The following is a 250,228-nucleotide window of genomic DNA, read 5'->3' as shown; positions in this document are numbered from 1 at the left end:
CATTCCTCCATGAAGACAAAGGAGCATCATTCTCTACGAATGTTTATGGCACAAATTGACACGTTTTTCAGGAATTCAGTGTGCCAAGTAGAGATAGAAAATGCAATGAGACTGAGGAATTGGTGCCTCAACTCAGTTCCTTCCTCCAAAAATTTTTTGCAAATTTTGTTGCCTGGGAATAATTTAAGATTTTTTTGTTCCTTCAGAGCAAGTTTTTAAAACTTGTACTTGTACCACGCACCCCTGTGACAACATGGTGATACCTATACCCCTTCTCAGAGTACTGTTTCTAAATGCATAAAATAAAATACATAGGATTACACTGAAAATAGATAATCCACATGTTTATGTTTTGCTCAAGATTCAAAAATTTTTCTCTTTTTTTTTATTTAAATTCTAGTTAATTAACATATAGTGTAATATTAGTTTCAGGAGTAGAATTTAGGGACTCATCACTGACATATGATACCCAGAGCTCATCACAAGTGCCCTCCTTAATGTCCATCACCCATTTAGCCCATCTCCCTGCCTACCTCCCCTCCAGCAACCCTCTGTTCTAGAAATACAATTATCAAAATGGCTTTCTAAACTTCATAATAAAATAATATGTGTCTTTATTAACACATTAAATAAAAAGATCCAGCTGCAGGTCTCATAGCTACCATATTTTGAAGTAGTGATGAGTATAAAGGATATTTCAAGATATTTGCAACAGTCCTAATGTGATAGGAACAAGTCTTTGATTTCTTCTGGTGGCAGATTCACAGGAACAGTTAATAATTGTGATTCAGAATCTACATTTATAATTGTGGAGACTACTAGAGGTTCAAGAAATTTTTAAAAAATATTTTTTCTTCAGGGGTGCCTGGGAGGCTCAGTTGGTTAAGCATCTGACTCTTGGTTTCAGCTCAGGTCACGATCTCGTGGTTTGTGAGTTTGAGCCCCACATGAGGCTCCATGCTGAGAGTGCGAGCCTGCTTGGGATTCCCTGTCTCCCTCTCTCTCTGCCGGTCCCCCACTCATGCTGTTTCTGTCTCTCTCAAAATAAATAAATACACTTAAAATATTTTTAATCTTTAAAAAAAACAGTATTTTTTCTTCATCCAAGTGCATGGGCTGCTGAATTCTATCCCTGCACCCAGACAAAGAACACTTGTTTTACCCTGGAATCAACACATTGACTCCATTTCTACTGTTAATATAGGGATCATCCTAATAAGACCCATCCCTCCATGAGAAGACAAAGGGCATCTTCATTTCCAGTTAGGAGGTATAAGAAGGAAGAGAAGGTCTACTATTGCCTTGTTCCTTTAAAATGCTTCACTGTAGGGGCGCTTGGGTGGCTCAGTTGGTTAAGGGTCCGACTTCGACTCAGGTCATGATCTCATACTCTATGAGTTCAAGCCCTGTATTGGGCTCTGTGCTGACAGCTCAGAGCCTGGAGCCTGCTTCAGATTCTGTGTCCCTCTCTCACTCTGCTGCTCACCTGCTCCTGTTCTGTCTCTCTCTCTCTCTCTCTCTCTCTCTCAAGAATAAATAAGACATTTAAAAAAATTAAGTTTAAAATGCTTCACTGTAAACTCATTCCACACATTTTTCCTTTATCCTTTATAATTTCAGAATTTATTTAAGAAATAAAAATAAAAGCTTTAGTCCAGAAACAGCCCAGAAAAACAAAACAACCATGTTCCTTCCAGAGGGCTCGGTCCCAGCCTCATCTCCTGCATGACCTTGATAAAAGTGTCTTAACTTTGATCTTTGGTTCACTCACCATAAAACCGGCACAATAATACCCACCTAGCCACATTATGGTGATGGTCAAAGGTGACACCATCTCCGAAATGCTTTGTAAGTTCTGATGAGCAGTGCAAACACAATGTAAGGCCACCACGCGTTTATGGAGGACACAGTCTCCTGTATATCTTCTTCTCGCTGTTGTACAAGACACTGGGGCCAGAGAAAGGCAAAATCACTGACAGCACATTAAGGAAGTGGTGTCACTGGCCAGAGCCTGGTACAGAGCATGAGAAAAGTAGTTTTGTCCTGCATCTGGAGTATCTCAGAGCTGCGTTCCCTGCTACTTTGTGACTGTATAAACACTCCCGGCCCCAGCAGCCTCTATGAGAACAGGAAAAGCTCCCCCAGGTCGCTTTAACCAAATACATATTATCCATCAACCCATAAATAATAATGAGAGGATGTTAGAAATGGCTTTGCAGGTGCCAACCAATTGCAACTGTAGAGCCACCAGGGAATACAATGGTCCTTCTGTTTTGGAATAAATATTTAAACTTAAAAATGTTTGTGGGCGAAATTGTTAAATCCCAGGGCACCCTTCTTGCTCTTCAGCCTATACTCCACCAAACTCTACAAATACTGAAGCCATATCTCATTTCAAGGGAATGGTTATTATTTTAAGATTTACATGTACCTTTTAGAGAAACACGCTGCGGTATTTTGGAATGAAATGAGATTGGCCACTAGTTAATATTTATTGAAGATGCACGATGAGTGCATGAAGTTTTATCCTACTATTTTTTCTGTCTTTGTACATTTGAATTTTTCCATCATAAAAATATTTAGAAGCTTTAGCTGTCCAAAAGAAAAAACAAAGGTATTCTGTGTTTATGTTAAATGAATGCAAACAGGGGCGCCTGGGTGGTTCAGTCGGCTGACCATCCAACTTCGGCTCAGGTCATGATCTCACGGTCCGTGAGTTCGAGCCCCGCGTCGGGCTCGGTGCTGACAGCTCAGAGCCTGGAGCCTGCTTCCGATTCTGTGTCTCCCTCTCTCTCTGCCTATCCCCCCACTGGCACTCTCTCTCTCTCTCTCTCTCTCTCAAAAATAGATGGACATTAAAAAAAATTTTTTTTTAAAGACTAAGGTAACTTTATTTTAAAAATGTATGTGGGTGGTCAACAAGGTGATCAATTTAAGGGCCTTGTGTCAAAAACACATAGTATATATTTGAAGCAGAAATATGATTCATAATAGAGACACTGTATTACATACTGAATGCTTGAGGGCATCATCATATCTTCAATTCATGAGGCACATATGGTAGCCTCAGTGCAATAAAGATATTTTCAACAAGTTATAGGTGAATCCACAATCTGAGATAATATATCTTTACGTAAATAATTCACCACTTTATCTTACGGTTAAGCCATAGAGCCATTTTGAAAAGAGTTATCTCGTAAGAAATATGAGAGTGGTGATTACAGTTTTACAGGGCAACACTGTAAAGTGGCCGTAACCTATTTACACATGATCCTGACGATCAAACTTGAAGAAGTTTTCAAAATAGCCCCCTGGAAATTGTTTCATTTCTATTTTCCTCAGGATCATTAAAACTTCACATTAGGATGAATATTTCACATTTAGGAGTAAACGCTAGAAGGAAAAGGAGATGACTTGGTTTCTTAGTTTTTAAGTTGTAAAAAAAGGAATATTTCTTCTGTCACTTTTGTAAGTGTCTCTGTGCATGTGTATTTGTGAATTTGGTTTCATATTTCCACAAAAACTGGTTTTAAGATTATTTTATCATGCGATACAATAAAAGCAAAAAAAAAAAAAAAAGAACACTTGTGATCACGGCAATGGTGACTGCTACCACAAAGACCAGCTCCCTGTGTCATTGATCCCCCTTCTCTGAGAATGGGGAAAAGTCTCTCTGTACCCAGGGAGCCGATTCATTACAGAAATAAACAAGCTGTTAGACAACCTTTCTTCATCATGTTCAAGGTGTTCCTGGGGCAAATTGGGTCAAGGGTAGTTGCCCAAGTTTTAACTTCTGTAAGAAAGCCTAATGACTCAGAAATAAATCACAACTTCTACATCTTTATCAAATGCTGCTTTGATTCCACTCTGAGTGCTTTGATCCAGTTTATCACATAAAAAGTGTCCAAAGAACAAGTCAGTTTTGCTATGGTCTAAACAGTTTAATCATGTGTGTGTAGTATTCAAGGCTATATTTGCTTGATTCCCTACAGTGACATTTTGCTCAGTGCAAAACAAATAGATAGATAGATAGATAGATAGATAGATAGAAATGAAGAACTTAAAAGTAGACATACTCCTCACTAATAACACCTCCATTTGTGTAGATCTTTCAAGTCCCTTCTAAATTCATAACCAAAATGTTGAGAATATAAATTATTACACTTACTTACCAGCATTGAGCTATTTCATTTGATGCTCAAAACACTATTATGATATAGGCAGAGTAGGTATTATTGTTACCATTTTACAACTGGGAAAACTATAACTTTGTGAGGTCACATGACTGACCCAGGATCACAGAAAATTGGCAAGTCTAGAAGCAAACCTATGTCTCCTGGATCCTAGCATTTTCTCTCCTGGTATGCCATGTAGTTTCTAAGATAGCTATGCCTTCAGAAAGTGATTTTCTCCCATGATCCCCAGCTGCCTGGCACCAGCCCTCTGCTCAAGTTCTTGGAGTCATGATTAACTGGAGGGGAACAGGTGGCAGTTTGATCATCTGCCATGTATAAAGACCAGGTCACTTCTTCGGGTGCCTGGGTGACTTAGTCAGTCAAGTGTCTGACTTCGGCTCAGGTCATGATAGCACAGTTTGTGAGTTCGAACCCCGGGTCGGGCTCTGTGAGGACAGCTCAGAGCCTAGAGCCTGCTTCTGATTCTGTGTTTCCCTCTCTCTCTGCCATTCCCCCACTTGCACTCTGTCTCTCTCAAAAATAAATAAACATAAAGAAAGAAAGAAAGAAAGAAAGAAAGAAAGAAAGAAAGAAAGAAAGAAAATAAAGACTAGGTCACTTCTTTTTGGCAAAGGGTTTCCAGGCTCACCTTTGTCAGGCATTCTAAAACAGAAAGAAAAACAAATCCACCTCTAAAGCAAATGGAAAAATAAACACTAAAGTCAGTATTTTGGGTCCCCACTGAAAGTGTCATTCTAAAGATAATTAGTTATTATTTTTAGAAAGAGATATTAAAACTTCAGCCCTCTGTACCAAACTTATGGCTTCATCCATTAGGGACGCTGATGCAGAAGCAAAGTAGAAACTATCCAAAGTCTATAGTTCCTATATGAGTAGGTAATGAGTGAATAAATAATCAGTTCCCATCATACAACTCAGTGTTTAGCCAATTCCAAACATACTGCTGCCAACAATTTTAAGTCAACACTGATATCTAAAATAAACACAGGGTGACTAACACACACTGGTACTCCAACGAAAAAATATTGTGAAATAGCTCCTTGCCAAGAGAAGTTCTTGGGCTCTTTCTCTGGGTAACTGTTTATTAGTCATAAGGGTATGAAGTTCCCTAAACACTTTTTTAATTCATTCATTCAACAAACTTTTTGTTTTTTGAACACTTTTTCCCAAGAACCATGAAGGGTATGAGATCTTACCCTACTTTCAAGTTAACAAGTTAACTTTGACAGTTTGAAAGCTGGGAGGAGTCGTGAAACTCCTAGGTCAGAGACAAAGGACTGCCTTACATACAGCAGGAGCAGTACTCAGTGTCTGCGTTTGAGAGCATTGCTAAGCTTAGAGAAATCAGGTCTTTTGTCCTGAACAGTAAGCACACCTGCTTACTGCTGTTGAGGGAGACGCTCCCGACAATGCCTCTATTCAAAAGATGTGCAGAAATGCGAGAAATCCGCGGAGAATCGTTTCCTGACACTTACCTCTCCAGACACTTGATAGACACTAAAGCTATGAACATGAGAAGAAAGAACATGCTATCTTGTTCCTGGTAAGCCTATATTATTGCTAATAAATTCACCCATAAAATTGAACCATCGAATTCTGCTCATAGAAAATGTGGGAAGTATAGTTTGTTTGGTGTCCCTCCTTAACTTGATTTTTATAATCGAGAAAAGTGATGGAGGATCCACCACCCAGAAATCCTGCTCTTCAGTTCCCAACTTGTTTGCTGGTCATGATGAAGTCCTGAATGCCACCAAAATGGAACTAAAACATTGTGTTTGCATTAGAACATAATATTTCAGCATTTCCATCCAAAGCATCCAGTCTGTAGCATAATGACTCAAATGACAATAAAGGTAAAGGTCATTGGCAGGGGAAGTAGATAACAATGTTTAATGAAAGAAGTGAAAGCTGATAGAAAAATATTATGAGGGAAACCTGTCTTAATTATACTGGTAGGACTTTGTTATAAAAGAAATTAGAGTCAAGCCACACCAAAATAGTTGGCTCTAGCAAATAAATCAGCAACAAATGACCTTTAAAATAGAATGTAGAGGCAAGTTTTTCTATGGGGAGTTGAGAATTACCACCAGAATGTATTAAAAAGAGAAGGTTTAAAGTTCTGCTGAAAATATACAGCTTGAGCCGCTGAAAAAGACACATTTTATCCAAATTGTTTCAATTTTCATTGATTCTTTATAATGGCATTTCTCATTAAGATGATCCAGCTCCCTTTATTCTGACTTTGTTTTTACGAAGCATTTTTTCATAGTTATTTGACTTCCGGTAGACTTCCCTACAAATAAGAGAAAATATCTTCCTGAGAACATTGAAATTCCAGACCTCTTAATAGCTCTATTTTTTTCCACCTCAAATTAGTTAATTGGAAACCTGTTTTATCAATCAAGCCCTTGTAAGTTTAGTTAATACAAGCCAGTTCCATCAGACTCTGATTTCCCCTGAGCAACATGAAAATAACTAATGGAGTTTTTGAAAATTCAAACATACCATCGAGAAATACTTATGCTCATCAGTGGGCTCATCCTGGGACACTGATGAATATATGTATTCTGGAAAACTCTGAATGGTTAACCAAATGATTTTCTCCCTTTGACATCTTTTCAATGTAATAATCATTCTATTTGTACTTTTTCCTTGATTTTTCCATAAAAGTTAAAATTTAAGAACTTGTTGAGCATCTGTCTGTAGTCTTTAGTACACAGCACCATTTTCTGCACTTCAGTATTGCCTATCAGCTAATATTATTTTCTTAGACTGTCTACAACAATGACAATCTCCAAATCATTTTATATAGTTATGTCTGTAATTCTTTGATCTTATAACTATTTCCTCTAAGATATATATATATTATATTATATATAATTATAATTATATATATAATTATATAATATATAATATAAAATATAATTATATAATATATAATATATAATATATATTATATATTATATAATATATACTTATATATAATATTATATATTATATAATTATATATAATATAATATATATCTAATATACAGTATATTATATATATATGTATATGTGTGTGTGTTTGATTTTGAGACATAGTAGAATAATATTGGATAAAAAAGGCCTAAATGCATGGAAACACAATGTAGTTTAGATGACTTAGGTCCATTTCATTATAATGGTGCAATTATCCCGCAAATAGTTTATCATTCCAAAACATGTTAACACTTAAGAAATTACAGGAAATTGTTCAATTTCCCAGGGTCTCAAATAATTTTTCTATGAGTATTGCCTCTAATGTACTTTGATTGTGGGTAAAGGACTGTGAGGGAGTCATCTTATCACCATATTTAGACGTACCCAATGTTCTGAATTTCTTAGGGAAAAGAGATTATAAAAATCATGAAATTTTGGGTGCGCCTGGTGGCTCAGTCAGTTGAATGTCCAACTCTTAGTTTCAGCTCAGGTCATAATCTCATGGTTCAGGAGATCAAGCCCCGCATTGGGCTCCACACTCACAGCTCGGAGGCTGTTTGAGATTCTCTCTCTCTCTCTCTCTCTCTCTCTGTCAAAATAAATAAATAAACTTAAAAAAAAAATCATGAGGGGCACCTGGGTGGCTCAGTCAGTTAAGCATCCAACTTCAGCTCAGGTCACGATCCTATGGTACATGGGTTCCAGCCCCGTGTCAGGCCCTGTGCTGACAGCTCAGAGCCTGGAGTCTGCTTCGGATTCTGTCTCCTCTCTCTTTGCCCCTCCCCCGCTCATCCTCTCTCTCAGTCTCTCAGAAATAAACAAAAAAAAATTTTTTTTAATGATGAAATTTAATCACTACAAAAAAAACAGTAATAAATATCATTTGTAGTATCTACTGACTGTGTCTGAAGGAGTTACTCTGCTCTATGTAATGGGTGTGAGGTGGGGTTCAGTGTGAAGGGATGAGAGGCCCCGATGAGGCACGTCCATGAGACCCCACCTAGCCAACTCCTATGCTCATTCATAGCAAATTTTTAAGAGTAAAAGTTCCTTGGATGTGTAAGGAGGAAAGAAGAAAAAATATATCAGAGTCAAATTTGTTTCTCTATTCTTTGCTCTTGGGTCCTCATCAGTTAGCAAGTGTGTGCATTTTCCCAGTTGTCAATATCCTGAGTAATGAGAAAGGTAGATGGCAGACCACTCAGAGGAATTGAAAAGCCATAAGCCAATCCATTTAAGCAAGGAGAGCTGTGGGCATTTCATTTGGAGGCAGATGAGTTTGTCCATGCAAGGTAGGGGTATCTACATCCAAATGGAATTTCTGAAAGTTGCACTTTCTAGGACAAAAGTTGCACATCTTAAAAGGTTTAATGTCTCCAAGGAATTACCTTGACATTACATTAGCGACGGTTATGATGAGAAGATGAGACCGGAAGGAGCGTGAAAGCAGGAGCCTGGGATCACAGAAAAGAGTGGCACCTTCCTGTGCTCTATGTGTTTGCTCCCCAACAACCAGTATCAGGCCTTGCTTTCCAGCCGGGTCCCATCCCCAGGATTGTAGCCTCTCAAGTCAGGTGCTCTGTTTATTACCTTGAGCAAGAACTCAAGGGATGGAAACACACAAACCAAAAAAAGCACATGTCTACCTGGTAAAGAATTTTTGCTACCACTCTCTATCTTGACTCAGTTACTTAACTTGGTTTTCTCACCTGTAAAATGAAAATTTTAACACCAACTTCACAGATCGTTATAAAAACTAAATAAGATAAGGTTTGTGTCTTGGTTTGGGTCCCCAGAAAAGACCTGAGTCACGGGTTTGGATGCAAGTTGTTTATTTGGAAGGTGAAGGGAATACTCAAGGAGGAGGGGAGAAAAGCTAGAAAAGACAGCAGCCCCTGAAATGTGTGTCCGGAAGCAGGTGCTGCTGGGTGCTGCTGGAGCTTAGGATGTCTCCAATAATTCTGTGAAAAAAGGGAAACAAGTCAAACTGGCTCTATGGCACAGGGTGAATCCTACAGAGATTCATGGAGCTGGAATTTTCTCTTTTAAATTGGTTGTCATGTGGGTCCCATAGCTCAGGGTTTTGCCTCTATATTTTATTTAACTACAAACTATCTAAAACAAGTATGGCAAATAGTATAAGCTAAGCTGTAAGTTCTGATGTGTTATTGACATAATGGATTATTGACCAGAAGGGAGCAGAGCAAGACTCATGCTTTTTGTCAGCCATCCCTAACCTGGCTGGCATCCATACTCTGGGTATTCATTTACCCAGACCCAGCAGACCTTCATCCTTGTAATGATCTCCCTTCCTGTGAGGACTTTAAAACAATAATTTAGATATCTTTTAAAATAATACAGCTGGAATATCATGATTAGTTCATAATAAGAGAAAGTAAATTAATTAAAACCACTGGCTCACTTTTTTACATACAGATTGGCAGGTGTTAAAAAGCACGCACGAGCAAATGTACGTTGAGGTATGTTCATCACAAAAACATCAGTAATAGCAAAGATTGGAAGTGACCTAAACACCCATGGCTGGGGAAAAGGTTATATAAATTATAGTACGTTCAGACAATGGAACACTAAGTAACGGCAAAGAGTCTAGGTAGTGCTATATAAGGGAAATTTTCATGATAAGTTGTTAATAAAGGTGCAAAATGATTTATTATGCTAGCATCTGTATAAAAAAGAGGAGGAAGTATATACACACAAAATATATATGTCTATTTATTCACAAAAAGGATATATTTAAATTAAAAAATGTGTTAACAGAGGTGCCTATGGGAGGAAAAAAGTGGAGGGCAGGGAGACGTGAGTGGAAGAGATACTTACTCTCCCACTCACTACTTTTTCACTTTTTTAAACCATGTTCATGTATATTTTTAAACGAAGAAAATTAACCATTTTCTTATTCTAATTGTTCTCTGTCCTACTTCCTTTTCTTCATTAATCTTAATGAGAAAGGAAGGAAAGAAGGAAGGAAGGGAGGGAAGGTGAGAGGGAGGATCACTGTTACTCCCACCACACAGGGAAAGCCAACATTAACTTTCTGGGTTAATATTTTGGCATATTGACATTACCATTCAGTCTTTTTTCTCCACCTAAATATTTCTCTGCCTTTTTAAATTAAGAAAAAAAGGCTTCATGTTGCACATATGCTTGTATCTCCTGCTTTGTTCTCTTAATATATCAGTTTTTTTGTGTCACTGAATATTTTTCTACAATATGATGTTTTAATGCTATATTGTACTCCAGAGCATGGATATCCTATAAGTTATCCAATTGCTCCCTTGGATACCTAGGCAGGCAGAGCGATTGCTGAGAGATGAAAACGTATGGACTATAATAATGAAACTGATTTTTGTGTGTGACTTGAGGTAGGAGTTTCTTTCCCTTGTAGTCAACTTCATTCATGGAGAGTTAACACAGCTCTCTCTACTTTCTCACAACAAGTGTACCTCCCTTAGCTGAAATCACACATGGAATATTTTATTTGTAAAGAAGCCTTTTGCAGAAGGAATGAGTACCTGGAAAACAATGCGGGGCATTAAAACTATTTTGCAAATGATTTACTCACGATTATGACATCAATTGGACCGAGGTTATCTTTTTAAATGTTAAATTGAAGAGGTTATCTTTTTAAATGTTAAAATATAGGAACATGTTCCTCTGATTTTACAGAAGGCATAATAAAGTTAGAGTAAATTTTTCCAGAAACCAGAACATTTGCAGGGCAGAAATGCTGGGAGAAATAGAGCGTGTTTATCAAATAATGCAAATAAGGTTAGCCGTGGTTTTCAGCGTATGAAAACAACACGACAAATTCTTATGTTTAACAAAGGCACTTCAGCCATTTGTTCACAAACCACAATTCCATACAAGGCCAGGTTTATGAAAGTATAAATGGAAAGGAAGTCGATAGACTTAAATTCCCTCTTTTCTACAGCATCTAAACCCCACACACTTGAAGGAACGCTAAGCTCCTCAGGACCATCTCAGCAAGTGGGACTTGAGCAGATCAGACCCTGTCCTTTTGTTTGCAGACTTGAAAGGTTGAGGAGGTGCCTCTCCAGCGAGCACAGTGATGCCCTTGGGGCTAACTTGCTAATCCATAATAGAAATCATTATGAAAATAAGACATTTTTAGAAACTTGATATCGCAATCAACATTTTCATATATATTAAACTTGACCCAACTGGTTGTAGATCTTTTGATGTGTTTTGCACCTTAATGTATGTTATACATTCAATAAATATTTATTCAGTGTTTGGTGCCAGACACCCTTTCAGCTCTGGGGTTATGAAGATGAAAAGAGCATGGTCTTACATTCTCAGGGCAGGGGCTGTCAGTAAAATAAATAAGCCAACAAAAAAGCTAACTACAACCAAAAGCAATGAGTGCTATGAAAGAGACAAATATGAGCTGAGGTTTAGAAAAACCAAGGGACACCTTCTCTAGGAAGGCAGCCAGGGAGGAATGCTCCAGAGAGGTGATGCTCCAGCTGAGATCATCCCCGGAACACACGGGGGAGCCAAGCTTGGGATCGTGGGAGGAAGGACAAACCAAGGAGAGAGCGCAGCCTCCAAGGGCTCTGAGGACAGATAAGGTTTGGTATATCTGAAGAATAGAAAGAAGACAAGCATGGCAGAGGGTGCTGATGTAGGAGGAGAAAAAGATGAGGCTGAAGACTCAGGGGCAGGGGCTCCTACACAAGATCTCGTGGGCCATAAGTCGGGATTTTTTTTTCAGGGTGTAATAGTGATAAAGTAATAATGCTTTACTAAAGGTCCTGTGCCAGAAGTTAAATAAACTCACAAGTCAGTGAATTGTTTTACTTTAAGAATAATGATATGAGGGGCGCCTGGGTGGCGCAGTTGGTTAAGCATCCGACTTCAGCCAGGTCACGATCTCGCGGTCCATGAGTTCGAGCCCCGCGTCAGGCTCTGGGCTGATGTCTCAGAGCCTGGAGCCTGTTTCCGATTCTGTGTCTCCCTCTCTCTCTTCCCCTGCCCCGTTCATGCTCTGTCTCTCTCTGTCCCAAAAATAAATAAATGTTGGAAAAAAAAAAGAATAATGATATGAGAGGGTTTATTTTAATGACAACTCAGGAAGATGACAGTGTCACGTAGCCAAATCTAATGAGAAAAAAATGGGTCAGGCTAGGGTGATCGCACGTACCAGTTTGCTCAGAAGAGTCCCAGGTTGCATCTATATTCTCAGCATTACTTTGGTATAGCATTTGTCTCAAGTACTTCATTTTTCAGTGAAGTGTTTTTATTAGTAGTTTCGTTAAAATGAGCCAGAATGGGTTGGGCAGACGGCCACTTTATACATCCAGTTTCTGCCATAGTCTCAGTGAGTAGCATATGAGATGCTTGGGTGATGTTGAATTTTCACTCTAATGTATGGGAAGATCTGAAAAAAATCAGCAATGACCCATTTCTCTTTTCCCAGCTCTTCCCAGAAGCAAGGGAGCTGATGTTTCCTTGTCAGGGCCACCGTGCAGGGCTCCCGCTGATAAAATGAAGTGTAGCAGTCATGAGTTGCTAGGGACAAATAATCCCTTCCAGTCTCAGGTGGTGGTGGGAGAAATGTTCTGCTTGCTGACCCTGCCAGCCACCTGGTGTATCAGCTTGTGACATTCTGTGTAGATATACAAAGTCACCAAGTCATCGACTTACCAGATTAATGGGAAACATGTCAAATTATGGGTTAGGTATGTACAGATTACGTCCAGGAAACAGAACGTGAGCAGTCCTGCCTAGAACTCATTGTGTAATGTGAATGCTGTGGTGCCTTGGCCAATTCCTGAATGGTGTAAAGCCACGGCTGCTTATTTTATTGTTTGACAATGCTTTTTTATTTTTCAATAGATGCTTTCAATAGCAATGACCTCAAGGAAATGAGTTGAATGGAAACCTAAGTACAAAATTTCCATTGCACAAGAAAGTTAGTTAAGAAATTAAATCTTGCACAAAATGTAAACATCTACCATCACTTATGGGACCATAGTGATATCACTAACCACTCGAAAGTACGGAGATATAAATCTCCTGGAAAATCATCAGATTCGACCTCAAATGTTAATAATTTAAGAAGATTGGAATTGACAACAATAGTTGAGCAGGTGGAGCTTCAGTAAATCTATCTACACAACCCCTTTTGAAGCATGTCTTTGGATTTAGAGCAAATGATCACTGTCCTATTTTAATTTTGTTCTTCTTTAGTTCCAAGTTTGCTCATGTACATACACTTGTAAAGTGAGAGCTGAAAATTACTCCATTAGTATACAAGGAATTTGCCAAACTATGAAATGATGCCAATTTTATATCAATGTCATCAGGTGATTGGCATAAAAATACAGCTAACTCTAATAGTTGAACGTTTTCATTCAATTTTTCCTGCGATCAAAGTGAAACTTTTAGCATTTTATTTTGTTGAAAGTAAAACATCCTTCAGAATGGCTAACATTAACAACTCAGGCAACAACAGATGTTGACAAGGATGCAGAGAAAGAGAATCTCTTTTGCACTGCTGGTGGGAATGCAAGCTGGTGTAGCCACTCTGGAAAACAGTATGGAGGTTCCTCAAAAAATTAAAAATAGAACTACCCTATGACCCAACAATTGCACTACTGGGTATTTATCCGTGGGATACAGGTGTGCTGTTTCGAATGGACACATGCACCCCAATGTTTATAGCAGCACTATCATCAATAGCCAAAGTATGGAAAGAGCCCAAATGTCCATCGATGGATGAATGGATAAAGAAGATGTGGTATATATATATATATATATATATATATACACACACACACACACACACACACACACACACACACACAATGGAGTATTACGCGGCAGTCAAAAAGAACGAAATCTTGCCCTTTGCAACTACGTGGATGGAACTAGAGGGTACTATGCTAAGTGAAATTAGTCAGTCAGAGAAGGACAAATAGCATATGACTTCACTCATATGAGGACTTAAAGACACAAAACAGATGAACACAAGGGAAGGGAAGCAAGAATAATATAAAAACAGGAAAGGGGACAAAACATAAGAAACTCTTAAATATGGAGAAGAAACAGGGTTACTGGAGGGGTTGTGGGAGGGGGGCATGGGCTAAATGGATAAGGGGCATTAAGGAATCTACTCCTGAAATTGTTGTTGCACTATATGCTAACTTAGATGTAAACGAAAAAAAGAAAAGAAAGTAAAACATCCTCAATTATTGTGAATGCTCTTATAAATTCAGTTCCAGAGTTCAACACAAAGGATTATATTATTGCTTTTTGCAGCCACAATATGCTTACAAATTTTGGTGGTATATAGACTTGTGGAAAAAAAACAATGCACTTAGTAAATTGAAACTATGAGGCAGAAATGTCCTGAAATTGATTGCCATGCACATGATTCATAAATGCATTCAAACAAGCTGTGATATTCTACCGATTGTATCAGAAACTGTATTATCAACATTTACAAATATTTTTACAAATACACAGATAAAATTACTGAACTACATAATTTTCATGAAGACACGGATGTTGAAGCAAGAAAATACTTTAGTCTGGCAGTCCGTGAATTTACTCTTTGTGTCCGATATTAATTAGATTTTAGAAACATTGGAGTCTAACAAGTGCCCTATAATAGCATTGAACATTTTTTGTAAGTGTATCCTTTAAATTTTGGTTGCATTTTGTTCAAAATCAGTTGCAAATCTCTAATGAAAGTGATGAATGGAGCACTCCCAAACTTCAGCTTTTACATTCTAGCAAATTGCAATCATTGAAAACAAAGCTTGCAAACAGGAAGATAATGAAAATAAGCCATACAAAAACAAGGGAAGAACTGAACAAAATAAAGAAGGAAACTTTAAATGGTTTACAAGATTTAATTTTAAAATTCCATAGCTATACTTTGGACTATTTGACTTGAAGAAATGTTTGTGGGCCTTTTATTTTTAACATGAAGAAATATTTGATGGGCCTTTTATTTTTAATTGCCTGAATTTGTATTCTTACCACAATAGAATGAAATGGAAAATGTCCACATTTCCGCAGCACCTATATTCATTAAACCACTTCTGAATAAAACTACCTTATAAGTTCAATATTATAATAAAACTAATTTGCAACTCAAAAAATTTTTAAACTGTATAGCTTTAATTATTTTTAACAATCTCTTTTATTCTTTTTTGCTTTCCTCATTCATTCTTAAAAATGTCCCAGACTGGAGTGCCTAGGTGGCTCAGTAGGTTAAGGGTCTGACTTCAGCTTAGGTCATGATCTCCCTGTTTGTGGGTTCAAGCCCCTTGTCAGATTCTCTGCACTGAAAGCATGGAGCCTGCTTCAGATCCTGTCTCCCTCTCTCTCTGCCCCCCTCCCCGCTTGCATTCTCTCTCTCTCTTTCTCTCTCTCTCCATCTCTCTCAAAAATAAATAAACTTAAAAAATAAAATGTCCTAGGGCGCCTGGGTAGCTTAGTTGGTTAAGCATCCAACTTCGGCTCAGGTCATGATCTTGAGGTTAGTGAGTTGGAGCCCCGCATCAGGCTCTGTGCTGACAGCTCAGACCCTGGAGCCTGCTTCAGATTCTGTGTCTCCATCCCTCTCGGCTTCTCCCCCTCTCATGCTCTGTCTCTCTGTCTCTCTCAAGAATAAATACACATTAAAAAAAAATTTTTTTTAATGTCCCAGTCTGTATGATAAATAAAATAATCACCCTAGTCAGGGCAGTGTCTCTGGCAGGAATGAGTCTAAAGTGCAGGGACTGAAATTTCTGGGTTACCAAGCCAGCTGGGAGCCCCTCCATGGAAGTCAGGCCTCAGGAGCACACATGCTCAGCTCCTACCTGGTCTCAGGCTTTCTGCATTTAAAGCATCCTTCTACTAAAGCTTCCCTCGGTGCGTGGCTCTATCACAAAGAGGAGGTCAAGAACTACTGGTCAACCTTTGTCTCTGCAAGGCTGGACTGTAAATCTACAGTAGATACAGGTCACATGCCCTTGAGTCTCATTAATTAAAGAGCAGGTGGTAGGCAGAGCTGTGTTCCAGTATCAGATCTCCATGCAAGTAAAGAGAATGAAAGAAAGTATGCCAACGAGAAGCACGTAGGAATCCCATGAAAACCCAATTTTGAAAACATGAGCAAAAAAGGATTTTGAAGAAAGGCCAACGATAAGAAAAAAAAAAATTAATCACGGGAGCGCATTGCTGATCCTTGCTGAGAGCTTCTGACCTGAGTTTGGAAGCAATTAAGGACAGTGAGGAAAACATAATTTCCCTCTTAAGCCATTTCATCTATTCAGAATGTCTCGCCCCACAAATCACACATGACTCCAATGTTCTCTCCACTCCAAGAAGTCAGAAAGTCTTCCACAGAGTGGAATCGTACGTCCTGCTCTGCCCTGAAATAGTAGAGTTCAAAGGTTCTTTCCGCTTCGCATTTCTCACGGTGTCTGTCTCTCAGATAGATGAGTCATGATTCTTATGAAGGAAAACAGAAATTAGCTAAAGTAAAATATTCAGGGAAGTCAGATAAATCACATCTAAATCCTATTTTTAAAGAAAAGGAAAGATCCAATACACCCTTAATCAAGTCATGTCTACAAAATTATTCCAACTTCCTTTAAAATATGACTTCAGAGACATTATTTTTCCACACTTTCCATAACATGGTCCAAACAATTTCTGCACCTTTGTGTCCTCCTCTTGTGTGTGTGTGTGTTTATTTATGTTTGAGAGAGAGAGAGAGAGAAAGAAAGAGAGAGAGGGAGAGAGAGAGAGAGTGCCATGGGGGAGGGGCAGAGAGCAAGAGAGGGGGAATGAGAGGATCCCAAGCAGGCTCCATGCTGACAGCAGAGAGATGGACACGGGGCTCAAATTCATGAACTGTGAGATCATGACCTGAGATGGAATCGCCGAAGTGGGATCTGAACCGACTGAGTCACCCAGGCACCCCGTGCCCTCCTAACTCTTAATCATGAACTTTCACTGTTGTCATCTGGCCTCCTCACGGTTTGTCCTCACTTAGGCCATACTTCTCTCTCCCTGACTGGAAGCCCTGCTCCTGACAATTTCGATTCCACCTCAATACTACCCTTTCTGCAAGTATCAACTCCGATCTTTTCCACCACAAAGTCTTCTCAGCCTACTCCTGCTCAGAGGGATTTTTCATTTTGGGAAATTTATGCCACTTTTTAACTTCACTTCTGGTGAAGTCTGGCAGTCCTATTTCCTTACACCATCTATGTCATTTCTTAGGGTGGTTTGTGAAGACAGAATAAGATGACACAGACACCCATGACAGGCCATGGTAATTATCAGTGTTTGCCTTTGCACTGGGGAGAGACTGATACAGTGGAGGGACAGAGTAATATTTTTTTTTAATTTTTTAACGTTTATTTATTTTTGAGACAGAGAGAGACAGAGCATGAACGGGGAGGGTCAGAGAGAGGGAGACACAGAATCTGAAACAGGCTCCATGCTCTGAGCTGTCAGCACAGAGCCCGATGCGGGGCTTGAACTCACGGACTGCAAGATCATGACCTGAGCCGAAGTCGGCTGCTTAACCAACTGAGCCACCCAGGCGCCCCGGGACAGAGTAATATTGCAGAGAGAGTTTTTTCAGTCTGTCAGCATTGGATTCTAATATCATTTTACCTCCTGAGCTTGTAAAATAGGGATAGTAATTCTTGTCTCCTACAGTTGTGTGAAGACCAGTGAAGAGAATGGGGGCAGAATTTCTGCGGGCCCTCATTCACTCAGGTGGTTTTTCCCCCTTACTGCCTCAGTGGTTATTCATTCATCCACTCATTCCCTAAGTATTTGTTGAGGGCTTGGGATGCAACTGTGAATGAGGCATAAACAGTTTCCTCTCCCTTGACCTGACAGTGGCAGTGCTATAAAGAAGACGCTTGTGATGCCCTTAGGAAGGACATCTGATCCAGACTTGGGAGGTCATAAAAGCCATGAGCTGAGGGAGGAAAGGAAAGCTGTGTGTCCCAGGTAGAGGCACTTTTATATTATTTAATTTTTATACTTGCATTGTTTATCTTCTGCAAGTTTAACAATCAGCTCTTATGAGCCTGTACAAGTCAGCTCTCGGATGCTGCTGCTTCTATGGGAAGAGGTCACCTGAGGCTGATAGAACATCCCAGAATATTCCCTATAGAGGTATGTTAAGCATGTTACTGATTTCCAATAAAAGGCTATCAGTATTTAGCTAACAAACAAGCACTTGCTGACTTCGCTCTGAATAAAGAGAAACGGCTAATTCTTGTTGACCACAGTTCAAATCTCAACACCAAAAAGTTTTTAAAATGAGAGAGAGGTGTCCTAATGACCTGGTCAGCTCAAACATTCTAACAATTTATGATGCTGTGCTCCAACTCCTGTGTATGCATCTTGGCCTCTCTGAATGTCCATTCCATCATCTATAAAATGGGGAGAAAGAATGACTTATGAGATGGTTCTGAGGAAATAAAATTACAGTGGTGGTTTGTCAGAAACAACCCAGTGTCCATCAGCAGATGAAGGGATAGACAAATCCTAGCTTATGATATCATGGCACATACAGTGACAAAAAAATGAACTCTTGGGGCGCCTGGGTGGCTCAGTCAGTTAAGCGTCCAACTTCAGCTCAGGTCATGATCTCGCAGCTAGGGAGTCTGAGCCCCGTGCTGGGCTCTCAGAGCCTGGAGCCGGCCTCAGATCCTATGTCTCTCTCTCTCTCTCTCTCTCTCTCTCTCTCTCTCTGCCCCTCCCCCACTCACACACTGTCTCTCTCTCTCTCTCAAAAATAAACATTAAAAAATTAAAAAAAAAAAGAAATGAACTCTTGATATATGCAACATGGAGAAACCTCAAAATCATTATACTGAGTTAAGGAAGCCAGATTAAAAAGCGCCTATACCATGTGAAACATTTTTACAAAATTCTAGAAAATGCAAACTAATAAACTAACAACGCAGATTCCTGGTGAGGGATGTAGGAGAAGGATTACAAAGGAACAAGGAGATCTGTTTGGAAATGGAAATGTTTCTTGTCTCAGTTGTGGTAGTGGTTCTGTGGATGTATACATGTGTCAAGACTTACCAGATTGCCTTTAAAATACAGGTAGCTTATGATATGTGGGTTATACACCAATGTGCTATTAAAAATAGACCAGATCAAGAAGCAGTGTTTGGCTCCATGATTCTGAATCATAGTGAATCTCAACATTTAAGAGGACGCTAACAGTTATGAATCAGTTTTCCTTAGCCATGCTTTCCCACTGTGAAGGGAATGCACAGTTTTCAAACAGAGCAGGCCCTTGTCACGTCTCATGAGATCAATTCTCATGATGGGGGATCATAAGCTATTATGTGTCAAATACTCAGATACTGTGATAAGCTTGTAGTAGGTGTGCATTGTCTTAATTTCATGGCTAAACATCCTGCGAACCCTTCCCTTCTCATGGCTCTCCCCACCTTTTACACAAGTTGAGCAGATACTTGTGCAATCTGCTGTTTTCTAAAGTCACAGACCTAGTTTCCGGGAAAGTAAAACAAAAAACCATACATGACTAAGCTAAGTGACAGAATTGGCAGCGGTCAGTGTTTCTAATGATCCATGCCACTCAATTATCTATATGCATATATTATATATTAATTATGGTTGTCTGAACAGACAGGCAGCCCCATGGGAGCAGAGCAGAACCTGGGGGCAATTACACACTTGGAAGTCAGTGGGCCTGATAAGTCCACACATCCATTCTGACTTTATAGGACTCCTGCCAGTTGTGGAGTTCAGGGGCTGGGGCCAAGCTCAGAAAGGCAGAGTTGGAATAGTTAAGTCAGGGACCCAACCAACTGGGCCCGAGGGCTGAGTTTCAGAGTGGTGCTTGCTCCTGAGGAGGATGGCTGTGGTGAGCCTCTCATCAGAGTGAGAGAGAGAGAGAGAGACTCTCTGATGACCACTTCCAATGACACTCAGTGGCACATCGACTACGGATAAGATTAAGCCTAGACCAGTTGTCGGGCTGCAGATGAATTAAGGCCTGAAGTATGATAGAAGTGGCAGGGATGGAGAGAATATCTGTAGGGAATATTGGTACGAAATGGGGAAGGAGAGGGAGGAGCGTAAAGAAATTTCCCCTTCTCTGCTGAGAAGCAAATGGGGAGGTTGATAGACATATGAACTTCCCAGCCACACCCCCGGAGATTCTGATGTAGTAAGTCTGGAGTGGGACCCAGGAATCTGTGTATGTCATTCTTACTACAGGAAGATGACTTCTAAGTCTTTGGCTTCGGGTATTGGATAGAAGGAGTGTAATTCAGTTTTAGCTGATAAGGTTGAAATGCCTTTGGAACAATACCGTAACAGTGACTGTATCTTTTGAGCCTTTACACTAGTGCTTTATAGGTACCGTTTAATTTAATCCACACGACATCCTCATGAGGGAATTACTATTATCAGGCCCGTTTTGTAAATGAGTAAACTGAGTTATAGAGACATTAAATCACTTGCCATTATTTACACAGATACTAAAGGGCAGATCTGGGTTTTAAACCCAGGCACACCTAACTCCAAAGCCTTTGTTCTTTGCTCTAGTGGCTGCTGAGTCCATTTATACCCAAGCAGCAAGTAGCGCCTGAGCTGAATCACAGGTCGGGCTGGAGACAATGATTTGAAATGAAAATTTGTTTTAGATTGCCCAAGGAGGGCCTGCGGAGAGAGGAGAGTATGTGGCCAAAGATGGAGCTGTGTTCCTGTTTTCAGAGATGGGCAGTGGATGAAAAGGCCTTGAGAACCAGAGATGTTCAAGGAGAACCTGGGGAGATGGGAGTTTTAGATACTAAGCAAGTTGAGTTGCCAGAGAAGTAAATTTAAACACAGCAGAGAGCTCCAGTAGACAAGTTATCCACTGAACACGGCCAAAGAGGGGTAATTTTTGACCCTGCCTAGGAAGGTGGGGGAGAGGCTCCGGCCATGCCTCTGCAGATTGAGGACCAAGAAAGAGATGAGGAAGTGAAGACAGCGAAGGAAGGCCACTTTTCCAAGAGGCTCGGCTATGACGAAAACCCCTGGACAGATCTGCACAAGATGTTACTTGTGTCCGTCTCTGAGTAGCAGGATTATAGGTAACTTTCATTTTCTGACTTCATTTTTTTTTTTTCTTTCTCAGGCTGCATCGTTTTAACTGAGAGGAGCAGGGCTCCGGGAGGGACAAGTTGCAGGGAACAGGTTTGCCTGGATGTGAAGAGAAAAACGTCAGCCCTGCCCTTACCCAGGTACAGACAAACCACAGGAACTTTCTGAAAAGAACATGCAGCATTTAAAAAAAAAAAAAAAAAATCAGGGCACACCTGGGTGGCTCAGTCTGTTGAGCGACCAACTTCAGCTCAGGTCATGATCTTATGGTCTGTGATTTCGAGCCCCACGTCGGGCTCTGTGCTAACAGCTCAGTGCAGAGCCTGCTTCAGATTCTGTGTCTCCCTTACTCTCTGCCCCTTGCCCATTCATGCTGTCTCTATCTCTCATAAATAAATAAATAAATAAATAAATAAATAAAACTTAAAACTTAAAAAAATCTTTTTTAATTTCAACTTTAAAGATTCATCATGTATTGACTATACATCTTCAACAGGAAAATTATTTAAGGAGAAAAATAAGGACGTTTGGGGTTCAAGAGCAGAAAGGACACACAGTCATGGCTAGAGGGGCCTGCAAGAGTCTTTCAAGTTGGGGGTACTTGTGCCTGTTTACAGCCCCAGGGAAAGGAGCCTGGGAATGGAAAGATCCTGGTTGGATCAGGCTATCTTAGATGTGATAAGGCTGAGAAAACTGGGGCCTGGCGAGAGAGGAAGCCAGACTCCAGGGAACAAGAGCATCTCCTTGTCACCCATCACTTGTGGATAGTACATCACATTTTCAGCTTCTGCTTCCAGTCTGGTTTCCATATGTTTATACAAAGTGTTTTCAGTACAAAACGGATCTTTTTGTAATGTGATCTCTTTCACTTAATATTGTAGCATTTTAGTACGTCATTAAATATTGTTTCAAAATAATATGTTAACACCTAATAATCCCTTATGTAGATGGTACGTTTTGGGGCTAATGAAACATGTATTCCGAATGCTTTCTAGAAAAATTATATCAATTCCTTTCCTTCAGGAATAGATGAGTCCCACTTCACCGTATTTTTACAACCTGTGGTGTTATCAATTTTTTCGCCCTTGCCAATTTGATAGGGAAAATAGGATGCAGAGTTATTGATTTTAATTTGCATTTCTTTGGTTATCTTCAAGGTTAGCCGTTTTTATGGGTTTATTAGTCATGTATATTTCCACTCTGAATAGTCAGGTCCTTTTTTTCTTTTGTTTGTTATGATCATCTGTTTTTATTAACTTGAAATACATTTTAAAATATTAAATATGTTAATATTTACCTGCCATCTGGATCCTATGTTTTTAATTAAAAAATTTTTTAAATAAAATACAAAAATAAACACAAAATAAGTAATTTTTTTTCTGGGAACGGCCAAACCTCTAGTTACTCTGATATTATATCTGCATGTTGCAGTGATGAATGACAATACCTGTAAGTATTTATATATGTTCTTCTTTGTTGAGGACATGTTTTAAATGCCAGCAGGCATCAGCAGCAGCATCATTATTTCATGCTTCAGTATTTACCCCAGGTATTCTTTTCCTTATTTCTCACTGGCATTGAAGATTTTCTACTATTATTATTGTATGGCATTTCACCAATGCCACTAGAAAGTCGCTTTCTTCATGGAATGCCAAGGGTTGAGAGGTGAGCAGCAGATGAGCTGTGTGGTTTGTCTATGAAACGTCTAATTCTTTCAGTGAATTAAAACAGGAAGAAAAGCAGCATTTCATAGTGATTAAGAAAGGCAAGAGCTTTGGAGTCAGAAAGCCCACGGTCCCTGGTTACTAGCTGGCAGGGCATCTGCGGACCATGGCGCCTCTCTGAATTTCAGTTTCTTTCTCTGTGAAATGAGAATGCTGGGTCTTACAGGTTTTCATGGGAGTTCAATGAAAGGATGCATGTGCAGCGTTCAGTCCCAGGCCTGATACACGGCAAGCACCCCATAAATGGCTCCGTTCTTGGGATCATCTAATGCGATGCCAAAGCAGAGTGTCTTCCTGTGTTAGGTTACACTGTGATTCTACTTTTCCAGCACCTTTATCAAATCCTTACAATCATGAGCCCTCTTTTTATTTATTTTTTTAACGTTCATTTCTTTTTGAGACAGAGAGAGACAGAGCATGAGCGGGGGAGGGGCAGAGAGAGAGGGAGACACAGAATCTGAAGCAGGCTCCAAGCTCTGAGCTGTCAGCACAGAACCCGACACGGGGCTCGAACCCATGAACCACGAGATCATGACATGAGCTGAAGTCAGAAGCTTAACCAACTGAGCCACCCAGGAGCCCCACAACCATGAGCCCTCTTAAATTCTGCTCTCTGTAGACTTAATTTTGATCTTTTTATGGAACTGTGATAAAATATTACAAAGAGAACCAGAAAGCGATTATTATTGTCTGGTCATAGCCTAGTGACAGTTTTTCTGATAAAGGACCTAGATAAAGTGATTAGCTACCCACTTAACAATGGAAGCAAAAAAAAAAAAAGTATTACTGTGATCAAATAAATTAGTGTTTGCATGATGAACTTCCAAATATTCAAAGCTACCAAGGAACTTAGCTATAGATGGGTATGGGGAAGTCAATACAAGACGGCACAGTTGCTTTTATCTGTCCATGAGGTGGAGAAGAAATGTCTGGGATGGATCCCCATAGCAATGGCTGATGGATGGAGAAGTACTTGTTCCTGCATAAAAATCCAACATTAGATGTCTCACGGCATATTGTGGTTGCTTCAAATACAGGAATGAGCAACCAGATTTTGATCAGTGAGCTTGATTTGAATTCTTTCAATGAATTGAAATGGTACTAAAATTGGAGTTCAAAACAAAATTCATTCTCCCCTTTCACGACTTCTCACATTGCTAAAGTATAAGAGAAAACTTCCTGAACGGCTTTCTTTCAGAATCTAGAAAATGGAAATAGGAGGCAAACTCGGGATCTTCTTGCAGAAACAAAAGCCATCTCTCAATTGTACTGCAGTCCTGGTCGTTCACAAGCAAATGCTGCCCATTCTCACCCTTTAATCCAACTCGCATCTTGCCTCCACGGTCTTGCCTCGGAGGCCTCCCCCTTTGGTTCTCAGTAGCTCCTTGTCCCCCGCTTTCTGCTTGGTTCTCATATTTAAACATTCAAAATTGCTTATTTGTGTCACACCCCTGCATCATCTGTCCCTTTTCTAGGAACAGAAGTCCCATGAGGGCAGGAGCACACGCCTTAGCACCATTTACCCCAGCACCCAGCTCGGGATCCAGCCCAACGCAGGCTCAGTGTACCTCCTGCAGGCACACTTGTGGACTAAGACACCTTCCAAGGTAAGCTAACAGTTCAAATCAATGATCTCCAGGTTGACTCTCCTCTTCTCATGCTGGCTCCCCTTTGTATTTGATGAGGACACACACTCGAAGTTTCTCCAGACATGCTCAGTTCAGGCCTTTATCAGTTCTCCATCAGTCTACGAACTCTCTCATGGGGTCTCTGGGAGGGTAAATGGAACGCTAGGCAGTAATGTGGTTACCTCTTCTCTCCTTACTCCATACTAGAATTTTCTCCAAAAGTGAGTAAATACATAGCTATACTAGGGTATCTTCATGCCTTCATTTGCTCAATAAAGATAAAGCTAAAGATAATAGCTCATTGACAAATAAAAATAAAAATTTAAGTGGCATCTTTGTGATATTCACCTGAACTAGAGCCTGAGGATATCTGTCTCTCTCTCTCTCTCTCTCTCTCTCTCTCTATATATATATATATATATATATATATATATACTTCCTTATCTCTCCAATTCCACAGGACCTCCAGAGAAAGCCTTTACTTCAAAGCTTGCCTTTGTTCCCCCATCCCCATAAATACCAGGGCTTTCCTTTAATCTACACCATTCAGCCTCAGGCCAGCATGCTTGGGCTTTGGGAGCTCACCGGGGGCAAAGCTTTATTGTTTTTTAGGTAACAAAACTAATACAAGTTCATGGCTACACAGAAACATGGTAGCACAGGAAAAACACAGGAAAATGCCAATCAGGTAAATACGAATGCTGAAAGAACTGCCTTTTCATGAGAAAAGCTAACAAGCACCAACATTCTTCCAGGAGCTTTTTTTCCCCTATGGACTTATTTATCTAAGTACAGAAATAGCAATGACTCATTTCAAAGGGAAACATCTTTAATCTGTCACAAACATTTACTTTTTTTAAAGGAGGCAACATTTTTGCTAGAGTAGGAGGAGAAAGATGATTTCGTGGTTCAGTTCATTAGCTATAACCCAGCAATTAGGACAGGCTTGGTTCAATAATTATTTGTTTGAATGAATGAATGAAAGCAAATAACATCACTCTGAAAAACAAGATAATTGCTGTATATTGAGAATGTCCATTTGGCCACGTATCTTCTGCCTTTGTCTAAGATTTCCCTCTGTGCAACATACAGGCAATTCTTCTGAAGTATTGACTCCCTATTGGGGGAAGTTTTGAAAAGTGCTTTGGAGTCTTTACGGTGAGCATGTCCAGGGTCTCCAGCCAAAGTTTATGGTGTTTAATGGAAAAAGCTAAGCCAGAGATGAGCCCAGATCTTTGTTTATTCAGAAATAAACAAAATCTTTGAGTTTTTGGCCTGATCAGAATATAAAAGAATAAAAAGCTGTCCATTTGAATTCCCAAAGGCTTAGCCTTCCAGTTATGTGAGTGCTGTCTATTTTTAAAGCGTGTGTGCAGTGGGGTGGGAGACTGAAAGAACACCATGTGTCTCCTGCCATCATCCATATAGAATTTCTACCAAGAGGTATTTCATCTGAATCTAATCGTGGGAAACAATCAGACAGATCCAGATCGAGGGGCATTCTGGCCTGGACTCTTAAAACATAAGCGAGCACGTATATGCGAACCACCAGGAATTGCAGGAGAATTTAGAGATGCCATTTTTTTCTATTGCCTCCTGATTTCCACTGTCTAGATTATGAAAGTGAGCTAGCCAGGAAGTAGACTCTTTTGCTCTGGAAATTAAATTAATTTAATATAGATCATGGCAAAGTCCTACTCATTACCTAATTAAGAGGAACATCTCTCCTTGAGTAAAATTGGTTGACCTCATTATCTTAGACCAGAAGCCCTAAGAGAATGCAGCTGCCCCTAGAACATATATTCCTGAGCTAATGAAATAAAAGCCAGAGTCACACTGTGCAGTTTGAAGTTTTCTCTTTTTTACTCCCAATCATCTCACCTCTCTCAGGCATGTATTACCTGATAAGGTACTGACATTTTGAAGTTTTTCTCTACTCTGTCAAGCACTGCTGTGCAAAGTGGTCCTATGAATGAAGGTGATTTTGGTTTGGGGGACATTTGAGATGTGGTCTTCTCATAAGGCAAAGGAGGCAGCCACCAGTTCTAAGATATATTCACCGTCAGAAGTCTAGAGAAGAGCAGGAGGCACCTTTCTTAAATTAAGCCTCTCATCCTACCATTGCCTTTGGAAAACCTGCCGTTCCATTTTAACACTCAGAAATATAAGCAAGGAGTCAAAGCTAATCACAGGGTTTGGTTGGCTGGATTGGGTTTATATTATATATTCTGTGAGTCAATTGATTCAGCCTGTCCTTATTGAGTCCTTGCTATATTTGGGAATTCTAGAAGACACAGTAAGAGGGTAGAGGTCACTGATGGGGGGCTGAGAGGTCATTAAGCAGCTAGTATCTAATTATCTAATTAGCTACTTAATTTGAATTGAAAGGAGGGCTAAAAAAGAGGAATATATTGTGCTGTGAGAGCACAGGACAGAGGGTCTAACCCCTTCTGGGGAACGCAGCAATGCATCCCCGAAGAAGCAGTATTGACCAGGGTTCTGAAGTAGGAGTAGGAGTTGACCTAAAGGAGGGTGATGGGCAGGGGAGGGTATTTCCCGAGAGAAGCTAAGTGGTGGGTCCCAGGGTGCTTTGGGGCACCTGGCAAGTGGAGGTAAATAGAGATCAGAGGCTCCAAACTTGCAAGTAGGTTCAAGTTCTGCCAAGTTTTAATCCTGACAGCAATGGGATGCCACGGAATGGTTTACACAGATGAGAGACGCTGCACAATAGGAGCCTGGGAACGTTTAGAAAACATTTAGTTCTCTGCATAAAACTGTGTACGCCATTCAGATTACTTCCTTGGGATATATTCCTAAATGGAAAATTATTTAGGTCGGAGAAGGTGAAGTGGTTTTATTGTTGTTGTTTTTACTTTCACTGTGGAAATTTTTACACACATTAAAAAAATGGAGAAAATAGCAAAACGAATCCCCCTGTAACCATTTCCCAGCTTCAACAGTGATGGGTATATAACCAGTCATTTTTCATCCACACTCCTATGCAAACACACCCAATCTCCAACGGATAATTTTGAAACAAATTCTAGACATTATTTCATCTGTAAATACTTCAAAATGTATTCTAAAATACAAAAAAGACTTTTTGTTTTTAGCCTTCACTATAACACCGTAATTACATCTAATAATAATAATTCTTTAATATGGCCAAATATTCGTATAGAGTGGCGTCAAGATTTTAAATGCTTTGGATGCACATTATTAATCTGCTTCTTGGAAAGTCTAAAATTCTATTTTCACCAATCATGTTGAGACTGCTCACTGCACTTCCATCAAAATTGTATGTTATTTTTCTTACCTTCACCAATTTAATAAATGAAAAATGGTATCTTGTGAAAAGTGAAATTTGCATTTCTTTTATTACCAGTGGGGCTGAACATTTTTTTAAAAGCGTATGAATTATTTATGCCTCGTCCTTTGCACACTGTCCACTCCTGGCCTTTGAGCATTCAGCAACTGGAATCTTAATGTTTTACTGAGACATTTGCATGAACTTTTGTTAGAAATGTGGTGAGTCTTTTTCCCATGTGCTGCTTGGTAGAAACTTAGCGCTGTCAGGAACCTTAGAATGTCATTGAAGGAAAAAAGAAAGAAATCTGAAATTTAAAACCCTCCCAGAGTCATCCAGTCCCACATCCACCCTCTACTTCAATAGTTTGCCTGAACCACTCCTGTCACTTCCTGGCAAGATGCTAATCTGGCTTCTGTTTAAGCATTTCTAGTAATGGAAATTGTCAATGTTTCAGGGGCATTAGCCCTGAATAAGGGCTGTAATTATTGGAAGATGCCTTTTATTGACCTAACATCTCTACATTGAACTTCGTAACTTCTACCTAGTTCCATCAGGCGCAACTACCCAAAATGTCTTTCCCAGCAGATGACATCCCTTTAAATCTTTGAAGAAAAGCATAGTTCCCTAAATTCCCCAAGCCCACATTCCAGTTGCTTCAAGCACTCATTTACTATAATGTCCAAGCTCGTCGTTATTTTGACGATTCTCTCCTAAACACACCCAAACCTAATGTTCCTAATGAAACGTCTCTCTCTAGCTCCTTATTTCCCTATCTACAGAATGGCTTGCAGTACACAAGAGACAATACTCTAATTCTTGTGCTGCTGCTCTATAAAACTGATTATAATTTAGTATATTTTTTAAGTTTATTTATTTATTTTGAAAGAGAGAGAGCACACGCATGCACACACCAGCGAGGAGCAGAGAGAGAGGGATAGAATCCCAGTGCGGGGCTTGAACTCAAGAACTGTGAGATCATGACCTGAGCCGAAATCAGAAGTCAAGCGCTTAACCGACTGAGGCCCCCGGGTGCCCCTATAATTTAGTATTTTTACAAATTCTTAAAATAGTCTCTGATGTAAATCAAACTTACACGGAATGAAGCTTTTAGAAGTAGAAAGAGACCATTATAAGTCATCTTATTTTCTCATATATATTATTCTGATATTTTCTATCAAATTAGAGTAGCACACATTACAAAGTTGTTCAGGTTCCATACAAATCCAAAATTTATACTGCGTGTGTGTTTTTGTGGTAGGGTATTGTGGTCAGTATATATTTTCCTAACCTTTGAGGATCCTGCAAAAATTAGATTGTGAAATACTTTATATAGTGCCTAATGCTTTTTTGTTTTTTAAGTTTTATTTAAATTCCAGTGTAGTTAACATACTGGAACTACTGTAGTTAACATTCCTCGTCAAAGATATTACAGGTGGTGGAATCTGCTAAAATAACTCAGATTAGACAACAGGGATAGGGCTCATGAAAAATGTTGCTTTGGGCTGTTACGAACGAATTGAGGCAGGACTTTGTGGCAGACTGTGTTTTCCAAAAGAACCATAACAATAAATCCTCAGGGAATTCTTAACCCAGTAACTCCACAGATCTGTGAGGAACGATAAACTATTGTTTTAAGCCCTGAAAATTTGGGTGGCTGAATACAAAGCAACAGATAACTGGAACTGTCTTTCCAAACCACTCTCAATTTTTATTTGTCCTCTTTATAAACAATGGATATGATTCATTAACAGAAATGCTAATGAGAGGCACTGAAAAGTATTCTTGATTCCTTAATCCTCATTTGTAAAACCACTGGCCTTCATTCCTAATATTCCAGTTCCTTCAACTGTATATTTGGCTTATATGTTACATTGCCAGAGCCCTTGAAGCAAGACTCTATCTATAATTCCCACTTCACAGATGAAGTGCTCTCGACTCAAAGCTAAGAAATGCTCCCAGCGAGTAATAGAGTGAGATTCAGACCCCTGGCTCTCTAACTAATTCTGGAGTTCTTTTCACGTTCAAAGTTGGTGAAAAGGGCAAGATACTTGGTGTGGGGGAAGCCCTGGCTTCCGTTGGGCGTTAAAGAATTCGAGGCAAGTAGTGTCACGTCTGTGACAGGTCTGTTTAGTGCAAACTAAACAAGAGAACGCATGTAAAGCATTAAACCCAGTGCATGCCTTTGGTAGACAGTCTCCAAATAATTCCTCCCATCTCTGTACACACAAGCCGCTCCTTGCCCCAAGCAGCACAGTCTGTTTCTCCTCCCCTTGAATCGTGGGCTGGCTTGCTGACTGTTTTTCTAGTATCTAAAGTTTGCATGAAGGCTTTTTTAAAAATGCTGGCGGGATGAAAGTGGCATGTTTAGTTATTGCTGTGAAAACCCTTAATTTGGCTGGCACATGTATTAAGGATACTTCTGAAATATCACCATAATTATTGAACTCAAAGTACTTTCTCCCCTATTAAGAACAATAAGACAAATATTGACCCACGCATCTGTAGATAGTGAATCTACTGAAATCTAAATACAGAGACGGCCTTTAGCAAGCCTGGCAATCAACTGAAACTTTAAGTGTGACTTGCTTATGATGGGCACACTGCCGTGAAAATGACATCCTGGGGCTCCTAAGCCAGTGCCGTAAGAGGACAGGCAGTTTCTACGCCTTTGCTGTTAAAAGGATTCCCTTTGGGCTGTCATGCCAGGAGGAAGCCCAAGTTAGCCACACAGAGAACTGCAGTCAGCCAGCTGAATGCAACCACATGGGAAATTCTAGGCAGGACCAGCAAAATGAGTGTCCATCCAATAGTCAAATGGTAAGAAATTAATAATTCATGTTGTTTTAAGCCACCACATTTGAGGTGGCTCAATCAGCAGAAGATAACTGAAATGCTGTCACATATAAATGTCCAATAAAGATAACCTTTCAGTATTACTATTATTCAGAAGTTGTTATGGTATTTATTCAGACAAAATTGGCAAAAAAAAAAAAAAAGTTTGCTACATGTGAGATGGGAACAGGGTAGGATGGTAAAGAAAATTCTCTTGAATCCTTCATGGATTTTCATTTCTTTTTTTTAATGTTTATTTATTTTTGAGACAGAGAGCACACACACATGACCAGGGGAAGGGCAGAGAGGGAGACTCAGGATCCAAAGCGGCCTGGTGCCGATGGCAGAGAGCACACCACAGGGCTCAACCCAGGAACCCTGAAGCCATGACCTGAACCCAAGTCAGAGGATCAACAAACTGAGCCACCCAGGCACCCCTGGATTTTCATTTTTTATATGTAATTAAGGGGCGCCTGGGTGGCTCAGTCGGCTAAGTGTCCGACTTCAGCTCAGGTCATGATCTCGCGGTTTGTGGGTTCGAGCCTCAGGTCGGGCTCTGTGCTGACAGCTCCCAGCCTGGAGCCTGCTTCGGATTCTGTGCCTCCGTCTCTCTCTGCCCCTCCCCTGCTTGTGCTCTGTCTCTCTCTATCAAAAATAAATAAAAAATGTAAAAAAAAAAAAAAAGATTAAAAAAAATTAAAAAATAAAATTAAATGTAAAATAAGAGGGGCGCCTGGGTGGCTCAGTTGGTTGAGCGTTCGACTTCAGCTCAGGTCACGAGCTCGTAGTCTGTGAGTTCAAGCCCCGCATCAGGCTCTGAGCTGTCAGCACAGAGCCTGGAGCCTGTTTCAGATTCTGTGTCTCCCTCTCTCTCTCTCTCTCTCTCCCTTGTACCTCCCCTGCTCGTGCTCTGTCTCTCTCTCTCTCTCTCAAAAATAAATAAACATTAAAAAAATTTTAACTAAATAAAAAATAAATAAAAATAAAATAAAATGTAAAATAAGAGCTCAGTTCATTCCACCCTGGAGAATCCTTGTTGCTATGATTGCTGAACTCTCCAAGATGGAATCTGAGACACTCAATCATTAATTTCTTATTTGACCTGGAATCTTGCCTCCATCAAATAGTTTATAAATACATGGCTTGTAACATTCTTGCTTTTCTTCCTGACTCCCATCTTTCTGTAATTGCTGTCTAAACAGACACCGCAGCACTCATTTATCAGATTTACAGGTCTGAACCTCCTTCCTGGGTGATATAGCATCTTCTGTAGGCAAAAATATGAATATTCCACTCTCCCCGCTTCCCGGCCACCCACACACATCTGGAGTTTTAACTTCCTTCATCTATTTTAAACAAAGTAAAGATGTTAGTGGAGACATGTCTCCACTAAAAATGATTTGCTTTTCTTCCTCCAACCAGTGCTGAGCCCCATGGGAGAAATTTTAATTTGTTTTCTCAACAAGGGTATCTTGTTGCTTTAAGGAAATACTGAGGGGGAAAAGCAGGGCTTATGCTTGCAAATAGGAATTTTTTGAATCCAAAACTGGCGGGGGGGGGGCAATTTTTTTATTTCCCTTCTTTTTCATTTTGCATTTTTTTCAAATTTGTTATTTAATTTCTAATTAGTTAAAAAGGAATTTTTAAAGTGCAGCCTTTCAGGAAGGGGTGCCTGGGTGGCTAAGTCAGTCAAGTGTCCAACTCTTGATTTTGGCTCAGGTCATGATCTCACGATGCGTGAGTTCAAGTCCCACATTGGGCTCTGCGCTGACAGCATGGAGCCTGCTTGGGATTCTTTCTCTTCCTCTCTCTCTCTCTGCCCTTCCCCAGGTCTCTCCCTCTAAATAAATAAACATTAAAGAAATTTAAAAAATAAAATAAAATAAAATCTAGACTTTCAGGCAAAATGGCAAATGGACACAGCTGATCTCACCCCTCCTAAATTCTCACGTACACAGCAGTAAAGGTTTTTGGTTTTTTAAGATATATGCCCACAAAGATGTAGAGAATAGGAAAGGTAACTGCATCAAAAGCAGGGAAGCTCTAAAGCAGGACGAGTGGCAGAGAGAAAACTGAACCTGGAGGGTCTTCACTTTCTAGGGCTGCTGTAACAAAGTGCCAGAAGGTGAATGGCTTAAATAACAGAAATTTATTTCACACAGTTCTGGAGGCCCAAAGTCCAACATCAGAGCTTGGGCAGGGTGGGTTCCTTCTGAGGGCTGTAAAGGAGAATCTATTCCATGCCTCTCCCCCAGCTTCTCGTGGTTTTCTGGCAATCTTTGAGTTCCTTGGCTTGTGGAAGCATCACCCAGTCTCTGCCTTCATCTTCATATGGCATTTTCCCTGTGTCCACGTCCCTAAGTACAAATACCTCCTTTCTAGAAAGACACCAGCCATACTGGAATAGGGCCCACCCTAATGACCTCATCTTTTTTTTTTTTTTAAATGTTTATTTATTTATTTTGGGAGAGAGAGAGAAGTGGGGGGGGGGGGGCGGGCAGAGAGAGAGGGAGAAAGAGAGACTCCCAAACAGGCTCTGAGTTGTCTGCACAGAGCCCAGTGTGGGGCTCAATCTCATGAACTGTGAGATCATGACCTGAGCCAAAATCAAGAGTTGGATGCTTAACCAACTGAACCACCCAGGCGCCCCCCGTAATGAACTCATCTTAACTAATTATAGCTACAAAGACCCTATTTCCAAATAAAGTCACATTCTGAGATACAAGAAGAAGGACTTCAACATAAAAACTTTGGGAGGACACAATTCCACCTGTGATAATGAGCCTGCCATAGGAAATCTGAGAACCAAGGCAATTTATACCATGGAATCTCGCAAATTCCCACAAATACATGTCACGAGCTGTCTCTGGAGGTGGGGTAAAGAGGCAAGACTGAAATAAGCAAGATGGGATCAAAGCTGTGTAAACACCTCAGAAATTGAATTTATCCCACTTCCGCCGGAGGCTAATTCTCTGGAGCTGAGCTGTCCAGTGGGGTAGCCGCTAGCCAAATGTGGCTAATTAAGTTTAAAGTTAAACTAACTAAAATGATATCGAATTAAATACAATTAAACATCCTCAGTGCCACCAGCCACACTCAGGTGCTCAAAAGCCTCATGTGGCTAGTGACTCTCTTATTAGACAGTACAGAAACAGAGCGTTCCCATCACTGTAGAACATGCAATTAGACATGCTGCTCTGGAGAAAATACAACAGGTGGTCTGGACTAGAGGAATGGCAGATGGGGTTGAACACAAAGGCAGCCATTAAAAAGAAGGGGATAGAGTGAAATCTGTGCTGCTGGATGCTAGGAAATCCGCAATCACACAGCCCTCTTCCTACCTTGATGTATTATTTTAAAATTCCAAACTATATTTGACCATTAGGAGCTCCAGCACAAGCCTATGTGCTCTACAAGAGATGCCCCAATAGTGATGAGGATCTGATATTTTCTTTCCATTACAGATGGCTGGGAATTGGGGTGGGCCCCACTGTAGACATGACTGGCCGCTACTGTGGTGCAAATGCCTGGACCACTAATAGTGACAACAGTGCAGAGATACCCCTGTTGGCTCCAAGAGCCCTAAGAGTGGCCCTCAATGACCAGGTTTATCCTTAATGACAAGGGTTAGCTAGCTGTAAAACTTCGCTGTAGCAGACTTTATAGAGCCGAATGTATAAAGAACGTTTCAAGTTCTCTGGCACATTTATTTCTAAGTGGATGTGAATTTGTTTGGCACGGTCGTTGGTATTGTGATTTCTATATCATTAACTCTTGCAGGCATCGGTTTCTATATCAAGAAATTAAATGATCGCTAATGAAACATTCAGAAATGCTATTTAGGGGGAAAGATTGTTTCCTGATTTCTTCCTAGAGCAGGATGTGGCTTCTAGAAAATTTGATTTTCTTTCACTGAAATATATCTTTCTTTATTGAAATTTTCCTTGAGATAAGTGTGGATTCATATACAGTTGTAGGAAATAACAGAGAGATCCTGTGCATCCTTCATTCATTTTGGAATATCTATTTAAGTGGTTTGGGATTGGTGTTCTTTCAAATTATGTAATGAAATTATTTTCTTCTGACATGTACTATTGATTTTCTATGTGTACATAAATAATGCAGACAACTAAGTCAATTACACTCTCTAACCCTCATTTTCTAATGTTTAAAAGGAAGAACTAGGGTGCCTGGGTGCTTTAGTCGGTTAAATGACTTGACTCTTGATTTTGGCTCGGGTCATGATCTCACAGTTGTGAGATTAAGTCCTGAGTCGGGCATTGTGCTGACAGTGTGGAGTCTGCTTGGGATTCATTTTCTCTCTCTCTCTCTCTCTCTCTCTCTCTCTCTCTCTCTCTCTCTGCCCCTCCTGTGCTTATGCACACATGTATGCACTCGTGTAAGTGCTCTCTCTCTCTCACAAAATAAATAAATAAGCTTTAAAAAAGGGAAGACGTTGTACTCATTCATTCGTAAGGGTTCACCCAGTTCTGATGTTCTAGTAGAATCTTCTGAGATCAAGATCTGTGGCAAACCACAGCCATCATTTCCATAACAGCCCACAAGCTAAGAATGGTTTCTACATTTTTAAGTGGTTAAAAAAATCAAAAGAACATAACTTTTTGTGACATGTGAAAATTACACAAAGTTCAAATGTCAGTGTTCATAATAAAGTTTTATTGGAACACAGCCATGCTCGTTTATTTACATATTACCTACGGTTGTTTCCATGTTACGATAGCTATGACAGAGAATCCGCAAAGCCTAAAATACTTATTGGTTCTTTGCAGAAGAAGTTTGCTGACTCCCTCTTTAAACCATTCATGCCTTTTCTAGAAACTTATCCTGAGGAAAAAGCAGAGATGTCTAACACTAAGGGATTTATTACATAAAATGTTACCTGCGCCTGATGGAGAAGTATGCAGTCATTAAAGACAACGTCTCATAAGATAACTTAATGAAATGGAAAGGGGCGCCTGTATGGCTCAGTGGGTTAAGCGTCTGACTTTGGCTCAGGTCATGAACTCACGGTTTGTGAGTTCGAGCCCCACGTCAGGCTCTGTGCTGGCAGCCTGGAGCCTGCTTCGGATTCTGTGTCTCCCTCTCTCTCTCTGCCCCTTTCCTGCTCACACTCTGTCTGTCTCCCTCTCTAACACACACAAATAAACATAAAAAAAAGGTTTTTTTAAAGATAATGAAATGGGAAATGCTCACAGTACAATCACTGTTCAATTGAAAATACAGATTTAAGGTGGGGGGGGATGGGTTTAATGGATGATAGGCCTTAAGAAGGGCACTTTTTGGGATGAGTACTGAGAGTTATATGTAAGAGATGAATCACTGGGTTCTACTCCTGAAGTCAAGACTATATTGTATGGTAATTAACTTGAATTTAAATTTAAAAAAAAAGAAAAGAAAAACAGGAAATATAGATTTGAAAAGAACATGCTCATGATACAAATTTTGTGAGAAAAAAAATAACCTTTCCATGCATTTATATGGCTAGGAAAAACAAAACAAAATAAAACAAAACAAAACCTGATAAATGCTCTCAGTGCTTATCTTGGATGGAGGGTCATAAGTGGTTGCCATTCTCCTCTTCATTGCATTCTGCATCTTCTAATGTTTGCACAAGTAACATATTTTACTTTTTTCCACTTGAAAATTTTTGAGTTCTATCCTGCATTGTTGACTACTACTTCTAGCTGAATAGTCATTTACAGATGTTCTTAGCAGAGAATTAATATGTCTCCTTATAGTTTGTCAAAAATCATCAGAATGCAAAGCATGGGAAAATCTGAGCAAAAGGGAATTGAAATTCTAACTTCTTACCTCACAATACTTTGTAAATATAATAGTGTTAATTCTGTGGTGGTTTTATATTCACTTGAAAATGTAGTTAGGCTCTGAGATACCATTTTCTATCCATCGGATTGACAAAATCTTGAAAATATGAGTAACGCTGGGTAAACAAGAATTTGCATATACTTATGATGAGAGCATAAATTAGATCAGCCACTTTGAATAATAAGTTGCCAATTTAAAAAAAAAATTCTTTAATGTTTATTTTTGAGAGAGAGACAGAGCACAAGTTGGGGAGCATAGAGAGGGACACACAGATCTTGAAGCAGGCTCCAGGCTCTGAGCTGTCAGCACAGAGCCTGACGCAGTGCTTGAACTCATGAGCCGTGAGGTCATGACCTGACCCAGAGTCAGATGTTTAACCAACTGAGCCACTCAGCATCCCTGCCAATTTTTAACAAGATTGAAATTGCACATATCTTATTCCCCGGCCTACACATTTCTAATTATATACTCTAGAAAGTTCCCTCATTTGTGCAAAAGGATAAAGAACTCAGGGCAAAACTGTTTATAAATACAATTTTTAAAAAAGAAATTAGATGCATTCTATATTTCCATGGTTAAGGAAATGCATTAATAAAATGTGTTTTATTCATGTGGCAATCTCATACAGCAATTAAAATGAATGAACTCTATATTATCATAATGATATCTTAAAAAGTAATATTGAATGGGGCACTTGTGTGGCTCCGTTGTTTAAGCATCTGACTCTTGATTTCGTCTCAAGTCATGATCTCATGGTTTGTGAGTTCAAGCCCCACATTGCGCTCTACGCTGATGGTGCAGAGCCTGCTTGGGATTCTGTCTCTCCCTCTCTCTCCACCCCTCACTTGCTTGTGCTCTCTCTCTCCCTCTCAAAATAAATTAAAAAAAAAGCAATATTGAATAAAAAAAGGAAGGTGCAAAAATAGATGTATAACATATTTATGTAAAGTGTTAAAAATCAGAAGATTGTATATGTTATTCATTATTACATATAAAAACAGAAAAATATTTGAAAGCATAGACCTAAAAGATACCTACCATATTTGTGATAGCAGTCACTCTGGAAAACGAAAAAGAGTATTAGGAGTGCAGAAAACGTTAAAGGGGATGCAACTGTATTCATGAAATTTTATTTCATTCCCAAAACAAGAAAGTTAAATATATATGACATAATGTGAATTTCTGGTTTTGTTGGATACCTGCTTGTATTTTATATGCTTTGTGTTTTCTCGCCTTACTATTGCTTTAACAGCTCAAGGACGTCAAGATGGATAAAATTCACAGACTACTATAGTAGGAAAGTGAAAAGGATTTCTAAAAATAGAGAGTACTGAGTAATCTCACAATTTATTATGACTATTTTGAATTTCTATCTATAAGGATGGTCTTCTGAGGTCTCATCTCTAAACCTTATTATCCCAGGAAGTCATGTGATGTGCCTACTGCGGTTTTACATTAATGTCAGAGTCATCTCCACCCAGTCCGTAACACTTCCATGTTCTATGACATTTACACTGATAGACATTGCCATCCTTTAACATAACTATAGAAGAGGGTAGGATATTTTGTTTCAAAACGCAAAGACTATGTCTCACAAGTAAAACAAGAATCACAAAGGTTATTGGGGGGAAAAAAAGAGAAAAAAATAGGTAATTGTTGGTTATTCAAAAGATAATTCACAGATTCTTTCCTCAGACCAATTATTAATTAATATCAGCTTTCAGAACAGTCATCTACACTTCATCTACATTTTATCAAATTCTGTTTGTAAAATTTTCAATGGCTTTCTATATATACTTAAAAAAAATCATATAGGGGCATCTGGGTGGCTCAGTTGGTTAAGTGCCCATCTTTGGCTCAGGTCATGATCTTGGGGTTTAGGAGTTTGGGCCCCATGCCGGGCTCTGTGCTGACAGCTCAGAGCCTGAAGCCTGCTTCAGAGTCTCTGTCTCCCCCTCTCTCTCTGTCCCTCCCCAGCTCACGCTCTGTCTCTCTCTCAAAAATAAATAAACATTAAAAAAAATCACATATAGCTGAGTGGTTAAGAGTACAATTGTTAGATTTAGAATACCTGTGTTTGGTTTTTTTTTTTAATTTTTTTTTAATGTTTATTTATTTTTGAAGGAAAGAGAGACAGAGTGTGAGTGGGGGAGGGGCAGAGAGAGAGGGAGACACAGAATCGGAAGCAGGCTCCGGGCTCTGAGCTGTCAGCACAGAGCCAGATGCGGGGCTCGAACCCACAAACTGTGAGCTCATGACCTGAGCTGAAGTCGGACACTCAACCGACTGAGCCACCCAGGCGCCCCTAGAATATCTGCGTTTGAATCCAGATTATGCCATTTACTATTCATGTGAGTTTAGGGAAGTAATTTAGTGATTTAGCTATTTAGCCTTTCTAGTTTTTTAATCCATAAAATGGGAATAATGATAGTACCTATTGCACAAGGTAATTACAATTATTAACTGGGTTAATACATATGAAATAAAAAACATAAAGAAAAATGCTCAATAAATGTTGGCATTTTATGTATTCCTTTAATATATTCATTTAATGGATGGCTAAATGACAGTATGACATTCCCCAAATGCTATGCACTTAGTAGGTATTCAGTAATACTGATGGCAATGAACATGAAACAGCCCAAACTTAGACATGAAATCCATTAAGTCACTGCAAAATCATTATTCAAGCCAGTAGATTGCTTTACATCTATTCTTGCATATTAAGGCCCCCATCATTCTTGGCACTTGATGTCACAATACAACACAGCTGTAATAATCTGCTTCTATAAGGCCGCAGAGCAAGATGGTAGTTTCCTTGAACCATGGCTTTCAGGAGGCACACAGTTGTGCAAAAACAAAGTGACTATCCCAGTACAGACAACAACAAAATGATAGAGCCTTCATAAAATTTTACTTCCTATTTAGCCTTCTCATCTTTGAGCCTAACCATCTCAACTCTTTATCTTTTCTCATACATGTTGTCAACTCATTTAATTTTTCCACTGGTTCTTTCCCTAGTCCCTCATGTGTACTTCATGAGGAGTGGAACAGACTTCCACGCTGGATAGGAGAGCCAGCTACTTTCCAGTGCACGAATCACACTTAGTTTTATCATTATAGATCAAATCAAGGCACTTCCAAAATAAGAATGCTGCAGTGTCACAAGGGTTCAGCCTCTGGTACAGAGTTTTAGCTCTAGAAATTATGACTTAATATTGGGTGGCATGCAAGTATATGACTAACTCACAGTAAGTAGCCTTACGCTACATATAATTGAAATCTGCCACATACAATAAATTTTCTGAAGATACTGAAAATATACGGTAGTAATTCTGTATGCTAGTTTTGATGTGTAGAACCATAGTTTCTCTACATTTGTAATGTCCTATGGATGTTTCTTTGGAAGGAACACAGAATATATGTGACAGGAAGATTCTACTATTAAACAATAGAAGCCCCCCCCCCAAAAATCCTTGCATCTTAAAGTTTTAGTATGTCTACTTTGATTCTGTTCAATAGCACAAACTTCTCAACCGGGAGTAATAAGATCAAAGATAATTTAGAATTTTATTAAAAATAGTACCACCTCTCCCAACCCCCCAAAATAAAGACTTTAGCTTTTATAACTACATTCAAATCACTCAAGAATAAGCTAAAGTCTTAGCTTACGCTTTGGGATCTGCAGGCCGCCAATTTTGTGTCTCTGTGTTTTCGACACACTTTTCTCTCAGATCTTAATTAGAAAGATTTTTCCATTCAAACCATCTTGTTTCATGTGGCACATTCTGCCAGCCAAGCCCCATGACATTTTAAAATCCAACCTTCTGTAGTAAGTGAAGGCTACAAATAAGCAATTAAAGAGAAGGAAGTAAATAGCTTTTCTTAGAAAACATTGAGGTGATTAAACTCCCTGCTTCCTAGTTATCTTGAGGTGTGGCTTGCACTACGTATTTTTAGCAGCAGTAAAACGTATGTGTCTTCCTACACTGTGACCGACTATGTGTTCCTAGGTCTAACTGGAATCTAAAGTATTTTCCACCATGGAGATTTGTATAGGGAAAGAGCAGAAAAGCAGCCTGAGGATTTTTAGGGCTTATGGGGGAAATCGCGGTTTCTTCATTTGTTTGTCCTTCCGGAAGGCAATGTGATGGGAATGTAAGATTGTAGTCTTTGAGGAAGTTGGCTTCCCCAACTGTCTCCTCTGGTTCTGGGTCCGGTCCTAACTGTGCAAATAACAAGCACTGACCTGTGTTGCAGTCTGTCTCTCTCCTTGCCTCTTGCTGAGCCCATATAAAATGAGTACTCGTGCTCTGAATTCTGTGACTACAATGATTCTAAACTTCCATTTAAGGTCATTAATCTCTCACTTCAAACTTCAAGCACAGGTAGAAAACACTGTTCCATTTTAACTCTCTTTTGAGTACTTAAAATTTGTTTCCTGGGAGGGATGCCTGGGTGGCTCAGTCAATTAAGCGTCTGACTTCAGCTCAGGTCATGATCTCAGGGTTTGTGAGTTTGAGCCCCATGTCAGGCTCTGTGCTGACAGCGTGGAGCCTGCTTTGGGTTCTCTCTTTCTCTTTCTCTCTGCCCCTCCCCCTCTTGTGCATGCTCGCTCTCTCTCTCTCTCTCTCTCTAAAATGAAAATAAATGAACTTAAAAAAATAATTGTTTCCTGTGGATTAAGTTCTTATTTGATGGCATCATCACAAGCTCTTTAAAAAAATAAAAAGTAACAGGACGCCTGGGTGCCTCAGTCAGTTGGGCGTCCAACTTCAGCTCAGGTCATGATCTCACAGTTCATTAGTTCAAGCCCCACGTCAGGTTCTGTGCTGACAGTTCAGAGCCTGGAGACTGTTTCAGATTCTGTCTATCTCTCTCTCCCTGCCCCTCCCCAACTCACAGTCTCTCTCCAAAATAAATAAACATCAAAATTAAATAAAAAAATAAAAAATAAAAAGTAAAAACTTTGCTTACAAATAGGTCAAACCTATGCCACTAAAGCAAATAAGTACCTCTACAGAAATGCAATGCTTTGCACCATGGGAACACATTCTAATTGGAGGGGAGCCAGCATGGGAGTGAGAGACTAGCATTCATCCTCATTCATGGCATGAGGCCATATCCTTTGGAGACGAGCAATAGGGATGCAAAGAAATGCTGAGGCACCAGTGGGGCGCTGGAGGGGTGGGGCACAGTAGGGTTTTCTGAAGGACAGAGTGGCATCATTAGAATGAGAGACTTGAAGGAGAGAAGAGCTGTATGTGAGCCTGGGGAAGAGATCTGAGGACAGAAAAACAGGTGGGAGAACAGGTAGATCTTAGGACACCCAGCCTTTAAAGACCTTTAAAAGTCCTTAGGGGGGACCTGGGTGTCTTAGTCTGTTGACCATCCATCTGACTCTTGATTTTGGCTCAGGTCATGATCTCAGGGTCATGGGATCAAGCCTTGCTGCTGCTGCTGCTGCTGCTGCTTCTTCTCTCTCTGTCTCTGTCTCTGTCTCTCTCTCTGTCTCTCCCTCTGACCCTCACCCCACTCATGCACTCTCTCTCTCTCTCTCTCTAAAAATAAAATAAATAAATATACGTTTAGAAAAGTAAAATAAAAACCCCTAGGAGAGCTTATTTTTTTAATAAGGCACAAAACTCTCTCAGTCTGCAAGCATTTTAATGTTTGTTTTCCTGTTCTGAAATACCCATTTGCTATTTACCCACCCCTTTAATAAATAACTTTGAAACAGTGGGGTAGGGCATGGGGGAAGGACATCATAAAGATGGATGGGGATGACAGATGGGGAGGGGCAGACTGATTTCTAAAGTCATCACGTTAGATGAAAGTTGCATATATTGAAAATTCATCTTGAAAATTACCTGAATCTCCCATAACACAAAGAATATGAGGTTTCTTACAACTAAAGCAGTCCAACTCCTTGTCCAAAGTCATTTGCATATTTTCTCCCTGGACTTTTCCCAAGCGCATGGACTGTGTTGGGCTTGATCACATCCTTTGTCTGCTTACCATAATCGAGGTTATCAGCAGTTTAAACGGCTTCCAATCCACCATGTATAGGAAAATTCCCTATGACGCAAGGCACTGATGCTGAGACTTCACTATGCACGCATTCTAAAGTGTGTGCGTATGTGGGTGCGTCCTGCTGGAGGGCAGCTGGGATAGGACTAGTGTGATCTCCACCGTTAATTTCAGGGCTTGATGAGGGAAGGCTTGAAATAGTCTAGTGTTTATTTGTTCTTTTTGTATGGAATCACCTTTGGTTATCAGCAAGACGAGAGAGGGACAGAGAGATGGGGCCAGTGAAGACACTTGGGCACGAGAGATCATAAAACCAGAAGTGTGATCGCCTCCCACTTTGATAGGTGAGGGAAGCTCACTACTCCGAGCTGGAAAAGAGAGTCACCCTGCCACATTGGTTACATTTTGTTCATCTTCTAATACTTAAGAATGTATTACTGTCCGTTTGTGGGACTACATGGGCTCTTAACTTCCTCAAGGACATATTGATTGCCTGACCACGAATAAGTATTTCTACTTTGTGATAGTTTTAATTTACTTTCCCTTTAACACTCCACAATTCCTGACATGATCACTTTCCTGGCGGATAAGGCAAATTGAAGAAGAAGGAATTTTGCTTGTTGTAGAAAGAAGGCCATTTTTGTTCTAACAATTCTTTTTATAGAGATGGAGATTACTGTTTAAAAGTTAGAGCTTTTCTACTCTTTGCTCCCTCTCTCACAGGAGAAACTACTACTTGAGCCCCATGGCCAAAGAAAGTATTTTCAAGGTGACTTTCTTACAAACATGGGACAGAGAGTGGGTCTTTTCTGTATGAGCATAGTTTTGTTTAAACCTGACTCTGATTAAATAAATCAAAACTCAACTATTGATTCTCAGATAGGAGTTAGAAAAAAAATGCTTTTATCTCAGCACTTTTAGATAGCTCCACTGAAATAAAACTGCTGTTGACATCTGAACTCTGGGTCTAATTGCTAAGTTGGAAACTGAGCCAGAGATGTGATGTGTGAAATACAAACTCTGTGGAAGACTCACAAATCATGGTGCTTGGAACTGGAACGATCTTTTCAACCAGGAGGACATGTTTTTGTTTCTCCATTCCATTTTTAAAAATAAAATTTAGATGCATAGCTTCTATAATTTTATTTCAAATGAAAGCAAACATTTATAATGTTTTATAGTTTACAAAGGCTACACACTTTTCATATATTACCTTACTTAATCTTCACAACAAACTTCTAAAGTGGGTATAAATTTGGGGCGCCTGGGTGGCTCAGTCGGTTAAGCATCCGACTTCGGCTCAGGTCATGATCTCGCGGTCCATGGGTTCAAGCCCCGTGTCGGGCTCTGTGCTGACAGCTCAGAGCCTGGAGCCTGTTTCAGATTCTGTGTCTCCCTCTTTCTCTGACCCTCCCCTGTTCATGTTCTCTCTCTGTCTCAAAAATAAATAAATGTTAAAAAAAATTTTTTTAAATAAAGTGAGTATAAATATTAGTCCTCTTTGACAGATGAGAAAAGTGAGGCTCAACCAGCCTAAATTCCTCATCTCAGGGCTCTAAGCAGCTAAGTTTCATGAGTGCGACATTAAGCCAAATTTCACTCCAAGTTCTAGCTTGGAGTTCTTTCCACTACACTTGGCTCTCCTCACGTCAGTCATTCTCCTGCATGTTTCATTTGCAAATCTTTTCCTGAAATTGTGGCCCAATCACTGAAACATAAAAATATACAATGGTTACAAATGGCCTACCTTCTTTTCCACAAATTCTCATTTAATTTAATTCCACAGATATTTACATAACTCAGTGTTGATGACATAGGGGCTTGCCCCGTATTGGGAAGGCAGGTTATCAGAGCAGACTAAAGACTGGAATCAGACTGGCTGGGCTTGAATCCCAGACTCCCACCTCCTCAAAGTGTGACCCTGGGCAAGTTTTTGCACATTTTTCCTCTTGTGCATAATGGGTATAATGATATCATCTCCCTCATAGACCTGTTGTGGTAACTAAATGTGGTAATTCATATTGAGCACTTAGAACAATGACTGAGACTTAGTAAGAACCCACTAAGCCCTGGTTAATATTCTTTGGAAGGACAGAGATTTGTGGTGACCATACTAGATACATAACTATTTGAAGTGCACAAATAACTCTGGCAAGCTGGAGGAAGCTGACAAGTACCATAGAATAGGCATTAACCAGGTATTATTAAGATTCCAACTAGGGAGGCAGGAGCCAAAGGAGGAGGCTGTTGGAGAAGGCCTGTGTGTAGGGAGAGGATTATAAAAGATAGGACAGAGACAGGTTTTCAGACAGAAAACATGGTGACTGAAATTATTATTTAACAGTTGTTTAGAGCAGTGCAACCACTGGGGCCAAACTTCAGGCGTGGGACATAGGAAACGGAAGGGCTTCCAGACTTCCCCCGCTCCCATCCCTAGGAAGCATCTGACCTGAATGGCCGAACCTCTCAGTCAGCTACTATGTGGTGATGCCACCAGGCTTCGGGAAGACAAGTGCAGTCTTCCCGCCAAGGAGACTAAAACTCCCAGGGTACAGCCTGCCCTCCCCTTCAATTCTGACTTACTCAGTGACTCACCTAAGTCACGTAGCGCCCTGGGGACCCCTCCTCACTTCTTGCCCCTTCCCCCTTCTGCCTCCTCCTTCCCTTCCATGTGATTCTATCGAATGATGTTTTCGCGTGTGTGTGAAGGATCACTAAGACATGAAATCATTCCGTAAAATTAAAAAATACCCCGTGGTGAAACGATGATTAAACAAGACATTAAAATCAAACCAGCAAAGCAGAAATATCTTCTCATCTTCACGCGTACTAGCTTACTCACTCGCAAAATGAATTTAATTGTGCCTCAGACCCTCAGGCTTGATACTGCTATTTTATAGAGGAGTCGACTGTGACACACAAGCAACATGCCCAATAGAAGCCCACGAGTCAGGAGTAGAGCCAGCGAGAGGCCTGAAAGACTTGACCGCTGGCTGAACTAGCAGCCCAAAGGGGACCTCCAATTTACTTTCTGACACATGCTCTGGTGGCTCAGAGGGCTGTCCTCAGGGCTATTAAGGTAAGCTGCAGAAAAAGTCCTATAACCGTATGTTAATAATCTGAGGAGGTCCATCTCCTCCATCTTAACTTCGTCCTTTAAATTTCCCAGAACGGGGGCGGCTGGGTGGCTCAGTCAGTTAAGCATCTGACTCTTGATTTTGACTCATCATGACCCCCAAGGTGGTGGGATCGAGCCCTGTGTCAGGCCCCAGCTCAGCCTGGGATTCTCTCTCTCTGTGTCTCTCTCTGTCTCTGTCTCTGTCTCTCTCTCTCTCTCTCACTCTGCCCCTCCCTGCCCAAAATAAAAAAATAAAAACTGAAGAAAACATTAATTAAAAAACAAAGACACCTGAATGGAAAACAGGCAAAAGATGTGAATAGATCTTTCATAAAAGACGACATATACAATTAGCCAATAAACATATAAAAAGATGCTCAACATCATTAATCATCAGGGAAATGCAGGTGAAAAGAACGAAAATATACCACTTATCCATTCCAGTGGCCAAAATCAGAAAGACTCACAGTAAGAGGTGTGGTTAAGCTTAGCAGCTGGGACCCTCATATGCTGCTGGTGGGAGTGTAATATGACACAGCCACCAGAGAAAATTACCTGACAATTTCTTACAAGGTGTCCACGTGAGCCTGCGATTCCATTTCTAGGTACTTAACCGAGAGAAAAGAAAACATGTGCACACAAAGACTTGTACGTATATGTTCCTAGCAGTCGTATTCTGCGGAAGGCAGCCTCTAACAGGGATCCCGATGATCTTCGCTTCCTAGAATTTAGGAAGGTTCCTTTGTGTGACACCCTCCACTTCAGAGGGGGCTGAAGCTAGTGACTTAGCTCTCAAAAGAGATTATGGCAAAAGTGACCAGAGGTCACTTCTGAGATTAGGTTACAACAGACTGGTTTTCATATGTTTGCTCTCTCTTATTCTCGCCCTCACTCACTCTGACGAAGCCACTGGGGCATATTACGAGCTTCTCTTTGAAGAGGACCATATGACAAGTATTTGAGGGAGGCCCCTGACTAACAGCCAGGGAGGAACTGAGGCACTCAGTCCAACAGCTCTCAAGAAACTGAATCCTGCCAAACACCATGAAGATGAGAGCAAGGAGCCTGGGCAACATCTGGATTACAGCTTTAGGAGAGACCTTGAGGCAGAAGCACCCAGCTAAGCGAGACCCAAACTCTTGACCTATAGAAACTAGGATATAATAATATTTCCTTTTTAAATCACTACGTTTTGTGGTAATGTATTATGCGGCGATAGCTAACACACATTCATAGAAGTCAAAAACTGAAAACAACAGGACAATAAACGTTGCAGTATATTCATTCAGTGGAACGCCACATGGCAATAAAAAGAAACTTCGGGGACGTCTGGGTAGCTCAGTCAGTTAAGCGTCTGACTCTTGATTTCAGCTCAGGTGAGTTCCAGCCCTGCACCAGGCTCTGTGCTGACAGTGCAGAGCCTGCTTGGGATTCTCTCTCTGCCCCTCACCCACTAACAGGCATGTGCACACACGGTTTCTCTCTCTCTCTGTCTCCCAAAATAAATAAATAAACGTTAAAAAGAAAAAAAATTTTTTAACGTTTATTTATTTTTGAGACAGAGAGAGACAGAGCATGAACAGGGGAGGGTCAGAGAGAGGGAGACACAGAACCTGAAACAGGCTCCAGGCTCTGAGCTGTCAGCACACAGCCCGACGCGGGGCTTGAACTCATGGACCGCGAGATCATGACCTGAGCTGAAGTCGGCCGATTAACCGACTGAGCCACCCAGGCGCCCCAAAAAATAAACTTAAAAAAAAAAAACTGATACATGCAACAACATGGATGGATCTAAAACCATTAAACTCGTTAAAATGAACACACTGCAAACAAAAGAGGACATGTAGTATAATCCCATTCATATGAAAGTCTAGAAAAGACAAAATCTATTCAAAGTGACAGGGCACAGATCAGTGGTTGCCCTGGGCCAGGAGGTGGGGGTTGACTGCAAAGAAGCAAAAGAAATTTCTGGGGTTATGGAAAAGTTCTATGTCTTGAATGTGCCAATATACACACATGGGTGTCTATCTTTGTCATAACTCACTGGATTAAATACTTAAAATAGATATATAGGCACATTTTACCATATGCAAATTATGCTGCAACTAAATTGATTTGCAAAGTTAAAAAAAATCCCAGAGCAAATACAAGGTGTGATTCTATGGCAGCAATTTTTAAATATCTGTAGGAAATAAATAGTTTCCTAGCAAATGTAAATAACCAAAATTGGCCCAAAAAGAAATGGAAAACCAGAATATACAGTGACCACATACAATAGATTGAAAAGATGATTAAAGAACTACCAAAAGCTACTTAGAAATTATTGAACTTCTTGATCCCTAGTTTGTTACTCTGTAAAGTGGAAATTAATACTTAACTCACAGAATATTTTAAGAATTGAGCTAACATGCTTAGTATAATACTTGGGATGTAGTAAGTGCTTAGTACTAGTTTCCCTGGTGTGCAGTGGTGTTTTAAGCCCTTTTATTTTTTTTTAATTTTTTTTAATGTTTATTTTTGAGAGAGACAGAGACAAAGTGCAAGTGGGGGAGGGAAGAGAAAGAAGGAGACACAGAATCCAAAGCAGGCTCCAGGCTCTGAGCTGTCAGCACAGAGCCCAGTGCAGGGCTTGGACTCAAGAACTGTTAGATCATGACCTGAACCGAAGTTGCAAGCTTAACCGACTGAGCCACCCAGGTGCCCCAAGCTCTTGAAATGATAACTTCACTTCTCTTTCCAGATGAACAACACAGCATTACTTAATTCAGTCAACAAACATTGGACTCCTCCTTTTGAGGCTCTTCCCAAGGAGAGTCCCAACTCCACAGGAAGGAACAGAGTCTCTCTGTGTTTTTCTTTCCTAAACCTAATTGTGGAGAGAAAAGAGAAAAGACGACTACAAGCAGGAGGAAGGAGGGTAAACCCTCAGAAAAGAAAAAAACTGCGGGGGGAGGAAGGAGACATCTTAAGAATATCTGAAGCATATTCAACGCACATTCGTCAACAAGCCGGGAGCAGGATGAAACACCAGTTGTGTACTGAAGAGTAGTGAGGTTTTAGACGTCTAAGCCACAGGGAGGCCAAGCTAGATCTCAGCATCTGAAGCCAAGGGGAAGATCGCTGGAAGCAGAGCTTTTCACGTGGGTGCCTTCACCTCCCTCCCGGTCTCAGGGAAGCCTCTGGGCCGAGGGTGGGGGCTGCACTATCTGGGAGGTTTAGGAGTGGTGTTGGAGGAATGAGCGTCCTGCCCGGGTGGAGGTCTGAAGGAATGTGGCAGATCATTTTTTTGCTGGCCTCCCCACACCCTCCCACCCCCCGGCGCCATACTGCATGACTGTTTCTCTTGGCCCCCTCCATGATCTGGGAATGTTCTAGCTTTCAGATAAGTGCTGGAGCTTTCTGGAGCTCTGACCTGGGTGATACTGATTGCTGGGGAGCACATCTGTGGATAGCAAGGAGGAGACTTGGCTGCTATCCCAGGGAGCATGGGTGAACTCCAATACAGCCATTACCATATCCCTTCCACCTTCAAATACACCTTTCCCCACACTCACACAAAGGGTAAACATCAGAGAAGCAGGTCAGGCTCCAAGGGACAATTGCTAAGAATCTGCCACTGCATCATAGGAACTCTTCAGTAACTTCCATAGGTGACTTACAATGAATTCCCTCCAGACTAAAGTGCACATTTTAGTCAACTGGCATTGCAATCAAACAGATCCACTGGGCTCTGCCATTCAGCAACTTTGTGGTCTCAGTTTTTTCATCTCTAAAATGGGGATGATTATATCACTTCCTTTGAATGGTTGTTTTGAGAATGAAATGAGATAGCATGTGTTGAGTGCTGCCCCTGGCTCATAACAGAGACTTAGAAATATTAGTATTGCCTTGACCACTGTCATTTCACACATGTCCCATAGGACTGTGTGCAAGACAATTCACCCCATTCTGCTAATTTTCCCCAATGCCACTTACAAAAAGCTGCAGAGAGGGGTGCCTGGGTTCCTCAGTCAGTTAAGAGTCTGGCTCTTGGTTTCTAACCTTGGGGTTTCATGAGTTCGAGCCCCAAGTCGGACTCTGTACTGACAGTGGAGAGCCTGCTTGGGATTCTCTGTCTCCCTCTCTCTCTGCCCCTCCCCACTCACGCTGTCTCTGTCTCTCTCAAAATAAATAAACTTAAAAATTTTTTTAAAGCTGCGGAGAAATTTAGACAGATCTGGTATACTCTACAAAAGACAGTTTAACTCAAATTTGGCTTAACAAGCATTTGTGGAGCACAAGCTCTGCTCCTTGCAGGTACTGGTCATTAAAGGTGATTTCTGGTTACCTATTACCAAAACCACCCCAAAACAGAGTGTCGTAAAACAATGTATTATTAACTGTCATGGTTTTGCGGGTTGAGTCAACCTAGTTGGCTTGTTTTTGTACAATAACAGTAAGTGAGGAGCTGAGTTATCGAAAGGCTTGCCTGGTTTGGGCATCCAAGGTGGCTTCTTCACTCCCTTTTGTGGTATCTCAGTGACCCCTCCACATGACAACTTTCTCTCATAGAGCAGTCTAGACTTCTTATGTGATGGCTCAAGGTTCCAGGAAAAAGAAAGCAGAAACTGTCAGTGATCTTAAAGCCTAGAGGTCCAGAGCCTCTTCTGCCATTTTCTGATGACAAAGCAACTACAGACCAGCCCAGATTTAAGGAAGAGGAACAGAGTCTACCTTTTAATGGGGGAGTAGCAATGTGTACCCAAAGGCAAGGAAGTGATTGAGGCCAAACATCTTTGGAGATAAACTACCAATGGATACAATACATGAGTTCCATGTGGATAAAAAACACAAGATATATACTCGTACGATTTTACTGTTTTTAGCTGATAGCTTTTCATCCAAATATGTGATAACAATCACTCACCACATGCCTCAGGCTTCTGAGTTCCTACCACTGAATTGATTCCTCAATGAAGGGAAAATTCAGTGAATGCGTCAGATCATGACATTTTTTCTGTTAGCCAAGATGGCTTTGTCACTTTAGGACTCTTTTTACCCACAAATTTCATCCCCAGCTGAGCATGTCACTTTGCGCTTATTGTCTTATCTTCAGAGTAAAAACCAAGGCTTTTGACCAGTCAGACCAACAGTCTGCTCTTATCCTATTCCATGACGCTGCCTTATCCTTCCATTTTCCCAATAATCCCAGATTCCAAAGAGTTCTACTTACACAGGCAATTCTTCCAACCGGAATAAATCATATGCTTTAATAATTCCTTGTACTCTTCAGAACACTTAGCTTAATTTGTATCTTTATATTTGAGAGATTGTTGGACTAATTTCTCCCTTCCTAAGCTCAGGTGCCATTTATCTCCAGCATGTAGGCCTGTGCCTAGTATATACCAGGTAGTCAATACTGTTCTTTGAATTAATAAATATTTCCTCTTTCCAGAACTATTTAAAGGTAAAAGAAGGTAAACCCATTAATATGGAGAGAATTTTTAAAAATTCATTTTCAAAAACATAATGTTTGATTTTTAACTGTTAGACCTTAGAGATCTTGGTATCCAACTTAATAAAAGTAAAATTGGGGTGCCTGGGTGGCTCAATCGGTTAAGCGTCCAACTTCAGCTCAGGTCATGATCTCACAGTTCGTCGGTTCGAGCCCCGTGTTGGGCTCTGTGTTGATAGCTCAGAGCCTGGAGCCTGCTTCCGATTCTGTGTCTCCCTCTCTCTCTCTCTGACCCTCCCCGACTCATACTCTGTCTCTTTTTCTCTCTCTCAAAAATAAACATTAAAAAAATTTTTAAAAAAGAAAGCAAAGTGAAATTATTGGAGTCTGGAATCAAGCAGTACAAACAAAGTAAGCTTTCAGAATGCCTTCCACAGCAGTAGATATGACCTGAAGCACTCTAGGTGGTCTCTACTAAAGGGCTATTTCTAGGTTTGAACTCTTACTTACCATTCCAATTGCTGTGTTCTCCATCTCACATTCCTTCTCACTTCCCTCATACCCAGCTACCCACCCCTGTCTGATGGATGTTGCAGTGTAGTTGGCTTAAAATCTCCCTAAAAATCCAAACCCCTTTGGACAACATCTTTCAAAAGTCTGTCCTTGCCTCACCTCCACACCCACCTATAACTCTGGAATCCTCTACTAAATTCCAATACCCTGATTCTCAGCATATTCAGACACAGCCTCATTTAGCCTTGGGGCTCCCCAAACTGGAAACACACATGAGCAAGGACTCCAGGAATCTTCTTATTCTTACTTTTTATTAAGGAAAATTTTAAAGGTAAAGAAAATACCATAATAAACTGTTATACTCATCACGCAGCTTTAATTATTATCAGCTCATGACCAGTCTTTTTCCATTCACACCTCCACCCACTCATTTCCCCTCTCCCCTGGATGGATTTCAGTAACTATCTCCAAACAATAAGTACTTTAAACACATGCGCACAAGTAAAACACATTATCACACCTAAAAATACTCCGGGCACTCTTAATTTTCGTAACTACTGATTTCAGTCTGAAAAATACTGACACAATAAAGCACCATAAAGTTAGCCCATCTTTACCACTGCCCTTCCCAAATATGCCACAAAAGTGCAAATATGCACTCTTTAAAGAGCCAGAAGACATGCATTTTTGATGGCACTGTTATTGTCTCATATAAGAAATGGTACTAACAGATAATTGGCTTTGCTTTTATCAATGTTCTCCAGATGAAGATCACCAGGAAAACCTGTAGTTGAACTAGTTGAGCTTTTGCAGGTTGCTGTGAAGGGAACACACACATGGAGGAACCTGGAGCATCTCAGTAAGAGGGTGTCAGAAAGAAGCTAGTAAATTATTTGAGCTTCAGTTGGGTAATTCAGGGCAGAGTCTTAGGAAGCAGGGACTTACTCTGGATTGTCAGAAAGTGGAGGCAGTTTTTTTTTTTAAGTTTATTTATTTTTGAGAGAGGGAGAGAGAGAGCACAGGGGAGGGAGGGAGGGAGGGAGGGAGAGAGAGAGAGAGAGAGAGAGAGAGAGAGAGAGAGAGAGAGAATCCCAAGGAGGCTCTGCACTGTCAGCACAAAGCCCAACATGGGGCTTAAATCCACAAACCATGAGATCGTGACCTGAGCCGAAATCAAGAGTTGAATGCTTAACAACTGAGCCATCCAGGCACCCCTGGAGGGAGTTCTATGATTGGACATCCCAACAGGTCTTCTCGTGGGGAGAAGAGACTAGAGAGTGACAGTCAGTAAGCAAGGGGAATGTTTTGTGTTGCACAGTGACCTCGTTTTTGTCTCAATCATGGTCTGAGAGTGACCTCTTTTGATATAGATATTTGTAAGACTGTTTCTGTTCAGGGGCACCTGACTCAGTCTGTTAAGTGTCTGACTCTTGATTTTGGCTTAGGTCTTGATCTCATAGTTGGTGAGACTGAGCCCTGTGTCGGGCTCTGTACTAATAGCAGAGCCTGCCTGGGATATTCTCTCTCTCTCTCTCTCTCTAAATAAATAAATAAATAAACATTTTATAAAAATTGTCTCTGTCCAACAAAATGACATCATGAGTGTCAGACCAGCTTGTAATAGTATTGACATCTAACTGTGAAAGTCAAATCCATTCTGGATGTTGTGGGCAACTTTTTTTTTTCTTATTATCCTACCACTTTCTAGGGTATATGAACTCGACGACTACTATCTTTAGTCCTGATTCTATTTGAGTTTCTGAACCCACTTTTCCTTTTAGATCATTTTGATCTCTCATTATTTATGTGTGTGTGTGTGTGTGTGTGTGTGTGTGTGTGTGTGTGTATTATATTATATTCAAGTGTTAATAAACTTCCTTAAATCTTTTTCTGGAGAAGATAAATGAATTCATGCATTCCTCTTGAGATCCAAGGGAATATAATTGTTTAAAAATAGCTTCCAAAACTTTAATGATTATAAAATTATGATATATGAGACAGGAAAGATTAAAGAATACAGTATAATGTGACCCATGTGAAACACTGGCATGGAATTCAAAGGCTTCTGTTAAGTGCTGAGTGTGTGGCCATGATTTAGTCACTATCTCACCAGACCTCCCTTACATCATCTACAATATAACTACTTTGGGCTAAATTATTTTCGACTTCTATCAGTCTTTAATTCTAGAGCATAAAATAGTCTTAGCTATGTTATATGTATATATACCTCCTTCCTTCCTTCTAACTCTTTATCATGGAAACCTTCAAATATGGATAAAAATAGAATAGTAAAGCAAATCCCAAATAACCATCACCAACTTCCCAGCTACCAAATTCCCAGCCCTGGCCAATGCTGTTGTGTTTCTACACCCACCCACGCCGGTGGCTATTTTGAAGCAAATCCCCAGATATCGTCTTGTTTCATTTGGTTTTCATTACTGGAAAAAAAAATTTTTTAAGAAAAAGGACAATTTTAAAATGTGGAGCCCTATAATATTGCATTTGCTCATATATAGAAATTTAAGGAGAGTCTTCATTTAATAGTGTGACTGCAAATGAACAGCAGTTTTATCAGAAGGGGTCTTAAGATGCATCATGTTCAGTTTTACAGGGAAAAAAAAAAGTAAAGACTTTTTTTTCAGAGTATTCTTTGCATTTAAAAATAGTTTTCTGGGGTGCCTGGGTGGCTCAGTGGGTTAAGTGACCTACTCTTGGTTTTGGCTCAGGTCATGATCTCATGGTTCCTGAAATCGAGCCCCACTGTCAGTGGGGAGCCTACTTGGGATTCTCTCTCTCCTTCTCTCCCTGCCCCTCCCTTCCTCGTGTGTACACATGATCTCTCTCTCTCTCTCTCTCTCCCTCTCTCTCTCCCAATAACAAATAAATAGACTTAAAAATATAGTTTTATGCAGCCATTTGTCAGCTCTAATTGAAACAATCATATAAATGGGACCGAGGATCAGAGCTTGTGAGCCACAGCAGGAAGAAAGTTCAGTTCCAGCTGCAGTCAGCCATAATCTGTTTTTCTGCTTGAGCCTCAGCTTTGGGTAAGCTGAATACCTGGGTCCACAGTTACACTTGGGGCCTCCCCAATGTTGTAGGAAATCAATGAATATGATAGCGCAGATTCCACAGAGATTCATATTACAGGTAGGATTGCCAGAGAGCAAATAAATATACAGAATGGCCAGTTAAATTCAAATTTTGCATAAACAGCAAGTAATTTTTTAGTATGAGTATATCCCAGAAACTGCATGGGATGTACTAAAAAAAATTCACTGTTTATCTGAAACTTAAATGTAATTGGGGATCCTATATTTTATCTGGCAACCCAAATTACAAGACATATGCTATGGTTACTCTGGCTGCATAATAAAACTTAGTGGTTTAAAGCAGTAATAATTATATATCATATCTCCTATTTTCTATGGGTCAGGAATTCAGACAGAGCACAGGAGACTAGCTTCTGGTGTTTCTGCCTCATGATGCCTGGGGCTTCAGCAGGAAGACAGGCTCAGAATCATCAAAAGCTTATTCATCCAATGTATCTGGCAGTAGATGCTGGTTGTGAGCACAGCACATAGCTGTTAGCCAGAATGTTCACGTGGGGGCTTCCTTACAACATAGTAGATGGGTTCCCAGGGCAACAGTCCCTAGAGAGAGAACCAGGCAGAAGTTGCATTACCTTTTATGACCTAGCCTCAGTGTCATTTCTACCCAGTTTCTTTGTTGTTGTTATCGTTTTTAAAAATTTTTTAATGTTTATTTTTGAGAGAGAAACAGAGTGTGAGCGGGGGAGGGGCAGAAAGAGAGGGAGAGAATCCTAAACAGGCTCCAGGCTCTGAGCTGTCAGCACAGAGCCTGACGTGGGGCTTAAAACCAGGAGCTGTGAGATCATGACCTGAGCCAAAGCGGACGTTCAACCGACTAAGCCACCCAGGAGTGCCTTGTTTCTGTTTTTAAATATCTGTTTATTTACTTTTGAGAGAAAGAGAGAGAGCACGAGGAGGGGAGGGGCAGAGGGAGAGAGGAAGGGAGAGAATCCAAACAGGCTGGGATTGTCAGATGGAGTCTGATGTGGGGCTCAAACCCATGAACCATGAGATCATGACCTGAGCCAAAGTCAAACGTTTAACTAACTTAGCCACCTAGGTACCCCAACTTCCACCCAGTTTCAAAGGGAAGGAACATAGATCTGACTTCTCTTTCTCACGTTGTGAGAACAGTATGGAGGGTGAATATATATATATTGGTACAGTCATCTTTAGAAATACAGGCTGCCACAGCTTGTCACATCATTTAGATATCTTATATCTGAATATCCACCTGTAAAGATAGGTAACCATCCCAGCTATAACTTAGAATGGAGAGTCTCCCCACATGCTATTTTCATTAACGTTCTGTTGGACAGCTAAAGTGTAAATGTATACATTTACAATTGTAAGGGTAAAATGCCAAAATAATCATGATTGTGAAAGTTGTTTATTTTATATACAAAAGCAATTGTTAAGAACTACTACTAAATAGATCAATAGGGACATCAATCGACAGTTTATGCAATAATCCTGACCTTTGTTGGGGTGTCTGAGTGGCTCAGTCAGTTAAGCTTCAGACTTCAGCTCATGTCATGATCTCGCAGTTCAGGTCTGAGCCTCATATCGGGCTCTGTGCTGACAGCTCAGAGCCTGGAGCCTGCTTCACATTCTGTGTCTCCCTCTCTCTCTCTGCCTTCCCCCACTCACGCTCTGTCTCTCTCTCTCTTTCTCAAAAATAAATAAACATTAAAAACATTTTTTTAATAAAAATAAAATAATGCTGACCTTGGTGGAATTGCATTTCATTCATGGTTATTTAAATTCCATTTAAGCCATATCTTTCAAGGAAAAGTCATATTGGAAATTCTTTACATATTAGGAGGATATATTAAAAGCATAAAGATAACTTTACCACTTAAAATGTCACGGGCAGGAGAAACTCCAAAATCACACAATGACATCTGTGATAAATCATCCTTGATCCAGACAGGGTAATGCTATGATTCCATATCTTGTGAATATATATACAATGAAATATTATTCAGCCTTAAAAAAGAAAAAGATCTTGTCATTTACAACAAGGATGAATCTGGAGGACATTGTGCTTATGAAATAAGCCAGACACGGAATGAAAAAACTGCATGATTTCACCTATACATAGAATCTACATTATCGAATACGTAGAAGGAAAGGTAGCATGGTGGTTACCAGGGGCCGGGGAGGTGGAGGAAATGGAGACAGATTGGCCAAGGGTGCAAAGTTGCAGTATGTAGAATGAACAGAAACCTACTGTACAACATGATGACTATAGTTAATAATACTGTATTGAATCCTGGAAATTTTGTGAAAAGAGTGTATGTCAGTGTTCTCGTGACAAAAACAAAGGCAATTATGTGAAAAGATATGTTAATTTGCTTGACTATGGTAGTCATTTCACTATGTATATGTATGTCAAATCATCATTTGCACGCCTTAAATATATATAATTTTTATTTAAAAAAAAACCTGGTATGAAGAAAACAAGGAAGTATTAGATAAAAGTGAGGGGTCCCCAAATACCTTGTTTTTCCACCAGCTTCAGTTAAATGAACAGCTATTTAGTATCATAAACATGCAGCATATTGGCTTCAGCAGCAGAAATCCAGAGGTAGACAGTGTTGAGTAATTACTGATCTGAGGCTAGTCAGACTTATAAATTTAGTCTACTAAGGGGTGCCTGGGTGGTTCAGTCAGTTAAGCATGTGACTTCAGCTCAGGTCATGATCTCACGGTTCGTCGGTTCGAGCCCCGCGTCAGGCTCTGTGCTGACAGCTCAGAGCCTGGAGCCTGCTTCACATTCTGTGTCTCCCTCTCTCTCTGCCCCTCCTGTGCAGGCTCTGTCTCTCCCTCAAAAAACAAACATTTTTTTACAATTTAATTTCGTCTACTAAAAGTTCAAATAATAAAATTGCAATGATAATTAGGCATGTTGGTAAAGTTTCAGATTAATTCTCATATAGCTCATGTTTATTCTATGAAGCTGATCTTTGGCTTTGGCCTCAATTTTGTATGAATATTGATTTTAACATTTGTCTGTTTAACATTTGGCCAAAATAAGTACAATGTCCACAGTGACCAGGGAAAATGTAGTATATGTAATCGATAGTTCTAAGCTTTCTACACAAGTTCTGTTTCCCTGCACATTGTTTTTGAAAAAGCGCAGGTGAGGGAATTAACTTTCTGACAAGAAAAAACATAGAAATGAATAAAAATAAAGATAAAATTTGGGTTGAAGAGGGAGTGTTGGCATAAAAATATTATAAGTCTAAAAGGAAGATGGATGGAGGAAATTGGGCCTCCATAACCACAACGTGGGAGGAGAGATTACAGGATGCAAAGGAGAAGGGCTGGGGGAAGAAGGGAAAGCTCGAAGAATGTGAGAGAAGGTTGGAATAGCAGTGTCATGGAATGCAGTAGGGAATACATGAGTAAGGCAGGAAGACTGCTGAACAGTAGGGCCCTTCCTACTGGACCTCAGCATGAATTTTTAATGGGCTTACGTTTTGAGAACTACTGCCTTAAAACATGCAGAAAACAGGGCAAGCCAGAGTGATGAGACGCTCTCTTCCAATCCCAGAATCTTCTGAAATCCCCAAGTTGTCCATGACTGTCTCAAGAACGGAAATTTACTAGAGCAAGTAGCAACTGTCTGAAATACCCCACAAAGGGCAGAGCCAGTGGGAAGTCAAAGGGAGGGTATCTTTCTGGCCCCAAATAAATATACTAATAACTGTGTACAACTTTACTGTGATCCTAGGGCCATATGTATTTCCTAGGACAAAACCACCAGCATCGCCTTGAAACTTGTTAGAAGGGCAGTATCTCAGGCCCCATCCCAGACCTTCTAGATCAGCATCTGCATTTTAGCAAGATAGCAGATGATTCACATGCACATTAAAGTTTGAGAAACCCTGGTCTATAACTTTGCTAGAAGCTTCAGTATACATATGGGTAGTCACAGTAATGCTAATCTCAATAGAAATATATTGGGCCTCTGCAACTTGTCTCATATGATAGCGGGTACTATGAAGACCATCAAAGATCTCTGGGACGTATTTTCTACCCTCTAGGTTTAAAGACCGTAATTAGGTAGGAAGGTTTTTTATTTTATTTTTGTTATTAATTAATTTTTTTTTTTTTTTTTTTGCAATTATAGTTCAGTCTTCAAAGTCTATGAAAGGAAAACAGTGTATTTCACTTTGGCTTCCCGTGGTTTGGAGCTGGTCATTCAATTTCAAGTGAGGGAAATATATCCTTGAACTCAGACTTCTGGACCGCACCACTGACAGAGGAAGGGCAGCAGAATCAGCACAGAGTAAGTACGTGTACTTACATGTACACCAGCTGCCTACACCTTTAAGAGATCTGCCCAAATATCGATGGGTCCTAGATACCATTCTTGTGCCTGATACATAAGGGCTTAAAAAATATGCCAAAAAATAAACATGTGAAAGTTAAAACTGACCTTTCAAAGTTCAAAGCTCATTGATACGATCAGCACTTTAAGTTGTCTTTAAAACTTGGTTTTAATGTTTTTGCTGCCTCAGAATGTGGTCTTAACCATACTTTTTGCTCTCTTTGATCATCCTTTTATAGTTTGGAATCAGTCCTTAAAGTCAATCAATGTGAGCATCTTCAGGCAGTGGGACAGCATGAGCCCTCCAGCACTACCTTTTCCTTTCATTAAGACAAGCAGTGTGTAGTTTTGGATTCAAGGGCTGACGTGATGCTTTCTAGCTGTTTGGGTTTCAGCAAGCCCCAGACCCCTCTGAGCCTGTTTCCTCTGGTATAAGAAAGAGGCAGTTACTGTAACCACCTCAGAGGGACATGGTAGAGATAAAATGAGTTAAAGATGAAAAGCATTAAAGTCATACATAGCATGTAACAAGTGTACAAGAAATATTGACTACATAACTTTATTGAAACTTATTCCTGACAACGAACAAAGTTTCAAAGAAGCATTTTTACCTTCTCAGAGGAGCCTTTCCTGCCTCACCTGAATCCCCCTGCCATTATATATGCTTTCATGGCTTCCTCTATGCCATGGCACAGGTCACAGCTGGCTATTATATGTTTCTGAGACTATGTGATTAACAAGAAGCAGCATAGCATGGGGGGCTAAGAGCACAGACTGTTGGTTGTTTTAGCACAGGTTGCATGGAATCAAATCCTAGCTCTTGCTACTATAAGGTCTTGGGCAAGTTACTCTGTCTCTGTTTTATCATCAGTAAAATGCACATTAATAATAGAACCTACTTTACAGGCACCTGAGTGGCTCCATCCAGTAAGTGCTGGACTTTTTATTTCGGCTCAGGTCGTGACCTCATGGTCATGAAATCGAGCCCTGCACTGAGGCATTCAATGCAAAGCCCCCTTGGGATTCTCTCTCTCTCTCTCTCTCTCTCTCTGCCCTTCCCCTGCTTGCATATGCTCTTTCTCTCTCTCAAAATAAACAAATAAGCTTTTTAAAAATAAAAAATAATAGAACCTACTTTATACAGTTGCTATGAGAAATATATTGCTTGGCATGTAATAAGTACTAGGCATGTTTTCTATTGTTAACATTATCAGTATTTATCATCCTTTCCTTATCAGCTCTATTTAACATTTCTCCAGTGCCTAGTTCAGTGCCTGATACATAAGGGCTCAATAAATATGCTAAAAGAATAAATGAATGAAAGCTAAAATTGACATGATTTTAGCTCATTGACATGATAAATGCTTTCACCCAGTTGTTTTCAATACTATTTTCCAAATTTCAATTGTCTTCTTTCTGTTTTTGTTTTTCCTTTCTAATCTGTATGTGAATTTTTTAAAGCAAATATGACCATACTATTTTTGATAGTATCAAAAATAATTGGGGAAATACCTACCCAAAGGTACAGACCAAGAGAATAATGTATAATCTTACAAAGTCAGAGGTGTAAATATAAAAGAATAAATGTGTTAAAATTTCCCTGCCTTTTAAAAACCTTAACATGGATTTCTAAACTTGGTCTCTCTTGCAGCCCATGAGTAGATTTCATTTTAAAAAGAGGATGAGAACCCTCAGTTAGTGATGTTACACTTTATGGAGAGTGGGTGGAGGTTGAGTTCCTGTTGAAAGTTAATTTTCTACCTATAACCATAGTGACATGAAACAATGCTAAAACCAGTCGATATTTGGGCAGCTCTCTTGGACAGATTAGCCAGGGCTCATGCTTCTCTGAGAGGTCAAGCTGTGTCCTTTTGTACAGAGAGGGCCACACAACACCCATTGGAGTCATAAGGCAGCACATGCGTGCATTTGCTCTTTCTGGTTGTGAAAATAGCTAGAAATACTGACTTTTACTTGTTAATGGCACCTGCAAGATCCCCAAGCCCAAATCTTAACTCAGGCTGTGTCTACTCATGAATAGAGGGAATTACCCAGATTATTCAGCCTATAACCAAGAAAGCCCTTAATCTGATACTAAATCCACACAGGCAGCCTTCCTTGTGATAATGTAAGAGTAGATGCCAGTTTGGGTTACCGAGATTTTACACTGTGGTAGTTAAGAGCACAGTCTCTGGAGCCAGACTTCCTGGGTTCAAATCCTACCTCGACCATTGTGACAATTTAAAGTATCAAAGACTTTGTGGCCATCTTTCCTGGAGAGATGAGGTCTGTGCCCCTTCCACTGAATCTGAGATGACTCTGACAATTCTGACCAAGGGGATATAATAAAAGGAGACCTGTCCCAGTTTCTGGCCCAGCTTCCACTTTCTTGTCTCTTAGATCCTTAAGCCACCATGAAAAATCTGACTACACTGCTACAGAGACCACAAGAAGAACCCTAAAACTAAAGGGGGAGGTGAGGGCCCCATTGAGCCCAGTCTTACAGCCCTTCCCATCAAAGCACCTGGCAGGTGAGTGAAGCCTTCATGGGCCCTACAGACCAATGCAATGCAGTCTTCAGCTGAATAAGAGCAAATAACCCCAGTCAACACTACCTGGGACAGAAGAATCACCCAGTTGATTCCTCACCTACAAAATCATGATATGCATAATAAAACGGTTGCTATTCCAAATACAAAGCTCTAACGTGCCTTATGATACCTTGATAGATAACTAGAACAACACTTACTAGTTGTTTTGGTTTCCTCACCTTTAAAGTAGGGACAATAATTACAATACCTACCTTAGCAGGTTGCTCTGAAGATTAAACAAGTAGTAACGCAAAGCCCTTAGACTAGTGCCCAACACATAGCAATTGCTCTGTAAAATTTGTCTCCTGTTAAGCTTGGATGACAACTCTTATTAGCTTTCTGAGACAGAGAAGTCTGAGAGTGGGCCCCATGTCATCTAGTCTCCAGGCCATCTGGACCTTTTATAGTCTCATCTCAACCAGGACACGGGCCCCTTTTAGAGCACACATGTTGAAATGACCCCAAGTATGAAGGACTAGAGTTTACCATTCCACCTAAGATTAGCTACTGCCTTCCTGCAGGCCAGCTATCTCCCATCCCTCAGGACAGTGGAGGCTGAACTGGTTTCCAGTCCTGATCCCAACTCACGCCCCTCTGCATGATCCAGCTCCCCCAAACCACGCTTCATCCCATCTTCAACTTTCACTTGTTACCCTTTCTTTCCCTCAAATGACCCCTCACCTTCTCCCTGCTAACACAGATTCCTTCACAAACACTTGGGAAATGAACAAGCTCCAAGTTTCCCAAGGATGTTCTGGGTAACCTAGTCCTTCAGGATGTGCCAAAACAGAAGAGTGCTGTGCATGGTGAAGTTTTGGACACACTGGACACTACATTTCTTAACTTTCCTTCGATAATTACAAGTGCATTTGCCAATTACAAGCCCTAAAAAGTTATGCCATTCAGAAGTCTATTTAACTTTGTATTATCTAGATTTTTACAAACATACCTTGACTATGAAACACTTTTCTGGTACAACAAGACTTCTTGGAAGGAGGGACCACTGAACTAAGTCCTAGAGATGTGGAAGAGGGAAGCAGGTGAAGGGAGCAGAGAAGAAAGCAAGAAGATGATTGACTTGATTTGGCAGGAAGGCAAATTAGAGAGGGATGGGTTTAAGGTATGAGAGTCATGGGAGGCTCCTGAGGGTTTTAGGCAAGAGCATATTAGATCAGATTAGCATTGGCTCTTAAAATGTTTTTGATCCTTATTATTATTTTTAATGTTTATTTATTTTTGAGACAGCACAAGCAGGGGAAGGGCAGAGAGAGGGAGACGGAGGATCTAAAGCAGGCTCTGAGCTGACAGTAGTAAGCACGATGTGGGGCTCAAATTCTCCAACTGTAAGATCATGACCTGACCTGAAGTCAAATGCTCAACCGACTGAGCCACCCAAGCATCCCTTTTGGAGATCTGTAAGTAAATTAAACATGTTGCGTTATTACCCATTATCTACACGCACATTATAAAACTTTCATAAAATGGCTGTAATTCTTGTTACATGCAATGCCCACTAATATTTTCCGTCATTTCTTTCTCCTTTTGGAAATCACATTTCAGGAGCCGTTTCAATTAATGTAGGCAAGCAAAGATGGGGAGCTAAACTGTTAACACCTGAATATGAGTGTGTCAGCCCCTCATATTCTCCCTGATGTGCTAGATGAATAAATAAATGAGAGTGATCTCCTTTCCGAGAAGCAGAAGAGCCTATTCTAGTTCTTCTGCTAAGGAGCAGTTAATTCTTATACTCTCTGTGCATGATTTCCATTGTCTCTTGTCTCAAGTAAGAGGTTGTAATACCATGGAGGACAGAAAGTAAGTCAGATTTTTATTGTTGTTGTTCATCAGGACAGCACTCGGCATATTGGTGGACACATTGTGGGCACTTCAAACACACTGGTTGCATTCCACTGAATTGATGATTCTTCATCCATTGCAAGGCAAAGAAGTTTAGCAGGCTGAGAAACAGTAGTACGCTTCGCCTAAGTATTGTGCACACCCCAGCAGGTGATCAGTCACCTGGAAAATATCTCCTACTCCTGTGCTCATTGTCTCATCACAGAGAGGAACCCCTGGACTTCCTGCTGCTTAATCTCCAGCAGTCAAACCTCCCAGAGGGTGAAGTCCAAGACTGCCACTGAAGGATGTTTGCATCCTTGTATTCTTTCTGCAAAGATCTCTACTGTCTTTATGTCCCTCCCAGAGCTGCCATCTGCTTTCACTTCTGAGGTCTTTTTACAGGACTGGATCCAAAATGGGACGCAGTCTCAACTCCCCCACTCTTTATGAAAAAGAGGTCTTGGGCTTTTTTGGCTTAAGGGCTTCACTGCTCAACAGAGAGCAAGCAACAAACCATCAAGCTTGAGTGTCACAAGAACAAGTGCCAGAATCTCACAACATTTTTTTCTAGTGCCTAGAGCAGTCTGTTGGTGACCCCCATCCCTTCCTGGGGTAAATTTCTGCCTCCCTCCCCCCACTTTTCTCCAGATTAGGTGTTCCACTTCCTGCTTGCAGGTCTGAAGGCGCAATTAATAGCTGAACAATAAATGAGTTAGTCATCCTCCAAGTGTTGAAGTCTCAATGGCCAGAGCATTCCAGAAAAGTGACTATCAGCGTTTCCTCTTCTCCACACAGGAAATAAACGACCTCAGCCCTCTCCCTCACAGTTACTCATGTGCCACAACTTCTCAAAAATTGTGAAAGGACTGTCTGGGCTCAGACCTAGTTTGTGGCGACATGGCTAAACATACCAAGAAGGTCAGTAATTATGGGATCCGTTATGGTGCCTCCCTCAGGAAATGGTGAAGAAGACTGAAGTAAGCCAGCAGGCCAAGCACGCTTGCCCTTTCTGTGGCAAAACCAAGATGAAAAGACAAGCTGTGGGGATCTGGCATTGCAGTTTGTGCATGAAAACGATAGGCAGTGGTCCCTGGACATACAAAACCACTTCTGCGGTCACAGTCAAGTCAGCCATCAGACAACTGAAGAAGTTGGAAGACCAGTAGGAATTCTACCATTTGAAACATTGTTAGCTAGCCTATAATAAACGGGAAATTCACATAACAAAATTACTTTGGCTTGTTGTTAAATTTATTAACTAGATGTTCCAATTTTTGTTGCATTAATCTTGCTTTCTCAAAAGACTTGGAAATTAAAAATCCTTCTAATTTTTATTGGAAAGAAAACTGTGGAAGGAAGCTGAGGTGTGGTGCACAGCACCCTTTACTAGCATCTATTTTCTCAGACGGTGTAGACCAGCAATTCCGGTTGCTAGTCTGAAAAGTCTAGGATGTCAAGGTTGTGTTGACTAGTGTTATTCAAATGCCATGATGGGAAATTGTAGGGACCAAAGGCCCTGGCAAAAGAAAGAAGGTTTCCAGGACCCAGGGGGTGGGGGGTGAGGGGGCTGCCTAGCTTCAAGGTGGCATCAATCATGATTAATTCAAGGCTTACATTTCTAGAACCTTGTCTTCTTCTGTGGGATTACTCTCAAGACTCCCTGTCAAAAACTGGAGGGTTATAAATAAAGCACATCTGCACCTGCTTGGAGTGTTGGAAAATAACTTCCAGAAAAGTGGTAACAGTCCTTATCTGTTGGTGGTGGGAGCACAGTTGGTTCTCCTTTTCATCCTTCTGTTTGTCTGTATATCTGACTTTTTAACCTAAATAAATGAATACTTACAGGGTTTGTAATAAGGGGACAAAATCAAAATTATTGTTCAGAAGGAAGTATGTCCCACTGTTTCCATATACTTTGCACATAGTGACATTCTATTGTTTATATTGAAAAGATAATCTTTTTTTTTTTTTTTTAAATTTCTGAAAAGGAACATCTATTAGGGAGACCATAGCCCAGGTTTCGGCAACATAGCATCTTGATTTATAATCTTAGCTCCTTGCCTTATTACGCTGGAATGACCTTGCAAAATGTACTTTACTTGTCTGAGCCTGAGTGTCTTCACCTATAGAGGGGCATGATATCCTCTTCACGGAAGATGAGGAGCATTTAAAGTCCTCTTTGCAGGGCGCCTGGGTGGCTCAGTCGGTTAAACGTCTGACTTTGGCTCAGGTCATGATCTCACGCTTTGTGGGTTTAAGCCCTGTATCGGGCTCTGTGCTGTGTGCAGCCTGCTTGAGATTGTCTCTCTCCCTCCCTCTCTGTGTCTACCCCCACTTGTGTGCTACAAATAAATAAACAAACTTGAAAAAAATAATAATCATTCTGATTTTATCCTTTAAAAAATTTTTGTAGGTCTGGGTCCAGTGATACGCAATGAGGCCATCAAATTGTTATTTTCGTATTGAGGAAAACAGAAGCTCTTTTGGATAATTCTTTTGCATTCCAGGCTTTCAGTGGAAACAAAAAGACACACACTGTAGACCATTAAGTACTTGTGAGACATGATTTTAGGATGCAACTCAATTATACAGTGATTACGAAGAGCCTGGGGGAAATATTTCCTTATCTGGGTAGTGACATTGACAGATTAAAGGTGCACAAATTCTAAATGCTGTTTGTTCCAGCCCTGTGTTCGATTGCAACAATGTGAGTGTCTTGCCTGTGTTGGTGGATTATTAACAGAGGTTATTGGTCTCCATGGCAAAATTATTGCTCTGCGCATAATCTCATTTATGGAGTGCAGGAAAAAAAAAAGGACTTCAGGTCAGGGAGAATGTATAAATGTCCATCGTCATCAAGGGTGTGCTACATCTGAGAAGCAGAAGCAACTCCAAGGACACAGCTCACAGGCTGATTTAGCTCTCAGCTCCAAAATACGGATTGAACTGGGGACATTTACAAGGACGCTCTGGCTGATAACTTTGAAGAGACCCCGTGAAGGAGGCGCTGAAGAGCCTTGTATCGCAGACCTGTATTGTGCTTCCCCAATATGTGCACGGGGGGCTGCGCCAAGTGCCTGGGGGGCACCCTCATCCCCCTCGCCTTGTTTGGCTTCCTGGCTAACATCCTGCTATTCTTCCCTGGAGGAAAAGTGATAGACAATAACGACCACCTTTCTGAAGAGGTCTGGTTTTTCGGAGGAATATTAGGAAGCGGGGTCTTGGTGAGTAGGGAAGCCTTAAAATCCCCCCAGAGAGTTCTGTCGAATCCTTTTAAAATTGGGTACTTTTGAACAAGAAGATATTTCATTGCTAACAAAAGCCCAAGCATTGCATGATGAAAAGTCAGTGTCTTAATGATTTCCCTTCTCCATTAGGACCTGACTAGAGCATGTCCACTAAATTTAATAAGTAATGAATTCCCAAGATTGGGCTGGCAGTTCTCATGGGTCAATCGAATTCCACGAACCAGACTGAGGGCTGCCAAATTTCTGTATTTAAAAAAAATTTTTTTCAATGTTTATTTAGTTTTGAGAGACAGAAACAGAGCACGAGTGGGGGAGGGGCAGAGATAGAGGGAGACACAGAATCTGAAGCCGGTTCCAGGCTCTGAGCTGTCAGCACAGAGCCCGGCGCAGGGCTCAAACTCACGAACCGTGAGATCATGACCTGAGCTGCCCAGGCGCCCCCTGATTTCTATATGCTAACAAGATAGTGCTGGGGGTTGTAGACACACACTTTCTGGCAAACTGATTGACTGAAAACCACCAAAAGAAGCAGGTGTTGGTGGATTCCTCTTCCGCTCATTCACTAATGATACATTTACCCCTTGTTTCCAGTAGAGGATGGGAACCTCCAATTTAGAGAGAGAGAGAGAGAGAGAGAGAGAGAGACTAGACTCACTTCTCAAAACGATTGCAGACAAGTTTCTTATCGCTATCCTAACCTACCACGTAAATGGAAACTCAGGGTGTCAGGTCCTGAAGTCTTGCCTCACTGAAGCTGCAATTAGGCCTCATGGAAACTAGACAGTAATACTCAGTTAATACTCCATCTACTGCACCAGCCATGCTCTGTAAGTTCTCGCCATACCCTTTTAGCCCCTGAGTCCCCCGCATCACGGACATAGCTCCACTCACAGCCAGGCAGGCACAGGCTCCCATTTCTCATGTCAGACCCAGTCTGAGGTGCTTCTCTTGCTGACAGATGATTTTCCCTGCGCTGGTGTTCTTGGGCCTGAAGAACAATGACTGCTGTGGATGCTGCGGCAACGAGAGCTGTGGGAAGCGATTCGCGGTAAGTTAACCCAGAAGGTGGCTGCCAGAATGAGTCCAGGGTGCACTGTCTTCTTGTGCTTGGCATGGTGGGGATGGGGATGAATCACGAGCCCCAGGCAGGACTCTGGAGGCAGCTGGCACATACCTAAATATGGATTTCTTGCTGGTGCAAAATAACAATAATAATGCAATTTTAAACACTAAAAAGCCCCGATACTTATAGGACATGAGTATCATCTTAGATTTTGTAAAGAGGCAGGGATGTCACAGCTAGATAACTGGAGTGGGGCCATGTAAAGAATGCAGGTGCCTGGGTGGCTCAGTCAGGTATCTGACTCTTGGTTTTGGCTCAGGTGATGATCTCACAGTTCATGGGATCAAGCCCTGAGACAGGCTCCATGCTGACAACGTGGAGAGTGCTTGGGATTCTTTCTCTCCCTCTCTCTGCACCCCACCCCCCAAATAAATTAATAGACTTATAAAAAAAAAAGAATGCCAGGCATGGAAGGCAGGAATGGGGGCTGTAAGTCTCCCCTCTGCCACTGAGAGGCCTTGAGATCGTGGGCAAGTCTTTTCCCTTCTCTGGCCTGCATTGTCTCATCTATAAAGGGAGTTAGGGCAGCATAAGGGCTGATAACAGCCCCTCCCCAACAGCCCTCTAAATTCCCCATCTACACTGCTGCCAGTTTCACTGCCTCCGTGCCCAGTACTTCCCCACTTCCGCCCAGACGTTGTTGACTCAGGACTTCTGTTTCCTTTCTTGTTTCGTGCAGTCAAGCATCTTTCAGTAGGTGAGCTAGAGAGATTAGGCATCACCACTCCAGCCTGGGAAGTGGGGTTGAGTCCCATCCCTGCACCTGGACGAGTCACTGTACTGCCCTCTGCCTCCCTCTGCTCATCTGTACAATGAAGATGTTGAACTAGATCAGAGTTTCCCAAGTATGGGACAGGCTCTGCTGGCAGTCAGGTGGGCTGTATCTTTCAATAGCACAGAAAGTTATTCCCTTGTCAATTCTCCTTCAGTCCTTTTGATTTTATCAAGAGAATATTCAATTTTGATTGGAAAGAGGTCTTTGCCATCCAAACCCTCATAATCCCCCTTTTTAACAAAGGGAGAACAAACGGGCACCTGGGTGGCTCGGTCAGTTAAGCGTCTGACTCTTGACTTCGGCTCAGGTCATGATCTCACAGTTGTGATATCTAGCCCCACATCAGGCTCTGCGCTGACAGTGCAGAGCCTGCTTTAGATTCTCTCTCTCTGCCCCTCCCCCACTCTCTCTCATGCACACTTCCTCTTTCTCTCAAGATAAACAAATAAAGTTTAAAAAGCAAAAAACAAAGGGGGAATAAGTTTCAGGCTCCAGGAACACAAGCAACAAGAACTAAAAGTTCGAAACTACTGCACTGTCTTTGCTAATGATTCTAGCTCTTCACTCCGAGCGGTGATATAAATGAATGCAACAGAGAGTTGTCTTAAAGAAAAATATCAAGAGCACGGGTACACTGATATGGCAAAAACAAAGAAGGTCAAACTGGAATTACTGGCTGGCTGATGAGTCAGGACGGTTCCTGCCCTCGTTGCCCCCCTGAAGTTCAACTGTCCTTCTAACAGGGTCATGAACCCCAAATGATGAATTACTCAAGCTTAACTTAACTTCTTAAAGGAAAACGTATAGCCATCTGTTCCCAAATAGAATCTTTTCTAACATTTTTTCCCCGTTATTATTTGCTCTTTTATTTAATCAAAAAATATTCACTGAGCACATATGAAGGGCTGAGGCTGGTATACTGTGCATACAATATGGTTTTCTGCGTGCAAAGATCATTCAAAGAGAATGTTCTTACCTTCTAAACACCATCACGAGTCCCAAGTAAGCACGGATCATTTTTTTGGGCATTGATTATTATAACATTTAAAATCATCATTTACAAAGAGATGTAAACATTAACCATGATTTATTTGATATAGTTGTATAACACGTGTTTTACACATGTATATCTTTATATAATTAATTATAAGGGAAATGAAGAATTATGTAACTCATTTGCCCTTTGAATGTAATCCTGTTATACCTTGTGGATTTTTGGAGAATAAGCTGAAGATGAGAATTTGAAAAAGAACTGGCAATTAAGAAACTGGATGAAAATTAAAAAAGAGTCATTGCTTAGAAACCTAACAGCTCATTCTCTGGTATTGAGTAGAAGGCTGAAGATTACCCAGTATTAAAACAAGGGTTTTGTTTGTTTACTTTTTGTTTTTAGGTTTATATATAACCACAGTGAAAAGTGAAATAATACTCAAAGTATTGTGCGAACCTTGTTTTTCAAATAGACTTAAACGAAGTCCAAAAGAAAGGGAGAAAAGTCATATTTTTACAAGCACAGTTGCATTAATAAAACCTGAAACATTTGGTCTGCCCAATTCAGGCTGTCTGTCTGAGCTCCCCAACCAACTCCCCCACCCACGAAGGATCTGCCCTTGGTGTGGGTTGAGGATGACTCCTCCAAATGACTGGCCGATAGTCCACAAGGGCAGTGCCCAGCAAAGGACCAGCTCTGCCAGACTGTCAGCCAAGACAACCAGCCACAGCCACCCTGGACCAGGGATGCAGGGACAGCCACCCTCTAGGTGGCCAGCAAAATTTCTTTCCTTTTCTTTTTTTTTTTCTTTTGTTTTGGTTCTTAATCAGTTGCCAGCTTTTGAAAGTAGAGATATTACGGAAGTATTTAGATATCCTACTTCTTTTTCAAAAAATAAAAAGATGAATGAACCGGATACTTGTGGGCCTGCATTTTGACACAATGATGGCCTACAGTGGGCATGGCGGAGTGTTTCCTATAGGGTCCTCCAAGGGTTCTTGAGTTCATGCCTCTGTTTCAGAGCTCTGTTTCCTTCATGTTCTCAGGCTCTGGAGCACCAAGCAATAATCATTTTTAAAGAAAGGAATCTAAAACATTTTGTCAGAGAAAAAGGAAAAGGCTGCAGCATACTTGGATTAGTACTATAATGCTGAAAATTCAAATTATTTTTCCAAAGGCTCACAGCATTCCCCGCCAGACATTTAAGGGACACTAGGCTTCTGCAGAACACTGTTTAAGAAATCCAGCTAGGTATAGGGGCGCCTGGGTGGCTCAGTCGGTTAAGCATCTGACTTCGGCTCAGGTCATGATCTCGCGGTCTGTGGGTTTGAGCCCCGCGTCAGGCTCTGTGCTGACAGCTCAGAGCCTGGAGCCTGTTTCAGATTCTGTGTCTCCCTCTTTCTCTGACCCTCCCCTGTTCATGCTCTCTCTCTGTCTCAAAAATAAATAAATGTTAAAAAAAAAAAAATAAGAAATCCAGCTAGGTACAAAGTCCTATGAGATGGAAACAAATTAGGCCAAGGGCTATGGGGCTAAATCCTGTCGCTGTTTCCACAGTCTTGCTCTCATTTGTTTCCTGGCCTCTCTGTCCTCTCTTCCTTGCTAAAGTCTTTCTGGAATACTTTTCAGAAGTCACTGCATCATTCTCTTCCCCTTCCCTGGCTGTAAAACCAGGATAATCAATAGATAGTAGAAGCAGGATACGGTGGTTGTACAGATAAAGCAAGACAATGAGCTGGAAAAAATCTTGAGATCACCTAACCAATATTTCATGGTGAAACTAGAAAATGGAGGCCAGCTCTCCTCTGAGGCCGAGCAAACTTGAAGCCCAGACTTGGGGGCTGCACTCTTTTAAATAAATTAAACTGTGGCTTAATTCAATCGGTGAAGCCTCTGACTTTGGCTCGGGTCATGATCTCATAGTTTGTGAGTTCAAGCTCCTTTTTGGGCTCTGTGCTGACAGCTCAGAGCCTGGAGCCTGCTTTGGATTCTGTGTCTCCCTCTCTCTCTACCCCTCCCCCTCCCACTTGCACTCTGTATCTTTGTCTTTCAAGAATAAATATTAAAAAAAATTTTTTTTAATAAATTAAGTTGAGAAAAGTGAGCCCTAGGGCAAAAACTATGAGAGGAAGGTGGCTTCTGAGGTGGGCTCTGAAAACCCAGATGGGGGATTTATTTTTGGGTCTCCACCCCCTTCCTCCCCTACAAGAGGTTCTCAGTGGCCTCCCAGCACTTTATCTGTGGCTGGTCAGGGTCTCCGGCACACTAATCCTTTAAAAAAAAAAAAACTCTCTCAGAATCCCTAGGATCTCTTTTAATTTCATCCACTCATTCATGTTAAGTCTGTACTTTAATAACAGCCTTTTGGGGACGCCTGGGTGGCTCAGTCGGTTAAGCGTCCAACTTCGGCTCAGGTCACGATCTCGCGGTCGGTGAGTTCGAGCCCCGCGTCGGGCTCTGTGCTGACAGCTCAGAGCCTGGAGCCTGTTTCAGATTCTGTGTCTCCCTCTCTGACCCTCCCCCATTCATGCTCTGTCTCTCTCTGTCTCAAAAATAAATAAACGTTAAAAAAAAAAATAACAGGTCTTTTGAAGACCTTGGCCTGGGGCGCCTGGGTGGCTCAGTCGGTTAAGTGTCCAACTTCAGCTCAGGTCACGATCTCGCGGTCCGTGGGTTCGAGCCCCACGTCGGGCTCTGTGCTGATGGCTCAGAGCCTGGAGCCTGCTTTGGATTCTGTGTCTCCCTCTCTCTCTGCCCCTCCCCCGTTCATGTTCTGTGTCTCTCTGTCTCAAAAATAAACATTAAAAAAAACCTGATATTTGAAGACCTTGGCCTTGACTCAAAGGAGTATCTAATAATGGGACTGAAGGGTAGATTGATAAAGGAGATATTAGGGGCAGGCCAACATTTCAGCATCCTCAACTCGTATCAGGTAGATAAAGGCCCACCCCACCCACAGGCAGGGCCAGATGGTTGACTGACGTTTCTCCAGGGAGGATCTTGATCATTTCTGATATCAGTCGATTCAATGTGGAGTCAGCACTTCTGCAGTGCCTGGCTCACCAGTGCCCCCTAGGGACACCTCCTGTGTGAGCACTTCTGAAGGGAACATTTCCTGAGGCCAAAAGCACTGACTCTTTTACCTCTGCATTCTTTGGTGTGACAGCCAGTGTGAGGGGAATTTAAGAAAGACAGTTCCTTTGGGGCGCCTGGGTGGCTCAGTCCGTTGAGCGGCCAACTTCGGCTCAGGTCATGATTTCACAGCTCATGGGATCGAACCCCGTGTTGGGCTCTGTGCTGACAGGTCAGAGCCTGGAGCCTGCTTCGGATTCTGTGTCTCCCTCTCTCTCTGTGCCCCTCCCACACTTATGCTCCCACGTGCTCTCTCTCTCTCTCTCTCTCTCTCCCCCACCCCCGTCAAAAAATAAATAAATAAACTTTAAAAAAAGAGAAGTAGGACAAAAAAGATTTCTAGGTATCCTATCGGTGAAGTACTGGGCATTATCTAATAGCCTACCCCACTTGGAGGTTATCTGATCCTGTGGAGATGTGTACTTTTGATTTCCTATTTACTATCAATTAGCCTATCTTTCATAATGATCTCCCTGAGCAGGTACTTATTTTTGAGCCTTATCTTATGGAAGAGGAAATGGAGGTCTTAGAAAGACTAACTTCCCAAGGTCATAAAGGAGAGAACCAAGACTCAGACCCAAATCAATATGTCTGTAACCCACGCCCTTGACCACTGCACAGTGGTGCCTCGCTTTACTATTTATTCATTTTGACTAGGGAAAGCATTGCCATAGTACAAAACCTACAAAGGGAGCCTCACATTCCTGACTCAAAAGTCTGGCAACTCCTCTCTCTAGAGGTTACCTCTGTTCCCAATTTTGTGTCTACTTACATAGATTTTTCCAGGCCTTTTGCCTATTTTTTTTAAGTGTTTATTTATTTATTTTGAGTAAAGAGAGAGACCACATGTGCGTGAGCAGGTGGGGGCAAGAGAGGGAGAGAGAGAATCCCAGGCAGGCTCCACACTTAGCACAGAGCCAAACACAGGGCTGGGCTAGATCTTGTGACCATGAGATCATGACCTGAGCTCAGATCAAAGATCAAGAGTCCAACCAACATTTAACCAACTGAGCCACCCAAGTACCCCCACTGTGCCTGTTTACTTTAACAACAATTTAGAATGTCTACCCTCGTGTATTCAACTTGAGCTCAATAACTTTTCTTTTAATATGAAAAATTTTTTACCATGAAACCCATGATATGGTTATCTTTAACATAACTAAAAGTTAGTGGTTTTAAGACTGATAATATGTCTGAGTAGTGAGTTTTATAATTTTTTAAAGACTTCTGAATGCGAAATTATTTAAAGCAAAGGGACATAAAGTATACCCTGCTTTGGGGCACCTGGGTGGCTAAGTCAGTTAAGCATCCGACTCCTGATTTCAGCTCAGGTCATGATCTCACAGTTCGTGAGTTCAAGCCTCGAATTGGTCTGTGTTGATGGTGCAGGAGCCTGCTTGGAATTCTCTCTCTCCCTCTCTGCCCCTCCCCCACTCATGCTCGCTCTCTGTCTCTCCCTCTCCCTCAAAATAAACAGACTTTAAAATTTTTTTATTTTTTTTTTAAAGTTAAAAAAAAAGTATACCTTGCTTCATATGGTTCATCCGTTTTGGAAAAGTGATGAAAAATCAGTTTGGGTCGTTTCTTTATTTTAACGGGAAGTGTTTCAAATTTGGATACAAAATCAGACCATGCCACCAGTAGATTTCTGAGGTTGTAACCTGATGCTGCATTTTCTTCAGATAGTTTTATCAAGAAGTAAAATATTATTGATTCAGTTGGGAGTCACTGTGCTCCTCTCTTCTATCATATTTCCCTCCTCCCTAAGAGTACCCAGAATCATAAATTCAGTGCACACTATATCCATACGTCTTTTAAACTTTTGCTACCAAAGATCAATTTTTCAAGTATTCTAGACTATACTGTCCAATATAGGACAGCCATTGTTCACATGGGGTTATTGAGCAGTGGAATGTGGCTGATCTAAATTAAGGTGTAGCATACGTATAAAATGCACACCAGATTTCACAGAATTACTACAAAAACTGTAAAGTATCTCATTAGTAATTTTCACATTGATTATATGTTGAAATAATAGTTTTTGAATATGTTGAGTTAAAGAGAACATATTATTAACATTATTCTCACTGGTGGTTTTTTTGTTTGTCTTGGTTTGTTTTTGTTTTTAGTTTTTAAATGGTAGTTACTGGAAAGTGTTAAATTACATACGTGGCTCTCATTACAATTCGCTGGACAGTACTGGCATAGAGGTGCTTACGATGGAGACTGCTTGCAAAGAGAAATACCATCTAACTGATATTTTTTACTAACCTGGTTTTTCATTTACGCAGACTTGCCTAACATGAAGAACGTGTGCATTTGTACTCACTTTCTGCATCTTTAAATATTTGCCCGCTAAAATGTTCCAGGAGTGCTAATCTAAAATCCTTTACTCAGCTCACACAGCAGGAATAGTGAGTCAGACTTCTCCTCTCACTACTCATCAGCAGATGTTGAAACCCTGGGTTGTTTTAGTTCAACCCTGGATTAAATGAGATAAGGCATCTAAGGTTCTCACTGAATGGAGCTATTTTTATTAGCTAAAAGGCGAGACGATTGCATTAAATGGTTTTTGGGATCTTTTGTACAAAAATTAATTATAAGCATATTTAACCATTGATTTAGTGGAAATCCTGGCTTTTGAAGACTTTTAACCAGTTTTAAGATACCTTTAAGAGACCTTTTCTTCACAGAATCTGCTTTTCATTGAGACAACCCAATCCATCACAAAGAACTGCACTGTCAACAAATGTTTTCAGACCATTCAGAGCCTCACTCTAAAATGAAAAAAGGTAACATGAGAAGAAACTGCCCTGAGCATAAGTTTTTAATTGCTGTACTAGAATGTTCTGGCCATTCCTAGAGTTACATCAGCTGTGTCTAACTGACCAGCAATTTTGTTGGAACATGGAGGTGGCCCAGAGACAGAGAACTAGGCAGATAAACTGTCACTAAGAATTGAAGCAGCATTTTCCAAAAGGTGTTCTTGTAAGAACTCACGGAAAAAAAGTTATAGGTTCCAATGAGACCAGGAAACTCTGCAAATCACCATATACACCCAAATATAAGGCTAAACTGAATATCAAACCATCTTTTATTTTTCCATAAAGAAGTTTTTTAAAAAGCTCTTTGAGGGGCGCCTGGGTGGCTCAGTTGGTTGAGTATCTGACTTCAGCTCAGATCATGATCACACAGTTCGTGGGTTCAAGCCCTGCTGACAGCTCAGAGCCTGGAGCCTGCTTCAGATTCTGTGTCCCCCTCTCTCTCTGTTCCTCTCCCGCTCAGGCTCTCTCTCTCTCTCTCTCTCTAAGTAAATAAACATTAAAAAAATTTTTTTAAGCTCTTTGACTGACATTAATATACAAACTTTGAATGATTGGCACATACTTTAATCACATTCTATAAAATTTTAATACATTGATTTTGAAATAAGTCTTTCCCCACTCATTTATTTTTAAATGTATTATTGCTTTTTTGACACCAGGTCTTTGCTACTACTAAAGATACCTTTTGAGCCAACAAGAGTTTCCCACAGCACATCTTCCCTTCCATTTAAGTTTGGATACAACATTTTTGTAGCCATGTATGATGCTGTCAGGGGAAAATTCACTCAGTCACAAATATCAATTCACGTCAGACAAAGACAGTATTTGAACACCTCTCTTTCAGGTGTATGTTAACGATCCCCACAACTGTCAACACTACGTATGCTCATTTAGAATGCCCTTTAAAAGGTTTGTTAACTGTAACATTCAGAACTAGAAATTGTGAGGCCAACTTTCCTAGAATAATTAATACATCAGTGTTCAGGAAAAAAAAAATTTTTTCTCTCCCCTAGAAAAAAATTTTTATACAATTCTATCAGCTAACATTACTTGGGTTGTTTCTGACCAATGTCTTCCCCCATGCGGTACTTGGTTGTTCAAAATAAAGTATTTGAGAAAGTGCCCTATTGTCTGATAGACAAAATAAGGACTCAACTCTGAGGCAATTTCCTCACTTATCAGTGATAACTTGGGAGCTAATAATTTTGCTTATATTCCAGCATACATAGTATATCCCCTTCTTGGAGGTTCAGTGACTTCAGCGTATCACAAAGATTTTTAGAAGTAAAACAGGAGTGAAGCCTATTTAACTTCATATAATCCAGAAATCTCCAAAACTGTTCACCTAGATATCCTTTGGAAAAGAGATGGCCTGTTCTAACTTGATAAATTGAACAAAATTTTCATTTACTTCTTACCTAGATTATGTTCAGTAATGTTACTAATGGTGAGAATGGATTTTGGCTACCCTAGACACAAAACTCAAAGGGAAAATGTCAAATAATGAGTAACATGAAACCATAGTCTTCGAAAACATCCAACAAGTAGTTATTTGGTGCCTTTGAAAAGGTGGGAAGAAGAAAAACCAAATACATGATGGCCAGGGTAAAGCAATGTCCTACCTATCTTCAAATAACTCATTGTCCATGACGGCAAGGAGCTTATGTTCCGGTTGGGGAAGACGGACATAAAAAGCTATGCATAAATGTCTTGTGGGCACTGTGCCATGACAGAAGTTTATATAGTCCAGGGTACTGGGGTAAGAGATGAAAGAGAGGGTGGTTAGTTTGACATAGGAAGTCAGATAAGACTTTATAAGGCACATGGGGCAGAGGTCAGTCTTGGAAAGTTGCACCAAAAATACGTTCACATATGATATGAAAACAAATACTCCATTATTTGTTAAAGTGGAACTCCATTATTACATAGATTCCAATTGTCCAGGCACTATCAGGTCCTCTCCACCCCCAAACCCATCCCTGCCCCGCCCCCTGCCCAAATATATTCTGTGATAAGATTGTTAGTAATACGCGGAAGGGAGAAGGGGAGCCCCTGACATTTAACTTAAGTTGTCATGTCTACCTTTCACAACAGACCTTGTAGGCAGGCCTTATCATGCCCATTTCATGCCAACTAGGCACCCCAGACCAGAAGACTTTTAAGATCACTTCCAATTCTAAGATTCTTTGATTCTGTAATAGACAGCCTTTCATATTAGTCCTGAGAAAGAGAGAGATCAGGAGGAGATTCTATTCTTAACGAGGTTAAAAACCATGGTTCAAAGGTATCAACCATAACTAGCACTTCAATCATCAATGAATAGGTAAAGAAAGATATGGGAATGGGGGAGAAGAAGGGGAAAAAAGATACCAAAATTCATTCTAGGAAACACCACAGGTCCCACCTACTGTGAAGACTGGCTCTTACCCCGTAACTTCCCTGGAGACACTATGCTCAACAACAGACTGGTTGGTTAGGTGTGCTGGGGGTAACCTCTGGAACACCTTAAGAACCCACCTGTCTCTCTCCTTCTCTTTCAGATGTTCACCTCCACAATATTTGCTGTGATTGGATTCTTGGGTGCTGGATACTCATTTGTCATCTCAGCCATCTCCATCAACAGGGGTCCTAAATGTCTCATGGACAATAGCACGTGGGGCTACCCCTTCCACGATGGGTAAGGTGCACCCTGTGATGTCCACGTGTCCCCACAAGGCAGGTAAATGGCCCAAGGGAGACCCTGCATCGGTCCTGTCACCTTCATTTGACTAGTGTCAGGCATGTTGCTCCTCTGAAGCAGAGCTAGAGAGGGGGTGGAGTGAAGTTGCCCAAGATCTCACTCTAATTGCTCTTTTTTTTTTTAATGTTTATTTGTTTTTGAGAGAAAGAGAGAGACAGAGAGGGACAGAGTGTGAGAAGGGAAGAGGCAAAGAGAGAGACACAGAATCAGAAGCAGGCTCTAGGCTCTGAGCTGTTAGCACAGAGCCCGATGCAGGGCTCGAACCCACGAACCATGAGATCATGACCTGAGCCAAAGTTGGACGCTTAACCAGTTGAGCCACCCAGGGGCTCTTTTAATTGCTCTTTTGACAGACACCAGGAGAAATAACCAAGAGGGGGTGTTTCAGCTGGCCTGAGTGTCATTACTGACACCCCGACATTTATGAGCAGAGACATGAGGCAACTAATAATATTAATTAACAGAAAGTGGTGGCTTCCATTGAAAATCTTATAATAGAAAACAAGAATGATTACTCACTAACAGGGCTCAAAGGCTCCCTAGATCGTCTATGAGTAGACTATCTTTTAAGGTGCAAATTTATGGAAAATGACATTGAGAATATTGTAGATTCTTCACGAGACTTAATATTAATAGAACTGGTTAAAATAACACTGCATGTTGTCATGGAACTCTGTAGCTGATAAAGAACTCCCCCCCGCCAACAAATTTATAATTTAATCCCCACAACAACCGCAAGCGGTAGTTATACCCTGCCAAGGCAGGCTTAATAATTTTGGCTTGCTCAAAGTCGCACAGCTGGTTAAGGGCAGAGGCAGGGCTCAAACTCCTACCTTCCAACTTTTGAGTTCTAGTATCTTTAAAAAAAAAACATTTCTTTACAGTTTGTTTATTTTTCAGGGAGACAGAACGTGATCTGGAGAGGGGCAAACACAGAATCTAAAGCTGGTTCCAGGCTCCACAGAGCCCAATGTGGGCTCGAACTCACGAATCATGAGATCATGACCTGAGCTGAAGTCAGACACTTAGCCGGCTAAGCCACCCAGGCGCCCTTGAGTTCTAGTGTCTTTAGACTACACACCCTTCTGCCCATAGACTATACCGTGCACCACAGTAGACAGTAGCCATATGTAGCTGTTCAAACTTAAATTCATTCAAATGAAATAAAGTTAAAATTCCTCAATCACACTATCAGTATTTCAAGTATCAGCAGCCACATGTGTCTAGTTGCAACTGCATTGACCCTCACCGATACAGGACATTACCACTGTCACAGACAGTCTATGAGACAGTGCTGCACCAGCCTCTGACCTCCAGGAGGGCTTGGACCATTTCTGCTTTGTTCATTACCACCTGGCACAGTGACTGACACATCTAGGCAGTCAGGAAATGTGGTTGTGAGGTGCCCCTACACTGGACGATGGGACCGTGCCTAAAGAAATCCGTAGGACACCAATTTATTAACTCTACATGTTCATTTACAACGAGAGTCTAAAGAACTTCAAAAGCAGGTTTTAGATGAGGAGACAGAGGGTACTGGTTCTGTTATGATACAGCTCACAAGAGTTTCATGTAAAGTATCATCCCTACTTCTAAAGTTAAACAGGAGGGGGCGCCTGGGTGGCTCAGTCGGTTAAGCATCCGACTTCGGCTCAGGTCGTGATCTCGCGGTCCGTGGGTTTGAGCCCCGCGTCGGGCTCTGTGCTGACAGCTCAGAGCCTGGAGCCTGCTTCAGATTCTGTGTCTCCCTCTCTCTCTGACCCTCTCCCATTCATGCTCTGTCTCTGTCTCAAAAATAAATAAACATTAAAAAAAATTAAAAAAAAATAAAGTTAAACAGGAGTACAGGCCTCTAGTATCCCCATCACATGCAGGGATTCCCAAAGGCAATGGTTGTACTGTGCCCCCTTACCTTGCAGAGGACTGCTGGGGCCCCGCTGCCGTGGGGTTAGCCTACATGAGCATAGAAATCAGACACCAGATCCATTTCCTGAGGTTCTTCCCCTGAGAGTTTATGAAACTACAGATTATGTCTCTTTCTAAGGACCCTTCTCCTATTATTTCCATCAACAACAGAAGCGCAGTATTAAACATGCTTTTGTATTTACTGTTATGTGAATGATACTACCCTTGGCGAACTCAAAATCAATTAGAATGAATCTATGTCCAAAACAAAGGACGGAGAAAGGAAACACAACACTTGCCCAGTAACGCCCCAAGGCAGTACAATAAATAGCGTTAGACCCTAACACCCTCCCTGGCACACCCGCTCCCTGCTTGGGATGGAATGGGATCCATACCCAAGGTCAGGAGAGTGACAGCTGGTCTGTGGGCCACTACAGGAAATGCCAGCGTGGGGGAAGGACAGGAAACAACTTTTCAAAGTCCTCTGTCCTTCTGGTGAAGCAAGTTTTCATGCACATCATAGCCCTTTACTGCACATTACTCCGTGATAGATGCTTTCACACATGGCATCGGATCTTCTCACAACAACTAACCCATTCATTAACTTGTATCAGATCAGAGAGGTTTAATAGTACAAACAGAACAGAATAAACTTTGCAGGTAAGCAGGCACATTTCAGAATTCTCCACCCTCCTCTGTTCATGGTAAGGCTTTGATAATTCTTTGACAGGAGAGAGGTTTGAGTGCCACCATATCTGCATAGTGGCTTCAAACTATCATGGGATCAAATATCGCTGTGTAGGGGTTTATTACAAAACCATGTAGCCTACGCTTTCCAGGTGATCGATAGGCTATTTAAGAGTGATTTTGACTATTTGTGGTTTGGTTTTGTTTTTTTCTCCTCACGCCCTGACTTTGGAATTTAATCCCACAGAAGGTGTAAGTCCTCTCTCTGTACAAGGCGTAAAATATGCCAAGATTGGCACAGGATAAGGCTCTCAGGAGGGGGGGATCTAGGTGGAATGTGTCACATGGCATCCTCTCTGCCACCTGGCAGGCTCCTGTCAGCATTCCATTGTCTCCTACATCCTGTGTCCTATCTTCTCAGGCAAGAACTCACATTCCTTTATGACCTTATCTCCCACAGCAGCTCCAACCCTTCCCTCGGACTGCAGGGGCTCAGCTTGAATTTTTATAACAGTAATCGAACCTCGGTTGCTTGGTGTTTTTCCGTTAATAAAGTGCTTTCACCCACATGTTTCATTTGATCCTGACAGAAAACTTGTGGGATTATTAACTCTCCTTCAGAGGGAAGATAGCTTTCTTTTTTCTTTCTTTTTCTTTCTTTCTTTCTTTCTTTCTTTCTTTCTTTCTTTCTTTCTTTCTTTCCTTTCTTTCTTTGCTTTTCTTTCTCTTTCTTTGTTTCTTTGTTTCTTTCTTTCTTTCTTTCTTTTTCTTTCTTTGCTTTTCTTTCTTTTTCTTTCTTTCTTTCTTTCTCTTTCTTTTCTTTCTTTTCCTTCCTTCCTTCCTTCCTTCCTTCCTTCCTTCCTTCCTTCCTTCCTTCTGTTTATTTATTTTGAGAGAGAGAGAACCAGCAGGGGAGGGGCAGAGAGAGAGGGGGACAGAGGATCCAAAGTGGGCTCTGTGCTGACAGCAGAGAACCCACTGCGGGGCTCAAACTCACGAACTGAGAGATCATGACCTGGGCCAAAGATGGACACTCAACCGACTGAGCCACCCAGGCACCCCATAAATGCTGTTTCCTAATGACTGAAGCTCAGATCCAATTTTTCAGAGTCTAAGTCACAGTGGCTTTTCTAGAACATAAGTGATATTGATTTGCACTCTCTACTTTTTGTGTCGATTATAGACTCCGTGTGGCATAGCTCAGGGTCTCTGCTTCCGTGGACTCTTCTTGTCCACGGGATCCCAGTGCATAAACACTGACGTGGTTGTTATAGCTACAAATCTAACACATGCACAATTACTAGTGAGGCACAAGTATTAATCACTTGTATGAGCCTGAAGATAAGGACCTAGGACAGTTGTCACTCTTTCCTTATTACCAAATGGCAGTGGCAGCCACTACCACTGCTTCTTTTCTTTTCTCTTTTATTTTTTTTCTTTTCTTTTTTCTTTCTCCCTTCCTCTTTCTTTCTTTCTTTCTTTCTTTCTTTCTTTCTTTCTTTCTTTCTCATTCCTTCTTTTTTATTTCTTTCCTTTCCCCCCTCCCCCCGCCTCTCTCTTTCTCTTTCTTTTCCCTTTCTTCCTCCTACTATTCCTCCTCCTCCTTCTCCTTCTCAGTGTTTAGGGGCTAAATGTTTCTGCACACATTATCTCACTTCATCTTCTTAATAAAACTGAGAATTCTTATCCCTCCAGTAGAAAAATGAAACTCAGAAAGATTAATTTGCCCAGGGCTCCACAGCTAGTAACTAGCAGAAGGAGCATTTGAAAAAGCAAACACACACTTGGCCAGTACCCTACTTTGTACTGAAGCCTGTCCCAAACGTGAAGCAGACAAGGATGGATGTGGCCCCTGCCCCAGCGAGCGCAGGGCTAGTTAGAGCAACAACACAGGTCACACCCTCACAATGCAGAAAGGGACGAAATGGAGGAGTGCAAGGGAAACTTCTCTGAGGAGGTGACATGGGCTGGTTTGGGGACATGGGCAAAGGTGTGCCTTCCAGATAGGAGAAGCATATTTCAGGCAGACAGAAGAGGAGGACTTGAGACAACCATGAAAAGGCCCAACACGCTCAGAGAATGTCTGTTCACTGCAAGCCTGAAGCTCGGGGTGAATGTGGGGGAGAGCAACAGAAGGGGACACCACCTGAGGACGTGGTTGACAGGTAGGCCAGAACTTTGGGACCTCAGGGACCAGCAGAGGACTTCAAGCAGGACATGCCACCGCCACCTGGGATTTCTAGGACAATTGTGATGTAGAGGATGAGGACATGCTCAGTAAGAAGAGACAAAAGTCGGAGATTGGAGTAATAATCCTGATAAGGTTATCACCAGCGAGGCAGTGGAACTGGGCTCCAAAAGACACAGATTTCAGAGATCTGAGATGGAATCATCAGGATTAGGTGTGAGGAAATAGGGGGCAGGTTATTGAGTTGGACTCCAAGATTTCCAGCTTGGGGCACAAAATTCAGGGCTCCTCAATGCCATAGGAATAGCCTAGGTTGGGTTTGTTTGTTTGTTTGTTTGTTTTTCCCTCAGAAATGTTTGTTGGCAATCTTGTTAAAAGAGCAAAGACAGTTGGGGTGCCTGGGTGGCACAGTCGGTTAAGCATCCGACTTCAGCCAGGTCACGATCTCGCAGTCCGTGAGTTCGAGCCCCGCGTTAGGCTCTGGGCTGATGGCTCAGAGCCTGGAGCCTGTTTCCGATTCTGTGTCTCCCTCTCTCTCTGCCCCTTCCCCGTTCATGCTCTGTCTCTCTCTGTCCCAAAAATAAATAAACGTTGGAAAAAAAAAAAAGAGCAAAGACAGTTAACTTTCTCTGTCCTGAGAACCATACTAAAGAGGCCTCCTAGAAGGAAAAAGAAACCTAGGACATTTTGAGATACACCCTCTTGCCTTCCTTTGAAGTAGGACCTCCTCCCATCCAAGGTCTTCCTTTCTAAGACAATTGGCTACCTTTACCTTGACCCTGAGCTGCTGAAAGGGAAGCAGCTGGCACAAGGCATGGGGACAGCCACAGAAGGGAGAACCAGAGGAAAGGCCAAGGACGATAGCAGTGGGGGAGGGACAAGGGACACGGCCAAGCACAGCACTCCCCCCTCTGGCTGTAACTCTGCCTGCTGCCTGGGGAAGGTGAGGTGTGGTGAGCTCTTTCACACCAAAACACAGAAGTGAGTACAATAAATGTTCTGCCTGGACTTTCGGTTTAGACCATCTGCATTTGTACTTCAGAGATTGCTCATCAGCAAGGAACCCCGTAAGCTGCTCTTGAACACATTCCCTAGAGCTGAAAGCCACACTAACAGGGGGATGCGGGCTTGCCCCCCGGGGTTTCCAGCTTTCAGGAAGCACGAAACACTCATGGATGTCAAGCAGCTTCGCTCTTCGCCTGACTGGACTTAGGGACCAGTCACACCCCTGCCACATACCAGTGGGGTCATCGTGGGCAATGCATTGACCTCTCAGCTCTTCCTCTGTCAGATGGGGTAACAGCATGCTCTACGTCACAGACTGAGGCAAGAATGAAAGAACACGATGCACAGAAAGCCTTTGGCACAATTACTGCCACATGCTGTTTGCTAAACATTCAGCCTTATTATTCATTTTTGTGAATATAACTCATTACCGTGAACAGATTACGCATTAGAGCTTTCTGAAACGTTATGTGTTCATAACGATTTTTGTGATTTAATTCCTATCTTTTCATCCAGTCACATGAAGGCTCAAAGAGACTATTCCCTTTATCATGGTACAGGTAAACCTTAATTGACAAGCTATTATAAATACGTTGTATAAATCAAATGTAATAAATAAGTCATATTTCAAATATACTGAAGGGATATAATCACTCAACATAGGGAGTTCGTGTAATGATTAAGAACATTAGCTGTGGAGTCAGACAGACCGAAGGCCAAATCCAGGCACTTCCGTTCACTTGCCTCAACCTCTTAATCTGTGTATATGTTCGTTCGTTCCGTGAGTGTTTTGTGGAGGCTCTACTCTATGCAAGGCCTCGTTCAAGTAAAAGAACACCTCCTTGTGGGATTCAGAAAGATGATGTAAAGCACATGGGCAGGACCGGTACGTGACAGTTGCCGTTATTTACAGATCACTCCCTGTGCTGGAACTGGGGACGGTGTTAGGAGACACGTCTCTGTCCACATGGGCATACAGCCCTGGAAAGAAAAACAGGAAAATGGACAGACGGTGATAGCACAGGGTCCTAGGTGCTCTTCCAGAGGAAACACAGAAAGCTGGGAGGCACAGAAAGGCTACCAACGTCAGCTGAGGGCAGGAGGAGGATCGGGGAGTTTGTCCCAGGGGATGTGACCCCAGAACAAGCCAGGCAGAGTGGGCCAGGCAAAGCATTCGGGAGCCCCTCTTCTTTCCGTCAACTGCCTCTGTTGCTTTCAAGAGGTGAGTCTCATGAAACCCATGGCTTTCTATATGGATGTGGCGGGATTACTACAGCTCAGATGGAAATACCCTTCACAATAATGGGATGCTTTAAAACTCCAGTCAAGTGGATTTAAACTGCCTCAGCTCTCCTTGCTTCACAGAATGTGGAAACATGATTTTCTCCACAAAAAATTAGGGTCCACTGTCTCGTGGGGTTGGGGAGTTGGCCACAACAATCACTGCCAACATCTTGGGGAGTCTCAGGGCCTGAGAATCTGGGAGGAGAGAAGAAGGGTCTGGAATGCGTATTTATGGTGGTTTGTGGGGGATGAGGTGGGTGGAACTGAGAGGATTTCTTTCTCCAGGTGCCCAAACTCCACCCTTACTTCCAAGGCTCCCCCGTGAGCATTTCACCAATTTCGCCACCAGGAGGTGCTGTCATCCCATCTCTGCACAAACTCTTGCAGAGGGAAAAAAACTCAGGATGGCCAATTGCTTCATCTTAGAATCCTTTCTTTATAAAATGTGCCTGGAAAATACTGTGTCTTCACGACTTTCTATAGTCAAGTTTGAAAACTGTAAAGACAGACAGGACTACATCGAAAAATGCGGAACAGAAAGTTGAGTGTTTACAAGTAATTACAATAAAAGGAAGTTTTCCACAATGGTACATAACATACAGTACATGATCTTTGTGAATCTTCACAATTGTGAGGTTGTTCTCAGCCCATTTTACAGATGAAGAACTGATGCTATGGGGGTGGGGGGAAGTAACTTGCATGAGGAATACACAGAGAGTAAGATGAATGCTTGGATTCAAACCCAGGTTCAACTCAATCCAAAATACCAGTCTCTTTCCTTTAGACCACACTGCTCAGGTTAAGTAAAATAATAAAAATACTAGCATTTACTGAGCACTTACTATATGTTAGGCACTGTCCTAAGCACGTCACTAGTGTTAGTTCAGGTAATTGTCACAACAACCCTACAATTTAATGATATTATTCCCACTTTACAGATGAGTACACAAGTCACACAGTTAATGAGCAGCTATGGAAAAGTGAATCAAGGCTCCAAACAATGCAGTGTTTTACTTTTAAATCAAGAGCAAAATGCTCCTTCTTTCCTTTATTCCTTGTGCTCTATTAAACTCCAGGGTATCTGCCATCATTCCAAAGATTTTTGAAAATCTTAATATGGAATGTATTTAAAATGAGCACTGATGCACTGGGGAATTTGTCAGAAACAGGAGTAGATGTTAATTTAGTAGCCAGAAGGAGTTTCCCATGGAGTCCTTGAAAGGATAGAGGATACATAAAGGCAGAGGTAGAGACCAATTTGTGGCTCTAAGAATGTGAGAAAAAATTATAGTAATCCACAGCATTTATCCACTTTTACTCTTGTTTTTGTCTGAAAGACAATAGGTTTCCCATTTCTCCTTCAAGACACAATGCCCTTTATATTGTAGTAAACTCCTAATATATATATATTTTTATAAAATATTGCAGTTTCTCCTGTTTCAAAATTTTATAAACTACGTATTAAGGCGGCAGGTTATTTTTTTTAATTAATTAAATCTTTTTGCATGCGGAATCCCTACATGTTAACAAAAATACAGTTGAGCAAAATTCGCAATTTGGCTAGAATTAGGCCTTCAAACATTAAGCTCTTCCCTTTAAGTGTCCCTTTGACATAACTGTACTTTACAAGGCCACTAGACTTGACAGATAATTTTGTCAAAAGCCCAAATGGTCCCTAACAACAACTGGAAGGATAATGGCCATGAACATTTGTAAGAGTCTACTCCCAGGGTATCTTCATTTTCCCAGTCCCCTCATAGATACTGGATTTACCCATCCTTTTGGTCCCCTCACAAAAATCACTCTGTCACTTAGTACCTATGCAACCTAGGGGTAAGCCACTTAACCTCTCTGTGCCTCAATGCCCTTATTTGTGAAATGGAAGGTTCCTCATTAGGTTTCTATGAGAAGGGTCTCATAAGGCTTCTATGCGGAAAAAAATGAGTTGATATGTGTACAACATTTAGAGCAGAGTCTGGCACATAGTATATATTTAATAAAAATGTTAGATGTTGTTTTTAAAATTATTATTATGGGATAGGTTTCCTTTTTTAAAATTTTTTCTCTTTTTAAATTTAATAGAGATAGAGCGTGTGTGTGAATGGGGGAGAGGGGCAGAGGGAGAGAGAGAATCATAAGCAGGCTCCACGCTCAGCTCAGAGCCCAAGTGGGGCTTGATCCAATGACCCTGGGATCATGACCTGAGCCAAATCAAGAATCAGATGCTCAACCAACTGAGCCACCCAGGTGCTCCATTATGGGACCTTTCTCTTATGGAGCTTATGTTTGGGATGGAAAGTATTGCAAAAGAAAAATCATTATGGTGTCTTTGTAGCCCAGCGTATTGCATATGTTTTACAAATGTCTCCTTTCTCCTCCATATTTTGGACAGGGATTACCTCAATGATGAGGCGTTATGGAGCAAGTGCCGGCAGCCTGCCGATGTGGTTCCCTGGCATCTGACCCTCTTCTCCATCCTGCTGGTCATAGGCGGAGTCCAGATGCTTCTCTGTGCCATCCAGGTGGTCAACGGCCTCCTGGGGACCCTGTGCGGAGACTGCCAGTGTTGCAGCTGTTGTGGGGTGAGTTGAGGTCCTGGTCCTTTCTCTTTGGCATGCTCAGGAGGCCAGGGTAGGCCACCAGCACTAATGGGGAGAGGGTGGAGACAGCAGTAGCTGCAGAAAACCAGGCTGGAAAGGCCAGGCAGCCCTCTCTACCAGCTCAGGGGAATGGTAACACTGTGTGGCTGACCCAGGCTGACGTGGACCAAAGTTCTCAGTCTCAGACCCAGTTGACCACAATCCTGCAGGCAGAGGACTCTAAAAACACGTAGAAGTTTACAATAATGTTTATTATTATTTATACGAAGACCCCCAGGAATTGGGCATTTGTCATACACATGTATTGTCAATAACATGTCATGGTCTGGCCCAAAACATTCTCACTATTCCCTAAATAGATCTAGACAGTGGATGGAAGTTGCCAAGAAATACATGGAACACATGTCAGGGCATTTTCTTTTCCCCGGAAAAGAACAGAACATACCAATGCAAAACCTAACACTGGATGAGATTTCTGATATAGAAGAGAGAAGTGGTTCTCACACAGGGCGGGAAAAAAAGGAAATCACTGAGGATTTAGTCTCCAAGTATGATTATAAATTATCACCGATATAAAAAGTAAAAATAAACGTATGGCCTGCAAGACTGTGATTATTTCAACTAGTGACCAAACCAGATCAGGCAATTGTTCAGACACACACAGACTTATTTAAAAACACAAACTGACATATGAGGAAAAATTAAACAGAACTTGAGAGTCCCATAATTGAGGAACTATGTAAATAAATATATACTGTGACCTATCTATTTAATACAATATTATGTCCAAATTTTATTTTATTCTTTTTTTTTTTAGTTTATTTATTTATTTCAAGAGAGAGACAGAACATGCATGTGGGGGAGGGGCAAAGAGAGAGGGAGAGGGAGAATCCCAAGCCAGCTCCACACTGTCAGCACAGAGCCCCATGCGGGGCTCAAACTCACAGACTGTGAGATCACGACCTGAACCGAAAACAAGAGTCAGACGCTTAACTGACTAAGCCAGCCAGGCGCCCCAGTTATGCCCAAATTTTAAATGTTTCCAATAATTTTCTTTAAATTTCTAACAAGCATTATATGTACACAGGTCAAAAATTAAGTCTGTGTATCAGAAACATACAGCAGTATTCAGTTGGAAAGCCTGCCCTGTCTTCTACCTACCCAGTTCCTCTCGGTCTCTACCTGATTTCTTCTATATCCTCTCAGAGTTTCTTCGTTATTGTTTTTATTCACCCTCCCTGAAAAAGATTTTTAAAACTGTAATAATACTGAAAATGCTTATGAGATAGTGTTATTTAAAAAGAGCAAGATACAGAGGCGCCTGGCTGGTTTGGAAGGGCATGTGACTCTTGATCTTAAAGAATTGTGGGTTCAAGCCCCACACTGGGTATAGAGATTACTTAAAACTAAAATCTTTAAAAAAAATAAAAATAAAAAAAGCTAGATAAAAAAAGTATACAAATAAACAACCATGTAAATAAGAAAAAAACACTATGAATTGAAAAGAAACCTAGAGGAAATCCAACCCAAATATTAAATGATGGGTAAGAAGGAAATGACTTATTTCCTTCCTTCTAGCTTATATTATTCAAAAAAAGGTTTAACAATCATAAATTTTAAAATATACAAAATATAAATAAAAAGGTCCCCAAAATTAACTGTAAAATGCATGTATTACAAATAAATTTCACTGAGTATTGGGTCTTTTGTTCTGTAAATTTTCAGTTCTATCATGTTGTATTTAAATTTTTTGGTCTTTAAACACAAATGAGAAGAAAAGAAAACTACCAGTGAGTAATCCATCAAAATGATTTTTATGATAGAAGTGAAGACTATTGAACATCTAAATCTTATGGGTCATCCAAAATGAATTCATGCTTGCTAAATCATCTCATTTCAAACACTTTCATTATTTCCTTTTCTGACACAGAAGAGAATCATGTATTTAATTAGGAAGCAAGTTTTCATTGCAAGATTTATTAGAAATATAGCTGCCCTTTACATAGAAAATAGTAGTTTATTAAATTTGAGGATTATCTATAAATTTAAAAAATATGTCCATAGGTGCCAGTACATTGACTTTTTTCAGTGAGTGTCATCTGTACAAACACTATATTTTAACAATTTTAACAAGTAAATCACTTGATAGTCAAAAGACAGTAGATGGACTCCATAGCTGTCAGTGCATGTGAATCGGAGAATCAGAAGGTGAATATACACCTCCTGAATACCCCTCCCTCCCTTCCTCCCTTCCTTCCTTTCTCTCTCTCTCCCTCCCTTCCTTCCTTCCTTCCTTCCTCCCTCCCTCCCTCCTCTATTCCTTCTTCCTTCCTTCCTTCTTTCCTTCCTTCCTTCTTTCTCTCTTCCTTCCTTCTTTCCTTCCTTCCTTGCTTCATCCCTCCCTCCCTTCCTCTATTCCTTCTTCCTTCCTTCCTTCCTTCCTTCTTTCTTTCTCTCTTCCTTCCTTCTTTCCTTCCTTCTTTCTTTCTCTCTTCCTTCTCTCCTTCCTTCCTTCCTTCCTCCCTCCCTCCCTTCCTCTATTCCTTCCTTCCTTTCTTCTTTCCTTCCTTCCTTCCTCCCTTCCTCCCTTCCTTCCTTCCTTCCTTCCCTTCCTCCCTTCCTTCCCTTCCTTCCCTTCCTTTCCCTTCCTTCTTCTCCAACTTTTTATTTGAAAAACTTCAACTGTACATAAAATTTAAAGGAACAGTAAAATGAACACCTGTATAATTTCACCTAGATCCACAAACTGTTCATATTTGCTTGCTCTCTCTTTCTGAACCACTGGAAAGCCATTTGCAGGCATGAAGAACCTTCACTACCAGATATTTCAGTGCACACGAGAGCTGCATTTTTTAACGATCAGTCTGCTGAGGATTCCTTTCTTGCTGGCAGCTTGCCTCTCGTACAGCTGGTCAGCATCCCCTGCAGCGAGCGTCCCACTGTGGGGGGACTTGGGCTCACGGCCTAGTTCCACAACCTCCTAGCTGAGTGACCCCAGCAAGCTTCCTAACTTCTCAAGTCTTAGTTACCCCAACTGCCTCTTGCCGAGCTTTTACGGAAAGCGTGCAGATCCATCCGTTCAAGCAGAAAGTATTTATTGAGAGATTTCTGAGCCTGGCACAGTCCTTAAATGAGGTAATAGATGGAAACGTGCCTTAAATACAAGCTATGAGATCGGGGTTGAGTGCCAGCTGTGCAGTTTTGGCAAAGTCAGCTGCACGCAACTGTTTCTTTGTCTGCAAAATGCAGTTTTTAAATCTATTTCCTAAGGTTGCTGAGTCTAACACAGGGTGATAAATATGCATCGACATCAACGGCCAGAAGGCTCAGGCCATTGTACTGATTGTTCTTTACTAAGGTATGAAAATTGGTGAGGCAGTGCAGCTTCAAGGAAAGGGCACAGTCTCTGGGATCAACCTGCCTGGGTTCAAATCCAGGCTCCTCTACTTCTTTGTTGTGGCTTTGGATACTCACTGAAGCTCTCTGCACCTCTTATCAAAAACTTTTTTGGGGCGCCTGGGTGGCTCAGTTGGTTAAGCGGCCGACTTCGGCTCAGGTCACGATCTCGCAGTCCGTGAATTCGAGCCCCGCGTCGGGCTCTGTGCTGACAGCTCGGAGCCTGGAGCCTGCTTTGGATTCTGTGTCTCCCTCTCTCTCTGCCCCTCCCCCGCTCATGCTCTGTCTCTCTCTGTGTCTCAAAAATAAACATTTTCAAAAATAATAATAAATGGTACAAAATAAATTGAAGCCTCACCTCTTATAACCTAAAAACAGGTAAGTGACAGATTAAAGCTCTGAAATAGGAAAGTATTGAAAATATTCAATAGGTAACTAATACCGGGTAGGAATAATCAGGACGAAGGTGGGGGGGGGGGGTGGGGAGGGGAGGAGAGAAGAAAGCAAAAACAAAACAAAAAAAGAATGACGTCATAATTAACTTTTCTACCTTCTAGGGAGATGGACCAGTTTAAATCTCCTTGGTGAGCTGTTCTAACTCGACGGCAGTTGGGACTTTACACTAAACTCATTCTTCTTTCTGGGGTTGGCACTCCCCATCTGCTTCCCTGACAAAGTTTAGGGACAGCGGAACTATCCTTTCCACTTTCCAAGACAGCTTAGCTCACGGCTTAGCTCAACTTAGATGTTTATGCTATTTTCAAATAAGAAATAGTTTGGCCACTTCAGTCAGGTTTCCAAATCTTTCAAATTAGCTTCCTTTTAGAATTGAAGAACAGGTTCAAAGCAAATTTTTCATGATTTTTCTTTTCTAGTGAAAGGTATGTAAAGTCACATGTACTGCCATACTGCTTCTTTGTATATAGAGCTGTTTATATCTCTGGAAGTTTTACATAATTCATAGGAGAGGAGCCCATTAAAAATGAGAAACTAAGACCAGTTTTTGTTTTCAAGATTTATGAGGAAAACAGAATGACTGATGTATTCTACATAATTTTATTTAGTGTCTTTTTGGCTAACATATTTGAATCACCTGTGTCTAGTCTTTGATTTTTTCTTATGTATATTAAATTAAATCATAATTCAGAGGTAATATAATAAAGATTGTGTGTGTTTGGGAAGGAGGGGGAAAGACTGAATGAATACTACACTTTCTTCATCTTTTCTGCAAATGGCTTCTTTTGATCCAACAAAAAATAATGTTTTAGAAAAGTTGACTTGGGTAATAATTTTGTCAGCGTATGACCAGGATGAAGGTAATAGGTATTATTAATTCTATGTGTTATATTACAAGATTAACTTTGGTTTTATGAATCAGGCACCATCAGTCAAATCCATTCTGTTGATTTGATCTCCACCACACCAGCTTGGGAATCCTGGGAAAGTTATTTCTTAAGTCTCAGTTTCCCCAGCTGCAAAAGCACTGCTGAAAGGCAACCAACCATCCCAGAAATTTGGAAGCTCCCCCAGGGTGAAACAAGGAGGCCTGTGGGATTGTCAACATGACTGATGTACAGTAAAAAGCGTCTCAGAAGAGGTACAAGCCAGAGTCTCACTTCTGTACCTGCCAGGCTCTTAGGCTACACTATGTAGGATAGGCACACTGAACCTAGGTTTGCCACAGTCATCAGTAAAGCAATTAACAATTTCCCACTCAGCATTGGCCATAGGGCACTGGAGACATGGAGTTTACACACTCTGATTTTGCCCTCGCTACAGTGAGAACTCTGAGATCAGAGACCACATCTTGTACTATTTATAGGCAGAAGGGAGAAAGGCGAGCAGATAGGCACTTAAGATCCTACACCGAGGGTGCCTGGGTGGCTCAGCTGGGTAAGCGTCTGACTCTTGATTTCAGCTCAGGTCATGATCTCACGGTTTGTGAGTTTGAGTCCCACATCAGGCTCTGCGCTGACAGTGTGGAGTCTGCTTGGGTTTCTCTCTCTCTCCCTCTCTCTTTGCCCCCAACGTATGCGTTCTCTCTCTCAAAGTAAATAAGCTTTAAGATCTCACACACACACACACAGTTTCAAGTCAGCGTAGAACACTGGTTCTCAAATTTGATTGTCAGAATCACTTAAAAAATGTCCTGAAATTACAATTCCTAAGCCCCAGCCTATACCTACTGCATCTGAAAATCTAGGCATATGGCATAAAAGCCTACATTTTATCTATTACTGAGTGTTAAAAGCCTTTCAGGTGATGCTAAAAGCCAGCCAGTTTGAGCAACCGTTGACTTAGACAGACTACAGACTGACAGGCACCAAGGATGAAAATGAGTCAGACCCTATTACAGCCCACCAGGAACTCACCCTCTAATGATTAATGTTAATACAGTGTAGTACGTACTAAATCCTATAAAGGGTGACATAGGTAATTATGGTCCAGAGGTTCAGAGACATCAGGCCATTAGGACTGATTCCCCTACCCAAGTTATTTGATGAGGAAATAAGAATGTAAAGGGGCACCTTAGGGGGTTCAGTTGCTTAAGCATCTGACTCCTGATTTTGGCTCATATCATGATTATCATGGTCCTGGGATCCAGCCTCTCTTGTGTTGTTGGGCTCTGTGCTGAGTGGGGGGCCTGCCTGAGATTCTCTCTCCCTCTTCCTCTGCCCCTCCCCTGCTCAAGCTTGCTTGTGGGGGAGCATGCATGTGCACGCTTTCTCTCAAAAAAAAAATGCAGGGGCGCCTGGGTGACTCAGTCGGTTAAGCATCCAACTTCAGCTCAGGTCATGATCTCATGGTTTGTGAGTTTGAGCCCTGAATCAGGGCTAGGATTCTCTCTCCCTCTCTCTCTCTGCCTCTCCCTCACTCATGCTCACTCTCTCTCAAAATGAATAGACTTAAAAAAAAAATGTAGGGGCACCTGGGTGGCTCAGTGGGTTAAGCATCCGACTTCAGCTGAGGTCATGATCTCACAGGTCTTGAGTTCAAGCCCCACGTCAGGTTCTGTGCTGATAGCTCAGAGCTTGGAGCCTGCTTTGGATTCTCTCTCTCTCTCTCTCTCTCTCTTTCAAAAATAAAACATTAAAACAAATTTTTAAATATAGAGAAGAGCAATCGATTCCTTATTTAGTGGTTTTCACTGATTCACAACTTTAAAAATGAAGAAATTGTAGACATCATCAAATCTGATCTCATTACTATATAGGTGAAGAGCTAAAACAATTCTTTGACAAGTTTTCACACAAAAGGCCATTCTTTGACTCCAATTACCATAAAATTAAAAAAAAATAGCTTACCATGGATTAGAGGGCTTATAGGAAGAGACAGGAAACAAAGGGTAAAGATGTATGGGCCCCTCCTTGGTGGATCCTCCTACACACACACACACACACACACACACACACACACACACACACTTGGTCATAAGACTGTCTAAAAGCTTCTCTTCAGCGAGTTGCCAACTTTGTGTTGATTTCACAAATATATAACTTAATTCTTTATTCTTTGGACTACAGATTCTTTGAGGCAAGGACAGTGTCTGATTCAAGTCTGCACCTCCAGTGCCTAGTACACAATCAATAAATTTGTTGTGTCAGTGGAGCGATATACATATATGCAGCCATACACACACACACACACACACACACACACACAAGAACTTGCCCTTGGTAATTGTGGGAGCTAGCTAGCAGTCTCTGAAAACATGTTGCCTTCACATCTGAGGCTGGAGCTCAGGTCCACAGGTCATGCCGGCAGGAAGAAGAGATGAATGTAGAACGTGAGACAGTGAGAATGAGCTGAAACCCACATGAGCTAAAGCCGAGAAGGACAGACAAAACCCATGTCAGTTCTCGTTGCCTCTGGCTTTGGTGGTAAGGGCGTCCTGCGGAAGCCAGGGCCCTTTGTCACAGAGCTAAATACCCCCCCACCTGGCCCAAGGGTCTGCGAAGCTGCAAGGGATCCTGGGGGAGCCTGTAGGGTGGCCGTAGGGCCCAGTTGCTGCTCTGTGTCAGTGAGGGGGGGCAGTGGACTGGCAATGGTGTGGATGAGCTACAAAATGGTGCTGCCTCCCCTCTGCCCTCCAAAGCTTGCCCGAGTTGTTCTCGGGGTGTCCTCTAACAGGAAGCATAGACAAAGGCAGTTTGGGGAATGGAGTTTGGCTTAGCCAAGTTGACATGTTACAAAGCCACCGTCACCAGTTTAGAGAGAGGAATGGTTCTTTCGTTTTCTTGTGTGTGTACATATACTATCTCTTAGCGTGGATCAAAGTTTCTCAGGCTCTACCCAATTGACATTTGGCACCAGATGATTATCAAGGTGGGGAGAGCAGTCCTGAGCACCATACGATGTTAACAGCTTCCTTGACCCCTCCCTAGGGGATCTAATAGCAACCTCTTCTCCTCAGTTTGACAAGCAAAAATATCTCCAGATATCACCAGATACCCCTTTGGGGGACACACTCATCCACAGTTGAGAATCACTGGTCTAGATCATGTGCTGCTTGAAGAGAAGAACCATTAGTTCTTTTTCCTGGAAACCAACGCGGTGTTTTACCCGTGGAAAGTGCTCAGTAATTAGTAGTTGAAGGCACCCATATGTGCATAAAGAAATATTTGCCTATCACCAAAGTGACACACATACATTTAAAAGAAGGTGCTCAGCTCCTTGAATGTTTGAGTTCTGACTTCAGAGCACTGCTTTTCTTGGTCTAAATACTCTCCCAGATGATCTTCGCTGCTGTGGGTTTTTTTTTTTTTTAATGTTTATTTATTTTTGAGAGACAGAGAGACAGAGTGCAAGCAGGGGAGGGGCAGAGAGAGAGGGAGACAGAATCCGAAGCAGGCTCCACGCTCCGAGCTGTCAGCACAGAGCCTGACGCAGGGCTTGGTCTCATGAACCACGAGACCATGACCTCAGCCAAAGTCAGACACTTAACCGACTGAGCCACCCAGGCGCCCTTCACTGCTGTGGTTTTAATGACTACATTCATGACTCCTGTATCTTTATCTCCAGCCCAGACCCCTGCCCTGCCTGCTAAATATCTGTTCTTGAGCATTTCATTCACATCTCAAAGCAACAATTCTGGGCTGAACTCTTCCAGTCCTCCATGCATGGCTGTCTTGAAACCCTGGTGTCAGAGAGTGCCATCGTCTGCATCAAGCAGACACAGAACTACAGGAAGGACGCTCGAGGACTGTCCTAACTGCAGCCCCTACTACGCCCCTGCCCTTTCAGTGGCTTTCATCACACAGCTCCCACTGGGCTCACCAGACCCAGTATCGCTGTGCCCAGGATCTGGGAATCCTTGTCCTTGGCCCCACACACTCTTTCAAACCCTGTTCTTGAGTATGCTGTCCCATGTGCGTGGGAATGTTCTTTCCCTCCTGTTCATCAGGGTAAAAGCTTCTTCTCCTTCCAGACACCATTCAGAGCTCATGTTGTCCAGGTTCTTCATTCCTGATAGTCCCCCCAGTTCATCAACAGCCCCCTCACACTCTCCCATAGCATCCTGTATACGTCAGAATGGCTGCCCTTCCCCCCATAACATTTCCTTCTTTCCCTCTGGACTGAGAACCCCTTGAGCTCAGAAACTTCATCTCATCCATGTTTGGACCTCTCCCCAACCCTGGGCCCGGAACCTAGGAAATGTGCACTGGATGGATGCTATCATTGCCGTGATGGTGTAACTGAATTATTCTGCTCAGGGCAAAGAAAGAGCTCCCGCCAACCATTTGAGAATCAAGCATCTGGAATAATAATAATAATAATAATAATAATAATAATAGTAATAATAATAAAATAACCCAGCATTTCTTGGTAACACCCAGAGTAATATACATGCATAATTTCACTGAGTCCACAAAACAACTGACCAAGTGCTCACAACTGTGCATGCCTCACATGAATGCTGCTTTGTCTTCCCCCAGCTTTAGAGAGGCTCCTCTCCTCCCTGAAGGCCCCTGAACTCTGCTTGCTCCCACGCCTGAGCAAGCACGAAAGTGTCCCTTTATTAGTTTATCCAGGGAATCGGCTGACCACAGGGAGACACATTTCCTGTCAGACCCCAGTGAGCATGCCATGAGCTTGCCCAACTTCCCATTGCTGCCAAGGTCTGCTTACCCCGACCCGTGTTAAAAAAAAAAAAAAAAAAAAAAAAAAAGCCTTTTCTGTTTGTTTTTGAGATGCCCGCAGATTCCTGAGATTGGAGATTTTCGTGTTGCAATAGTCCTTCGGAATAAAGTTTTTCCTTATCTAAGTCTGTTTTTTTTTTCCATCTGACACAACCCTGTGATATAGAAACTATGATTAGCTCATTGCGCATAAGAGGAAAATAAGGCTTAGAAAAAATAAACTTTTCCAGGGACCCGTAAACAGCAAATGAAAAGTCCAGGATCTAAACCCAGAGAGTCTAACTATTGGAAGGTAAGAGTCCTACTCTCAGGCACTGTGCTGCAAACCTCACTGACTCTCCTCACAGCATCCAGGGAGAGATGGTTCCTTCTGCTAAATTAAATTCCTATATAGAACTGAAAGTACTAGCCTTTTGTCATTTTTATGTCATCACTTATACTGTTCATGCTAGCCTGTAGAGTGCAATCAATTAAATAGCATGAAATACAATTCATGCTAACCTGAATTAGTGCAATCAATTAAAATATCAGAATCCAAATTAGCATTTTTATATAAACTTTCAGAGCACATATATAAAAGGCAACCACACACAGTCATCCCCTGCCCCTGTCCCTTGCTCACTCCTATGCTTTTTATGTCCCAATTATTTCTACTCCACGGTGTTATACCCTCTGTGTAGAAGAATCGGGAATGCGGAGGCGGGTTTCAAAATGGAGAGGAAAGAAGAGGCAGGCTCCTAAGCTCTCGGCCTCCCATGCAGCAGCAAGGAGGCTTACCCGGTCACTTTGCTGCCGCCCATGGCGAGCTTACACTTGCAGAGCATGCCGTCTGATGTGGAAATCAGTCCCGACATGCGTCAAACCCCTTCAGCAGTCACAACCCATGGGGGTAGTTGTGCTATTATTATCGCCCTTACTGAGAAGTGAAGAAACTGAAGCATGAAGAGCCTGAGCAAGAAGCCCAGGGTCATAGAGTGAGTCAGTAACAGAGCTGGCATTAAACTCAGGACTCCTGGCTCCAGGGCCTGGGCTTCCCCCTCCCCCAAGCAGGCTCTCCTACCCCATCTCCCACCTCTCTTCTCATAGGTCCCAGTCTCATCGGAAAGGCTGTCCCACCGCCCCACTTCAGCTCTGCTGCTTTCCACCGGCCAGATCAAGGTTAAGCTTCTTCTGATGAAAGCTTACTGAACTGAGTTCAATGAACAGCAGAGTTAAGCCAAAGAGGAAAAACCACTGGAAGCTGATGTCAATGATCTGTAGCTGAAAATGCCCCGGTCTAGGCTACTTTTAAATACGTGTGTCTTTGCTGGCCAGGCTTCTTCAGAAGTGTTTGGGGTTCACTATTGCAGTGTGTGGCACTTCCTGGAACGGGGGAAGAGGGAGAACTGGCTGCCTAGACGTTCAGTAACCGTGCAGCCTTGGAAAAGCTTCTCAGTGTGTAAGTGAAAGTGATGAGTCAGGCTGTGGCGAAGTTCTTCTCTAGTGCTTTTAGGCTCTAGTTGGGGGATCGTCAGAAGTAGCCTGGGTTATTAATACCTTGGTCCACAGAGCTTAGCTCCTTTGGAGAGCTTTTAAAAATCCCTATGTTCAGGATCCACCTCCAGAGATGCTGATTTAATTAAAGGAGATTGGAGCCCAGGCATCAGTCCTTTAAAAAAAAAAAAAAGCACCAGGTGATTCTAGTAAGGAGGCCAGTTTGAGAACTTCGGCTCTGGGGTGTTCTCAAACTTGAGTATTCATCAAAAATACCTGGAGGGCTTATTCCCACCCCAAAGTTTCTGATTCAGTAGGTTTGGGCGTGGGGCAGCTCAAGTAAGTTCCCAGGAAATGTTGATGTTGCTGGCTCAGACTCCACACGTCAAGAACTCCCAAAGTGTTCACGCCCTCTGAAATGGTACATGTAGTGGGATGAGTATTTTTTTCCCCTGCCCTGGAGAGAAAGCTCATAGATGTCATCAGATTCTCAAAGAGACCCATGACCCCAGAGAGGTTAAGAGCCAGATTCAGAGTCAAATCATTAACTTTAAAACTTTCTGTAGGCAGGGTTTCCTAGGAGACAATTTCGCAGCCTTTCCAGTCTGAAAGCAGCCTCAGGAGTGTGTGTATGTGTGTGTGTGTGTGTGTGTGTATGTATTACCTGGGCATTGCCGGGCTGTATACAACACACTGACCAGTCTACACTTGGTTTCCCACCTAGAATTTGCACTCAGGACGTCAGGTTGGGGAGGAGGGTAAATATGACAACTTTCTTGAGCACCAAGTGTGAATTTTGTGGGGAAGCAGAGTGAGAATGCCCAGTGGTACTACTGAAACAGAAATAAAACCTCTACAGAAAATCATGCTGTCTCATGCCCATTGACGTTGGAGTCATAAACTTGAGAAAATGAGTGTTGTGCCATAACAATCACCCTGAGGATCAGTTAAATAACATTTCACCTGCATGAATTACCCTCACCCTCTCATCCAAAACGTGGCGTGGGAAGCTCATACATAAACTTTAATGTGCATGATTTCTCATCCTTTCAAATTTTCTACTTTTGTGAACGCTTTATAATATACACAACACATTAGAACCATCATCTATGCATTACTAACTTATAAGTAAAGAAATGCACACGTAAAATGCATATACTGGTGCTTCATGATAAAAAGTCTGGAGACTACTCACCAGGTGTGGTGGTCATCAAATGTGAGAGTGAGCCAGAATCACCTGGAAGCTTGTTAAATAAGTGCAGATTCCCAGCCCTCACCCTCCTTCAGATTCAGGAAGTCAGAGAAATTCACATTTAACACTAACATCTGAGGATATTCTGAGGCAGGTGATCCACTGAGTCCACTATAAATCTTGTTCTGAGAATGCCTTAATTTTTTCCCCACCTTTTTTTTTTAGCTCTGTTCTTAAAAAACAAAACAAAACAAAAAACCCACACAACTTTTCTCACCCAAAAGCCACAGACCTTGGCAAACGGATATATAGGTGAGTGCAAAGAGGGAAACAAAAACATCAGCCTCGGCCGCCCCCGGAACTTTCTACTTCCCCCTCCCTGAGACCCCACCCCTTACCCAGTCTGCAAGGTGAGGGGCCCAGGGGGCTGTTCGCCACACCCTGGCAGAGCCAGCTGCTGCCCTCTAGTGGCGGCTCAGCATACTGGCTCACTCAGCCGGTAGTTTCTCAGCAGACAGGTTTGGCCATCTTTTTAAATATCTCCCCGTAAAGAATTCTTTTCCCAAAGCCTCATCAGTTGAAGACCTGGACGTGTGAACTGAAAAGCCAATCAAAGATGGCACTGTGCAAAGGAAGGGTTGCAATGTGAAAGACAATATTCTCACAAATTCATCCATTCAACAAATATTTTGAAAATAGTTTTGAACTGTCTACCAGGCATTGTTCAAGGTGCCAGACATAAAACAAACAAAAATCCCTGTTCTCATGGCACATGGGGAAGTGAATTATCTCTTACTGTTATATGGTGATAAGTGCTCTGGAGAAAAATATGGCCTGGGAAGAAGAGAGGGAAAAGCTCACAAAAAAGAAGGACATGAACATTTGATGACCACCCGTGAATGGGTGTTCTATGTAAGTCACTTTTCTTAATCTTCACTTCTCTCTCGCCGTACCCCCCTCTTTTTATTACAGTAGCCAATTTTACATGTAAAGAAACTGAAGTTTCAAAACTGTAAGAGACTTGGCTAAGGCTATGGTGTTAATTAATAGCTGCATGGCATTGAACTTAACTGGTTGGAGGAATGAAGCCCATGGCAAATTTGTAAAGGGGACTGCTCACACATGCCCTTTCTTAATGCTCACACACCCACCTTCTCCAGGACTTGCAATGCTGCATGGAATGTGCTAGACCTCAATTTTCCCTATTAGTGTTTCCCTCTTCTCATTCTCTGAGACTCTTATTTTACTCCATGCTAATTCCATAAATGGATTCTCTTCCTAGAGTGTAAGAGATTACTGACTGTTGATCATTTGCTAATCCTGTAAACTTGTTTTCTCCACTTTCAGCCCAATTAGTCACATCATCAATACCCAAGCGAGAGAGTTGAGTTGGGACCTTTTTCTGAAACAGTCCTAAATCTCAGTGGTAGAAATGTCAGGGCCTCAGTTGGACAGTGATGAACATGCTTGCTGAAATTATGTCACTTTTGCGTATTAGAGTCATAGTTAAAATATCAGTTTCTCAACCTCCAGTCTAACGATTGGAGTCTCAAGGAAAAAAATGCTGTAAGAAAAAGAGTGTGTGTTTGTGTATGTGACAAATCCATCTACCTCTCAATGTGGATCTGTTCATACACTAAGGAAGATTCTAGAATGGGAGGGTTTAGTGCCATGAGGAAGCAAGCATTTTATGGATAAGGAGACTAAGAAATGATACGCAGAAAGGTTACGTGGATTTCCAGAGATTATAATTACAGTTGATCCTAGAACAGTACAAGTTCAAACTACATGGGTCCACTTATATGTGGGTTTTCTTAGATAAATACAGTACAGTATTGCAAATGTATTTTCTCCTCCTTATGATTTTCTTAATAATGTTTTCTTTTCTCTAGCTTACTTTATTGTAAGAATGCAGCACATAATACATATAACATACAAAATATGTGTTACTTGACTGTTTTTGCTATCAGTAAGGCTTTCGGTCAACAGTAGGCAAGTTTTGAGGAGTCAAAAGTTTTATGCAGATTTTTAACTGCACTGCAGGTCACCCCTAATCCCATGTGTTATTCAAGGGTCAACTGCATATATCTGTCATTTCTGATAGAGCAGGCGGGCCCTAATGCCTGACTTCCAAGACTGAGGTTTTAGGGGAGTCTATTTCTTTGGATTTGTCTACCCATCTTCAACTCTCATTCTTTGAGGATGTGAAGAAAACAGATTGAATTGAATAGAAAGACTTAATATTGAAAAGATGTCAATTCAGCCTAAATGACTCTAAAAGTATAATGGTACTACTGTAAACACATACATACACACACAGAGGAACTAATGATGTCTAGTTCCTGGCACACAGTAGGTTGTCAAAATATACATTGTTTTCCTTCCATTTGTGCTTCCATGCCTCTGTTTACCAGCTCCATATCCCCAGAATGCTCTGCCTCATCCTACCAGCAAGCCCCAAGTGATCTCTCTCTCTCTCTCTCTCTCTCTCTCTCTCTCTCTCCTGAACTATGTTGGCATGCACTTGGTGCTAAATACATGGCAGTATATTATCTTCTTGGAGGCAGAGGCCATGGTCTCAATTTCCTTCTATCTTTACAGTGCCAAATAGGCCCTTGTCCTTGGAGAGGGCCACCAACTTCTCTCTATTCCAGTTCATCTTCACTTTTCTGCATGTTTTCCTTAAATCACTCTACTATTGGAAACCTGCCCATGGCTTCCATTGTTCAGGCTAAACTGTAACTCTGGAACAAACCTTTGGAGCCCCTTCAAGGATTATCTCCATCTATTTTGTTTCTTTACTTACCTCCTGCCTCACTGCCTTCCTATACTGTCCCTCCAGGGCCATGGACCTTCTCACCATCATGCTTTCAAAATTCTGGGCTTTCATATATGCTGTTTCCTTTTCCTGAAATGACTGAGAATCTCCTAGAAGCTAAGGGTCACACTCCATGTCCTATTTGAGGTTGTTCACTCCTTTTCTTCCTTCCCTATTCGGAGCTCCCATTACTCTTTGTCCTGTAATATGTGGCCCTGACTAAATATATGGCTCATCTAGAGAGAGAGTTAAGTTTTCTTCATCTTCGTATGTTTCTGATGCTTATTTAGTGCCTTCAGGATGGCAGGGGCTTAGCAAGTACAGAGTGGGTTCAATATATATTTGCTGGTCATCTGATATTAGTGGCCCTGAGAATATTGGGAGATATCAAAGAAGATCCTGAGAGTCTTACATTCTTTGGCATCCTTAGGAGAAACCAAATCTGGCTTAGGACCAAGGGCCTCAGACCCACCTTAACTCTCTCCTACTGCTGGAAACACAACTATGTGGAAGATTTGGTGAAAGGCTATTTCAGAAGAAAATGTTGAGAATTCCCCGCCTTAATTCTTGTAATTATGTCTTTCTTTCTGTTCTTTTCTTTTCTTTTTTATGCCAGCCTCTTCTTTTTCTTACACAGAGATATACTAGCACAGGAAATCCTTTGATCTGCAGGATTACAGTGAACAGGGCTGGCTTCAGGATGTTTACTCTTCAATTACAGAGGGCCCCACCCTCATAGGAGCTCTACAGTTTAATGCTCTAATGTCAATTCTTAATACATTTGAGCAAGGGCCCCATATTTTCATTCTGCACTGAGTCCCACAAATTATGTAGCCAGTCCTGCCAATGAGTACAAGATGCATCCTTCCCAACTCTCTCAATTTGCTGGGATTTTCCCAATTTTAATACTGAGAGTCCTGAGTCTTGGGAAACCCTTTCTTCCCAGGCCAACCAGGGCACTTGGTCACCCTACTTCTGGTCCTCAAACTGCAAATATATGAGGCATGTGTCACTTTGTTCAATTATTAATATGACCTAATGACTTGCAAGCAGGAGAGTCCATTTAGGACCTACAAAACTTTATGGTAAACTGTGACCCCTGCAAATTATTACTTCCAAACACAACTTATATATCTCTGTGAACCACAGTTAAGGCTTTATCATCTCACTTTTAAGTTACTACAAGGGACCTATTTCAACAGACAGCCTACAGGAAAGAACTGCAAAATCTAAGGTCAGTGGAAGGGTTTCAGTGAGTCTATGAGCCATCTGGAACTAAGTGCAAAATGTGTGTGTGAGCATCTTACTGTGAACACCTAAAGCTTTGATCAGTTTCTCAAAGCCTTCAGAGACAGGGAAAAAATAAAATGCATTGGCTAATTGTTTTTGTGAATCTTGAAATTTGGGAGCATTCCAGAGAAAGTTCTAAGGAGTTCTGCTGTGAGGACCTGAATGTACCTTCTGAGGCATGCCTGGAATGAATCTATTCTGTTTTAGGGCCAGAATTCACAGACCCATCTCACTCCAGTGACTAGAAATTCATCCAAAAAAGTCTAACATGACATAATGTGTCTGATCTTAATTCTAAATTCATTTTAATCCATTATATATATTTAACTATTCTGGGCAGCAAGACAGATACCATAAATTTTCTAGATTTTAACCTCACATGTACAATACCTTCATATGTGCTCTCAATGGAAGATAAGTAAATTATATACCTAGGAGCTTTGATATCCACACAATATTAATCATAATTTTAAAAAAATTAGTGTCCAAAGGGAAAAAAAATCTTAAGTTTGGCAGCTACAATTTTTTTAATTGGAAATACAAATACATGAATTTTTAACATTGCAATCCTAAAAGAAAAAAAAAATGGAAACTTGGATACACTATAAACATATGAGTCCCAGTTCTGAGCTAGTGTGGCTGCAATGCCTGTCACCCCATCAATTGGTGACAGATTTGTTTACTCAACTAAATCATCTAGAAAGTCCCTTCCCTCCTATTTTGCAACCCCATCTTCCCCACGTGTCACCTCTGAAACTATTCACTTACTCGGGGAATACAATGTGCCAAAAAATTAACTCACTCAACAAATTTACTGGGCATCCACTATGATGTGGGCATCGCCCTAGGGACTGGATACAGTGGTTGTTCAGTAAAACAGACCAAGTGACCAGCCTCATGCCTTTATCAATTTACATTGCCACCAACAGTGCACTAAGTGTCCCCATTTCCCCAAATCCTAGCTGATGCTTCGTTACCAGTCTTCAATTTTGCAATTTGCTAGAAATGAAATGGTATAACATTACTATCTAATTTCCATTTTCCTGATTAGTAATGAAGTTGGCAAGTTATTTAGCACCCAGTTTCCCATCCTATACACTTTCAATTCATATCTTTGGCCCATGTTTCTATTAGACTGTTTTTCTCATTTGACATGCAAGAGCTTGTTGTATATTCTAGATAGTATCTTAGGTCGCATTCTCTGAAGCAAACCCTGATACAAGGACTCATGGACAAGTGACTTACTAAAGAAGCATTACTTAAGAAAGAATTTTTCAAGGGAGTGGGTATTTACAGGGGAAACTGGTAAGAGAGTGGGGAAACAGGACAGGAAAGGGAAGCAGACAAACGAGAGTGTGCTCTCAGGCCAAGTCCTAGAGAAGGCAGTCTCTGCCTGATCCCACAGGGCACTTTGAAATAGAAGTTACATAGCCTCCTATCATTGGCTAAAGGTCTTGTTGTAAAATATAAATTCATATGCATCTAGCTCGCTGCATGTGTGGGGGCAAAGTGACCGCAATCCTTTTAAAAAGAGCCACAGATGTTAGCTGTTGGAAGCAAAAACGCATCAGGGTGGGGGATAGGAGGCATAAAACAGTAAAAAGGAGTCTACGGTGAGCTGGGTGGAGAGCTGACATCACTCACTATAGCATTATGAAAATATCATTCAATTACACTATTAATTCAAGAAATACAAACTGGGGTGGGGGGAGATACAAATTGTAACAGTAAGATGTTTTCTACCTGCGGTATTTGCAGATTTAAGAGTTAGTAAAAAGTTCTCACCACAAAAAAAGAAATTGTAAGTATGTGAAATGACACATGTATTAACTAACCTTACTGTGGTAATCATTTTCCAACACATATATACATAAAATCACTACATTGTCCACCTTAAACTTACATGTCAAATATATCTCAGTAAAGTTGGAAGAAAACCAGAAAAGAGACTACTTTGTATTATACTTATTGATAAGAATAGAAAATACATTTTTCATTCAATGTTTGAACTCTATATATTCTACATATCTTCCCAAATATTTTATGGAATGTATAGTGGGAAAGAAACCAGAAAATGTTAATATTTTAATCAAATATTTAATCAAATATTTAATCAAATATTTGATTATTTTTTATTTTTTAAAATTTATTTAAAATTTATTCTTTATTTTGAGAGAGAGAGAGAGACAGCATGAGTGAGAGGGGCAGAGAAAGAGGGAGAGAGAGAATCCCAAGCAGGTCTGTGCTGTCAGCACAGAGCCCAATGTGGGGCTCAATCCTACGAACTTTGATGACCTGAGCCAAAATCAAGAGCTGGATGCTTAACCAACTGAGCCACCCAGGCACCCCTGATAATTTTTATTTTTGAAACTGCATGTTTGTAAGAAGACTTCTCAATCTTGAAAACAAACAAACAAACAAGGCAACATTCAGCTCCAGATTGGCAATGGTGAGACAGACCTTTGTGTCTGTTGTTACTGGAAGTATAAATTGGTACAGTCCTTTTTTTCAAAAATATTTGACAGAACCTATAAAGTTTAAGATCACATGATGTAATCAATCCTTTCCTATTAATTTATCCTTCAGCCATACTCACACGAGAACAGGCTGTTTACTGCAGCACTATCTTGTAAACGCAAAAACTAAAAAGAATCAACTGGCTAGCAGTAGGGGACACCCATACAAAATATTAGTTGTTGTTAAAAATAATCCAGTATATTGAGGCGCCTGGGTGGTTCAGTTACGCGTCTACTGATTTCTGCTCAGGCCATGATCTCATGGTTCGTCAGTTGGAGCCCTGCATCTAGCCCTGTATTGGGCTCTGTGCTGACAGTATGGAGGCTGCTTGGGATTCTCTCTCTCTCTCTCTCCCTCTCTCTTGCCACCCCCCCCTCAAAATAAATAAATAAACTTAAAAAAACAGTCCAGTATACAACTATGTGTACTGGCATGGAAAGATACCCATGAAGCATTGGATGTATTTGTTCTTACTGTATAGCCCTATGCAAATGACTTAACCTCTCTAAACCTCAACTTCTTCATCCATAAAATGAGGATAATATTAATGAAATGATAGGGTCACCATGTGGATTACATTAGGTAATATACATCACGTATTTTCCATAGTGCTTGGTGCATAGTAAATTCTCAGTAACTATTAGTCATATCATTATTATTGTTAAGAGAAAAAAAAATGAAAGATTGAAAACAGCATGTATAATTGTTTCTCTTTTGGTAAAAAAATACAACCTACATTATAGGAAAAGATCTTATAATTTTTAATATAATTTTTAAAGTGTGAGACTTGGGGGATAGAGAAATTTCACTTTTTTACTTTATACGTGTTGGTACTTGTAACATTTTCAAATTGAGCACGTTACCTTAGAAGTGATGAAATATCGGTTTTTTAAAAAAAAAAAATTTTTTTTAACGTTTATTTATTTTTGAGACAGAGAGAGACAGAGCATGAACAGGGGAGGGTCACAGAGAGGGAGACACAGAATCCGAAACAGGCTCCAGGCTCTGAGCTGTCAGCACAGAGCCCAACGCGGGGCTCAAACTCACGGGCTGTGAGATCATGACCTGAGCCGAAGTCGGCCGCTTAACCGACTGAGCCACCCAGGTGCCCCTGAAATAACATTTTTGAAAAGAATACATGAGGGGTACCTGGGTGGCTCGGTTGGTTAAGCATCCAACTTCAGCTCAGGTCATGATATCACAGTTCATGGGTTCAAGCCCCACACTGGGCTCTGTGCTGACAGCTCAGAGCCTGGAGCCTGCCTCGGATTCTGTGTCTCCCTCTCTCTGCCGTTCCTCCACTCATGCTGTCTCTCTCTCTCTCTCTCTCTCTCTCAAAAATAAACTTTACAAAATTTTAAAAAGAATACATGAAACTACATCAAAATAAAAAGGACCTGCACAGTAAAGAAAACAACCAGCAAAAGTCAAGACAACCTTCTGATGGGAGAAGATACTGGCAGAGGATACATCTGACAAAGGGTTAGTATCCAAACTAAAGAACTTACACAACTCACACCAAAAAAATGAACAATCCAACTAAAATGAGCAGAAGATGGGGCACCTGGGTGGCTCAGTCAGCTAAGCATCAAACTCTTTGTTTCAGCTTGGTAGTGATCTTGCAGTTTTGTGAGATCAAGCCCCATTTATAGCTCTGTGCTGATAGTGTGGAGCCTGCTTGGGATTCTCTCCTTCTCTCTCTCTGCCCCTCCTCTGGTTGTGCTTGCTCTCTCTCTCTCTCTCTCTCTCTCTCTCAAAATAAATAAATAAACTTTAAAAAAAAGTTTATAAAAAAAAATTTTTTTAATGAGCATAACACATGAACAGACATTTCTCCAAAGAAGACATCCAGATGGCCAAAAACATATGAAAAAATGTTCAACATCAATAGTTGTCAATGAAATGCAAATCAGAACCACATGAAGTATCATCTCACACCTGTTAGAATGGCGAAAACAACACAGTACGTGTTGGTGACGATGTGGAGAAAAGGAATCTTAGTGTATTGCTGGTGGGAATGCAAACTGGTGCAGCCACTGTGGAAAACACTATGGAGGTTCCTCAAAAAATTAAAAATAGAACTACCTTATGATCCAGTAGTTCCACTACTGGGTATTTACCCAAAGAATATGAAAACACTAATGTGAAAAGATACTTGCACCCCTATGTTTATTGCAGCATTATTTACAATAGCCAAGATATGGAAGCCCAAGTGTCCATCCATAGATGAATGGATGAAGAAAAGGTGATACACACACACACACACACACACACACACACACACACACAAATTGGAATATTACTCAGCCATAAAAAGAATGAAATCTTGCCATTTTAAGTGACATAAGTCAGAAAAAGACAAACACAGTATGATTTCACTTATATGTGGAAATTAATACACCAAAAAAGAGACAAACCAAAAAACAGACTCTTAACTATTAGAGAACAAACTGATGGTCACCAGAGGGGAGGTGGGTGGGGGGATGGGTGAAATGGGTGAAAGGGATTAACAGTATACTTACCGTGGGGCGCCTGGGTGGCTCAGTAGGTTGAGTGTCAGACTTCAGCTCAGGTCATGATCTCACAGTTCAGGGGTTCAAGCCTCGTGTCAGGGTCTGTGCTGACAGCTCAGAGCCTGGATCCTGCTTTGGATTCTGTGTCTCCTTCTCTCTCTCTGCCCCTCCCCTATCATGCTCTGTCTCTCTCTTTCAAAAATAAATAAACATAAAAAAACTTTAGAAAACTAAAAGTATACTTACTGTGATGAACACTGAGTAATGTATAAAATTACTGAATCACTACATTGTACACCTGAAACTAATACAGCACCATATATTAATTGTCCTGGAATTAAAAAAAATTTTTTTTTAATTTAAAAAAAAAGAATGTATGAGACTTAAGACTCTGGAATGTTGGTAAGCTGTTTCCACCACCATCTCTCCTTTCTGCTGGTTAGTTTCTGCTTGAAAACATTCTTCTGCTGAGAGTGCTGTCCCCTAATGTTTCTGTGGAGTGGACAAAGTTATTACAATAGTGAGAATCAAGGGACTCAATGGAGAGAGAAAATACACTGTCACAAGCCCACACTCAGATAAGCTGTTTTTAGTTTTGAAACAAGAAGCCACACTATATTGTTAACAACACAGGAAAGACTGAGAATCTTATAGTTCTTTTTTTTTTTTCTCCCTCTTCCTGAAATATCCACCCCTACTAGCTCCACGAGGACAACTTTTTGTTTTATGTTTATTTATTCGTTTTGAGAGAGAGAGAGAGAGAGAACACCCACGTGCACAAGCAGGGGAGGGGCAGAGAGAGAATGGGAGAGAGAAAGAATCCCAAGAAGGCTCTGTGCTGCCAGGGCCGAGCCCGAGGTGGGGCTCAGTCTCCCAAACTGTGAGATCACGACCTGAGCCGAAACCGAGGGTCAGACACCTAACTGACTGAGCCACCCAGGCTACCTGAGCATCTTATAGTTCTGACATCTCAATCAAATCGGTGAGGGTGTTAGAAGGGCAGTGTACTTTTTCAAAAATTATGTATTTATGTATATATAAATTGTACATATAACATATAAATTACATACACACTAAAAAATCTCAGTGGATTGCTTCACATAAAGTGGGAACCAGAATTCCGTGGATATTTAGAATATCGAAGACCAGACATCTGAGCCAAAACAATGTTGGCCCACAAAATTTTCTTTTCTTTCATTGTCTGCCAGGAGGGTTACATAAGCTTTTCTTCAGTACCACTCAAAGCCTTGAGTAAAAGGAACGCACACAAATAATGAAAAGACAAAAAGGCTCCAAGTGGAAATTGAGTTGTATTTATTTTTCTTATACAGAATCAGAGAAGTAAAAACCAGTACCAAACTCCAGGTAAAATGGTTTGATATGATTGATTTGGCTGCATACCTTCTGTACGCACCGCATTCTAAATTAAAAATAAACACACATATGTTGTATTACAAAATGTAGAAGTAAATTTTCTTAAAAAAAAAAAGAAATTAAAAGTACTAGCACATAAATGATGTAGTGTTTTAGGGAAACGGTCTCTGTCAATCGCCTATTTTCCCAGTGAAATTAATCCACAATTTCCTTTTTTAACAGCTTATTTTGTTTCTTCAGAAAAGTTGTACTTTCAGAAGTTACTGTCTAACGATGTCATGAGAACACAACTTATAATTAGCGACACTTCTCTCACCTTCTAAAGAGAGCTTTTCTACCACGCTGGGGTCAACAGCACCCACCCCACACACTGAACGTCCCATTCTGTTTAACCTGCCTCCCTGATGTGGCAATCAGTGAAAGAAATGGCCTTTCACATCCTGAATACTACGGGGAAACACTAGCAATTAGTTAGATTTAGTAGAATTGCAAATAGGTTTTGACAATGTATTTACCTCAAGAAAACGTGTTTTATCAGGAAAAAAAAATACCTGGGAAGAAAGATCTCTGAAATTATTTTTCCATTTCAATTGTTAATATGCCTGTTCTGTGGCACAGGTATTGGATGAAATGTTGAAATTTGCTGATTTAGGACTAAAAAGACTAGACATCCTGGCATTCTTTTATAATAAGAAATATAAATAGCACCTTGTCATGAATTCTGCAGGGATTTTAACACTTACAATAATAGGAAATACCCTTTAAAAAGTTGTTCTTACGTTTAGATTTCTAGCTTTAGTGTTCTTTAACAAAGGCCATATTTTATGGCCTTAAAAACAAAACAAAAAATTACATCTGGCTTTGTCTATTAAGTAAACACGTAGTCACGGTTCATATTTAATTCTGGAAAAATATTTGTTATGTTCATTAATAAATGTTCCAACTAATTTCACTAAAGAAAAATTCTTCTAGTAGTTTCTAATGCCACAAGCTTACTAGGAAATTACTTCTAAAAATTGATAATACAAATCATCAATGTTTTAACTACTTTAAAAAAGAGGGTATCTGTTTCTTTTACACTTAATAACCTGAAAATGAGTCTATAAAAATATTTTTAAAAAATACAGTAACACTGCTCAGTTTCGTTAGGTCCCTTGTTTTTTGTTTTTCTTAGAAAGAATGTACAACTCTTACTGCTCACAAAAGAGAAATAGAAATAGTGCTCCCTTCAATTTAGTAGCAACATAAACATCTACCCCCGTCTCTCTCAGAGCGCTTAGAGAGAGAAGGAATCAGAAGAACATAAACCATGGGTCCTTTGGGAAAAAGAAATCACTTCATTGTGTCGGAAGCAACAGCGGGCGTTATGCTCTTGTCCACAGATACGCTCAGCATCGTGGACAGGGCAACACCAGCCCTTCCCCTCCTTCTTCCACATAAAGTGCACCAAAGCCTTTTCTCCTACAACAGAGTCTACTGGTATGAAAGTTGTAGTAGAAAATTGTTGCTTTGTTCGTTCGGGGCACCTCTCTGACCTCCTGCTTGTCTTGCTTCTGGGGTATCATCACTTGTCAATGTCCATTTCACATCTAGTCCTTTCCACTATATACCGTGACTTTACTACTTCATCTCTGACCTTTTCACTTGCCTTCTTTCCAACAAGATAAAATGTATTCTGCCTGTCTGTATTCTGGTAGATTGGAAAGGATCTTATGGAAGATCCCCAATAGATAAGCCCCCGTGGGAATTGAAGGTTCCTCTCAGAGACCTGAATTATTAATGTCTTTCAAAAAAGATATTAAATTCATAGATTATAAATAATGTCAGTTCAAAATATTAAACAATCGAGGACTTCATCAGCAATGCAGGCAGAGGTACGTGCCGGCTGAACCTGATGCTCTCTCTCAGTCCTTAAAAGCTAATAAAAAATGTTTTTGGTTACATAAGAGGTATTGAGTACATATTTCATGCCTTTTTATACCAACTGTAGCAAACAGGGTTAGGATAACATACTTAGGAATCAATTTTACTGAATTCAGAAACGTAAGTCTCCACCATACACCCTCAGAGGGCATTTTTTTTTACACGTCAGTCAGAGATCTGCTTCATCCTTCAAACAGTTTCATAGATAAGATTATTTAAACACTTGAAATCTTGAAAGCAAAACTGATAAGCCTTCAGAATTTAAAAAGCAACAGTTTCCTGTGTGTGCCATCAGTTTGAAAGCTATGTATGTTGTCCTGATGTCTTCAGAACAGCTTTTCAAAAGACAAAAATACAGTTGCCACTGGTTTATCAAAAACGTTTGGCTGCCCTTTGTCGTCGGCTACAAAATGATTGTGCTGTATAAAAGAAACATCAAGTTCTAAGCTGCAATTAAAAAAAAATCCAACCTGTAATTTAAAAAAAGTTTTGTTTAATAAATGCTCATCATTAGTACCAAACTGGTCTCACGTTCCTGCTCCTCTCCTGCTAGAAGGACAAGTTGTCTAGACGCTACGCAGTAGAGTAATGATAAAGGACAAAGTACAAAAGACCGTGTGTGCCTTTGCAAATACAGAGTAAAAGAACCATCAGGACCAGCATGGATTCAAAACTACATTGTATTCCATACAGCAGAGATCTACTATCAATACAATGATTTTTAAAGCTCAAGTTAAATAATTTTTTAAAGCATTTGGTACTACTGTCATCAGTACAGTTTTTGAAACTGTAAATCGGGTTTAATTTCATGTACATTTCCTGGACCGAGCCGCCTGTCACAAGTCACTGCCTGTGGTCAGCTTTCTGTGGCTTATAATCAATTGACATATAAATTTCAACTAACACCCCTAAAGCTTAGTCATGGGGCAGCAGATAGAAAAACAGAGAAGCAATTCTGTGTAATCAATTCTGCAGAAACAATTCTGTACAGCCCCGGATTCACAGGAATTCGGGCCTGCAGAAAATGAAAATAGAGTATTTATTTATTTATGTTTCACTTGAGTTACTGTCAAATCCAGGCGATGATTAAACTGGCCACATGGAAAGGAGGGAGGGAGCATTGAGTCATGGAGGCAGAAAGTGGTATACCTGCAGACTTACTCTGCTCCATTGCTTTTTCCAAGAGGCCCAGGAAATGTCGGGTCACGGCTGCATCCAAGTTACAATGGTACTGATTACAGCCAGGTTAGAAAGGGCTCGCTTTTGTTGAGAGCAGACTCTACATCATTGAAGAGGGGGATCAGATCTTCAGATTCCAAAGTTCCTAGGTCAACGTTTGTTCCCGGAAGACAATCAAGAAAATCGGGGAAACGGGTCTGCTGAGGATTGATGTTCATGGGTGTCTGTCCTGCGTTTTCTCCTATAACAGAATAAAAGGTGACCATTTTAATTCCTTTAAGTTCTTGAAGAGCTGATAGCTCTCATATCATTAACACAGTCCTTACATTGAAACAGAAGATTATACTGCTACCGGTCTAAAACAGTTCATCTCTGAAAATTGTCAGCTGCCACGTTACTGAAACTGAGTTTGTGGGTGCTCGCTCAGAAGATATGCAGATGGAGAGTGCCTCGGTGGCTCAGCCGGCTGAGTGTCCGACTTGGGCTCAGGTCGTGATCTCGCGGTTTGTAGGCTCAAGCCCCACGTCGGGCTCTGTGCTGACAGTTCAGAACCTGGAGCCTGCTTCAGATTCTGTGTCTCCCTCTGTCTCTCTGTCCCTTCTCTGCTCGTGCTCTGTCTCTCTCTCTCTGTCTCTCTCTCTCTCTCTCAACAAACAAACAAAAACATTAAAAAAGGGGCGGGGGAGAGGGATGCAGGTGCTGGGTGAATCCTTCCCTCCTGGGTAGACGTGTGCAGGATGGATAAGCCCAGCAGATAGCAAGGCACTGTGGATCCGACCTGTGATCTGCACCTTCCCATGACAGCTACATGAAGAGCTGTTTTGTGAAAGGCTAGAGAGGCCCTCCCTGTAATAAATACCTTATTGCAGAGCTATATTCTAAGGATTTAATTGTAAGCTCATATTTACCCACGTCATCCCTCTTTATGCTCAAAGACAGTACTGAGGAGTTTCCTTTCACCATGTTATTAAAAAGCTGTCTTCATTGATGGCTCTAGGGATCATTTTAAAAGTATTTTATAAGGTGAGTTCTGCAAGAGAGAAGGAGAGGGAAGATCCCAAGCAGGCTCTGTGCTGCCAGGGCAGAGCTCAACAGGGCACTCAAGCTCACAAACTGTGAGATGACACTTGATCCAAAACCAAGAATCGGACACTTCACGCACTGAGCCACCCAGGCACCCCTATTTTTTTCTAAAACAGGAAAAACAAGTTTATCCTCAATAATAATATCTTTTTTTTTTAATGTTTTATTTATTTTTGAGAGAGAGAAAGCGACAGAGCATAGGTGGTACTGGGTAGGGGCAGAGAGAAAGGGAGACACAGAGTCCAAAGCAGGCTCCGGGCTCTGAGCTGTCAACATGGAGCCTGACGTGGGGCTCGAACTCATGACCCACCAGGTCATGACCTGAGCTGAACTCAGATGCTTGACCAGCTGAGCCACCCAGGTGCCCCAATAATAATATCTTTCATCACTGTCTAATATCCATTTAGATTTTGTCTTGTATTATTATATGTCCTGAGTTTTCTTGTCTTCATAAATTCTCTCTTACCCTTTTTCTCTGTCTCCTGCTGGTTACATAGTAGCTTACAATTCTCTTTGCTTGCATATTTAAAAAACGTTTGTCAAGAAGATCTACGTTCCATGATATAAGCAAGCACAAGGTTGATAACAATATTTTGAGGAATTTGTTTGGTTGACATGATCTGCATGTATTACTTGTATTTTTTTCAGTCTATTGCATACCTTACCATTGTCTCTTAAAATATGTTGTATAAAAAAATAATAAAGTAAGTCCTGCGGATCACCCATCCTCCACATACACACACACCTGGCACCCCACAACTATCTACTTTTCTCACAATGCATGTGAGTCACACTGCACGTGAGCATATTAAGGTTCTGAGAAGTCTTGTTGTAAAGAAACTGGTTTTATTTTGTTTAGGCCACTATTACCTAATAAACCCATTTAATCATCCAATCCTATTGTGGCAGAATTTATATCCTAATGGAATTGGAGTCCACAGAACACAATTGAGAAAATGTTGTTCTAGAAAAATGAGATGCCTGGGATATGACACGAATGACACATGTTCTTTATGAATAATACTCTAGGAGAAAATGTACTGACCTTGGTGACAGTGGACTGAGCTTTTTAGCTGTGTGACCTTAGACACACTTAATTTGTCTGAATCTCAGTGTATCCATCTGAAATTGGGGCTGTAGGTATCTTCTTCCCACAATGGAATAAAGCACCATATAATGTCCGGTTCCAGGAATCACTCATATATACAAACTTATACAAATACCCACATACAATAACTACTGATTATGCTGAGAAAGAAAAACCTGGGAACTCCGTCACTGTTACTTACACAATATCAGAACAACTGATTAATTCAAATAGCCCTGATCAATTCTGAAGGAATAAAATAGACCTCAGAGACTGAGGGGCATCGCTAACTAAGGCCAGCTTCCACCCCAGAAGCATTTGTAAGAAACTTGTTAGATTAGCTTTTGTGTCTTGTAAGTACATTAGCCTTTCTGGAAAGGGTTCACAGAAATTTCACTATTCTGAGCAAAACCAGAGAAAATTCATTCTAACCATATGCATTTACCAAGGAGAAAAATCACATCTTTCTGAGTGATGAGGGAAACATAATCAAACTTGCATTTTGGTGATAGTAAAGCTTAATGGCTCTTCTATAACTCATACAGTATCAGTGACTCTTGGCCATATTTTAGAGGATTTTCTTTGCAAAAGGCAGTAATTTGAAAAATTAAATCACGTTTGACATGCCCTCAATATAGTGTTACTGATATTGAAAAACAGTATCAAAATAGAACAGAAAACCCAAAATAACTTTTACTACCCACTGGAATGTAACAGATGGAAACGAGGCTTACAAAAATGATCTACCCTGAAAAACTATCTGATCTAAAATGCTGGGTGTCGTTTTTCCTCATCTCCAGTTAAAACCATTCACCTCTATTGATTTCCCATGAAAATGTTGTCATCATAATACATTTTAGTTTTAGCCAAACACAATCTATTTTAAAGAATTTCTGTTATCCTTTCTTCTCAGACATGGAAAGCATGAGGAGACTAGTTATAAGAACCTTCACTAAGGTTAACAATTTTAAAATCACTCTCTTTGGACCAACTTTGCAATCTTGGAGGGATATTTTTGGCCCTTGCCGTTTTATACATTTAAAAAGTGCGAGAGACAAAAAAAACAGGCAATTCTTAAAAAGATATGTTCTTCCGGTTCCTTCTCTCTCTAAGCGCTCTGAGAGAGACGGGGGTAGATGTTTATGTTGCTACTAAACTGAAGGGAGCACTATTTCTTCTTTTCTTTTGTGAGCAATAAGAGTTGTACATTCTTTCTAAGAAAAACAAAAAACAAGGGACCTAACGAAACTGAGCAGTGTTACTGTATTTTTTAAAAATATTTTCATAGACTCATTTTCAGGTTATTAAGTGTAAAAGAAACAGATATCCCTCTTTTTTAAAGTAGTTAAAACATCGATGATTTGTATTATCAATTTTTAGAAGTAATTTCCTAGTAAGCTTGTGGCATTAGAAACTACTAGAAGAATTTTTCTTTAGTGAAATTAGTTGGAACATTTATTAATGAACATAACAAATATTTTTCCAGAATTAAATATGAACCGTGACTACGTGTTTAAAAAAACACGTATGAATATTCTGGAAGAGTGGATGACTTCCCAGCTTTTGCTCTCGTTGTTCCCTTTACTCTATTCCCCACCGCATCCAGTTATGGGTTGCACGTGTGATTTGCAAAGGGAGTGCTCAGCTGGCTTGTTTCCATTCATCATGTGGTCAGTGAATCTAACAGACATTTTCTAGCCACACTTGAGCTGTGCCCACCGCCAGCTGGTCCTCCAGGTTTATGCCTACTTCCTTGAAAGCCTTCACAGACATGACCCTAAATTCCCCAGGCTGACGCTCACTTAACCAGGATAACTTAGAAGCCTAGCTTTATCAAGTTCAATTTGTCCTTACTTCAGCCTCTCAGAAGGGGAGAAGAGAACTTTGGGCCAAGCTCTGTGATCTCACGACTCCCCACAATTCCATGAAGTAAGCACATTACTCCCACTTATAGGTGAGAAATCCAAAGCCCTGGCAGGTTCTATCACTTTCCCAAAGTCACTACCGAGAAGTAGAGAAACAAAGATTCACCTTGCGTTGCCTATCTACAAAGACTATATTCTTTTCATTATATCACATAATTCCATATTTTGGCTTCAAAACATTCCCTACTTACCTACTTGAGGTCATTTTTAGAAGCCATAGAATGAACCCATCTTTCTTTCTTTTCTTTTTTTTTTTTTTTTAATGTCAGGTTTAGATTTAGAGCTCCTGAGTCTTTTCTTATTTAACTTTTGGTTTTTATCTTTACTGGCTTCCCAGTATTTAAAAGATGAAAGCAAACAATTATTAAATGTAGGAAGGAGCTACTTCATAAGGCTGTTCCAAAGAGGACACAATAAATCTCACACTAAAAAATAGAGAGATGAAGAAAGTAAGGGAGGGAAGCAGGAGGGAGGGAGAAAACCTAAGTAATAAATCGAAGAACAACAAAACAAACACTTCAAACTATTCTTGTATGACTCCTCACAAGAAGGTCTGTGCAATCGTCCAAACACGTCGATGACGAGGTGCAGGGAGACCTCAAAGCAGCTGGTCCATCCAACCCACTTCACTCGTAAGGTGCCCAGCTGAGTCTGACTCTTGTCTGACCAGTAGTTTAGCTTCAGAGCACAGAGAGCAGTCATCTAAGAGCACAGTGTAACAGATACAGGCACTGTGGATGATGGCACTGGGGAGAGGACTTCTTTTCATCACGGACAATTCATTTACTATCCTCAGTGATGATGGAGGGGAAATTTGAATGAATAATTGCCAACGGTGGACCCCTCAGCCGTCATTTATTTTTGGTTCTAGACTATCTTCTGGGAGTTGAGCACTTTATGATTTAATCTAGATTTGGCTAATAAGACCAAATTTGGCTTTTGCAAGTGAAGGCCTCACTCCTGGAGAAGAAGAGGAGACGTGACCAGAAGCTAGCTGGGGCCTGGCCTAAAGGTGGGGCAGGTTGGGGACTAGGTCACTAGGTCAAAGTTACCCTGACTCTTCTTTTATATATATATAATTTTTTTTTTTAATTTTAGAGAAAGAGAGAGAGGATGCAAGCAGGGAAGAGGGATGGGTGGGGGAAAAGAGAGAGAGAGAGAGAGAGAGAGAGAGAGAGAGAGAGAGAGAGAATCCTAAGCAGGCCCTTCACTTTGCATAGAGTCCAACACGGGGTTCAATCTCACGACCTTGGAATCATGACCTGCATTGAAATCAAGAGTAGGAGACGCCCCCCCCTCAAAAGAGTCGAACATCAAATCATCAAATCCTCAACCAACTGAGTCACCCAAGTGCTCCCTTTATTTTTTTCTTAAAATTTTAGAGAGAGACTGACTTCTTTTTTTATTGTTGTTTTTTTTAATGTGTATTTATTTTTGAGAGAGAGAGAGGGAAAGAGCATGAGTGGAATAGGAGCAGAAAGAGACAGAATCCGAAGCAGGCTCCAGGCTCTGAGCTGTCAGCACAGAGCCTGATGCGGGGCTCGAACTCACTAGATGGGAGATCATGACCTGAGCCGAAGTCGGACACTTAACCGACTGAACCACCCATGAGCCCCTGACTCTTCTTTTTAATTGCTGAGGGATGTTACCATGTTGGGACTTGGAGCTGACAATTTAGAATCTTCTGAGTTGCTTAACTTTCCAAATGCCCACTACCAATTGCTCTCCAAATGCAGCAAATGACATGAAAAGATATGAAGTCCGACTTCACAAGAGAAAAAGTGGCCCATATATTACAACTGCAAGCTAGAAGGGCATAAATATTCCACTGTGGAAGAATGGCAGAGTAGACAGTGTGGCATTAATGCAATTGTGAGGCTATATGAAGGAAGCAAGGAAGGAAGTGGGGGGGAAGGAGGAAAGGAAGAAAGAAAGGGGAGGAGAGGAAGAATGAAAGGGAGGGAGGGAAAGGAGGGGAGGGGAGGGGAGGGGAGGGGAGGGGAGGGGAGGGGAGGGAAGGAAGGAAGGAAGGAAGGAAGGAAGGAAGGAAGGAAGGAAGGAAGGAAGGAAGGAAGGAAGGAAAGAGGGTCTTGGGTGGCTCAGTTGGTTGAGCGTCCAACTTTAGCTCAAGTCATGATCTCATGGTTCATGAGTTTCAGAGCCCCTCATCCAGCTCGCTGCTGTTAGCTTGTGTTCTCTCTCTCAAAACTAAATAAACATTTTTAAAAAAAAGAAAGGAAAGAAAGGAGGAAAGGGAGAGAAGGAAGAAGGGCGGGAAGGGAAGGAAGAAAGAGGAATTTAAAATTCCGTGCCATATATAAAACTGCATTTGTATAAACTGTGGAAGAAAGGACTAGAATTTGTTAATAGTGCCTGAGGTTTGGGTGGCTTTTCAGTTGTCACTTTATGTTACTGTTGAGATGACGTGTTTCTGGTGGGATGCAGAACAGAGAGGACCAAGGGGGCGATGCAAGCGTGCAAACACACTGCAAGTACCCGCAGGCTTTGCTCTCACCTGTGTCCATCTCGTCCACGTTGCTGAGGAAGTCCTCTGGGGTCGTCGGGACACTGTAGCACCCTAACCCAAGGCCACTGTCGGTGCTCTGCTCCCTCGAATGATAGGGCCCCCTGGGGAGCAAAATATGGGAGAAACTTCAATGCAAGCCCACGCCAAGAAATTCCAAAATAAAACCACAGGTCACAAAAACCCTAAACTGGTGCAGTTCTGCCATTCTGTCCCGCTTTCCAGGTAATGAAGGGAGGCAGACTTTGCACCTCCCATTAATTTTAAAGCATGCACACCAATGTCAGTGAAATTAAAAGACTGTAGGCAAATAAAAGTGGCCTTTCATGGTAAATTGACACTGATTTCCTTTCTATCTCAAAATAATAAGTTGAACCATGTTCTGCAAATAGAGTATGATGGCATTTATGTAAATTTCTTAAAAAAGAAAACAATGTTCAATATTACTTATGAATGCATACATTAACAACCAAAAGGAAGTATAAAAATATGTGTGATGGATACACCAATTTCTGAATAGTGGCTACCACTAGGGAGGGAAGAAGAGAAAGAGACAGAGTTCAGTGGCGGTGGGGATGGGTTTAAATATTAACTATAATACTTAAAAAAAAAAAGATCTATGGCAGTATGGCAAATATGAGTGTTGTATACATGGGCAAATCCTGTTATTTATATTATTCTGCACATCTGCAATATTTCAAGTCAACAATTTAAACAATTTAAACATTTAAACAATTTAAAAATTCCTTTTCTTCATTATCATGAATTTAAAAATTCCTTTTCTTCATTACTTCACTTACTGTTTGTTTTCACCTCTCTCTCTGTTTTTAAAAACTTTCAGAATTGTATTTGTTTGTTTGCTACAAGCCTCTGCAAGAGCAGAAAAGACACAGGAAACAGAGAACTGCCCTTTACTTGGGTTGAAAAAGCTACAATTAAGGTTTGACTACTTCTACTCATGAACATGTTTCTGGCCAAATTATCTTTTCTTTCTGCTCACATGCTTCATATTTTAAAAACATCATCTCTTTGTTTTAATTAAATTTTTTTACTGTAAAATAGTTTTAGACCCACGTAGAAGATGTAAAAAGAGTACAGAGTTCCTGTGCACCATTCACCCAGCTTCCCCAAGGACATCTTACATAACCATAGTACAATTACCAACATCAGGAAATGGAGGGCTTCCCTCAATCCCCACCCCACACTTCAAGCTCCCCACCTTTCCCCAACATAAACAAAGACCCATTATACATTAAGACCACATAATAAAGAAAGCAAAAAGAAGTTACTCCAAAATGCTAACTTACCCATTGAGGAAAGGATCTGAGCTATTATTAGTGATGGATCTCATGTCTGGGGTCATGGCTGGCGGGTTGACAGCAGGCTGAACAGTGACTAGAGTCTCGGCTTCCATGGGGAGCTGTCTACAGAGGGCGGCTTCCTACAGAAATAGGACAGTCAGAGGGAGAGGCAAGTTATTCACTCATTTTCACGAGAATTGGAGCAAAGTGTGTTTCACATGAAAACCTTCCGCCAAACACAAAACACTTAACGTTTGTTCCCTATCAGTCAAAATCATCAGGAAATCATTACTGTTCTTTCTCTGGAGAAAGTCTTACTGGCATAAGTCACTTTCTGACATCTACAAAGTTAATGAGAAGGTCCGCGACTATCTACCTCAGGACACTTCTGTAACAACTGTCCCACCCATCCAGTTATTTAAATACTCAAATCATATAAAGGCGTCGAGACACTTTCTCAGAGACAAGGCTATTTTTATGCCAGATGCTCAGACCAAATCTAAGTCAATCAAAGCAACTGAACTCCTTTGATCTAGCAGGTACAGTCTGGTCTTTGCCACAGAGTCAGGCTCTACATCAAATCGTATCTGCATCAACCAGGAGAGCAAAACAACCAGTTAAAAAGTTTGTTAGTCGGTCAGTGTTTCTATTTGACTAATCATTCTGTTGACCTGATTAAAATGACTGAAGGTTGCGGAACCATGCGGAGCCAAACCCAATCTCACTAACAACAAACTGATAGCATATGGATTTCATTACCAAAAATTAGAATGCTAGAATTATTTTTTTCTTAAGCTGGCATTACTTTGCCAAAAGAAGTCAATCCAAAAGGTTATGAATTTGACTGCAATTACTTTCTCCGGGTAAAACCTCCAGGGAGTCTCTCTCACTTTGACAACCATGAGCAGACATCAAATTCCTTTCAAATTTGCTGCTCTTTCCAGAGAAGAATACTTTTATATGTTTATACTCGCATCCAAAACCAAAGTTCGGCCCTTCCTATATTTATGCCTATCAGTTTCCCACTTTCCAGCCTGAAGTCATTGGTCTTACCATCTCTCAAACCCCAAAACCATGGCTACAATGGCAAACAGAATATTTAGGCCATCTAAATTACGGTATCTTTGTTAGATCTCTTCCAGCCCTAACATGCTATGATTTTAGAGAGTAACTGCTGTCTAGACAAGTCTAGTGAAGTCATCGGCAATAAAAACTTTCGGTTACTAGAGTTCATTGTACTGTTACGGGGAGTTATGGTAGCGTGACTCTTATAAAACATGAGACACCTGATTGATAAGAAACTGCATTGTTAATTTGTATTGAAATAAACACCCTGGCTAGAAAGGGCCTCTGGCTCACTTCTGTTCTGGTTGCAAATAACCAGAATACTTAACAAATTTTCTCCAGTAATCCAAAAAAAGCAAACCAAAAAAAAAAAAAAAAAAAAGGAAGTTAAAAAAAGGTTTTTTTAATGTTTATTTATTTTTGAGAGAAACACAAGAGTGCAAATGGGGGAGAGGCAGGTAGAGGGAGACACAGAATCCAAAGCAGGCTCCGGGCTCTGAGCTGTTAAGACTGAGCCCAACGTGGGGATTGAACCCACAAACTGCAAGATCATCACCTGAGCTGAAGTTGGACGCTTAACCAACTGAGCCACCCAGGTGCCCCAAATGGACTTTTTTTTTTTTAAGGTTGATTTTAGTTCATAATTCCAATCTTGGAAGTACTTTCTGAATAGATCTAGAAAAATTAAGTTGTTTTCTGATAGTTGTTTTTACATTGTAGGAAATGTGCATTAGAAAACTTATTCTCCAACCAAAGCTTACCGAGGACCTCATAGAGAACCTGAACCTGAACCTGGTGTGAGAAGACCAGAGTCCACCATGCACACTCATACACACAAACCAGTCTGAAAACATCTAGTCAATGATAAGATTTCTACTTCTTTGATTTTTTAATTTTTTTAACTTTTCTTTTTAACGTGTGTTTATTTTTGAGAGAGGGAGAGAGAATGGGGGAGGTGCAGACAGAGGGGGAGACAGAAGATCTGAAGCTGGCTTTGCACTGACGGCAGAGAGCCCAACTCAGGGCTTGAACTCACAAACTGTGAGATCATGACCTGAGCCGAAGTCAGACGTTTAACTGACTAAGTTACCCAGGCACCCCTCTAGTGTTTTATAAACTGTGAATGCAGAGATCCTGTGGTCAATAAACTTCACGACATAAAAAATCAACTTTAACTAGCACATTCTATTTTCTAACCATTCTAAATAAATGTGGGGTTTACCCTTAAATGGTATGCTTTTGAACATACAAGTTGAAGAGACTGCTGCATTTCCTTATATCTGACAAAATTTTTTCACCATACATCTTTTGTTTAATTTTATCTATTTATTTTGGGAGAAGAGATAGGTCGTGGGAGGGGCAGAGAGAGAAAGAAACAGAGAATCCTAAGCAGGCTGGGCACGCTCAGTGCGGAGCCCAACGCAGGGCTCGAACTCACAAACCGTGAGATCACGACCTGAGGCAAAATCAAGAGTCGGAAGCTTAACCGACTGAGCCACCCAGGCGCCCCTCTCACCATGTGTCTTAAGAATACTGGTTGAATTTCCAATACCAATGTGGTCTGAATTTAAATACAATAAGAATTATTTGTGGAACTTTACTGGATAAAAAATATACACGTACATAATACATATGAACTATTTGTCTTCTATAATGACATGAAAGTAAAATGTTTAAATTAAAAGAAAAACTATCAAAAACTAGCTATAAAATATATAAATTAAGCTTTCCTCTTCATTTAAATTATTGCTGGCATATTTCAAATAGATACAATATAAATTTTTACAAGACCGCTTGTGTGTGATTAAATACATAAATAAAATTCAAAAAGACTATAATAACCAAAGTTGAAATAACCTATACTATATTGGGGAAAACGTTTCACTGTGCCATCTGCCAATTCACATCTGTTCCCCCTATTTTAAATTAAAGATAATTAAAGTTCCATTCCTCAGCATCGTCATTTCCCCAACTATTTTGAAGGCTTGACCCCATGTCATCAAAAGAGGCAATGCTATGTTCTGTCTGTAGGGGGCTCACATTATCATTTTCCACCTTCAAATGACTGACAAATGAGAAAGAGTACAGAAAGCGTGTTGAATGTACCTGAATAATAACTTTGAGACATCAATCATACTTGACTGAGTTAGAAAGTTATTATAGGGGGCAATACTCTTTCCAAGATTATTCTTGGATTACAAATCATTCCACACAGCAGTCAAATAAGATCATGTTGGGCCCCTGCTCTACACCCTTCTGGATGGTGCCCCACAAAGCCCAATGTGCCAGCCCTGTCTGCTTCTCCTCCTGTGTCTCTGACATGCTCCCCTCACTCACTCCCTTCCCAGTGCTCCTCCCACTGCCATCATCTGTACCATGTGTTCCCTCTACTTGGAACGTGCTCCTCGGATCTTCCCAAAGTTCATATGTCATCTACTATCTGCCTCCTACAAATGCTACCTCTTCAGAGACTGCATGAAAGTTTCTTCATAGCAACTTAAGTATTTCTTTTTTTTTAAATGTTTTTTCTACGTTTATTTATTTTGAGAGACAGAGCATGAGCAGGGGAGGGGCAGAGAGAGAGGGAGACACAGAATCTGAAGCAGGCTCCACGCTCTGAGCTGTCAGCACAGAGCCCAACTCGAGGCTTGAACTCAAGAAACATGAGATTCTGACCTGAGCCAAAGTCAGATGCTCAACTGACTAAGACACACAGGTGCCCCACAACTTAACTATTTCTCTGATCTTTCCCATTAGAATGTTAGAAAACTCCATGAGAGAAGGTATCTAATTTGTCATGTTCACAACTATATCCTCACTGCCTGGAACAGTCTAGGCCTATAGTAGGTACTCAATAAGTATTTAATGAATACTCAATAAGTTCAATAAGGTACTCAATAAGTTCAATGAATAAATGAAAAATATTACTAGACTTCAAATGGGAATATTTTAAATTGTGATTAGTAATAAAAGAAAAAATACACTAAGAACATTCAATTCTCATCTTCTATCACAAATATGAGTGAAATAACGCCCTATGTATACATCTCTCAACTAGCCAGGCACAAACTCCATCCTTGTGTGATGATCCCACTGCTCTCTTTCCTGCTCCTAAGACAGAAGATAAGCTGGAGGGCAGAGTGGTCAGAAGCAGGAATTCTGAGGCCAGGTGCTTGGATGTGAACCTTGGCTCTGCTGTCTCCCAGCCAGTTAACCTCTCTGTTCCTCATTTGGAAAGAGAGGATAATGACAGCTTCTACCCACACAAGATCATTTAATAAATGTTAACTAAGTAATATTATTATTACCTCATGTTCTGTATCCAATCCCAGAAAACAAAAGCAAAAATAAAAACAATCTCAGAAACCACAGTATTGTGTGGAACTGATCCACACTGAGTGGTTTGACATTTCTTCCCGGTCAACTTTCACCTTGGAAGGATTAAACCCGAGTGAAATTCATCATGATGAGTCAGCAAAGCTAAGAAAACAATTTTCTTTCTTTCCTTCCTTCCTTCCTTCCTTCCTTCCTTCCTTCCTTCCTTCCTCCCTCCCTCCCTCCCTCCCTCCTTCCCTCCCTCTTTTAAATAAGGAGAGGTCTGTAAACTTCTTTATATAACATAAATAGTTTTTAATATACACGGAGAATAGCGAGAAGTTTCACTTCACTTAATTATGTAAGTTCCATATTTAGAATTTTTAAAAGTCTACCTTTTTTTTGAATGAAAATATTTTCCTATTTCTGCTCATGAATTAAAGGAGGAAAAAAGAGCAGTACAAACCCCAAAGTTTGGAAATAAAAGGACTAACATCACTAAGAGGTCCACATCCAAACAAGGGAGGATTTATTTAAAAAAAAAAAAAAATTAGGTATAAAATTAAATCCCAGACTCAGTATGATTTTGGCTGCCACATGACATCTGCTGTCCTACATGCCTGACTTTGGTTTGACCAAGAAGCAGCAGTCAAGACTGACGAAGGTAAAATAGCTAAACCACAGACAGAAGTGGTGGCAGCGGAGTAAGCAAACGGATGTGGAAACAGAGGCTCAGTCAGCCAAGGTTGGTCTAGGCCTAGACTCAGGCCACCAACTCAGAGAGTGGGTGTGGCAGCTGCTTTAGCCTGAGCTGAAGCCCCAGCTCCCCCTAGTCCAGGCAGGAGAACAAAGGCTAGGCTGGAGGCACATCTGAGCTTCTTGGTCTCACTCTCACCTCCCATTTCCACTCCAGTCCAGTAGGTATATGCACACATGCCTTCCCAGGTACCCCCACCCTGTCCTCTCGGACAAGTCTTCCGTTTCCTAGACTCCTCGTACTTCGGGTCCCTCTTCACTTAGTTCTATCTCCCCCACCCTTTGAGGTTCTGTTGTTCCATCTTTTCCAGAATGCCTTCCCTGACCACCAGCAAGCCACCAGCTTCCCCTCTCCTGGCCCTGGACTTCTGAATACACGTATCCAGCTGGGATCTGAAACCCCACATCTCACAATGCACTCCTCATCTGGCCCCAAAGCAGCACTTCCTGGCTGACTTTAAGCCTTCACCTAAAGCTAACACCACCTATCCCAGCTCAAAATCCAAGTCCACCAACTCCCTCAGCCCCCATAGAAATTCATTCATTTGTACCTGTATTTATTTTTTTAAAAAAAATACAACAGAAGCTACCAGGTGCCCAGGTACTGTTCTTGGCAGCAGGGATACAACAATGAGCACAGGCCAGTGCCCTACCTCGCAAAGGATTCTAGAGAGGGAGAAAGAGGTGGACAAGGGCCAAGCCTTGTGGGTTCTATCTCCTTGATATCTCCATACTCCAAACCTCCTTTCCATTTCAAGTAGCAAATCAGCACTGCTTCTCTAGATATTCCAAAAGACCTTCCTACCTCCAGTCAACCTCCACATGCAAGGCTACATCCAGGTCTCTGTTTTATACTTTGCAAAGAGTGACCGGAGGAGAAAACTCAGGCTGGAAGGGGTCTGGGTCTCATGACTTACGAAGAAGCAAGGCTCTCAAGCTATCATGGACTATCACGTGGAAGAAGGAAGATTCCTTCCACCACAGATTTGATGCAGATCTGATGAAGGGCTTTCCAGCTAATAGTCTTGTTGAGTGGTGGGATTGGCTCTTCTCAATTCTCTGGGCTACTAGCCACTGGAATTCTCAAGCAGTTGATGAGGGTTAAATGCTATCAGACATGTCCAGAGCTTGGCACAAGAGAGAAAGTGTCCCTGGAATTGGAAAGACTGCAGTTCAAATCCCAGCTTGGCTACTCCCTACCTATAACATCTTGGGCTAAATTCTTAATCTTTCTTGACAGTTTATTCATCTGGGGGGAAAAAAGACTGCTTATAAAAGAGTCATCTTGCAGGGCTGTTAAAAAGATTTAAAAGCACATTTATAAAGAACCTGGCCCACTGAGGCAGTCAACAGAATAAGTTACTGATAGTGTTACACGTTTGAGGAGGCAGAGATGTTGGCCAACTCTTGCATATCACTTACTATGTGCGGAGCTCTGTTCTGGGCACTTTAGCATTTCATCCTCAGGACAACCCAACTGTCTCCATTTTACAGATGAGAAAACTGAGGCTTGGAGAAGTTAAGCAACCTTCCCAAGATGTATCTCCAGAGTCTGTTTTTGTATCCACCACACTGACAGTGTATGGCAGAGAAAGAAAAACCAAGGGTTGAGGTCAGGAGACCTCCACGTTTTAGCTCTTTCACCTACTGGCTGTGGGACGTAGGCAAGTTATTTCATTTCTCTGAGCCTATTTTCCCAGCTAAAAAATGGAAATACCAACCCCCTTCCTTTAGGCAGTTTAGAGGAGGACTGGATGAAACAGCTTGTTTATCTGTCCTGAACACAGTTTCCCTCCCTGAACTGGACATATTTTATGCTCCTTTTCAACGTATATGGGTGGAGCTAGTGTCCTGGGAATTCACAACACATCAAGTTGTAAGTTCAGATTTTAAAGGCCAGTTTCAGAAAGATCTGGAAAGCTGCCCTTAGTAACCCCACCCCTACCCTTCTCTACCACAACTTTATTTTTCTCTATCCAAGCTGAGGGTGGAAAGCCTGTTGCAAAATAAGGGCCTGAGAATCTCATTCAGAGTTTGTGGTTGTTCATCCAGGTCCCTGAGATGAATAATTATAAGTGGGTTAAAAAAAAAAAAAAACGCACACACACACACACACAACAACAACAACAACAACAACAACAAACTCCTTTCCTAGCAGCTGGGGAAGGGGGTGGGTGTAAAACAGAGTGAGGGATGTGAAAGACAAATGCTGATTTGTAAGTTGAAGATGTCCCGGGAAGCAAACCTCAAAGCTCCTTTCCTTCCAGCTCCCCACTGGCCTACAGCTTGCCTGTGGAATAAATCAACAGAGGAGGTGAGAAAGTAAACAGCAGTTGAAAGCATCCTGCAGCCCTGTCCATCCTTGGATGAGGGCATGCCTGCAGCCAGCCAGCTCCTGCCCTCACTGGAATGTACTTCAAAGAGAAACAAATGACAATAACCCCTTCTGAGGGCGCTCTGTTTGATTCTAGCGTGTGTGGCCAGGGATTCTACAAAACTGGAAGATTGGCTTGTTTTAATTATAAAGGGTGGGGTGAGTAGAAACAAATGAAAAAATAAAATAAAATAAAGACAATATTTTGAAATCCTAACATTAAAATAGTTACTCTGGTACAGAAGAGTTGCTGTCTCTGCCAAAACCCTAAGGGACTTGAGGGAGAATGCTGAATTATTTACCTTCTTTAGAGGAAAAAAAAATTTTCCCAATGTAAATTTCTTTTTAACTCTATGCCAAGAGATTCTAGAAATTCATTGTCACATTTCCTGGAGCCTCCCTTTTTCAAATACCTCATCATACATTCTCAGCTGCCAGACTGCCGCTATGAAAGAACAGTCGAAACTCTCACACTTTGGGGAAAACATTTGTTGAGTCCATTGATTACCATGGCCTGTTTGCTAATCTTTCCATTCAGTATGTATACAACTATCTTGTGTTATTCTATAATCTCTGTTGCTCCTTAGAATCATATTAAGGAAAGCATTACAATTTAGATATTCTCTCTTCACTAAGAAAAAAAAAAAAACAAAAAAACAACAACTGCTGAATGGATTTTGAAATGGTCTATTTCTTCATACCCTGGTGATCTTATTAAGATCAGAAGTATGAAGCTGTGTTTTTCCTTTGTGCAAGCTTGGTGACCCTCTATTTTAAACATGTGTTCAGTTTATACCGTTTTTTAAAAAGGGTCCTTGTAAAAAGAATTGATATTATTTCTCAACAACATAGGAGCACCGAGACATTTTAGAAAACGGAGTGTTTGCTGGGACTTGTAGACAAACGAAAACACTGACAGAAGTTAGAATTGAAGCTCTCTAGAAAGGAGGGACCACGTCTGTGTGCTCACTGACGTGCACAGCACCTGGAGCGTTTGTTGAACAAATGAATGAATGAACTTAAGTAGCTCGGCTATCATAGGTAGATTTACATATTGGTTGGACAACAGTCGACCCTGAAACCTAATTCTATGAAATGCTTTTCGAAAAGTTAAATTATACCTTCTGAAGGAAAGACTCTTTATGAAACAGCCACCATTTATGCTTCACGACCTGCCATCATATGACACTTTTTAACCTCTCTACATAGCTATTCTTCACATGACAAAAACCAGACTTCAGATCCTTCTCTCAGAGCAACGCTGCTCAGGGCCGGGTGTGTCCCTCCTGGGCCCACAGTCAGGAATGGCTGCTCGAGGCCGGCCAGCTGGCCAGCCAGACCCAGTAGTGGCTGTCAGGCCTAACAGAAATCTGTGAGACCTGCCAGAAGAATTCCAAAAGAGGCCTCCCGCCCAAACCCTCTGTCCCCATCCCCGTTGCCCTGGCAACGAGAGACCAGGCTTAGTCAGCAGTTTTGTTTGACAAGCTACATTCTCCCGTCCACGGAGCTCCAATTATGAGACAGACAAGGGTAAAAGCACAGCTGAATTCGTCTAGGAATAATAATGGTTTCTCAACAAGACAGGCCCTGAGAAGGGACAAGGGGGAGCGAAGGCTTCTCCACTTAAGAATCTTCCAGGGGGCTGACAGGAAGCCCTTGAGGTTAAAATCTTCAAGGCAGAAGGCCCCCCCCAGCTTCATATTTAAAAGAATAATACACATGAAAAGAAATACTCTGCTTAGATAAAGTCATGACTCTGTTTTCATGTCAAGGGATTGTTCTTCTCGATGAGTAAATAGTGACTGAGAGGCCTGTTTCTCAATTTCTTACCAGTTACCAAAATTTTCCATTTCATCGGGTAAAGTTGCAAACATGCCCTTTATGATACTGAGCAACTACTGTGATTTTTAAGCTGTAACAGAATATTCTACAGTTATTGAGGGCATGTGTGGTTCACGGTATTTTGAAAATTATGTCCAGCCCCGTTGTGGAAAGGATCCCAGGCAGCTTACAATACATACAACCAAAGTCACGGCACAACTTCCATGGCTGATACACAATAAATAAATGACTTCCCGATATATTAAGAAGAAGAGATAACAAAATGGGAGTATGACATGCTACCAATTTTGTTTTAAAAAAACACAGCATACACACAGATACATACAAAGACTGGAGAGGAATCACCAGCATCTTCACAGCCACCCTCTCAAAGTAAGAGTATGAGTGATTCTTATGTTCTTGTTGTTGAGTATTTTAAACATTGTTTTACAATGAATGTGTTTTGTCTTTCTTGTATGATGATTTCACTTTATTATTATTTTAATTATATATAGTAAAATTCACTCTGTGGTAGGCACTTCTTTTTTTATTTTTTATTTATTTTATTTATTTATTTTTGAGAGAGAGAGGAGGGTGCAAGTAAGCAAGGGACAGAGAAAGAGAGAGAGAGAGAGAGAGAGAGAGAGAGAGAGAGAGAGAGAAGCGGGGCTCACCAGAAGTGGGGTTCGTGTTTTACCCGAAGCGGGGCACAAACTCACCCAAAGCTGGGCTCGAGATCACCGGATGTGGGACTCAAACTCACGAACTGTGAGATAATGACCTGAGCTGCAGTCAGATGCTTAACAATTGATCCACCCAGGGGCCCTGCGGTGTACATTTCTGAGTTTTGACAAATCCATGGGGTTGTGAAATAGCTACCCCAATCAAGCTACAGAACTGTGCCACCAGCTCCAAAATTCCCTGGTGTTGCCCCTTTGCAGGCAGCCCCCCAACCCCCAACCCTGGCAACCACTTCCATTCTCTGTTCCTATAGTTTTGCCTTTGTCCAGAATGTCATATAAATGGAGTCATATAGTGTATGTTCCTTTTTTGGACCCGCCTCTCTCACTTAGTGCATGCTTTCTTTCATCTCAATCAGAAAAAAAACCCTAGTCAATTATATCTTTAATAAATTAAAAACATTATATTTTTCTCATTAAAAAGAAAAAAAATGTCACAAACTGAATTCAAATTTATTTTTTAACAATAGGAAGATACTGGGAAGCACAGCTTCAACTGAGATTGCTTTCTTTTCTAGAGTTGCCATTTTGCTCATCAACTTGAAGCTGCCTCTTCTTGTTTGGGAAACTTCGCAAAATAAAACTCTCATGATCATGGACAAGAGAGAATGTCTGTCACAAAAATTCACTCTCCACAATGTGTGTGATACATGCCTGTTGAAAGCAGGGTAACATTCACTTTCCTACTATGACTGTGTGCCACAGACCTGGCTGGGATTCCCCTGTGCTTTTTTGGGGCACCCCTTAGCTTGGAGCACCTGCCAACATTCCAAGATAACTCATCAGTTATCGGATACAAGAAGTTCAACTGTTGCTATAGCAGCCAAGGCAAACTGTAGGGGCCATTTTTAATGAAACTCTCCTACTTTAGAAGATTCCTGGGGCGCTGGGGTGGTTCCGTCGGTTGAACATATGACTTCGGCTCAAGTCATGAACTCACAGTTCATGGGTTCAAGTCCCATGTTAGGCTCTGTGCTGACAGCTCAGAGCCTGGAGCCTGCTTCAGATTCTGTGTCTCCGTCTCTGTGCCTGCCCCTTCCCCACTCATGCACGCTCACATTTCGTCGCTCAAAATTAAATAAATGTTAAAAAAAAATGTAAAAGAAAGAACGAAAAAGGAAAGAAGAAAGAGGAAAGGGGCCTCTCTCTTGGAAATTCTCTCGTGATGAATGCAGGTAGGTCAAGGCTGCCTGAAGCGCAAGGCCCCCAAGAAGTCAGCCTGTACAGCTCGTGCCCTTGGGGAAGCAAGAGGAGAGCCACGCTCATTACAAACTGCCCAGGGAGCAAAGACTATTCAGACAGTTGTTGACTACCAAGGGCACGGCAGTGGGACAGGATGAACAACTGGAAGTCTACAGATAATCTTCAGCCCTCATCAGGACCACCATTTCCTCTATCCTTATTCCTGTTTTCTACCAAATTCTAAAAGGCAGCTAAACAGGTGAGCCAAGTATCACCTCTATTGACAGTCCATTTCCCTGTCCTTGCCCTGGCCTAAGTGCAAATAGTGAGGCAGAAAAATCACCAAAAAAAAAAAAAAAAAAAAGAAGGAAGAGGAGGAGAAGAAGTAAAGAAAACCCAAGATGATAGACATAATCCACACCTGAACAATGAGGCATCTTGGCAAGTGCCCCAGAAAACTATCAGAGAACACTCCAGCACTTTATTGTATGGCCTTAAACAGAATCTTTGACACTGAGTAGCAGGCTGCCTCTGGATGGGAGTGGGGAGACCTTCCACAATTAAAACGTTTCTTCAGGCCTTTTTTCCTATATTCCATAATGAAAATAAAAAGACATCAGAACCATCCATTCCATCTCCTTTCCTCCTCCTAACTACAACACACACACACACACACACACACGCGCGCGCGCAGTGTGAACTATGTGAGCCTCCATGAGCAAATCTGGACGTTTCTCCCCACTGTGCTGTACAGGAGAATTGCACAATATGATGCAGCAAAATGCTCCTAGTCCCACAGCCTCAAGGGATCAGTATTTAATGAACTTGGTTGGCATTTCTGTAATACGAACCATCAATACTACGTTCTGGTTCAAAGGCACCTATGGTTGGAATAAAGGAAACAACTTGGGGCACTCTTTCCCACCCCTTTGCAGAAATACTTTCTGTGGGAAAGAAAGAGGTGGGGCAAGAGAAAGAGAAACACAGAAAGCGGCAGAAACTGAGAAACAAGCAGTTCTTTGCAGAATGGTGATAGCTTTGTGTAAGAAGAAAAAACTCACTAAAGCTTATTTAAATGTAAAACTAAGAGAAAGCTTATAAATGCTACTATAATACTGTTTAATTTGGTGTATATTATAAAATAGAAAAAATATCCCAAATGGGATTATTATCCTAAGACAAAAAAATAATACAATTACTTCCTGCTAAGAAACATGATACTGTATATCTAAAAACAGTAATAAACAACTGTTACCCTGAAATAACCATGAAAATTCAGATGTAAATCCTCAGGGAAAGAGGCACAACTGTAGTTATATTATGAAGTTGTATTCCTCAAATCCAGAGGATAGTTCTACTGAAGAACAAAACATAATTTATATTCATTGCCCTCATTTTCAAAGGCCGTGTCTAAAGAATTATTTTAATTCACCATGTTTTTAAAACTTCACACAGTATACATACTTTCATCCTGGAATTTATTTCATGATAAATACATTATTCATTTATAGATGTCAATGTATATTTTTTAAAGTCTGAGATGTAACTAAAAGAAAAAGTTGTGTTTACCATGATATCCCCACAACATTTGCAAGAAAGCTCTCTGGAACAGTTAAAACTACTCATTTCCTTAAACGAGTGAAAGGAAGCCACCCATGTATCTTGCTTCATGTGAGTCAAAAAGGAAAGTCTGAAGAATTAGAACAATAAACGGAAGCTTTCTTCCCTAAAATGTAGCCAGCAAGATTTGTGAGACCTAAAAACATAGGCTACATTAGTTTACAACACAGAAGAAATAATTCTGTTCTCACACAGACCAAGCAACCAAGGAAGCAGAAAACTGTGGGTTCCTTCAGAGATTGTCTTTTATTCATTTTCTGAAATGCTGCATTGACCCTGACCCATAGAGAACATACAGCAACATTCTATCCGCTGACTGAGTGACTGACTGACTGAATGAAGAATGAATGAATGGAGTATGGCACAAAGGTGCCTGATCAATACCCACTCTATCAGAGCCCATATGCAAACATTTTCCTTCTCATTCTCCCTCAATTTTCCCTAATTCTTTTTTATGCTCCATGGTAAACCAAAGACGGTTGCAAATTCTTTGTCATTTTGTCCATGGAACATCCCCTTCTACTATCTGCTTTAATCTAGGGCAAATCTGTGATTTCTCTGACCAAGAGCATATGGCAGAAGTGACTTGGTGACAGTTTTCAGAACCAGACCGTAAGACGTTGGCAGCTTTACTTCTTGTTTCTTGGAACATTCTCTCTGGGAGACCCACGCTGCTATGCAATATGTCCTACTAGTCAGACTGCCTTGCTAGCTAGAGATGCCATATTTAGATGCTCCAGGTTTTAGTCCCAACCAAGCCCAGTCTTCCAGCTATCTTCATCATGATGCCATGCACTTGAGTAAAGCCATCTTGGACCCTCCAGACCAACCCCCCCACCAGTTGAATAGCACTAGGCGGCCTTTGTCAACACTATGTACAGCAGAATTCTACATGCTGAGATCTGTTCAGATTCCTGACCTACAAAATTGTGGATATAACAACATGGCTATTGTTAAGCCACTGTGTTTTGGGATAATATGTTACACAGCAATAGATAATTGGAACACAGTCTTCCTTTCCTTCTAACGATTAGCAGTAGAACTCAAAGGCAGCATGCTAACACCTCTAGTCCTTGTACTCATATGTTTGGCTACAAAGACAATGCAGGTAGATGCTGGGAGAAAAAACTGGGTTCTACTCATACGGTTTGGAGTAGGCTTTGGGCCTTTAATGCTTCTAGAGAAAGATTTACCCTGAAGGCTAGCAGCCACCTACCCTCCAGCCTTGGCACCAAAGATCACAGAGCCTCCAGCAGGCACCACAGAAGGCCATACCTGCCTCATGAGCTCCTCTTGGCGCATTCTAATCCTCTCTCTCTCCATCTGGATCCTCTGAAGCCGAAGCTTCTGCTGCTGCTGCTGTTGAGTGGTCAATGCATTGGGCATGCTCATGAGCCCTGCTGGTGGATTCTGAGTAGGGTGGTTCTGCTGGCTCAGGGTAGTGGATGCCATTTGCTGTTGGTGCTGGTGATTCATCACTATAAGAGAGAACGTGCAGGAGATTAATGAACAGGGCCTATAATACCTTATCAAAAAGAGCGCATCAGAATGCTCTCTGCTTTGAAGTATAGATTCCTGAGATTCCTTCCAAAGTACTTTCTTGTTAATCATTAATGTTTAAGTAATTACTACCTTAATTCAATTCATGGAGGCTCAGATACTGGCCCTACTCCTGACTCAATTAACTCAGCATTTGTGCCCTGTTAAAAATTATTTCACACCTTCCCCGTGTCTAGAGCGTATTTTAAGCCTTTAAGAACATAGTGGTCAAAAGTAAATTCCACAAATGGTTACCACAACATATGATTTAATTTTCAGTAGGACATCTGGGTGTGTGTGCACTTTCTCAGACAAGCTCCATGCTTACAGCAGAGCTAGGAAGGACATGAGATTACAGATACACAATGGTGGACAATAATATCTAGGATGGATGAGTTATTCACAAGCAAAGACGTAAAACAAAGTGCCTAGACTAGGGACCTACACAGAAGCAGGAGACTACTGATGCTTTGTTCACAAAGGGTACCCCCGGGGGCACCTGGGTGGCTCAGCTGGTTGAGCGTCCAACTTTGGCTCAGATTATGATCTCATGATTTGTGAGTTCGAGCCCTGCATCAGGCTCTGTCCAGACAGCTCAGAGCCTGGAGCCCACTTTGGATTCTGTGTCCCCCTCTCCTACCCTGTGTCTCACTCTCTCTCCCAAAAATAAAGAAACATTAAAAAAATGAAAAAAATAATTTTAAAATCCTTCAATAAATTCTATAATTGGCATTCCCACATACAAAAAAAGTATTTTTAAAAAGTGCTAGTTTTTCTTAAAACAATTTACCAGTTAAATGTGCTTAACTTCTGCCTAGGCAATGTCCTATAATAAAGAAAACCATGCTTTTGGTTTCTATTTGCTCTTAGATTAGAAACCAAAACAACATAGAGTTTTATATACTTCATTTCTGAGGAAAAACTCCTGATTTTTGCTACATTTGGGATCACTATCTTTAAAAAAGAAAATTATTGGTATCTTTAAGTTTATTCATTTATTTTGAGAAAGAGAGAGTGTGAGTGAGCAGGGGAGGGGCAGAGAGGGGGTGGAGAGAGAGAGAGAGAGAGAGAGAGAGAGAGAGAGAGAGAGAGAGAGAGAGAAATTCCAAGCAAGTTCCATGTTGTCAGTGCAGAGCCTGATGCAGGGCTCAAACTCATGAGCCGTTGAGATCATGACCTGATCTGAGATCAAGAGTCGGATGCTTAACCAGCTGAGCCACCCAGGTGCCTAGACATATTTTGTTTAAACTCTAAAGGTTAAATATTTTAGGTCTTTGGTTTGCTATATGGACATCACATAGAAACATATTTTATAACTAACTTTTCTTAAATGAATTTTAAAGTAGCCTAATCAACCATATATTAAATGTATATGCAGACCCCTCACACACACACACACACACACACACACACACACACACACACTTGAAAGATACCAACACAGATTTTCTGGAGACAAATTGGTTTCCTCATGCAACAATTAATTCCACGGCAGGAACTTCCTCCGGATGGGGGTAGAGGTAGGGTAAAAACATTCTTTTTTTAAAAATTTATTTATAACCCACTCAAATCTTTATTGCATTTCCTGTGTGCCAGGCACTGGGCTTGTCGTTGGATAAATAGCTCCTGCCCTCACAGGAATTAACAGGCTGTTGGAAGGAATGTGTGAAGAAATGAGGTGAATTTATATGTGGAGCTGTGGAATGCTAGTGTTCGACTTTGTCAGGATTCTTAGAAATTATCTAGTCCATCGCTTTAGTTTGTAGAAGAGATTGAAACCTAGGAGAGGTAAAGGGCTGTGCTCTGGTTAGCAGCAGGTAGAACCAGAGTCAACGTGGAGGCCTCCTGATGTCCTGTCTTACCTGATCTTCCAAACATCCTTGGCCACCCTCTGCCACACCTTACAGTGAAGAACAGTAACAGCTGCTTGAAACTGAGGACAGCCTGCTAACCACGGTTTGCCTTCAATAGCAAGCAAGTTCCCACTGAAACAGCAGGGTCATCAACACAGGGCCCTGGGCCCAGAGCTGTCTGCGTTACAAACGGGAAGGGTTTGAGGAAGGTCCGGAAAGGTGGACAACTGTCTGCTGATGAGGACAGGAGCTAACGAGCTCCTGAAGGGGAGGTAAGGATGCTTGTGGAGTACTCTGCCTAATCAGGTGCAGGCTTTCCTTTCTAAACTGAGCTCACCATAAAGAAATCTCACCTTCTGGCACCATTCCTGGCACACAGGGAAACGCAGTAAAACCGTGGGATGAATGAATGGAACCAGCTGGCAATTTCTTATGTTCTCAGTTGGAGAAGAGAAAAGAAGCACAGCCACAATGGATGCAAAATAATGGGAATGAGTGTTTCATTTCTCGAATGAAATTCTAGAAACTGTTAGAGCATTTTACAAACTCTACTAGAAGGCCTGGGTAAGGGGTCAGGGATTGTGCACACACTGTATCACAGGGGGAAAGTGCTCTTAAAATACAGATTAAAGTGAGACAAAGTCCACATATCCGGAAAGGCTTAATCCATAAGACTTCTTTCAGGCCAGAAGGAAGCTTAGATGGAAGAACAGTGATTATTTCCAGGGACAGTCATTTCTGAACTTCTGAGAAAGTATGCTCCTATTTTTTTCTGCCATAACTGCTATAGACAAAAAAGAGAATCTGTGAATTGAGTATTTCCAATCAGAAATCCCCAGACTAGGAGAAAGAAGGTTAAAAAAGCTAGGTTGTTGGTTGGCAGTACAGAGGTTATTAATTTTTAAAAGTGTCTGGGGTCCGGTAAGTTAATGATAGGACATTGGAGCGAGGCCATCTTCAGTGATTCGGGAAAACTGCCCTGTCAGTGTTCAAAGACTGCCCCGAGTTCATTCACAATGGACTGTTTCTCAACTGCACACAGAACCAAAGGCTGCTCAGCAGATTTTATTAGCGTCTGCCTCCTTATCTGGGGGAGGTGAAGACTTGGGAGAGCTCTTCGAGAACCACACCCTGGCTCGTCTTCCAAACACCAGACCTCACAGAGACATCAATAGGGAGGAACGGGGGAGATGTTGCTTTCTTCCACTTAATTTAGATTTGATTATGCAGACTACACATCTCCAGTTATTAACTATAGTGACGGGACAAGAGGGGAACTTAGACAAGAGTTTGTTTTCAAGGTCAAGCACACACACCAACAGGATTGTGTATGAGAAGATTCACCACAGTACTGTCTATCATAGCAAAAGACTAAAAATTCTATCCACCAAAGGGAGATGATGATCCATCTATTCAGAGGAATTCTACAGAACTATTCCAGAGAATGAGGGAGTTCTGTGGGTACTTAAATGAACAACATAGAGGAAACACTGTTCCGAGGGGGGAAGAAATTGAAGGGATAGAACTATATGCATGAGCATGCTATTACTTGCAGTTAGAAAGGGAGAGCCTGTTTTTTAAAATGTTTATTTATTTTTGAGAGAGAGAGAGAGAGAGAGAGAGAGACAGGGTGCACATGGGGGACAGGCAGAGAGAGGGAACAAAGAATCCGAAGCAGGCTGCAGGCTCTGAGCTGTCAGCACAGAGTCCGGCACGGGGCTCAAACTTGTGAACCGCAAGATCATGACCTGAGCCAAAGTCGGACGCTTAACCGACTGAGCCACCCCTAGAGAGCATATTATACATACACAGCAAATCTCTCTAGGAGGATACACAAGAGACTGGTGGGTGCCTCTGGAGAGGAAAACAAGGGTCAGAGTTGGGAGGAGATCTTCTTTTTCTTCCTCTGTACCATTTTGTAGTTTTCCTATGTGCATTTATTACTTATATAAAACAAAAAAATATAAAAGTAAAACCATAAAATAAAAACGTGGTCACGTATGCATCAAACTCAGTATTTTCTTGATGGAGCTCAAGGAGATAACCCCCAAATTATCTGATAAGCAACAAATAAGGCTTAAGAATATTATCAAGATCATTAAAGCTGAGAGATCACCTGGTACAGCTCCTCCTTGCACAGAAGACAGAAACCAGCACCCAAAGGAAGAGTGGACTTGGTCAAGGTCATAAAATGGTCAGGGGCCTAGAAGCCAGGTATCCTGGGTCCACCGAGGTGCCCATGATTCAGCCTGCCACTCTGCTCCATCTAGTCAATTGATTTCGAACTATTAACCTTCTCTGAGCTTGCAGCTCATGAATGTTACTGATGGTTGAGGTTCTTTAAAACCACTGCTTTTGCTAGCTATTCCGAGAAAATGGGGGCAAAAGACAAAGATAAGCAGAGGGGAGGACCTCAGGAGGGCACGAGAAGGCAAAACATGTAAATCTGCAATGAATAGAACACATCTTGGGATAATATTCCAGAACATTTTAGGGAGAGAACAATAGTTCAGTAAAAAAAAAAAAAAAAAAGGAGGGGGGCAGAGTATCCAAAATACAGTTTCTGAGGCCAAACCAGTTAAGGGCAGACTGCCATTAAATGCCTCAAAAAAGCTCAAGACCTCATCAGCTCTAGACTTTTGCCAGTCCCCACAGAAAGGAATAACCCAAACAGAAGATTTCTCCATTGAAGCAGGAATGCATGAAAACTAAAGCAGAGACATCTATTTTTTTTCCTTCCAAGCGTCAGAATTTAATTTTAAACCCACATTTATCTTTTTCATTGTTTTCATCTCTTCTTTTTTTCTCCCTCCTTCAATAATTGGCTTTCTCTTCTGTTTTTGGAAATCAGTATAACCATGCTCTGTAGCTATGTGGCCAGAAACATTTCACTGCTATCATTTAGTATAAAAGAAAACACAGAGTAAAACAAACTCCACAGCATCTGAGATCCAAACACCCTTTTAATTCAATGACTGTGTCCTTGGTGAAATAAACAGTCAACATGGGAATGGGGTGTGGCAGGGGTTGAGTATCCACGTTGGATATAACCCTTTGGTTAATGCTGCTGAGGGCATTGTACACTGGTGAGCCCTCTGGACTGTTCCAGCAAAAACATTTGGTCACTTCTACAAAGACCCAAGAGTAGGCTCAAGGAGGAAGGTTCCTGAACTCAGTTCTAAGCCCACATATCATTTGCTACCTAAGAAACAAATATGTAAAAAAAAAAAAAAAAAAAAAGGCAAAGGCTTCACCCCTGAACTTTTGCCTTTTACAGCACAAGGGAATAGAAAGCAATAGCCCATAAAGTGCTTTGGCGGCTTCTCCAAGCCAGGAGCTGCAGACTACGAGGGAGGCCAGTGAATCAGAGGCTGCCCAGTGCACCTCCTGGAATGTTTGACAAACGTCTTTTTGGCCTCGAAGAGGTTCAGTGACTTGCCATTCTGTGTCCTGGGCTTGCTTCCCTCATTTTAAAAATAGGCTTTGGTCACACACACACACACACACACACACACACACACACACACACAATGCCAAGTGAAGAAAACAAAATGTTAAGGGGTTAGGTTCAACTACAAAATTCATCACAGGCCTGGATGGAGCTGGCTCTGAGTAGATTATGGAAAGGACAACAGTGTGCTGAAAGCCAAAGACCTAGAAAGACACAGAAATTACTTTATTCCCTTCAAGTCTTCCTCCCCAATTCACTTGTGCGTCTGGGGAGGGAAAAGAGGAAAGTCTGTAGCTACATATACATTTCTCACCTCATTCTCAGCCTTCTTTTTCCTTCTGACAAACTTCGCAGCTGAGGGGTCACCATACCTGGCACTTTGAAACCTTTATTATATTTTTTAATGTTTATTTATTTTTTTATTTTTATTTATGTTTTATGTTTATTTTTAACGTGTATTTATTTTTGAGAGTGAGAGAAACAGAGTGTGAGCAAAGAAGGGGCAGAGAGAGAGGGAGACACAAAATCTGAAGCTGGCTCCAGGCTCCAAGCTGTCAGCACAGAGCCTGATGCAGGGCTCAAACTCACAAACCGCGACATCATGACCTGAGCCGAAGTAGGATGCTCAACAGACTGAACCACCCAGGCACCCCTTAAGTTGAACCTTTAAAACACATGGTTCTGTCAACATGTCAGAGGCACAATTCCATTTAAGTGAGGGAGAAGGCCTCCCCAACCACTCTAGGATTTGGGGAGCACCCCAGCACCTACTCCACAACTGTGTTTGATCTGTGATAGAACTGTGTTCTATCAATAATGGAGAAAGTGTCACATGTTGATGACTGTGGTTCATTAGTTCCATAAAAATGTAATACCCATGAGTTCACACTCATATAAACACAAGGCTGAATACATAAATACATGGAGGGAGAAAAGACAAATCTCCTGATTTAATGTAAATACACTGTCCTCAAGGAGGGGAAGCAAAACTCCTGCTCCCTAGCAGCAGTTTGTGTATAGTGACCCCCTCCCAAAGAGTACAGTATTGAATGGGCAGAGGGGGATAGTAACTTTACAGTGGAGAACTCTTACTTATCAGCCAGATGATCAAGGTCAACCTCAACAATGATAAGACATAGTGATAGCAGGAGCCCCAATAAGATGTGACAAAAACAGCACTTCCTCCCCAAAGCCCATCATCTCAAGTCTAATCAGAGAAAAATATCAAATTCCAACAGAGGGGAATCCTCAAAATTCCTAAGCAGTACTCCTCAAAGCTATCAAGGTAATCAAAAAAAGGAGAGTCTAAGAAACTATCATGGCCAAGAACAATGTAAGGAGACATGACAAGTAAAGGTAATGTGGTATTCTGTACAGGACCCTGGAACAGAAAAAGATATTATGTAAAAACTAAGGAAATCTGAATAAGTATGGATTTTAGTTAATGATAATGTATCAACACCAGTTCATCAACTACAACAAATGTAGCATACTAATATAAGATGTTAATAATATGGGAAACTGAATGAGAGTGTATATGGGAACTCCATCTTTTCAATTTTTCTGTAAACCTGAAACTATTCTAAAAAAAAAACCTGTGTGTGTGTGTGTGTGTGTGTAGTAAGCACGTCTTTAGTAAATACCAGGGACTGTGCAGGACATTGTCTCTTCAATACTATTAATTCATTTTTATAGAGTATATAAAAATGGACAATTTTTATAGGCTATATAAAAAAATGGATAAATACTCCAAAAAAAAAAAAAAAAAAACCATGGTCCATAGTGTGTTCTATGGGAGCAAATAGATATTAGGCTAGAATTAAAATAATAATAATAATAATAATAATAATAATAATAATAATAATAATAGTTGCTTCCAGAGGTGTTCCATGGTCAAATAAGATTGGGAAATGTTGGGCTACATAAAGTTAAAAGAGTTCATTTTATTGCAGGATTCCTCAGAGCCTTTAAGGTTCTAACAACAGACAGTGAGACTTTCCAAGAAGAAGATATAAAATGCAGCACTTCTCAAACTTGGAAGTCTAGCGTTCTCCAGAGCAGGAATACTGGGAAATGCTGGTCCACTGCAACTTAGCAGATGTCTTGGCAGTGTGTTGAATTTGAACTGAAGATGAATTAATATTTATTAAGTTCTTACTACGTGCTAAGCCCTTTACAGTCAACTAAGCACATGTGTAGGACGTGGAGCCAGAGACAGGAACACAGCAGCCTGGTGAGTGTTGAACAAAGTGGTGTTACTTGCCTAGGGTCACCTACTACTGTTCATGATACAAAGTAATGTAAAACACAAAGAAAAGCAAAACACAGGGAAAACAAGGGTTAGAAAAGACTGCCAGAATATCTGCTTAAGTTCTCCATAAGCAAAGGCTGATTTAACAGGAAAATTGCAAAGATGGTTTAACTTGTGTATCAGTTTTCACAGGTGGTGAGCAAAACCTTACTGCATTAACTTTACTTCCATATATTCAAAAATAACCTATTTTTTTAGGTTTTTTTTTTTACTTGCTTCTGTGATAAAATAACATTAAATGTTCCAAAGAATCCTTCAAACATCTTCCCTTGAGAGAGGGGAGAGCTTCAAAGAGGCTGACTTAGAGCTTTGAATACCTGGGGGCAGTTTCCTCAAAGCAGGTGAATAGGAAATATGCAAATACACACTTGATCTGGGATCCAGGAAACTTCCTCAGTTTGATGTCTGGGCTAGTAAGTTTATATAAATTGCATGAGAAGTACCTTCCAAACACATAACTACCCTACAAGAGGGTATCACAAGGGCTCCTGAATCGTGACCATTCGAATAGAAAGCTCTATCATCATTTCATTTTTCTGTCCCTACTCTGCAAATGCTGGAACTGAGGTCTGTCACAAAGGGCAACCAACTGTCCTGATCTTACAAGAGACTGAGGGGTTTCCTGCAACACAGGATATCAGGGCTACATCTGGGAGAGCCCAGGCAGATGGGGTCATTGGTCACCCTAGGCTGTGACTGTCATGGCCCCAGAGGTAACTCATGGTAGTAGAACCTCCAAAGTTTCCAGTTTCCACTCTAATGTGTTTCCTTACAAAGGAACTAATGCCAGTATGAAGTAGCCATTTGATATTTAGAACCACAGCCAGGCAGTCCGTCCAGACTAGCTCTCACTGTGCCCTCCATGGATTACAATTAGCTGACCGTCCTTTTGCATCCACATTATCTATCTGATAATCAGAGAAGAAATATCACTCCTCCACTTAGTCTGTAACTTTTTAAGGAAATCAAGCACTATTTATGACACTGCATTGCATCACTCATAAGCATGCACTTGATTAAGTCTGAAAGTCAGGAAATCTTTCCTGTTGGATTCTTGGTTGGGCCATACATGCTGAAGAAAAGCTCCTTTAAGAAACACTGAGCTATTCTCTTCGGTGATTTGAACCAATTCTCATCTTCCTGAGAGCTGGATTTGTGCTCTTTATAAGTAAGACCTGAAGAAGGAGCCAAGTCTCCACTTACCCCTTGGAACCAACACCAATGATATGGACTTTCTTTATAGAAACAGAACAAAAATAATTTAGTGTACTTCAGATATGCCTTACTGATGCACAGACATTAAATACTATACTAAGTTTCAGGGTTTATGGGTCAGAAATTGGTAGTAACCATTACTCCCATAATTTTACAAGTAAATATTTAACGAGTGCTTGATTTTTGTCACTGTTTTCTCTTTACTTCCAGAGCATAGTTCTCTGCTCAGCGTCCATTTCATTTTGCTCTGTTTTATCATTAGTGGTTTACAAACTCACTTTTTCCACAATGCTCATTACTGGTATTCACCCTATTACATGTATTCACCCTATTTTGTACCATCACCATAGAAGTTCAAGATGAAGGGGGGGTGCCTGGGTGGCTCAGTCAGTTAAGCAACTGACTTTGGCTCAGGTCATGATCTCGTGGTTTGTGGGTTTGAGCTCCGCATCAGGCTCTGTGCTGACAGCTCAGAGCCTGGAGCCTGTTTCAGATTCTGTGTCTTCCTCTCTCTCTGCTCCTCTCCTGCTTGCACTCTGTCCTCTCTGTCTCTCAAAAATGAATAAGCATTAAAAAAAAATTTTTTTTTAAAGAAGTTCAAGCTGAAGGGACCTGAGTTCATGTAGACCAGGTTCTCAAATGTTTCTTTAGCAATAAGATCCTTCCCCAGAGCCAATGTATGACATGAAGCAGAGGCAACCCTCATGTGCAGGGGTTCAATTCAAAGCAAGCCTAGATCCTGAGCTGGTGCCAGTGGGTAAAGGAGCACTTAAATGGCAGCGCTTTTGACTATCTTCTCTAAATCATCTTGATCCTGCTTTCACTCTGCTTTTCCTACAGGCACTTCTCAGCTCTCGCACGACAATATCAAACCAATTTTAAAAATCTGTTGAACAGACACAGCTTTTGGAGTCCAGATACTAACAAGGCTTAGCTTCTGCTCACTCACATACCCCTAAAATCCTGGCATGGAACCTTGGGACACAATTTAAAACAATTCACTCATTTTAGAGATGATACTTGGAAGGATAAATGACTCCGCACAAATCATAGGCATAGACTGTGACACACCTAGGCAGCCCACAGAATATGCTAGAATGCCATGGCTGGCATCAGTTGCACTGATCACCATTCGCTGGCCTGTGCTGCTCACCTTCAATAATCAAAACATACCAATTTAAATTCAGTGACAAGGAGGGGCGCCTGGGGGGCTCTGTTGGTTAAGCTTCCAACTTCGGCTCAGGTCATGATCTCAAGGTTTGTGAGTTCGAGCCCAACGTCGGGCTCTGTGCTGACAGCTCAGAGCCTGGAGCCTGCCTCGGATTCTGCGTCTCCCTCTCTCTCTCTACCCCTCCCCTACTCACACTCTCTCTCTCTCTCTCAAAAATAAATAGAACATTAAATCAAAAATAAATTCAGTGACAAGGATGTGTTTCCTTTTCCCTATCTTTTCCCGATTTCATGAAAAAGCCTAATGTAGACTATTGTAATTTATTTACTACTACAAAATGATGAAATCAATATGAATCACATGTTTGCATGATCTGGTTTTACAGAAAGTGATATAGGGCTTTCTTCCTCAGTCTTTTTTTTTTTTTTAATATTTATTTATCTTTGAGAAAAAGAAAAAGAGCATGAGAAGGGGAGGAGCAGAGAGAGAGGGAGACACATAATCCGAGGCAGGCTCCAGGCTCCTAACTGTCAGCACAGAGCCCAACACGGGACTCCAACCCACAGACCATGAGACAATGACCCGAGCTGAAGTCAGACGCTTAACTGACTGAGCCACCCAGGAGCCCCACTTCTTCAGTATTTAAAAAAAAAAAAAAAAAAAATTACAAATCAGATAACTTTGAAAAGTTACATTTCATAATTCGGGAAGGTTTAAACAAGAAAAGGTGCTGCCATCAGGTAACACTAGACCTTCTGGCCACAGCAGATTTTGGAAAGTAATGATATGCAACAGGAAGAAGCCAAAACATACAGGTGTAAATCGTTTCTGACATATGTGCAGCCCCAGCCACATCAAGCTTCAAAAATATTTCAGCGTCAAGGGTGTCTGAGTGCAGCTGTGGGTCTTTTCCTCCCTGTTTATGGGCCGTACATGGCTTAACTCATGTGAACTGGCCAATGTCAGGTGTCACGCAGCCCTGTCTGATGGAAAACACATGTCTATAGAGGTAGAAAGACAAATCCAGCCACAGTCCAGCCTTGACTCAGTCACGATACAATGAAGAGGAAAAAAGGGCTGCAGACACGTCTCGCGCCCTTCTTGTGTCTCTCTCAGCTCCTGCCAACAATGAGCCGCTTGTTTCTCTTATTTCCCAGAAACAGTATTAGCCGTCCAACAAGGTCAGCAAAAAAAAAAAAAAAAAAAAAAAAAAAAAAAAAAAGAAGGCAACTTTTCACTTCAGGGTCCATTTGGTTCCAAAAATCTGTAAAGTATTAAACCAAGAAGCTGTACTATCCCAACTTCACACTGAGCCCTTTATTCTGATTCTGGGTGAGAATAACCACAAGGCAATTTCTCAGCCGGCTTGGTTGATAAGGCACAGAGCTCCGGATGCCTACGTTCCTGGCCTCACTGTTTCAACACTTCAAACCACTTCCAGGTGCCCCAAATTGGACAGGTGGACCTTAGGTCTTCCAGATACCCCCAGCTCTTCTAGTTTCAGATTTGTGAGCGGCCGATGCTTCACAGGAGACTCTGAATTATTAGTACCAGAAGATGACTCTCCCACTTGCTATCCTGTCTACCTGTCTACACAGCAGTATAGGTGACAGACCAGTGTGCAAGTATCCAGGTAACTGTGCTCTCGGAGGTGTACATGATCGAAATGCCTGTAACACTGGTTTTTATGTGTTCCTAGCAAGTGCATGACCTAAAATGCATATATTTTGGCATTTAAAAGATTCAGCCATCAGTTTTCATCATTGTAATATATCCAGAACAAGCTAGATGTAATGTATCCAGAACAAGCTGGCATGCTGGTTTCTTCTGGATCCTTTTGCTGTAAAGAAATCATATTTCTTCCACCTAAAGCAGTACCAGCATGTGCTACTCAGATTCCATCTGATTTATGGGACCTCACAAGATTTATCAAAAGTGGCCCATGACAGGAAGCACATCTATGAAGCTGGCGAACTTAGGCAAATAATGACCTAAGTTGGAAAAAGAGGAAATTGGGCGCTTTGCCGTGCTGCTCCACAAAGTTATCTTTGTGTCTTTGAATTTAATTCGATGGCCTGGCAATACTAAAACCAACACTATTTTATTATCTTCAGACAATAGGTACACTTTTATCCCAGCAGGAAATGGAAACTCTGATTCATGCATTTATTTTCATTAGTCAGGAGAGAGTTTATTGCAGCTTTTTATTGGTTCGCTTTCCTGAATGATTCTAAAACTACTCCAGGTGCAAAGCGCGGCAACCCAAGCAAAGTAACAGAAAATGAATCTATAGCTGTGTCCCACGAGAGGGGAGGAGAAAAAGTTGTCAGCGTGGAATGCTAATGTTTAATCTGTTTTCTTTCCACAAGGTATCATTTTAGTAAACATCTTGATTATTTAAAGAGCTCATACAACAGACATCCAAGAAATAGTCAAAGAACTTGAACAACTTATGAAATAGAAGAAGCTATTAGTATTCAAACACAGAAAAATTATCAGCCTCACCAAGAATCACAAAAATGTAAAGTAAGAGCGAGCCACTGTTTGGCAATCAGATTAGCAAAGATAATGACATGATGCAGGTGGGTGCTTTGCATCAGGATAGCACTGCTCAGGGGACAAAAAAAAAAAAAAAAAAAAAAAAAAAAAGAATTTTACCAGGGGTAGCAGGATTAGGAAATCTGGTAAAACTATATTCAAGTTTTGGGACATGTGCATGTATCCCTAGTTCTTCTAGGATTTCTAGTGATCCCAAAACGTCATTTACCTCTGAAATGAAAAAATATCCAAGTATTAATAATGGTGGTGTTTGGATGCTAGGACTATAGCTGACTTTTTCTTTCCAGCGTTCTACAGTTCATTTAATTATCCATTCACCAATTATCTGCTGAACCCCAGCCACGTACAAGGCACTGCTTCCAGGTGCTAGAGAGACCAATGAACAGGAGTCCTGGCCCTTCGAGAGATTATAGTCTAGTAGGGAGACAGACAACAGCAAATATATAATGTCATTCTTGAGCAAAGGGCTTTGTACAAATAAATGTGGAAGTATATTAGGCACAGAAGTTAAGGAAGGACTGAGGAGGTTATGTGTGATCTAAGAAATGTGAATAAAGTGCACAAAATCAGGGTGGGGGCCATACTAGGCTGAGGCACTGTAAGTGCGAGGTCCTAGGGTTGGAAGGTGCGAACCTGTCAGTTTGGAGTACTTGTGCAAAACAGGGAGGCCCACGTGGCCGAAGAGCGGAGTGGGAGGGGCAAGGAGCAGGGCCCCTGGGGCCTCACGGCTGTGGCCAGCACTGCAGTTGACCTCTACTCCAGAGTGATAGAAATCTCCCTTCCGCTCACTGCTCAGACCACATGGGAAACCACCAGAGTGTTTCATACATTATGTAAGTTAAAAATTCTGAAGAAATTCAGAGATGGAAAAGTTCTGGGAGTACACACCTCGGGATTAGTGTCTCTGGGCTATTGTCTCTCAGCCCTGTGGAGTGTTCCGGGCCATCTTTGAGGAAGAAAGGAATAAGTAAGCTTTGGAGTGGAGGTAAGGGGAGTTAGAAACCAGAGCAGCTCCACTTTTAAAAACTTACCAGAGGAGATTCTGGTCCCAAGGAAAACAAAACAAAAACCTATACCTCTAAGTTTTATTTGGGAGGCTGTGCCAAGGGGGTTTTGTTCTTAAAACCAAAAGTAAGTAAAATACACACAACAAATAAAGCTCCAACTCTGGATTTTCCAAAGTTTATCCTTGAATCAAACAGAGCATGTGGTCTTGTTTTGGTCTTCAGACATTCCTGGCTGGTGCTCTGAGATCCGGCCATAGCCCAGTGTTTAGGAAGGTCACAGAAAACTTCCTTCTAAAACTCTTGGTGTTCTCACTGTTGTGAGATTTTTTTGAGGATTGTCACCTAGAGCAATGTCTAGATCATTTATGAGAAATTGAAGGGAGAACTCCCTCTTTGGCATCTATATATATATAAAAAAAACTGCGTCTCTCCTCAACACCAGGCGAGCCTTTACCTCATAAACTCTTTGATTCCTGTAACTGAACATATCTTCCTCTTTGCAAGAGCCCCCAAGTCTCAAAGCTAAATGTGCATACACCTCTAGCATAGGGCCTGTGGTATACATTTTTCTCCCTGGCTTTACTATTTCCTCAGCCTTAGTCTCCCTTTACCACAACTTGACTCAATTATTTATATATGCCCTCTCTGATTGTGTATTTTGTAAGAAGCAAGAATAGGGAATAAATGAATGGAAGCATCAGTTTCAGTTTAAAACTCTATCTCTGTGTGTATATGTACACAGATATGTTAATGGTTAATTACATAATGTTCTGAGAAGTTTAACCTAGCATGCTGGAAATGGTGTTTGCTCGTCATCCCAAGGAAAGGAGTTCACAGACCTAAGGCCATTCCTGTGGTGGACCAAAAAGCATCCCATCATATTGCACTGTCTTTATGGAATATACTCATTAGAGGAGTCAGCTGACCCAAGCAAAGGAAGCTCCCCCCCCCATCTTCCACAGACACTACCTTAGCCAAGGGATCAAAGCCAACATCACACATACTATGATGAACTGACATCACGTGCCTCTTGATAGGACGTGATGAGAAGAACACATCATCACTCGTGATGATGTGGCATTCCTGCCAAAAATGTGTAACCGAAATCTAAACCTTGAGGAAACACCAGACAAATCCAAATTAAAAAACAATCTACAAAATAACTGGCCTATACTCTTTAAAGATATCACGATCCAAAAACACAAGGGCCCAGGAATCATTCCAGGTAAAAAGAGATTACATAGACAGGACAATTAAACGCAGTACATGAACCTTAACAGATCCTGGACCAGAAACTAAAATAGCCAGAAAGGACATTGTTGTGGCAAATGAAGAAATTTTCATACACGGATATGGATTAGAAAGCAATATTCTATACCAATGTTAAATTTCCTGATTTGGATCCCTATACTGTGCTTATGTAAGAACATATTCTTTTAGAAAATACAACCTGAAGTATTTAGGGGTAAACGAGCATGAGGTCTCCAACTTAATCTCAAAAGGTTCAGGAAAAAAAGGAAAAAAAATATATATATATATACATACAGAGAAAGTAAGATAAGCAAATGTGGCAAAACATAAACAATTAACAAAGGCAAATCTGGGAGTTCCTTGTACTAGAAACTCTTCTGTAAGTTTAAGATTGTTTCAAAATAAAAGGTGACATATTAAAAAAAAAAATAATACCAAGAAAGAAAAACTTCTCAATACACACCCAAAACTCCCTGGAGCCTGAAAATTCTCAGTCTGGCAGGGCCCAGAGAAACTGCGTCATATACGCGCCATTGTATTGTAACATTTTTATCTTTGAGGAAACCCCCACTAAACAATGGTTTTGAGAACTGACCAGGGTTTGAAGGGGAAAGAACCCCGGTTGCAATATGTGCTAAGGATTCTGATACCTCATACTCACTGTTCCTCCCACCCTCCCCACCTCCACACCCAACCCCAACTGTTATTTGGAAATAATTCTGGGTGAAGTTTGTCAGAAGGTACTGACTTCCGGTTATAAAATAAATTAGTCATGGGATGTAATATAAAGCACGGTGACTATAGTTAGCAATACTGTATTGTATAATTGAATGTTGCTAAGAGTAGATCTTGAACATTCCCATCACAAGAAAGAGAACTTTGTAACTATGTGTGGTGATAGATGTTAACTAGATTTATTGTGGTGATCATTTCCGTAACATATGTACATATGTTACAATACGTACACACTGCAATATGTACATATATCAAATCATTATGTTGTACAACAAACTATTACAATGTTATGTCAAATATATCTCCATTTTTTTAAAAAGGAAGACAATCTCATATTCAAAAAAATAGAGAGCCAGGACGACAGGAAGGAATTGCCCTATGGTACTGGTTGGAGACAGAGAGAGACAGAGCATGAATGGGGGAGGGGCAGAGAGAGAGGGAGACACAGAATCCAAAGCAGGCTCTAGGCTCTGAGCCATCAGCCCAGAGCCCGACGCGGGGCTCGAACCAACGGACCGCGAGATCGTGACCTGAGTTGAAGTTGGACGCTTAACCCACTGAGCCACCCAGGCGCCCCCTGGAGCAGTCTTTTAGAAGAAACAGTTCTGGATAACTGCCTGACAACAAGACACTGGACTAAAGAATTACAAGTTTTCTTAGGCAGAATCTGAGCTCCAAAAGTTAATTGACTGTAAAGCTCAAGGTCCTTCAGTGAAAGGCCCCCCCTTCCCAGAGTCAGAGCTGAAGAAACTGTTCCACGTTGGCCTTCTTGACAGAAGAAAGAATGGACAAGCTGGAAGGCCAGAGTTGGGTCTGGGGAAAGGCACCAGAGAATGTAAACACATGGAAGTATGTTTCAGGCAGAAACCTGTCAGGCCAAAGCCTTCAATTGTAATATGGTTTGGGCGCTGGGACTCCCTCAAATTACAGGGGGAAAAGTTCTGTATTTAAAACCAGGGCAGAGACAGAGAAGATGATACACAAACAAATGACTGAGATGTGTTGCAGACTGGAGAAGTGGGGTCTCCAACAGAATATCCCTCAATTGCAGGGTCTCAGGCAGTAGCAGTAGAAAAACATCAGTGATGGAGGCCAGGAGGCCAGGAGGCCAGGAGCCTTTCCATTTGCAGCTGCACGGAGTGCTCATTTTATTAAGATGGGATGATCCAGTTCCACTTGGGGAGAGATTAGAGTTCCATTCTAATTCATTCAGACCTTATAGCAGTTGATAGGGGTGGAAATGGAATATTTTTCTTGATATTTAAAGTGGACGCTTTGAAGTAGCTAAATCAAAGTCTTGTGAGCCAGGACTAAATCACCCACATTAAAAAATATTTTTTACTTTATTTTCTTCCAGCTCTGCAAATATGTAACTCTTGGCAAAATGGAAAACTCACAACTCACTCTTCACTGGTGTCTGAGAAGTAGAATACTGGAAAGGAAAAGGACTAAAATAATATGGAATGAAATGTATGACATGTACTGGGAAGCAAAATAACTTCAAATATAGCTTCCATTTATGGCTTAGTCAAAAACATATGGATGTGCAAGCTGAAAAACAGAGCTTGTGGGAGGATAAGTCCCTGGTGAAAAATACGCTTTTTGGGTACTGACAACCTTAAATCATTTATTGCACAAGAAAGTAGCGCCCCAATCAAACCCCTCACCGTCACCTCAACACACAAGGTGAATCTGCAGCCATTTACTTATTTAGTTTGATAAAAGCAAACCATTTCAACATTGTATTTTTTAAGGAATTCCTATACTTTACTAACAAACATCCCAAAGAAACTGGAAAAAATGAGGAAATTAAAGGGAGGCACAAAAATTTATATACAGGAGTATTTACTGCAACATCATTTATAATGGTAAAAAAAAAAAAAATAGAATCAACCTGTATGTCTCTCAGCAGAAGAACTGGTTAAATATAGCATAGTCATCTTATAGAATATTGTATAGACATTAACATGATGTAATGGTTTATAAACAGAAATATGCCCAGGTCCATTCATATATATATGGTAAAACCTTGGCTTGTGAGTACTTGTTCTGTCAGTGTTCCATAAGATGAGCAAACATTTCTAATGATTTTTAACTTGATAAATGAGCGATGTCTTGCAATACAAGTAGTAATGTGATACCGAATGTCACAGGATCACAACTGAGTCAATGGTTCTTGAAATTCACCTTGATATACCAGTGTTTTGGATTAAAAGCATGTTTCTGGAATGAATTATACTCACAAACCAAGGTTTTACTATATATATGAATTAAACAATGAGAATCCAGTTTGTACCTATCAGAATTATAAAGACTAAAAAGTCTGATAATGGACATTATTGGCCAGAATAGAGGGAAAGGAGCATTTTGATACTCTGTTGGTAGGGTGTAAATGGGTGTAACCTTTTTGGAGGGAGGTAGAACATCTATTAAAACTTCAAATGCACATAATTTTTGATTTAGGAAGCCCACCTCTGCAAAATTATCTTATTCATAAACAGCATAATTATAAAGGAATTATGTTAATTATGTTAAGCACTGAAGCACTGTTTAGTAACAGTGAACAATTAGAAAAGGATCTAAATATCCAGCATAGGGGACTGTTTAAATAAATTAGGTACATCAATAGTAGAATATTATATATTCCTGGCAAAGAAGGACTACATCTATACATATGAATTTAGAAAGCTCTCTAGGATACGTTAAGTTTAAAAAAGACATATACACCCAAGCATACATATGTATGTAGAGTATTTGTAGAACACACAGGAGGCTGGTAGCAATGTTTTCGATGAAGAGAGAAGGACTGGGGGTCCTGGTGTGAAGGAAACTTACTTCTCATGAATACTCTTTGGAACTGTTTGAATTTTTCGTGTTACTTTTCTAATTAAAACCGCTAATCAAAAAATACTGTAGAAAAATATTAATTGAAATGAAAAGATGTTCATGATATGTTCAATGAAAACTGGGCTACAAAAAGAATATAAAAGACTTTCCAACCTTTTTTGTTCACACTTATATTGAAAAAAAAAAAAAGAATACTACATGAGAAAACATTGTGTGATTTTGAATGGTCAGATTACAATGTTTTTTTATTCTTTCAGTTTTTGCTGATCAGCTGTTCTACAATGACCAAAGAGTAATTATATAATATGGGGGAAAGAACACTGTTGAATCTTGTTGCCTCAAATATGTTTAGGATCTCATCTTTTCCTGATTTTTTTTTTTTTTTTAAACCAGGGAGAGGAGGGTGATCTTCCTCTCTTCAGCACTTAATGAGAAAAGACCATGAAGGACTTTTGTTTTCTTGGCTTCTTGCAGTATTTTGCTGACTTCATCACAGAGAATTATTTGGAGTCAAGCATGGTGGAACAGCTGTCCCTGACCACCAGCAACTGCAAAACACCCAAGGAATAAATTTAGACTTCCAGAAAGGAAGAAGAAATCAATCTTCCAGTTGATGTGGGGTGGGGGAGGTGATTATCACACACAGGCAGGGACATCACCAGGCACCCCAAAGAGGAGATCAAAGAATGCCCAAATGTCACTCAGCACTTATTAATTTGGAACAAGTGGCCAAAGGACAAACCATCCCGGAATCCCTTCGCCTCAAACTTTAACTGGGTGAAATTCCCCACAACAAGGAAGTTCCTGAGGGCAAAAGACTGGAAGCCAGCCAGCAGATACTACAAAAACTGTCAAAATTATTTTTTAAACTCTCAACAAAGACCCACAGCTTGGTGAAAAAATTAGACTCCATTAAAAATAAGTAAATAATGGAGGTAGTACACACAAAGAAGAGACTTCAAAAAAGTTTTCCCTCGCCTTTACCCCCTTCCTAAGAGGTTCTACGTTCCTTTGGGGTAGGAAGTGCCTGCCTCTCTGGAATTTTTCAGGAGTTTAGCCCTACAGAGGTCTGATTTTCTGGTCAACTCTCAGCAAGCAAAGTTTGAGGGGAGCTTACACACTTACTGAGTGAATTTAGACAATACAGTTCAATAAACTGGATCCCAAAGTACAATGTATTCCCTTGTTTTTAAAGTTTACTCGGTGTGATTGGGGTCAAAACTCTCTGGAAAGTGGCTTCAGCATTCCCGTATCCAATGCTCATGTATATACTAACACCAACAAGTGCCAAAATGACAGATGCCAATGCCATAATAAATGTCTATTTTGGACAAAGAACCCAGTCAAAAAGTTGGTGAGCATATTCAGCATTTGTTTCAGATAACTCAAGGTAAAGAATGGATCATTGGAGTGGGTTTCTGCCATTTATTATTATGGCATTCTCCGATCACTATGCTAAAACACACAATTCTCTTATAGCTCCCCATACCCATACCTGGCTGATGACCAGGGTCATCTGGGCACCTGAAAACAGCACCCATTCCCAGACTCCAATCTACATCATCTGAAACAAGATTTCCCGGCGGGGTTGGGGGCAGGCATTATTCCAGCAGCAGCCCATGACTGCTTTTTAAGGAGCAATCAGATGACTGGATTCTGAAGACTCCTGTTTAACAAATGCCCCCAAGGGATCTTCCTAGTGCTAGATCTGGATCCCCACTGGGAGAAACACTGATCTTAGAGACTAGGGAATTACTTGTTTGTTAATGGCAGACTCCGTCAATTGTAGAACCTTAAGGATTCATGGTTTTGTCTGGATTGCACATGGGTTCTAGAGCCTTCTTCCCAAAACCCCATCCTCCTCTCCCTCTATAAAAAATGCTCAAGGCATCAAATGGTTCTCTCTTTTTTTTTGTTTCCTTTAGGCTATTATAAAGGTAATATAAACACATTACAGAGAAAATAAAGGGAATCACCCCCAATCAAAAAGGCTTACTATAATCACTACTAACATTCAAAAATACATAATTGATTTACCTAATACATTAACTCTACAAAGTGGTGCACCTGTGATGCATAATGCACTTGGCTAGGGGCTAGAAATACACAGATGGAGAGCAAAGTCTGTGGGAAAGGAGAAACTAAACAGTCTTTTTTTTAAAAAACAAAATTATAGTTCACAATAAACAATTTTTTCTGCTTTATAAAATTAGAGTAAGATAATAAAGTTCTCCATGTGCCACAGAATCCTTATAACTATTATTTTAATGGTTACAAATACATTTATTTTTGTATTGCAGGCAATTACTTGGGGGTGGCGCTATTATAAATAACCCTTCTTTGTGTACACAATTTTCCAAAGTGTTCATCTAAGCATACTACATAGGAATTTTATCTTAGAGAATATTTTCTTAGGAAAAGTGTAGCATCAAACATTTTTCATGGCTCTTGACACTTCTTACCAAAGAGGAGATTTTCTATCTAAATTTCACATAATAAAATCTGTAAGTGTTTATCACCTAATATTTATTCATCCATGAACAATACGGGTTTGAACTGCATAGATCCACTTACGTGCTGATTTTTTACAATAAAGTACTATAAATGTATTTTCTCTTGTGATTTTCCTAACGTTTCCTTTTCTCTAGCTTACTTTATTGTAAGAATACAGCATATAATACATATAACATACAAAATATGTGTTAGTTGACTGTTTACATTAGCAGTTAAGGCTTTGGGTCAATAGTAAGCTATTAGTAGTTAAGTTTTGGGGGAACCAAAGTTACATGTGGAATTTGGGTCTCCCACCCCACGTTATTCAAGGGTCAACTGTACTGATCTAAAAAAAAGATTCATCCATATTAAGATAAATGGAATATACATATGGAAACACATTTACATAAGGAAACACATTTCCTTATACACTATTACATCTCACTTTATTGCATAAGAGTAACTGAATTAGTCAATTTAATAATGTTTTTAAGGGTGCCTGGGTGGCTCAGCTGGTTAAGCATCCAACTTCGGCTCAGGTCATGATCTCGCTAGTTTGTGACTTTGAGCCCGCATTGGGCTCTTGCTGACAGCTCAGAGCCTGAAGCCTGCTTTGGATTCTGTGTCTCCCTCTCTCTCCCTGCCCCTCCCCCACTCACTCTCTGTCTCCCTCTCTCTGTCTCAAAAATAAACATTTTTTAAAAATTAAAAAAAAAATAGTAATGTTTTAGCCCTCATTTCACATATCTTTAAAAAGCCTAAAAGACAAAAAAAAAAAAAAAAAACTGTAATGAATCTCTTTTTGGAAACTCCAAAGAAGAGAAGTCTTCAATAAGGCTGATTAGATAGAGTGAATTTTGACAACTGATGGCTTCCTCCAAATCTAAGACAAAAATAATGATTTCTATGGTATTTAGATATTTAGAAAACCGCTCCTTCTTTTTTTCCAATCAAGAAAAAAAGCCTTTTTAACCAGAACCCCTTCCCTTTTTCCCCGTGCCCACCAATCTTCCTTCCCCGCCATATGTGCCCACTTTTCTATCACCACATTCCTACCAATGCCTTATCACTCTACCCCCTCCCATAAAGTGTGAAGGTTTTTCAGTTTGTCTTTGGGTTTGTGTGTATGTGCTTGTGCACACTGGGCTAATTTATGCTGCAGAGACCACAAAGTTCAAAAAGTAGAGGGAATATCAGAGCTGGAAAAATCACAGTAGCCAGATGTGTCTGCCACGAACTTACCACATAAATTAGACTAGGAAAAAAGAGAAAAAAATTGGAAAAAGAACAACAAAAAAAGATAGCCTACATATAAATCTCACTTTGAGCAAACCTTAGGATACCTTTCTATGTGGTTTAAACAACACTAGACTTCAGTGTCCCTTAGCTATTTTATTTGCTGATAAAATGTTTTTAAGTGCTTTTATACACTTCCTAGAGGGAAGAATAAGCCAATTTACCAAACTGAGCACAGACAAGATTTTCCATCTTGTCTTGAAAAGCATGCCCTGCAAAAAAGAAAAACATACACATGTGTTTATAATTTGAAGTACAAATCAAGACAGACCGGGAGGACTTAGACTCTGGCCTGGTGAACAGCACATCTTCAAAGAGAGAGTGAGTGAGTGAGAGAGTGAGTGAGAGCGTGAGTGTGTGTGTGTGTGTGTGTGTGTGTGTGTGTGTGTGTGTGTGTGATTTTAAAAATTCCTATAGCATTAAAAATACCCTCTGGCTGCACTTTACCAAAAGTTTCTGAACCGGCTAGGGCTGGCAGTCTGGTGAAGTTGTTATACAGTCTTTATTTTTCCTGTTCTGTCTGGGAGGATACTGGCACCCCAGGTCGGGGCCTCACTCCAACAAAGAGGTCTGTTAATGTGTGACAGGAGCCCAGCGCACCATGGTTTATGATCACTAGGATTATCACCAAAAGGGCAAAATTCACTTTCTCTTGGCAGTAATATTTTAAAATACGGGGATATTTTAAGTTGCCTCATGATTCAACTATTTGTGTGCTGAGAAACGGGAAAACCTTGATGCTGGCACACTTGTCGAGGGGGAAATGTCCTTCGCACGGAACTTCAGTGTGCCTGCTCTTCACAAACTCCCTGTTAACAATATGATGGAGAAAGGGACAGGTCACGAGCACATACGCCTCCTCATGTTCCCCCAACTGCTGTCTGGGGTCAACAAAATTATATTTGCAACATGTGAGCAAAAGTGCCCAAACGATCCAAGTTGTGGGAATCGTGGTTGGGTTTTCCTGAGGGAGGAACAGGATGGCTTTGTAACAATGCACACCACAGCCTCTTCCTCAGAGTGCACACGGGCCAGAAAAGTGAGGGAAAATCAGGCTACCGGCTACCAATAACAGTTACAACAACATACTTCTTTGGGGCCTTTCTGTACGTTGAGTACTGAGGTACTCAAGACGACTTGGATGAGGTAGGGATCACAGTAGCTAGGGATGTCTGCTCTCATTATCACCACTTCACAGATAAGGAAAACTCAGACTCAGAGAGGCTGATAAACGAAACTAGTAAATGTCTAACCCAAGAGAGACTCAGTTGGGACTCCACGTTCCTCCCATCAACCACTATACAGAAAGGTCTCCTGCCTCCACTCTAACCCTATCACTGCCCTAACACCCTAACCAGATTTCCTTAGCAGGCCCCATTTTCCCCCAAGCCCATTGTCCTATATGTTAGAATAGAAAGGGAGAGTCCTTTTTTTTCCTGTTTCATTTTTCCCCCCCTTCCAAAAAATTTAGTAGGTTTTAATAGTGATTAATGAGAAGAACAACCCATTTAAAAGATGCAAGGTCCTGCCTGGTTTGTGTTATGAAAAAAATATATAATCAACTTTCATATGTATAATCATTTTCTGCCTTCACTGTTACATAAAAGCTGTGATTCTAAGCAAGTTGTGGGCCCCCAAACGATATGGCTTCCACCCAGAGGTAATCTCTCCTCTTTACTCTTTGAAGTTCTCCAAGGTCTTCCTTTCTTCTTCCATTCAGTAGGCATCTCTAGGGACCGAGATGCAAAGGTCACCAAGGTGCTCAGACAGAATCAAATAGGACAAAACCTGACAGGAAACCTGATTTGGCAGATACAAAAACAAAAATCTGAGTTAAAAACTAGACCAAGCCAGAGATGGTTATTTGAAATAAAATGCAAAAGAAGAAAAAGAAAAAGAAAAAGAAAAAGAAATTTGTCTTTTTCATTTCTCTCCTGCAGAGTCAATTTCATTTTACTTAGGCATTTGAAAAGTCAGTGAGTTTAGATACGTAACAAATCTGCCATCCTACATAGATGCTTTTTCACTGGATACTGATGCAGCCTGACAAAAATTTGCTCCATTTTTACAAAGTCACTCAATGCCTTTAAGTGACAGGTTTCTTCTCTACCAATTAAAATATGATTGGACTTGCAAATTACATTTCAGGAATAGATGTACTAAAAAAATAATAAGATATCCATGGATAAGCTTGGGGGGGGGGGGTGCTAAAATATTTCCACCAGAGGGTGCTATCCTCACTGAAAGTAATGAACAGTGTTCCTAATTTAAAGCACTTTATACTCTAACTCGCCCAAAATAAATCTTTTGTTTCTCGTGAGCTTTTATGATGAACAATGAAATTATCTTCAAATCTAACATCCTAAAATTGAATAAAGTAGAAAATAAAAGTTTTCCTTCCACAAAGAATAATGTTAGTAATAAGAATAAAATAATTATAGCTTGTTATGTCCCAGGCACCACATCTAAGCACTTTACACATATAAACTCATATAATCTCTTCATACTGTGATAATAATCCTCATTTTACATATAAGGAAACTGAGGCAAAATTAAGTAATTTCATAGGGTCATGAAGCTAGTAATGGACAGAGCCATGTATCAAATTCTAACAGTCTGATTCCCAAATCCATATACCTAAACTACAGTAAAGCAGAATCCCAAAAAAAGGAGATTTATTGGGGCGCCTGGGTGGCTCGGTCGGTTAAGCGTCCGACTTCGGCTCAGGTCATGATCTCACAGTCCAAGGGTTCGAGCCCCTTGTCGGGCTCTGTGCTGACAGCTCAGAGCCTGGAGCCTGTTTCAGATTCTGTGTCTCCCTCTCTCTCTGCCCCTCCCCTGTTCATGCTCTGTCTCTCTCTGTCTCAAAAATAAATAAACGTTAAAAAAAAAAATTTTTTTTAAAAAAAAAAGGAGATTTATTTCTGAATGTATTAAGCAATATCAAAGATTATATCACAGTTCTAGAAATGCATAAAATTATCTTATAAAAGGTACTAATTTTATCATCTCATAATAATATTAACTATATTTTGACATTTTCATACATACATAAATACCTCCCTATAAAGGAGACACACCAGTTAAGTTCACTTAGCTGTTAGTTACATTATATTGAAAAGACCAAAATTCTAGATTCAAAAAGTAGAAGGATTTGCTCTTTATATTTTTTAAACACTGATAGTGAAGAGTATGAACTACGGATAGAGCTATAGCTTGAAATAACATATTCTGAGTAAATCACTTATTATTAAGACCACATTATGACTCTGTAAATTATCCCCAGTCTTTGGTGCTCACTTGGCATTCCCTGTTATATTTCTTTTTTTTTTTTTTTACATTTATTTATTTTTGAGAGACAGAGAGAGACAGAGTGAGCAAAGGAGGGGCAGAGAGAGAGAGAGAGACACAGAATCCGAAGCAGGCTCCAGGCTCCGAGCTGTCATCACAGAGCCCGACAAGGGGCTCGAACCCACGAACTGTGAAATCATGACCTGAGCCGAAGTCGGACGCTCAACCGACTGAACCACCCAGGCGCCCCCCTGTTATATTTCTATCCTTAGGACGTGTCTGTGATTCGGTGTGGGCTAGCAACACACTGTGTAATTGACAAATATTTAAATATTATTAGGAAAAAAACCCAGAATGTGTGTCTTGAGAAATTTACTGCTTCGATTTATTAGAAATGTGGAAACTAAGGTATTTTAACTCAGGAATAGGTAAACACGTTTCCCACATTCAGATTACAATTTGTTTAGATATACTTTACTAACCAATTGTGCTTCTGTGAGGAAAGAGGTGGCTCAGGTGCACAGGTTGACCCACATGTGCCTTCATTGTTAAACAGTTTCAAGCATTCAAGTTCCTTTTAATTAGTCCACTTTCTACGTGTTGCACAATTTTTTAAAATGAAGACAAGTACCACATAAACAGGGATATTCATTCCAGTATTGTGCAACACACAATAGTGACAACCTAAATATCCATCACATGGGGGTGCCAGGTGTATCAATATGTGGGACTACTAGGAAATCTTTTAAAAGAAGGTAACTCTGTATGTACAGATATAGAAGCAGAAAAGGCAAGGTGAAGAACAGTAGGTATAATACACTAGCATTCGCGTGAAGAAACACATACCCATGACTGGAAGCACTAGAAGACTCCAGGACTAAGGAATGGGGATTCAGGGGGCATCGGAGTGACTCAGTCAGTTAAACATCTGGCTCTGGATTTCGGCTCAGGTCATGATCTCATGGTTCATGAGTTCAAGCCCCGCATCGGGCTTTGTGGTGACAGTGCAGGGTCTGCTTTGGATTCTCTCTCTCCCACCGTCTCTCTGCCCCTCCCCTGCTCACGCGCGTGCACTCTCTCTCAAAATAAATAAACTTTAAAAAAAAAAAAAAAAGGAATGGGGACCTGAGAAAAGTTTACTTTGTGAACAGTGCTTTGAAAAAGTGTTTGAATTTTTTTAACCAAGTCCATGAAAGATTTTTTCCAATTATAATACATTACAAAATTAAAGTTAATACTTTAATAATCAGTCTTTAGAATTTTTCATGAAAGCTAGATGGCTAAAAGAAAGACTGAAACTAGTCTAATGCTACCTAATTTGTGGTTTCTTTACTATACTTGCAACTGCTTTCTATTTGAGCTCTTATATATTGGGGACAAATGACTCATGGGAAGTTTTGGTTTACCACTGTTGGTAGAAGCATTTGTACCATTTTCCTTGATCTGCCCTTTAGATACGGGACACAACAGAAGTTATTCCAAGTCATTTGCTTTTTGGATATATTTTACATCTGCAAGCTTTAAAATGGTAGATCCAGACTTCCTGGCAGAACAGACAATATATTTACTTGAAGCTAACTCGGGTTTACTTGAGTTCATACTCACTTTGGCTAAGTCACAGTATGAAGGAAGGTGTCTGGGAATAATGCTCCCTTTTTTATCCTGCTCATTCCTAAAAAATCCAACAAGAGACTCTTTTCACGCTAAAATTAACTATTCTGTGTACAAAGCAGTATCTGGATATCTGATCTTAAATGGAAAAGTTATCTGAAAATGGCATCATCTTTTATAAGACTTTAAAAGTATCCTCCTATTTTTAGCCTTTGGAAGCAGGGAAAATGCCTACCACAGAAGCTAATTAGTTATGTTGCTGCTGTGTATTCATTCACATCTGATTATCTCTAGTGGGAAGAATTTTAGTTCTAAGGTAAAGGCAATTAGCAGAAAATAATCTTTTCTCAATTCTAAAATCATACTTAAGCATTTTTTTTAAAAGAGAGAGAGACAGAGCTCTCACAGAAGCAGGGAATGGACAGACAGGGAGAGAAAGAGAGACTTTTTTTAATGTTTATTTATTTATTTTGAGAGAGAGGGAATCTTTTTTTTTTTTTTAATTTTTTTTTAAGTTTATTTTTGAGAGAGAGAGAGAGAGAGAGAGCAGGGGCAGGGAAAAGAGAGAGGGAGACACAGAATCTGAAGCAGGCTCCAGGCTCCAAGCTGTCAGCACAGAGCCTGACGTGGGGCTCGAACCCACAAACCGCGAGATCATGACCTGAGCCAAAGTCGGACGTTCAACTGACCTGAGCCACCCAGGTGCCCGGAGAGAGAAGCTTTTTTAATGCATTATTATTTTGTTTAATGTTTATTTTATTTCTGAGAGGGAGGGGAGGGACAGGGAAGGGGGACAGTGGATCCAAAGCAGGCTCTGTGCTAGCAGCAGAGAGCCCAATGCAGGGCTCAAACCCACGCACTGTGAGATCATGACTTGGGCTGAAGTCAGATGCTTAACTGAGCCACCCAGGTGCCAAGAGAGACAGAGAGAGAGAAAGAGAGAAAGGGAATGAATCTTAAGCAGGCTCCACGCTCAGCACAGGGCCCAATGCACAACCCTGGGATCAAGACTTGAGCTGAAATCAAAGAGTCAGACACTCAAGTGAGCCACCCAGGCGCCACTACATTTAAGCATTCTAAATGAAGTCAAGGGTGAGCTGCATTGTCCCGGGGCAGGTGTCTTGAGAAGCCACCTGCAAATCACATAAAGGCTAAATGCACTCTAAAGTCAGAGCAGCCTCAGTTGAAACTCCAGACCCTGCCACCCACGAGCTGTATGCCCTTGGGAAAGTTTCCTTATCCATAAAATAGGAATGTCACCACTCCTTGTAGGGTTGTTGTGAGTTTAATGTGATAAGGCATGAAAGCACCAAGCCTGGTGTCAATCACACGTTATGCAAAATAATTATAATAAAAGAAGGAAGGAAAGGGATTGGAGGCCAGAATTGTACCTTTGGCAGTCTTCAGGGACCAAATTCACAGAATGGGGGTATGTACCCGACTTGGATGAATGAGAGGAGGCCTAAGTAATTTTTCAAAAAACTCCAGTAAAGACAATTGAAAGAGATGCCGTAACCTTAGCATAAACCTAGGTAGCAAGAGTGAGAGGTGGTAGAAAAGGGGCCAGGAAGGAAGGCAAAGGTGGTGGCAGTGTAATGCACCCAAGAGCTATCTGGGGTGCATGAGGAGGCACTGAGACAACCAGAGCTGCTTCTGAGCTCCAGAGCCCCTTGGTTTAACACTTGTTCATTCACCTCCAGGTGAAAGCTTTAGGCTTACCGAGATTTGGCTGAGACACGGCCATGGACCTCTGGGGTGCCGGGGTGGGAGTGGCAGCAGGGTGGAGGTTCATCGGATTCAGGGACTGATTCATCGCCTTCCTAGGGTCTTGCCACGTGGTGATTTTTTCTATGTGACTAAAAGAAGGAAAACAATGATCTTTTTAATTGTCAGCACGATCATCATTATCACCATCACCAACAACAGCACAAGAGTTAAATGACGCTGGCTCTTCTTCCCTTAGGATCTGCTTACAGATGGCTGACACATTGTGTTTGTTTTCATCCAAGGTCACGCGTGCCCACATACCCCTCCATCCAAGGGCCCCATTGGGGATCTTGCAGGGAACTCTCTGAATACGAGCCCATGACTTAGCTGTCCTAGCCGTCCCTACATGCAAAAACCCTCGTAAAGGCTTTCTGCCTCACCAGTGTATCCTGTCCCAGCCAAGGATCCTTCGGTCCTCAGCTCCTCAGGTGCTTCCCCGCCATTCAATCATGGGGATGCCATGGTGTGAACTCCTCTCCCAAAGCAAGACCGGGCCCTCCCGCCCCGCCAAGCCTCCCACGCTCCCCGGCTCATGTAATTGACATAATGAGGACACCTCTGTCAGTACCAGCCAAAGACAGAACTCTTGAAACCAACCTCGTAAATATGATACTACTGAGCTCTTATTAAGAGCAAGGAAGGCACTGTGAGGTCCAAGCAGGTGACACATAAAACCCCCAAGAAGCTTATGTTCTACTAAGCAAGGTTAACAACTGTTTAGCTGGAGGACGGGGTAGCAGGAATTAAGTGTAGGAAGACGGGCAAGTGCCAGATTATGGAGAAGCCCAAATGTCAAAGCATGAAGGTTTCTGAGGGAAAAGACATGATTAGACTTTGGTCATACACAACTTCCAGTATTTATATTGTGACTTAATCTCAGAGAAACTGGTACAACATAAGCTGCTGCCTAGAGTTTCCATATGTTCTCAGAAAGAGGGACAAGACCTCCAGCTTTGTCTGCCTCCTCCCAAACCACAACGTAAGTCATTCTTGGTAACTTATGTGCCCTACCGCACACCATCATCATCATCTCTTTTTTTTTCCCTGAAGTTTATTTATTTTGAGAGAGAGAGAGAGAGAGAGAGGGCACGCGCACATAAGCAGGGGAGGAGAGGAGGGAGAGAGAGAATCCCAAGCAGGCTCCACATTGTCAGTGCAGAGCCTGATGCGGGGCTCGAACTCACGGAATCGTAAGAATATAACCTAAGCCAAAATCAAGAGTCAGATGCTGAACCAACTAAGCCACCCTGGTGCCCCCAAAAAACTTTTTTGAGATTTCATTATATTTTTCTTTTAAAGATGAGCATATTCATCTCGCGCTGTAACTTTGTTTTACGAATTGTATCAGAGTGCTTTTTATATATTGATCAAAGACCACAAAAGCTGACCGCAAAAACCAAACGTCAGCCTTTTGTTCTATGCCTTGCAACTAGGTTTACCTCTCCCAAACTATTTGTCTAGGCAAACCCCCACACACTAGGGACCTTCCCAGATCCACCTGAAAAGAAGCATGATTGTCCTTTCATTAAACACACCTTAATTTTGAATGACAATGGCCTCCTTTGAATCTTTAGCAACGCAAACCACTATTACTATCATTCAATTTAATCCCAAATCACTGTTAATTCCTGGCCCTGGAGTTTTATTTGTCTCTTCTCTGGCATGTTTCCTCACATCTGAATGCTGCTAAATGAATGCTGCTAAAATTCCTCTTCAGACTTCTTTATCCTAGACAGCAAGTTATTGCCATGGGGAACTCATCCACTGCCTGAGTGAAAGCTTGGATGTTTTCCCAAGAAGGCCTTTAAATGAGTGTGATTTAAAAAAAAAAATAAAAGTCAGGCTTGATATAAAGGAAGCAAAATTAAGTTTAACTGTTGAGTTTCCATACTGTAAAAGCCATCGACAGTTTTCAAAAATATAATAAAAAATGTGGGGCGCCTGGGTGGCTCAGTCGGTTGAGCGTCCGACTTCAGCCCAGGTCATGATCTCGCGGTCTGTGAGTTCGAGCCCCGCGACAGGCTCTGTGCTGACGGCTCAGAGCCTGGAGTCTGTTTCAGATTCTGTGTCTCCCTCTCTCCGACCCTCCCCTGTTCATGCTCTGTCTCTCTCTGTCTCAAAAATAAATAAACATTTAAAAAAAATTTTTTTTTAATGAACTAGGAGGAATAAAAATTTTAAAACCAAGACTGTCTTGTTAAGAAGAACACAGGTTGGGGGGGGGGGGGAGGGTAGGACCTAAATAAAGAAATGAGAATCACTTACTCCAGCGCAAAAAGACGATAAAGGAAAGAAACAATGGTCTCATTTATACCTTCAGTTTAAGAATTGTAATTCTGTGAAAGCTTTCATAAAATCCTTTTGTCAACTTTTGGTCAAGTGGAAACTCGTAACCAGCCTCAGGGGATTTGTCATAGTCGTTTCAGAGTGAGGAACCAATTGATGAGGATGTCAGAGTTGAGTAAACTCCCTTTAGCCAAGTAATTAGAGCGAAGAAACCCTTTGACTAACCATCCCTTCAGGACCCACGCTATTAAAACATGTTTTCCAAGGTAGGTATGCCCTGCATACTTTCCACAATGGCACCAGAAGGAAAGGAATTCTTCTCTCTCTCATGAGCCCTTCTCAGACCCCCTGAGACCATGGGTCCTGGTGCTGTGCCAGAAGCAGCATGAGCATGGCCACGGTGAGACAGAGTGACGCAGTGGAAGACACTTAAGGACACTGCTGGGGATAGTGGCAGGAATGACACAGGAGCCGGAACGATGCATTCCCAAAGGCTGGTCCCCACTCTCCTTCCCCATCCTGAATCAGTGGGCTGTGGCCTCCAAAACTGGGGAGAGCAGAAAGGCCCACAGCTAAGTGGTCAAAACGAGCCCAGCTTGCCGAAGGACTGCCACCACAACAGGCTGGCCTCCACCGCCTGGGACAGAGTGCTGGGGCTTTCTGGGAGGGCACTCTGGCCCCATCCCAGAGAGGTCTGACGCCAACGAGGCACAACTCAAACGTGGCTTCAAGTCCGAGAACTCCCCCAGGGCCGTGGGAGCCTCCTCAGCCCACCCTTCCAACCCCATACCCAGCCAACGCTTTTAAAGGAGTTTTGTTCCCAGCAGATTTGTTAATTAAAAGTGTCACTCACAGTATTCCCCAAAGACTAGAGTACAAGAGGGAGTCTTTCTTAAGTGAGCAGTTCTCATTGCTCAGAAACCACTCTGAGAAGAAAGCCACTCGAATTCCCAGCCTCTGCAGACCCACCAGTCGACCCGACGTCAGCTTTGCTTTAAGGCTCGGCTTCTATGAAGTCCAGGGTGGCTCCCAGTCTGAATGCCAAAAGCAAGAGCATTGCTCACAAGAACTTAATACATTGCTGATGATTTGATTTGAAAGCTAAATTCTGCTATTGTTCGAAACGTTTAGCTCCTGTCACCCCGTTCCCGAACGCAGGCTAAGCCACTGGCTCTTTCACACTGCTGTCTCATCTCCGCTCCCTCTGAGTTACTGACTCATTTCCTTTCTCGAATTTCTCAGTGTAACCTTACTGTCTGCCAGGACCCACAGTTTAGAATTAATCCCGACTTCCCTGCTACTCCCACCTCTTTCCTGATTTCATTCCTCCCTTGCTGCCCAGTCCTATTCAACCAAATGTCTCTGCTGTTTTTAAAAGCCCAATTTCTCCTGAAAATTTACATATATATTCAATCTGCTTATATATGTGTGTCCAATGAATACATATTCTGTACAGTTCTCATATTTTAAAAAATCGAACAAAAAAGGAAAAAAGGTATCAAACTATTTACGGGTATACATACAAGTTATAGGCCCACGGGTGCTTTTTTTCCTTACCAAAGTCTCCTGTACTTTCCAGGTTTTTAACAGTGGCCATGCATTGTTTTCGTAAGCAGTAAAAACAAAAATAATCATGAAGGCACAACATGACAAAAAGGAAAATGACGCATGGGCATGCAGGTCACAAGGTACTAAAATGTTATTAAAGATAAACTGTAGATTTGGCTCATAATTGTTGGGTGGCCAAAGGAAGAATGAGGGAAATGGAATTAATCACCTGGCCCCATGTTGTTTATCGAGAAAAAAAATGCCAGTTCCTAAGGATAAGGAAAACTTTTCCCGACACCATAAGGTCTTTTTCCTGGGCAAAAAAAAAAAAAAAAAAAAAACCAAAAAAACAAAAAAAAACCCTGTAATTCACAAAAGACCCTGGCCCCCGGGGGCGGGGCTATAACAAAGATAAGAGGAGTGGCCTTCACTTCCCAGACAGTCTTTCACAGTGGAGGGAAGAACAAACCAACTTCTCACCTCCAACCACATCAGGAGTCTCTCCTTAGAGAAGCATCCAGGTCTAAAAAGAGCTTCGGTGTTGGGGACTGCAGCTTGTGTTCAGGGGCAAGAAGGTCAGCGCTTCTCTGAGAAGACGTTTGGCTGGAAACAGTAGTTTATGGAAAGCTATGTTTTGTGAAATAATTTTTCCTTCTTGAATTAGTATGTTGCTCAACAGAGATGCAAGTTCAGAAAGCCATTTTATTTATTACGGAAATTCTGTGTTTGAGGTTGAAATGTCACTGAAATGAGCAGAAGAGGCAGCTTCACCTCCCAATGTCCCTCCACTCACCACCTGGTCCCTCCCATCGGCCTGCAAGGGATCTTTAACTTAGCTCCTATTTCCTCCTTCCAGGCTCCTGCATGACCTTTCACCTTGATGAGCACAAAGGCCTCCAGGCTTCCCTTCCTCCGTCTTTCTGGTTTTCCTCTGCCCTTCATCCCTTCCCCCACCCTCTCAATCAGATAATCCACTCTCCATCCCACCTCTGGACTCCTATCCCCAGGACAGCTGGGATCCAAGTCACTTCTTAGTCTCACTGCCTGTGAAATAAAAGTACTACTCGTGTAGGCATCTTCCAGAAAGAAGACCTACTGGTGCGACACTGTTCTGGAAAGATCAAAGTCTTGGCATCACACATATCTGAGTTTGTTGGGTTTTTTTTAATATTTATTTTGGGGGGAGACTTGGGGCGGAGGGGGATGGAGGGGAGGAGGGACAGAGGATCTGAAGGCGGTCTGCCCTGATAGAAGAGAGCCAGATGCGGGACTCGAATCCATAAACCGCAAGATCATGACCTGAGGCGAAGTCGGATGCTCAACCGAATGAACCCCCCAGGCGCCCTTCACATATCTGAGTTTTAAGGCTACTCTGATCTGTGTGACCTAGTTGGACAAGCCACTTCACTCATCCTGGTCTCAGCACCCAGATCCAGGAGACGGGAGTAAAAGAAGTTAACAAACACACCGGTTCCTTGTTGCAGGGTGAAATAGGTCTGTTCAGGGAAACTAATGACAGCCAAAGTCACCTGCAGATTCCACGGCCAGTTCACTGGGCTTTCCAAGCTCACCTCCTTAGCAGTGAATGCACGGAAGGTAGTAGCTCTGGCCTCAAGCCCAAAGCTCACAACATAGGTTCAAGTTTACTCAACAAGCTTAGATTGTACACCTATTGTGCACTAACTATGCACTAGGAAGGTATAAAAATAAAAGGCATTTTGTAAATATAAAACCCTGACTAGCAGCAGAACCATTAAAGGCAATGATAAAATCTTATCTGTAAAAATAGAACCCACCGGCTTCTTACAGCCCAGGACAAGGCCTGGTGCTTTTAGATGAATTTATCCTCCAGTCCATGACCTATTACATTAACTTTATGGAAGGAAGCCACACAACAAAGACTTTCTGAAATAGAGAAGGTCTATGTAATACATTTTGTATTGCTGGAAGCATACAAAGATATAAAAATAGAAAGGATCCTGAGTGCTTGATTTTGAAAGAATTTAGAGTTCTTCGCAACATAAGCCGCTTGCCTATTTCTATGGGCAAAGTTTTCATCTTTAAATCTAAGTGCTTTGCCGTTTTACTCCCCCTCCTCTCCACCGTCAAGGCTTTAATATGTTAGAGTTTCACATTAGTGTCACACATTACTCAGGGCTCCCTGCAATCAACAGACCTATTAGGACAGGACTTAGAAGTAGCCTCCAACCTGCCTCTTCTTTTCCACCACAAACTAGCCAGGCAGTTAAAGAGAACCACACCAATGAAATGCGAATTTAAAGGCAGCCTGGGGTCATAAAACCAAGGCTGACTGGTTTAAAACTCAGTTCACACTCAGTGCCACTTGGATCCAGTCCCCTGACAATCCCAGGCTCTCTTCAACTTCTCTCTTGACTCTCTCTTCTTGGGGGGTGCCAATATTTCTTTTCCAATGGAACATAAGCTCTTTTGATGACAGAAATGACCCTATGGGGCATAGCAAAGTACTCTCTCTGCACATAGCAAGCATCTGCAAAACAATGCCCCTGCAACCCCCATAATATTCACAAGCCCAATTTAGGGCATAAGTAAATTGTCTTATATTTTTAAATCAGACATTATATATATTTTTTTAATTTAAGAGATCAGTTTACCACCCTGTTAACGTTATAGCAAATGTACATACACTGAAGATTAAGTGCTTAAAAAGTGCTAAATGAACTTTGCAACTTGCTTGTTGTGAACCAGTTCAATTAAACCCACCCTTGTTAAAAATGGAAATTGAAACAGATTTGCGTGAGGTTGCTAATTTCCCAGACAGAGCCTGCCAAGTAAGTTCGACCCATTGTCAGCAGACAACAAATGCTATGCCAATGCTTAATCCTGTACCAGATGGCAAGATTTGTCCGAGACTCACATTAAAGTTCTGAAATGTTCCCCAGTTAGAATTAAAATACAAATATGCAAAAGCGGTTTACTTTTTTTGTTGTATTTCAGGGATAAATGCTGCCTGCGTTTCAATTACATTAAACATGCTGGCAGTGTGTTCTTATTTAAATTTCCAAACCTAGGAAATGACACATTATATCTTACTCATATCTTGCATTTCTTTGAGTGGCGCCTTTTGTTTTGTTTTGTTTTTTGCCAGTGGTACTTAGTTCTTCCAACTGACATCAGAGGTGGGTCTTAACCACAAGAACAAAGACAGCTGGCATACACACACCCTAATTCTCCCAGGCCCAGACGTACACTCTCCCCAGTACTTCCTCTGCTGTCCCCTAAAACCAGAACATAGAGGAAACTGATCACAGTATGAACCCCAAAGCTGGGGGGAGCCTCATAGCAGGGGTAGCCCCACAGCAAGGGGAGCTCCCATAGTTGTGCTCACAGCCCACGTCTAAACCGGCAACCCAACCTGATTAATAGCCATTCAGTAAATTGTTCCCATCTGCTTAACCCTATCAGTCCAGCTGGATAATGGAGAGTAGGCTTTTGAACTACAATACATGGACAATAAGAAATAAAGTGTTGGCTCTTTACCTGGTTGAATAGATGTTTCACTTTATTTCCAAAGCCATCAACCTCCTTCCCACATTTTCAACCTTCCTATTGTCACCCTAACCGATGATTCTTTGCCCCAAAGCAGCTTTCACAACACTATACTTGGCTACAATTCTTTTTCTGTTCTGCCCGAATCCTAAGCGGTACCCTCTCGCTAGTCTGATGCATTACATTAGAATAAAAGACACAAAGAGGTGAAAGTCAGGCTGCAAAGGTACATGGCTGACACATCCATTAGCAAAGCATTCGTACCATTCACAGATTAAATCCCAAAGCCATGAAAACTGCCTCATGTCATACAATAAAAGTGACTGTTCACATAATAGACGTGTGCTTAATGAGAAAGCTCATCCTTCTTTGAAACCACAAGGAATTTATACTTGAAAGGTTCTGGTCAGATTTTCACTTAGGCAGCTCATCAAACATAGCTGTATAGTCTATGACACAGGAATGATAATTCATACATAAATGGGGGATTTTTTAGGATCCTCTAATAAAAGATGATACAAGACCAGCAGCATTATTTTGGTGCCTGTTTCCGGTCTCTACCATTCACTTGCCAAACATTTCAGAGTCCCCTGGAATTCTGAATGAATGGCAGCGATTGTATTTTTAACTACCAGGCTCTAATCCTCGACTTCCATCACAGCCATGCCAAGAAGCCTCCCCTTGTTTAAATTAGCAGCAGTAGTAGCCGCAGCAGCGTGGAAGGTCTCCTGGCACTTCCGCCACAGCCAGCTGTGGTGATCGATCTACTCAAATCCTTTTCCCCGAGCACCACAGACTTTTCCGCAGACTCATTCCCGAACCTGCTCCGTCAGGGCAGAGGCTGAGTCAAGGCCAGCTGCTGCCAGCCCCAAGGCACCGTGTGAGCCCACTCGAGGCTGTAATACCCGTGGTTCCTACAGGGCTCTACTTACCCAGTGTGTTGTTGCTGGGGTGGGAAAGGAGGGGACACTGTGAATGTGGAAAAAACCACTTCGGGAAGCCAGTGACTCACCAACACAACCCCAAGGTGTGATTCACTGACCACCTCACTTCAGACGGTGAGCCGTTGTGTTAGAGACACCCGACATCGCCACTGAGGTCCCCAACATCACCCAACACGGGCAGACCTAACTCCCCCCCCTGCAAACTGAGCCAAACTCTTGCTTAGCCTTATTTTCCCTATTCCCTAAAAAAGCAGAAGGAACAGAAGGGCTGGGTTTTTGTTTGTTTGTTTTCTGTAGGCCAAGAGCGCTGCTAAAGAACTTTTGGCTGTAATGCAATTTTATTATTAACACTTAGCATTTTTTCCTCTTCTCATGCAGGATCAATAGTGCTATTAAGAGATTTATAAATCACATTAAATTTCTTCCGTTGAAACCAAACAACAACGTAAGAGTTTATTTCACTGTTTTATAATTTCCAGATATCAAGTATAAAATATGTACTTGTACATATTTTCCCACTTTCTCCTTCTTCACAAACAAAAACACGGGATGGGAATGAGGAGAAGTGGAGAAAAGATGAATGGTGAATTCTAGAATTATCAACAGGCCGTGAGGAATGCATTCAACCATTTATCCGTTTGACAATCATTTACAAAGGGGCTGTATCTTCCATGAGGACTCAGTCCCAAAATCAGTTTTGGGAAATGTGGGGTGTAGTGAAAATTACAACTGCAAATGCTTTAAGGGCCTATAACGCACAGTCTACTAGGCGTTCTGTACGTTAGACTGTCGATCAGTAAGCCCAAGGCAGCCAGTCCCTTCTAGTGTTAAGACAGATTAGTTACTGTTTCTACCGCCAAGCTCCAGATGAAGTGATGCTGTCCTCAAATACTTATGCTGGGATGTGCTAGGTGTGTAGTGTTGAATTCATGCCACCTGAACAGGCATACAGTCCTAAGTACCTGTGTTGTCTTTTGCTCCAAGAAGGACGTATCAGAAGATGACCCAGAGTGAGCCTTTGGAGCTGGCAATCAAAATGGCGGGGAGGTAGCGGCAAAGAAATAATGAATGGCATGGAGGCTAACAGAGCACAAGTCTTATTTTTGTTGTAATTCTAAATGGTCCAGAGCCCGACACTCTAGCTTGGTAGCTATGTGTTAGGTCTGCTCCCCTTATCAACTGTGTCTGACATCTGGGAAGCAGCTTTTACCCTCACGATCATTTTTTAAAAGAAGTTTGTTTTTAAGCCACGGAACTACTTTAAATTCTAAAATACTTTTGAAAATTGTTTTTCCAGGCTCTCCATGCCCAACACGTTTCAACGTGTTGTTTTTCCAGTTGTTCTTCCGGTGTGTCTTCTTCACTGACACACAGCTTACCCGCTCTGAACCCTCTCCGAACATAAACCAGCCCAACTAAACTCAGGATATGCCCTCCTTTCTCTGCCTTCCAATGGGGCCAACTGAATTAAATGTCACTTGCCCCAAAGAAGAGGGCAAAACCTCCCTAAAAACCAAAAATTCTTCTGGATTCTTCTGGCTTCACTTCCATTCATGTGAAGAGATTCCATTCCTTTTCATTGGCTTTGTTTTCCCCAATTATGAGAAGAGGACGAGCCACACGGGGCTCTGGTCACCGGAGCGACTTTCTGCACATGGTTGAAAGACATGACCCAGCTGGCACTAGCAATGAGACTGACAAGAACCCCAACGCTCGTCTGGAGAATGACTGCAGGTGTTTTTCAGAGCCAGCGTCCCATTTTGCAAGAAATGATCTGGACGATCGAAGACAAAATCGGAGGCATTAGGGAGCCTGGGTGGCTCCGTCGGTTGAGCATCCGACTTCAGCTCAGGTCATGATCTCATGGTTTGTGAGTTCGAGCCCTGTGCCGGGCTCTGTGGTGACAGCTCGGAGCCTGGAGCCTGCTTCAGATTCTGTGTCTCCCTCTCTCTCTACCCCTCCCCCACTCATGCTCTCTCTGTGTAAAAAATAAATAAACGTTAAAAAAAAACTGAAAAAAAAACTGAGGCATTAACAGGGATTGAGTGAAACACTGGAGGCGGGGAGGGGAGAGGACTACTGGGGACCTAGATAATCACCAGGCAACACTGCTTATGTTTCGTGTTTTAAACCCAGCCCACATATCTTTTTACATGTATTTTTTGGCATCTTTGGTTGAAAATATCACCCAAGTGAGCAAGGGTGTTCCCCCGGTATGTTTTTGAACTTTGCCTCTGCTATGAACCAGTTAAGAGAACACTATAACTTCACCTAGCATGTCCAGGCCTCAGTGTCCTCCACTGTAAAATGGGCATAAAAACATCCTTTTCATGAGGTTGTTTTGAGTATGTCACCAAATAACAAAAGCAAAGCACCTGCACAGTGCCAGACATACATGTGACATTGTGAATATTAATTCCTCCTTTATCCCTGTGTAAATCTATCCCAATGGTTTAAAGGGATCTGAGGAATGCCAATTCAAACCCAGCAAACACACGATGGTACAATGATCCCTTCTTGGGTTCGTTTTCTTAATGATGGCAGTAATGGTGGGTATCAATCCACTGCAAAAACTACAGATATACTTGATTTCCCACAGAATCAGCTTAGTAACAACTAATTTAGAGAAGAAACATTCTCAAACCACAAATGAACTAGGTGACCACCAGCCCCTCAGGTGGTTCCTGCACCTCCTTTTGTTTTGCCTTTGGTTTTTTTGGTCTGTCTGTTTTGCATTGTAATAATATCAACTCTCAGATCCAGGGTAAGAAAAGGCCAAAGCTGCTTTGTGTTGTCAGGGAGGAGCTTCTGGTGGTGAGGAACATCCCCTGTCAGCATGAGACCTTCTGCCCACAGGGAAAGTAGAAAGGGATTTTAGTTTGAAGATAAGATTGAACACTAGAAAAAGAGTATCTATCTAATGGCTTTCCATTTTTCCTAACAGATTTCTGTTAGGAATGCTCAGGAAATTTTAGAATAATTTAGTTTTGCAATCATTTACAAGGTGACAATTGTTCACCCCCACAGTGCAGCCTAAAATGTAGGTACAGACCAGCTACAGAAATGCAGGAAGACCTGAAGCTTCTGAAAGTCCACAAATAGAGAAACACATTTAGGCTAAAAAGTACTAAAGTTTTATACAAAAAAACATATTTGTACAAACTCCAAATAGAGTTAACTTGGTGCCTACAGATGCAGGTTTAATAATAATAATAAAAAATACACTATTGCTTTAATCTTTACTTAACAAAGGACAGAAATATGTATCTGTTCCCATTTTTTATGATTTATTTCCCCATCCAAACCCCATTCTTTGCTAAAGGAGCCGGCATTAATTCTCACATAAAATAAATATCTATTTATGTGTGTGCAGTCTTTAATTTGGATATGATCTTAAACTTACAGGAAACATGCAAGAATGTGTAAGGTATTTCCACCTACTGATTCACCAACTGTCATTTTTTGTTGAAAGTTCTGACTGGAAAGTAGCACTAGAATAATCAACTGTTTTTATACGATCCCGTAGTGACAGTAATACTTTGGCAGATCATTTTTCAAACTCTGAAGTGAATTTTATTCTGTAACGTATGCAAGATAAATAAAGACAGAAAAAAGGCTAAGATAGCCAATCTGAATAACCAAGTCAAGAAACAAAGTAACACCAGACTTAATAACATCTGAACAAAAGCATTAAAAATTTGGCAATAATGGTGACCCTTAATATCCTTTCATTGAAGGAGAAAATAGACCCCACGTGAGAGGAGAAAACCACAGGCAGAGGATTCCTTTATTTTCAGAGCTGCTGATGGCCACACCACAGTATAGTATAGTAGAGTTACAGACCAAACATTTATGTTTAAACACTGACTTGGGAAGAGCAGCTAGCTTTTCCACTGTGCTTTTTACTTAAATTGGCCAGGAGAGTTTTCAAACCAGGAGAGAGCCAGTTTATTAAGTCAACCGACAAGTAAGTTTTCTTAGAAGTTGAGAAAATACATGTGAAAAACATTTAAATTCTCAGGCAAATGTCCTTCCAATATTTGGAATAGATGTTCTACTTATACAGATAGACGTTTTGAGGAAAAAATCATAAATATATCAAAAATCCGCATATCACCCTCTGCAGAATGTGTGATTTAAACAAAAGAAAAAATACAGCTTCAGGAAAATATCGGTTTTTTTTTTTTAGCGTTTATTTTTGAGAGAGAGACAGAGAGAGAGTGAGTGGGGGAGGGGCAGAGAGAGAGGGCATGCAGAATCTGAAGCAGGCTCCAGGCTGTCAGCACAGAGCCCCATGCGGGGCTCGAACTCATGGACTGCGAGATCATGACCTGAGCCAAAGCTGGCTCCTCAATTGATGGAGCCACCCAGGCACCCCAGGAAAATATCTTTTAAAATACCCATAAAATGTTCACAAAAGAACCACAACCTCACTAAAGGTCACCCGTGCACATCACTGGACTTAAACTGGTACCAACTTTCTGGAAGGCAGTTTGTCAGCACTTAACAAAATCCTGGGAAGAGCTTAGATCCAGCAACTCCACTTCCACAAGGCGCACGCCAAGGAAACAATGCGATAGATGTGGCAGAGATGGCTGGCTGCTTCTGAATATCTGCTTCCCCCTTCTTCTTGGTGATAGGTATGGCCATGAGACTAAGTTCTAGACAATCAACAGAAGTACTATGTGGGATTCTGGGGAAGTTTTTTAAATGGAAGAGATAAAGACTTTTCTGCTTTACACCTCGTTCTTTCCTTCAGCCTGGAATGTGAACATGATGGCTAGAGCTGTAGCAGCCCTCTTGAATCATGTGAATGAAAAAGCCACTGAGTAAGAACAAAAAAGTAGAAAAATGATAAATGCATGTGCACCATCAAATCAGCACTTGACTGACTTCCTTCAGGTTTCTTTAATGTTAGGGATAAATAAGCAATCTCATTTCGTGTCCCTGTTAATCACAAACATAACTCCACATCAATACAAAAAGTATGCAAAATGTATGAGTAGAGATGTCCAATTGTAGTTCTGTTTATATCTTAAACGTGTTGAGTGGTTGAATAAATTATGGTTCAGTCAGATAACAGAAGACTGAACAGACATTACAAAATGACATAGATCTATCTGTATTTGTTTAAATGGAAAGATATCTTAGCAATATATTGCTAAGCGCACATAATCCCATTTCAGTTAAAATATATACATATGAACGAGGAGAAAATAGGCTTTATTCATATCTTTAGATTTCTCTGTATTTTCAAAACGCTTTATACAATAAGCATCATTTTTTTTCAATCAGAAGAAAAGAGATTGAGAAAAGCTATCCTCCTCCCCCACCCCACCCAAATGAACTCACCTCCTACTTAAAAGAGTAATGTTGCATTCCACATTTGAACCTATAACTGCTAATTACAGCTTCAGAGAATAATTCCATAGCTAGAGCACAGGGTAGAAACTCTTGTCAGTCCCTTAACTGTGAGTTGGAAAAGGCGCCATCATAATGCTCCCGTGAGTGCTTAGCCTAAGGGAGCTCTGAACCAGGGACGGCACGAAAGGCGGGGAAAGCGGTTGAAGGAAAGGATAAAGAGGATCAACGGACATTCTATAATTAAGCAATATTTTAGGGCTGCCTCTGGCAGGTGTTCGAGTGAGGGGGAGAAGTTGAACGAGGTGACAACAGACAGGAGCAGCTCTCTCCATGGGCAGATCAAGCGGGGCCTATCATCCTGAACGCTGTCTACACTTCACAGGACAATCTGAGGCATCTTATATCCAGCACCTGTCAGTTTTGGAGACTCCTGGCTGCAGTGCTGTTATTGCTGTCATCTACCTAATCCAGAGGAGAGAGGCATTTATTGTACCTAGAAAGGTTAGGATGAAACGATCTTTGATTGTTCTTACGAAAGAGAATGCATAACCCATGAAACTGTTTTCTTCTTGTCGCTCCTGAATTTTTTTCTTTTAAAGGAAGAAACCTACCCTTGCAGCTGTATTTTTCATCTTTAAGCCCCACGTTAATTACACACTCGCTCCAAATAATGGTTTAAATTTAGTTTGATGACCAACCACAAGCCTCTTTCTCATCCCATTGCAAGGTACTTCCTGCCTTCAGACCGTTTACGCAATTGCCATTGACTTGGAGAGGAACTCCACAAGGAATGAAGCAGGATACAGATCACAGTATTGTCAGAGGAAATGGAATTTTCTTTACAGGATGCATTTAGATTTTTCCTTTCCATGAGCCTTTTTAAAGTAGTGTTGAAGTTGATGGACACTTTAAATATGCTTTCAACTTCTCAGTAGTTCCCCTTATGGACGAGTGTAGAAGGTCTGACAACACAGCAGGTAATTCAAAAACTACTTATGGAATAAATGACTTAAAAAAAGAAAGTAATGAAGGAATATATTTAATCGGTTTCCTTTAGCAAATCGTTTTACTTCTCAGTGTCTGTATCAAATGAATCTTAGGCATATCTTACATATCTTTATCTACAAAATACTCAAAAAGCTCATCCAGGGGGTGCCTGGTTGGCACAGTCAGTTGAGCGTCCTGGCTCTTGATTTCAGCTCAGGTCAGGATCCCAGGGTTGTGGGATCGAGCCCCGTGTCAGGCTCCAAGCTAAGAGAGATTCTCTTTCTCTCTCTCCCTCTGCCCCTCTTGCCTGCTCACATTCTCTCTCTCTCTCTCTCTCTCTCTCTCTCTCTCTCTCAAATTAAAAAAAAAAAGCTCACCCAGGATAATTTGTTCTTTACTTGCTCCCGGAAGGACAGAGAATGCTGCAACATCTTCTAGAAAAGATGGTCCTAAAGGACCCCACCTCTGGCATACAGAAGACACTCAAAAAATGTGTGTGGAATGAATGAACAAACTGGTATTAATATCCATTAATAATGATAGTCATGATAATAATTCATATTAGTCATACATCCTAATGTTCACAACAATGATGGTAATAATAATGTCTGAGAGTAAAACTGACATTTATATAGCATTTACTATCTTGAAAAATTGTCTTAATTTCATCCTCCCATAACAGATCTATTAATCTCCATTTTTAAGATCCAGAAACTGAGTTGGGAGAAGTTAAATGATTTAACAGATTCCTCAAGGTTCTATAAGGCACATCAGAGAGTCCAATCTTATTCTCATAGTTGGGTCTGGGGCTTCTTCCACAACATGCCCTGTGAACCCCAAAAGGCTGACGTGAATAACTCAGACCATTAAGAAACAAGGAAAAGAGAGTAAGGACAGTCAGGGCTGCTGCGAGCCTGACTCTGTCCTGGAACAACATCTCTTGTAGACTTGGTCCTTCAGAGGAAAAGGCCCCACAAGATAGCTTCATCCCCCTCTTGCTTCAAGAATGCACCACCATCCTCCTCATCCCTCCTGCAGCCCTTAAGTCACGTACTGTCACGTGCAAACTTGCCTGCAAAGTTGACCTTTTAACTGTCTGCTTTTAATCAGGCCCATCCTGTCAAGAAAAGGGACTCTCGTAACAGTAAAACAAATTAGCTTTATGTGATCCTGTAGTTGATGCTAGGGAGAAAGGCGAGGAAGAAATACAAATACTACTTCATAAATATGAACCAAACACAAAGCAGAAGCCAAACTCTCTGCTAGGACTTACAAGGAAGAGGTAAATGGACTCTGAAGATGGACTTGGAGATGCAAAGGTAGCAACTGAATGCACCTGCCAGGAGCAATGTTGGAAAGCTGAGCCAGAGCTGGGGGTCTGATTTTAAAGGTCCTGCCTCCTGGAAAGTCTGTCCCTTCAGAAACCAGCCTCTGACAATAACAGCTTCAGCCTGACTTGGCCTTAATTTTTATTAACGTTGATTACTATGAAAAATATTTGAGTAGGGCTGATGTTCCATAAAATAACTGTTCATTCTCTAATGTTATGTCACTAGCCTTTACATTTGACTATAACTAGAATTCAACACGTACAGTAATCTTATCGGAATTTTTCAGACTAAAGCTCAATTGCCTGGCTTATCTTAGCCTCCTTTTGTAGAAAAGTTGGGGGAAAAAAAACTAATGTTGAAAAAAAACCTAACGTTCAAGGAACATTCTGGAGCAAACTAAGAAAATACAGTTAGTTCATTTAAAAAGTCATTTGAAATGAATGTAAATCCTAACTCCAAATGAAATGTTTCTTTTAATATGAATTCTGATAATACGAACATAATATAACAATTACTTTGACTAAAAGATGAAAGTGTGTGCTAAATTGGGGACATGGCAGGGGGTAGTTGATACTAAGTCACTATGAGGTAATTAGGGGGAGACCCTCCTTAATCTGCCAGTATCATCACTACATGGAAGGACCTCATCTGGAATTTCTACCTAAAATCTACTTCTCAGGGAGCAAAAGCTTTCAGGCTCAGTAACACTGGCTGCGAGGAAATAGGGTTATGGGCAGGGTACCCTCAAGTGTGTTCTACAGGAGTTTAGTCCTAGAAGATCTTCATCCCTCATACCCACACTCAAAAGAGTTTTGTTATCAAATCAGTTTGGGAAACACTGAATGTTGTATTTCCCTCTTAAAATTCATAAAATATATATGTAGCATTACAAAAGGCCCTGGATTTAAATCAGCTTAACCCAATATTTCTCTAATTTATTTCTAGCTGCAATCTTTTTTTTTTCACTTTATTAATATGCTATAGAATCCGTTTTAGGATTTGGAATATACCATCTGTGGTATCTATGGCAGGCATAGCTTCAGATTTAGTTCAGCAGCACAGTCTGAACATACAATATGCTTCAGACATTACAGCAATATTTTTATACCCAACTGGACAAAAGTGAGAAACTACAGGCAGTTCCTAAAGAGAGTCACTGGGCAAATGTTAGTACGTTGGTTGCTATGAAGCCCTGATTCCAAAGCATCCTAATGACAGAGTTTATCCATATCAGAGTTACAGAGATTAGAGATAGAGGCATTTATTGGCATGTATACAGACTGTGTGTGTGTGTGTGTGTGTGTGTGTGTGTGTGTGCGCGCGCGCGCGCGCGCTGAACACAAGTTTGATTCCAAGCTTTTCACATATGGAAATATATACATATATACACGTATATATGCATTCCCATACGTGAAAGCTTAAAACTAAACTTGTTTTTAAAAAGTGAACTCAGCTGTTTGCACCCAGAAGCTTTTAACCTTCCTCCTTACTTTAAAATCGGGAGCCTGTGGGTGTCTATTCTTAGTGTGCTTTCAAAATGCAGCTTCCCTTGGTTCAGGGTCACAGCTGCAGCAAAGCCCTCAGGGTGGCTCCCACCAATCCCCTTGAAACAACTGGTGGGAACCCAGCACTGGGCCATCAACCCAGCTGTTCAATTTCACTTTCTAACTTTAGCAAGTCACTTCCCCACTCATGTCACTAGGGCATGCCACACTGAAAATCACACCAGTGAAGGTACATTCCCACCCCCCCCCCCAAAAAAACTCCAGGCACACAGAGCAAAGTCACACTCAGATGCTTACAGCAGTATCTCGCCCAGATGCAGAATGCAGGACCCACACGGCCTGATTTACATGGGGCAGGCCAGTGATCTAAGAAAACATCACTAGACACCACAAACCAGCAGACCTCCGTCTCCCCCCAGTTCCAACCCACTGGAAAGTTACCTATTAGCGGCTGCAGGGCCCAACAGCCTAGAGTCTGGAAGACCATGAAAACCAACCTCCGGTCAGGAGACTGGCACACACACTGTACCATCTGTTGGCTTTCTTACTAGAATGCAGGATGCATACTTTTCCACCCTGTTAATGTAGCATAAAATTGTCATGAAGCCCTCATAATGTAATTACTTGCATTTAATTGATTATACATGCCCTCATTCTAGTTTTCTTTCTTTTTTTTTAACTGCGTGCTCATTGTAATTACTTATCCCAAAGCCAGATTTCAGAATTATCTGACTGTTTATTATCCTTTGAGAGTTACTAATTAAAATAATTTCCTTCAGTGAAGAGAGTTGCTCTTTTCCTGAATTTGCCTTGACGCTGCTCACCACGGAGGAGAACTCTAAGAATGCCTTGCTAAGCTCCCCTGTAATTGACTGCCTCCATTGTTAACATATGCGTGGACTTAAAAAACATTAAACCACTTATACAAATGGAAACAAAATGCCCTTTGAGTTCTATTGATAACTTAACCTTTAGGGTTTTGGATGAAATCCCATTTCTCGGGAAGCAGAGGGAGCCACTGAATGAAACCATTATGTAAAACATTGTTGTGGGAATTATTTTGTGTGAAAATATATACAGTATTATCATTCAAAATGTCTTTGATGGCAGGTGGGCTTTCACAATTCCTAACTAAAATATACTATCTTTTATGGCTTCTCTAACTCATGCTCCATTTTTCAGGGAAATAGTGGTGATTTTCAACAGGCAAACAAAGACAAACCATGACACTGGGAGTGGCACCTTTGGAGGTGGCACAAGGGTCTGCAAGAGAACAGGAGGGTGCTTCTTGGCACTGGAAATGTCCTGCTTCTTGAAAGCTGCTGGTGCGTGTTCAATTTGTGAAAATTCATCAAGCAGTACATTTACGATTTGTATACTTTTCTACAAAAATTACACTTCATTTTTAAAAGTAACTAAGAGAAATTACTTGTTTTTAAAAGTAACTTCTATTTTTAAAAAAAGGGGGGGGATATAGTGGCCACCTAGCAGAAGCATTAAGAGTTAACTGAAGGTGTTTATAAGGCATAGAATTAAGAGCGTGGCTCCATTTTTTTACTTTGTTTTTTAAGTAGTACACCGAGGGCACCTGAGTGGCTCAGTTGGTTAAGCGTCTGACTCTGGATTTCAGCTCAGGTCACGATCTCACGGTTGGTGAGCTCGAGCCTTGCACGGAGCCTGCTTGGGATTCTCTCTCTTTCTGCCCCTCCCATGTTCTCTGTCTCCCTCAAAATAAATTTTAAAAACTTAGAAAAATAAAAATAGTGCACAATATTTGGTTTGAACAAACCAATGTTTAAAAAAAAAACACACCTGGGAAAATTGAAAAAGTTTGAGTATGCACTGGGTATTAGATGATATGAAGAAATTATTATATGTATCTTGATGTGATGCAATAAGAAATTCACAAAATTGTTTATGTTGTAGTACTGTCAAAATTTTTAACCTAATTTAATCATAAGGAACCCATGTGGGTTATTGGTCTAGTCTTTTCTGTGTGTGTGTGTGTGTGTGTGTGTGTGTGTGCGTGCGCGTGCGCGTTATTGGTCTAAAGTCTTAAAAACTTAATGCTGTTGACAAAGAAACAAAATGGTAAGGGGGAGAAGGGCAGTGTTCTAAATCAAGAGAGGGATATAACAGGGCACCTGGGTGGCTCAGTTGGTTAAGCATCCAACTTCGGCTCAGGTCATGATCTGGCAATTTGTGGGTTCAAGCCCCACAGTGGGTCCTCTGCTGTCGGTGCAAAGCCCACTTCAGATCCTCTGTCTCCCTCTCTCTCTCTCTGCCCCTCCTGGCTTGCACACTCTCCCTCAAAAATAAATAAGCATTAAAAAAAGAGGATGGGACACCTGGGTGGCTCAGTCAGTTAAGCATCCGACTTTGGCTCAGGTCATAATCTCACGGTTCATGAGTTCGAACCCCATGTCAGGCTCTATGCTAACAGCTCAGAGCCTGGAGCCTGCTTCAGATTCTGTGTCTCCCTTTCTGCCTTTCCCCCACTCACGCTCGGTCTCTCTGCATCTCTCAAAAATAAACATTAAAAAAAATTAAAGAAAAAAAAAGAGGGATATAACAACTAAAAGCAGTATGTGAACCCCGAATGGATCCTGGACTGGGCCAGGATGTGCACATGGGCCTCCATGTGCACATGCAAGTAGAATTTGAATAAGGGCTGCATATTAGGCTATAATATTTAACTAAGGTTAATTTTCTTGAGTGTAAACATGCTATTTGTTATTGTCTAAAAGGATGTCCTTATTCTTAGGAGATGAATGCTGAATCACTTAGGGTGAAATCTCATGTTACCTATAACCTGCTTTTAAATGGATCGGAAGGAAGGAAGGAAGGAAGGAAGGAAGGAAGGAAGAATTACTGAATCTAGATGAAGGAAGAATTACCTTTTAAACATTAGTTCAGGTTTAAAAATGTTCAAAATGAAAAGAAAGGAAAAAATCATGGTTAACTTTGTTAGGTATAAAACGGTAATTCTGTTATGTAGGAAAATGTCTTTATATTTTAGAGATACTTATTGAAGTATCCAAGATTAAAACATATCTGTTATTTGCTTGAAAATACTTTCACTAAAAATATATGAAACAAATATGGCAAATGTTAATCATTCTTAATTCTAGATAAGGGGTATATATATATATATATATATATATATATATATATATATATATGATGAGTCTTTAATACTGTTTTTTCTGCTTGCATGTTTGAAATTTTGTATACTCAAACGTCAAAAATAGCAAGTTTTGTGATATTTCTTCTCTCTTTAAAAATAATTAAATCCTTTTGGTCTCAAGTTATCATAATAAATTTCAATAGACTTCTTCCCCAATTAATTTTCAAAGGTTTCCATAAATTGGTAGAGACTGGGGAAACACCATTAGTTCAGTGGACCTAGAATTCTCATTCTTTGTAAACAAAGTCAAATAGCACACTTCCCTCTCAACTCCAGTTATGGCAGTAATTAGGGGAAGTGATGGTTAGTGTCCTAAAGGAAATACTCACGTCTGTTCTGAACCTGAAAGTTCTTTGGACATTTTCCAAAGACAAGCCATCACATTCCCTGCTGTCTCAGATGCCGCCATTCATAACACAGCAGTCTTCAGGAATTCATTTTTTCCTTCCGGATCATTCTCCATTGGGGAATTCTCTCCAGTACTTCTAATGCCCTTGCTGAAACACCACAGAACTCCCAGGAAAATCACTCTGTCACCTGCTGTCAGGACAGCGCACAGATTACCTTCGAAAGGAGAGCCTACGTCTCTGTGACTCTCCAACCCCAGAACCAAGCAATTACAGATTTTCATACGCAAGGCAGGGGCGTCTGGGTGGCTCAGTTGGTTAAGCTTCTGACTTCGGCTAGGGTCATGATCTCACGGTTTGTGGATTCGAGCCCCACATCGGGCTCTGTGCTGACAGCTCAGAGCCTGGAGCCCGCTTCGGATTCTGTGTCTCCCTCTTCTCTCTACCACTCCCCCCCCCTCAAAACTAGATAAACATTAAAAAAAAACTTAATACATAAGGCAACAACTGGTGCAAATAGGCTGTCGAGGGGACTTGTCCCTCTTATGCATTGTCTCTGCAGTTAGGACAACAGAGGGCAAAAAGCCCTCAGGGCAGTACCTACTCCCATAGCCTCAGACTCTGGGCTCTACTGCGTAGCAGGCAACAGCGTGGGCAGCGGGCCAGACAGAACCTGGTTTTAAGGCCAGCTCTGCCACTTACTAGCTGGCCATGGTCAAGTTACTCAGCCTCTATTTCTTGGTCTCTTTATCTTAAAATGGAGATACCCAATACTGGCTAATAGGTTTGGAAGGGGATTGGGGAAATGGGTGAAGGTGGTCAAAAAATATAAATTTTTTGGTTGTAAATTAAATAAATCATGGGGATGTAATATGCAGCATGGTGACTATAGTTAACACTACTGTATTGTGTATTTGAAAGCTGCTAAGAGAGTAGACGTTAGAAGTTCTCAGAACAAGAAATGTGTAACTAAGTGAGGTGACAGATGTTAACCAAGCTTAGTGTGGGAATCATTTTGCTATACATATATCAAATCATTATGCTGCACTCCTTAAACTTCTACAGTGGTATATGTCAATTATAGCTTGATAAAACTGGAAACATTTTTTCCCCCTAAGAGAGTGCGAGCAGGGGAGAGGGGCAGAGTGAGAGGGAAGGAGGGAAAAAGGGAGAGAGGGAAAGAGGGAGAGGGATAGAGGGAGATGGAGAGAGACAGAGAGGGAGGGAGGGAGGGAGAGAGAGAGAGAGAAGAGAGAATGAATCCTAAGCGTGGAGCCTGACACAGGGTTCCATCCCAAAAACCTGGGATCACAAACTGAGCCGGAATCAAAAGTCAGACACTCAACCGAGCCACCCAGGTGTCCCAGAAACAATTTTTAATTAAAAAATTTTAATGTTAGAAATAAAAAGAGGTCTGGAGCCAGACTGCACTCTAGTCCTAGCTCCTATACTTAATACTTGTGGCTCAGTTTCCCACCTATACCCATGACATACAAAGACCTTAAAGCCTGGCAGGGAGAAAGCATCAGTAAGCATTAGCTACCATCATCATTATGAGGACAAGAGCATCTGCCCCACAGTTATCTTGAAATTAAAGTTATTAAGGCAGGTAAGGCTCTTAGCATAGTGCCTGCACATCGTAATGGTTTATAAATATTTGCTATTATAATTAGGTTTCCCAATAACTCCATTAGGTCAGCAATGCCAATGTTTGTATTTTACTGATGGGGAAATAGGATCAAAAAAAGACTCAATGACTTTCCTTCTGTTGCATGCTGACAGCAATGACTACTACTCCATTCTGCATCCTAAAATTCTCCATGCCCCAAGGGTCCACCATGAAGGACAGAGAAAAACTAAAATAGCATTTGCAGATGTACTCATGAAAAACAGCCTAACTATCCTGAAGCTAAGCTGAAATTATAAAATAGTAAGTGCTGGGAGTAACTGTAGCCCTGCCCTGAGAAAGATGCTTGGAAGACGTGGACACAGGTGCACTTTACTCTATGTATATGCACTTTATGCTGAGGGGTGCCTGTGTGGCTTAGTCCGTTGAGCGTCCGACTTTGGCTCAAGTCATGATCTCACCGTTCGTGGGTTCAAGCCCCAGGTTGGGCTCTGTGCTGACAGCTCAGAGCCTGGAGCCTGCTTCTGTGTCTCCCTCTCTATCTCTGCCCCTCCCCTGCTGGTGCTCTGTCCCTCTGTCTCTCAGAAAATAAAATGTTAAAAAAATGTTTAAAAAAATTAGAAAGTTTATGCTGAAATCGTTTTTCACTTGATTTGTTTTCATCACATTTTAAATGCACCAGAGAGCACTCTCTGAAAAACAAGCTTGTTGCAAATCTTTTTGGAGAGTGATTATTTTCCCTAAAGAAATAAGCACCCCCCCCTTATCAATATTATTGTAGATACAGATTTTTCTGTACCTGTTTAACTGAAAAGAATCAGCATTTGTACTCAAGAGAGCACATGCCTTCGGGTGAGTGCTGTTGGTCCATCTCGGGTAGAACGATGGTTCCAGAACACGTGACAGTGCCTAACACAGGTGGTGCTGGTACCTGATCTACAGGGGACCAGAAAAGCCATTACAGCAAATTCTCCCCACAGATGCTTCATATCATCCCTGTTTCTCAGTAGCATGTCAGATGAGGAGCTAACAGTGCAAAAATCACAGCACAATGCCAAAGTCAAAAATACAACTCAAGAGCACCTTCTTGAAGTAAGTACCTGCTACCACCCAGCTGTTGGTCTCCTATAGAATCTCAAGAATTTTACTGGCACCATTATCTCATTTAATACAATAATCCTGCAAAGAGAAATTATTATCCCTACTTTATGAATGAGGACACTGAGGTTCAAAGAGTTGACGAGAGACTTGCCTGAAGCCCCAGAGCTCATAAATAGGGTAGGAATTTAGACCCAGGTCTGCCTGGCACCAAAGCCAAGCACTCCTGAAATTTTCTTTAATCTTCTTGTTAGTGTCCCTTGGAAGAAAAAAGAAGATACTCAGAATCTTAAGAATCTGAATCCAAAATTAAAAGAAAATAAATATTTTAAAGAATAAGCCCAGGAGAGCCCAAGAATTCCCCCATGGGCTCTGTACAGGGCAAGACATCACTTTCTAAACAAATGCAGGCGGCTGGGTTCCGGCCCTTGTGCTCGGCTGACTGTGTATGTGGCCTCCTGGTCGGTTTGCAGCAGTCATCCACGGTGGTGACCACGGGCTCTGGTCTCCTACGGGCTGTCCTGGGCCGACTCATTACTCGGAGATTAACACTCCTGAAGCCACTAGTACCTGGGAGGTTGACGAGGTGTTAAAAGAAAGCCAGAGAAAGACACAGAGGGAGAGAGGGAGGGAGGCGAAACAGAAAGGCGGGAAGCACTTGCTCTCACTAAGGAATGTGATTCTAATGCTGAGCAGGGACTGGGAGAAAAGCAGTCGACAGCCATCACAGCATCTCGGGTTGGGCTTCAGTTCAAGAAGGTAACCCAAACTTTTAGCTGCTGCCTTTGCCACAAAGCTGAATTTCTAAAGCTTGCATTTAGATAAATGTATGTTTTCCACACCTTTGTTCTCTTTTACCTCCCAACTGGCAGGCTTTCTTCCCAGACCTCTCCAAGATGAAAACTCAACTGAATGAGGAAAGCTGCTGGGAGCAAAATGATTCAGAATTTTTTTTTTCTAGCAAAATAAAATATAGATGGTGTTTTTAATCATTGAGACCTGCAGTGGTGGGTCCACCCTCTCAGTGAGGGGGTGAGAGGGGTAAGGCTTCAAGACACTTTTGCCTGTACTGTTCCCATAGTTTCATATATACAAGAATTTGGCTTTTTTAACTAAAGTACACAAAAATGAAGAAAACGTTGATAAATTCTCCACATTTTAGTGACACTTATGAATATCAAAGCCAGGCAAGACTCTTAGCACTTTTACATTTAACTTTTGAGCCCCTGGGGAAAAACAAAAACATTTAAACAGACTTTCCTATACATAAGGACAAAGTTATACTTTCAAATGCAGACCACAGTATTATCATTTTCAAAAAGTCTTGCAGAGATGTTCCAAACACAGATCAGGCTGCCCCATTCCCATCCAGCTTTGTGTAACTTGAATAAATATATTGATAATTAAAATACTGGGATTCTTTAATATTCACTCAAAATACATCCCAGGTATCTCCAGCAACTGTCTTGTCACTGACTAGAACAACCACCATAAATCATGGAGCGCCTACTACAATCTATAAGTAACTTTTTCCCAATAGAACTCCCTTGTTCCTCGAGCAGCCTGTGTTACCCAAAGTCCTCTGGGAGCCTACAGAGCAGACCAGATTTGCAGGTATCTTTGGGGCAGGCTCACTCCATACATAAATGGTTTTATCATTAGTATCCAGCAATATGCATCCAGCAATTCATCACTTATCAGAAAGGCTGTGCTTCTCAAAAGCTACTTTCAAATACAACTTTTAATTAATTAACTAATTAATTAATTAATTTTTTTTGAGAGAGACAGAGAGAAAGAATCTTAACCAGGCTCCATGCCCAGCGCAATGCCTGACACGGAGCAGAGCCTGACTCAGGGCTCAATCTCACAACGGTAAGATCATGCCCTGAGCTGAAATCAAGAGTCAGATACTTAACTAACTGAGCCATCCAGGTGCCCCTCAAATACAACTTTTAAATTCAAAGTACCTTGTTTCCTTTCATTTGCATTATGATCAAAGAACTTAATCCTAGGAGATAAAGATGTATGCATCATTCCATGCACATCGAGGATGTTAAGAAATGGAAAGTTAAGAAATGGATGTTAAGAAATGGATGTTAAGAAATGGGGCGCCTGGGTGGCACAGTTGGTTAAGCGGCTGACTCTTGATTTCGGCTCAGATCGTGATTTCGCGGTTTATGAGTTCAAGCCCTGCATTGGGCTCTGTGCTCACAGTGCAGAGCCTGCTTGGGATTGTCTCTTCTCCTCTCTGCCCCTCCCCTGCTCTCTCTCTCTCTCTCTCTCTCTCTCTCTCAAAATGAAATGAAAATGTTTTTTTAAAAAAATTTTAAATAAAACTTTAGAAAAAGAAATGGAAAAACCTGGGGCACCTGGGTGGCAGTCAGTTAAACGTCAGACTCAATCTCAGCTCAGGTCATGATCTCACAGTTCATGAGTTAGAGCCCTTCATCAGGCTCTGCTCTGATGGTGTGGGGCCTACTTAGGATTCTGTCTCTCCTCTGTGCTCCTCCCCTGCTTGTGCTTTCTCTCTCTCAAGATGAATAAATAAACATAAAAAAAATTAAAAGGAAAAAAGAAATGGGAAAACCTTAGAAACCATCTAATCTAACCTCCTTGTTAATCTGCCATCTGCTTTATTGTGCCACATTCCCAAGAGACAGCAAGAAGCACCAGAATCACATTCATCTTACAGACCATCTCAAACCACCCCACCAAAGAAAGAGATGTGACTTAGGCAGGAGTAGCGTTGCTTTCTGGGTGCCAGACCAGTGGATCTCTCCAGTTTTCCACTGTCAGAGGGCTCTGCTCCCCTTTTTTGAGGACTGGCAGTATTAACAGTCGACGAGTGGCAGAAAACGAGTTTTATTTTTTGCTTATTTTCATAGGGTGAAAAAAATGATCACCCTATTATTGAGGATAACTCATTACATATAGACTTTTGAATTATTATTTGTGTATAAGAGCATTTTAATGATATTTGCACTATAAAATTATCTTTAGCTGACCAAACAATTTTCAATCATACCCCACTCATGTTCTGTTCCTGTCATGTTTGCTTTATGTCATTCTATAAGGCAACGATTCCTAAACTGTAATGACTGAGGTCTACCATAGGAATCTTGTTCAGAAATTAACATCACTCTGCACAGTATGGACTTGCAGATTAAAAGCTGGATATTGGAAGGAAGATTTCATTCAACAAAGTTCATAGGGTGAGAAAAACAATGGTCCTAATTAGCAAATGGATTATTCTTAGACCTTTTGCTAGTTTCAAAAGGATAAGCTTATTGGTTCCCATGGCAGAAAATACAGAACAAATAACCAGGTTAATCACTGAAGTTGGAAAAAAAGTTGGCCGGTAATGGTCGTCAAGGCTCTGTGTCCAGGAAATCCCGCCAGACAGGCACTGTTTGCAAATGGCTGGGAAATATGGTCCATTGCCATAAAAAACAGATGAAAAGCAGGATTTGGTTAAAAGAGTGAGTCTTTGCCTGAGCAAAACCTTTCCAAAATAAAGAACAGTGTATGCTGGCTGCCAGCTGACCTTGGCTGAAAAGAGGGGACAGTCCCGTACTGGTGCTCATTATACTCAATCTCAATACTATTAAATGGTGTTGAGTGGAAATAAGACTTAATCAAGGGAAGACCCTGTCAACTCTGACATGTTGGTAATATCCCAAACTAAAATACTCGGATTCTCATCAAATCAGATTTTTTTAACTTAAAAAGTAAAATACACCAAGATAATATCTATTCTGGGGTTAAGAGAAACTATAATAACACAAGCAAGGATTTAGGTATGTGCTCCAAAACATCAAAATTCCAAGAATTTCCCAAGTATCTTTAGAATATCTTTAAATAGCAACAAGGTATATATTATACAGAGTAATAAAAAAGGAAAGGGGATTATTCATAATTGTATCTTCCAGAAGCCATGTCATTCTTAAGAATCAGCAACAGTACTCCAATTAAGATTCAACCTGCCACATAGTCTCCTATGGGAATATAATTGAGTTAATATATATAAAATGTCTGGTACATGGGAAGCACTGTGTATTAGCTAAGCTAATAAAGTCATAGGGCTAAAAGGGAAAAGAGAAGCCAGCCTGCCAACTTCCTTACCTCAATCCAAATACAAGTGTGCCCTCTTCCTCATCTAAGAAGCTCAAGCTGGAACCCAATCCTCTGTCCCTGGCCCTCTACTCACCTATAATAAGCATTAACTATACCTCATGGACTTGACTCCTTCCTTTATCCCTTGGTAGGAATCAGGCCACCTTCCTCAAGGCAGGAGCCACCCTGGAGGACTCATTCAATATACATTAAATGAAGTTCAAATAAAGTATTTCCGTAAGTCATGAAACTGCCCATTTAAAATTTACATTATAAACTGTGTGACCAATAGAATATGGTACCAGTTGCCAGGCTTACGTCCTAAGAAACTCACAGCTTTCACCTTCTGTCTTTTATAATGCTCATTCTCAGAACCCTGCCACCATGCCATAAGGAAGCTCAGGCAGTCAACACAGAACCAAAAGGAAAGAAACTGACATACCCAGCTGATAGCCAACACTAGCCATGAGTGAGTTGCCTTGCAAATGATTCCCCTAGTCCCCAGTCAGCTCACTGAGCAGAGATGAGCTGTTTCTGCTAAGCTGTGTCCAAACTGCTGAGAGCAAAATAAATAATTAATGTTTTAAGCAAAAAAAAAAAAAAAAATCACATTATCTCAGTAAAATACAGAGCCATGCTCTGGTTCTCCTTTTCTTGAAACTGCAAAGTCAATCCTTCCTTGAGAACTTTCCCATAATTAATACCTAATACTTCTCTAGTTAACCAGCTCAAATACCCCCAAACCAATACAGCCCCTGATTCTTCATTCTATAATGTCACCGTAAACAAAGCAGCGTGACCTAGGATATGCAAAAAAAAAAAAATTCTGTAAGCTTATTTCTTACAAGATCTTGCTCCTTGTGTACCTTTTAAAGGATCCTCTAGACTACTTGAGAAATAAGAGGTGCATGTTTACAATACCCAGCAAACAGTCCTAAAGGTAGGATGGCAAGTAAGCAGCCATGTAAACATATGGTACGGTGTGGATGCCTCAGTACAGGGGTCACTCAGTGTCTGCAAAATGTGAGAGATGGGGTGCATTACACTTGAACTTACATTATCCACAGAGATTTACACCAGTGGTTGTGGCAGGTTTTATTTCTGTCAGATTTTAAACGCCTTTTGAGCCTGGACCACATCTCATCTTCACATTCACCGCTAACAACCATAAACCAGGCTCCACTAGAAACACGATCAATATGCATTTCGTAGGCACTGAAATAGTTCTGGGGGGAGAAAGGAGGGGATGAGGGAAAAATTTTACAGTTTTCCCATGGGAGAAAAATCTATGTAAGGTTCAGAAGGAATGTTAGGAAAACTCAGGGCAGAGTCCAGTTAGAATTTTTCATTTCCAAAGTCACAGCATAAAAGGATATATCTTTTATATTATTTTCTTAAATGTTTTATTTATTTTTGAGAGAGAGAGAGAGTAAGAGAGAGGGGGAGGGAGGGGCAGAGAGATGGGGACAGAGGATCTGAAGCGAGCTCTGCACTGAGAGCAATGAGCCCTATGTGGGGCTCGAACTCACAAACTGTGAGATCATGACCTGAGCCTAAGTCAGATGCTCAACCATCTGAGCCACCCAGGCCCCCGTCTTTTATATTCTTGAAAGAGCATTTGTTCTTACGCTTTTGCTAACAACTATTTTGGAATGAGCTGAGGATTTGGTTTAAAGAATAAGCAAAGGATATGAATTGAGGCAACCGGAGGTGGGAAGATACTTTCGGTAGCAACAACCTTCCTTCCCTCATTTCACTCTGAGCCCCGAGCAACTTTGAAAGCTCCGAAGTCACAGTGTCCTGAATGCATGGAGACATCCGGACTCAATCTCACAGACTTCAAAGGTAGAAAGCCCAAGATCTCAGCAGGAACTTAAACCCCAGCAGTTGATCTTTATTTACCACGACACAACTTTTCAATGATAACTAAACTCTTTAAATAGGAGTTTCAGGGGTGCCTGGGTGGCTCAGCTGGTTGAGCATCCGACTTCGGCTCAGGTCACGATCTCACAGCTCATGAGTTCGAGCCCCACGTCAGGCTCTGTGCTGACAGCTCAGAGCCTGGAGCCTGCTTCAAATTCTGTGCCTCCCTCTCCCTCTGCCCCAACCCATTCACATTCTGTCTCTGTCTCTCTCACAAATAAATAAACGTTAAAAAAAATTTAAATAGGAGTTTCATATTTTTATTATTGCTTAAATTGACCATGCTGATCAATTAGAAAATTAGAAAAGCCTAATTTTAAATAATAATAACAGCCAAGCTTCATCCAACTCCAGACTTCAGCTGTTGAGATCTATTCTCAAACTGCAAAAAACTATTAACTTTGGGCAAGCATTTTTAAAATCCGACAAGCGACTCTGAGTTAATAATTTGGTTTTTCTTACTTTGAGGAGCCAGTGTCCCAGTAGGTCCCCACCCACCCTGGGCTCACACACTGTCCTCATCACTACCACTGGCTGGCTTCCCACCAAGTCCTCAAGAATGATTTACTAAGTTCAGTCAAGTAACTAGATTCTATGAAATAATAAAAGGAAAATGGAGTTCATGACTGAAATCAAGCTGGGTGGAGACATAGAGGGTCTTTTGTTAACAACTGTACAAGGGAATGCAAATGAAGACAGGCTTCACAAGGAATTCTGACATCTTAATGAAGATTTATGAAGAATTTTTGGCATGGAAACCACTAACGCAATGAAAAACGGTCACATAAAAATACTGTTTTATGATTTCCTTAGCTTAAAAACAATTCAAAAGACAGCTCCTTCATAATAATCCTAATAATTGAGTGGTGAAGGGTTTTTCTTCCTAGAAGTTCTCTCCTCTAATTACACTCCCCACCCCCCATTATGCTCCACGCCCGCCTTTTCGTCTTTCTTTGGTTAACTCTGAAGTGGTATAGCTCATCAGCTTGCCCTAAAGCTGTGAACTGCCCCACTGATGAAATCATGAGAGTGATTCGATTTCTCTATTCCACATAGAAAGTTTTGTGTTACACAGTTTGCTTTGTTCATGCTCTTAGCAATGCAGAAAATCAACTGACATTTTCCCCTAATAATGATTGGATTATGAGATAATGTCAATGAAAAAAAAAAATGCCGTCACGGTGAAATGCTTCACTGGTGCTACGTAAATGTCATACAAAAAAACAGCATGTGAAGCAGTGCAGATCTCAGTAAGGAACACATTTCCCACATCCAAGGTCAGCGATAGTATTTTGCCACAGTCATGGATTTTATGTTGCATCCATAACATACTGGGGTAATTAGAGAGGCTGTAGTTCATGAAATATATTCAGGGGCAGATTTTTTTCAAGCTTTATAAGCAGTAATAATAACATTACTAGTAGTAACAATACCATAACACATACAAGGTGTTTTCACATTTCATAACATGCAAAGCATTTTTGCTTTTGATTCTCCTAACATTCATTTCATGCTCTAACCTGGAAGAAGTATTATCATCCCCATCTTAGAGGTGAAGAAACTGGATTGGACGTTACATAATTTTCCTAAAATCATGCTGCTGCTAGTCATCGGCTGCTCCCTGGGACAGGCCCCTCGACTCGGTTCCCAGTGTGCAAATTTCAGGGCAGTCCTGGAAGGGGTTTGCCACAGGGCTTTGCAAAGGCCCCAGAGTGGATGAGGCTCTCTGCTCATCATCCAGGGAGCTCCTGCACTAAAAAGAGAAGCTGACCTCAGGAAATGAACGCTAGAGGCCTAGTTTACTCCTAGGGATCCAACTCCTCATCTCTTCACTGGAATTCAGAAAATGTAGGAAGTGAAGGAAGGAGGTCAAAGCAAGGGCCCTGGGACTTCCAGGAGGGCCAGGTGCTCCCCCTGTCACAGTTGCTGCTACAAGGACTGCCTTAATCCCCAGTCCCTAGCCCAGCCCCATTCCTTCCAGCCCACATGCTGACCAGCTGCTCAGTGCTTCTGTGTAGGGAGTGTTGGGGCGCAGATGTCAGGCAAGCCCAAGGCCCTGGGCCTCCACGTGCTGCCCTTCCTGCTGAAGCGTTGCTGACCCACCCTCACACCCATCCCCCACCCACCACCACCACCACCAGCACCCCCCCCCCCCGCCCCAGTTTCCTAGATCAGACACACTGGCAGGCCAGAAGGCAGGTGTGAGGACAGGTGCCAGGAGAAACCAGGCACAGGGAAAGGCCCACACAGAAGCTGAGGTCATAAATTCTGCATTCTCACCCACCAAGCACAGATGAGGAAATGTCAAAGAAGGCTTGAGATGCTGAGGCTCACGGTCACCTTATTCACTAGATTTCAGGGTATTCAGGTTCACAGAAAGGCTTTCAGACCTATGCAATGGAGGAGGAAAGGATCACTGACTAAAGAGATGAACAGCACTGCAAAGATCCAGAGACTGGACAGAATATAGTAAGAAGAACTGTAAGAAGTTCAATATGGCTAGGAGGTCGGAGCTAGGTCACGAGGGCCTCGTCAGCTTACTTACGGCATTTGACTTCATCCTAAAGCCAAATGAGGACCTTAAAAAAATTTTTTTAATGTTTATTTGTGAGAGAGAGACAGAGCACAAGTGGTGGTTTGCCGGGGGAGGGGGAGCAAAGAGAGACAGAGACACAGAATTCGAAGCAGGCTTCAGGCTCCATGCTGTCAGCACAGGGCCCGACGCGGGGCTCAAACCCACAAATCGTGAGATCATGACCTAAGCCAAAGTCAGACACTTAACCGACTCAGCCACCCAGGTGCCCCTAAAGCCAAATGAGGACTTTAAAACAGATGGCATGATACTGACATTTATCTTTTAAGAAAATGACTCTGACCATCACATGGCAATAAATCAGAGACTAAGTCTGTCCACAAGGAGGGAGATCAGTTAGAAAAGTATCGCAGAAGCCTGAGCAAGAGACATTGGTGCCCTGGACAAGGGAATATGAGCAGGAAAGTTCATGCAGTGGGAATAAGAGGCTTAGAGAAGGGCTGCATGTGATGGGGGAGGAAGAAATGCTGGGTGAGGTTTCAGCTTGAGCAACATTTATGAGCTCCAAAACAGTGGGAGAGAAGCATGTTTGGGAGTATTCACTCTGGACATGCTGCCTTTGAGGTCACTGTGGCACACACACCAGTGGATATGTCTAATGGACAAATGGATAGAAGGGCCTGAGGCTCAAAAGAGAGACGTAAGCTGGGGTTTAGACTGGGGACTTGTCTGCATACAGCTACTAAACCTTCTCTCAACTGACATGTGGCCACGCCTTAATTAGAGACCCTATTAAGCCTCAGCCACTCCATAAAGCTGCTTTCTTATTACCAGTTCCTATTGTGGACTCCTTTCTTGAACTCAATAGACTGTACTCCCTGAGGTACCGGTGGGGGAAAGATCAGACAAGTGTATAGACAGAAGGACACTGTCATTGGTCATATACTAATTATTTCATGCATACGTATTTTCCTGTGTCACCAAACCTTTGTTTAAAAGCAAAGAGGGGGGCTCCTGGGTGGCTCAGTCGGTTAAGCGGCCGACTTCAGCTCAGGTCATGATCTTGAGGTCCGTGAGTTCGAGCCCCACGTCGGGCTCTGTATTGACAGCTCAGAGCCTGGAGCCTGTTTCAGATTCTGTGTCTCCCTCTCTCTGACCCTCCCCCACTCATGCTCTGTCTCTCTCGGTCTCAAAAATAAATAAATGTTAAAAAAAAAAATTTGAAAGCAAAGAGGTATCTGATATATATCCTGGTTTTTCCAAGGCATCTCCTCAAACGGTAATTGAATAAATCTACTCAGCAAACACTGTAATTTAATATATGTCATAAAAGATTGAGACCCACAAAAAAACAGAGAGAACCACAGGATGAGAAAATACCAAGATTTCTCACTAAATCACATGACTAGTAGCTAAAACTGATAATTCTCTAACTGAAGTACCCAGGAAAGATGGGAGGGCGGGGAGGGGTAGTGGTTTCATACAAACCTGGGTTGGCATTCCAGCTCCAACATGGATAGAGATGAACCTTGGGCAAGTTACTTAACCTTTCTGTGTCTCAAAAGCCCCCTATGAGAGGGGACGATGGATATACATAACTTAAGTCCATTTATAACAAGTACTGGGTACTGAGCGACAGGCAGTAAGACTCCACCTTCATACACCTTACTGTCAGATAATAGCAAATAATTGATTTCAGTTGCTCTGAAGAAGTGAAGGATAAAGGGCATAAAAACAAGAGAAGTCTTCTATCTCCAAGGTCAGGGAATGCTTCAGTAGAAAGGATCTTTTAAGATGAGACTAACTAAATGGAATTAAGTAAATGGTAGGGTTAGAGTGAGAATCCTGAGGAGTGGCCAATAAATGTGTGAAAGGTCTGAGGCCAGACTTAACTTTATTTTATTAGAAAAATTAAGGGGCTCTTGGATGGCTCAGTCGGTTGAGCGTCTGACTTCGGCTCAGGTCATGATCTCACGGTTTGTGGGTTCAAGCCCCACGTCGGGCTCTGTGCTGACAGCTCAGAGCCTTGAACCTGCTTCAGATTCTGTGTCCCCTCTCTCTCTGTCCCTCCCCCGCTCGCACTCTGTCTCTCTCAAAAATAAAAATAGGTAGGGAAATTGTAAGAATTATCATCAGAAAAAATAACTGAAGTACAAATGTTATCATTTGGATCTAAAATGTTAAGATTTACGTGAAGGCTTTTAAGTCATCTGGTCCAACCTGATCATATACCAGATGGGCATCAGGCCCAGAATGCCCCATGACTTTGTATTAGTAGAACAAGGACAAGAACAGACTCCTAAAAAGTCATCCATATTCCAATAGGGATTTTCTTCACAAGTTTGTGTTAACTAAACATAATCAGATTATCTCCTGAGAGGTATGACTATGCAATGGATTCTCTACTGTACCCTCCTAGCCCCTTCCAGAAATTATTATGCAAATTCACCAGCAAAAGGGTCAGCAAATCATGACCTGTAGCCCAATCCCACCCACATCTGTTTCTGTACAGTCAGCAAGCTAAGAATGGTTTTTACTTTGTTAAATAATTTAAAGAAACTAAAGTATAATACTATTTAGTGACACATAAAAACGCAAATATCTGTGTCCACAAATAAAGTCTTATTAGCACACAGCCACACTCATTTGTGTATTGTCTATGACTGCTCTCGTGCTACAACAGCAGAACTGGTTAGTTAGTATATGGCTCGCAGAGAATAATACATTTATTATCTGGCCCTGTACAGAAAATGTCTGCAGACCCTTCCATTAGAAGATAGTTCATGTGACTTTGGTCAATTTCACCTTCCAAGTGAGCCCGCCAACCAGCTGCAGTCACTCACATGCTATTTCCTCTTCTTTGATTACTGAAACTCCACAGCAAACTATTGTTTTTACCAGTTACTCAGAAAACAAAGATAAAAGTTTCCACAGAGGAAATAATAACCTTCCTTTTCCAAGGTCCTCATCTGCCTCACTTCCAGTGAAGTTAAAAGCAATACTTCAGTCATAAGTGTGTCTGCCTCATTTTTCTCAACTGAATTCGACTCCAGTGGTTCACTTTTTATAAGGAAGGGCTCGGGCAGAAAAAAACAAAAACAAACAAACAAACAAAACAACAACTAGCTAGGTTAGCAAAAATCAATTTATACTAAGGGAAAAAAAAGAATGTTTACCACTTGGAACTGAAAACATTTTTCTCTTCCTTTGAGATGCTATTCTTCTAATATTAAAATGTGAAAACTGCCCTCATATACTACACATCTCCTAAAAAGTGAAAATTACAATATACACACTAAAATTTTCAACTTACCAGTTTTCTGGATGAAAACAAAGTACCAAATTCATACCTGTTCAGTGTTGCGAATTATATTTAAGATGTAATGAATTTTTTGTTCAATTTTGTTTCACATTACTTTCCTCCACCAATATACAAAACACGGCCTTGTAATGCATAAACTAGGAAAATCCCATCCCAGGGCCTTTGGAAATAACTTTAAGGGTGTCTATGTTCTCTTACATCATGACCCCAGCTGTTATGCTCCTAAAGTTACAAACGGCTACTCTTCGTTTTAACAGTACATTTAAAGAAACCTAATGTTAGTTCAACATGGGTAAACAGTCTCCAACACTGTATAAATAAAGAATTCTTTGAGTTGTAAATAGAAGTTGCTCAAAGTAGTGGAAGGCTGGCTGAGAAAGACAGAGACAAGGGATGGACACAACTCTTGAAGGGCCTCTCTTCGCCCTTTCCGGCAGGGCAGGGAGAGGACGCCAGAAGTCTGGAAGAGCTCAGCCATCCAGAAGGAAACTAAAGTGGCAACGCCTGAAATCAGCAGCCATTCGGTCACTGTTCACTCATTTGCCAAAACAACTGAACACTATCCTACCTATACAACATCCAGGGGGTTACAAAAAGTAAAAAGGCCTGAACTTTGCCCGTAAGAAGACTACTAACGCAGGTTAAGGTAAAATATGTGTAGGACCAATAAAGGCTATGAAATGGACAATGACATGTGCCAGGGGTGGCTAACTACAGCCTACAGGCCAAATCCAGCTGGCAGCTTGTTTTTGTAAATTAACTTTTAGTGGAATATGGCCACATCCACTCACTTACGTTTTGTCCGGAAATGCTTCTGTGCTACAATGGTAGAGTCGAGTAGATGCAAAGAGACCACGTAATGTGCAAAGCTGAAACCTGTTATCACCTGCTAGTATATACTATCTGAAATATTGGAGGGGTGGCCACATAATCTACATTCGAGACTAGAAATTCAATAACCAAACACCAAATAATCAAAGAGAAATGCTTTTCTGGGATCCTTCCTTGCCAAAGCTGAACTGGGACCTGATTAGAAGCTTGGTACTACTCAAAATCTAGATCAAAGACCAAGAGTTTGAAGTAAACTCATTCTGTGTTTCAATGAGCTCTGGTCAATGCCCATTATTTTGTTACAACAGTCACTAGGCAAATGTTCACATAGATTAACTTGAATCCATTACAGACAAAGATAAAACACCTACCAATATATACCTTGGCAGTGGGATCACTGAATCTTGCACTGGAAACCTTAGTTAAGAGAAAAGCAGTGTTAATAATTATTTCCCCTGTCACTCTGTACAGGCAAGTACACAATAAACAGGGTTTGAATAAGTCCCTTAGAAACCCTAGTTGCCTGCCAATTGAGCAATATCTTCTTTTCAGGGAAGTGTCATAAAAGAGATTCTAATACCTCAGGTCGCTAAGTATTTCCTATGGAAGAGGATATGGGGCTGTAGCACTGAATTTCTCCACCAGCAGGATATTCAGTGTGATGAGTAAATTAGCATGAAAAACAGGAGTTGCTCTCATTTGTCATTCCAGAGGTCATAGTTCCATAATCACAGAGATTGTATAAATAAATGGTTCCTCTTGACCCCTTCCTCATGTCTCTCCACTCACATCCCACCTCTGCTGACCTCTAGGACATTTCTTCCTGGACAATTTTTAATGTTTTATTTATTTATTTTTATTTTTTTTAATGTTTTATTTTTTATTTTTGAGAGAGACAGAGTGCAATGCAAGCAGGGCAGGGGCAGAGAAAGCGGGAGACACAGAATCTGAAGCAGGCTCCAGGCTCTGAGCTGTCAGCACAGAGCCCGATATGGGGCTTGAACTCACGAACTGTGAGATCATGACCTGAGCCGAAGTCGGATGCTTAACTGACTGAACCACCCAGGCCCCTCCATAATGTTTTATTTTTTTAACTGCTTGTCTTACATAAGCCTGTTCTAGGGTCCTCTATAACTTAATTATTTTTCTCTTCTGGTTAACTTCAGAATAGATAAGCATAAAGAAAATCATTTTGGGGGGACCTGGTGGCTCAGTTGGTTAAGCATCTGACTCTTGACTTTGGCTCAGGTCATGATCTCATGGTTCGTTAGTTTAAGCCGCACATCGGGCTCTGCACTGACAGTGCAGAGCCTGCTTGGGATTCTCTCTCTCCCTCTCTCTCTGCCCCTCCCCACCCCCCCCAAAATAAATAAGCTTTAAAAAAAGATATCATTCTGAAAAATTTAATAATTCTGTCAAAGTCGAGGTGGGTAGGCTGGCGGCAGAGCAGAGATGCATTTTTATGCTTTCAGAATAAGATAAAGAACATACCTGATGAGATCCCTATCCCAGTCATTCTGCTAAATGTCCTGTCTCCCAGCATCCACTGTCTCCTAGCCTTTCCCAATGCCCTCTGAGGCCAGCCTCAGAAGGCAAATCAGGAAGCATAAGGCCAGAGGACAGAACAGAATCAAGCAGGAAACCTAAACACAGTTTAGGGGACTGGCCTGGGAAGTATGGTTAACTGTCCTCCCACCTGGCCTAATCAGATGATGTCATGAAGGCCCGCATCCCTTCCCACCATCAGTAACAAGGAAATAGGCAAGAGCCAGGAACCAAGTACAGGCAGTAAGGCTAAGGGTAAAAACTTAGTAGTTAAGAAAAGTATCTGGCTTTGCCCAACATATTCACCTCAATACAGCTAATCTCTATTCTTTGTACGCCTCCGTTCATTTTGGTTAACTTACACGCTTGTCTTACCTTTTTAGCAATCAAGTAATCTAGGCTCATGGTGAAAAAAATTGTACAATACAGATAAACAGAAATGAGAAAGATGAATGGGTGGAAAGAAGAAAAAAAGAATAAGAAAATCCACCAAAAGAACCTACTGCTAACGTTTCAGTATTGTCTTCCAAACTTGTTCTTGCTTACATGTCTTTTGAGGGAGGTCTTTCTTGAACTGCTTTCAAACATCAGATTTTACTTTCATTCCATCTGGAAAAAATCAATTCTTCTGAGAGCTATCACTGACATATTTCTCAAAGGCAACGCACTGATGACTAAGAATTTCTTTCCATCTGGTATAACTGTTTGATTCTATACCTTTTTTCAAATTAATAAGGTCATTTTGACCTAGAAGTCTTTTACAAACAACATGAATATCTTTCAAAAAGAGACATCGGAGTGACTTAGGTGATGGACATGGAGGGGTTCATTATACTACTCTAATAGTAGTGCATTATGCTTGAAATCTTCCATTACAAAAAATGCTTTGCACATGCACTTAAATACCGTTTTATGTGTACACCAAAATGTGAAATATACTAAATGAAATACATATAACTTTTCACTTTCAAAATGCAACTCTTGAGTAAAATATCTGCCAGCAACCGAAGTATCTATTAATACATGAATGGATAAAGATGCGGTATGTATATACAGTGGAATATTACTCAGCCACAAAAAAGAATGAGATCTTGCCATTCATGGCAACATGGATGGACCTAGAAGGTATTGTGTTAAATGAAATAAGTCAGACAGAGAAAGACAAATACCATATGATTTCACTTACACAAAGAATCTAAAAACAACAACAAAAAAGAAGCACGCTCATAAAAAAAGAGAACAAACTGGTGGTTGTCAAAGGGGAAGAGGCATGACGGAGGCAGGGGGCAGTGGCAAAATGGGTAAAAGTGAATCAAGAAAAACTGTTGCCATTTCTATTTATATACTCTAGGAATCCTACCATTACCAGCACACCCTACAGAACCATTCAACATATAAACAACAAACAAACAAACAACAACCAAACTCACCAAGATTCAACTGCCCCCAAGATATGAAATTTATGACCATTCAGGTTTTCTGCCATGACTGATTTCCTCTGCCTATGCTTGTTTTCTTCTCAGAATAATTAGCCATCTAAACCCTCAGTAACAAAGACGTCATAAAGTCTTGGCTTGTTTCTAGACTTCTAGGTTAATCATTTCTTTTGCTATTAGAATACATTAAAAAATGAAGGCAAGAATATATTTTCTTTTTTTTTAATGTTTATTTTTGAGAGAGAGAGAGACAGAACGTGGCAGAGAAGGGGCAGAGGGAGAGGGAGACACAGAATCCAAAGCAGGCTCCAGGCTCTGAGCTGTTAGCACAGAGCCTGACATGGGGCTCGAACTCACAAACCATGAGATCATGACCTGAGCCGAAGTCGGACACTTAACTGACTGAGCCACCCAGGCACCTGAAAAATATATTTCCTTAAAAAATTGCAAACATCTTTTGATTTAATGCAGAAACACTTAAAACTCAGCTGTGCACATTGGGCTCAAAATACTGGTGTCTGCCATTTTTAAAAAGAGTTTCTTCTTCGGCCCACTGATTTCTCAGACTCCTAAAAATTATGCACAAAATTATAACCTATTTGGAAATCGCTTTAAAATAATTTAGCTGGCAATTAATCATTAAAAACCTTAAGACATTTATAAGAGAGAAAGCAGGGGCACCTGGGTGGCTCAGTCCATCAAGCGTCTGACTCGATTCTGGCTCAGGTCATGATCTCACGGTCGTGGGACTGAGCCCTGCTGACAGCGTGGGGCCTGCTTGGAATATTCTCTCTCTCTCTCTCAAAATAAGTAAATAAATAAACATTTTAAAAAGAGAGAGAGAAAGCAGATCTATGAACAAGAATAGCAGAGTGCCGATTACTGCTCAAGCAGGGTGATGACAGTATGTGGGAACTGATGTACATCTGAACATTTCCATAACACGAAGTTTGTGTTAGATCACTGTAAAAACATTGCTCCTATCATGAATACATCTTTTATACTTGGTATAAAAATTATTAAGCTTTACTGGAGTGGCCCCTATGCACCCAACACTGTTCCTAGCACTGTACACTCCTGGTTTTGTGTCTTAAGAAACGGAGACCCAGTGAAACAAGCAACTTGGCCAAGGACTCAAGGCAACTGAGATGGAGGAGGGAGATGAGCCACACCATGGAGGTATCTGTCACACATATTGTTTGCTCCCTTTATAAATATTATTGTACGTGAGCATGTCTGTTTCATTGTCACTTGCAGTATTTTAGTGCATCCTGTTTTTCTAGAAAAATGAATCAGCCTCTCTCTGTTTATCCAAGATAACAAAACAAAACAAAAAAGGCCCGAGAACAATATTGGTCTGATGGAGGCCATCCTGACTGTAAAAGGAAACGTCCCTGAGTCAATATCCTCAGTGAGAGACATCCCTTCATAAAACAAACCAGGAATATTCCAACGGGGTTCAAATAAGCATAAACATCCACACCGTTCAGTGGAAGCTACTCTGCCCTCGCCAGCTGGAAGTTTGACTGCTTTTTCCATCTCATCTCAGATTCATTCCATGAACTGTAGTCCTTCAAATGGCTCTTTAAAGCTGCTACACAATGTCTCTTACTTTTCCCTCAATGGAAATGCCCTCCCCTCACCTCTCTCTTCTGCTTATCAAAACTATCCTATCCTTAAAAACCAAGCTGGGGAGGGGGATACTGGGTGGCTCAGTCGGTTGAGCGTCTGACTTCGGCTCAGGTCATGATCTGGCAGTTTGTGGGGCTGCTTGCCGACAGTGTGGTGCCTGCTTGGGATTCTCTCTCTCAAAAATAAATTAATAAACTAAAAAAAAAAAAAACCCAGCTCAAGAAGCACCCTCCACTGTGGCCCCATGTAACTTCATGGCTGGAACTGTTTCCTCCTCTGTACTTTCCTAATAAAATGGCTGTTGTCTCCTTTAATAAATTTCCTTCAATTGCCAAGTATCATGATAAGCCATTTTCATATTTCTCTCCAAAGTTCAATGTCAGTTATTTAGGGCAAAAGCCATGTATTGATTTGTTATTACATTCCATAGTCCCAGCATATAGCAGCAGCTCAGTGTGCAAAGAGAAGAAAAAGGAGGGAGGAAATGTTGCTTTATATATACAGGCCAGAAATGAGTCAAAGAAGGGGGTTAGGCTCTCAAGTCGCCAAGCAAAACTGATGTAGAAAAACTACTTTTGAAAATCTAACTCAAGATTTAGGTTTGCTGTGCCATTTTTAAACATTCTATCTCTGAATAAAACCAGCATACCCAGTTTTCCCTCCAGCTTTAGGACAGACAGCGGGGAAGATAGCTGGCTTGCACTTAGGTACCATATGCGGTCACACTCTGAGGGTCTCCTTGGAACCAAGACGAGAAGGAAAAGCAGACTCACATCTCCTTTCACACTCACTCCAGGGCACACACTCCTAGAGTCGGAGTGGAGCTCCACGCAAGCCATCTTCACTGTCTCCTGGTGCCCGTCTCTCCCTGGCTCACGTGGTTGCACACGGGTACATCCAATGCACACGCGATGCAACCCCGCTGTGCTTCCTCCAGTTCGCAACTCTTAGAGGCGAATGGGTTTCCATGGGTTAGGTGCTTCGTATTTCCAGCTGGCCTCCATCTAACAAAGGATTTTTCTGAAGCCCATTAAAATTCCATAAATCATATCAATATCATTCACGAACTCTAAAAACCTCTCCTATGGATATGAAAATATATGTAGAATATTCCACCATCGGATAAAAGAAAATAACTAGTATGACAATACATGTACATAGAAATACCTGTAAGGAGTGTAGGGCCCCTGGGTAGCTCAGTTGGTTAAGCATCCGACACTTGATTTCAGCTCAGGTCATGATCCCAGGGTTGTGAGATCGAACCCCTTGTGATTCTCTCTCTCCCTTTCCCTCTGCCCCTTCCCTGCTCACATGCACATGTGTGCACTCTCTTTCTTTTGCTCTCTCAAAATAAATAAATTTAAAAACTGAAAGAAAGAAAGAAAGAAAGAAAGAAAGGAAGAAAGGAAGAAAGAAAGAAAAAGGAAAGAAGAAAGAAAGAAAGAAAGAAAGAAAGAAAGAAAGAAAGAAAGAAAGAAAGAAAGAAAGAAAGAAAAAGAAAGAAAGAAAGAAAAAAAGGAAAACCTATAGGGATATATGCCACAGTGGGCAATGGATATTCAAATGGTGGACTATGGGAGATTTTTCCCTCTTATTTAATAAGGAACTATAAAATTATTCTTTTAATGTTTATTTATTTTGGGGGGGGAGAGAGAGAGAGACACAAAATGAGTGGGGGAGGGGCAGAGAGAGAGGGAGACACAGAATCCAAAGCAGGCTCCCGGCTCTGATCTGTCAGCACAGAGCCCAATGCCAGGCTTGAACTCACGAACTGTGAAATCATGACCTGAGCCAAAGTCAAATGCTTAACTGACTGAGCCAACCTGGTGCCCCTTAAAACACGATAAAATTATTTTTTAAATAATTTTTAAGAGTTGCTTTTTAAAGGCTACTGTCAAGTTCTTAGGGATGGACTGAAACAAGAGATTCGAAAGATGAAGTCTGTGTCCTTTGTAGACACGTTCTTTCAGGCACTGAAGAATGGCATGAGGGGCTCCTCGAGCCAGGAGGCTGCGTGCCCAAGTTGGCCATGAGCCTGGGACTACAATGTCATGCAGCCGACAGATACGTCCGGGCGTGCCGGTGGGTCAGCAGACACTCAGGCGCTAGAACCAAGCTGAGAGTGGGTGGGCCAACATCTCTGAGCATCCATCTGTGCCAGTGTTGGTGCCAGAGGCCCCATACATGTTTATCTCTAATCCTCACCCAAGGCAGGCAAGAAGCTAGATAACTTACCCAAGGTCACATAGCCAGAAAATGGCAGAGTCAGGGCTCGAAGCCAGGTAACTCAGGCTCCAGAAAGTGCTCGGAGCCAATGGAATACAAAGATGTGGTCCCCACACATCTGAAGCTCACAGACCAATGGCCAAAAAAAAAAAAAAAGCGAGGGGTATTTCATGTCAGATGTGAGGAATATCAGTGAAGGGTAAGGACAGGAGGATTCAGGAATGTAGAGCAGAGAAACCTTATAAAGGGCAGAGGTGAGACGTGAAACCAGTTCTGTCTGGACCTAAAGTCTTTGCGCTTTGCACTGCACTAGGTTGTCTCTCCAAGCAGCAGGAGCCTACAAAGGCAGAGGAAGTGCCAAGTGAGAAGACAGTGACCTGAGGAGTACAAACCTTTCCCCTTTCCACCTCCCCCTCCCCTGAGTACCACTGGGCTCCAGAAAGGGGCAATGGAGGAGCCAACATGGCCCCCAAGCCACTGATATCGGTGTGATACCCACAGATATTAAACCCAGGGGTGTTTAGGCTGCTGGCCAAACAAGGAAATCCAAGATAAACCTGCCATTCTGTCATGACCTCATCCTGCTGAGAGACAGACAGAAACAATGACAAAAGGAATAGCCCTGCTATGTTTTCACGGCACCTTTCAGGAAGAGATGAAATTCACTGTCAGTCACACCTCTCTGAGCTTGTGCTCTGTGGTATAGAGCAGGGACTCTCCTGAAGGCAATCCTATGGGCCCCCTGCAATTTCTCAAAGAATGAAAAATAAAAGCACTGCTTCCCCTCAAACTCTTCACACCAATTGACAGGAATTCCTGTAAGGCAGTGTTTTCAGCAGTATTATTAAAATAGAAATTAGGTATAGAGTGCTGGTAGATATTCCCTCAATTCCCACTCTCTATTGCAGCACTCAAAGGTACTTTCGTTCAAGCTTATTACTTTAGGCTTGAACTGACTGCCAAAGGGAATCCCACATTTTCCTTTAATGCCCGAAGATGAGATGGCCTAGCAATAAGGCCTGCTTGGGTTGCTGGTTAACACTAAAAATAGGCTAAACCCAGGGATCATGTTACACCAATAGTCTGGTTCAATATCTCAGGGATTCAATTTCTAATTTTTGTTTTCCCAATTGGTGGTCCTTTGGAAGCATCTAGGATTCTATCATTGCAACTCCCTTTAGGCATTCATTTACGGTCTTGGCTCCATTTAACATCTACACTTTGACTTTTTTTTTTTTTTTTTTTTAATATTTATTTATTTTTGAGAGAGAGAGACAGAGTGTGAGCAGGGGAGGGGCAGAGAGAGGCAGAGACACAGAATCCGAAGCAGGCTCCAGGCTCTGAGCTGTCAGCACAGAGCCCGTCTCGGGGCTCAAACTCACGAGCCGCGAGATCATAACCTGAGCTGAAGTCAGACGCTTAACCAATTGAGCCTCCCAGGCGCCCCTACACTTTGATTTTTTTTTTTTTTTTTAGTTTATTTTGGTCTCAGGCTCCATCATATGGCACTCTTGAGCACTGACCTAGTACTTTACATAGACTGTTTTTCTCAATCCTGGAATCAGCCTTGTTGGGTACGTGCTTTTGTTACCATCTCTGTTTGGAGATGAAGAAACTGAGACACGGAGAAATTAAGCGATGTGCTCAGGGTCACACTGTTCCTAACACAGAGTCAAGAACTGAACCCAAACATTCTGACTCTAGAACGTGTATTGTCAACCACTACACTAGACCAACTCCTCTAAAGGCAGTTGAGGGTGACTCGGTTTCTCTATGTTTTAAGTAAGGTACTCACAAGTGGCAGCACAACACGTGGCGTATAAATAAAGGCACAAGGTCATGCGTGGACATCCTAACCTCAGGGGTATGAAACCCAAGGATGTAAGTGGATTTTCTTTGAACCTGTTTGGTCAGCCCTCACATTGAAGCAACAGAATTCACCTTCCGAGATGACAGTCTAATGCAGAGCTTAGCTAGATTGACAAGTCTGGATGAAAGAGAGTATTCAGGGATCAAGTGCCTTCAAATTCAGTTCCAAGTGCCTTATGGAAGACCCTCTGGGGGAGGTGAGTCTCATGAAACTGCTTATCATGGTCTCCTGCACCACACCGACACCTCCAACACAAAATAGCTTATGTACTCAACACGACAGAGGTGGTTTCTATAGGAGCTGAAATGAATGTCTAGATCATGTTTATCTACAGCCTATCTATCCACACCTCACGATCCAGTCCAAATCCCATCTAATTCCACTAGCAGCACTTCCCTTGCAAAAAGTTATTATCCAGGAATAAACCAAAGTTCCAGGTTGCAGAGGCCACACACATCACCCCTTACATAAAGATCTCAAGCTTTTGACTGCAGTGCCTTCGGTCTACTCTATTCGCTTGGAATGACAAAGTAGAGAGGGTCCAAAGTACCAGAAATTTGGAGCTTCATAAAAGAATCCACGTCACCCCCGGAACTGGTATGAATTTTTTCTGAATGAACCACAGATCCCTGAAAACAAATGTGCTGCCATTCTAACTTTATGATCCTGAAAATGTCAGAAAATGACATGCTTTTCTACCTTGTCTTTCGCCTTGCTTGAACTATTTTCAGGTATACTAAATATGGCATTTTTAATAAGGATAAAAAACACTAACAGCTTCTAGGCCTCTCCTACGAAGAAGCGGTCCTTGTTTTTTAAACTTCTCAAGCTTAAGTTTGCTTCTTCACTGTCTACTTTTTAAAATTCCAGACAGTAGTTCTAATCACAGAAGTCTTTGTGAAACTATATTTCTGTGATTTTTTTTTTTTAACTCAAGTAATGTTATTGGAAGGAAGCAGAAAACCGCAGTACCCAAACAGAAGTGACTAATGCTGGTAGCAAGTGCTGTAAGACATAAGGCCCCACAGAGAAAGAGACAGCCGGACCACAGTAGCCTGTTGTATGCTACCATGGCCAGGACTATTTGGAGATCACGTTTCCCAGCTCTCTGGATGTGGTGACCAAAGTAACCAGGTGCAACTCCTTTCACTGGCAATCTTTTGCCAAAGATGATAGAAAGAGAAAATACAAGAAGAAGAAAAAAAACTAAAAAGAGGAAGACATTCCAATAAAACCCTCAATGCAATAGAAGGCAGAAGTCACACTGTATGACCTATGCTCAATTATATTGCAGACCTATTTTTAAAGGACGACTTTTGTCCTCTTGTCTGATGGTACGTATTGCAGGTGTTCTCTAAAAGTTTTACACGGAAGACAGACCAGTGACCTAACGTTCAACTCTTTGAATTCCTCTACTATCATTTTAACACGTTGTTGGCACTGTTTCCAAATTGGTATGTGATTCTTCTTTGGAGCTTTAAGGATGTTTGTTCTGGATCCCAAAGAGTCAGAATACCATCATCATTTAACTTTCTTTATTTTTATTCTGTCAACTCTCACTCACTCACCTTTATCTAAAAAAAACATTTTGGGAGAAATCATGAACCCATATCCCACACCCTCTGCCTGTAAAAATAATTGCTCTATCTGCCACTACTCAGTGCCCCCTCCATCTTAGGACATGATTAGAAACAACTACTTGTTCATGAATATAAACTTGTTCATCTTAAAAGCAGCAAGGGGCTTATTTTAGCCCAGTCTTATGTTTCCCTGACAATGAACTATTAGTTACAGCTGGGTTGATGAAAGCAAATTTGGGATGATGCTATTGTTAATGTTTCCCCCAAGTGCTAGTATCTTTTCTATCAAGGTGGATATTTTTCAAAAACCATGAAAATACAACCAATTGTCAAAGTTATTAAGGATATTAAATAATGAGTGTATACCAATAATGTAATATAAAATATGAATAATAAGGGAAGTAATGATAACAATCTTTTGGTATTTACTTCCATATTCCATTTTCCCACAAAACAAAAGCAAATAAAGAATTAATGCACTTGAGGGGCTCCTGGGTTGCTCAGTGGGTTGATTTAGGCTCAAGTCATGATCCTGAGGTCATGGGATTAAGATTCTCTCCCTCTCTCTCTGCCCCTTTCCCTGCTCATGCACATGCACTCTCTCTCTCAAATTAAAAAAAAAGAATTAATGCACTGGATTCAATAACCAACTAAAATGATTCTTAGTTGATCATCATTCTTTCCCCAATATCCCCTTAAAATCCATAGCAATAGCAGCTTTGGACCCAATAATTGCATTTCTAAGAATTAATTCTAACGGTGAAATCATAGATGCATCTTAAAAATCTATAAGTTTTCACATGGCTATTGAAAGTATGAAAACAGGAAACAATCTGAATAATCAGCAATGGAAGTTGGGTGAATAAATTAGGGTAAAACCATAAAATGGAATGTTGGACAGCCACTAAAAGTCATGCTGTGACAACATTAGTTGTGAAATGCATCTCAAATGCATTTATGTTTGCAAAATGTTGTCTTCCTTTTTCATGAATTAAAGCTTATACCCACTGAATAACATCACTTTCATGAACTTGCATTCTGACACCCTACTTGAACAGGAGAGAATGATTCCTACAGGTAGACGTAGTTCTGTATAAACAGAAATGATATCATTGCTTTCTGGACTAATCATCTTCTAAGAGTCCACAGAGAAGACGTAAAACCCTGATGGCCTGGAGGGATACTACTTAAGGCAGACAGAAGTGGGATACAATGCTAAAATTTCAGCCCTCTCTGAATCACCTCAGTTCATGCAGATCACACTTAACTCTGCATCTCTTCATTACCTTTATGTAATTTGGGCAACACCATGCTCTCGCCCACGTATGCTTGTTATCTCCCCAGTTAGCCTACATGCTTAAAGCTAGGGTCCTTATCTCAGGAGCACTGTAGTGAATGTAAATAGTTACTGTCTCCCTGGTTGTCTTCCCCTCTTCTGGACTTAGAACCTCCCACCCCACCACCACAACCACCATGACCACCTCCACTGAGAAAACGCTCTTCTTCCATCCCAACTATGTGTTTCTCAGTGACCAGTCCAGTGCCCCGATTCACTGGGTTTGGGGGATGGCAAATTAGCAGATACTGGCATACTGAAGTGAGGGTAGAAGTCAGCCTTCTCTTCCCTTTGAGTTGCCCAGCTGGGATATGGGAAGCTTAGATCTACCTGAGACCACACTCCTGACCTCGGGAGAAGAGGTGTGGTCAGGGGGAAGAGAGATGCTAAGGAAACAGCTGGGAGTCCAAATGATACTCCCTGGATCTGGAGTCAACCGTGGTCTCACTTGATAAGCACACAAGCTAGTGTGAGATGCCTACTTGTCGCTTTCAGCAGGGACAATCCTGACTGGTCCACACGCACTCCTACTAGCCACAGACAGGGCTCTACATTCGGTGCTGTGTTCATGGCCACAAGGTCCAGTCAGTGCCTGCCAAGCCCTCCAGGTAACTGGGTTATCACCTTGGAAATGTGGGTCACACAAGATCCAGTTTGCTGCATCCTTCTAAAATACCAGCACCTGTGCTAAGGAGAAGGCACTGGCTCATTCTGTTTCTTAAGAAAATTATGGGGCGCCTGGGTGGCGCAGTCGGTTGAGCATCTGACTTCAGCCAGGTCACGATCTCGCGGTCTGTGAGTTCGAGCCCCGCATCAGGCTCTGGGCTGATGGCTCAGAGCCTGGAGCCTGTTTCCGATTCTGTGTCTCCCTCTCTCTCTGCCCCTCCCCCGTTCATGCTCTGTCTCTCTCTGTCCCAAAAAAAATAAATAAACGTTGAAAAAAAAATTTAAAGAAAATTAGTAAAATAAACCATAATCGCTCAAATTTTCATAGGAAGTCTCTTCTCAGGAAAAATTGTTGTTGGTGAAACAGACAACCCTGCTCTTTTTTATCCCTGCCTTCTGTGACAGAGTTATGGTGACTTGGTTTGTTTATTTATTTATTTTTAATGTTTATTTTTGAGACAGAGAGAGAGACAGAGAGACAGAGAGACAGAGAGACAGAGTGTGAGTGGGGGAGGAGCAGAGAAAGGGAAACACTGAATTCAAAGTGGGCTCCAGGCTCTGAGCTGTCAGCACAGAGCCCGACACAGGGCTGGAACCCACACCACGAGATCATGACTTGAGCTGAAGTCAGACGCTTAACTGACTGAGCCATCCAGGTGCCCCTGTTTATGTTTTTAATGAAGCAGAAATTAGGACCACATGCAAATGAGTGTTTTCTCATAAGGAAGACACACATTGTTCTAAGCACGGCACTAAAAGCCCTGACTCAAACCAAATGTCACCTCCTTAATCACTAATACACCTCCATATATACAGCACCCTAGTTTCCCATTGAAGTACCTACCAAGTCCCTCCCTAGATGTCTGACACCCAGTTGAGCTCATGGATTAAGGTGACACTCATAAACCATTCTTAGCAATAAATGTGCTGCAACCACATAATGATGACTGTAAAGTAATTGTCACTCATGACAAATGAGTTTTCCTGTAGGGCCCAAGAAATAAAAACATCACAGATGGCTTCGAGTCAAACCAAGGTATAAAGGACAGGACTTAAATTGGAGAAATAATTGTATGTGAGGTTTTCAATGGCAAACAATTGTAAATAAATTAATCCCATCCTGTCAATCCTCCACATACATTACTAGAACCTGATAACTAATAACAGAACTTCCAAAAAGGGTGCCAAAAAACCCCACAGACAGTCAGCAGTGCAACATCCAGGGGCAGACCATCTCAGATGAGCATTCTTTATGAGTCATGATCATACTTTGTATGGGTTTTTTTTCTCCCCTAAAATCCCTCCAGTTGAAATCAGTCACTATTCAAGAAACAAAGCTAATAACTTTTCTTGGTTGAGCCAGAGTTTAAAGAGAATGTTTGTATACAATAATATACATTTTTGCACGGTGTGTAAAGACAAAAAAACAATGACTAGAACCAGTGTGATGTTTAGCATACAAATAAAAATAATTTTTATTTTATTTAAATAACTCACATTAAAAACCCCAAAGCAGGGGTTCCTGGGTGGCTCAGTCAGTTGAGCATGTGACTCTTGATTTTTGGCTCAGGTCAGAATCCCAGGGTTTTGGGATCGAGCCCATGAAGCTCAGCGTAGAGCCTGCTTAAGATTTTCTCTTTCTCCCTCTGACCCTCTCCCCAGCTCGTGCTTTCTCGCTAAAAAAAATAAAAAATAGGGGCACCTGGGTGGCTCAGTCGGTTGAGCGTCCGACTTCGGCTCAGGTCATGATCTCACAGCTCATGAGTTCAAGCCCTGCGTCAGGCTCTGTGCTGACAGCTCAGAGCCTGGAGCCTGCCTCAGATTCTGTGTCTCCCTCTCTCTCTGCCCCTAACCCACTCGCATTCTGTCTCTGTCTCTCTCAAAAATAAACATTTAAAAAATATTTTTTTAAATCAATTAAAATACAATAAAATTTAAAAAATAAAAAAATAATAACCCAAAAGTAGACTCAGTATTATTGGTTAGAGATAAAATTCTACTACTCTTTTTCCAAATTCCAAGAAAAGATACTGAAGGTATTTGCCCATTAAGAGCATCAGTTGGAAAATTGCCCAAACTAAATGGGTGTTCCAATGGGGTGATGAAATACATAGAACACATGGGTGCATCCAAGAATAGTATCAAAAACAAGGTGTTGCCCAACCTTGTCCTATAGTGAACAGGTAGTTGAACACCTACTCTGTCCTGAGGCCACCAAGCAGCTGCTTGGCCAATACTTTATTTATGCCCTACCCTGACCTCTCTTAGTTCACACTAGTGTAATATCCTGCCTGCTTGCCACTCCCCGTACCTCTTCAAAGCAAATCTAGGCCAGATAAGCTAAAGGCTATCAAAAACATGACATGACACAAGAGAAGTATCTTAGGGACTTAGGGTTGCCAGATTTGGCAAATAAAAATGCAAAATGCCCAATTAAATCTGAAATTCAGACAAACAACAAATAATTTGTTTAGTATAATATGTTTCATGCAATATTTAGGACATACTTATACTAAAAACTTATCCATTGTTTACCTGAAATTCAACTTTAACTGCACATCCGTATTTCATCTGACAATCCTACTTAGGGGAGACATCTGTTGTTGACTACCCATTATCTATTCCCATTTCATTTCCAAATATAATCCAAATTCCTGGAAAACACCTTCCTTCATTTTCAGCCTTGTAGGGTGTCAGGTGGGGTAGTCAGCCCTGAATTTATGCTGAGCAATGAAATGCAATGAGCAAAGAAATGCCAAGTTTTGGAGGGAAAAACTATTCTTTATTCTCCTAGGGATGAGGAAGCTTGAAACAAAGGAAAGCATGACAGCTGCCTTAAACCAAGCCCTTCCCTACCCCCACTTTGAAATGCCAGAGAAGAGAGGAAGGAGGGAGAGGTGGTGACAGGGGTAGCGGAAGAGAGTACGCTATGGTTACAGCAGGGACCCCCAAATCAAACTGGTCAAAATTTGCAAGAAATAAACCAGAGACATCCATGCTATGTGGCCCATACACAGAGTTTGTTATCCATTGATAAGATTTACAAAGCTCTTGGGGCACTTGGGTGGCCCAGTTGGTTGAGTGTCCAACTTCAGTTCAGGTCATGATTTCACAGTTCATAGGTTCGAGCCCCAGGAGCCCCTGGTCAGGCTTTGCACTGACAGCGCAGAGCCTGGGTAGGATTCTGTCTCCCTCTGTCTCTGCCCCTCCCCCACTCACGTTTTCTCTCTCTCTTTCTCTCTCTGTACTTTTGAGAGAGGGAGCGTGAGTGTGAGTGGGGGAGGGGCAGGGACAGAGGGAGACACAGAATCTGAAGAAGGCTCCAGACTCTGAGCTGTCAGCACAGAGCCCAGTGTGGGGCTCAAACCCATGAACCAGGATATCGGATCCGAGCCAAAGTCAGACACTTAACTAACTGAGCCACCCAGGCACCCCTAAATAAATATTTTTTTTAAAAAAAGATTTACAAAACTCTCTGAGGTGGGTCTTTCCCCTTTCTTCCTACAGTGCAGGCCATGAGGATTTTTTTTTTTTTTTAAAGAACGTATTATTTTGAAAAAAAATCCTAAAGGCACAAAAACTTCCCACTATTAAGCTAATTTGGACACTCTGCTTTGCAACAGGGAAGATAAAATGAAGAAACACTATTTTAACAAATAGCACCCACTGTATTCAAATTTTGATTCCTGGTATTGCCCATTGCTTTGTATGATAGGCTAATTCTCCCCGCACCCCGCCCCCCACCAGGGAGTCTCTTTTCCATATGATGGAGTGTATGTGTCCCTACCAACAGGAAATACACATGAGCTTTTGGAAGTTGGGAAAAATGATTACCGAGACCAATTAGCACAAGGAAAACTGTTAATCTGATGATACTCACAGATCATTCTTCTAGCAGTAATATCCACCAAATATTTTAAGGAAAGATTAAACGAAAAACATTCTCCCTTAATTGTGCAGAAGGTTTAAAAAAAAAAAAAGCCTTCCAATTACCACAGCATTTTCAAGTCTGAAATCTTAGGAAGGCCTTCACCTCTTTATTTAAATAACTCATGCTGTTTATAAGAAACAATTTCACTCCTCTCTCAATCAAACTAAAATATTTGTTTTTTGATCGTACAGCAGAGTTCCTCCGGCTCACAAAAGTACTTATTTGTACTTCACACCTATGTATTTAGGACATTTACATCCTTACAGAGAAGGACCTCAAAGATCATCTAAAATCAAGTTTAATATTTCTTAGATTAGGAACCTGCTAAAACCAAGCTAACCCCCACCAAGACTCGACTATGGCCTCGAAAGCCTCTTCCCAATGCACCCTGAGGTTTCCCCAACATCACTTCTGTGCTTGGTCATTGCCGAATCTGAAGAAAATAGGGTCTCTCTACTGTTTTCCAGATCGGTAACTTGTTGTCCAGCCTGTTGGTGAGGTCTGAAACAAAGCTAGAAGATATCTTTCCCTGCACAAAAATCTTGGAGAGGTACCTTTTGTTTTAGACAAAAGACTGATCTTAAATAATGCATTAAAAGTTCCTATAAGTTTTAAATAGGGCAACAACACATATCAGAATAATTTAAAAAATAAACTTTTCAAGTCAGCTAACTCATCTACCCTGCAATACTTGGTTATGAGAATATATAAAAACACAAAAAGTATATACACAAGCACATAGGAAAATACAAGAAGTTAGAGTGATGAGATTATCCACAAGTTTTTCTTTCTTGTTTAAAAAAATTACCGGGGCACCTGGGTGGCTTAGTCAGTTGAGCATCCAACTCTTTATTTTGGCTAAGGTCATGATCTCACAGTTCATGAGATCGAGCCCCGAGTTAGGCTCTGCACTGAGTGTAGAACCTGTTCTGAGATTCTCTTTCTCTCTCCCCCTCTGCCCCTCTCCCCAACTCGTGCACCCTCTCTCTCTCAAAAATAAGAAAATTAAAAAATTAAAATTTCCAGTTATCATTATCTTTTGGCAAAAGTAATTATTCTAACACTTAAGTGAGCCATACTCATAAGAGGTAGTCCCAAAATACCTTGTGTAAAATGCAAGTCTTTAATTTTGCTTCTGCCTCAGTTCTAGCAATGAACAGAAAGAGAGAACAGGTTTTCTATACAGGACAAAAGAAAATCAGCAACTTTTCTCAGACCCATAGCCTAATCACAACCTAACACAAATATCTAAAATTTTCAGAGGTCATTTACTGTCTCCACACTCACTTCTGGCCATCTCACAGACAGGATTAGGGACAGGTGATGAGAATTTCTTCGTGCACCTCCTCCTCTAGACCAGCTCAAGCCAGCTCAACTTACTGTATTGTCCAGGCAGCCATGAGCCAGAAATGCAGGGCCAAGACTTGTGGCTTCCTGTGAGGACCTAGTCATGTGCCCAAGCTCCTCACCCTGGTAAACAGCAGGAATCTGCATGTAAGCCAGGGCATCGCAGCCCTAAGATAGATAGGGAACAGTCATGATGCTTCAGGTAATGAAAAGAGCTAGTAACCCAGATGTTTCCTTTTCCAAGGTCCACAGGCCCTGAAGTCACCCAGGAATAATGTCCCTTTTTTTCTCTCTCTTTTTTTTTTTATAACACAGTTTGTATCTTTTTGCTCTAAATTTTCTTTACTCATGCCTTCCTTGTTTCTAAGCTCTACTCAACTCCGAAAAACAGTCACAATCTAATGATGGAAAGGTCAGACTTAATGGAAAAAAGGGGCGTCAGTCCCCCAGCAACAAGTATTCTTTTGTCAAAATCTCCCACACAAAACGGGGTCATCGTGTCAGCCTGGAAATGCCAACCTGTTCACAGTTGCTGCGCACAGTTCAGACTAGTGCAGAGGATGCCAGGCAAGACCTGTCCCCATGCACCTGGGGACAGAACAGAAGAGGGGAGTGAAGATTCAGATATCCCTACAGTCAGTTTTCTCTACATCCCACCAAACTCACAGGGGCAGAAGCTGAGTTTGCATGAGGAAAAGGACTTACTTTCCAAATTCCCTCAAGAGACGTGCTGTTGTAAATGTAAGAATTGTATATTTCTAGGGGCGCCTGGGTGGCTCAGTCGGTTAAGTGTCTGACTTCAACTCAGGTCATGATCTCACAGTTTGTGAGTTCGAGCCCCGCATCAGGCTCTGTGCTGACAGCTCAGATTCTGGAGCCTGCTTCAGGTTCTTTGTCTCCCTCTCTTTCTGCCCCTCCCCCACTCGTGCTCGCTCTCTCTCTCTCTTAAAAATAAAAACATTTTTTAAAAATTTTTAAAAATTGTGTATTTCTAAAACCTATTTATTTAAAACAATAAAAAATATATTTGTGATTCTGGGTGTGGTGGCAGGCCTTGCCTAATATCCAGAATTATAGGACTCCCTGATTCTTAATAACCACAACTAGCCCAATAGGTGATATTATTATGAACACCACCCTCCAAGTAAAGTCTGGATCATATCAACATTTTATCCCTTCTTCACCCAGTTACCAAAAAAGGCGTTTTCAGTCTTCACGTACAAACTCCAAATATATGAGCCAATAGATGTTTAAAAACCATAAACACAGCTACATTCTGAGACAACAACCTTCAGGTAAAGCCTATGAAGGAAGCACTCCATCTTCTTTACCTAACCCCACAAGAGTGAAATTCACTCCCTCTGTTTCTTCTTCTCAAAGAAGGTCTCACCCCCTAGTTACTCTTCTCAAATGACCTGATGAAATAGTGAGCAGAGCACAAATCTAGACCCAGGAGCAAAAAAGCTCATTAACACATGCAAGGGGAGACCCTTAATTGCTCCAACAAGATTAAGCAGGTCCATCCTGGCCACTGCAACTGGGGTGATGGCCCTGGGCTCTGTGCTTGGCAGGGAGGCCGCGAGGCACTGCACCTTACTGAAACTGGCAACTTTAAGCACTTACTTTTTATAGCTTTTATTTTTACCTATTTACTTATTTATTTTTATAGTCATAATGATGTCCCTCTGTACTGGCTGAGTTGCCCTAGGCTCCACACCCTTTCTAGCGTGACCTTGACTCTAAGGAAGCAGGCAAGATAGTTTCCATTTTACACACGAGGAAACTGGAGCTGGCTGAAATTATGCAAGCTCATTAAGTGGCAGAGCAGTGATTCAAGCCAGAACGTCTGACTACAAAGCTCACGAGTACTCCCTATGACAGCTCCCTGCCACTGATAACCAAGTATCTACCCACCTGTCCGTCCATACTGCGCAAACACAGCCATCAGACCCAGATTTCTACTTTTAAAGCAGAAGGGGAAGGCTGCAGTTGGCCATTTCCCCCTGAAAAATAAGTGTAACCAGCCAAAGAGTGGAAACAACCGAAATGTTCATTAACTGATGAACAGATAAACAAAATGCAGTATACACATACAATGAACTATTAGCCTTAAAAAGGAATGGAGTACAGATAGATGCTACAACACGGATAAACCTTGAAAACACTATGTCAGGTAAAAGAAATTAGTCACAAATGACCACATAATATATGATCCCATTTATATGAAATATCAAGGAGACAAACCTATAAAGACATAAACTAGATCAGCGGCTGCTCAAGGCTGGAGAGGATAAGGGCACACATGTGTACATGCGTGTGTGTGTGTATGTGTGGGTGGGGGGGTGTTAGCTAATAGCTATCTCGCTAATAAAGGGATTCTCTTTGTGGTGATGAGAATGTTCTACAACTGACTGTGGTTATGACTGCACAAACCCATGGATATTCTAAAAACCACTGACTTGTATATTCTAAATGGATGAAATGTATAGTATGTAACTTATCTCAACAAAGCTATGAAAAGTGAGAGTAACTGGTTCAGCAAATTAAGAGAGTCTTTAGCTATTATCTCCTTCAAGTTCCTCTTTTACAAGGAAACCTAGCAGTGAGCACAATATTAGGGTCTAAATCAGTGTCCCAATGTGCTCTGCTTCCCAGTCCCATTATTCACTGTTCCCCAGGTGCTGGGTTCAGTACTAGGCCAGGGATGTTGGGAGACCTTCATCCCCGCCCCCTAAGAGCTCAAATGTGGTTGGGCCTTTTCAAGCCTGAAACAATGAAGTTATAGCCAACAGCTTATCGGCAGCACTGCGTTCAGAAGAGGTGAAGACCACAGACGCTGAGTGGTCAGGCAGGAGGTGAGGCCTGAGATGAGCCTTCAGGGTGGAATGAACTGGATGGAGGGCTGGAGAAGAGATGTGAAGGCACTCCAAGAAAGTGAGACGGGAGCGGCCAAGCAAGCATTCAGCTTATACCAAGTCTTTCAGACGAGGTTTGAGTAACATTACAGTCTCACTGCTAGGAAAATGGATACATAAGCAGGAGATCAGCCTTGCCAGGACAGGACGGCAGGGAGCGTTCTGAAGTGATAGGATGAACACCGTCTTTACAGAAGACAAGCCCGGCCACGGTGTGCAAGGGACTGAGGTCAGAGGGCCAGTGTGTTGTAATCCGCAAATGAGGCATCAAGACACACACTAGGGTAAGGGTAATAGCAACGGAGAGGAAGGAAGGGAGACAAAAAGGTGAAAAACAACAAACCCCAACCATGTCAAGACCTGTGGAAGAGAAAAGAGGGTCAGCCAGGACGCTGACTCTGGGCCCAGAATGCCTGCGTTTATCCCCTCTAGCTGTGCCCGGTCAAGTTACTTAAGTGCTCTGTGCCTCAGTTTCCTGCGTAAAGTGGGAATAAAAATAGTTTACTTCTGTCAAACAGTTGTTGGGAGAATTAAATGTGGACAAGTACTTAGAGCAATGCCTGGGACCAAGTAAGTGCTATGCCTGGGTTTATTAAATAAAGACATGTAAATGCATGTGAAGCATTCTATAACCCAGCTTCTGAAGACAACAGCAACGAGGAAAAACCTCATTCATTATCTCCCATTAAACTTCCATTTTCACTCACTTTCCCCCATTTATTCATCGCTAGGTTCTAAGTTCTAGGAAGAATAAAACATGCTCCTTGCCCCTGAGGGTGGGCCTCCAGGGAGAAACAGGCCAGAAAACAGAACAATGACTATCCTCTGCCAAAATGCATGCCTAATAAATGGTTGAACAAACATACTTGGTGGGCAGCCAAAAAAGCAAGCGAAAGACCCCGGACCAGGCAGGCTAGTGTTCAGCAGGCAGGCCAGCGATTCTGCTGTTAAAAAGCAGCCGGTGCCCTGAGGTAATGCTCCGCTGCCATTCACCCTTCACCCGAGGCTGCCTCAGACTGGTGAACCACCCAGGAGGCTCTTCCCTGCCCTGTGGACCACGGTGAGCACCTGGCCCCAGTATCTCCTCACCATGTTTGTCTCCTCACAATTTCAATGAAAGACTCTAAGGCCATAGCTGGAATTGACAATGCTGGCCAGAAAGCTCTGGGCAGAGCGTAAAGACTACAGAGAGGAGGGGTTCGTGCCTTCTCTACATGGGAGGGAGAAACACATTTTGTGATCTTGACTAAAGAGGTGCTCAGATTCAGAACAGGGCTCTGCAACACCCTCAACAGCAGGTGGTTGTGATAATGTGGGCATGTCTCCCCAATCCAACCCCCTCTCGTGCACACTCACAAGCTGGGGATATGTTGCCTATATCTGAAAGATGTTTAAACAAACTATCATACAAATGTGATGTGTTTTTAGTAACTATCTTTAGAGAATTACTAAAAAAAAAATCTCCCTTCACAAATGATAAAAAATTCAAATGAAGTAAGAATTCAGTTTATACTAGATCTTTTAGATTGGGTGTAAACAACATCAGAGTCCCCTTATCAGAATGGGTAAATAAACTAAAGTATACACGTATGATGGGATAGATCTGTGGCCACTGTTATAGAAAAACATTTTAAGTAGGAAAAAAAATGAATGTTAAAGTGCAACATGTAAAAAAAATATGTGCACTGCAGGTTCGTATATGCACAGGTATGTATGTCTGAAGGACAGACCATGAACTGAGAAAGGGACTCACACTTCGGGGAGCGGGGCGGGGGGGGGGGGGGGATCAAGCAGGACAGCAAGTAGAGAGTAAGACACACTGTCACTTTGGCTGAATTTCTCAAAACAAGAATGTGTTTATGTATAATTTGGATGATTTTTTAAAAGAAGAAATGGGGGAATAAAAACCCACAGACACTCTTGCAGGTAAATATACAATCATCTATGAATACAGTAAACCTGGTTTATAATTTTATATTCTTCCTCCCTTTATTATGGTCAGAAGGGGGCTCTTTTTCCACTCTTCAGAGATCTGAAAAGACAATACTATTAAATCCTGGTTCTGTGTAACCTTAAGGAGCATGTAAAGAATAAGAGATCCTAAGCTGAAACTTAAAGATATTTATAATGGATCTATGAGTTAGAATGTGACGTTCCCAAGAGAATCATTTCTTCTGCGTTTATCTGGCTAAACTTCCTTTCAAGTTTGTTTGTGGATGATGGCGATACTACTGGGAATGAACTTGAGGCTGTGTTTAAATAATTGCAACTAACTAGCTCCTCTGACATGTCTGCATTCACTATTGACACAGTTAATCTGCTTAATTACAGTTTTGTTGATATCTCAGATTCCCCTATTTACTTTGCATCCTGAAAAGTCCTTTGAAACCTAAACAATCTACTACCTCTCCAGCTCAGTTTGGAAAGGTTACAATCTTACCATTATTTAAGGGGGAGGGGTGTACTTCCAGCATTGAGTGGAATGTGGAAATAATCTGGGAATAGATAAATATACTGAATTATTCTCAGCAACTTTTGCTCTCTTGGATCATCATTGTTCAGTCTGAGGAAGTGATTTCTTAGAACTTAGAGTAAGAATGACAATTAAATACAGAGAATAAAATACATCCCAAAGTGTAATATACTTTATGTGTACTCACTATGGTGAGCACAGTATGTTCTCGATAAATATTAACTGGTTTATTGCATTGGAAAGAAGTGCTAGATGATTTAAATAATAGAGAAATAAAAAGCATTCTTTTCTTTCGACAAATATTATCTGAACTCATATTATGTGTGCCATGCATTGGCCTGGGTATTGGAGAGTTACAGGCCAGGTAAGATTTGGTTTTTGTCCTTAAGAGTTTATAGTATAAAGAACGAAAATAAAGCGTAAGCACTTTCCATTGGGGCATAAGATCAAGAGTTGTCTATTACTGCTAACACTCAAATTCAAATCAAACTTGTCCTATTAAATCTAATCCAAAAGTATCCATTTCTGTTTCTGACCACCCAGTAACATTCTGATTATTTCAAGAGCACGTTCAACATCAGCACTGATCTCAACAAACATTCCCTGGTACCAACATGTGCTGGGCATGAAGGAGAACACAACACCAGGTCCATGTTGTAAGAGCTGACATGTTAGGGAAATCAAATAAATCCATGTATTCAACAACAAGCCTTACACAACATGTTAATGGACAGTAGAAAAGATCAATTGCCAAATTACCCATACAGATCAAATTACTCTGGGGATCTGGAGTAGGAGGTGATCCCTTCTAGCTCCTTGGTCCAATGGGTGTTGGAGAGGAGATGGGGTTGGCTGACTGTTAACAGAGCAAGAGAGGGAAGGCATTCTAGGACGGTGAGAAAAATGACACACTACTCTTCATCAGCAGGTCCAAAGACAAGCCACTCTGTATGAAATGTGCAGAGGCCATGAACATAAAATAGAAAACTGGAGAGAGAAGCTCCCTTCAGGCCCGTCTATTAACATATTCCAAAAAAATCACTGCACAATGACAGACACATATGCCTGAGATGAAGGTGACCACCTGGAAAGGGATACAAGCCACAAGTAGAGTGCAGTCTAATTCCTTGACATTTGTATTTTTAAAGAGTTCAGATGAAGGGCAATGGCATTAGCATAATACTGGCTGTGGACTTTGGCTTTTTAACAAACGTCAAAAATGAGTTTCTCTTTTCTCTGTGTGTGTTTCCCTCACTCTCTTGGCTCATTTCTCTTTTCTCTTCCTTTATTTTTCTCTCTCCACCCTTTTCTGTGTAAATTAAAAAAAAAGAAAAAAGAAAAAAGAAAAAATCAATGCCACAAGTCTGTACGTTTAAATTCAGCCCACATGACATTTCCTTCAAGTTTAATTGCTTCCATACAATTTATATCCGCTAGTCACGCTAGACCCCAGAGTATTAAACATGCTCTTGTACAAAGAAGCTCTTGTCCTATAATAACCCCATAATCAAAGTGCGGGAATTATGGGTAAGGCCCAGCCGGATGATGGGCGAAACAAACAGGTTTTTAAATTCACCCAAAGCAGGCTTCGGGCAGGAAACAAATCAAAGCTAGCCACTCCAGCATCAGGCTTGAGAGCAGAAACCCCAGAGCACTGGCTCAAACAAAGATCTGGGCATCTCTTGCACGTTCACGGTATCTAAATGAAGTCAGATACTTTATCTTTGGGCCGCTATCAAGAGCCACCACACAATGCCACCCAAGGACACCTGGTTACATTCTCTCTGCTTTCAAGTCAGCCCATCCCAAAAAGTTCCATTGGCGGTCTCCAAAGGCTGCTCTTTCAAATATCTTTAAAATGAACAAATCATTCTTCTTTGTTATTCCGAGTAGACTAAAATGACCTCTTCCATCTCCCTATAAACGAGTCAGGCAGTATAGCAAAGGACACCTACAAACATCTCAAAGTCTCTTATAAACCCTATCTTTCCGGACACTTGTTCAACCTATCCCATTATCTTCCCCTCCTTAAACAAAACATTTCCCCAAAGTTCACCTTTGAAAGTTTACCACTGTACAGAGGCACTAACAGGACTCCTTGGATCTCCCTTACTCACCTAACCCACTTTGCACAGGAATTGTGCCTACTTTTCTTACAAAATCCCTTTAAGCAACATTGTTGGTCCTCCTACTTGTATTCAGATAAGTGCCTCTCCACCAGGATCAGAAGTTTTTAAAAAACAACAATTTTTAATTCCATGCAATCTCTCCTCATGTTCAAAATCCATTCAGAGCAAGAGCAAAACAATCTGAATTACTTATCAGATCCACACACTCACATATCAAAGGATTTATTAAACGTTTCTATAGTTTACCCCTTCGCCTATGTTTCCTTGTTGATTTTCTTTATTTTTAATTTTTTTTTAATGTTTATTTTTGAGAAAGAAACAAGAGCAAGCGGGGGAGGGGCAGAGAGAGGGAGACAGAATCTAAAGCAGGCCCCAGGCTCCGAGCTGTCAGCACAGAGCCCGACGCGGGACTCGAACTCACAGACCGTGAGATCATGACCTGAGCCAAAAATCACTCAACTGAGCCACCAAGGTGCCCCCTCCTTGTTGATTTTCACAGACCAATGATTTTATCTATGAATAAAGGTTAGAACCAATACAGTTTGGGTGGGATATGTTATTCTAGCCTCAGAAACTGACAGATGAAAACATTTTGCTTATTGCCAATGAACTAGTTTTGACCTATTATAATAAAAAAAAAAATCGATTCTATCACTAAAACACACTGTCATTTGACGTTTATTTATCTTTTGCACGCTACACATGTGTATTATTTATTGTAGTAGTCTAGTTCTGGACATATTCAGACCCATAATCTCTTTATGTATCAAGTCACTATACAAATCACAGAAAAAATCAGATTTTTAAAACATTCATTTAGAAGCGCATACTTACATTTTGGAAAGGAAACCTTATATTTTAATGGTATGAGATATTTATTATGCAATGTCCTTTTATCTTGTTCCACAATATGACTTTTTTGTTCTACACTTGGCAGACTTCACTCTCACTGTACAAAACAGACATTGTTTTAAAAACCCATTTGTAATACGTGTCAGTACGTATGATCTTTCACTTCAGCTGAAGCAACCCCGTGGCATCAGTTTACACCTCCATGCTCACTTGGAAGTTTATAATACTCTTTTTCAACAGCTCTGGAAACTAGACTCCAAAGAGATACATACCAATCAACCAGGATGTTTACCAAGGCCCGGAAGGACCTTGCAGAACGCTTATTAAAAACTTGTTACTGATGCTTTGCTTTAAGGGCAGTATATAAGGACAAAACACTTTCGTTAGCCACACCAGGGGCCCCCTTATCCACACACAAGGTGAGCTGGACATTCCAAGGCATGTGCAACTGGGAAATGCGTGTCCTGTAATGGTTTTCAAATAATTAACTAGGGCTGGCCAACTATTAGGTTAAATGAAAAAAGCACTGTGGCAAAACATGACTCACTTCACCACGGCTAATAATTTAAAAAGGCTGTGCTGGACCATCCCCTGAGCTGCTCACCTGACAAAGTTTCAGGCAAACGTTTCAGCAATTCTGGATCTAACCTTTAAAATCGTTTCTTGAATGTTGACACTCCAAATTATCCATAATTATTGACCCTACCATCTAATCTGATCCTAGTGTTAAATATCTGTTAATGATCACTGACTGCTCAATAGTTATTAAAATGTAAGCAACAGACAAATACAGAGAACAATGGATCCACTGTCTACCATATGGGTTAGGGCCTGTGGACCTTCACCGAGAACTCCGCTTTCCAAAGCCCAAAGCACAGCCCTTGCTATCTTAACACTTACAGAAATGCTACATCAATAAACTCAAGTTTAACTTTTTCATACTACAGATACCTAAACTTTTTTAAAAGCCAAAGTACAAAAGCAATTATATGTGTAAAACACACTAGGGTGCAGCTTAACCTTTAAGTAACTCATCCTTTCTCCGTTCCTGTGTTTCCTTCCTTCAAGTTTTTCTACAATATCTATTTATAGTTGGATTTTATGTTGAAATGCACAAAAAGACAAGTACATGTTGAATGACATAATTACTTAAGAATTCGTATTTGCCAAGAGTTCTATTTGCATAGGCTAATATTTCACACAGTACATAAAGACCCATAAAAGTAGAAACAGTTGCACTAGAGAATGTGTCCTCAGAAAACAGAAGTACTTTTATAAGCAACACTGAAGTTCACTGCTTCTTTTATGATTCTTAATCCCACCTACTAACTTTACGTGTTTATACAAATCCCAAACCAGTAACAAGGCTACCAGGTGCTCCCAAATTAGCAAAATGCAGCAGAATATAACCAAACCCAAACTGCAACTCAAACCAGTCTGATATAATCAAACATGTTCCATTTACCTTATATTGTGACAGGCCTTGGACATTTACCTGCATCAGATTTGGAATCCCCTTTGCCACGTATCAGAATCAATTCCCGCAAGTGGAGAAATAAAGATAGGAAAGATAAACGTTTATCTGAAACAACAGTTACATAATATTCTGAACCATAAATTTTTAACTGATACTCACCAAACATAATCTGCTATTTTTATGGTTGCAATTAAGTATGACACATCCCAGCAATAACAGTCCTATGCACTACAAACTGCGACAAAGGCTTTACCACAGTCAGGATCGAAGACTAATTTTCCTCGTGGCAAGTGATTATCATATCAATTAGAGTCATATTTTTACCCAAGTCTTTGAACTTATCTCGGTTAGTTATGTAACACTGATTTCTAACCTTGTTTTAACAGGCTGTTTGAATAAGCAAATGTGTGGTCTTCCCATATAGCACGGGATCTGTACAGTGAGAGAAACATGCTCCTTAGCAGGGACACTGTAAGAGTCCTGTAGAGTTTATGAGAATTTGTGGGATGCCCCTTACCTAATTGAGATATTTGTTTTCTTCATTTTTCCCTCTTCAAAAACTACTATAGAGTTAGTACCCCAGGCCCCATCCCTTGCCCTACCCTGGGGAAAAAGGAAGCCTCGGTGGAAAAACCATTCACTGAACATCTTTCAGTTCTCATCTTCCTAGATGTCTAAGAAACATGACACAGAATTAACCGTTCCTTTTTCTTGAAAGATAATTTCTTCCCTGGATTTTCTGCACTATTTTCTGCATTTCTGCCAACCTCTCTGGCTGGCTGTCTTTGTACCGAGTCAACCTGGACTTTTCTTCTCACCTGTTCAATCTGTAACCTCTCTCGGAGGGATCTCATCCACACCTAGACTAGAATAATTATATAAAAACTGTAATATATAATACATAATATAATTAGAGAGAGAGAGGTCTGAAAATACACATGTATCTCCCTTGGATATCTTAAATTCACCTCAAACTCAAGATTTTAATATTTTCCTCAGCCTCTTCTGAACTTACCGACTGCTTGTTACAATAAGGGCACCTCCATTCATGCCATGTGCAGCCAGCAACCCGCAAATCTTCCTTCTTGCCTCTTTTCCTCACTACCCTTATTTAATCCAACACCAAAGCCTGTCAAATTACCTCCTTAATATCCCTTACACGATTTCACTATCGCTCAAATGAGGCCACTTCTTCCCTTTGTTAGAACCACCAGAGCAACTTCCCAGTGACTAAATCACTTGTATGAGTACCTTCATTCTAGAGTGGAAGACTATTCAAGTCACTGCTCCTGAACTCTCAAACTGCAGTCAGAATGTCTACCCCCATTTCATCCCAGGAGGACCCACAGCAGAAAGCGTTTGAAAACCTGATCGGTTTTGGAGCACCAAGGACACCGACTTCCAGAACCACACAAAGCTAAATCCCAGGCTCTGAACCACAGCAACCCCAAGCTTTTCACCCTGAGACCTCTCCATCAGGCATTACATCTAGTTCTCCATAATTTAATCCATATCTACACTCAGTCCCGAGGTTACATAAGGGTCGACAAGGAACAAGAAGCACCTAAGCTGTGCTTCCCCAAAACAACCAACCGCTGCCATTGTAAATGAAGTTGTGTCATGCATAATAAAATCCCCGGAAGACGCACACGCAATTGTGAATAGTGGTCACAGCTGAAGAGTAAAACCAGTGGGTGTACTTTTACTTTTCACTTTATAGCCTTCAGTTCTGCTTAATACTATTGCTTTGGGGAAAAGCCAGCTTTTAAAAATAAACCTAAAAGAAAAATCAAGTCAGTAAGAATTATGTCTGTTCATTTGAAGTACGTTTATCGTTTGCTCGCATTTTCTTTTTGATGGGTTATATCAATTGCTTCTTCAAACCCTGAACTCTAGGCCACAAAATGCTTTTCATGGACAAACTGTTAAGAAAGACAAATATTCAGTATCTTACTGTTTGCAGAAAAGCCACCACAAAGCAATACATATTCTTACTAAATAATCCAGCACATGTACTCCTCTCATCACCACGTTTTGTACTGGGTCCGTAGCTGACAACGCTTGCAGGTAGAGTAGTCACAAGAAAGAGCAGGATTTGGGTTTACCTACAGTGTTCAGAACTGAAGTATATACCAAAGCGTATTTTTAAAACAATGAGCATAGGGGCCACAAAGACATAAAATATATTATGTACTAGAAAATAGATGGTATACATCCTTTCTGCCACAGAATTTGTCTTCATATTAAGACTCAATATTCAGGGGCACCTGGGTCGCTCAGTCCATTGAGTGTCTGACTTTGGATCGGGTCATAATGTCATGGTTCACAGGTTCGAGCCCCATGTCAGGCTCAGTGCTGACTGCTCAGAGCCTGGAGTCTGCTTCAGATTCTGTGTCTCCATCTCTCTCTGCTTCGTTCGTGCTGTCTCTCTCTCTCAAAAATAAACATTAAAAAAAAAATGTTTTTTTAAAAAGGTTCGATATTCAATCTTTGATTATTTTTGTTAAATTAACGAGAGGTATAATGAATTGACTATTTGGTTGATACATAAAAGGTAGTTCGTTTTAAGGATGGATGGAAAAATAAAATGATAAGTACATAAATGGATGGATGGATGAAGACAAAAAGGAAAAAATTAAAAGATGCGGATCAGCACCTTTCAAACGATCTGTGGAAAAAGATCAGTGTTTTTCTATTTTCAATCTGTCAAGACTAACTAGTATGTGGTCCTATTGTGAGCGCCTTGTGTATAGCTTGGGCCACATGTGACTCATCACACAAACTTGGCACACCCAAACTACTGCTGTTCCATTAGACAATCCCACTGATCACGTGCTCAGATATCACAGCAGTATCATTTTGTTATACAAGTTTCTAAACACTCTGGACTTCTGTATCTAGCCTGTCCTGGGCCAGTTACATACATCTGCACACGAGTGTCAGTTCCCCAACCACCCTTTGAGGAGCACAGATACTTGATCAGCCACTTCAGGCTGCCATGCCATTCATTCTGATTGGTTGGGCATCCATCTAACTGGCCAGTGCATCTGCCAGACCATGTATGTTCCTTGTATAAGAAGGGTGGGTGTAATGATTAATAGTTAGGATAGTGGATGATAGATCAATTAGATAACAGACAAGCTAAGTAGGTCATAAATTAGACAGGAGCCAGACTGCCGCTCTTTGCATAAAGAGTATCTCTGGATGAAGTGTAAATAAACAATGGTTCTCTCTAAACCAGGGATCCGGGGAAGATCGGAAGAATTTATTTTTCCATTTTCATTCCTCCAGTAGTGTTTGGGCCTATGTTATTTTTAAAATTAAAAAGAGAAAATCAGAAACAATCTAAATGTCCATCAATAAGGTATCAGTTAAAACAAATTGTACTACATCCGTACAATGGAATACTATGTGGTCCTTAAAGAAATAAAATAGAGTAACCATTTATGTACCGAAGAATAAATACCAAGATCTACCAAGTGAAAAAAGGTGCAGGTGAGCGTGTACAGTACATTACTATTTGCACCATACTGAAAATAGTCTAAGTGGACATATATATATACACACATGCTTATACCCACATAGAGTTTCTCTGGAAAGACAAAAGAAACCCGTGCTCTAGAGAAGGGACCAGAGGACTGGGGGAGGGTGAGACTTCTCACAGTATATGTTTTGGTACTGAATGCTTTTTTTTTTCTTTTTTTTGGTACTGAATTCTTTATCATTTACATGTATCTATTACCTATTTCAAAACTTTTGTTTTAAAGAAGTCATCTGAAAACATTTACACATGATTCAGTGTAGTGACTCAGCATGAAAAGGCTCTCAGTAGGCTTTACTAAGAGTTTAGGAAGGATGTGCCTGAGAGGAAGGCCCCCAGCTGCTCCATCCAGGCATCCTCAAGGGACCAGGGCCTAGCTGGGCTTCGGTGGGATAACTGTGCTACAAGAATCTCAATTTTCCTGTGCCCACTTGATCAGCCTCAGAGAAAGTGAGAAATTATCCAAAACCACAAGAGAGTATTCCAGGAGCAGCCAGACCCACAAGCTATTCAATTATAAGCAGAAATGGCAGATTCAGTGGGGGTGGGCCTGAGTCTAGGGTAGCCTCATAGCCTACTAACTTGGAAAGCAAAGATCACACACTACTGTGGCACAGCACAAACTAAATTGAGTAGATGGCTGATGGATACGTCTATGGATGGTCAGATGAACGGATGAACTTAATGAAAGGCTCTACTGACTCTTTTAAATCAGTATAAAATCCTTAGTTCCTCAAACAACTGGGAAGATCTCAACACAGGAGATAATGGTGGGGTCTTATGCTACATTTAGATAAAGCTAGGATTCGAGTATCTCAAAATTAGGGGATGAGAAAATTGACATTTACTAGCAAAAAGTCAATGTGCTCAATCTAGCTGAGTGAGGTTCCAAAGTCTCAATGGGATGTACAGTCATCCACCAACCATCACTTACCTTTTAAACCAAGTCAGGCCAGACTTTTCTTGGTCTAAAAACACACCCTTGGCATTTCTGCCCCTGAACTTCTCTTCCTACCTCCTCTTTCCTAGAAGGCCTCTTTGCTCACCTACCCACTTTCTTCCCATTTTTCAAGGCCCACTCAACCACCTTTACAGACTTCTCTGAAGACCCTCTCTTCATTCGTCTTCCTCTCCGCTGCATCATACTATGAGGAACTATGATTCTAAACTTTCGGTCCAAGGGGCACGGACAAGATGAAATTACACTCCTGAGCATGGTAGATTCCCATGAGGAATGCTAGTGTACAAGCTTGCAATGCAAATGGTCAGAAGAAAGCATTAAAGGATCCCCTCCTTATCAAGCACCCACCTATTTGATGGGCACTGTGCTCAAGTTATACAATGACAGGCAAGACAAATATCAATCCTGCCCTCACAGAGGTTATAGTGTAGTGAAAAAGAGAAACAATTAAATGGAAACATGGCAGTAGTTTTACGGCTAGAGAGACACAGGGCTATGGGAGAACAATAGCCAGAGGATCTAAACTAGTGTGTTGGGGAGGGCAGGCAGGGACACCTGGGTGGCTCAGTCAGTTAAGCCTTGGACTTCGGCTCAGGTCATGATCTCACGGTTCATGAGTACAAGCCCTGCATTGGGCTCTCTGCTGTCAGCACAGAGCCCACTTTGGAACCTCTATCTTCCTCTCTCTGCCCCACCCCCATACACGTGTGTGTGTGTGTGTGTGTGTGTGTGTGTGTGTGTGTGTGTTCTCTCTCTCTGTCTCTCTCTCTCTCTCTCAAAAAGAAATAAACATTTAAACAAATAAACTAGCGTGAAAGGCTGTGAGTCCGGGAAAAACCTCCTGCAGGAGTAGCATCGAAGCTGATGCCTGAAGGTAGCATAGGAGTCAACCAGGCAAAAAGCAGGAAAATAATGTTCCAGGCACAGGTAATAGATGATGCCAAGTTCCTACGGCCAAAGGGAGGGCAGCCAATGAGAGAACTAGGAGACGTTCAGCACGGCTGCAAGTTTCAGACCTGTAACCATAATAGAAACGATTGCCCTATTATGACACACCTCCCAAGAGCTTCCACCACACGGAGAGCAGCTGCTCAAGGCTCTATCCCCACATAGGTCAGGAGGCAGCTCTTTAGCCTGGTTTCGTCTGTGTTCTCCTTGTCTCCCCAGCTAGACTGTCAGCTGCCTGAGGTCAGAAAACGTGCCACATATTTCTCCCCTTACAGCATACCGCAAGGAGCTAACACACAACAGAAGTTCAGTGATTTTTCATTGTCGATGCTGAAAAACAGCCAAAGATCCTTTCAGTGGCATGAAGGAAATGTCTTTGGAGATGGCACCCCCACCGCCCTCTCTACTGGGAACAATAACAGTCATAAACTTTCAGCCGTGCTTACTATGCCAGCCACAGCATGAAGCACTTTACATATATTTCCCAACTGCACTTCATCCAATACTGCCAAGAAGTGAATATCATTTCTTCCTTTCGTATTTATCATCTGCTGTGCCAGGATGGAACATTAAATAAAAGCTAGAAGTTCAGGAAGGAGTGCATGCAAATAAAGAATAAGCTGAAGGAAATTTCGTGTGACCTAAGGATCTGCCATAATCCTACTTCTTATCCTGAGGCGATATGGAGAATTCTCAGTGAAGATTCTAGGAATTACTGTGTCAGTTCATCTCTAAAGAAAATAACCCAGGGGCGCCTGGCCAGCTCAGTGGGTTAAGCGGCCAACTTCAGCTCAGGTCATTATCTCACAGTCTGTGGGTTCGAGCCCCGCATTGGGTTCTGTGCTGATAGCTCAGAGCCTGGAGCCTGCTTTGGATTCTGTGTCTCCCTCTCTCTCTGCCCCTCCCTCGGCTCACGCTCTGTCTCCCTCTCTCTCTCTCTCTCTCTCTCTCAAAAATGAATAAACATTTAAAAAAAAATTTTTTTAACAAAAAGAAAGAATATAACCCAAAACAAGAAAAACAAGCAGTTCTAAAGGAGCATCCATTTAGTAACATAAGCTCCAGGCTTCAGTTACTGAGCTATGGCTAAGAGATTTCCCCACACCCTACCACACCTACCCAAATCTACGACTCCATCTTTTTTTTTTTTCTTTAAAGATTTTATTTTTAAGTAATCTCTACATCTAACTTGGGGCTCAAACTCGCAACCCTGAGATCAAGAGCTGCATGCTCCACTAAGCTAGCCAGGCACCTGGCTTCACACACTTCTCTGCTTCCGTTCTCCTCCACCATTTTTATAACTCCCCCTCCCCAATTTAAAAAGAAATATGTAGGCCATTTAGAACATACAGAAAGGTAGAAAGTAAACAAGAAAAATCATCCATCATTCCAGAAAGGACCACTGTAAAATAAACATGTTGGTATCTATTCTCCTAGTGGACACACACACACATACCTTTGAAAGTAAAATCAGGATTATATTACCACAATGTACTGTATTTGTTGGTTTTCTCGTGTCATATCCCACTTGTCTGATATTTAGGACTGCTTTCCAAGCATTAATAATTAACCATTACAAGACATAAAAATGAAAATATAATACATATCCACAAAGCACACTGGAAAACAAAACACTGTAACTTGATTCAAATATGACACTCTCAACTATGAAAGTAATGAAAGTCACAAAAAAGGTTTCCCAGAGTATAGTCTGTAAAACATTCCTGAGCGGATGGCAGTAGATGATACTTGGAATAAAAATGTTCAAATCACAGGAGTTTGTGAAATACTGACTTAAACAAAAACAAACTGGTTTTTTGATAAGTGACTTTGGAGTCCTTAATGTACACTGTAAAATTCCAAGAGAGGGATAGAGTATGCGACATATCCCAAACTTATTGGTCCAGGAAATCCCATGTTCACAAAGCATCTGAATGGACTAGGGTTCCAAAGAACACACTTTGGAAAACACTCCTCTACTGATATTTCAATGCACTAAAACATGCACAGTCCCCCTCAGACCAGTGGAAGGGCCATCCTCTCAGAATCTGCCCTTCTTTAGGAAGCCAATTACTTCAGTCCTCAGCCTTCCAAACCACCTTTCAAAAAAAAAAAAAAAAAAAAATATATATATATATATATATATATATATATATCCTTTGGCTTGGTTGATTCTTTTACTTCTATCACCCTTTCCTGTGGTTAGATACATCATTGAAGGAGGAAGGGAAAGGAGGAAATGATATATAAGGCTGTAATTCCTACAAGTCTTTTTTTTTTAATGTTTATTTATTTTTGAGAGAGAGAGAGTGTGGGAGGGAGGTTGTGGGGGGGGGGGAGGTGAAGAGAGGAGACGCAGAATCTGAAGCAGGCTCCAGGCTCTGAGCTGTCAGCACAGAGCCTGACAGGGGGCTTGAACTCAGCAACCATGAGATCATGACTTGAACAGATGTTGGCCGCTTAACCGACTGAGCCAGCCAGGCGTCCCTACAATTCCTACAAGTCTTAAGTCAACAGGTCAACAAACAAAAACTAAGACTCAGTACTGCCTCAAACCTCTACAGCAATTTCTCTCTCATCAATCTCTGCAATTATAAAGGCAATGAGAAGCAACCTGTTTTTTTTTTTCCTTGAAACTACTTTAACATTATTTAATGAACCCTTTTAACAAGCCCTTCAAGTGTACCTGGATCCAGACATCAATTAGGTCACCCGCCCTCCCTGTCACATCTCTGTTCCCTGTAAAGTGATATGCATTTAATAATGGTGGAAAACTTGATAAGAATAAAATATAAGTAGGCACTGTAGTTATATTATCCATTGCTGGTTTGTTTTTCTCAACACCTCTCTCTCCAGCACCAAGAACTCCAAATTTGACCACCCAGACTGAGTTCAGAAACAAACTCTAATGCTCCATCCACCACTCTAGTTATCTGGTCACCAAGGACACCTAACTATAGGGTCTAATTATGGGCACCTAATTGGCATGAGGCATCATGGTGCAGGGGCATACAGGTTTTAGAATCACACAATTCTAATCCCATCCCTGCCACTCACCTGATATGTGACCCTGGGCCATTTACTCAACTTCACTGAGCCTCAGTTTCCTCAAAAACAAAATGAGGTAGTAATATGTACCTATTCACAGGGTCACTGTGAGGGTTAACAAAAAGTATATACGTGAAAGCACCTAGGATTATGAGAAAAAAGTTTCTACACACACGTTGTGAGTGTGCTCCACAGGGGATTCTGATGTTGTGTCTCTGGAAAGCATGGACTCAACTCCCTGCCTTGTCTGGCACAGAGCAGTCCGTCGAATGTCACTTACCTCCCCTCCTCTTCTCTCTCCACTTCTTGATCCCTCCGCCACTCACATCTCCCACCTTACACACAAAATGGCCCAAGTGGTAGCCATGAGCCAGATTCCAAAAAAAATGAAAAGTAGACCCTCCTCAGAAGGGACTGGGTATCCTCTACCCAAGACGCTAAAGTAAAAGGGTACCCACGGTGGACATTCCCATTTAGGTTTCTTAACAGGAAAACTGACTCCGTCTTATTTTAAATTTACAAACTTGACTTGCAATTCCAGATCTAGGTTGTCGTCCACAGCCGTAACTATAACCAAGAGTCACAACCAGCTTAACCTATTGCCAAAGTTTCTGCATCTGATTTTGACCAGGTAGAGAGTGCATGTGTGTGGAGAGAGAGGAAATGGGAGGCAAGAACAAACTTGTCCTGAAAGCCTGCTAGATGCCAGACACTTCAAATATGTTATTTTATCTAGTCTTTCAAAATACCACGAAATAGGTATTACTATTACTAATAGGTATTTTACACACAAGGAAACTGAGGCAGCTGGCAATATTTTTTTAAGGACAAAAGGCCCTTCATGAAAACTACATTATACTGCCATCCAAAGGTAAACAGAAAAAAACAAGCCAGAGTCAGTTCTTTTTTTTTCCTATAATTTTTTTTTAACATTTATTCAATTTTTGAGAGACAGAGAGAGACAGCACGAGGGGCAGAGAGAGAGGGAGACAAACTGTGAGATCATGACCTGAGCCAAAGTCGGACACTTAACCGACTGAGACACCCAGGTGCCCCCAGAGTCAGTTCTTCTTTAAAAAAATAAATTTAGGGGCACACACACAGTTGATGAGTTTGAGTCCCACATCAGGCTCTGTGGTGACAGCTCAGAGCCTGGAGCCTGCTTTAGACTCTGTGTCTCCTGCTCTTTCTGTCCCTCCCTGCTCATGCTCTCTTTCAAAAATAAAACTAAATTAAATTTTAAAAGAAAGAAAGAAAGAAAGAAAGAAAGAAAGAAAGAAAGAAAGAAAGAAAGGAAGGAAGGAAGGAAAGGAAGAAAAGAAAGAAAGAAAGAAAGAAAGAAAGAAAGAAAGAAAGAAAGAAAGAAAGAAAGAAAGAAAGAGAAATTTAAAACAAGTTGTTTTTTTAAGTTTGCTTATTCATGTTGGGGGGCGGGGTGAGAGAGAGAATAACAAACACGGATCACAATGTAAGCACAGAGCCTGACACGGGACTGGATCCCACGAAATGTGAGATGGTCACCTGAGCCAAAATCAAGAGTCGGGTGCTTAACTGACTAAGCAACCCGGGCACCCTTAAAACAAATTTTTAAATAAATATTTTTGATTAAAAAGGATTTGAGGGGCTCCTGGGTCTCAGTCGATTGAGCCTCCGACTTCAGCTCAGGTCATGATCTCACAGCTCGTGAGTTCGAGCCCCGAATCACACTCTGTGCTGAGGGCTCAGAGCCTGGAGCCTGCTTCGGATTCTGTGTCTCCCTCTCTCTCTGCCCCTAACCTGCTCACAGTCTGTCTCTGTCTCTCTCAAAAATAAATAAACATTTAAAAAAAAAAAAAAAGGATTTGAAAATGTTACCTCCCACAAATATATAGTTTTTTAATGTTTACTTAATTTTTTGAGAGAGAGAGACACAGAGTGTGAGCAGAAGAGGGTCAGAAAGAGAGCGAGACACAGAATCCGAAGCAGGCTCCAAGCTCTGAGCTGTTAGCGCAGTGCCTGATGCGGGGCTCGAATTCAGGAATGGTGAGATCAGACCTGAGCCCAAGTTGGACGCTTAACCGACTGAGCCACCCAGGCACCCCTAGTAAGTTACTCAAGCATGTACTCCAGCAAAATGAGGGCATAAACCAACAAAGAGGAGGACATGAGAAAAGGAAATACTACTTTCAGCCACAGAGAGAAGAAAAGAGAAGTCCCAAGATGACAGCTCTGTTGTAAGCCTAGAGAACAATCAGAATCCAGAATGGCACAGAAAGGTAAAAGAATCTGGGCATAAAAGCTTAGGGAAACAAGACTTGATAGAACTGATGGGATTTAGAACCTAAAAAATTTTGAGAGGCAAATAATATATAAATATATAAAAAGGCAATTAGAACTACTTGAAACAATGTTTAAGAAAGTGAAGGTCCAATTATGAAGAAACTAAAAGGTGATACAAATTTAAACAAGTGATGAAGAGTTTGATGAAAAGAAAGAATCCATTTGACCTTGGTGCTTCACATGTTCTCCTGTGACTGGCCAGGAATCCTGACACCAGACCCAATGTAACAAGTCTAACATTTAATCTTAATATAAAAGGCATTTAAATTATATTTACAGAAATGTACTAATGTAAATGTCTCTAGATTTTCAACTTTAATAATAATTTATGAATAAAAAGGTCAATTTAAGAGCAAAGCACAAAACTTTTATTGATTATGGGTTCAGGGCTTTGGGCTATTGAGGTGTGATCACAAAAAGAGAATGGTAGAACAGGTATCTCCCCAAACCTTCTTGACTTACATAATGGGGAGTCAAGAAACACTGTCAAAAATTGACAAAAAATAACAAAGGTGATCTAACAAACTAAAAACAATATAAATATCAAATTTAGGAGAGGAAAAAAATAGTTTAAGAAGCTAAATTCTCATTTTCAATCAGAAGTTAAAAGCTGATGATAAATCAAAAAAATTGTGATAAAAGCACATCAGGGTTAAAGAGGTAACAATCTAAGAATTAAGTACAGAAACAGTTAAAAAAAAAAAAACTAAAAGGCTCCTTCTGTGAGCCTTGAGGTGAAGGAAACCATTGTTTTTCAACAAAAGTCCTTCTGTACTATTGGATTTGTTACCAAGTGCATAGATCACTTTGACAAAAATAATTTTCTATGACACGTTTCAGAAAAGGCAAAACACTAAAATTATTACTAAAAATTGGGAGTGGCAGGCAAATGCTATAATTGAAATTGTATTTAAGAGCGAGGGTAAAATATTTTTTCCTATAGAATGTTATTCAAATAAAAATTTTTCTGTAAGAAGGTAGTTCAACTGAAGCCAAATTTTTTTCTTCTTTGTAATCCTCTACTTTCCGGTTTATGTGTAATAAACATGTATCGCATTTATAACCAGAACTTTTTTTAATTTTTAATGTGATCAGTGGTCAAAGTCAGTGTGCCTGGTGGCTAAGAGCCCAACACCTACACCCCCCAGGCCTGACTTATGAGCTTAGAAGACAGTGGGAACAGTGCAGCCATTTTTAGAGGCTGTGTGTTTTAACATCAACATCTCCACTTTTACATGTGGCCCTAAAGAAACAACACAGGAAAGGTGTGACAGCTCAGGGAAGGTCCCCTTTAAGAGATAACAGAAAGTCATTGCATCATATACCTAGGAACAATCTTACCTAAGTAAATGACAAAAAGCTTTTTAAAGCTTCTTAAAGTCCAGGCTTTGTTTCCCATAAAGCTCATTGTTCAGCAGGGGAAGTGAAATGGGGGATAAAGGTGGGAGTGAGGAAAATGGAAAACTGCTCTGTAAGTAGAGGTCAACAGATCCAGTCCAGAGTCTGCCATTAAATAACCACGTGACTTTTCCAAAGTCATATGGTCACTTTCTAGCCAAAAAACAAAACAAAACAAAACAAAACAAAAAAACCTGGCCCTTATTATATCTAAATACTTTAATTTCTCATTTATAAAGGCGCTCTCTCTCTCAACTGATATAATCAATAATAGGATGTTATTGGTAGCCCCATCTCATGGATGATGGAGCAAAACAGACTTTATGAAAATTCAGGGTCAGTTGTCACCGTTTTTCAAGCTTCTATTTAATCCGTCAAAATACGTTGCCTTTGGAGGCTACATAACAAAGTATGACATACAACATTTTAATGTACTCCATTGTTAAACACAGCCCCCCCGCCCCCCAAATTCAGAGAATTCCTGGCAGATTTCTTATCTTGAAAGACAATAGTCATGATGACTTAATTTCTTAAATTCCCTTAGCTACCTGGCCAAATAGTTTCCAGGGGCCATATCAAATCACGCTAACCTATTCCCTCCACATTTTTTCAGCTGTAGTCTTCACTGACTATCCAAAGTGAAATGGAGATATGTTCCGCTTTGGGCTGTGAAGTGGCTGTAGTTGTGGTGGATGGACAAATGAATCAGAGGCAACTTTCTCTAAACCCAAAGCTAACTTCCATTTTTGCCCTAGTTTCAATCATTCAAAACGTGTGCATAAATTTTTTTGCTCTTTGGGGGGCTCTTTTTTACCTGGCTTTCCTCAGATATTAGGCAAGCCTAGCTCTTACTTCACATATTTAATAACCACAGTTATACTGATCATGTATTATATATTTGTGGTGTGCATATTTATAAACACAGCTAAAAAGTCATTTGAGACCAAAAAAGATCCCCCTAAATTACTGTAAATTATCGCAACTTTTTCTATTTGTATTTATTACTAAACCCATTTCTATAAAAGTCACAATAAATATGCAAAGCTGCATTTACCTAAGTAAACTTAATATAATATTATTTTAGAGCTTTATGTACCATAGAAATTAAGGTCATCCTTTAGAACAATACCATCACATTTAGAAAAATGTCATGTTATTACATCACATACTTGAATTCCACCAGCCATTCAGAAGCCAAAGCATTGAGTACATGTCCACACTAACACTCAAAGACTGGGAGGAGGCCAGATGTGGAACAAAATGCCCATCAAGTCTGTTTCAGGACAAGTGCTTCTCAGCATCACACCAACCCCAGAAACAAAATTAAGAACTCCTCCTTGCACAAGATGTCAACAGGTTTGGGATGGGGAAGAATTGGTCACCAGGATGAGCCAAAGACTCGGCTATACTAAACTGCATCCACTACTGTATATTTGTTATCAGTGCCAACTGACAGCAATCAAAGTATCAAATGTGAACACCAAAGAAAGGCTTGATTATATATTTTTTAAATAGCACATAATGTCTTAGCATAACTTTTAAACTGAGGCTTCTCCATCAAATATGGGCTTTAAAATAAACTCTAAGGGGGTGCCTAAGTGCCTCAGTTGGTTAAGCGTCTAACTTCGGCTCAGGTCATGATCTCACGGTTTGTGGGTTCGAGACCCCGCGTCGAGCTCTGTGCTAACAGCTCAGAGCCTGGAGCCTGCTTTGGAGTCTGTGTCTCCCTCGCGGTCTCTGTCCCTCCTCTGCCTGAGCTCTCTCTCTCTCTCAAAAATGAATAAACGTTAAAAAAAATTAATAATAAAATAATAAAATAAAATAAATAAAAGCTAAGGCAAGTTCTAAGACGAGGAGTTTCCCTCCACGGCAGAGAACTGCCCACCAGTGCAAGGCAATCATGAATCAAGTGGACCAGCTGGCACAACCTCCATCTAGACCATCAATAGCCTGACCCACCCCCCACCCTTGACCTCACTGGTTACATTTCAAGTTCCAACTTGATTTCTCTTCTGTAATAGAATTATCTTAGGGTACCATAATTGAAACAATCTTCATGTCTGTGAATGTATTTTCCTGTACAGTCTAATTTGAATCTAATGTAAAAGTCATTACATCAAAAAGCCCTAACAATGTGGAAGGAAAGAAGAATGACAAAACAGGCTCCTGATTCGATGGTATTTTAGGTTACTAAGTGCGACACAATAAAACTCCTGACCCAATTTCCACACAATTGATTTTCCAGCCCACAACTACTTCACCACCGAGTTGCTCATTACATCACTGTGCTGTGTGGTCATTACATCACTCAGCTGGGAGCAATAAGGCCTATCAGGCAGTGTTCGCTTCTCTAGCTTGCTTTTCCCAAGAATGGAGAGACTGCAGACCACCTACACTCCCAAAAGTCCCCCTCTTTCCCAAGCCTCAGAAATTTTCTCGAATTTATTTCCGTGTCACATCCCAATGGACCAGGCTTGGGGGCATCTGACTTGGAGTGGACAGGTAAGGGTGTAAGGGTTTGTGCCCAGAAGTCTATATCAATATTCCAGATTCAGGGAAACCTATGTGTTTCAGGAGAATCACTCCAAAACTTTTTTTTTTTTTTCTCCTCTTACCTCTATGAGTTTCCAGGTCTGCAATCTCTTGGGACTTCCAGGACCCCGGAAGAACCTTTCCAGACTCTCTACTTCTGATTCTTTACCATTCCAACACCCAGAGACTCACTCCCTATTTCCAGTTTCCCTTATCTTTCGGAAAGAAACGTGTAAGGGCACACAGACAGAACACACACACACACACACACACACACACGCAACGCACACCAACAAGCATGCGCACCCTGGGCACCGAGACTCTGTGCCCCCCTGGCTTCAAGCTGACTTACTTGAGGAAGTACCTCTGGCCAGTGGCCGTGAAGGTCATCTCCCAGCCCGGGGGCAGCGGCAGCTCGTCGGTCACATCGTAGGACTGCTGGCGGAGGTGCGCATGTTGCTGCGCTGGACTGCCTGCAGCCCCGGCGCCGGTGCCCAGCTGCAGGGACGCGGGCGACGAGTGCGAGCGGACGTGCTGGGCGCCGCTGGCTAGCCGGGGCCCAGGGTGGCCGCCGGACGAGTCGGTGCTCGATTGGCGCGAATGCGAGCCAGAGTCAGGCTCCTTGAAGAACGACTCGGGCAGGATCTTCTTCCGCCACGAGCTGGGCTTGGGGTTCATGACCGAGTTGAAGAGAGCTTCGAGGTCCGTGTCTAGGTCCTGCGTGACGTGGATCACTTGCTGCCCGGGTGGCGGGAGCGGAGGGGGCACCGAGGCCGGATTCATCTTCTGCAAGGAGAAAGGAGGGCAGATCAGCCTTTCATTTAAAGTCGGAGGAAGGGGTTCGGGAGCAGAATAGAAACAAAAGAAAAAGTGGAAACAGATAGGTGTCCGCCTCAAAATCCCAGACACTCAGCGGTAAGGCCAGCCGGATGGGGGAGGGGTCCCTCCAAGGCTGGAGAATTATGCAACTTTCTTGAAGCAAATAAGTTGCCGGGAGGAGGAGAAGAAGGAAAGGCGGGGGAGGGGGAGTAACTGCACTCAGGAGGTTGCTGCACTGCTGGTGGCAAAGGACAGGTCGCAACTTTCCCCGGCAGGCAGCCCCCCAAAGTTTAAACCCAAACCAGCTCCACGATGTCTCGACGCCGGAAGCCCAAGGAGCCCCGGCACCCCGGGGTGGAGCGGGGTGAGCGGGCGCGCTCCAGCGGGCTCTACCTGGGCGCGCAGCGAAGCCGAGTCTGGGCGTGCGGCAGCCGCCGTCCCGCCCGAACTCGCCGTCGGGCCTCAGTCGCTCGGGTGCGTCCCGAGCTCGCAGGGATGTAGCTGGGGCCGGGCTGGCAAATCCCGACTCGGAGCCTGGCAGCCGAGGGACTTCGGCTCTCACATCCCCCGAACTGGCCTCAGGCGTTCGCGCCCCGCGAGAAGGAGGCGGAGGAGAAGCAGACAGCGCGGCCGCCGCGGCTCCCGGACTGTCCCATAAACAAAGTTTGGAGCGAACTCCCACTCTCAGAAAAGAGGCGGGCCCGAAAGTTGAGCTGTTGAATTATGCATGACCTTCAAGTCCTGAGCCTGCCTGCCTCCTCTCGTCCCTCCCCTTCCTTCTCCTCCAACATCTCCTCCCCCACCCGGCTCCAGAAACCCCTGGGCGTGTTAGGTACTTTGCTGGGTAAGAGGAGACCGGTGCCCCCCACCCACTCCTCCCGGGCGCGCGGACCTCTCCCGCGGAGCCCTGGACCTGCATTCCTTTGAGTTTACTACGGACTTAGGGCGGGATCAAAGGGAAAGTGGCCTGCGCCTGTTTAATCAAGGACTTGTGGACCGAAACTAAGGCTGGGGGCGGCAGAGGGCACGCGAGTGAGCGGCCCAGGCCGAGGAAGGGCCGGTCCTGGGTGCCGCGCCCTCCCTTCCTGCGCCGCGGAGAGGCCTGGAGCGCGCAGAGCGCCGCACTGATCCGAGATTCTGCCTTAGGGCGGGCTCGGGTGCGCCCTGGCGCGGGGAGACAAGGCCAGCCTTTCCACGGGAGTCTGCTTAGCGCTTGTGACCATATTTGGTCTGGCGAGGAGGCATCTTGGCTGTTTGGCTTGCAGTTGTCTGCTAAAGCGCAGACGGTGCCCAGAAAGTGCCTCTGTCACTAGAGATGCGGATTCGTCAATGGGTGCGTTGTAAACAAACAACGTTCAATCCATTCATCCATCCTAAGTCTCCTCTACGGGTTACTCAGGTCACTAGAAATTGAAGAAGAAACCTGGTCAAAGCTGGGTGCTGGAAAGGGAGAGCAATCGCGCCCCCCTCCCCCGCGACATCCGCGCGGTTGTGGGAGGATTGGAATGTCCCTGACGCCCTCCAGAGAGCCTGGAGCCGGGATGGAACCCGAGCAGGTGGCTGGGAGTAGAGAGGGTGCGCCAGTGACCCGGAAAAAACCACCCACCCTCCTACCGACTGGATCTAGGAGAGGGGTGGAGACCCCCAGCCCCTAGATCTAGCCTGGCGAGACAACTGCGGGAAGTAGGAGGCGGCCTTGGCCTTCGGAGCAGCTCAATTCCTTCGTTCCCTAGTCCCCACTCCGGGCTGGGGAAAGGGGGAGGGGGAAGCGGCTGCGAGGTAAGTCACGTTTGACAAAGCCCCTACCCCACCCCATTTGATTCAAACAGAAGTTTATGAAATAAATCAAATGAGGCAATATACATACAACCGGGACTTCGCAGTGGTTGGACTTAAGATTTCTTGACTTTAGGATGGTGCAGAAAGGATATACCTTCAAACTTTACCTCGGATTTTGAATTTTGATCTTTCCCCACCCAGGCTAGCGATACGCAGTACCAACCTTTCCTGATGCTGGGCAGCAACAGCCACAGCTCCCGCTCAGCTCTGCCCTCAGAAGGGTAAACAACTTACATCTGCAGCTATTCCATAACCCTGTGACAACTGTCATTCGCTTTCACACAGTAGTCAATAAGTTACTGGAGACATTCCACACTTTATTATACAATGGGCTTTGCGTGAGATGATTTTGCCCCGCTGCAGGCTAAGGTTAAGTGTTCTGAGCACATTTAAGATAGGTGAGGCTAAGTTATGATGTTTCCCTATGAAATGCATTTTCAACTTACGATATTTTCAATTTACAATGGATTTATCAGGACCTCAGCCTACCTAAATCAAAGAAGATATGTAAAACAATTTAAAGAGCACCTAGCCATCTGTAGACCTGCTTGTTAAATAAAATAGAATTGTATTAAGTGCAAGTATTGTACCTCGACATTTTTATAAGGGTGAAATAAAGTCAAAATCTGGAGTTGCCTTGAAGGAAAAAAGTTTACAGGAAAGGCAAGACCACCCCATAGTTTTGCCTTAGCGACAGGGGAATACTATATTTGGGGGCCATTCCCTGAATGGCTACTCCCTGTCACTGCCCACAGTAGAGCAGAGCCACCAAAATGAGGCACCCCTCACCCCATCACCTGCACTTGAAGGTGTGTTCCAATTCCAGACTCCCCACAGAGTGGGAAAAATCAGGGCTGCCTTAGAGAAAGATGGCCACGTGAGTCACCTTCAAACATAAGCAGACAGAGCATAGCTCCTTTCAAGAGACTTGGGAACCCCAGATTTCCTGTGTGGCTAAGTTCTCTGCCCATAGGACCAGCAGAAGGAAGGGGGAAGCTACCACAGGTCACTCTATGGGAAACAGTATCTTTGCAAGCCATCATCAGAAGCCACCACAGTTATAACAATTGGGGCAATGAATTGTGGAACTAGAGGAAGTGACTAGGACCAAATGGTTACTAATCAGAAGCCACAAGTCTGACTTAATGATTTAAGGATGGAAACTGAGTCCAGCCTTACTCCAGGAAGGTTCTCACCCAAGAAGGAAGGGCCTGCTTTGTAAAGGGTACCTGGCAGCTACCAGAGAAGAAGAAAATGCTAAGGGAGCCATGAGAATCAGCCAGTGAGAATCAGAGTTGGGATTGGATGGGTCTCCATTCCTTGCCAAGCTTTAAGAAATAGTGGAAGACAGAGAAGTAGATGCCTGAAATGGAAATTGCTCAGACCAGAGGATAAGTCAAAGGGAAAACCCCCAGTTTTCAAATACCCTATATGATGTATAGTGGACACTTGAAGACATTTGCTTCAGTCCTTCAAACCACAGCTTCAGATGACATAACATTTACAAGTACCTCGGATGTGTCAGGTACTACCATATGAGGGGGCATGGTGTAGTGGCTACGTGTATAATCTCTGGAGCAAGATACCTGAGTTGCCTTGAACAAAATACTTGAACTTTCTATTCCTGGGTTTCCTCCTTTGTAAATTAAGTAGAACCCACTTCACAGGGTTCTAGGTTAAAACACTACCAATTTTATCCATTGACCCATGATAGAACACAAGTTTTGAAGTGCCTGGCTCTACTGTCAATATTGGGCAAGTAATTTAGCTTTCCTAGGTCACAGATTATTCATATACAAGTTGGAGATAATATTATGGCTGTCCATGACATTGCTGCTTTTCAGTGGACCACCTTCCTGTTAGTCACACCCTTATGGAGTCCCTTCCAGCTTAAATCTGGACTAGGCCAGTGACTTGCCTTAACCAAAATAATACAGCACTAAATCTGTGCTAGTTCCCCCCACTGCACCCCACTCCATCCCCTGCCTTAACCCCTAAGAAGGTATCGAAGTTTCTATTTTTGTACTTTTGGGACACCTAAGTCACTAGGTAAGAAATCCAACTATCCCACTGGAGGGACCACATGGAGAGGCAAAGACCATGAGATACGTGGAAAGAGGGAGAAGTCTGAGCTAAGCCCAGCCCCTCACGGGCCCACCGGCTGACTGCAAACACCTTAGTGACCACCATCAGAATGAGTAAAAGAACCACAGAGCCCAGACAGGCCCAGACTGCAGATCTGTGAGTCAATAAAATGGATATTTAGTTTAAGCCATTAAATTTTGGATTTTTTTTTTAATGCAGAATGAACAAAGGATTAAATAAGAAAATGCAAAATGAAATTTTTAACACAAATTCTGTTACACACTAAAGCACTCAACAAATACTGGCTTGATTTAAGTCTCATGGAGATCTGGAGAATAGATAACATGTTTTATATCCCTATTTTACAGATAAGGAATCTGGCCCAGTGAATTTTAAAGTACGTTGTCCAAGTACATGCAGTGAATTCATGAAAAATCGCTCATATTCAGCCCAGTACTTATTCTAGATCAGAATCCTTTTTCTACTCTCCCATTCTGTGTGAGCCAGGAGTTGCTCCCTGGTATTGTCATTTTAAATCAGTGTACTTCTTCCCACCTACTTATCTCATAGAGAAACTCCACAGTTTTATAAGATAATCAATCAATTGAGAGTAGGGGAATTTTTCTCTCCACTTGCAAAGACTCTCCCCTAGAAGTTGATTCCTGCTTCCTAATTTTCCCCTCAACACTTTTACTACAGAAAGCTTCCCCATCAATCCCTGCTCCCTGTCTACATTCAACCAATAGCAAGTGATTCTTTATCCTGGTGTCCCTCAAAACCGTCCTTCCTTTCCTATTCCCACAACAGGACCTTATCTCAAAATGCTTGGTGGCCTCCTACCTGGTTTCTCTGCCTCCAGTTTCTCCTTTTTGGCCTCCTGTTGTCATGATGTCATTCCCTGGCCTACCAGCTTTTAACAACTGCCCACAAGAATAAAGGTCAGAGCTGTCAATCTAGCACCCAAGGACTCACAACAAACTGCCATCTTCATTTCTTTCTGACCTTGATTCTTACACAAATGTATCTTCATCCAGTCCAGCCAGGCTCTCACCCAAGTATATTTAGCCTGTTCCTTCACTACACATATCACTCTGAACCCTGCTCAAAACTGCCCTCCATACTCCATTGTCAAGCCGCCATTAGACTCTCTCCCCTAAGTTCGCATTATTGTTTTTTTGTTTCCTTGTCTGTTTCTTTCACACATAATCATATATAACACTGCCTCATATTCTAATTTTTACCTCAGTTATCTCTTGCCTCCTCAACTATAGCTGCTGGGGCTAGAAGAATCTTACATTTCTTTGCGGAATTGCTCCTCTGAAGCCCATAATTCTTTAATGAGGGCCTAAGGATCCTAATATGATTTTGCCCATTCCTCTTTTAGCACCCGCTGGTGAACTCTAAACAGTTCATAAGGTAGACTCTTACCATTCATTACAGTTTGGGCACTTAATATGAACTCAGCTCCTGCAGAGAACTGTTTGAAAACTTGTTTGAAAACAAGTTTAAGAGGGCTTCATTTTCTTTTTGTTTTAACCCATGCCTGACAAGGTATTCTCCACTCAGCAGTGTTCTGTACAGGTGGTCACCTAGCCCAATGGTTGTCCTGACTTTGTCATCTGCCATATTTGCCTCAGGAAAGCCACAAACTGCTTTTCGTAGCCCTACCCCTCTCAATTGCTGACTTGGTGTGAGTGACTGACTCCAGTTAAGGTGAATGGTCAGAAACTTGGTGGGGTGGGTAAGTT

General features: G+C 41.4%; 2 protein-coding genes and 1 pseudogene across 2 annotated transcripts; 2 read left to right on the top strand and 1 right to left on the bottom strand.

Annotated features, from left to right (window-relative positions):
* The first annotated feature begins 64,490 nt into the window (after nt 1-64,490).
* On the top strand, nt 64,491-64,796 carry LOC128315279 (60S ribosomal protein L37a-like; annotated as a pseudogene).
* Nucleotides 64,797-66,368: 1,572 nt separating this feature from the next.
* TM4SF4 (transmembrane 4 L six family member 4) lies at nt 66,369-92,280 on the top strand. Its single transcript, XM_015072520.3, has 5 exons — nt 66,369-66,817; nt 67,800-67,889; nt 78,228-78,364; nt 87,889-88,078; nt 92,050-92,280. Exons 1-5 carry the CDS (start codon nt 66,644-66,646, stop codon nt 92,065-92,067), a joined length of 609 nt encoding a protein of 202 aa, XP_014928006.1. The 5' UTR covers nt 66,369-66,643; the 3' UTR covers nt 92,068-92,280.
* Nucleotides 92,281-110,726: 18,446 nt separating this feature from the next.
* WWTR1 (WW domain containing transcription regulator 1) lies at nt 110,727-245,245 on the bottom strand. Its single transcript, XM_027061617.2, has 7 exons — nt 244,950-245,245; nt 244,090-244,523; nt 165,054-165,190; nt 135,980-136,182; nt 121,838-121,971; nt 120,522-120,634; nt 110,727-114,152 (listed from the first exon to the last, which is right to left on the bottom strand). The coding sequence occupies exons 2-7, from the start codon at nt 244,518-244,520 to the stop codon at nt 113,968-113,970; spliced, it is 1,203 nt and encodes a 400-aa protein (XP_026917418.1). The 5' UTR covers nt 244,521-244,523; nt 244,950-245,245; the 3' UTR covers nt 110,727-113,967.
* Nucleotides 245,246-250,228: the final 4,983 nt, after the last annotated feature.

The sequence above is a fragment of the Acinonyx jubatus genome, chromosome C2 (assembly GCF_027475565.1).
Source record: "Acinonyx jubatus isolate Ajub_Pintada_27869175 chromosome C2, VMU_Ajub_asm_v1.0, whole genome shotgun sequence".
Lineage (NCBI taxonomy): Eukaryota > Metazoa > Chordata > Mammalia > Carnivora > Felidae > Acinonyx > Acinonyx jubatus.
This window is presented reverse-complemented; position numbering and strand designations above follow the sequence as displayed.

Bases quoted from the DNA above. Each gene is read 5' to 3' on its own strand.
- TM4SF4 (XM_015072520.3), top strand. From the start codon at position 66,644: ATGTGCACGGGGGGCTGCGCCAAGTGCCTGGGGGGCACCCTCATCCCC. The intron at 66,818-67,799 runs GTGAGTAGGGAA...TCTTGCTGACAG, and splicing joins TATTAGGAAGCGGGGTCTTG to ATGATTTTCCCTGCGCTGGT. The intron at 78,365-87,888 runs GTAAGGTGCACC...TATTTTGGACAG, and splicing joins GGCTACCCCTTCCACGATGG to GGATTACCTCAATGATGAGG.
- WWTR1 (XM_027061617.2), bottom strand. From the start codon at position 244,520: ATGAATCCGGCCTCGGTGCCCCCTCCGCTCCCGCCACCCGGGCAGCAA. The intron at 136,183-165,053 runs GTAAGCCTAAAG...TCTCTCTTATAG, and splicing joins CGTGTCTCAGCCAAATCTCG to TGATGAATCACCAGCACCAA. The intron at 120,635-121,837 runs GTAAGTTAGCAT...TTTGCTCCCCAG, and splicing joins TCAGATCCTTTCCTCAATGG to GGGGCCCTATCATTCGAGGG.